We start from the raw sequence: 281,745 nt of genomic DNA, 5'->3' as shown, positions 1-281,745 counted from the left end.
AACCAACAAGTTAACATTAACTTGAAGCCATGGTTTCAAACAAACCGGTCTATGTTAACCATGGTTTGTTAGTCTAGGATGTTATAAGAAGCCATAATTACAAAAAAGTAAAAGCACCTGACCTCCTACCTGCTATTCATTCAGAAGGAAGAGCACATGAGCTCAAGGCTTGCCTAAGCTCATTGATTATTATCTTATACTATGCTGTAGTGCAACATGCAAATGTGGCAATAATGTCTCAAAGAACATCCAGTGCAAAAAGAAAAATATTATGAAAGGAACTTGAGCTTCCAGCAGTTAAATAAATCATCAGGTAAAAAGATACCATTTCTCTTGCTACACATTGAAGACCGCCTGACCAACACAGCTACTAAAGTTAAGGAAGAGTGGTGTGCATGTTTATGCTTCTCTCTTACCTATAGGAGGCGCTTGGTATCTCTCCACTGTTTTTCTTTGTCTCAGGTTATATGGACGATCATTTTCTTCTCCCTCTGCCTCCTCTACTTCAATATCTCCATCTTCTTCTTGAGATTCTAGAAATAAAAGGCAAATAAAGAATTTATACAACTTCATTGCAGACTCTTGTAAAAGGATTCCTGTTAATTTGTAAAATGATTCTAATAGATAAACAGACAGACAGATAAAATTTGGTCACTAACAGTATTCAGGATAAATTTTATCACAGGTGATAAAGAATTTAAAATAAATCTGTTCAGTGGAATGACAGATTCAGTAAATTGACTATGTTCAGAGCAGAGATTATTTTGGTCTGTGGGATATAACTAAACAAATTTAAAGATATCAGCAATTCCATGACTATATAATCTTGTAACCCCTATATTAGCTTTTTTACACAAACATTTTCAATAGCACCTACAAAGGTAGCTAGCTAACCTCTGTCATTACCTTCTTCTTCCCCTTCTGTGGAAACTTCATGGTGGTTCTGGATTCCATAGCTATTTCTCCTCAGTGATTTCCTCCTCCTCTTGACACGTGAATACATATCCATGTTTTCCTGGAATAAAGATAATATCAGCATGATCTGCATTGTAAAACAAGAAATGCACATCATCTGGGAAGTGTTCAAGGTGAGAAATAAGTGCTGCTTTGGACTATAAGCAATTATAAATCAGCTACTGACACTGAAGACACAGTGAGCATGTTACCATTTCCCTACTACAGCAACATCAAGACCAACAAACAGATGTTACAGCATCTATATTCACAAGTTTATGCCATACAAAAATATTTGCTATTGTAATAGTGGGGCATCTGCTATTGAACAAGCGTTCACATTTTTGGGAAAGGAGCACATTCAGCATTCTGGAACTTACAGGTGGTGCACAGTGCAAGTGCCCCCAATTATTCTGTTCAAATTCTTTGGTCTTCTTGCCACCATGCAGCAATGGGACGCCCACAAAGATGCTGCCCAAAGGCTGGGAGCCACAGAAATGAACCAGAGACTCTGGGATTCCACCACACAGAGCTACAGCTTCCCAGCAGCCAATAGGGTTGCTTGGGAGGGCGGGGCTGTTGCAACTTAGCCAGCTCATAAAAGAGGAAGCCTTGTTGCCTCATCAATTGGCTTTCACTTACCAAGCCATTTGCCATTGCATTTCAACAGTTGTGCAAGTCTGCTGAGTTGTGGCAGATAGGAACTAAGATAACTCCCTGAGCTGTGACTAGTTTTCAAGTGTGCTGTTGTACTGTTCGAGGGAGGCCTCAAGAAATCACAGGAACAATACAGGCCCTGACCACTCAACAGTAGAAGAAAACAACAGCTGAACTGGTCTATATTAACTTTGCAAACCCAAAGATGGATCAGCCAAATATGTGCTACGCACAGAATTTGTATTCAGTTTTGCCAGAAGGTACCGTATTTTTCGCCCTATAGGACACACTTTTCCCCCTCCAAAAATGAAGGGGAAATGTGTGTGCATCCTATGGGGTGAATGCAGGCTCTCGCTCTCCAGGCTTCAGGAAGCTATCCGCAAGCCTTGGGAGCTCCGCGGGAGTTCCCGTCAGGCTCCCAAGGCTTGCGGATAGCAGCCTCCAAACCTGACCTGACTTGGAGGCTGGCGGTGGGGAAAGCAGTGCTTCTCCCCACTGCCAGCCCCACAAGCTCGGGGGACAGCGGGGAGACGGAGCGCGCCTTCCTGCTGTTCCCCGACCTGTTTTGGAGGCTGGCGGTGAGAGCTGCCTGCATCCCGAAGCCTGGGGCGCGCTGAGTCACGCGCCCCGGGCTTCAGGAAGATATCCGAAAGCCTGGGGAGACTGGCGCGACTTCCCACCGGGCTCCCTAGGCTTGCGGATAGCAGCCTGTTCTGGGGGGTTGGGGTCGGGGGAAGCTCAGGCTTCCCCCGGCCCCAGCCCTGTGCCTGGGGGGGAAATAACATTTTTTTTTCTTTATCCCCCCCCAAAAAACTAGGTGCGCCCTATGGCGCGAAAAATACGGTATACTACTACTGTTAGATTTCCAACCCCTGCCACACACACACACAATATAAATTGATAGCTATTTTAATATAAGCCTATATCACATACCTCTCCCTCTCTGCTCCATCGCTGTCATGATTATTTGCAAATGAATCAAACATATTAATTTATAATTAAAAAAAGAGTCAATATTTTATTCATCTGTTTAAAGCGCTGCATAGAAACAACATATTCAAAATGTTTAAAATTGAAAGGGTGTATTTTTATAACTTGAGGTCTGGAAACTTGAACTTACAAATTCTGTATCTGTCCACATGCGCAACCGTTCCACTTCACCTGATCGCCTATTCCGTCTGATGTTAATATTGTCCATTTCCTGAAGAACAGCTTCAGCAGTGCTGTAATACATGAACATTGTTTTTAAATTATATGTGATACTGTTTACTATGCAAACAGTAGTGCTCAGCACTGAGATTAAGAGCTCTGCATCCTCGTTAGAAATTGCTCCATCAAGAGAAAGCAAAAAGGTGCTTTATCTCTTCATCTCCCTCTAAGATCAGGTGATAAAGCCTTCGACCTGCTCTCTAGAGATGAAGAATAAAAAGCAGCATTTTCCTCATGTTAGTACAGGTATGCGGGACAGGGTGTCTTGGGAACACTCTTTTTATTCTCCATGGGTCCTACTGTGAACAGGAAAAGGTTCGCTTTCCCCACCACCACCTTACTGCTAGGGTGGGAAGAACTTTATAATAACTCTCATCCTGCAGAGAGAGTGTGTGTGTGTGTGTGCGCGCGCGCGCTCTGTGTTAACATCTGTGTTAACGCAGTAAGTTGTGAGATGACGATTTTGTGATTTGGGTATTCTGTGAATGCAAGGTACTCATGGAATGCTGTATGACCTAATCAGTTATAAATTGCATGAGCATGAATAATGGATGCTAGCTCGGCCTAAATTTCTGAGAGAAGAAAATATGATGAGAAATGCTAGTGCCTTTTCTACCATATAAGAATCTATCTAAGTTACTAGTGTGTGAGAGACAGTCTATGACTGCATGCGCACTGCATGAGTGTGCATGTGCAAATGTACTTTATGGTCTCTTTTGCATATGTATGCTGCATGTGCAGTCTGCAAATATATTGGCCATGCACACCACTGGCATTGGTACTTGGGAGGGGTGGCTGTCAATTAACCATAGCATTTTTTTATTTAAAAAAAATAGCCACCCCTGCTTTATAGGTCACAAAGAGAATAAAAGCCGCCTGCCTTCAGTAGTTACACTGAAATAAAACCGTGATAAAAACTGGAGCATAATAATGTCCAAGCATGAAATTTACTATACAGTAGATTCAATCATCATTGTTGACACCTGTAATTTCAATAACTTTGCAAAAACCATAGGATGTTAGAAGCTGAAGAAAAAGATCAAAATCTCTGTTAAACGGAGTTAAGACTAAAATAATCCAGAAAGGAAACCAATTTGTATGCATGGTTGTGTTTGATTAAACAAAAATTTCAATATTTTGACCAACAGTTCTGCACTAGGATATATTTGTTAATGATATATCAAACACTTAAATCAGAAACTAATTAGCGGCAATTTAGGAATGGCTAAAGGATGTATTCTCACAATCTGAAAACAAAATGCAATATGTCAACAAAGCCAGTAATCTAGAAAACATTATTGGAAAATTTCCACATACCTGTTTACCAGTTGGTCAAATAGTAAACTTTGATTCAAACTTTCAAATCTGTTTTTTCTGGATCGGCAACTTTTTCTGATTTCTCTACCTCCATTTATACAGGCATGGTCCCCATCAACCTTTTTCTCCCCACGAAGAGAATTGCTTTTGAGAGCTGAAATGATTTTAAATGTTTTAATAATAATTATATGCTAATAATGATAAATTTAAAATATGAAAGGTACAAGTACAGTACAGTAAGAAAGCTGGGAAGATACTTTGTCCCCTCTCACTTTCCTTGCAGGATCACTTTTATTATATTCCAACTTGACAGATCAACCACATGCCTAAATTCAGGTAAGTCACTTTGTCTCTCTACTTATTTTATGTATTTATTTATTTATTTATTGCATTCATATCCCCGCTTTTTATTCAAGGAGCTCCAGGTAGAGATCATGGTTCTCCCCCTCCTCATTTAATCCCAACAACAACCTTGTGAGGTAGGCTAGGGCTGGGACAATTACTGGCCCAAGGTCACCCAGTGAGCTTCATGGCTGAGTGGAGATTTGAACCATGGACTCCCAAGATCCTAATCACTATACTATACTCTCTTCTTCTTCTCCTCCTCCTCCTGCAATATCTTCTAGCTATTTTTTAGCCTTAATAAATCCTTAGTCTTTTTCTATTTTATTCAAGTAAAAATCACCTTATCAATTCTGCTTCGACCTCATAATATAAACAAGCAATTTCCTTGTAAAAATCACTTCTTTTCATTTCATAGCCTCCCACTTCACTACTGATTTATATTTATCCTCATTTCTTTAGAGTAGCAACTATTTTTAGATGACAATTATAATAATGTGTGAATGTGATCAGAAGAAAATCATGGCAAAGAATGCTGCATGGAATCTTATTGGTAATTCATTTGTTTGCGTGGGCGAAAAAACAACAGATTCCTGACACTGAAAGACAGAAGACACAAGGGAACAAAAAAACCCCCCACTATTAATTGGAAAGGTCATAGGTAAAAAATGAAGTACTTACATAAACTACGTCCATTTGGTAATGTAGCACCAGATTGAGAAGTTAACCTACGAAATAATTAAATTTGCAAAATATATTCATTTGTTCTATTAAGAGTTACAAGCCACACATAACTTGCATTATACCTAAATGTTACAGACTGAATATGACCACTGCTAGTATCATAGTAAACTACTTCTCGGATTAGTAGTTTTATATCTCTCTTTCACAATAGATAACTATTCTTCAACACCTGTGGATGGGGAAATGAGACAGAGCTAGAGATTTGCCCAAGTTCACCCAGGGAATCAGCAATGAAATGAGACTGTCTCCTTATCTGCAGAACATTAGCTCTCAAAAGCTAATTGACTCAAAAGCCAATATGTAGGCAATGTGAAACATAGACCTGGCTCGCATGACAAAACATGGTTAGCATACATACAGGCTTCAATAGAGGGGCTCATAGTCACTGTGCTCCTCCCTAGTCTTTTTTTAAAACAAAAAACAAAAAAAATTGTATTGATTTTTAAGAGTCTTGCTAAGCTGCAGTGTACATATTAGCTCATAGTTTAGGTTAAAACTATTTAATAAGTAAAGGTGGGAATCAGCTGAACAATGATTTTACAAAACACACTACATCTCTTCTTACCAACTGTAGGTTTATGCTTTATTCATTAATGGATTAAATAAACAAAATTTACAGCCATTCTATTGATCAGCTCAAGAACTCATAAGACATAAATATTCTGTACATTGATTCTCTAGAACTGTAATTTTCCATTTTAAAAAGTAAGAATATATTTCAAATTTGAAGTACTTTCCAAAATAATGTAGCCCAAAGGAAATGGGTCATAGGCAAACAAATAACCACGGTATTTCACCTGTATGATAAGGCTATCAGTAGACAAATGGAAAAGATTCTTGCCAGAAAAATTACTGAAGCATTTACTCTATTCTGGAACAGGAAATGACTGGCAGGACCATTAGGCATTCAGTTTTAAAATATTTCTCCAAAGAGTAAATGCTAGGAGATGTTCTATGAAACATGAATAAGCCACTTCCTGTCAGGTTTAGGCCAAAGGTAGCAAGTTTTGCCCCACTTTCCACTGCTGGGGGTATGGGTCAGTTAAGATGGTCCATTTGCAAAGAATTATGGAACCAGGATTCCTGAATGCTCTGGGGGATTTTCAAGTTGACACTACTGGTGTTCCTGTTGAGCCACTGGTGTCACTACAAAATGGTGAGAGGGAACGGGCACCAACACCATTACTGCTAAGTGTCCAAAAATGGTTTTCCAGGGCCACCCCCATCGTTCAGCCCAGAAACTGAGGTTCAGCTCTGAGGGCCTTCTGGCAGTTCCCTCACAGCAAGAAGTGAGGTTACAGGGAACCAGGCAGAGGGCCTTCTCAATAGTGGCACCCACCATGTGGGACACCCTCCCATCAGATGTCAAGGAAATAAAAAACTATCTGACTGCTGGAAGACATCTGAAGGCAGCCCTGTTTAGGGAAGTTTTCGAAGTTTGATGTTTAATCGTGTTTTTAATATTCTGTTGGGAGCTGCCCAGAGTGGCTGGGGTATAAATATATTAATTATTATTACTATTACTATTATTATTATTATTAATTCATCTTTGTGGGATGCCCTCCCATCAGATGTCAAGAAGATAAAAAACTATCCGACTTTTAGAAGACATCTGAAGGCAACCCTGTATTGGGAAATTTTTTATGTCTAATGTTTTACAATTTTTTATGTGCTGTAAGCTTGCCCTGGATCGAGATTACCTTGCCACTGTGATGCGTGCTCATGTAACCTTATGTTTAGACTATTGTAACGAGCTTTATACTGAACTTCCCTTGAAGGTAGTCTGAAGATTGCAACTAGACTAGAGCATTGGAAGATCTTCTCTACTGTGGTGGTGTGCAACAGTATTTCAATTTATTCCCTTGGCAAAGTAGGGGGAAAGCATAAGGATATTTATATGTCAACTCCAACCAGCATAAACAGTGCATAGTTATTTATCAGCTTAAATAACAATGTATATCAGTTGTGCAATTTTCGGACATCTGAGACCATGAGTTCAATTTAAACTTTAACTTCAGAAAACCAAAAGCATTATCATCTATCTCTGCAATTCTGGGAACCAAACAGGAAAACAGAGCAGCTTTGTACTTAAGTACTAGCTACTGGTAGCCGTAGGCAACATGGAACTGCATGCAGGCGAGTGAGCAGACTAGCAAGAGAGAGACAGAGTACTCTATCCCTCCATGCCCAACATATAAACCAAGCCATAGGAGGAAAACGGCATCCTCTATGTCCCGCACAGAAATGCAATGGGCTGCTTCAAGAGGGACACAGCTCTTCATACATCTTCTGTCATCTCCCAGTTGGCTAGTAAACATTTTTGTAGGCTAGTAACATTTGTGGGAAATAGTGTGATTGAAATGCTTTATATATCATCTCTGTACAGTGTTTTTTCCCCCTACGCTGATACAACCAAGAAAACTTTCTCCTGTTTGACTTCATTGCATAGGACACACATTAGTTACAAGTTGTGATTTTTCTGGGAGAGCTGAAATATGAGCCCAGGTTTGGACAACACGCTAGGACAAATAATGGCTCAGCTCAGCATAGAATGACTGAAGGAGGAGTCCTTGACAGGCAGTCATGTAGCAAACAGGGAGAGATCGAAACATTCTTTCTACTTTAAGGCACAGAGCTTTAAACTAGTTCATCTTACGGAATGTATTACAGCACTTACAGCACAAGGAATTGCAGATGTTTAAATGTAAGCAACAGATGTTTTTCCACAAACAAAGCTTGTCATTTGAAATAAAGTGGTTGAGTGGGGGGAGGAGGAGCAAGCTGTGTCTCATGGACTTATGCATGAAGTCAGAAGCCTCAGCTTTATTTTTATTCTTTATTATAAAGTTCTAAACAAAGAAGCTTCCGTTAGCACGTGACTGATTGAGAAATTATAGAGATTATAAGAAATCCACGTTTACCGGCAAAAGCACACACACACTCCAAATCTAGTTATCACTTTCCCCTCCAGGTATCTATGCACCGCATAATTAACTGCCAGGAAATGCATTAATACCGTAACATCAGGACACGGGGCTCATTTTATTATGCTATGGAAGGGGAAAACTTTTAAAGGGGATGCTGTTAGAGCAGTAGATGCACTTTTCTGTAACATGTTTCACTGCAAAAGGATGGAGATTTGACATTTTATCAAGAGATTTACAGGGTTCAAGCAAATGGGCAGAACTCTATTAGACAAATATTTGAATACTGTTAACATTCTTACCGGGACTGTCCAGTTGAGATGCTCCATTCCTCTCGCTGCCCAGTACTGCGAGATTTTGATTTGTCTTTGCATACAGAATCTGCATGTTTCAAGGTACGTTTGGCTGGAGGAGATATGTGGCTATCACTCAAGCTACCATCACTACCATCATCTCTCTAAGAGGAAAAAAAGAGACAAGCTGATAGTCTCATTTTAAACCACCTGATTTTAAACCACCTCTCATCGGTAAAGAAACATTCAGGGACCATATCTGAAAGAGATGGGCAATCCATTTCTGTTCAGACAACTGTAGTACTACTTTTAGTGAACCCACAGGAATTTCACAAAATACATGTAAATACCCAAGCCAAAACTGAAATCTAATTGTAGGAAGAAGACATGAGGAAAATGAAAGAGTTGCTTTATATCTTTCTCCAGAGGCTGCATCAGATTTTTCACCAAGCTCCAATATTTATATTAGAGAGGAGAGGAGAGCCAGCGTTTCCTTTGATCAAACTACAATACATCCCAAAACAGCACATGATACATTTAGAGGTCATAAATGCTCTAAAACCTTTAATTAATAATATAATTTGCAAGCTAACAAGGAAAATCACTTTTGCAGAATATTTTTACACCCTCTTCTCATTATCATTGAAATGGCTTTTCTTTGCTTCTGAAGAATAGTTACTGGCAACTGGGAATTTAAAACCTTTTTGAAGGTTTCAATGAATTACAACAATAAACAAATTAAGGACTTGTACTTTGAAGTTCTCGAATCCCATTGAAATTCAGAGTCCTCATTTCCCTGCAAAGCCAACAAAATTCAAGTTTCCTAACCTCAGGGTCTTCTTTCCTTGTGGATCCCTCTCCTGTGAAAACCATGCCAGACATACTTTTCAGTTTTTTCAGGGCACCAGAAAAACCTTTAACCAAAAAGAACCAAGGAAGTGCCTTGGAATACACTCAAGACTTTCTGAAAGGCTGACATGCTATCTTTTTTTAAAATAGAAAAGCGCTGTTAGTGATCTTCTTGACAACCTCCAAATTCCACAGAATATAGTTTCAACACCATTACAATAAATGCTTTGACTGCTCCTTAGCTATCAAGTCTGCACGGAGCTGTAAACTAAATATACTGAACACCGACAACAGAATTAATTAATTTAGAAAAAAAAATAACTCACTATATAATTTAAAATATTAAACAGTAAGCTACCAGACCACAGCCATGTTTGTACATGCTGTGTGAACAACCCAAAGGTGTGCCTGCACTATTAATGAAGTATACAAATATACTGAGTAATTCTGTCCTGAGTTGAAAACGAAGCTACACAACTGGTTTGAAACCTGTTTTTTGAGTGGTATGGGAGAGCTGAACTAGCTAAAGCAGACAAGGCAGAAAAACTGTTGCATCATTGCCTGAAGACACTTAGCAACCAGCTTATTGCTCAGTGTAATTAAAAACAAGTATTTCTAAACACAAAGCTTTGAAAAAAAATTATCACAAGCTACAATGATTTCCAGATATATTTCTAGTTTAGCTCTGGTGACTGTTTCAAGACAGCTTAACAGTCCTTTGTCAACAGTCATTTTTTTTTATTCTTAGGAGACAACTACAAAATATTTTGGCAAAAGCTGGTTGTGAAACTATTGGGCTCAATTTAAATTACAGCTGACTAGCTTGGACTTGCTTTGGTAAGGATGTTGCACAATCTATGTGACGTGTCTTAAGCACTGACATTAAATGTTATATTCTTCAAGGTAATACTGGGCAGAACCCAGCATTGTGTGCATTGAATAACTTCATCTCTCTCTCCTCCCAAAAATGTTAGTGGCCCCTGATCTGTAATATTGACACAGCCCAGAAGAAAGCTAGAAGAATGATAAAAGCTTTAAAATCATTGCATGTGCTGAATGACTCGAAGTAGCAAGTTTCATCAGACTACAGAGTACTGGGGCAAGGGGCGTAACAACAATTTAAAAATCAAATATATTTTAGAATGAAAAGCTAAAACCATTGTTTTTCCTAACAATTAAGGACAGAACTTACAATGGATTAGAATTACACAGTAAAACCCAATGACTTTTAGAAATTAACTGCAACAATCTGACTAGTAAGTGATGCAATTTCATTCTTGGGGATTTTTTAAGAAGAGGGGGCATAAGAATCTTCTGACAGGCTGTTCTGAAGAACTTTGTCATGATGATTCAAACAGATGATCCATGAGGGTCACTGAAGCACACAATATCCATTCAGCACCTGGACTAGATGGGCCACCGGGAATTCAACATCAATTTTAAATATGAAATAAAGCCTATTATACTAGATAGATTTCTCAGCCTTTAAGTGAGATTTGTTTCCAAAAATACTTCAAATTTGATAAATCATGGAAGACTGGTATAGACTTCAGCTGGACCATTTCTATGCCTCAACTGCAATTAAATACATGAGGGTGCTATACTTCTAAATCAAGACACGCTGAAAGTGCTGCTTCCAGCAACAAACACATGTAACAACTCAGGCAGCATTTCTCAGTAATGCGCTCTTACTCAATTAAGTTGGGTAAATCTTACATAAATCTTCCCCTCCCCCCACCAAAAAAATATAAATCACAAGAATGGAAACTTTTCCCCTGTTGTGCTAAGTAAGGACCTTCTTCAACCAGCAACTGTAATTTACAAATAAATTTAAGGTCACTCCTTATGACAGCATTTGTTCTCATGGAATCATAGAATTGTAGAATTTAAAGGAACTCAGAGAGTCATCTAGCCCAACCCCCTGCAATGCAGGTATCTCTGATATCTTACTTCATCCCAAAGGATCATAAAACTAGCTTTGTAAATAACAAGGCAAAAATAATAACCACATGAAAGAAGATTAATTTTAAAACCTTTGGTTTACAGTTTCAAATATTATCAACAGTAATGCTTCGGGGTTTTTTTAAAAGAAACACACACCTGAATCATACAATTTTTATGATCTGAAAAATCAATCTGAACAATACTCCACTTTATTTCCTGTACTACCAAATATACAATAACAATACCACTTGGGGAAAAACCTCATTCTGTTATCTGTAACCTAGGCTACTGCAACTAAACATTACTTTTTCCAACACTAAAATCACCTCCCGGGTATCTAACAAAAATGGCTAAGGATCTCTTTTCTAGATGAACAAAAATGTTTCAACAACATATAGCAAGAAGTTGCACAAGCTTATATGTCAATTATAATCATATTTACAGAGGTAAATCCTATTAATTTCACTAGAGTTGACTTTGAAGCATGTATGCTTAGGATTATGACCTCATGGCAGAATAAAAATAGCAAGGTGCTATTTGTAAAACAATCACTATTATATGTACTGCATTGGTTTTTTTCCTGGAATCTGGCTTCAAAATGTCTGCATGCAATCAACTATTATACAAGTTCTAAGGAAAATTTTAATAGGTCAGCTTTGTTCTGTATGGTACCTCACGGGGGGGGGGGGGGGACCGACAACTATTATCTAGGTGGTTTTACTAAATGATCCCACTTCGCCTTTTATGCATTTTCCCCCTTTCATACAGGCACATAAGACTTAACAGCAATGAACATAAGTAGTGCATGTAATTTGCATGATATTCCATCAGAAATAATCAAAACAATGCTGAACAGAATCATATTTCTAAGCAAATAACTTTTTTAAAAAAATATTGAAATAAGCCTGCAAAAAGGCAATATTATGAAGCATTCCACTTGTCAAACAAGGAACAGATAAGGAAGAATGGCAAGAAACGACTACAATCCAAGATGCACTTCCAAAGAACCATCCTCTTCAATGGAAAGAAGACAGCATGGGGATTCCCCCAACAGCTCAGGCTAGAACAAGAAAATCCCTGCATGTATGCAAAGCTCCATAAGCACATTAAAACAGCTGGCTAATATTCAGGATCTAGTTCCCAATACAAATATTTCAAAAATAGCATCTGTAGTTTTTGAAAGAATACTTAAGAGACTCACTTGCTTGGCCTGAAAGACATTTTTCGAACACTTATACATATATCTGCAGTACTAGGCGCATTTCACAGTCATATGCATCTCTTTCTATGAGACCAAAATTAGAAAATATTAGGTGCACTATGAAAGTACATAACTGTCCTAAAAATCTGAACAGGTACACAATCAATTTTAAAGGCATATATCTGAAATTAGTTTTCCATGTTATCACAGATGGATGCAAACATCTTTAACATTTTCACTGTCAGCAAATTTATACATACTCACCAATCTTAAATACTTATGATTAAATTTAGGCTTCAGTTCTATAGCAATTACCTGGGAGTAAGTCCCAATGAACTCAGTGGGATTTACCTGAGTAGCCATGCATAGCATCATGCTGCTGTTTTATTAAATGGGACTTTAAGCATTCTTTATAACCACCAGTGCTTTTTTTTCTAAGAAAAAAATTTAGCCATACTCTCATTTTCCTACTCATATTGAAATACTGCCCCTCAAGGAGGCCAAACTTAGATTCACAAAATGATCAGGCTACTTTGTGACTTTACAAAGAAGCAACAGAAACAGCACACTTTAATACATCTATGTCTGTCCCTACAGGAACAACGGATTGGCTGAATGTGTCATGTCAGGAATTTATAATTTCTCATATTTGAAAGGTTGACAGACAAAGCTCACATACAGTATTTAGAATAAGGTACGCTGAACAGGGTATAAGAAGATTCAGTTGTGATTCTTTTTAAAAGTTCATGATTGCTTGTCATTTTTTATTGTTTTCATTAATAGATTTTAATGGATAACAAAGATACATATTGTGTTGCTGCTTTCATTCACATAGTACTATCTACAGGTCAGTTACATTCAGTGTGAAACACTGCTATCGTAAGCATAAGGTTGGGGTGGCAGAGAAAGGTGTGGGACTAGAGATGTTGGACAAAGAAGGGGGGAATGATTTTTCCTTCATTTACGTAGTGCATGGCCAATGAAAACTAATAAATGAATAGATGAAGAACCTATCCACATTACTGATTGTCTTTTTTTTTAAAATAAACTATCCGTCAATATAGGCAAATAACTAATTATAGAGTCATAGAATTAGAAGGGACCACAAGGGTCACCCAGTCCGACCTTCTGCAATGCAGGAAACTTTTGCCCAAAATGGGGTTCAAACCCGCAACCCTAGGATTAAGAGTCTCATGCTCTGCCGGACTGAGCTATCAATACGTTCCTCAGAGGAATAATTGCATCTCTATCCAAAATTGTCAGAGAATTACCCAGTTTCCCCTACCCTACCAAACAGGAAACAGTTTTTAATAAAGAAAACTGCACTCCATTTAGGTTTTCTAAGAAATTTACAAAATTGGCAGTTCGAAGCCTAAACTTTTTTTCTTCTTCCCCATGTTGTCTTTTAAAATGCAGTCCCAGCATAGGCCAGCGGGGGAGCCTCGCCGTGCCCCAGACACCTGGCTGGCACAGCAGACCCTGCCAGTCTATCTGCTCCTCCTACATACAGGAGACGGACGAGGGAAAGAGAGCAAGAGCGCACATTGGGGTTTTTGTTTCCTCTCTCTTATCAACTGCCCCTTCTTCGCCCGAAACCGCCTCTACAGCTACTTCTTGAGCCGCCCAACCAGCCACACTTTGCCCCGCTTAGCTCTTGGCCGCAGCCAGCAGCGTCCTCCTTCAGCTGTGCAAGCTCACACAACACGTCCTACCTCAAATGACCTCGGTTCGCTCACTCGCTCGCATAGAGAGCTGCTGCAAAAAAAACCCCAAGCTCCCTCCCGGCTCGCTGCTCACGTCCACCTCTTGCAACAGAGCCAGACAGGCCCCGATGCTTTCCACCCACCCACCCTCACTCTGGCACAACACCAAAGCAAGGCGGCCAGCTCGAATACAAGTAAAGGACCCCCCCCCTTTCCAGACTCTCGTGCCTTTCTTTAGTCCCACAAACCAGACAAGCCTCCGCACACATACAGAGCAGCAGAAGCCCCACAAAAAAACACAATATTGTGCTTGCATGCAAAACACGCAAGCAGTCAGTCACCCTGGAGAAGTTCAGCCGGAGCCCCTTCCCCTCCTCTTGTTGTTGTTCCTGTTCATTACATCTGTAGACTGCCCTTTCACCCGAAGATCGCAGGGCGCTTCACAACAGAAAAACCACGCGAAATTAAAGCGGAACACAAACAATAAATGGATAACACCCCCTCCCACACACACACAAACACATCGAGAGTTTAAAAGGACACAGATGGTTTAATTGGGGGGAAAAAATGCTTTCGCCCAGGCCCGGATTTATGCAATGAAGGTACCAGGCGAGCCTCTCTCACGAATGGGGAGCCACCACAGAAAAGCCTCCCCAACCTTTTCCCCCTGCTGCCACCCTCCGGGAGAAAGTCCCCGTCATCGTAGAGTCCGGATCGGTTCTATTGGGGGGGGGGAGGGTTCCCTTCTGAGGTACTGCGGCCCCGAGCGGTCGCGCTGCACTTCAGCCCCTCGGAGCCGGACAATGAGCCAGCAACACCCCCCCCCGCAAGCTCGCCCCTCTCCCCCCCCCCCAATGGCTGACCCACACCAACAACGGCCCCTTCTTCTCCCCCGCCGCCTCCGTCGCTACGGGACTTGCCCCGAGTCTTCCCCCCTCCCTCGGCACCCGCCTCGTCTTCCTCTCCCCCCACTGACCCGGGCCGACTCTTCATCCTGACCGGCGGCCGCCGCTGCTGCTGCCGCCGCCGCCGCTGCCCGAGCGCTGGTCCTAGACAAACGGGTCCTGGACGAGATGAAATGGCTGCCGGGCCCGGAGCCTGCCGCCGCCGCCGCTTTGCGGGAGAGGCGCAGGGAGCTCTTTCGGGTGTTCACCATGGCGCCCCCCTCCCGCCGCCGCCGCCTCCTCAGCCGCCCCGGAGAGGGAGGCTCAGTCTCTGGCGCCGCCGCCGCCTCTGCTTTGGGGAGCGGCGCCTCAGCCGCCGCCGCCGCCGCCGGGCGAGGAACAAGGGCTCGAAGGGACGCAGGGAGCTGCTCCTCCTCCTCCTCCTCCTCTAGCTCAGTCACACACTAACTGGCCGCCATTACTTGGTTCCCTCTCCCCCTTTCTCCTCCTCGGCCCGCTGCCGCTGAGGGGCGCCGGTCTGCCGCCGCCGCTCATAGGGCCGCCTCTTCTTCCACCGCCTCCTCCCTACCCCTGGCAACATAGAAGTGGGGGGGGGGGGCCGGGAGAGATCGACGGAGAGCGTGACGACGCGCGGCGTCCGGAACTTCCGGCCGACGTTGGAAAGGCCCTTTTGCGTCTCTATGGTTGAGGCCCGCCTGGCGCGCTGGAGTTGTTGGCAGTTGGGGGGGGGGGGAGCCGCAAACGCAAAGGAGGTTTGGCCCGCCGGGTCGTTTTCCGCGGAGGGGAACCGCCGCCTCCTCCGAGTCGGGCTCCACTGGGGTCGCTAGGCCCGTTTTTCCCCCAGGAAGAGGAAGTGTGCAGTAGTGGTTAGAGCGGTCAGACCGAGGTAGTCGCCGCCAGAGAAGAATGGCAGATTAAACTGATGGGTTATACTGAAATAGCAAAAGGGGTGGCGGGGCGGGAAGAATTAGAAACCAGGGAGACTAACATTTTAAATAAGGAACGGAGAAAATATATCATTTACCTTAAAAAACACACCATTGTGAACCATTAAAATTACGAGTAGGGTTGGAATGATACTTGTTGGGCTATGGTTGTACTGGAGATTCATAGAGAAGGTGCAGGAAGAAAAAAGTTAACCCGCAAAAAAAAAAGCAGAGACATCACCTTGCCAACAAAGGTCCGTATAGTTAAAGCCATGGTTTTCCCAGTAGTGATGTATGGAAGTGAGAGCTGGACCATAAAGAAGGCTGATCGCCAAAGAATTGATGCTTTTGAATTATGGTGCTGGAGGAGACTCTTGAGAGTCCCATGGACTGCAAGAAGATCCAACCTCTCCATTCTTAAGGAAATCAGCCCTGAGTGCTCACTGGAAGGACAGATCCTGAAGCTGAGGCTCCAGTACTTTGGCCACCTCATGAGAAGAGAAGACTCCCTGGAAAAGACCCTGGTGTTGGGAAAGGAGAAGGGGACGACAGAGGACGAGATGGTTGGATAGTGTTCTCGAAGCTATGAACATGAGTTTGACCAAGCTGCGGGAAGCAGTGGAAGACAGGAGTGCCTGGCGTGCTCTGGTCCATGGGGTTACGAAGAGTCGGACACGACTAAACGACTAAACAACAACAACAACACCTGGCAGAGATAATATTGCTGCCCCAAAGGGGAGGAGGGAAGTCTGTGGGAATTTACGGAAATCTCTTCTTGTTTTGATTGTTTGATGTTTGTAAATTTCAAAATCTGAAAATTAAATAACTTTTTTATAAGGTAAAGGTAAAGGGACCCCTGACCATTAAGGTCTGCAACCAGGGGTTGCGGCGCTCATCTCGCGTTATTGGCCAACGGAGCCGGCGTACAGCTTCCGGGTCATGTGGCCAGCATGACTAAGCCGCTTCTGGTGAACCAGAGCAGTGCACAGAAACGTCGTTTACCTTCCTGCCGGAGCGGTAGCTATTTATGTACTTGCACTTTGACGTGCTTTCGAGGTGCTAGGTTGGCAGGAGCAGGGACCGAGCAACGGGAGCTCACCCCGTCGCGGGGATTCGAACCGCCAACCTTCTGATTGGCAAATCCTAGGCTCTGTGGTTTAACCCACAGCGCCACCTGCGTCCCTTTAACTTTTTTATACTTTTTAATAAAATAGAATTTCAGACCTAGGACCTGGGAGACCAGGGTTTTTGCAATCCCCATTCAGTCATGGACCACACTGGTTCACTTTGGGACGATCGCCACCTCTTAACCAGCTTCACAGTGTTGTTGCTTCTGGGAAGAAAATATGGTATATAAATGTAATAAACAAAAGCACACACACAAATTCCTTGTCTCTTGATGGGATGGCCAGATGCGAAAGAGGGAAGAACTCCTGCACCTCTCAGTAGTTATGCAGAAAAGGGGAGCTTGGCAGAGGCAATTTCGTTGCTGCCTAAAACCCCTCTTCTGCATAGTGATTGTTGTTGTTGTTGTTATTTTCTTCCAACCCCAGATTTAGGGCAGTTGCCCCACACAGGGCACCAAGCTGAGGGGGCACATCACCATCACAATCATACCTATATTTATATAGGTAACTATCGAGAAGATCAATTTAAAAAGCAACTGTACAAAAAGTAATTCTTGGGAAAATAAGAAATATATAACGCCCCCCCCCTCAAATTTTGTGTTCTTTCAGAGCACCATATCACCAAAGTCCGTTCCAGCCTTTCCTCAGACGATTACAGGGCAGCTTATACTATAAAAACACAAAAGCATGTGCCATAGTTACAAGCAAACTGCCCCTCACCGCTGCCGCCAGCAGTTTAAAAGGCCATCAGTTGTCCAAAGGCCTGGGTGAAAAGGAAAGATTTTGCCTGGTACCTGAAATATAGGTAACAAAGGCGCCATGCAAGCCTCCCTGGGGAGAGCATTTCACAAACGGAGAGCTGCAGCTCAAAAAGTACAGGAGCCCTGTCCTCTTAAAAATCAGTGTTCTGTGGTGAATGTGGCAGGGCTGCAAAATAATGGTTATGAGGGAGGTTCTTCACCTTTCCGATAAAGAAATGTTGCTGGCCTGTTGTAGTTCTTTGATCAAGGAAATAAAGCCCCCCAAATCTAATTATTTCCTTTCCTTCCTCCTAGGGAAAGAATTCACACCCACCCAGGAGAAAATCCATACAGATTATGGCCACCCGCAGGATAACCCACTCTCCACTCCTGCTCCTTGTTAGCTAATCTGGGATAATTTGCTCAACTCACCAGTAATGCTCTCACAACTAATACAGATAAGAATCCCCGATTCACCTGAAAGAATCCCTGCTTCACCTGTAAGTCTTCATTCCCTTCATTGAAATAGGCATGGGAGGAAATTGCCCCCCTTCTTTTACTCTGGTGCAGCATACAATTTCCCTTTTTTAAAATGCATTATAAATAAAATTGAACCAATGAACAACTCACTAATCATCCTGATCGAATACATGTTTATTTATATCATAAGAACATAAGACAAGGCCTGCTAGATCACACTAAAGGCATTCTATGCCCACAGTGGCCAACCGATTTTATTTGTTCCAATTTATAGCCTGGCCATCTTCAGCTCCATTGATGCCAGGACAGGGCATTAAGCTCTAGAAACACACAATAACTAGGGTCTGTTCCCCTGCTGTGTCTGCTGGACGGCCCCTTGCCATTGCCCCCACATTAACCCCCTAAAGCAGCATTTTCCAAACTGCCCTGCAGAGATTGGAAATAAAAATGCTCAAATGTTTCTTTGGCATAAGGGCAGCGATAATGCTCTGTGATTAATTTCTCTCCTGAAAAGTGCTCCAAACTCAAAAAGTTTGGGAACTGCTGCCCTAGACCTTCCCTTTCCCACCCTACGCAACCTCTAAGCTCCCCTTTCAACTTTCCAACCACATTTCTGAACCTACTTTTCTGTTTTGCAGCCCCCCCCCCCACAAACCACCACCCCATGGTAACCTCAATTTTCCTCCTTCCACACATTGCTATTACTAAGCACACTTTCCACCAAATTATGAAGTCACTATTCCTCTCTGTGTCTACCACTTCCAGTCAATCTGTTTTGTTTTGTCTTTTTGCAACCCCATACTCACCTTAAATCCCCTTTTCCCTCACCCTCCTTACTTTACATTTACATCTGGAATGTAGTTTCTTGTCATGCAGTTTAGAGTCACATCTGGTGCTCTCCACTATTTTGCCATTGGTCCCCTACAGTACTAATATGTGATCCCGGAGGAGGTTGTCTGTGATGTAATTTGGGCCGATTCAGCACCGCTGCTCGACAAACTTAGGCGAGGGTAAAGGGACCCCTGACCATTAGGTCCAAGTCATGGCCGACTCTGGGGTTGCGACGCTCATCTTGCTTTATTGGCCGAGGGAGCCGGCGTACAGCTTCCGGGTCATGTGGCCAGCATGACTAAGCCACTTCTGGCGAACCAGAGCAGCGCACAGAAACGCCGTTTATCTTCCCGCCGGAGCGGTACCTATTTATCTACTTGCACTTTGACGTGCTTTCGAACTGCTAGGTTGGCAGGAGCAGGGACCGAGCAACGGGAGCTTACCCCGTCGTGGGGGTTCGAACCGCCGACCTTCTGATCGGCAAGGCCTAGGCTCTGTGGTTTAACCCACAGCGCCACCCGCGTCCCATAGGTGAGGGTAAGCCCCATTAAACTCTATGTGATACTTATTTCCAATTAAACATATAAGTAGCATAGGGCTCCCCAGGACTGGTGCCTGAGATGGCTTGACCAAGAAAACAATTACAGCTGCTAATAGGTGGAAGCTGAAGACTGTGAAGTACAGTACTGGGGAAGCAACCAAAAACACCCCCCTACTTTGGCTTCCTGTCTCACATATGTACAGTTCAGTTGTTCCCAGGAGGTTCACACAGGCTTGGCCTGGGTTTAGTACAGTTAATTCCCAAGTGTTCCAGAATGAACCTGAGAGGCAATCCCCCTCACTTTACCATCCTGCGTTCGATCTATGAATTATCTGTGAATTAAATCTACTGAATGTGTTCCTCCCCCCACCCTGGAAACAACAGCACTACATGGGGTTGTCAGAGTAACGCATTGAAAGGTAATATCTGCAAGGTGACAAAGTCTTTTTATAACCTACACTATAGAAAAATCAGACACAGTAAGAGGAATGACGCTGTAATTCTGTGCTGTGGTGTTCACTGTGTGTGTGAGAGAGTTATCTGTTTAATAGTGTGTGTGTGTATCAGTGCTGCTTTGCTTTTGGAAGTGCTTGGCATGGATGTGTTGTGTAGCTGTATAGGGATGCGGGTGGCGTTGTGGTCTAAACCACTGTTGAGCTTGCTGATCAGAAGGTCGGTGGCTTGAATACCCGCGATGGGGTGAGCTCCCGTTGCTTTGTCCCAGCTCCTGCCAACCTAGCAGTTTGAAAGCACGCCAGTGCAGGGTACCGCTGCGGTGGCAAGAGATGGTGTTTCTGTGCGCTCTGGCACTCGTCGTCGTAATCATGCTGGCCACATGATGCAGAAAATTGCACCGGTTACCTTGGCCTGAAAACAAGATGAGTGCCACACTCCATAGTCTCCTTTGACTGGACCTAACCATCCAAGGGTCCTTTACCTTTTGTGTAGCTATAACATTATTGTCAGGAGTTTGAATCCCTGCGAAGGAGTGCACTCCTGTTGTTCGGTCCCAGCTCCTGCCCACCTAGCAGTCCAAAAGCATGTCAAGTGCAAGTAAATAAATAGGTACTGCTCCGGCGGGAAAGTAAATGGTGTTTCCATGCGCTGTTCTGGTTCGCCAGAAGCTGCTTAGTCATACTGCCACATGACCCGGAAGCTGTCTGCGGACAAATGCCGGCTCCCTCGGCCTATAGAACGAGATGTGCTCCACAACCCCAGAGTCACCCACAACTGGACCTAATGGTCAGGGGTACCTTTACCTTTAACATTATTGTTGGCTCTGTCAGGTGAAGCCATGACATTCTGCTCATTTCTCAGCTGTGCAAATCCTTGCATAGGGCATGCTAGAACAGTTACACGGGTACAGCAGTGCTACATAAGTCCCTTGCACGACTGCGAGCTCAGTAGCCCTTAGTAGCAGCAGTGTAAGGTAGTGGCAAAAAATCTTATGCTGGTGATGGTTCACTTGGAATCTTACTAGATCAACTGCCAATCTAGCATTTCGAAAGCACACCAGGGCAAGCAGATAAATAGGTACCTCTGTGGCGGGAAGATAAACTGTGTTTCGGTGCGCTCTGGTTTCCATCATGGTGTTCCATCGCGCCAGAAGGGGTTTAGTCATGCCGGCCACAGGACCTGGAAAGCTGTGTGTGGACAAAAGCCGGCTCCCTCGGCCTGAAAGCTAGATGAGCGCCGCACCCCATAGTCGCCTTTGACTGGATTTAACCGTCCAGAGATCCTTTACCTTTTTTACCTTACTAGATCCTAGCATTGATTTATATTTCTTTCTCTCTTTTTTTTTCCAAAAAAAGCCACATTAATCTCTTTAACATGTATTCCAAATTCTCAAGCAAGCAGTATGCATTGGAACAGTGCCCAGAGGCCCTTTCAGGATTAGGAATCTGTGTATTAAAGCAGTAGAAACATATGGTGAGGGGGGAAATCATTTTCTGAGCAGTCTGGAAACAAACTGATGGGCCCAGAGTTTAGTGATCTCATAGGCTGTTGTAATTGTTTTTTGCCAGTATTGTGTTCTGTTTGACTACAGCCTGTTTTTTGTTTTAAAACAAAGGAGTCCTTAAAATGTGTGCTAGATCATTTTTTCCACATTACTGGATAAGAATCTAGGTTTACCCCCCCCCCCCTTCCCGACACAGTAAACAAAAAACTTAGCCATGACAATCCCTGCAACTTCGTGCGATTCTTCAGGTGCTTGTGGTCGAACAGATTGTTAGAAAATCCTAATGTTCCCTCTTTCCTGAAACACACTCGTTAGGCTCTAGCGGGCATTTTAACCTGCATGGATATTGACATTGTTGTTAAGACGGATTTAGACAGAACAGGATTAATGGAAACAGAGGTACTGCTGGAGATTCCCTTTATCAGTCTTAGCATAATTGCCAGGGACCTCATTTTAGAAAAGGAGGTTGGCTGATTCTTCTTAATAGCTGGCTTTTCCTCCCGTGTTCTGAATGACTGGGAGACATGTAAAAAGGGATAGGACTTATTTTCTGCACCCTGGCTGATGAGTTCATGCAGGTCTGTGTGGGTTTGGGGTAGATGCCAGTGGTGGGCGGAGCCAGAGACAAAAGTGGGTGGAGCAACATGTACCTTTGTACCATAAGCCACATTCCAGCTATGTAAAAGCCAGAGCTCTCTACACGCACACACATCTCTTCACACAGACAAACAAGAGGCACGAGCACAGTTCAAGAACACATTCTTGGCATGCAAGAACATTCAAGGAAGGTGCAATAAAGGCCAGTGGAGGGTGTGGCCTAGAGATGGGCATGACCTGGTGAAATATACTCGGAGTCGAGAGTGGATTTCATGCTCTTTATTCAGCTCATAGTGGTGAGGAGGAAAAATGGAAGTTCCCCCAGAATGTCTGTTTTATATACATTATTTACACAATGGGCCCCACGTGATTGGCTAATTCCAGGATTCTCCTGTAGGCCAATCAGGTTGCGGATTGACTTCCACCTGGAACTGGATTGGGTGGCTCCTGTGGCCCAATTAGACTGATGCATTCTGGATCCTATTATTCTAGGACCAATCAGACTGCTGCATTCTGAATCCTATTGTTCTAGGACCAACCAGACTGCTGCATCTCGATCCTATTGTTCTAGGACCAATCAGACTGCTGCATTCTGGATCCTATTCAACTCAGTACATAACACCTGGGGACAGTCCCTACTTAGTCCCTGAGTCTCAGGTTCCCAGCTGCTGCTGTAAGCAAACTAGCTACCTAAGAGCATAAGAAGAGCCCTTCTGGATCAGACCAGTGACCCACCTATTCATAGAATTGTAGAGTTGGAAGGGACTCCAAGGGTCATCCAGTCCAACCCCTGCGATGCAGGAATCTCAGCAAAAGCATCCATGACAGATGGCCATCCAGCCTCTGCTTAAAAACCTCCAAGGAAGGAGTCCGCCACCTCTCGTGGGAATCTGTTCCGCTGTCAAACAGCCCTTGTTGTCCAAAAGATCTTCCTGATGTTTACTCAGAATCGTCTTTCTTGTAACCTGGAGGCATTGGTTTGAGTCCTGCGCCCCAGAGCAGGAAAAAAACAAACTTGCTCCATCTTCCATGTGACAGCCCTTAAGCTATTTGAAGATGCCTATCATACCTTCTCTCAGTGTCTTCTTTTCCAGGCTAAACATCCCGAGCTCCTTCAACTGACTTGGTTTCCAGACCCTTGATCATCTTGGTTGCCCTCCTCTGTACATGTTCCAGCTTGTCAATATCCTTCTTAAATTGTGGTACCCAGAACTGGACACAGTACGCCAGGTGTGGCCTGAGCTGTACTATTACTTCCCTTGATCAGAACACTAGACTTCTGTTGAAGCAGCATTAGCCTTTCTTTGCTGCCGCATCACACTGTTGACACTGTTGAGCCCCATGTTGGGCAAAAGATTCCTGAATTGTGGGGGGGTTGGACTAGATGACTCTAGTGGCCCCTTCCAATTCTATGAAAAATCTCAATAGAGTTTGTAATAACTTACATAAGCAGCCAAGTGACTGCCAGCACCACACATCTATAAAAATATGACTACACAGTGTAGAACTTTTTCCACAAACTAGAGAGTTCTTGTGCCGACACACTAGGCGTACATTGGTTCATAATGCTAACTCAACCAATATTCCATTACACTACTAATTTGTTGTCTCTCTTAATCTGAGCTGCATTTAGTCTATTTTACAGTAGTTTTTACAAAACATTGTAGAGTCAAAAGTCAAGGCTGCTCACTGTGTCACATAAATGTGCAACTGGGATTTTCCTCCCACCCCAATCTCCAGGACAAGCTTTCACCAAAAACCTTGAGCCTTGCACCTTGTTGCTAAATGACTCCTGTGGAAATCCTTGGGGATAATAAACAAGGAAGGAAGGACGGGCTCTTTATGGGGGACAGCTCCACCGTTCCTCCGCTGATTTGCCCACGAGAGCCCTTCCTGTGGAAGAAATCGCGATCCTATGAATGTTTGCTCACAAATCTCTGGTTGCAAACAACGTGCGCGCGCCGCCGATTGCAGCCAAGGGGCGACCCAGGGCGCGTCGCCCCCGCGCCATTGACACCTGAGCAATGACGGGCGCCGCGCCCCCGAGCCGCTGGCGCCGCCTCTGCCGCTCCGCCCCCGCCAGGGCCCTCCTCTTTGGTGGGCGGAAAAAAAGGAGCCGCCGGTGCCGCCCCTGCCCGTCCGCCGGCGCTATAGCGCAATCGAAGGGAAACATTGCAGCGTGGCGGCCGCTTCGGCGGGAATCGGGCTGCTCTCCTCCCGCAGAGGGGGCGGCAGGTAAGGGCCAGAGCGAAGGGATCGCGGGCCTCTCCCAGGCGGCGGAGGAAACAACCGGGTTTGGAGGGTTTCCACCCTCTACGGAGCTCCGGGGAATTCTTCCTGGCGGTGCCCTCGGGGGTCAGGGACTTGGCGCATCCCGGGGCGACAGCATGACTTGGCACTTCGGGAGTTCGGCCAAGTTGCGCGCAAGCGAGGAAGGCGCGTCTCTTTTCTCCTGGCGGGAAGGGTCGATGTTCCACCGGAGAGGCGGGGTAGGGGCTTCTGGCTTCCGGGGTGGGGGGGGGAGAGACTTGGGCGATTTGGGTGGGCACCCACCGGGTCGACGGCGATTTGTCCTTTTTGTGCGCCGGGGACCATGGAGCGGCTGCTGGGGCTGCGCCGAGATCGCCCCGTCGGGTTTGTCGGTTCTGGTGTCTGAAGTTCCAGAAAGTTTATAGCGTCTGCTCCGTTATGCAAGGAGCTGTCTGTCTCTCCCCCAGTGTCCCCCCTCCCCCACAAAAACAAACCCTTACAGGCAGGTCCGGAAGCATGTTTGCTCACGAGTAAGCCCCCTCGCCCCCGTTCAGTGGATCGGTAAATGTGTTTTGGTTGTAGCGTCCGATCCTCCTCGCCTTACGTCTGCTTAAAGGTCGTTCCCATTGCGTTAGGTGGCGCTTACTCCGAAGCGCGCATAATAAATAGGATTGCAGGCACCAAACTTCGGATCTGGGTCTAAATGCACCTGGCTTTGACCATTTTCGGAGGTTTTATAGCACTCTACACATTCACTTATATAATTGATTGAATTTATATACCGCCCTGTACCCGGCGGTCTCAGGGCCGTTCACAGAACAAAACCAAAATATAAAACATCAAAATAAAAACAACAACCCAATAACCATGTCTTTTTTGCGCTTCCTTGTTAGGTGCAAAGTTCAAGCATCTGTGGCCTTTTTGTTGTCAGTTTTTTCCCCCAGCTAGATGTTATGAGCAACGTGGGGCCCTCCAGATGGTGGTTTCCATCTGCCATTGGCTCCAGCTGGCATTACTAGTGGTCAGGGGTGATGGGAGTTGTAGTCTCGGATAAAAACCAGCGCTGTTAATGGCGCTTGGAAGTGGAGCAGCGGCAGCCACAACAGCTGCTTCAAAACTTCTCAATTGCCTCTTCCAAGCAGATGGCAATATAGCCTACCGATAAGAGTTATTGCAATTATGTGCGCGGTTTGTTCAGTCTCAGTACTAAAATATACATGCTAAGTATTACTATGAAAATTTTCGACGTGGCAACCAGCAGCATTGTCCTTTATTATGACAATGTGCTGCCGTTCTGAGGATAATCTGTTTAGTTGTAGTATTAAAATACAGTGGTACCTTGGGTTACATACGCTTCAGGTTACACACTCCGCTAACCCAGAACTAGTGCTTCAAGTTAAGAACTTTGCTTCAGGATAAGAACAGAAATCGTGCGGCGGCGCAGCGGCAGCAGCAGGAGGCCCCATTAGCTAAAGTGGTGCTTCAGGTTAAGAACAGTTTCAGGTTAAGAATGGACCTCCGGAACGAATTAAGTACTTAACCCGAGGTCATGCCCGAGTACTTAAAAATTGTCACAGCCTGCTAGTGCTGCGTCTCGGAAGGTTGGTGGTTCGAGCCCACCCGGGGATAGCTTTGGGCAGGTTTCCTGCATTGCAAGGGGGTTGGACTAGATGACCTGCGGGGTCCCCTACAACTCAACAATTCTATGATTCAGTAGTTACAGAGCAGGCATCCCCAAACTCGGCCCTCCAGATTTTTTGGGACTACAGTTCCCTGACCACTGGTCCTGTTAGGTAGGGATGATGGGAGTTGTAGTCCCAAAACATCTGGAGGGCTGAGTTTGGGGGTGCCTTTTGTAGAGCATGGGTTTTGCGTGTAGAAGGTTCCTGAATCAAGCCCTGATATCTCCAGGAAAGGCTGGAAAAGACCCCTATCTGAAACCCCAAGGAGCTGTTACTAGTTAGTGTGTAGACATTAACAGGTTAGATTGGTAAATGGAAGTTGGTATCGTGTCCCCATGTCCCTTCTGCCCTTTACCAGAAGGCTCATATAGCCACATCTTTAAAGGGGGTGGCTGGATAACAACCTTAGCGGCAAAGCTATTTCTCTCGTGTAGCTTGGAAACAGGATTGTTGACATGGCAGTGGGATTTTCCAATAACCTTTGCACAGATGTAGAAGTAATGCAAATGCGTGGTGAAAGACATATAAGGGAAACATGACAACCTGCTGCTTTTCCCTTCTCTGTTGTTGTTTTGCACCATGATTCATCGTTGTCAGGGTAGCTGCAAACATGACAAGATACAGGAACTGCATGATGCTTTGGTCACACCGTAGCCTGCATTCTGGCCATGCAATGAGTTGCTGGGGGTATTAGTGTTCCTTTATTTATATCAGGCATGGCCAAACTCGGCCCTCCAGATGTTTTGGGACTACAACTCCCATCATCCCTAGCTAACAGGACCAGTGGTCAGGGATGATGGAAATTGTAGTCCCAAAACAGCTGGAGGGCCAAGTTTGGCCATGTCTGATTTATATGCTGTTTGAAACACATTATCTGCTGCGCAACACTCTTGGGGAACCGTATGACACCAGCCATGCCGTTGGGAGTTGGTTCATCTGTGATGCAGGGCATGGGTGTAGCCAAGGTTACGCTCACGGATGCAGGCCATTCTCCGCTAACGTTCCCTCCTGTTGGCAGGCCACATAGTGCTGTTGTGGATGTTGCTGGCTTGCAGCTCCCATCAGTACCTTCCAAGATTCTCCAGGGGTGATGGGGATTGCAGTCTATAGCTTCTGGAGGATGTCCCATAGGCTGCAGGTCATCTTTTGTAGAAGAGGTTAAATGGACTCAAATTAGACACCTGGAGACCTGCAGGTTCCTCATCCCAGCAACAGGATAGTCTTAAACCAAAAAATAGGTTTCAAAGGAAGACTTCAATGTGATGCTACCAAACTGGAATTCAGCAAATTTGACTGTCCAAATTGGTTGCCGCAGGTGCTGGAAATGGCTAGAGAATGTTCTACAGAAAGGTTGATCATGCACACATTTGATTTGCATATATTTGCACTCTATCGCGTGACTTTTTTTGCCTTGCTTTGTTACAAAAACAAACAAATGCATGGCCTTGGGGGAAAGAGACTTCTTTGTACTACTTAACTCATTTCATCTGTCTATAAATGTTGGCTATGGCTTATGGAAGCATGTTCTGCCATAATTTGCTTTTGTTGACACCTGGAAGATCTGTCAGTACCTGCTGATGGTAAAGCTGATTGGAAGTAATGTAATGCTGTAGCTCAGAAATTTGAGCTATGAATCGGGAAGATCCCAGTTCAGATCTGGAGTCTGCTATGATTTTGGGAAGTAGGCTAGGTAAGCCAGTCTCTGCATCAAGCCCCACCTGCAGAAGGGGGGGGGGAATGATGAATTGCTGAAATAAATGCTGAATAAAATGACATTTTCTAATTTAAATATTTCACCATAAAAGTACAGAAAGAGCCAAAAGGATATAAACCTAAACCATCAAGTATGATCTAGAAAAGCCAGTTAAGACTGCAATCCTTACTTCGCAATAAGTCTGATTGAATTTAATGTGTCTACTTCTAAGTAGACAAATATAGGTAGTCAGGTATAGGCTATCACTCATAGGTCTTCAGTCTTACTAGTGGGTCAGCCCTACTTAAGGCAGTGTGTCTATGTGCCTTCAGAAATGTGCTGTTAAGTAAGTATCAAAATTCTTCGAGAGCAAGCGTCAAATCCTGACGTGTTTCAGATTGAGCATATTAGGGGTAATGTCAGAAATTAAAGTTTGCCACCTCAGTACTTGGGCTTCCACTATCGGTAGCTAACCTGGTGAAGGTGTTATGCTTGAACGTGATTATTTTGAAAACTGAAATGTTTTGATCAGTTATCTAGCAGGGTTGTTCAATACCCAGGTTTATTGACAGGTGAGCCTTTAAGAGGTGAACTGGCTGGTGTTGCAGTGCTGACAGCATCCTATCAGCAAAACAACAAATATAAATTTGGATGGATGAATCTAACTGTAGTGAGAAGGAAATTTGGGGGGGGGGGGAGAAAAGGGAAGAGAAGCCCCAAAGTTGTAAGTCTATTTTTAAGAAATGGCTTCTGTTAATTCAGAATATTATTTTGCTACTTTAAAAAAAAAAGTCTTGTGTTCCAGGCTCTTTTTATTAAGAGTGCTTAGTTTTCAAACAAGTAGGGAAAAGCAAACATGGTGTGTTTACCAAAGGGCCAAACCAGGCATTTGTCTTTAGCAACTTCTTCTGATTTTTGCTGTTTAATACTAAGTATGGGGGTGATTTTCACCGGGACCACAGCACATAGGATGTAGAGGCTTTAACCCTTACCTCCCCAGCATTGATTTCAACAAAAATCTGCTTCCCCATGTTGCAATTAGCCTTGGTGGCAGTGGGACTCCTACTGGTACCAAACTGGCCAAAACGCTGTGCCTGGTAGTAGTGGCACTATTTTTAGCAGGTGGAAATCCTGCTCTTTCTTTCCCATGTGGGCCTTCTCTGAATTTTACCCTAATTCAGGCACCCCCAAACTCAGCCCTCCAACTGTTTTGGGGCTACAACTCCCATCATCCCTAACCAACAGGACCAGCGGTCAGGGATGATGGGAATTGTAGTCCCAAAACAGCTGGAGGGCCGAGTTTGGGGGCGCCTGCCCTAATTCTTCTGCGCATCTTCTTTGCTGAACTGATTAGATTTAGAATAAGGATGTATTTCACACTTCACAACGACGGAGCCATCCCAAGGAATAGAATTCCTTCTTGCTATCTAGGAAGCTGTTGGTCGTCTTGTGGGTGTTAAATCTGCCAGAGGCTTATCTAGAAGAATGCTCCAGACCATTCCGGGCTAGGAGAACCAAGTCCAGCTGTATTACATTGCCTGTTGGCTACATGAAAACACATCTGGATTGGGCTAGGGAGATAGATGGGAATTCCATTTCCCAGCCCCTCAAGACGACTGTGCATGCAAGCAGTTACCAGTTTCCTTTGACCTGATTTGGGTTAATTTCTGCACAGCACTTTTTCAGCCTACAGGATTCCAGAACACAAAACATATTCTGATTACCTTGGGTGCGTGTGTTTAGCTTGCTGCTGTTAATCTGTGAAATTTGAAGTGCAGCCGCTTCTTAAGCTCTCCTGGCTTGCCATGCCTTGGGCAAAATGTTCTGGAAAGCACCGCAAGCTCCCGTTCGTTTATGGGCCCAGCAGCAGATTTCTCTTATAATTATGGATAACCAAGAATTTTCTTCCTGGCCGTATGAATACCGATCAGATGAAGATATAAGCTATTTCTGGCATGGTCCCTGGATATTTTGGAGAGGTGCCATATTTTCTTGTTTGGATTACACTGTTATTTCTGTGTTTGCAATTATATGTACAAGGGATATCCTGCGGTCTCTGTGTTGTATTGTAGCTTTTTTCTGCCTGGAGAGACAGAAAAGACCATTGATGAAATATACGGCCCAAGCCTACTGCCACGCAAACACCACAGTGTGTGCTCCGGACAATGGTGTAAGAAGGCACATGGGTGATAAATCCTAGCGTTGTACCTAGGAGCTAGATGCAAGGGTTGCATCTGTGTGGAAGTGCATCGCTAGAAGAGACAGTAGCCCCTTTGTCCATGGGCATAATCACTGGGGCAAACACACACCTATGCCAGCCATTCCATGTTGGCAGGGAAATAGTTGGTAAATTAGACTTCAGCTGTGGTGGCACAGGACATTATTTCCAATGTTGTAGGTAATGCCATTGTGGACTCTCATGCTGTTGTTGTTGTTGTTGTTTAGTCATTTAGTCGTGTCCGACTCTTCATGACCCCATGGACCAGAGCACGCCAGGCACCTCTGTCCTCCACTACCTCCCGCAGTTTGGTCAAACTCATGCTGGTAACCTCGAAAACACTATCCAACCATCTCGTCCTCTGTCGCCCCCTTCTCCTTGTGCCCTCCATCTTTCCCAGCATCAGTGTCTTCTCCAGGGAGTCTTCTCTTCTCATGAGGTGGCCAAAGTACTGGAGCCTCAGCTTCACGATCTGTCCTTCCAGTGAGCACTCAGGGCTGATTTCCTTCAGAATGGATGCGTTTGATCTTCTTGCAGTCCATGGGACTCTCAAGAGTCTCCTCCAGCACCATAATTCAAAAGAATCAATTCTTTGGCGATCAGCCTTCTTTATGGTCCAGCTCTCACTTCCATACATCACTACTGGGAATACCATGGCTTTAATGCTACCAAGGTATTAAATTTTCAGTGGGCCAAAGTACCATGTGGAAGATCTGTTGTTGGATGCCCCAATGTTTTCTTTTTTAATGAAATGGAGCCACAGGGAGCTGACAATATCAGGGTGCTTTCCCTATGTATATTTATATTTTAATGGATGTTTCATTCTTTTTATTGTGCTTTTTGGTTCATGCTACCATTTCCCACCTATGAGTTATAAAATACTTTTATCAATATTATGATTAAGGATGATTTATTCCAAACCTGAGCTTCTGTTTGCCATGAGTGGAGATGTATGGTTTTACCTACAGAATCTTTGAAGGGTGATGGCAGTTTTGATTGAGAAAACTGCACCGGTAAGTGAAACATCCCCTTCCTCTTGGTCAAATCAGCAACCACCCATGGCTACGTTTCATTTAAAAGAGAGTTCTGGCCACACACCTCCTATATACCGTGTAGCTTGGCACACTGATTTTAAATAATATCTGTCACATATAAGGACACAGTGCCAATTCCAATCGGCTGGTTCTGCTGTTGCAGCTGGCTACACAGACAGACTCTAATTGATGGCTTATCCTTGTGCAACAGCAACTTAACACATATTAATGTTCGAAGAACAAGAAAGACAGGAGCAGTTATCCTATTCATCATAGTGTCACCCTCAGACAAGACACACTTGCACAGAGGATGACACTGATAGTACAGCAATATCACGGCTGTGTTGTTGGCAACTCACTACTTTTACTTCTTGGTCTCTTTGCGGATCCATGCTTCTCGTATGCATAGGACATCAGTTAGAGGAGGGGTCCCCAAACTAAGGCCCGTGGGCCAGATAAGGCCTGAGGGACTCGTTTATCCAGCCTGCGGCGACCCCCGCTGCTGCCACCCGCTCTTACTGGCACTGCGCTGCACAGCTGCCCATGGAGGAGCACCAGAAGTAGCTTCTGTGCATGCACAAGTGTTATTTGCACATGCGCAAGCGTTATTTCCGCTGCACATCCAGGTTGGAGGAGGCCCATGCACATGCACACAAGCTATTTCCGGTGCTCCTCCAACCCGGAAGTGCGCCGGAAATGGCGTATGGGCACGCGCTCCTCTGGCCTGCCGCACGATCGGCGCTAGAGACACTGTTGACCCCTGAATTAGAGGATATTTATGAGTAATGGATGGATACTTGCAGGGAGGGGGGGCATGCACATTAATACAGTGGTACCTCTGGTTACGTACTTAATTCGTTCCGGAGGTCTGTTCTTAACCTGAAACTGTTCTTAACCTGAAGCACCACTTTAGCTAATGGGGCCTGCTGCTGCTGCTGCGCCGCCGTCGTGCAATTTCTGTTCTCATCCTGAAGCAAAGTTCTTAACCCGAGATACTATTTCTGGGTTAGCGGAGTCTATAACCTGAAGCGTATGTAACCCGAGGTACCACTGTAATGGCACTCAGTGGTTTGCACTTGAAAAAGGAATGGTTGTGTTAAGGGGTGTGTGAGAGAGTTGGCTTTCTGCACACTTCACTCCCTACGCTCTTGGTCATATAACCATACAATCATAGAATTGAAGCATTGGAAGGGAACTCAAGGGTCATCGAGTCCAACCCTCTGCAATGCAAGAATCACAGCAACCGTCTTCTTATTTCTCCTTGTATATGCCCAGTTGCTCGACTGAGATTCATTTGTCAGGGATGATGATGATGATAAATAATAATAATAATAATAATAATAATAATGTTATCATTTATACCCCACTCATCTGGCTGGGTTTCCCCAGCCACTCTGGGCAGCTCCCAGCAGAATAGTAAAAGCACGATAAAACCCCAAACATTAAAAACTTCCCTAAACAGGGCTGCCTTCAGATATCTTCTAAAAGTCAGATACAGTGGTACAAGTACCTTAGTCTCGAACAGCTTGACTCCCAAACAAATCGGCTCCCGAATGCCGCAAACACGGAAGTAAGTGTTCTGGTTTGCGAACGTTTTTCGGAAGCCGAACATCCGACACGGCTTCCGCGTGACTGCAGGAAGTTCCTGCAGCCAATTGGAAGCCATGCCTTGGTTTTCAAACAGTTTTGGGAGTCAAACGGACTCCTGGAACGGATTAAATTCGAGAACCAAAGTACCACTGTAGTTGTTTACCGTATTTTTCGCACGATTGGACGCACCGGACCATAGGACGCACCTAGTTTTTTTTGGGGGAAATAAAGGAAAAAAATTTCCCCTTTATTTCCCCCCCAAAAGCAGGTCAGGGAAACCGAACCAGGTCGAGGAACAGCGGGATAGTGGCGCTGCACCTCCCTGCTGTCCCCCAAGCTTGTGGGGCTGGCCGATGTCTGTCCGGCGGGCGGGGAGCTCTGCTTCAGGGCGCCCCACCCGCCAGGCAGCAGGCTGCTATGCAGCGTGGGGAGCCCTGTGGGGAACTCCTGCAAGGCTCCCCACTCTGCGGATGTATGCCTGGCGCGAGGGGTGCTCTGCTTCAGGGCGCCCCACCCGCCAGGCAGCAGGCTGCTATCCGCAGCGTGGGGAGCCCTGTGGGGAATTCCTGCAAGGCTCCCCACGCTGCGGATGTGTTCCCGAAGCGCCTGGAGCTCTGCTTTCAGGGCGCCCGGCGCTCCGGGAAGCAGGCTGCTATCCGCAGCCTAGACACGGCTAGCGGAGCGCTAATCCCGAAGCCCCAAGCTTCGGGATTAGCGCGGCGCTTCGCTAGCCCTGGGAGAGCCCCGCGACGTCGCGGGGCTCTCCCAGGGCTAGCGAGACCTTGCCGGCACCCAGAAGCTTGGGGCGCGCTGAGCTCCGCGCGCCCCAAGCTTCGGGATTAGCGCGGCGCTTCGCTAGCCCTGGGAGAGCCCCGCAACGTCGCGGGGCTCTCCCAGGGCTAGTGAGACCTTGCCGGCACCCAGAAGCTTGGGGCGCGCTGAGCTCCGCGCACCCCAAGCTTCGGGATTAGCGCGGCGCTTCGCTAGCCCTGGGAGAGCCACGCAACGTCGCGGGGCTCTCCCAGGGCTAGCGAGACCTTGCCGGCACCCAGAAGCTTGGGGCGCGCTGAGCTCCGCGCGCCCCAAGCTTCGGGATTAGCGCGGCGCTTCGCTAGCCCTGGGAGAGCCACGCAACGTCGCGGGGCTCTCCCAGGGCTAGCGAGACCTTGCCGGCACCCAGAAGCTTGGGGCGCGCTGAGCTCCGCACGCCCCAAGCTTTGGGATTAATGCAGCGCTCCGCTAGCCGTGGGAGAGCTGGGTCTCCCATGACTAGCGGATAGCTTCCTGAAGCCTGGAGAGCGAGAGGGGTCGGTGCGCACCGACCCCTCTCACTCTCCAGGCTTCAGCGAAAGCCTGCATTCGCTCCATAGGACGCACACACATTTTCCCTTGCTTTTTAGGAGGGAAAAAGTGCGTCCTATGGTGCGAAAAATACGGTATTTCCTTGACATCTGAAGGGAGGGTGTCCCACAGGGTGGGCGCCACTTCTGAGGGAAACAATTATATTGGGTGGAGTAATAATAATAATAATAATAATAATAATTTATTATTTATACCCCGCCCATCTGGCTGAGTTTCCCCAGCCACTCTGGGCGGCTCCCAATCAGTGTTAAAAACAGTACAGCATTACATACTAAAAACTTCCCAGAACAGGGCTGCCTTAAGATGTCTTCTGAATGTCAGGTAATTATTTACAGTGGTGCCTCGCAAGACGAAATTAATTCGTTCCGCAAGTTTTTTCTTCTTGCGAGTTTTTCGTCTTGCGATGCACGGTTTCCCATAGGAATGCATTGAAAATCAATTAATGCGTTCCTATGGAAACCGACTTCGGACCAGGTCCGGGGACAGTCTGTCCCCCGACCTCTTCTGAAGGCTGGGGGGGGGGGGACAAGGGCTTTTCTTCCCACCCACCCCCCAGCATTTTAAAAAACCCCGGGACAGCGGAGGACTTCTCCGCTGTCCGGGGCGATCTTAAAATGCTGGCAGGCGGCATTTTAAAATCGCCCCGGGACAGCGGAGGACTTCTCCGCTGTCCGGGGCGATTTAAAAGCCCCTGGGAAGGCAGGCAGGGGGGACAAAGACTTTTGCCCCCCGCCAGCCTTCAGAAGAGGTCCAGGACCTCTTCTGAAGGCGGGCGGGGGGCGAAAGTCTTTGCTCCCCCCGCCTGCCTTCAAAAGCCGTCGGGGACAGGAAAGCCAGGAGAAGCCGTGCAGCCCTTTTAAAGTGCGCGCGGCTTCTGCCGGTTTTGCGGGAGGTGGGGGAATCCCCCCACCTCCCAGAAAAGCCAGGAAAGCCCTGCGCAGTGTCTCCCGGCAAGGAGAGGCTGCACGGGGCTAAAGGGGAAGGCAAAACAGCGAGCGGGATCCATCCCGCTCGCTGCCTTGCCTTCTTCCATAGCTGCGCGCAACCCCTCCGCAAGGAGAGGCTGCGCGGGGCTAAAGGGGAAGGCAAAACAGTGAGCGGGATCCATCCCGCTCGCTGCCTTGCCTTCTTCCATAGCTGCGCGCAACCCCTCCGCAAGGAGAGGCTGCGCGGGGCTAAAGGGGAAGGCAAAACAGCGAGCGGGATCCATCCCGCTCGCTGCCTTGCCTTCTTCCATAGCTGCGCGCAACCCCTCCGCAAGGAGAGGCTGCGCGGGGCTAAAGGGGAAGGCAAAACAGCGAGCGGGATCCATCCCGCTCGCTGCCTTGCCTTCTTCCATAAATGCGCACAACCCCTCCGCAAGGAGAGGCTGCACGGGGCTAAAGGGGAAGGCAAAACAGTGAGCGGGATCCATCCCGCTCGCTGCCTTGCCTTCTTCCATAGCTGCGCGCAACCCCTCCGCAAGGAGAGGCTGCACGGGGCTAAAGGGGAAGGCAAAACAGCGAGCGGGATCCATCCCGCTCGCTGCCTTGCCTTCTTCCATAAATGCGCACAACCCCTCCGCAAGGAGAGGCTGCACGGGGCTAAAGGGGAAGGCAAAACAGCGAGCGGGATCCATCCCGCTCGCTGCCTTGCCTTCTTCCATAGCTGCGCGCAACCCCTCCGCAAGGAGAGGCTGCACGTTTCTCCGCTCTCCCGGGAAGGCAGGCAGGGGGGAGCAAAGACTTTCGCCCCCCGCCCGCCTTCAGAAGACCTCCAAGACCTCTTCTGAAGGCGGGAGGGGGGCGAAAGTCTTTGCTCCCCCCCCCGCCTGCCTTCAAAAGCCCTCCGGGACAGCGGAGAACAGGAAGGCAGGCAGGGGGGAACAAAGACTTTCGCCCCCCGCCTGCCTTCAGAAGACCTCCAGGACCTCTTCTGAAGGCGGGAGGGGGGCGAAAGTCTTTGCTCCCCCCGCCTGCCTTCAAAAGCCCTCCGGCGGAGAAACGCGCCGCCCGGGGCGATTTTAAACCCGCTGTCCCTGGTTTTCTTAAATGCTGCTGGGCGGCAGCGCTGCCACCCGGCAGCATTTTAAAATCGCCCCGGACAGCGGAGAAGTCCCCCGCTGTCCCGGGGTTTTTAAAAAACCTCTCCGCCCCACGCCAGGCTTCGGAGCAGCCTTCCGAAGCCTGGCGGCGGGAGGAGGTCCGAGGACAGTGGGGAAGACGTGCTGCGCTTCCCCGCTGTCCCGGAGATTTCCCTATGGGCTTTCGTCTTGCGAAGGAAGCCCATAGGGAAATTCGTTTTGCGAAGCGCCTCCAAAACGGAAAACCCTTTCGTCTAGCGGGTTTTCCGTCTTGCGAGGCGTTCGTCTTGCGGGGTACCACTGTATCTCTTTGACATCTGATGGGAGGGCGTTCCACAGGGCAGGCGCCACTACCGAGAAGGCCCTCTGTCTGGTTCCCTGTAGCCTCACTTCTCGCAATGAGGGAACCGCCAGAAGGCCCTCGGCACTGGATCTCAGTGTCCGGGCTGAACGATGGGGGTGGAGACGCTCCTTCAGGTATACAGGACCGAGGCCGTTTAGGGCTTTAAAGGTCAGCACCAACACTTTGAATCGTGCTCGGAAATGTACTGGGAGCCAATGCAGATCTCTCAGAACCGGTGTTATGTGGTCCCGGCGGCCACTCCCAGTCACCAGTCTAGCTGCCGCATTCTGGATTAATTGCAGTTTCCGGGTCACCTTCAAAGGTAGCCCCACGTAGAGCGCGTTGCAGTAGTCCAAGCGTGAGATAACTAGAGCATGCACCATATATATATTTCATTGGAACATATTTCGGGGAATTTTTGTCTCTAGTCGCGGTTGTCTATCAGTGTCAATGAACCAAACGTGTGGTAATCATATCGCTTCTTGCCTGAGTGTACAGTGGGAGTTTTCTGGGATTTGCCAGTCATGCAAGCCTCCCTTTTATGGTATGTGCATTGTGTGGGATCTAATGCTATTATTGGTTTTATTGGGAGCAAGTTGCCTGGCACCCTCCTCTGCCCCCTACCCAATTTCCACATGTCCTAAAAGAACGCCATGTACTCATTTGTGTTCCAGTCCCTCACATGCCCAGCTACAATTGGGAATGTTTTTGGGAGGGACGGTTGACATTAATAATGAACTTGGTGGTTTGTTAACTATCAGAGTAGTTCCAGCGCATGGACCCATAAGTGTCTTCCTGTTCTTTTTAAAGTCAACACCTGTCAAATTACATAAGAATCGGACACCTTTGTGGGAAAAGCAATCTGTATTTCAAACAAATTACTTCAATGGTTCCAAAGTCTTACTCAGTCTAGAAAATCTCTGTTGCTAGGCTTTTATCGATTTTTCTCTCTCTCTCACCCCAATGCTAGGTGCAGCACAATGCAAGAAGTCAACAAGTCTGAAACTTTGAAACAAGAATGGTGGGTATTTTTCGGTTACGTTGCATTTTTGCTGTTTGTGATCTCATGCCTTTTAAATACGGACTTACAACGAAACTGATTTTTTATTAATAGACAAGCCTTTGGTAATGGAGTCGAGATGTGACCCGTGGGGCAATTAGGGGTCCATTATTGCTTAGGTTGGAACGGATTCTTGAGGCACGTACTTTGAGGGACAAATCCGCTGGGGGCTTCAAATTGCTATCAAGCCAGCTGTTCTTGGGAATAATTGTCTGGCGGCTGTGGCCCTGACCCAGGCATTGTTATTGATTTGGTCCGTGTCGTGCTTCCAGAGGAGTGTTGCTTTTTGCCCTGGTGGCAAAAGTCCAGACAGATTCTGACATAGATACATCAGGCATATAGGGGAGTCTCCCTCTCTCTCTCTGTCTTTATTCCACGATGGAAGATCTACAGTAGGGCTGTTGAGGGAAAGAGGGATAAATATAAATTAACTTTACCCAACCTTCCACAAGTGGGAGCAGTCAGTCAGTCAGTCAGTTTTATTGCACATAGTTTTACTGCCACAGTGTACACAGAATCATTCAACAATTAAAAGAAAATATACTGGATTGATACGAAAAACTTAAAACATTTATATTATCAAGACATTACCTACTCTAAACAGAGCTATAAAAGTACCTTAATATACAAGTTAAGACATTAAACAATAAAATTTATAAGCTAAAATTATCACATGGCCACTAATATATTAATAATAATGTTAATTAATACAATGTGCAATTGTATTCGGAGTTTGGTGATAAAGATAGAATGTAGCTTGATGTAGATAGGGTCAAATAAATTCATCTCCTTTACAGTTGGTGGCTACCTTGGCTATATAATTTGCTCTAGTTTTCCTAGCGGCAGTTGCAAAGAGTGCTACACGCCAGGTCACATGCTTATCTGTGTCTGCGAGGAGATATAAAATCATGTCAGAGGGGTTCTGGCCAGGGGACCTTGTCATTATAGGTGCTAAAAATCTTTCTCTTGCTTCATTATATAAGGGGCGGCGCAAGATATAATGCATAAGGTCCTCTACTTCAGGACATCCCCTAACCCAGGGGTCTGCAACCCATGGCTCCGGAGCCGCATGTGGCTCTTTTACACCTTTGCCGCGGCTCCGGGGCGGATACTAGCGAGGGGAGGAGGCGCATTGTGTGCCCTGACACTCCCCACTGTGGCGGGTGCTGTACTGGCTGTGACGTCGCATGGGGGCGGTGCGTGCGTTAGTCACGCACCGTCCCGACGTCACCTTCCCGCCCGCCCGCTACATTGTAAGGGGCATGTACGCTGGTCACTGCATTGAAAGGGGGCATGTACGCTGGTCATTGTTTTGAAGGGGAGTGAAGAACACACACACACAAAAAGGTAACTTGTTAATTTAATGTTTATTTCTATGAGGAGGAGTAATTCTGAGGGGTCAAACAAAGAAATAATAAAAAAGTGACAAAAAAGTTATTTTTATAATGACAAGTTTTGCGGCTCCCAGTTTTTTTTTCTTCGGAAACGGGTCCAAGTGGCTCTTTTTGTCTTAAAGGTTGCAGACCCCTGCCTTAACCAGTGGGAGCAACTCATGAGAACTGGGAACTGAAGATCCAGCCCATGCAGAGATGAACCATAGCATAGAGAACTTGGGAACTGACGGCACAATAATTACCATGGACGGCTAGGCGAGAGGGCTTTTCTGTTAGGGAAAGAGCTTGTGTACAGAATAAGAGGGAGAGGGGAATTGTTACAGGGAAGAGATTGGGTGCCTGAATGAAAGCTGAAGGATGGTACCCAGTGCTTTTTTTTCTTTAAAAAATGCTTAGGGGTACTGTCATTTTGACTCAAGAAAATCACCATTTTATAGTTCAAATCGGGGGAAATAAATACATTAAATGGACAAAAGTACAAAGATTCACAAAATGTTTAGGGGTATGCGTACCCCTGCGTCCCCCCAGAAAAAAAGCTCTGGTGGTATCCAACTAAGCCCCCATGAGAGCAGCAGACCCATTGAAATTAAGTTAGGTCCATTAATTTCAGTAGGCTTACTCTGAGTAACACCTGAATTTGGGGGTGTGCTTGGGGACTAGCGGACAGATCCAGGTGTGGCGTAAGAAGGCCTAGAGGTTCTGTCCATCTGATCGGCCCACTGATATAAATATATCTAGATTCTAGGCCAAGGGAAGCACTGGCATTTGAATGATTTGGCTACTCTGCCCATACTATGACTTCTAAATTTGTGAGACAGGCTGCTAGTAGTGTTAGTCTTAACCTGCCCTGGCTGGAACAAGGCCTTAATCATTACTTGTTGGCTACATTGCGTGTCCTAAAAACCCTTTGTCCTGCAGAGCCTTAAATGCTTTGTCAGGCTAGTTTGCTTCCTGTTCACGGTTTCCTCTCCTCTTGAAGGACACAGCTGCTGCAGCTGCAGGCTGAAGTGAGCGCTATGGCTTCTGTCATGCCACGTTATTAAGCCTTCTCCTTTATAATAAAGTGCCGAGGTAAGCTTGCTGTTAAAGAACAAAGCTGCTCTCTTCTGATCTTTTGCTTTGCAAAAGCAACATTTTCCTTCCAAAACAGCTTTTGTTTGTGGAGCAGATGAATGGGTTTTCCCACCCCACCCCCACCCACGCACCCAGCACTTGTACCTATACAGTATATTTTAGGAGCGTTAAATGCTCTCTTAAATGTTTTGTGCAATTGCGCGTATATGTTTGCAAGTAAATGTGAAAGATCATGGGTGGTATCCAGTTGCATAGTTGGACTTGGAGCTGAACAATGTATGTTCTCTGCCCTCTTCTCTCTCTGCACAACCCCTAAATCTGCTTCAAAGAGTGGGAGGAAATCCCAGAAAATATTTAGGGGTGGTGCACGGAAGACATTGAACTACAGTAGTGGAAATATTTAGCTGGATACACCACCGCATAGGGCTTCTTTCCCTTTCCTTTGCCTAATAATAATAAAAATAATAAATAAATAAATAAATAAATAAATAAATAAATAAATAAATAAATAAATAAATATTTATACCCCACCCATCTGGCTGGGTTTCCCCAGCCACTCTGGGCGGCTTCCAACAAAGTATTAAAATACAGTGGTGTGTTAAATGTTAAAAGCTTCCCTAAGCAGGGCTGCCTTCAGATGTCTTCTAAAAGTCTGGTAGTTGTTCTTCTCTTTGGCATCTGGTGGGAGGGCGTTCCACAGGGCAGGTGCCACTACTGAGAAGGCCCTCTGCCTGGTTCCCTGTAACTTGCCTGTAATAAAAATAAATAAATAAATTATTGGAAACTTGGGGTAAGTGCAGCTTTGGCCCTTTTTAACTAAACAACAGTCACAGCCTGCCTCCTCCCATCACAACATGCAGAACATACAATGCCACAGCATTCCCAGTGGGAATCTACCCGTGGCCCTCCTAGCCGCTGTTCTGGGAACGCAATATAGAAAGAGGAGGTAGGAGAGCCTACACCAGTGTTTCTCAACCTTGGGTCCCCAGATGTTGTTGGACTACAACTCCCATCATCCCTGAGCTCTGGCCTTGCTATCTAGGGATGATCGGAGTTGTAGGCCAACAACATCTGGGGACCCAAGGTTGAGAAAGGCTGGCCTCCACAATGTGGCACACACATAGCTCCGAAGGCAGGGGGTCTGCAGAGAGAGCGCAAAGACCTCCTGGGGGCAAGGGTTCAAGATCCACCCCAGGAGGAAAATGCTCTTTTGACAAGGAGCCAAAGGAGCAGGCCAGGCAGGACATGTAACAAGGGCAGCCGCAGAGACTCATTGGCAGTGACTGCTTTTTTTTCTGGTGACTTCTTGCAAAAAAACCATGCAGATTTGGGAAGCCTCAGAGTCAAGCTGAGATTATTTTTTTTTTTAAACCAATTTAACCAAACGTCATTCTATAAAAAGTTTATTTTGGAAGAGGGAGAAAGAGAAGGGGCTTCACCCTATTTTCTGCCTAAGGAGAAGATAAAACCATTTGAAACTGAGAAAATGTATTGGACACAAAATCCAAAACATGGTTTCCTCGGGAGCACTTCTGAATCCCAGATACTCTGTAGGTCTGCATCAGAACATAGGGGTTTGTTACTGCCCCATTGAACATAGTGGAACAGACTTCTGAATAAACACACACAAGATTGCACTGTAAAGTAAATTATCCATAGAGTTGTTAATCAGTATAATGTCTAACTCGTTTTTGCATTGTGGATCTTTGTTTATGCATAAAGTATAAATGGACCACTTCAGACATGCATATTGTATTACCATCTTAAGTTCTTTAATTATTTAGAATTATTAAGATCAGTAATTAAATGTGCTCCAGGGTTGTTGTTGTTTTAAAAAATGTGCGCATATATATTACATATAAACACCATGACTACCCTTCAGTAATGCTTAGTTTAGGTCTGTTCTTAAGCTAAAGGTGTGCTGTGGTCCATGGGGTCACGAAGAGTCGGACACAACTAAACGACTAAACAACAACAACAACATAACACAGTGTTACTAGATATCTCTGCTTGCTAATGTTGTCACCCAAAGAGTATTTTTCAACTAAAGACCAGGGACCATATTTTATAAATAAGGGAGAAGTAGCTGGAGATAAATCTGCAGACTGAAACACAGGAAGAAGTTGAGAAAGGTTGGAGAATTGTCTAGTATAATCTGCAGCAAGGCAGGATCTTACGGACCACATGCTCATATATAACATGTGTACTCTGCTTGATTTTCAAAGAAACTCAAGGTGGCTTGCATTCGAAAACTTAAAGAGATAATAAACTAGGGCCCATTAAAATGACACATATTTAGTCTGCCACAGTGACATGAGAGTCGATGCACCAGGATAGCTACGCTTGCAGTTAACAAAGGAATGTGAAGCACATCTAGATTGTTCATATCAAAATGAGCCAATTGCCAGGCCACATTAAATCTGGTTCTAATTTGGAAGCAGCCCGTGGACAGGTACATATTCCTTTTGCATATGAATTCCCCCACTGCACACCCCACCCCACCAAATTTGGCCTTATATGTGACACTTGGGTAGCTGGGTTGAAATATAACCAGAAACACCACTAAGTTTGCTTTGAGAACAAAAATTATAAATCTGAACTGGGACATTATAGAATTCAAGGAGACTTGTATTACAGAGCGGGCCATTATAGAGTGCAAGCGCCAAAAGTTAGCTACCTCGTCTGATTTGGAGGATGGAGGTGTTTTTTCTGATTCCAGGTACGTTACTGAGGCTGCCTTGTTAAGCAGAAGATACTTTCAAAGAAATATAACCAGCTGTTGCTGGTGTTTAGGGATTTGTGAGCCTCCTGTTCTATGGCTGACCTGATCTATGATACTCCTATCTTGTTGTTGTTGTTGTCGTTGTCGTTGTTTAGTCGTTTAGTCGTGTCCGACTCTTCATGACCCCATGGCCCAGAGCACGCCAGGCACTCCTGTCTTCCACTGCCTCCCGCAGTTTGGTCAAACTCATGCTGGTAGCTTCGAGAACACTATCCTATCTTACTGCGCAGTATTTAGGACAAGGTGCACACTCATAATTTTCTGGAATGCTTACAAGAATGTTTGGTTCAGATTTAACATAACTGCCAGGCCAATAGACATGTGGTTTAAGTCAAGCAATGTGTTTCATATGCACCTTCCTTCCCCCCCCCTTTCCTTTTTTTTGCAGGGCTTGCAAACCTAGAACTGATGACCAGATTCATGATGGTGCAGACCAGAAAGGCTGTGATCTTTTTATTGATGACCTTTTTGAAGAAGCACAGAAATTTGGAGCTGTATGCACGCAACAGTCTCAAGTTAAAAACAGAGTATGTGAGTTTAAATTGTTGTGTACAATTTTGTTTAAATTTTTTCTTTCAACGTATGCAGTACTACAAGCTGTCTTTTTCTTCTTCTTAATTTCATTTCTATGCCGCATTATAATTTTAAGGCGGGGGGAATCAAAGTGGTTTACAACCTACATTAAAATATCAAACAAAACCATCCAGAATAAAACATTATTCTGTACTGAACAAATTCAAGTATACATTCAAAGCAACATAATTAATGGGAAGTCAAATATAAAATGCACATTTAAAACAGCATAATTAGCAAGAGGAAAAAGTTTTATCATAAGAATAGAACGTATCTGCTGCTATTACTGCCAAATCCTGGTTCAATGCAGCAGTGGCTGTGGAAGGTCAGTCTCAATGACTTGAGTCTGCACTAAAGGTAAAGTGACCCCTGACCGTTAGGTCTAGTCGCAGACGACTCTGGGGTTGCGGCGCTCATCTCGCTTTACTGGCCAAGGGAGCCGGCGTACAGCTTCTGGGTCATGTGGCCAGCATGACTAAGCTGCTTCTGGTGAACCAGAGCAGCACACGGAAACGCCGTTTACCTTTCCACCAGAGCGGTACCTATTTATGTACTTGCACTGCATGCTTTCGAACTGCTAAGTTGGCAGGAGCAGGGACTGAGCCACGGGAGCTCACCCCGTCGTGGGGATTCGAACCGCCGACCTTCTGATCAGCAAGCCCTAGGCTCTGTGGTTTAACCCACAGCGCGTCCCTTGAGTCTGCACTAAGAGACAGCTAAACTGTTCTCTCCAGAGGACCCACCCACCCCTTGAAATCTACCACCCACCCAGAATGCAAGCAACAAAGATAAGGAAAGGGGGGGTGGAATATATATGTGTGTGTCCCCATATCCATGCCCTTTATTTTCCAAATCTGCAGATCCAGATGTTCTGGTATGATTTTCTAGTCCCAGTGCATACTAAAAACCAACTCATTCCTTGTTGGTGACAGCACTCGCATAGATTGGTCTAGGTTCAATTGTTGCAGAGCCAATAGCTGAGCAAATGTTCTGCATATAAATGTTCCCCAGTGCAATTCCTGGTATCTCTGGGAAGGGGTGGGAAAGGGCCCTGTCTGAATCCCTGGGGAGTCACTGCCCAGTCATTGTAAATAAACCCTGAGCTGGTGGGCCAATGAATGACTTGACATAAGCCTGCTACCTGTGCAACTCTCCTCTGTTTTATTTGGATATGTTTTATGAACCTGCTGCTTGCTTGTTGTGACATAATGCTCATTTGAGTTTATTTTGCTTTGCAGGTTGATACAACAATTAAATTATGGAAAAATGGGTTCACGGTGAATGATGGCGAGCTCCGAAGCTACACAGATGTTACAAACAAGCGTTTCTTGGACTCGATTAAAAAAGGGCAAGTCAGCTTTGTATGTTGAGCCAAATTGCACAAGCACAGCTTTGTTTCTGCTCTGGCTTAGCACAGAGATGAGGAGGCCTGGGAGGCAAATGCAGCTTTCCAAATTTGGCCCTTGGGATTTTTCCTAGACCATACCACCTCCCCAGCCATGTGCACCCTCTCCCTAGGTCATGCCATTCACTGTCCCACCTTCACAGCCCCCATGGATGTTTTTGCCTGGTTGAAATATGTTATTGAACTCTGAGAATGCCTGCTGTGTGCCTGGACAGTTCCCTACTCCAGGATTAGTGTAATGTGTGAACTTGGGCTTGCTCCAGACAGACTGTGAACTGTGAACCCAAGAATAAGCCATGGTTATAGCTCATAGTTTGTCTGAAGGGGACAAACCATGAGCCCATGTTTGCCATAAACCATGGCCTATGTTGTTGCTCTTACGTAATTGTGGTGATATAGAAAAATAGGGTTGGTTGGCTAAGTCCATGATCGGTCAGTCAGAAATGAATTGTTGGAGGCAGGATGCAGTGAAAGCAAGGCAGATCTTTATTTTTCTGTTGCAACAGAGTTCCCTCCCTCCTAGCAAGGAGGCAAGAGAGACCCAGAACCAAGAAGAAACATCTCTTCTAAGGGTTTGCATTTTGGCACAGAGAAGAAGGGCATCCCCTCTACAAACAGTCAGAAATTCCATCACACATAAGGTGGTGTTAACTGTGGCTCAGGCAGGCCTAGGTGTGATATTCCTGAGGATTTAGCAAGTTTCACATAGTTCCAGACACAATTTACACAAAACATCAGCAATTTGATTAGACAATCAGGATGCTGGTTGGACATCCCTCAGTGCAAAGCAAACAATGACAATTAATACAATAGAGGTTCCAAGATATGAGAGAGGAATCCTTTCAGGAACTTCCCCTGATTGCTATCTGTTCTCAGGCAAGGGAGAATAAGGAGGCAGAGGAAATATTTAGTGTCCTTAGGAGAGCGAAGGTGGCTTTTGGATTGCTCTCCTGTACTATTTTACACGTGGTTTATATACTTACTTATGTATGTGTGTTTACCTTCTGCAATTATCAACATCTATTCTATATTTGAGACCTTAGAATTCCTATAATAGTGGCTATCATTTTTCCTTTCAACTAAAATCTTTAAAATATCATTTTCCACACGCATAGGAACTTTTTCTATGTTTATTTTACAGGGAGCTGCCTCTTGAGTTGCAGAAGATTTGTGATAAAGAAGAGGTGGACATTAAGGTAGACGATAAGAAGAACGAGGTGTATGCTTTGAGGAAGCCACCGTTCCATCCTTTCTCTGGACAAGGCTACAGATTAGGAAGGTGAAGAGCCTGGTGTTTCTATAAAACTAAAAAATGGTTTGGGGAAATAATTATAATGCTCTTGCTTCCTTCTTTGAGACTGCAATCCAATACAGTGGTACCTCGGGTTTCATACGCTTCAGGTTACATACGCTTCAGGTTACAGACTCCGCTAACCCAGAAATAGTGCTTCAGGTTAAGAACTTTGCTTCAGGATGAGAACAGAAATCATGCTCTGGCAGCACGGCAGCAGCAGGAGGCCCCGTTAGCTAAAGTGGTGCTTCAGGTTAAGAACAGTTTCAGATTAAGTACAGATCTCCAGAATGAATTAAGTACTTAACCTGAGGTACCACTGTACTCACTTTTCTGGGAGTACTCAGCGGGGCTTACTTCAGAGTAGACATACATAGGATTACAATATCAACAGGGTTTTTTCATAGGTTTCGCCTGCCTCTCAGGATTTTGATTATAACTTGTAAAGGAGAGACAGGCAACTTTCTTTAAGACCTAGCCCTCTTATGGTGGCTACTGCTGCAGTTGGCTTAGACTATAGCACAGGGCAGTAGTAACAACAACAACAACAACAACAACAACTTATACCTCACCTATCTGGCTGGGTTTCCCCAGCCACTCAGGGCAGCTCCCAACAGAATATTTAAAACACAACAAAACAACCAAAGTTAAAAACCTCCCTAAACACAGCTGCCTTCAGATATCTTCTAAAAGTCAGATACAGTGGTACCTCAAGTTACAAATGCCTCAGGTTACAAACGCTTCAGGTTACAAACTCCACTAGCCTGGAAGAGTTACCTCGAGTTGAGAACTTTGCCCCAGGATGAGAACGGAAATCGTGTGCTGGCGGTGCGGCGGCAGCAAGAGGCCCCATTAGCGAAAGCACGCCTCTGGTTAATAACAGTTTCAGGTTAAGAACAGACCTCCAGAACGAATTAAGTTCGTAACTAGAGGTACCACTGTAGTTGTTTATTCCCTTGACATCTGATGGGAGGGCGTTCCACAGGGCGGGGCGCCACTACCGAGAAGGCCCTCTGCCTGGTTTTACCTCACCAGCAACTAACAAATCATTAGTAATGATGTTAACTGTCTAATTCTAAACATCTATTCAGAAGCAAGTCCTGCTGAGTCCAATGAGGCATATTCCCAGTAAAGTGAGTACAGGATTGATGCCAAAAAGAACAGTAAATGTAGAAACTGCTATAGCAACAACCGTAGCAACGGAACTGCTCCTTTATCAATCACTACTGTGCAAATTCCCTTTCACCAATGCAGGGCAAGAGTTCATTAGGATGCCTAATCGGTCCTGCTGTTCTGACAATATTTAATTAGCCGTGTTAACCCGACCAGTTTATCTGACTAGCCATTGTTGTTGGGAAGATATTGAACCCTATCCAGACCAGGTCACTTGGGGGGGGGGGAATCCCTTATGCTGATCCATTGGGACTGTGTCCCATTGTAAATATGTCACAGGTGTGACCTATAGTGGGGGAGGAGATGCCGGCCAAAATATTCTCTACTTCTGATTAGGAAATAGTCCTCTGCCATTACATGTACAAGGCAACAGGTTGGCTCCACCATACATGTGCGAACCTGTCCCATGCTTTCCATTAAAAATGAAGTTTGTATGGTGAGGAAGTTTCGGGAGGTGTTGATGGGTAGACACAATCTTATCAATTGATAGAGCTTATTCTATTTTCTAGAAATTGTTTTTTCTCATGCATAATTTTGCCATTCAGATTCTTGTGTATATTATAATTGATTGATTTAAAATAGTGATAGCTCTGTCTTTCCAGTAAAAATACAAATAAAGTCCATGATAAGGTAGAATGAGAATCTATTTCAAACAATAAAGCCACAAAGAAGCAAATTATAAATCACTGCTCCCTTGAAGAGGGAACTGGAATAGTAGAGTGCCTACTAGCTTAAAAGCAGAACAGGGATTTTAATGAGATAGCAGTTTTTACATGCTTATTCTTGAGTTATTCTGCCAGCCTCAAATGCACTTTTTTATGTTACCAAATAGATTGAAAAATTCTGTCTGCTTTTAATTTAAACATCCTTTAAGGACGTAGTGAAAATGCTGCTGTTTAATCTATTTGTTGTTGACGGGATTAAAGCTATCTAGCCTTTAGAAGCATTTTGAAGTCATCAGAAAATAAGACTAGCCAGTGTGTGGCCTGACCCTTCTTGGAGAAGTGATATTACCTTGTTTGAGTTCATGTTGTTTTCTTTTACTTTGCAGTGCCACACCAAGAATAATTTCTAAAGTAAAAAGAGATGTAGAAGAAATTGAAAAGAGAAAACCAACAGTGGTATTAAATCATTCAGAACCCATTACTAGTATCCAGATCTGGCTAGCAGATGGAACAAGGATAGTACAAAACTTTAATATTTCTCATAGGTAAGAACCGATCGTATTAACGCACACCCTTACAAGTGCAATGCAATCCTGTACATGTCTATTTAGAATTATACTCTGTTGAGTTCAACGGGACTCCCAGGTAAATGTTCATATAGGCTTACAGAGGAAGAGATTGTAACATGGAAAGAATTCCATGGAAAGAATCTCAGATCTATCTGGGTTTTCAGAATGAAGTCATCGAGACCAGACATTTAGTTTTGACTTAATACCATTTTTCTTAAGTCCCAAACATGATCGTTTTCAAAATGAAAATTTGTAGTACAGTACTGTTTTGTTTTCGGCAGTTCAAATCCCCATGACAGGGTGAGCTCCCGTTGCTCGGTCCCTGCTCCTGCCAACCTAGCAGTTCGAAAGCACGTCAAAGTGCAAGTAGATAAATAGGCACCACTCCGGCGGGAAGATAAACGGCGTTTCCGTGCGCTGCTCTGGTTCGCCAGAAGCGGCTTAGTCATGCTGGCCACATGACCCGGAAGCTGTATGCTGGCTCCCTCGGCCAATAAAGCGAGATGAGTGCTGAAACCCCAGAGTCAGTCACAACCGGACCTAATGGTCAGGGGTCCCTTTACCTTTACCTTTACTGTTTTGTTTTGTTTTGTGCTGGCCAGTTAGCACAAAGTCTTTGGATTTGTGACAGCTTAGAATCATATATTTTTCAATGTTCTGGTTATATCCAGTGTTGTAAACCCTGCTTTCTTGGTTTCATAACACCAAAAACTTGTTTTTACATAGTTTCACATAAGGTCTAGCAGTGCTTTGCCTTGCCATCATCATTTCATCATTTTGTTCAGGTCACCAGAACACCCTCTATTGTCATCTTACAAGTATTGCAGGATAAGGAAGGGGGTACTATATGAACAGATATCCCTGACTGCAAGCATTCGTTGTACCAGAAGACATATGTTTATTAACAATAAAAATTCTGGATGGACAGAATTCTCTTCTCTACTGCAGACAGAACAAAACATTCCCCTTGTCTCCTGTTCCTATTATTTCTCAGGTTTAGTTTAGTTACTTTGGTATGAAGTTCTGTGCATGAATACGTAGAGTCCTGTTGAACTTACTGGGAATGATTTCTGAATAAACATGCGTAGGATCAGCCTATTTGAAAGTTTGAAGAGGCTCTGAAGAAAAGCACTTTGTCTACTTTGGGTTAAACATGTTATTACATTTCCTGTAGGATTATTGTGCATAAAGCAATAGCAAAATTTGGTTTATATGGGAAGGGCAATCTATAGATTTGAGTATGATAAAGGATTATCTTTCTTGCTATTAATGATTGGGCATATTCTCAAAGAGCAACACTAGCAGCTCTGCAGTAAATGCATCAGTATGCAGCTTAGTTCATTTGAATATTTTATTTATTTATTTTACAAAATTTATAAAGTGAAGAAGAAGAAGAAGAAGAAAAAAGAAGAAATCTCTAAGCTGTTTACATACCAGTTTGGATAGTTTATGAGAATTGCCAAAGATCAGAGCTTCTCTCTTCAATTAAACCAACTTGCAAATGTTTAATGAATTTATTCTCATAAACATTTTGCACACTTAACCTAGCAGTGAAGGAGGCTGAGTCGACACAAACCAGATTCTGAGTGGACATGCCACTCACTGGGCAATGTAAGTGTTCTGTCAAAAACTTGTTTCCCTGAACCACCCTTTCCTTACTGTATTTGTACCCTAAATGATTCAAAATAACGGTGGTATACAGCTTGGTTTTTACCATTGTAGACCTGTGGAAATTTACAGACTTTTTCGTGCTCGTTAATTTTAATATGTCAGCTCGATGAGTAAAACTTCGTTGAATACCACCCACAGACTTAAAAATATATATATTTGCTTTTCTTCCTAGAATATGGCACGTCAGAGACTTCATAGCAAATTACCAAGGACATCAAGGAAGAAGTCCTTTCACGCTGACCACATCGCTTCCTTTTCACGAGCTGCTGAACGAATCTCTCACCTTAGAGGAGGCTAATTTAAAAAATGCTGTTGTTGTTCAGAGACTTAAAAAAAATGGCGAGCCTTTTCAGAGTTTGTCCTAGCATCCTTTCTGAAGATTGCCTAAGATACATTAGCGGTGGAGTCTTGGAGAAGAAGCAGGTGGTACCCACCAAACAATTGCTCGGCTGGGTTTGTTTTACCAAAGCTCAGGAGGTGTATGTAACCCCCAAAAGAAATCAATAGCAATATTTGTGGTGTGGTGTATAACATCTGCAGGGCTTGTTGGAAAAGTCATATAGCATGTGCTGTATTGACTCCAGTGCATTCTCTCTCTTTTTCTATTAATCAACCTAACTAGAATATAACGGGCAATAATCCACCAGGCCAGCCATCTTAAGCTGTGTGTTTTGTCAGCTAGATAGCTGTGATAGTCTTGCAAAGGGGCATTCTAGAGAAACGCCTAGGCTTTTGTTCGCACTTTTAGTTACAAACTGGGGGGGAAATGCTCCTTGCTTTTTGAAGGTACTGCCAGTTGATACTATTCTTGCTTTCTGCTATAGCCCAATATGCTTTATTGTTTCCTCAGTGCCACAGTGCAAAATTTATGGGAGGCTAATATTAACATTTAAAGCTAAAACTAATTTTAACATCTGAGGCAGTAGTTTCTAAATTTTGAAGTAGTTGCTACCTTCCTTGAAAACATATCTGCCGATTCATGTCTTACAATGCGATCCTATACATCTCTACTCAGAAGTAAAAGTTCTGCAGGGCTTACACTTACGTGAGTGTAGGACTGCAGCCTTAATCTCATATTGTGCCATTAGATCCATACATTATGCTCAGTCTTGAAAAAATTATTTGAAACTGAACTCCACTGATATCAATAGAACTTCTGCACTCATGTGCTTGGGATAGTAGTTTTAGCTAGTGAGATGGAAGTATATGAGATGAACAACCAATTGTCTTGAGAAGTATTAATTCAAAAGTTCAGCTGTAAGTTTGCCACAAGTCAGGAAGCTTTGTGGGCACTTTCCCACAACTAATCACACATGCATTATGAAATGGTACGTTCTCATTATGAGATTGTACCGTGTCACAACTGAATAGTCTCACTGAATAAAAGGAACACGTTTTCACCTTGAAGCTTGTCTTAAAACCATCAGATGTATTTGGCATGGGCTTATCTGGGCATGTTGCTTTTTAAGAGTTAGAATGCAGGTGTTGCTGGATTACACCCCTCCTCTGGAGGGAACATTATTATTATTATTATTATTATTATTATTATTATTATTTAATTTAATTAATTACCTTGGATGATAGTCAGGGGTGCTGCAGGCAACAATGGCCTCTGCCCCTCTTTTCTTCCCTCCCTGCTTTTATGCCCTCTCGCATCTCTGCCTCCCAAAGTCTTGCACAGCTGTTTGTTGCAGCAGCCCTGGCTACAAACTCCCCAGGCAAATGTTGCCTCTGGGGCAGGTCCAGGGGGTGCTGGTTGCCAGGAGCTGAAGTGGCCTCGGAGTAAGCAAGCAAGGGAGACAAACAAGTCCCATGGGTCAGTGTGAAGAGGCACCTCTCTTTCGGGCAGGGCGGGGGGAGCTCAGAGACCAGGGGCGACAGCAGCGGCTGCCCAGAGGACTCCCAAGGGGAGAGGAGGCTGAGGGAGCCCTCCACAAGGGAAGGTGTTCGAAAAAGGGAGAGGCTGGAAGCTCCGCAGGCAAGGGGTGACATAACTGGGCTCCTGAGCCCCACGGGGTGCCGCAGAAAGAATGTAGTTGGTCAAGGGAGCCACGGACTCAGAAAGGTTGAAAGCCTCTGCCCTAAGGTAAGGAGATAGAGAGAAATTCAGGTATTAATTCTTCACAGCTGCTTCATGACCCGGTGGAATGGTCATTGAAGAAGACAGGTCTGGGAAACAAAGAGCCATGTTAGTCCTAGTCAAGCCATGGCGTCTCACCAGAGCCAGTGTGGTGTAGTGGTTAAGAGCGATAGACTCGTAATCTGGGGAACCGGGTTCGCGTCTCCGCTCCTCCACATGCAGCTGCTGGGTGACTTTGGGCCAGTCACACTTCTTTGAAGTCTCTCAGCCTCACTCACCTCACAGAGTGTTTGTTGTGGGGGAGGAAGGGAAAGGAGAATGTTAGCCGCTTTGAGACTCCTTCAGGTAGTGATAAAGCGGGATATCAGATCCAAACTCCTCCTCCTCCTCCTCCTCCTCCTCCTCCTCCTCCTCCTCCTCTTCTTCTTCTTCTTCTTCTTCTTCTTCACCACCTGCCCGCCCACAGTGCAGATACAACCAGACGTATGCAGGAAGCAGAGGAAAGTTTTAAGGTGTTTTCGGGGGTTTTAGGCTTATGTATCTTTATAAGATGAATTTGCCTGATTTCCAAAAATAGCAGCTTTTATCCCCATCCCACTCTGTGGCAGGAAGGGCACTGAACAACGAGGACGTTAGTTCTCATCCTCTAGTTATAGGAATGTTTGTCAGAAACAGGTGGCAATCGCATTTTGGGGGCGCTGCTTATCTGCATCCTGGTTGTTAAGACTGTCGCACACAGATACTACTGGAGGATGGGAAACAGCCTTATCTGTGAGTTGCCATTCTTGGTGGGGCAGTCCACCTGTCAAAGGGTTCTTCAGACATACAGTTCTCCCTCATGACTGTTGGGTACAGTTATTTTATTTTTTTGTTCTCCATGCAACTCTGTTTTAGATCCATGAAGGCCTATATACTGTACTGTATTTTTCACCTGTTAAAGTTCTGCTGATGTTAATACTGTTGGGTTGATGATTTATTGTCAGCTGCAGTGGAAGTTTTCTTACAGCTGAGGTGTCATCCTGAATATTGGGCTTGGCTTGGTCAAAAAATGGCTTCTGCCTGATGACCAAGAGAAGGAGCCTAGTGCAGTAGTCAACTGCCTCACGCTGATACCACTGAGCAGAGGAATTGACAGGGAAGTCCTCTGTTTGCTGGAGAAAAAGAGTGCAGTTTTGTTCAGCCATAGCTCAGAACACATTCATGCATTTCGAAAATGTTGTAGCCAGACGCCACATCACAATGGCAACGTATGCAAGGGCCAATTGCAGGTGTCTTTCCCAGTGGCTTATAAAAACTCTAAATAAGAGTGAGGAGAATGACCTGTGTAATTGTCCCATGCAGAAGTTCTTTATGTTCTGCTGAATCCAGCTGTGTGGAAGAGCTTTACAGCAGATGTTGGTGGCGGATAGAGGGGTAGTAAAGGCAGGAGAAGTTCTGTTGTGCATGCAAGAAGAGATGTTTTAATTTTCACCTGATACTGCAGTTTAGTACTCCAAACTTTAGGATGCATTCACAAGGTCATTCTGTAATTTAACCATGCCTTAGCCTCAAAGGATCTCCCTTCCCTGACTCCAAATATCTGGAGCATTTAAATGGTATTATTATTATTATTATTATTATTATTATTTATTAGAGATATTTGTATACCATTTTTACTAAAACCAGAACATTATCAGGAATGCACGTTTTCTGACTTAACTAAGTGAGTCATTCCAGATTATTCAGCTGACTAAACTCTGCTCTTAGCCATTTTTTCTGTAATAAGGAAATAAGAACAGGGTTTGATCTGATTACCATAGCCGACATGGAATTTGTACAGGGAGATGAGTAATTAAATTTTTAGCTCATTTCAGGAAAGCTAACCTGGAATGCTCTAAATGCCATGAATGTAGATTTATATTGCCTTCAGGTTTGAAAGCCTCTTGGAACATTAAACTGGTTTTTATTTATTTATTTCAACAGATACCCCAATAATGTTTTTTCTGTATATATTTTTTTTAAAGATTAAACAGAGCCGTAACTAATGGACATTAAGTGTTATTGTCAACACCATCTCTAAGAGAAATCTGTCTTTGAAAGTCCTTATTTTCTTTTAAACGGTATTGACTGTATTTGCACTTTTGAAAGAAAATCAAAGAACTAATAGGAGAAACTGCATTTCTGACAGTTTCTCTTTTTTTTTTTTTTTTTTTAAATATATTTATTAAAATTTTCACATAAAACATAGATCAGAAATAACACAATTCATCATTGTCAATTTAACATCTCTCAGTTGTTGCATAGGACTCCCCCACACCTCCCGCATACACTTGCATCATTATTAAATTAATTTCAAACAAATTATCATTTTGCTCATAGTCTTAGTTTGGATTAGCATATAATTCATCCTTAAGTCTAATTTGGTGATAGACAATTGTTTTCTACTCTGGCATCCGGTTCAGCACTCAGCCAAATTACAATATTTTTGTAAATAGATCTTAAATTTCTTCCAGTCTTCTTCCATCCTTTCTTCTCCCTGGTCCCGGATTCTGCCGGTCATCTCGGCTAGCTGCATATAGTCCATCAGCTGCATCTGCCATTCTTCCACAGTGGGTAGCTTCTGAGTTTTCCAGTTCTTGGCAATCAATATTCTTGCTGCTGTTGTTGCATACATAAAAAATGTTCTGTCCTTTTTTAATACACTCTGGTCGACAATACCCAAGAGAAAGGCCTCTGGTTTCTTAGTAAAGGTGTATTTAAACACCCTTTTTAATTCATTGTATATTGTCTCCCAAAAGGCCTTCACTCTAGGGCATGTCCACCAGAGGTGAAAAAATGTTCCTTCATTTTCCTTACATTTCCAACATTTACTATCAGGCGAATGGTATATTTTAGCTAATTTAACAGGGGTCATGTACCATCTATACATCATTTTCATCACATTTTCCTTCAACGCATTACATGCAGTGAAGTTCAGCCCAGAGGTCCACAACCTTTCCCAATCTTCAAACATAATATTGTGCCCAATGTCCTGAGCCCATTTTATCATTGTTGATTTTACCATTTCGTCTTGTGTGTTCCATTTCAGCAGCAAGTTATACATTTTTGAAAGTACTTTAGTCTTAGGTTCTAACAGTTCAGTTTCTAACTTTGACTTTTCCACTTGGAATCCTAACTTTTTGTCATTTTTAAACACTTCTTTAATCTGAGCATAGTGTAACCAGTCTCTCACTTTATCTCTCATCTTTTCTAAACTCTGCAATTTCCAGTTGTCCCCATCCTTTTCTATTATCTCCCAATATTTTGGCCAATTGGCCTCCATATTGACTCTTTTTCGAGCCTTGGCCTCCAGGGGTGACAGCCACCTCGGAGTTTTGTTCTCCAATAAGTCTTTGTATTTTGTCCAGACATTAAAAACTGATTTTCTGACAATATGATTCTTAAAGGCCTTATTTGTCTTAGCTTTGTCATACCATAAATAAGCATGCCATCCAAACGCATTATTAAAACCTTCCAAGTCCAAGACATCCGTATCCTCAAGAAGTAACCAATCTTTTAGCCAGCAGAACGCTGCAGCTTCATAATACAACTTTAAGTCTGGCAGGGCAAAGCCCCCTCTTTCTTTCGCATCTGTTAGTATTTTAAATTTAATTCTGGGCTTTTTGCCCTGCCAGACAAATTTAGAAATATCTTTCTGCCACTTCCGAAAACACTCTGTCTTGTCTACAATCTGTAGTGTCTGAAACAAAAATAACATTTTTGGCAGTACATTCATCTTGATGGCAGCTATTCGGCCTAACAAAGAAAGTTTTAGTCTTGACCAACTATCCAAGTCTCTCTTAATTTCTGACCAACATTTTTCATAGTTATCTTTAAAAAGACTCAGGTTTTTTGCTGTTATGTTTACCCCCAAGTATTTGACTTTCTTAACCATGTTCAGTTCTGTCTCTTTCTGAAGCTGTTCCAACTCAGTATCTGTCATGTTCTTCCCCAACACCTTAGTTTTTTGCTTATTCAACTTAAATCCTGCCACTCGACCAAAGTTTTGAATCAGTTGTAATACTCTTTTCATACTAGATTCCGGCTCCTGTAATGTCAAGACTAGGTCATCTGCAAAAGCTTTAAGTTTATATTGTTTCGCTCCGACCTGGATCCCTTCCACCAACCGGTCCCCCCTAATCATATTCAGGAGCACTTCCAGAACCGAGATAAACAGTAATGGGGAAATCGGGCAGCCTTGTCGTGTACCTTTTTCAATTTTGAACCCTTCTGTAACCACATTGTTAACTATCAGTTTAGCCTTTTGTTCTGAGTATATTGCCTCAATCCCGTTCTCAAACCCCCGTCCCACTCCCATTTCTTTTAAATTCCCCTTCATAAATTTCCAGGATATGTTGTCAAAGGCCTTCTCCGCGTCTATGAAAATTAAAACTGCTTTAGTGTTTATGTTTGTTTGCAAAAGTTCCAATATGTCTATAATGTTCCTTGTGTTTGCAAACATGTGTCTACCCGGGAGAAAGCCTGCCTGGTCTTTATGGATTATCTCACTTAAAACTTTCTTAAATCTTCGTGCCAAAACATCTGCAAATATTTTGTAATCCACATTTAAAAGGGAGATGGGACGGTAGTTCTTAAGTTGTGTCTTTTCAGTTTCCGACTTTGGTATCAATGTGATAAATGCTTCTTTCCACGATTCAGGCGCCTTCTTCCCCTCCATTATTTCATTGCTGACCTCCAATAATGGTTGTATCAAGTAATCCTTCAATATCTTGTAGTAGTTAGAGGTCAGTCCATCTGGCCCTGGTGATTTGCCCTGTTTCAAACTCTGGATGGCCTGCTCAATCTCTTGTCGTGTTATTTTGCTATTCAAAGTTGTTCTATTTTCTTCTGACAACTTTGCTAATCCATTTTTCTCCAGAAATTGTGTGATCTCTGTTTCATCTTGTGGCCCTTGAGTGTATAACTTTTTAAAATACCTCTGGAAACACTTCCTGATCTCTCCCGGGTTCTGAATGTTCCTTCCTTCCACCTCTAAGTTTGTTACTGTATTCAGTCTTTGTCTCCTTTTCAACTGCCAAGCTAGCAGTTTCCCACATTTATTAGCCGACTCAAAAGTTTTTTGTTTCATTGTTTTGATCTTCCATTCTATTTCCTGATTTATCAGTTTAGAATATTGTGCCTGATGAAGTTTGATTTCTCTCAGAATCGGTTGGGATTTCGGGTCAGATCTTAACTTCTTCTCCAACTCTTTAATTCTTTCCAAGATTTTATCCTTCTTTTCGTTTTGTGATCTTTTCTTTAAAGAATTCTGTTGAATCAGGAACCCTCTCATCACAGCTTTACTTGCGTCCCAGATAGTTCTTTTTTCCACCGTAGTACTCAGGTTGATCTCAAAATAGTCTTTTAGAGTTTTTTGGGCCTTCTCTACAATCTTTTGATCTCTAAACAGGCCATCATTCATCTTCCATCTAAAGGAGCCGGTTGGGATCAGTGTCATATCCATTCTCAATGCGTTATGGTCGGAGCACGTCTTGGGGCAGATTTCCACCTTTTTCACCTTAGGTGCCAGACTTCTAGTTATCCATATTTGGTCGATTCGTGTCCAGGTCAATTGGGCTTCAGAAAAGAATGTTCCTTCTCTTCCCAAGGGGTTTCTCACTCTCCAAATATCAATCCAGTCCATATTGTCAGTCATTTCAAAAAAAGTCTTAGGTAGTCTTCCTTCTTTGGTGATGTTTTGATTCTGTGACTTATCCATATTCGTTGATACAACCCCATTCATATCCCCCATCATAATGACGTTGTTATAGTCCAGATGATCCAGCATGGTCTCATGCAGCTTCTTGTAAAAGTCTGATTTCCCTTCATTTGGAGCATAAATTCCTAATACCAAAATTTTTTCTCCTTGGTAATGTACTTCTATTGCAAGGATTCTTCCACTTTCATCTTTAAAAAGAAATTTTGGCGAAAGGCTCTCTTTTGCATAAATCACTACACCTCTTTTTTTAACTGTATCCGATGATATGAATTCTTGGCCAAGCCTTTTGTTTATCAGCACCTTTCTGTGGAGCCTAGTCACATGTGTTTCTTGTAAACATATAATGTCCAATTGTTCCTTTTTTAAAATATGAAAAATTTTAGACCTTTTTTCGGGGCTGTTACAGCCGTTTATGTTCCAGCTCAAAAGCTGCAGAGACATCCTGGATAAATCTGGTTATTCTTTCTGGGGTGGTACCTTGTTCTCCGGTCCTTGGGGGTCCGAGGGTGCAGGCTCCCCTGGAGGTTCTGGCGCTGGCAATCCAAGTCCCTTGTGGAGGTCTTCTCCGTGTGCTCCCAAAAACTTGTCTCTATCTTCCAGTGATTTAATTTTGATCTTTCTCCCTCTGTAGGTAAAGGATAATCCTTGTGGAAACTCCCACCTGAATAAAATTGCGTTGCTTCTTAACAATCTTGCCAATTCCGTGTAGTTAGATCTGAGGTCCAGCAACTGTTTAGGGATGTCCTTGAAAATTTCAATTCTCTTGCCCAAAATGTCTAGTGACCTTTCGTAGTGCAGGCCCAAAATCTTGTCCCTTTCCTCCTTTGATCTCAGTGTTATCAGGCAGTCTCTGGGCTTCTCTATCCTTCTGACTCTGCCAAGCCTAAAAGCAGATACTATTTTAAAGTCTTTTTCCTCTAAGTTCCAGAACTTGGCGAATTCCTTAGTTAAAAATTCAATAAAGTTGTCTTCTACCACCTCTGGAATTGACCGTATCCTCAAGTTGGTCTCCTTACTTCGCAGTTCTGTCATCAAAAAATGGATCTGATGTTCTCCAACTTGTTTGCTGAGTGGTCTTACTTCTTTCTCAAGTTTATCCACTCTTTGATCAGTGTCTTCAGCCAATTTCCGATTTTCACCTACAGCCTCCTTTAATTCTCCAATAGCCTGGGCATTCTGTGCCACTTGCCCAGTCAACTTGTTCAGACTTTCTGTGTTCTGATCAATTTTAGCTGTATGTAAGTCAGCCTTCTTATCCAAAACCTCTAACTTCTCCAAGATTTTATCCAAGACAGAGCTACTTGTCCCTGAAGCCATATCTTCCAAGTGCAGCTCCTCTGTCTCACCCTCCCCTGTCTGTATTAGGGAGGCCGCCTCTATGTCTGGAGGCAAAGTGGAAGGCAAGGCCGGCACAGATGATCTACGCTGTGAGGCTGCAGATAAAGTTAGAGTTGTTTGTTTAGTTCTTCCTCTTCTCCTTGCGCCACTCATTCCAAAGTTATCTGTAATCCAAGGTCAATCCAAGTTGTTCCCATAAGAAAGTGAAGTCCCAGATACAATAGTCAAGCAGAGGCCGGAAAGAGGAAAGTAAAACAAAGTCACTGCTGTAAGTCCCAAATCCTCTAGAGGGAGCTTAATATATCTTTAGGGAGAAAGTTTAATCCAATACAAATTAATAAGCCAAATTCCACGTCCAATAGCCTCCAAAAGGTGATATTTTTCAAGCAGAGAGTACTTAAGACAAAACAATGTTTCTAGCAGTGCCAGACTGCCACTGTTTCAAAGTATCAAGTTCCTGCTCAGGATGTTTCACAGTCTCAATTTAGTGTGTGTATTCAAAGTTGCAAGCTGGTGCACAGTCAGGCAGCTCCAGCACCTGGGATTTTTGTTTAGTTTATAATCCACAAGTCCACAGAAGAAAGGTATCTTTGAAACCTCAGGTCAACAGCTTAACAAAATTTTCCAGTCCAAAAAGCACTTTAAATAGGGTGCCAGATCATTTATTTAAAGCATCGCTCTTTGTCTCCACTCCTCCTGCACTTTGCTTTCAAGTTCAGTGTTAGCGGAAGACGGACTTCCTGTTTATCGTCACTCCGCTTTCAGCCAAATTCCAGCCCTTAAGCGACCTTAAGAGCCTTAAAATTTGTAAAATCCCGAATTGTAAAGTCCAAATTACTCACGGGTTGCAGCTCAATTTTGGAGGTCTCAGGAAGAAAGGTCAGCGCTGAAAGGCAACAGCAACGCGGCTTCACTCCGCTGACCGCGAAACGACCCACAGCGCCGCTGCCCCCTCCACGGTCCGGAGCCCCTTACGGGGTCCCTTCAACGCTTTGGGGGGTGCTTTCTGGCGCCCGCCGGGTCTCGAGCCCACAGGCTTCTGCCGCCTGTGGTTCTCCAAAGTGGGTCTCCGCTTCGCCGTAGCGGACGACCCAAATTCAGCGGAGCTTCCCTCTCCTTTTGAAAGAAAATCAAAGAACTAATAGGAGAAACTGCATTTCTGACAGTTTCTCAGTTACCTTCTTTGTATAAAAATGGAAATGTGTTTTGCTGGAGTGCGTTAACGGGGACTTCCAATCTGTATGCTCTCTCAGTGAAATAGACATGTCTGCTCATTATACCTGATGGAACCTCGCACAAGACTTACACACTTCTTCCATGTGGAATATTTCGTCTTGTGTTAATCAGCCCTTATGCACACAAAGACATTTGTTTTTCATTACAAAAGCTCACCCAAATTTGCACGAAACCACTAAAAAAAATATATGCTGGCATGTGTGTGTACACATTTATATTTGCCAGTGCGGTGGGTACACAAGTACCCATGGAGCCCTTCAGTTCTTCTCCCCTTACCCTCTCCCATTTAAATTAGGCTTGAAAGAAGTATTCTATTGTAGCCAATAGTATAAGTTGCAGAGTGTGTGATGCCCAGGATGTTTGCAAGTGTGTTCATGGGCCCTCCTGATATATAGTATGTGTGTTTGTGTGTATACACACACACAAATACATATGCTCAAAGTTATATATTCAATCTTCTTGTATGTTTACTATGATGCACTTGTACTGTTCGTAGAAACAGCATATTTTGTTAGTGAAGCATGGAACAATATATAGAATTATCCAATCTACTAATTGCTTTAGTGATTAGAAAATCTGGATAGTGTTCTCTGTTCTTTGCTAGACGGAATGCTGTATATATTTCTCAAAGCAACTGATTGTTGTGTTTTGTTTACCGTAGATCCTAAGAAAGCAAGTGCCTGCTATTATTGTTTTTTCTTCATGCGAGAAGGATTTGCTTTTTTGAAGTATTAAAAGAACCAGATGGTATTTTCCCCTGAAAAAAGTTATGTATTGATACCAAATTGTCGACGTTAATTAATATGCATACCTTTACGTAGCTATGCGTTGAACTGTAGGACACCCAATCCGGTAACAACATCAACTTTATATACAGTATGTTGAAAATCACACGTACAGTATCTGTTTCATAGTGTTCCAGTATAATAATACTTGTTTGAACTTAGTGCCTTAATATCATAATATGCAGCAAAGTCAAAATGGCCTGGTAATAAGAGATGAGCAGTGTTGTTTCAAGAAGCTGGGCGTTCAATTTTAGATGATAAAGCAAATTAATTAGTGCATTTCTTAAAATTGCTGGGAAATGACTTAGCATAGGCAATAACCTTCCTGTTACAGTTCTTAAAAAGTGGTAGGAGACATAAGGATTGCTTTAACTTGCTGAGCTGAAAAGCAGGCAAGCACAATCCTGCAGGCATTACTCTCCTACCACCTTTCAATTTTGGAGGCAACTGTGGTTAGCTGTGTCAACCATGGTTAGCCCAAACCTGTTTACAGACCCATTTGTTCAGATCATCATAGAAATAGCAATGTGCAGTGCTCTCTCATACATGTTGTTTCCAAAGTACGTTCAATGAGTTCAGCGGGACTTGCTCCCAGGTAAGTGTGTTAGAGGCTTGCAGCCAGAGAACTGTGGCATCCAGAGAGTTGAAGACTGGAAAATGGGATTCTACAGACGCAGGATACACAGTGCAATCACTATGCATGCCATCACCAAAGCAAGCTTCTTCTCAAAAGGAGCTGGTGTGTGCTTAGGTCGCAGCTGCAATTTTTGGACTGGATGCAGTTTAAACTCTTCATTTGTTATGATTTTAAGCACAATACGAAGATTTTACTTTGAAACATATTTCCAGCACAGTACCGAACTGGAAAGATGAGGCACAATATTAATAGGGGGCTATTTGTAGAACTATTTGTATTTATAAAAGTTGTTGGGTGGTTGTTTTTTGAGAGGGTGGTGGAATGAATACTATTAAAAGCACTGTTTCAAGCCTGAATTGTCTTTGGCTATATTTTATCCTTGTAATTCACACATGGCTTAAAATTTGATATGTCTTTAAACAAAATAAAAAATTATCAGACATCTTTATTGAAAGTTAAAAGTACATAATTATATGTGCACTAAACATGGTGAGGTGTAAATAAAAGAGAGAGAAAGAAAGAGCACCCGTGTAGAAGGGAAAGTAAAGGGGGGGACACCCCAAACTCTATACTTTACAATTGTTACTGTACTTAACAAGATCTTAACTTAATACAGTATTTGTAAGAATGGATTCCAAATGTTGTTGAATTTGTCCATGGCAAGTCTGCATTTATATGCAAGTCGTTCATATGTTGGGAGTTTGTGTAAATCTTCAGTTCAGTCGTACAAGGAAACCCCATTTTTATTCTTCCAGTCCATCAGTATCAGTCTTTTTTGCCGTGGTAAAATCTGATAGGTGCTGCTGGGGAGGTTCAGGGGTTTCTGACGGTAACTTAACAGCACAGCGCTATAAATAATGGGCTGAATCTTTTCCAATGCAAAAACTTGGCATCCCTGGTATATAGCGTTTATGAGATTGCTGGAGCGAAACAGCACAGGCCCATGTCCAAAACCCTCTGACCTCAGCCATGAAGCTTATTGGATGATCTGAAGACTTTGTCCTTTCAGACTAGCCTACTTTGCAGGCTTGTGAGGACAAAATGAGAGGAGAGACGTAACCCTGGAAGATGCCTTGTCTTGGAGGATAGGAGATGCCTTGGAGGATAGGAGGTGTAAATACCCAGTTTAGCCCAGAAAGATTGGCCTCTACGCATCTTTTGCCAGCAATTCTGTTTGAACGCCATGCTCAGGCTCCTTAAGTTTCTGTTGTAAACACAAAGCTCAGGGGTTTTATACACGTCAGTATAAATGTGGGCCCTTGTAGTTCAGAATTGTTTGAGAGAGAAAAGGTTTAAAAGAAGCCAACGGGTGGAAAGCAAGCGAGGTCCCAACTGAAGAATGACAATTTAAGTTGACAATAGACACAACTTGCAGACTTAACATACAGAATAAGAGAACACAAAGAAAACGCTTTTAAAGAAGATTGGAAAACGTTTATTGAATATGTGGGAAATAATTGTGTTGGCAGCTGAAAATGCTGGCAGCATTAAGATAAATTCAACAGTGTAAACAAGTTTTGATGGATGCAATGATGGCATAGTTTTTGTAAAACACGCTGGGATTTATGATATGTTAAAATGAACCATGGAAAGAGAAGAAGGGAAACCATTGATATTTTAAGGATGTCAAATGAGTACGGTATTTTAAACTGTAAAACAGAAAACTTAATAAAATTATATACAAGAAAATAAAGGAATCCAACGGATGTGACCCAAGTCCACACCAGAGGAACCGAGGTGAGGCAGTTCATCCGTGTAGAAAACACGCAGAGGCGTCTAAACTCCATTCGGACGTTGGGCGCGGAAGCGAGCCCCACAGCATTCGATTTCATATTTATTTATTGAACTTATATACCTCCCTATACCCCGGAAAGTCTCAGGGCGGTTCACGGAGGCAGGGAGCACTTAGGGGTTGCAGACTGAGTTACACAGAGGCTTTTTTTTTTGAGCACCGGGTGGGCTCTGAGGAACTGAACTGGAGGGGGCGGGAAAGGGACGCGCGCCTCATGGGCCGCGGAGAAGCCAACTTGGCCAGGGCCGCCGGCGGCGGCGGTTCTTCTGGGTCGATGCTGAGCGGCGAGGGGCCGCCCGGTGGGCCGCTTCTCTCCCTGCCCGCCCGGGCGAAGGGAGGCTAGAGCGCCGGGCGGGCGGCCCCGCCCCTGGGCGAACCAGCGCCCGCGGGGCTCCGCTGTCGAAGGGCTGCCGTTGCCGCCGCCGCGATGGCCGGCGCGACGGCCGGCGCGAGAATCAGCGGCGCGCTGCTGCCCGAGCCGAGGCTGGAGGGAGCTGGCGACGAACAGGTGGGTCCAGAAAATTCCCTTCTTCCACACGGAGCGGCGTCCCGGCTCCCTCGCCTGGCCGGGACGCCCCGAGGGGATTGCTGCCTGCGCTTTCGTCCGTCCCTCGGGGAAAAAAACACCACGTCGAGGCAGGGAACACCGCGAAGTCTCACCATCAAGTGCTTTTACTTAATTTAACCCGGGGGCAAGACTTGTTTTTGTTTAACCCGTAAGCCGCCTGGAGTCCCGTCAGGGAGAAAGGCGGGCCTAATAATAATAATAATAATAATAATAATAATAATAATAATACAGTAATAGTAATTCCCCGCATCTCTTTCTTCAGAAAAATGTAGCTTCATGTGTCATTCTGAAGATCACGACCTCAAGCTTAAATTAAGCCAGAAGAAGTAATTGACTTTCTTGCTGGGTATTCAAAATGCTCTGAACCGCTCTGACATTTACGGATGAAGGTTAATAATAATAATAATAATAAAATTTCCCACATCTCTTTCTTCACAAAAACATAGCTTCACATGTCATTCTGAAGATCACAACTTCAAGGTTAAATTAAGCCAGCGGAGGTTATTGACTTTCTTGATCGGTATTCAAAATGCTCTGAACTACTCTGACATTTATGGATAAAGGGTAATAATAATAATATAATAATAATAATATAGTTTTTCTTCTCACTCAAAACGTGTAAGGAAAGAGCAGGAGTGGGGAAGCCTTTTTTACCATCAATGTGAACCAACTGATTTATGAAGTGGTAGCTAACCTATTGTGAAGGCTGCGTAAGGTTTTTCTGAGTATAGAGAGAAGTTTTAAGAATAAGAATGAACAAAACAAAAAGATCACACGGCGTGAAACTCCAGTTGAATTTAAAATACTGCATTCTGTAAATTAAATTAATTGCAAAATATTATAGATAGGTGCCTGTTTTAAAATTGTAAACCTTATTTGATTTTTTGGTTTAACATTGCAATACAAACAATATGCATCTACAGAATTGCCCATTCTTCTGTGATAAACCATCACACACCCATAATCCAAACCCCTGCAAACTTAGAGAAAAGTAAAGGTGAAGAAAAAGAAAAAGAAGAAGAAGAATGTGGGGCAAGGAGAGCGAGTGGCTTTTAAATGTCTTGCTTTCATTCAATGAGTAGGTGAGAGAATGTGAAGAAAAAGTCTTGCAGTACAAAACCTGCACGTTCCTTACAATGCGATCCTGTACATTTTACAGTACTCAGAATAAGCCTCACTGAGTTTATTGGGACAGATAAATGTGCATCAGACTGCAGCCTAAAATATGCTCTGGTTACTTCCAAATGAAGCGAATATTGAGCAAACAACTTAATATAAAAAGCATCACTCCTTGCAAAATGTACAATTTTTTCAAAAGATATTGTATTCAATTGTTTTCTTGCAAAAAAAAAAATTATTTGTTTACTTATTAACTTTACCCCACCTTTTAATTCAAAATAATCCTTAAAGCAAATTACAGTGGTACCTCGCAAGACGAATGCCTCGCAAGACGAAAAACGCGCAAGACGAAAGAGTTTTCCGTTTTTTGAGTCGTTCCGCAAGACGAATTTCCCTATGGGCTTGCTTCGCAAGACGAAATGTCTTGCGAGTTCTTGCGAGTTTGTTTCCTTTTTCTTAAAGCCGCTAAGCCGTTAATAGCCGCTAAGCCGTTAATAGCCGCTAAGCCGCTAATAGCCGTGCTTCGCAAGACGAAAAAACCGCAAGATGAAGAGACTCGTGGAACGGATTAATTTCGTCTTGCGAGGCACCACTGTACAGTTGTACCTTGGTTCTTGAACAGAATGCGTTCTGGGAGTCCATTTGACTTCCGGAACTGTTCGAAAACCAAGTCACGGCTTCCAATTGGCTGCAGAAACATTCAGCAGCCAATTGGAAGCCACGGAAGCCGTGCCGGACATTCAGCTTCCGAAAATCCTTCGAAAACCAGAACACTCACTTCTGGGTTTTGATCGTGCGGGAGCCGATTTGTTCGGGAGCCAAGGCATTTGAAATCCAAGGTACAACAGTAAAACTAACTCAGATACAATTATTTCTCCTCCCCCGACAACATTCCTCTTGGCTAGTACAGTATGTTTTCTCCACACCACCAATGGTCCTTCCCACTGTGTCCTGTTGCCTATTACTCCCTCCTGTTTTCACTGTTCAGAGACGGAAGGAGCTGGATACAGCAGGTGTGCTTCAATATTTATTTAGGACAATTCAATAGAAATAGGACAATTCTAGGAGTGTTGTGTGCAATGCAGTATTACTGAATGCATCAAGAGCATCATGTGATACTGAGGACATTCCTAGTTGCTTCCCAATTTATTTCTTATCAATAAAAAAAACTGCAAGCAAATTTTTATTCTAAAAGGGTGGCCCAGAGAAAAAAGTTTGAGAACCACTTAGTTAATCCATCAATAAGCCACTTTGTTCCTTAGAACAATGAAATAGATAAATAAAGACGAGGAAGGAATGGAACACTGGAAATTCTGTGGATTCCAACAAGTACTGTACATGCAAAGAGAATGGGAAATGGTTGGATTTTAGAAGGCTGGAAAGCATGAAACCGACTAATGCTCACAAGATAATTTCAGAGAGTTTGTCAAAATTTCCAGTGCTCATTTCTCATTGATTAGGCCAGCCTGTAGCTTTATCTCTGAGTCCCATGTTTTGTAGTTCTTTTTCATTCTTTTCAAACTCCTGCTGGTTCAATCCTGGTCCTTTCTGATAATGAAACAGCAACAACATGGGACTGGCAGATTTTGAAATCAGTAGCTCAAAATAACCCCGTCTATGTATAGTTCCTTGTTAACAATGTTTCAAAAAGACACAAACTAAATATATGCATTAGGGTTTGCAATTGCCACTATTTTCATTATTATTTTTTTTAAAACCCTGTTTGAAAACAGTGCTGCTTCTGTTCAGCAAGGGGTGGCACAGAAACGGGTGTGGCGAGATTAGTGACAGTAGGAGAGTCTGGTCTGGCAAATTTATTTTAAACATTTTCTTTACAAACAAAAAAGGGCAGACAAATTCCTTCTTATGGCTAGGAGCTGCAGTGCACAGTTGATCGCCATGGCAACCATATTTGTAGGCTCCTGATTAAAAGTGATTCAGACCTATAGTTTCTCTGTCAATTATTTTTTAGGTGAGCAGATACATTCTGTTGAGAGAGAGAGAGCAAGCAAGCGGTTGGAATCTATTCATAACTTTTTGAAATTTGATCGCCACTCTTTCTGTACTTGATCTTGGCCTGTCTTTTCGCCTTTTCAGCTCAGCAATGAAGACAAGCTTTCGGTGTGCAGCAAATTGTGCTATGGCATTGGAGGTGCTCCAAACCAGGCTGCTAGCAGTGCCACCTCTTTCTTTCTGCAAATCTTTCTCTTAGATATAGCAATGGTAAGTAGTTTTGTAAGCTCCAGGTACAAGTTAGAGAATGTCATCCTTGCCGGTGTCATGTGTGTCAACTTGGTATTCACGAGAGGTCTGGAGGATGGCAACACAAGTAGAGGCCTTTTCGGCAGTGACTCCCCATTTGCAGAATGTTCTCCCTAGGGAGGTTAGGCTGGTGCCTTCATTGTACATTTTTTGCACCCGGTAAAAATGTTCCTCTTTAACCAGACCTTTGGCTGATTGACATCCGATACCCTTTTAAAATGTGTTGCGGGGGATTATTGGATTGTTGTGATGGTGGTTTTAATTTTTATTATGTACTTTGTGTTTTTATATAGTGATTTTATCTTGTGAACCACCCTGATAACTGCGAGTATAGGGTGGTATTAAAAATAAAATAAAATAAAAATTAATAATATTGAGATAATTGAGCTTGTAAACATCTCTCTTTGCTCTTACACATCTCCAGTTAGGAAGATTTGTGGAAGCACTTGCTGAACTCGTTAGGAGTAAAAAGACTTACTAATGAGTGGGAGCCACCAAAGAATTGTTGAACGGGAGGAAAGGAGCATGAAGAATATTTGCCTCGCATCCCACAATATACTGATTGTTAGAGGGGGAGCCAAATCCCCACTTCCTCCCCCAAAATCATTTAGGTAGCAAAGTGATGGTGAACCAGCCTGTCTCCCTCTCTTCGACCCCCTGAATAGTCGCAGGATGCCATTTCTCTTCAGCCCAAACCAAACCTCCGGTAATCTGTTTAGGACTTTGGGTTGGTTCAGCATGCTCAGCTGGCATGGATCCCCCAAGCCATGTCTCCTGAGTGCAGTTGCACAAATATGTCTCGCAGCTTGTATATGGAATTGGATAATTCACGTACCTGTGTGCAGTTTTGTGGGTTTTTGTTTAACCCTTTCTATGGACCACTGCTCACCTAACAGCCACGTGGTGAAGGTTCATTTAAGATGTAAAGTTTAAAATGTAAAGTTCAAATCATTTGAAGTTGCGGCTGTCTCCACAGGAGAGCTTGATTCTACCCCCCAATGCCATTTCAGACCTTTGGACAAATTTGTGATTAAACGGTCAAATGAGTGATTGACATGTAAACTGCCGTCTATTCCTGGTTTTTTTCCCAGTTGCATGAGCCACATGATTACTGCATATACAGTCATACCTCGGGTTACGAACATGATCCATGCGGGAGGCACGTTCACAACCTGCAGCCTTCGCAACCCGCAGCACCGCATCTGCGCACGCGCATGATGCAATTTGGCGCTTCTGTGCATGTGCGAGCACCAAAACCCAGAAGTAACCCGTTCTGGTACTTCCAGGTTCGGTGTGGTCCACAAACCAAAAACGTGCAACCCGCAGCGTTCGTAACCCGAGGTATGATGCAGATGCAGTCAGAATTCAGCCTTATAGGAACACCTCTTGCACTGCTGTGAAAATGTTTGCATCAGTCCTCAAATGATGTGTAGTAGTAATTCTTAACAGTGCTATTATAATAGATTAGACTATCCTTTGAAGACCACCGTAATTGCATACATTATGTAGAAAACTTCCTGAAAGTCTTCTGGGTTGTGACACAATTTCTTTGAAGTGAAGCTGTACATTGGGGGTGGAGAAGAACTTTGAGTTGTAACTTCTTGCCTGACAGAATTTCAGTGACAGAACATTTATGACTCTATCACTGCCCAGTCACTAGCTAGTAATGCTTAAAAGTATTTGTCATTGTTTGTTCTGGAAAGGCCTAAATTAACCTCTTTATTTTGGGTGCCATTTCACAGACCACCTGAAAGCTGTCCATGAAGCACAGTTTATGGATCACTGTGCTATTTTGTTCATTATCAGCATACTGTAGTGCTAGCTTGCTATTCCTCACTGATGATGGAGAGTCATCTATTTGATGCCTTCAGTAGCAACCAGCATGTGGTGTTGTGTCCATGTTTATTTAATCTTCTATCTCACTTTTCTTAAAATATAATCAAGCTTCCATACAACTAGAATGATGCCAAAATATACAGTAAAACCAACTAGCAGTAGCACAAATGAAACCTCTAGCAACAAAATACAGTGATAGAATTCTTCCCTCATTTTATATAATGCATTGAAGTACATTTTTGGAGAGTTATTTTGTGCTCTCTGATTCTTGTAATGGTTACGCCTTTCTTAAGGTAGGTGTCCTTTTTTGTTTTTCAGATTACTCCATTTCATACTTCTTTGGTGCTTTTTATTGGCAAAACATGGGGGGCAGCAGCAGACCCTGTTGCTGGCTATCTTATTAGTAAAAGCAAACGGACCAAAATTGGCCTACTTATGCCTTGGTAAGCTGATTTTTGCTGATTGCTTATAATAACATATTTTCCTTTGTATTCTACATGCATGCCCGATCCCTAAGACGGTTGATTTTTATGAACATGTTATTGTAAAACCTATCCATTTTCCACATTTGCAAAAGGAAAAGTACACTGCATAGCAGCAATTGGTGGCCAGGTACTTGCCATCCTTGCTGAAGTTTGGCATTTGTCTACCTTTTACGCTGGCTATGCTCATTCTTATGAGCCTCTTGCAGAACAAACTAACTCTTGCACATCTCTTTTTGCCCCTGGGGAAACTGTATTAGTTCCACGTTCTTTTTTAAACAAGCTTGCGCAGACAGAAAGAGGTGCTAGCTTAAAACAAAACTATCCAGTTGTGGCCAATGGAAAGGGAAGGAAAAAATAAAAAATGTTTTCTTTCTACATTTCAGACTGAGAATAAGTTAGAAAATGGACTTGTAGATTAAACTCAAAAACCTCCACATTTGCCTTGCATAGAGCAAAGCATATATGGCCAAGAGACCCTTTGTGGGTAAGGGTGATGGCTTGCCAAAATAGATGTGTCCAGTAGTTTATCTCTGCTTAGACAAATTCACCAGAGCCAAGAGCATGTTAAATATATGAGGCCCTGACAGGAAACAGATGCTGCAACATTGATACTCTTCTAGCTTACTCAAGGTTTGGAATGGGATAAGGGGGGAATTTCTTCTTTTCCTGGTAAACTACCTTCACATTTGTAGGAAGCTTTTCTAGTGCTGGATTGTATTAAATATTATATTAAATTGTATTAAAACCATGGCTTTAACTATACGGACCTCTGTTGGCAAGGTGATGTCTCTGCTTTTTAAGATGCTGTCTAGAGTTGTCATTGCTTTTCTCCCAAGAAGCAGGCGTCTTTTAATTTTGTGACTGCTGTCACCATCTGCAGTGATCATGGAGCCCAAGAAAGTAAAATCTCTCACTGCCTCCATTTCTTCCCCTTCTATTTGACAGGAGGTGATGGGCCCAGTGGCCATGATCTTCGTTTTTTTGATGTTGAGCTTCAGACCATATTTTGCGCTCTCCTCTTTCACCCTCATGAAAAGGTTCTTTAATTCCTCCTCACTTTCTGCCATCAAGGTTGTGTCACCTGCATATCTGAGGTTGTTGATATTTCTTCTGGAAATCTTAATTCCGGCTTGGAATTCATCCAGCCCAGCCTTTCGCATGATGAATTCTGCATATAAGTTAAATAAGCGAGGAGACAATATACAGCCTTGTCGTACTCCTTTCCCAATTTTGAACCAATCAGTTGTTCCATATCCAGTTCTAACTGTAGCTTCTTGTCCCACATAGAGATTTCTCAGGAGACAGATGAGGTGATCAGGCACTCCCATTTCTTTAAGAATTTGCCATAGTTTGCTGTGGTCGACACAGTCAAAGGCTTTTGCATAGTCAATGAAGCAGAAGTAGATGTCTTTCTGGAAGCGGTCTAGACTGGTTGAATCTGGTCCAAACCGGTTGGAACCGGTTGAAGTTGGTTTGAACCGCTCCAAGCTGGTTGGAACTGGTCCAGACTGGTTTGAACCGGTCCAGGCCGGTTTCAGCCAGTCTAGACCGGTTGGAACCGGCCCAAGCTGGTTGGAACGGGTCTAGACCCGTTGAATCTGGTCTAGACCGGTTGGAACTGGTCCAAGCTGGTTGGAACCTCTCTAGACCGGTTGGAACCGGTTCAGACCAGTTTGAACCAGTCCAAGCTAGTTGGAACCTGTCCACCCCGGTTTGAACCGGTTTCAACCAGTTGAAGCCAGTTTCAGCTGGACTAGACTGGTTGGAACCGGTCCAAGCTGGGTGGAACGGGTCCAGACAGGTTTAAACTGGTTGAAGCCGGTTTCAGCCGGACTAAATCGGATGGAACCAGTCCAAGCTGGTTAGAACCGGTCTAGACTGGTTGGAACTGGTTCAGACCGGTTCAGACTGGTTGGAACCTGTCCAAGCTGGTTTGAACCGGTCCAAGCTGTTTGGAGCCGGTCTAGACTGGTTGGAACCGGTTCAGACCGGTTGGGATCGGTTGAATCTGGTCCAAACCAGTCTGGACCGGTTGAAGCAGGTTGGAACCGATATAGTCCGGTTGGAACCGGTCCAAGCTGGTTGGACCAGGTCTAGACTGGTTGGAATCGGTCTTAACCGGTTTGAACATGTTAAAGCCTGTTTGAACCGGGCCAAGCTTCGTGGAACCAGTCTAGACCAGTTGGAACCGGTTTGAATCGGTTGAAGCCGGTTGAAACCGGTCCAGACCGGTTGGAACCGGTCCAGACTGGTTTAAACTGATTGAAGCCAGTTTCAGCCGGACTAGACTGGTTGGAACCGGTCCAGACTGATTGGAACTGGTCTAGACCAGTTGGAACTGGTTCAGACCGGTTTGAACTGGTTGAAGCTGGTTGGAACTGGTCTAGACCGGTTGGAACCTGTCCAGACCGGTTGGAACCAGTCCAGACAGGTTTAAACTGGTTGAAGCCAGTTTGAGCCGGACTAGACTGGTTGGAACCGGTCCAAGCTGGTTAGAACCGGTCTAGACTGGTTGGAACCGGTTCAGACTGGTTGGAACCTGTACAAGCTGGTGTGAATCTGTCCAAGCTCTTTGGAACCGGTCCAGACTGGTTGGAACTGGTTGAAGCCGGTTTCAGCCAGTCTAGGCTGGTTGGAACCGGTCCAAGCTGGTTGGAACCAGTCTAGACCGGTTAAATCTGGCGCAAACCAGTCGGAACCGGTTGAAGCCAGTTTGAACCGGTTCAGACCGGTTGGAACCAGTTGAAGCCTGTTTCAGCCAGTCTAGACCGGTTAGAACTGGTACAAGCTGGTTGGAACCGGTCTAGACCGGTTAAATCTGGTGCAAACCAGTCGGAACGGGTTGAGGCCGGTTTGAACGTGTCCAAGAAGGTTGGAACCTGTTGAAGCCGGTTTGAACCGGTCCAAGCCGGTTGGATCTGGTACAGACTGGTAGGAACCGGTCCAAGCCAGTTTTAGCTGGACTAGACCAGTTGGAACCGGTCCAAGCTGGTTGGAACCAGTCTACACCGGTTTGAACCGGTTCAGACCGGTTTGAACCGGTCTAGACCGGTTAGAACCGGTTGAGACCGGTTTGAACCAGTTGAAGCTGGTTTGAACCGGTCTAGACCGGTTGGAACGGGTCCAAACCGATTAGAACCAGTTGAAGCTGGTTTCAGCCAGTCTAGACCAGTTTGGAACCGGTCCAAGCTGGTTGTGACCTTCCTAGACCAGGTGGAACTTGCCCAGACCGGTTTGAGCCGGATGAAGCCAGTTTGAACTGGTCCAAGCTGGTTGGAACAGGTCAAGACTGGTTGGAACCGGTCTTAACTGGTTTGAACCTGTTAAAGCCTGTTTGAAGCTGGTTTCAGCCGGTCCAGACCGGTTGGAACCGGTTGAAGCTGGTTTGAACTGGTCTAAACCGGTTGGAACCAGTCCAGACCGGTTTGAACCGGTTGAAGCCGATTTGAACCGGTCTAGACCTGTTGGAACCGGTTTGAACCGGTTGAAGCCGGTTTCAGCCAGTCTAGACCGGTTGGAATTGGTCCAAGCTGGTTGGAACCGGTCTAGACCGGTTGGAACTGGTTGAAGCTGGTTTCATCCAGTATAGATCTGTTGGAACTGGTCCATGCTGGTTGTAATCTTACTAGACCAGGTGGAATTTGCCCAGACCGGTTGGAACCGGTTAAAGCCGGTTTCAACCAGTCCAGACCGGTTTAAACTGGTTGAAGCCAGTTTCAGCCGGACTAGACCCGTTGGAATGGGTCCAAGCTGGTTGGAACCGGTTCAGACCAGTTGGAAGTGTTCCAGACCGGTTTGAACCAGTTGAAGCCGGTTTCAGCCAGTCTAGACCGGTTGGAACTGGTCCAAGCTGGTTGGAACCGTTCTAGACCGGTTGGAACCGGTTGAAGCTGGTTTCATCCAGTCTAGATCCGTTGATTACAACCAGTCTAGATCCGTCCATGCTGGTTGTAATCTTTCTAGACCAGGTGGAACTTGCCCAGACTGGTTGGAACCGGTTGAAGCCGGTTTCAACCAGTCCAGACCGGTTTAAACTGGTTGAAGCCAGTTTCAGCCGGACTAGACCCGTTGGAACCGGTCCAAGCTGGTTGGAACCGGTTCAGACCAGTTGGAACCGGTTCAGACCGGTTTGAACCGATAAAGACCTATATCTGTTTACTCATAGACAAGCCCCATTGAGTTCAATGGGACTTACTCCTGTTTAGGACTGCAACTTTAATTTAGTACTGCTGTTTGCATGATCAGTGTTGATTTGGTATTGGTAGGTTGTTGTTGTTGTTGCATAATCTTATATTGGATTATTTGTTTTATGTGTTGTTTGTTTTAAATCACCAGATAAATGTTGCATCTTATTCCTAAATATAACTTGCATCCAAATAGCTAGTGGTATTTTTCTATGCGCCCACCTGAGAGGTGCTGGAACTGAGTTCCAGCTGGAAAAAAAAGCTCTGCAAAAATAGCACAAGAAATGTGACCAAAGCAAGGAAGTTCAGTCAATGCCGTGTAAAATGAGTACGGCATGACTGTGAGCCCTCAGCAGATGCCACTCATGCTGATCCTTGATGCTGGCCCTTGTCTTAAGGTATTTAACCTGGGCAGACTGGCTCTTCTACTGGAAATGAGAATTGAGCATCCCACAAAGTTCTGGCCTTTTTACACCTGACCTGGAAGGGCAGGGCCTGAGGCAGCTGAGGTGTTCTTGGGGAGGGAGTTGTTGCTCTTGTTGCTGCTTTTTTTGGTATCTTTTGCTGTGATTTATGTGGAAATTGTTCAGTTTGGTTTTGTATTTTGTATTTTTGTATTTACTATTGATGGCTACTTTTGTCACGTTGTAGTTATGTATTTTTTCATGATGTAAGCTGCCGTGAGCATGGCTTGAACTGTGGAAATTATGTATTTCTGTAAAATACATGGCCTTCCCTCTGAATTGCTGGGCTAGCAAATCTAGAATGGGATACAGTAATGCTGTGTTGTCACACTTAAAAAGGTAAAGGTACCCCTGCCCGTACGGGCCAGTCTTGACAGACTCTAGGGTTGTGCGCCCATCTCACTCAAGAGGCCGAGGGCCAGCGCTGTCTGGAGACACTTCCGGGTCACGTGGCCAGCGTGACATCGCTGCTCTGGCGAGCCAGAGCCGCACACGGAAACGCCGTTTACCTTCCCGCCAGTAAGCGGTCCCTATTTATCTACTTGCACCCGGGGGTGCTTTCGAACTGCTAGGTTGGCAGGCGCTGGGACCGAACAACGGGAGCGCACCCCGCCGCGGGGATTCGAACCGCCGACCTTTCGATCGGCAAGCCCTAGGCGCTGAGGCTTTTACCCACAGCGCCACCCGCGTCCCTATTGTCACACTTAGTTGTGGTGAATTAATGATCCACCCTGACCTAACCTCAGTGCCCTGCTCCACATCATGGCTGCTTTCCTTGCAGTCCATCATGCCAGCCTCTAACAATGCCTTTGTATCCCTTACAACAGAATGGAAGAGCTATTATACTGAATTAGTGCATTCCACCTCTTTCCTCCCCCTCGCCAATCCCCTGCTGCAAATCATCAGCTGACATACCCAGTCCCATTCATGTAATGTATAAGAAAATACTGTGCAGATAGCACTCTTCTGAAAGGATTAATCTGTGTTGTCTGTTCGTTTCAGGGTTTTGTTAATAGTGTCGGTGGTCATCTAATTACATTGTGTAGCGGCTGCTTTACAAGTACACTGGAGAATTCTGCTGTAGTTAGAGGTCACACTCTGCGGAATTAATTGCATCTGCCCATCACTTGCACATAACAAAGCTAGAATATACTAGATTCTGTCTCCCAGCTTTACACAAGCCTTGAATGACATGCAGCTTATCAGCCCTGAGTGTCACTTTACCCGTTGCCTTTAGAACCATGTTTACTATTGAAGGGCTGGTCTGTGTTTCCTCGGAGTCATTGCCATTTAAATAAATGACAGCTGAATCGCTTCCAGCATCGTAAAACACAGGGATGACTAAAGAGGGACCGTATTTAGGTGACAGTGATAGAGAGGCTTTCGTCTCTTATACGGCTGTTCATCTACATTAATAGATAATAGAGCAATAGTGAGCCCTTCCTGTGTCTTAAGCAGAGTGAGGTAGTAGTAGTAAAAATAATCATATTGTTTATTAAGCCACTAAATTTGTTAGATGCTGTGTAAAATATATGTAAAGAAATAATAATAACCGTGCCCATAGAGAATATTAAAAAAATTAGACAAGTGAGATGGTGCAGACAATACAGTATTGAATTTGAACCGGACAGATTTTATCCCCTTTTTAGTTTTGCTTTTTAACAATCAAAATGGTTCATAGATATGTTTGGCATTCACCATATTGTTTTTATTCCAGGTTACTGGGTACTACACCTTTCCTTATTGTGTCCTACTTCTTCCTGTGGTACTGCCCAAGCGTTATAGAAGCAAAAGATGTATGGTATATGGCTTTCTTCTGCCTTTTCCAGGCATTGAGTACAGTAAGTTGATCAATACTGACACCCTTTTCCTCTGCAATTAGACGCTTCTGGACATCGCATCCGTCGGATCACAATTATTTCTAATATAGAACGAGACAACTATTTGGTCATATAGGCTAGGAAGTGAGGAACTGCACCTCTGCAGTGTAACTTGATTAATTTAGAAAGTACAGAGGGATTTCAGCAGGCCAGTTAATGAAAGCTGCTGTACATCATATTTTAATGTAGATCTGCTACCACATCGCAAAGGCTTTTTTGCATATCTTGGAAAGATACAAACAGTACTCTAGATCCTATTGCATCAGTGAGACAACATTCGTGAAATAATATGTCACAAAGACAAAGAAATATTTGCTGGGAGCCACCAGTGATTGTTTGGCTTTCTTAGTTAACATATAAGCATATATGCCTGAGGTTCAGTACAGCTGTTAAATTCTGTTAAATTCTCATGCCTTTATACTGTAACAATGGGCTTTTAGAAGTAAGAGATGAGTTTGTGTTTCTTTATTCATCTGAGATATTTACTCAGTTGCCTTGCTATAAATCTGTTTGGAAGTAGGTCAACAAACAACAATGCCCTCCATTAGAGTGACTTTTTGTTGTTCTTTTAGGATGAAGGTGCACTCCACCCTCGCGAAATGTTATTCATCGCACAGTACAAATATGCCTCACAGCTTATTATACTTTCTGTACCCATATTTGTGCTCAATTGTACTCATTTCCTTAATGCCTCCATAGAACCTATTCAGGCTTTGGAAACGTTGTACTTTCACAAGGGGGTGCCACAGCCTGTCTGCTATCTAAGAGGACTCTGGGATATTGCTCTGGGCCTTTTAATCTCAGCAGTTAACACTTCTGCCAATCCTGAAGCTTCCTTCTTTGATCCCTTCGTGGGGGGCGGGGGGGGGGGAATCTGCTGGAACAGAAAAGTCATCCGGGGTAAAATATTCATCTTTACAGAAAAGAATTAAGAAGAAGAAACTTCCTCATACCCTTTTGCCAGGCAATGTGTGGGCATTTTCGGATATATGCCAACAGCACCCCTGTATTTATCTCATCATTTTTGTGCATGCTTGATCGGGATAGAAAGGGGAAGGCCAATTTTTCATTTGAATGGGTACTTAGTTCTAGCTAGTGCAGGTTTTCTATTAGCATTATAGACATAAGAAATGCAGAACATTCTTCTAGTTCATTTTTGAAAAAAATGCCCTTAATTTTTCTGAACAGTAATGTTGTCGTTTTTTTACCATAAATGCTTGCTTCAAATATTAAAAGTTTTAAATCAAGGATGAGCAGTGGAGCTTTCCTGGTAGGTTATATCCTGTGTTTAGGAGACCTCTGTCAACACACCTGGGATCTGTGCTTCCTGCAGAGCAGCATTTCAGGAAATTCTAGAGCAGGGGTAGCTAACCCATTTTTGGTCTAAGGGCTGCATTCACCTTTTGCCAACTCCTCTTTTTTGCAAGGGGGGGGGGGAATATATGCTTTTGAAGCGTGTGGCCAACCCATACTCTGCCACACAAAGCATCAGCTGAGCCATGCAGAACAGCTGGGGGGGTATCTTTCTGTCCCCACTTACAAAATGATTCCCTTGAGGACCAGGGTGGGGGTGATCTACCTCCCCATCAGTGCACTTGACTGTGCACAGTGCGCTGTGTCTATTTATTTACCTTGCCACGGTTGGGAAAGGAAAAGATAGGTATAAAAAGGAGAATTCCTGGATGTCCAGACCCAGGTCTGGGGCAAGTACTCTTTGGTGAGAGTACTCTTTGGTGTGATTTAAAATCACAAAACATGCAGCAAGGTAAAGCATGGAAATACAGGCCATTATACCTTTAAAATATGCCCTTCTCAGTTCCTTCCAAATTTTCCCACTTCCCTTAGAATAGAAAAATACCATCCGTTGGTAAGTTAACATGGTTTACTTACAAACTCTTCAAAGGTCAGAATCATGTGCTTTTCCATACAGCATTCAGAAAACACAGGCAGTAAAGACTTAGGTTAGTTCCAATGTGGTGGAAGTTCCTAAATAATTTGTATAGATACACAAAGATGGCTTTGTAGGAACCAAGCTCAGACCTCTTTACACACCAGAGTTCGCATGGTAGACTGAGGGAACAATAGACTAGACTTCCTTTCTGCCAAAGTAGGGTGTATGTGACCTAGCTAAGCCTGGCAGGACAGCTTATTCTGGCACTAACCCTTTCGTGCATTAATTACACTTAAGAATTTTGGTTATATGAGGCTGATTATCCTACAGCCACAACCGTCAAAACGAGTGAGGTCTTTGGGGACCAGAAAAAAATTGTCGGGGAGTTGAGCGAAAAAACCCCTGCCTCCAAGGATGGCTAAGGCTCTTTTTACTTCCTTTTTGAGCTATTGCACATTTGAAGGTTGGAGGAGAAAGGTACAGCATGCCTCATAAGGAGCAGGATTACTGGCCCAACTACATAGCAAGCCTTCTGGTTACGATGAAAAGCAGCATGCTAAAGTGATACATTTTTCCAGTGCTTTTTTTCTCTTAAAAAAATGTTTAGGGGTACTCTCATTTTCCTACTCATATTGAAATACTACCCCTCAACGAAGCCAAACTTAGAGTCACAAAATGTTTAGGGGTATGCGTGCCCCTGCGTCCCCCCAGAAAAAAGCACTGCATTTTCCTAACGTGTGTGTGTGTACTTTCGTTACAGCTATTCCATGTACCATATACAGCTCTCGTCATGTTTTTGAGCGCAGACCAGAAGGAACGAGATTCAGCAACGGCATACCGTGAGTCTTACTGAGAATGCTGCATGTAGCATGCTGCTCTGGAGACTCCCCTCCCCCCAAACATATTGGGGGAGCTGTGGCAAAGGGGTGGAGACTAGTATTGAAAAACAGAAAAGCTCAGTTCTCTTGTGTTGCCAAACTATGGGTTGGTGTTTTGTAAGCAAGCCTCAGAATTGCATGATTCCCCATCCCCTTCCTTCCTGTCCTTCCACACCGATTCTCTCCCTGCCTCAATGTTTCAGGCAAACCACAGTTGCTACTATTATATCCAAATTAGCAAATTCCTTTAACACTTGCCTTCCAAATTAGAACTGGAAGTCACGGTTTGGAGCTGGTTTCAGTTCTGTTTCCCCCTGTTTCAGATGCAGGGAAGGAATTGAAGCATGAAGATGGAGGGAGAGGAGGAATCATGGCTCAATGTAGCCTCTAGTAACATAGTTTGAACTATATTGGAAGACAGATGACTCCAGAAAGTCTGTTCTTGTCTATAGGAGCTCATAATCTTTAAGGGAGGGGTGGGTAGCTTCTTCTTTTTTGAGCTAAGAGTCACATTGACACATGGTCAACCCTCCTGGCCTCCAAGTTTAAAAGTGGGTGTGGCCAAGCAAGAATAGCTGGGGGCAGTTTTATTTCTTTATTTAAAAGGCAATATTTGTGGCGGGGGTCACAAAAACCTTTTGACATCACAACAGGGGAGTGCTCAGTTATTTCTGAGCCTTGTTGGCAGCTGTTCCACCATTTCAGGTTTAAAAAGAAGTGGGCTTTCCCCCCCTACTTTAGGAATGGGATTTGAAGGTCTTGGAACATTGGTTGGAGCTACACTCCAGGTCAGTATGGTCTCTGATGCTCACAGCTCTGACCACTGTAACGATAGTGTGGATAACATGGACTCTCCCACCAATCTGTACGGAAACAGTTCCAGTGTTCCAGACATGTCTGAGGCAGTAAGTTGAAAAGCTTTCAAAAGATTTGGGGTGGGTGGGAAGGGAGCATCCTGTATTTCACCATCCTACTGTCTAGATATGTTATTGATTTTCTTAATAGCAATAGCAATAGAATTGGGACAGGAACTTTCCTAAAATTAGGGTTACCATACGTCTGGAATTCGCTGGACGTACCCAGAATACTGTAGTAGGAAGCAGTGTCTGGGCAGAAATTGGAAAAAAGTCTGGGAAAATCCAGACGTATGGCAACCTATGTCAGCAGTGTTGTTTTTGCTGATTTTCAATAATAATAATAATAATAATAATAATAATAATAATAATAATAATTTATTATTTATACCCCGCCCATCTGGCTGGGCCTCCCCAGCCACTCTGGGCGGCTTCCATAGAAACCAAAAATACAGTAAAATATCATACGTTAAAAACTTCCCTGATGTCTTCTGAATATCAGGTAGTTGTTTATCGCTTTGACATCTGCTGGAAGGGCGTTCCACAGGGCGGGCGCCACTACCGAGAAGGCCCTCTGCCTGGTTCCCTGTAGCTTTGCTTCTCGCAATGAGGGAACCGCCAAAAGGCCCTTGGCGCTGGACCTCAGCGTCCGGGCAGAATGATGGGGGTGGAGACGCTCCTTCAGGTATACTGGACCGAGGCCGTTTAGGGCTTTAAAGGTCAGCACCAACACTTTGAATTGTGCTCGGAAATGTACTGGGAGCCAATGTAGGTCCTTCAAGACCGGTGTTATATGGTCTCGGCGGCCGCTCCCAGTCACCAGTCTAGCTGCCGCATTCTGGATTAGTTGTAGTTTCCGAGTCACCTTCAAAGGTAGCCCCACGTGGAGTGCATTGCAGTAGTCCAAGCGGGAGATAACCAGAGCATGCACCACTCTGGCGAGACAGTCCGCAGGCAGATAGGGTCTCAGCCTACGTACCAGATGGAGCTGGTAAACAGCTGCCCTGGACACAGATTTGTCCTGTGCCTCCATGGACAGCTGTGAGTCCAAAATGACTCCCAGGCTGCGCACCTGGTCCTTCAGGGGCACAGTTACCTCATTCAGGACCAGGGAATCCTCCACACCTGCCCGCCTCCTGTCCCCCAAAAACAGTACTTCTGTCTTGTCAGGATTCAACCTCAATCCTCAATCTGTTAGCCGCCATCCATCCTCCAACCGCCTCCAGACACTCACAATAATAGCTCAAGATTGTCATTTGGGGGGGGGGCAGTTTTGCCAAAAAAGCTCAACCACTTTGACAAAAAAGGAGAAGCTCAACATCTTTGCCAACCAGTTTTTGAAATATGGTAACCCTACTAAAATGAACTTTGAGCCTAAACATGATAGTGGTATTCATTACTTCTGAGGGATGTTAGTATTTCAGTTATTGTCTGCTAATCTTATTTTTCCTATTACCGGTATCTGTTCAACACCACTGAGAAGCTTTGGTTTACACACACACACACACACACACACACACACACACAGTATGTTTTTGTGTGTTTGTGTGCACGCATGCACACACACACACACATCTTGAATAAATAAAATAAAATATGTTTGGCATTTGATGTGTGCTGGGAGTTGTGGTCCCAGTCGCAGTGCCACCCTCCCCTAGGCAGTGACTAAAGTGAGGTGTGATAGAACAAACTGAAACAGACAACAATCTGGATTTAAAATGGCCACAACTTTATAGATTACATATGTAGGTGGAATTTTGGCTCAGTGTAAAGTTTCAGTGTAAAGTTTTTTATTTAACTGGAAGATGAAGATGAATATTAAACTATAAAATAGAATGAGTAGTTGTACATGAGTTAAAATAAGAAAGTCCAGGTAAAGACTATCAACTTTATCAGATCAAGTATAATTCCAGATTTGCTGGCTTGTGACAAGGATTGTATTTAAAATGATGGTTCCGTTGTACTATATATGTCATAAAGGAATGCCAAATCATATACAGTGGTGCCTTGCAAGACGAAATTAATTCGTTCCGCGAGTTTTTTCATCTTGCGATTTTTTCGTCTTGCGAAGCATGGTTTCGGAAAAGTTTTGGAAAAGCTTCAAAAATCACCAAAGTCTTCAAAAACCTCAAAAAAGGCTACCACACCGCGTGCTATGAGTTGCTCCTCGAAGTCAAGTCGCAACTGTATTAACGGTTTTAAGAAAAAGGAAACAAACTTGCAAGACGTTTCCGTCTTGCGAAGCAAGCCCATAGGGAAAATCGTCTTGCGAAGCAACTCAAAAAACCAAAAACCCTTTCGTCTTGCGAGTTTTCCGTCTTGCGAGGTACCACTGTAAAATGTTTCTTGAGGTTCTAGTCCTTGTCAAAACCTCAGATTCTGCATGATTTTCTCCATTATAGCTATATTCCAGAGTGATCAGTATGAAGTGTCCAGTATTAAGATTTGGGGTTGTTTTCCATTGATTTACAATTATTGTTCATGCTCCCAAGGTGATATATAAGACCAATTCTTTTGACAATATATTTACATTGTTATCATAAAAAATACTCAGTAATATTAATTTCGGACAGCAAACAACAATTTCTTTAGTAATGTTTATCATTTCTATCAAATTTATGTTCCAAAAATCTTGCACCAATTGACATTCCCACTATAAATGATAATATGTGCCAAGTTTATTGCAACCTCTCCAACCGTTAAGTGATACAGAAGAAAATATTTTTGACATTTGGAAAGGAGTGTGATGCCATCTGTGTAACAATTTTAAGGTGTTTACCCTGAGAAAACTGGAAACAGATTTTAATTTTATTCTAATCTTTGGGGGAAATTTATGTGCCAGTATCTAGTTCCCATATCTTTTTAAGAGGTTCCATAGATCCGTAAGTTACATTAAGCAATATAGAGTACAATTTAGAAACTAATCCTTTCGCCCTCTACCCATTGTGCTTCATAGATTTTCATATATATATATATATATATATATATATATATATAGTCTTATTGAAATTTGATTCCCTTTTTCCACCCCACATCACCACTACCACCTATTTTTATTTTTTAGAACAAAAAACTCTACATGATTGCAGGAGGAACAATATCAGTATTATACATCATTGGCATTATTGCCCTTTGCGCTGGAGTGAGAGAAAAAGTAGGTGAGTTTATTTAATCGCAACAAACATTCCTAATACATTTCTTTCCTACTTTAAAAACAAGGTATCAGACATGCATTTATTTATTTATTTATTTATTTATTTATTCATTCATTCATTCATTCATTCATTCCACTCGTTATAGATCCTTATGCATTAAAATCAGACCAACAAATTCCCTTCCTTCAGGGACACAAACTTGCACTGATGTTTGGACCATATGTGAAACTTGCAGCATCATTTCTCCTGATTTCAACAGCTGTTCAGGTAATTCTAGTTCATAAGAGGATTTGCAGCAGCATAGATTGTACCTGAACTATGAAAGAGGTTGGACCATCTCAAGAGCTCCTTCTACCAAACTCATTCTTTGGATCTTTAACAAATACAAATACCATTTTAAAATATAACAATAATTAAACAGCAGCTTATCCAAAAGCAGTCCAATTAGCTCAGCAATGGATGATGATGCAGAAGGTCCAAGGTTCAATACCTGGCATCTCCCTGTGGGGCTGGAAATGTCCACTGCCTGAAACCCTTGTTAAGTATAATTGTTCAATTCACACTGAAATGGAGAATGCCTATGTATATTACTGAGCACTTTAACTTGGGGATTTTCCATTGGGCTATATTAAGCTCTCTAAGCTCCTAGGTGGGTTGATAATTTACTGTTACTCTTCTCTTGCTAGCTAACACCTGGTGTTTAACCTTAGATCACATGAGAGGTATTGAATTGCAATGGCCTTTGGTCTTTGTTCCCAGACTCTTTGGGGTAGGGATACGTAAATGAGCTCAACAGCCTTGGGGCTGGAATACAGGCTAATGGAGTCTTTGAGAGAGAGCTATGTTTGTCAGCTCTGGTTATGTTATTTTATTTCTAAGAAGCTGAGCCTGTGCTGGCCATTGCACATGACCTTATGGATATTTTGGATGTATCATTTACTGTGTTTTGTTCTGTTTTGAATAAAGTTCTGCACGTAAAACTTTGAATCAAACATGGGTCTGGACAATGGCTTATTCCAAAATGAACCAGTTGTTATGCATCAAGTTGCTTTAAGCTGTGGAATCTGCAATAACCCTGGCGAGACACTGCCAGTCATTGTGACTTTCAGGGGTCTGTCATACTTTTATAGTGGATCTTGTCCAGTTCATTGGTGGCACTGGAAATGATCTCCCACATAAATATGTCCTGGTTGGAGTAAAAGATGTTGATTATCAGGGACATAAACTGGGCAGCCTCTGCCTGGAAGACACAGGTATCCACCTCTTCGGTGGGCATTTTGATGAAAGTTGGGAGATAAGCCAGTGATAACCCTCTGTTTGCTGCACACATGAAGGGTTATTTATCTGATGTTAGTGAACTAATCCACTACCACCTACAGAGGAAACTCTCTATAAGACCATTACAGTGGTACCTCGGGTTAAGTACTTAATTCGTTCTGGAGGTCTGTACTTAATATGAAACTGTTCTTAACCTGAAGCACCACTTTAGCTAATGGGGCCTCCTGCTGCTGCCGCGCCACCGGAGCACGATTTCTGTTCTCATCCTGAAGCAAAGTTCTTAACCTGAAGCACTATTTCTGGGTTAGCGGAGTCTGTAACCTGCAGCGTATGTAACTGTACGTAGATAGTCTAAAATTACCTAACTGCACAACTGCTAGTTTATGTTAAATGTACCTATATTGGAACAATTTTTGTTGTTTTTAATATATTCAAAAAGTGCATGTATATATATTTGCATTGTTTAAATGGCATGCATAATGAGAGATTTTGATTATGCTCCCTGCTAGTAGCAGCTTTGTCTTGTTGCCAGCCAGCATGTGTTTAATTATTATATCAGTTCACATGCGCTCTTGTTCAGCTTTGTAAATGGGAAATCTGGTTTTTAACCATTTAAATGGCCTTGATTAATCAACCCTGCTCCATGTTTGCTTTGTGACTAATTTATCGTTTTGTTCCTCCTCTTGTCTTCAACTCTCCAGATTGTACAAAACAACTTTGTCCTCTTTTGTTCTGCTGCAACTAATCTTCACAACCACATTGATTATTTAGTGCTGATTGTCTTGGTAAGCATGTGGACAAAGCAGAGCCTCCTTGCAAAGTACGTTGCTCTTAAGCTCTTATTTTCATAATATGGTATGCATATCACTATTTAGACCCTGGATCATGCCACACCCAGGGTTAATTTCATGTCATCAGGCAAGTAAATGATCTGGATTGCAGCTAGGAAGTTGGGCAGGATGTGAAATTCATTGAGTTTGATTTGCGTTTTAAAAATATTATTTGCTAACTCTCTGATCAGCTTTTTGACCCATATTTATCGAGTTCACATGATAGAGATGGTGCAGTGGGTTAGCGTGTCTGGCTTTTAACCAGAAGGTTGGTGGTTTTGGGCAGGATTCTTGCATTGCAAGGGGGTTGGATTAGATAACAGTTCTATGATTCTATGAGAACTGCTTTGCCGTGAACCCATATGGCCTAGTTTGTGCCCCTCCCTTTTTGTGATGTGTGCAATTATTCACATGGTGCTTCCTTGATCCCCTTGATATGAAACATGCTTTCTCCTGTAATGGTTTTTCTCATCATTCATAGATATCTGCAGCACTGAGCGTTCCATGCTGGCAATGGTTTCTGAACAAGTACGGCAAAAAGACTACAGCGGGTGGGATATCAGTAAGTAAGCAACTGAGGCACTAAATGCAAGCTGGCATTTTTGTACTTTAGAAATAGCCTTTTCTGGGATTGCACCAAACATTTTTAACAATGCTTTTGAAACTTGAGACACCTTCCCCCTTTTGGCCTTTGTGCTTCTTTTCCTAGCCAGGCCAACATGGGCTCTCAATTTCTGGTTATCATTCAGATTTGTCTTCGTTTTTCCTGCATTCCCTCCTACTTTGGATTGGATCATTCTCTCCTTCACACTATGGGCTATACTCTGCCTTGATAGGTAGGATGTAGATTATATAACGCAAGGTTAATTAAAGGCTACTTCTGGTAACATTGCATTCTTTCCTGCGGTCTTCAAGAGACTAGCCAGTGTTTCCCTTTAAGCCATTGTTTAATCCAGTATAAGGGAAATCTTGATTAATTTTAACCACAGGGAATGTTGACGATGGCAAACTGCTTGATTTTGGCTGGTATACTATAAAGCACACTTAGAACATTCTTAAATGGGTCAACCTGGTACTTTTATCTTTCTGAAATTTATAACATGAAGTCTTAGAGCATTTTATTTTCCTAAGGGCTTATTCTCTCATGCCTTTAATCAAGGTTCTCTGTCACCACTCTGGTTTAGAATATCATAGAATTGCTTACCCAAATGAGCTAATTATAAAATCTGTGCATATCAGAAGTTCCTGAACTGTGTCAGGGAGGAAGATACTTCGTAAGGGCAGATTTTCTGTTACAATTAACGAGAAGGCTAAGAGCAAGCACTACCTACAATCATTTGTGTGCAAAGAGCAGAGATACATCAGCCGTGAATTTATTTCCTGCTTCTCTGCTTATGCTAGCAAAGCTTTTAAGAATATTAGTGTGAGCCTCTGGAATGCTGGGTCATACTCCTTCTTTACAAGAAAATCCCATTTTATGGCACTATTGGTTTATAAATATCTGGGTGCTTTGGATTCCAAGTGGGTAAACACTGCTGCTGTGCTTAATCTGTGCACATGGCAATCTTGTATTGTTGGAGTGCTCTCTTGTGGTGAAACAAGGTCTATTACTGAGCATTACAGACTAATTCAAGTGTGTGTATTTCTCATTCAGAGTTCTGTTTATTGTTGACTCTTTCGTTTTAGAAACACTGGTTATTATAGGCAGAGCTGTCTAGCTGAGTGTCTGCTTATGAATGATTAGGCAGAGCTTATAAGCAGAGCTTGTTCAGCTATGTACAGTCATACCTTGGAAGTTAAACAGAATCCGTTCCGGAAGTCCGCTTGACTTCCAAAATGTTTGGGAACCAAAGTGCAGCTTCTGATTGGCTACAGGAAGCTGCTGCAACCAATTGGAAGCCGTGTTGGATGTTTGGCTTCTGAAAATCTTTCGGAAACCGGAACACTAACTACTGGGTTTTGATCGTTCGGGAGCCAAGGCGTTTGAGATCCAAGGTACGACTGTATATATTTGATGCTTGCATAGCATAGGGAGCTGAGCCAGAAATGTCTGCCCCATGCACACCTGTAAGAAATTATAAAATTAGAAAGATATGGTGTCAGCATGGATTGGCAGATATTTTCCTCACAGAGCAAACTGGGTGTGTTCTACACTGTGGTGGATACGAGATGAACTGTGTGAAGCAGAGGCAGGAAGTCCATGATTTCCCCTGCAGCAAACACAGCCTGCATCTTTAACCTCTTGAGTGGATGACCACATGTTGCATATAGGAAGCACAGGTGTGTCTGTTGTGTGCAGATTTATAGCTTCTGCAGGTGGGGCGGAGGGCCCCAAAATAAATCAGGGCCCACACACACGTAATAAGAGGTTTGACTTCAGAGTGTCAACAGGTGAAGCTCTCCCCGTAATTGTCTTTCCAAATGACAAAAGGCTTTAAGCAGGTCATATTTCTACCTGCATACAGACGCGAAAACCAGGGTCTTCCCCGAATGCCCACCCTGTTCCATGAAAGAAACACAAGCTTCATGAACTGCAAACCAAATGCATTATTTTCATCAACTGATCTTAGGCTGACAATACTGCATTTGGTGCAAGACTGGGCTTAGTAATTCTGGATGTTGTTTGCGGGGAAGGTAGTCAGCCTTTCGATTTAGAGTAGTTAAGGTCCAGGTGCCCATGCTTGGATAAATTTAAGACTAAATGGTTAAAAAGCAAGCAGTTGTCACGATCCAAGGGACATCCTCAGGGACTGGGGGTCCACTAACAGACGATATAAGCCTCCACCAAAGCACCCATGCCACCACCGAGGGCAGGGTTGCAGGTGCAAGGGAAGCAGTTTGGATTCAAAGCGCTGGAAGAAGCCTTTTAGACCCAGACTGCATCCTCCAGCCTCCTCAGGCTTTTTCCTAGGGAGTTCCCAACAGGGAACTTCTTAGTGCACCCGATCATCAGAGTTCCCTGTCGGCATTGCTCAGCTGATGGGAACTGACAGGGAGCCCTGCTTGCAAAGGAACAAATCAGAAGCTCCCTTTAAGCTGTCAGCTGTTCCTTTATAACAAAGTCCGTACCTGATCCACATCAGACATAGCAGTTATGAGGCAGGTGAGCACCATTTGTAGGATACAGCATTGCAGGCCAAATGGGAGCCAGGTCCCCCACTCCTGCACTCCTGTTTCTCAACTCCACAGTAAGTAACACTGATCTAACCATACACATTTCTCCCGATTTCCGTTTCTTCCAGTTGATGATTCCTGCTTCGACCTTGCTGGTGTTCTTTCCAGAACCGGCTGTTGCCTACCTTTCGGCTGGTGTTTCAGGAATTAGCATTGCAGCCTCTTTGCTGTTGCCATGGTAGGACAGTCTTATAGGTGTGTGTGTGTACATATGTGTACCAGGTACAAAATCAACTGTTATCGGCATTTAAAAGGAAATATCTGTTACACAGTAGGATGTGTGGGACATCAGACTTTGTAGTTTCTGTAAGGTATGCGCTTATGCCCTACCTGTGCCCTGTATCAGGGCACTAAGAAAAAGAGCAGTGTATCACAGCAGACATTTACTCGCCCAAACTCACAGGCCAGTTCTTTTTTCGCCTGCACGCAGTGAAAGCAGCTTCCTAAGCTGAAGTTAAAAGCCACTTTTCATGCTATTTCCCCCCTAGCATAGATAAGAGATTGGGTGTGGAAATATGCAAAAGGGGATGTGAGAAGAGTTGAACAAATGTCTTGTTTCTCTCTTTAATCCTCACCTTAGGAGAAGCAGCCTCTGCCATATTAATACTTCCTTGAAATGTGAGGCATCACTAAGAAGGACTTAAACTTACATTTATTCATCTCCTATAGAGAGCACAGCCAGCCACCTTAAGATGGCTACTGCATTTGTAAAAAGGTTTATGGGAACATAATAATAAACGTACAACATAATTTATATTGGTTGAGAGCAGATCAAAGAGCTGTTCAAACAGAGGAATGAATTTTCTTGAGAGTCGCACTGGTGTTTTCAGCCAGTATAATACCTGCAGATGCTTTGAAAATCTGCTATCTTGTTAGGAGCATAGATATTTGGGATCTCTCTCTCTCTGTCTCTCCCGTAATGGCTTGAGAGGTTTTACAAATGTCTCTTACTGTAACTCATTACAAAAGTCCTCCTGGGGAATATGCTACACTCATTCAGTTTTATTCTCTGTTGTTCTAGACATCACTAACCTATCAGCAGAAGTAATTAAATTTGATGTTAATCAAGAGTGCAGTCCCAGCCTCCCTCCCTCATGCTTATTCCAGAATAGCAAACCTCTGCCAGTGTTAAGTTTCTATCCATTAACCTGCGAGATCATTAATTGCTTCAGGATTCCTACCTGACCTGACCTAATTAGTTTGTAAACCCTCCATGTTTTACATAAGTGGTATAATATTTATTAATTATGCCACAAAAGATGAAAATGTCTTTCTTTTAAAGTACTGTATGCTGCTCATTAAAATGTCACATCTTTTTCCAGAAATATCTAATGGATGTGTAATTATTTTCATTGGTTGGTTAAAGGTCCATGTTGCCTGATGTAGTCGACTACTTTCGGGTGCAGAATCCTAATTCAGTAGGACATGAAACCATCTTTTATGCTTCATATACCTTTTTTCATAAGATGTCAGCTGGGATTGGACTAGGAATTTCTGCAGCTAGTCTGAAGTGAGTAAAACGTGCGCGCACACACACACACACACATGGTTGCTCCAGACATAGATATAAAAAGGTAAAGGTACCCCTGCCTGTACTGGCCAGTCTTGACAGACTCTAGGGTTGTGCGCCCGTCTCACTCAAGAGGCCAGGGGCCAGCGCTGTCCGGAGACACTTCCGGGTCACGTGGCCAGCGTGACATCGCTGCTCTGGCGAGCCAGAGCCGCACACGGAAACACTGTTTACCTTCCCGCTAGTAAGCGGTCCCTATTTATCTACTTGCACCCGGGGGTGCTTTTGAACTGCTAGGTTGGCAGGCGCTGGGACTGAGCAACGGGAGCGCACCCCGCTGCGGGGATTCGAACCGCCGACCTTTCGATCGGCAAGCCCTAGGCGCTGAGGCTTTTACCCACAGCGCCACCCGCATCCCACCGCCACCCGCATCCCACAGACATAGATATAGGACCACATTATAAATATCCATGTGTCAGTATCTGGGTTCTTTTAGGTACATAGGAACCCAGGGCATGGTAAACTAATGTGGGGTTTGTTCAGTTAAACTCTCAGTATCACTTATAGTTCAAGGCTCTTATTACCACTAGAACCAGCATCCACGCCCAGGAGTATCAGTAAGCAGGAAGTGGTGAATCTCTGAGTATCAAACCTAGTGAGAGCCAGTCAAGTGAGGTGGCTAAAGGGTCAAACTAGGTCTGAGGAGCATCCAAGCTAAAATCCTCACCATGAGGTTTGCTGGGCAAAAAGAAAAACAAACAAATACAAAAAAGAGAGGTTCACTAGATGACCTTAGGCGAGTCTCAATTTCTCAGATTGCAAACCTGCCATGTCGTAAAAATAGGCAGCAGGAGACCCTCGAATGACATTCCGAGCGGAATCTAAATGTGAAAATTAATATTTGTTTACCTGATAAAAAACGCCTTTTGGAATCCAAAGCCAGCCCTGCTTAGTTTTCAACCTACTTGGTATATACAAGCTATGGATTTTGGCTCTTTCCTAATGAGGGTTGAAAACAACAACACTCATTTAACAGCTTGGAAGCAGTGTGTAGAGACAAGTTCCTACATGTCAAATTATATTTATTTCATAAAATCTATATGCTGCTCGATTGTAGAAAACCTCAAAGCAGTTCACATGTACAAATTGTTGTTGGGGGTGCTGTGCGAACCTGCACAGATGTACAAGTCCACTTTCCATGGCTAGTATGATGAGTCTCACCTTTCCCTACTGACCTTGAAAGTGGGGAAAGGGGTTGGGTATCATCCCCACAGTTATACTGGGCTTATGAAGCACAAACTACAAGCCTCAGTCCTCTTTATCAAATGGATCCGCTCCCAAGTGTGTAGAAATCATTCCAACAGTGATGTTGTGCCCCAGAGCTGGTCAGAGGCCTCCAGAAGCTCTGTGTTACTGCAAAGGTGATTCCTTACACCTTCCCTATACCCAAGCTTAGAGAGGGAGGAGGGAAATAGGACTGTCCTTAATCCTGCACTGTGTTTTTCCGAGATGCAGTTTGAAGTTGGGTAAACTCTCTGCTCCTTTTGGTTGCTACCACAGCCATCTGAAGTTTGTGGACCCCTGTGCATTTATATTGCAAATTTCATCAGAGCTCCATTGAACTGCCTGAATGTGCATTTTGATGTGAAATAGGAAGTGCATCAGTTAAAAAGTCACAAAATCCAGCTAGTGTTTGAGTGAGTAGCAAAGACTCCACATGCATTTTTTAGTGCAAGACAATTTAAAATTAAGTCTTGCCTCAATGCAGTGAACATGCTCTACTCCTGTTTAGTGTCTGCAGACAGGGAACTTATAGTTCACAGAATTTCTAGCAGATAATGAATTCTACTGCATTCTGCTTGCTTAAAAATGTCAAAAAAGTTTCATAGGATACAAAGGTTAATAAATACATGTCCTTGTACAGGGTGAAATAAATTAATTCCACAATGTGAAACTGGTTTGCCAAAGATTTCGGCTACAGAATGTAGGTAATAATTGGCTCATTGCTTCAGTCTTGACCACAGCGAAAGGTAAAAACATGACTCTGTTTCATCCGTAAGCCCCTACCTTCTTCATTACTCAGATCTGGCATCAGCAAGAAAAAAAATCTCCAAGGAAGCTGAGATGATATCAAGGAGCCAGTGAAACCCCAGGGGAAAAAATTATGGGGAAGGCTCTACATTGTGGGTGGGAGAGGTTACACACACACAGAGTAAATAGTAGTATGAAGATACGACTGTAACATCTGTATTTATTTTTTTAATAGTCTTGCAGGCTTCAAATCAGGGGTGTGCAAACAGTCTCACAGTGTTGTTATCATGCTGAAAGTCTTGGTTGGAGCAGTCCCATCTATTCTCGTGCCATTAGGCTTGTTTATACTCATTTTCTATCCAATCAATGAAGAAACTCGACAGGAAACGAAACATGCCCTTGAAAGACGAAGGTAAGTATGTACCTACAACAGATTCTCTTAGTGCTCACTATGAAAGAGTTAGGCTATTTCAAAAACAAACACTTTGTATTATGCTGCATACAGAGAACCCCTTTACTGACCTAGAAAACAAAGCCTTTTACTTTGAAAATCATACTTCATTGCTTGACTACCAGCATTTTCTGGCTTCATTTCAGCAGAGGCTCTATAGGCTTTCTATATGGTATGATGTAATGCCCTGCTATTGCATTTTTGCATTGTTAATAATGTCAGTGCAAAGCTGCAAAGGGAAGTGCAAAGGAAAGTGATTTTTGTTGACTGCCCCTTCGCCCTGCAGTTCTCAGGGCCACCTCCTACAGTGTTCTGGAGGGTCCATCAACACTCTAAAGCAGCAGTAGGGGAGAGGCCCCACCAGTCCAAAAGCATTCCCCACCTCTGAGCTACAAGCTGCCACTTCAAATACTATAATGGGGCAGGACCATGTAACCGCCCTGAAAGTTACAAAAGCATGGAAGAATAGTTGCCAGGTTCCCAATGCCTCAGGAACAATTTCAGATGATGCATAACTGAAACGAAACACTTCAAAAAGGCTGGGTTCCGGGGATGCAGGTGGCGCTGTGGTCTAAACCACTGAGCCTCTTGAACTTGCCGTTTGGTAGGTCGGCAATTCGAATCCATGTGACGGAGTGAGCTCCTGTTGCTCTGTCCCAGCTTCTGCCAACCTAACAGTTTGAAAGCACACCAGTACAAGTAGGTAAATAGCTACCGCTGTGGCGGGAAGGTAAACGGCGTTTCCGTGCGCTCTGGCACTTGTCGCAGTGTTCCATTGTACCAGAAGCAGTTTAGTCATGCTGGCCACATGACCCGGAAAGCTGTCTGTGGGCAAATGCCAGCTCCCTTAGCCTGAAAAACGAGATGAGCATCGCATCCCATAGTCACCTTTGATTGGACTTAACCATCCTGGAATCCCTTACCTTTTACCTTTATTAGATGTCATTGTCTTAGCACCTATGTTACTACGTCAACCACAGAAACCACATTTCTTCATGTGTGGTTCTTTTGCATTTTTTAAAACAGGCGTCGTGCAAGCATTCTCTGTGAGAATGAAGAAATCACTCCTCTTTGAAGGCCGGAATAGCTTGTGGTAACGAAAACCTAACCAGGCAGTAGCGCTTTGTGGGATAAAAGGCTGTTCCTTATTCCACCGAAGCTTTATTTCACGGATGATACACACATCTATTTATCAAGGCTAAATGAATTCAAAACACATTGTAACTTGGAGCATAGTTTGGAGAGGAATGCCTAGAACCTGTATGTATAGAACACTGGGGAAACTGCTTGCTGCTCTTTCCACTGATCTACAGCTATACTGAGGATTGGAAAACAAGCTGCCTTCTAAGCATCGCCCGACGGTCTGTCTCCAAGGATGGGTAGTCCTCAAAATTTCAACTAAGAGGTCACGTTATCCATGCCTACGCAGACTCTCTGTTCATCAAACAATCCCCTTTCACAATTTGTTATAAATAACCGATTAGAGCAAAAATAAAAATGGGGGGATCTTCTTTTCTTCATCAACCCTTCAAAGTGTCGGCATGTTTTCATGATTTTAAAATGTAATGTTTTTCACCTTCTACTTATCTAAATCAAGACTTTTATAGACACTTGGTTATGTCCCATTAAAAGTGGCTCTGTGCAAAAACATATTGCCAAATAGAAAGGCTTGCTTTTCATGTGCTTTTTAAATTCAAGCCCATATTTAAACTATCAAATTAAGGCTGTGACAAAGCAAGAGCATCTGTAATCCAGCACGATGCTCCAAAAGAAAAGAAAAGAGAAAAACCTTTAATTGTGTCTTTGCTCCTGTAAAATGTTGGAGATTTGCTATTCTAAGTGAACAGCTAGCTCCGTGATTATTTACCTGGAGATAATAATATTGAGTGTGGCTCTTCAAAATCAAGGGTTCAAACAATTGCCACTCCGTTGCATTATTACTTTTGGCATTTCTTGGTATGATAGTGTGTGCAAGAGGGTTGGAGGTAGTTTATTTAAATAATAACTAATCAGGTGAAAACCATATTTTTTCCAGGTACTATATTATTATGGGGACGCGGGTGGCGCTGTGGGTAAAAGCCTCAGCGCCTAGGGCTTGCCGATCGAAAGGTCGGCGGTTCGAATCCCCGCGGCGGGGTGCGCTCCCGTCGCTCGGTCCCAGCGCCTGCCAACCTAGCAGTTCGAAAGCACCCCCGGGTGCAAGTAGATAAATAGGGACCGCTTACCAGCGGGAAGGTAAACGGCGTTCCGTGTGCTGCGCTGGCTCGCCAGATGCAGCTTTGTCACGCTGGCCACGTGACCCGGAAGTGTCTTCGGACAGCGCTGGCCCCCGGCCTCTTGAGTGAGATGGGCGCACAACCCTAGAGTCTGTCAAGACTGGCCCGTACGGGCAGGGGTACCTTTACCTTTTACTATATTATTGGGAGAACCCTTTTGACTGTTACATTCTGAAAGTCAAGGCTTTCAGAGGTTATTGCACAAAATAGTTGACACTCTTCGGGAGTACCACATGGTCCACCACTGATTTTGTAGTCAGATGTTCATGTGGAGGTTCTGTTGTTGTTTTGAACTGGCACCTTCATATTGGAGTCACAATTTAGGTAATTTCTATGGCGCATTTCTGAGCTCCTAGGACTCTAATCGCAGCAGAAGTGCATACAGTCTTCAGATGGAGGCACCAGTTCCTATTAATAGCATCTCCAAATGAACACCACCTGCTCATGAGCTCCGCGGCAGATTCCACAGAAGTTTCCAGATAATGTAAATAATTATCCGCTCAGGTGCCAAATGCTTGGGACAGGAGTGATTAGTCAGTGTTGTGTCTGCCTGTGCACACAGAATATTGGCATTCTCTTTCACAATGTGCTAAGTTATTGTCTCCCAATGTCACACTGTAACTGCCATCCAGTGCTATTTCACTCATTTCTCCCAGGTCATGTTTTGATCCTGTGTTGAGAGTACAGATTAATGAAACTTTCAACTTGAAGCCAGTCCACACATAGAAAGAGGTACAAAAGCAGAGCACACGGCTACATGTGTTGTCTTTCTCTGCTTGCAAGTAAATTGACTCTCCAGGTAGGTTCTTAGTGAGCTAAAAATATCCAATGCAGCATGTAGCATTGCTAGGAAATCTAAGCGGGGGGGCAGATTATATGGTACATGGCAGGCTTTGTGACCAGTGTTGGCTGGATATGATGAAGTATAAAACTCCCATTATCACACTTAGCTGTCGGCAGAGAAATTGCACTATTTTTACAGTGAAGAGCAGGTTCTCTCAGTCTGACCTGGTACATGTTAGACTTTTAATGGCTAGAGTGTATAGCTGAATATATTTGGAAATGGAGAATGTATTTTTGTTAATGAACTGTAGTGTTTGTAAATTTAAGTTTAAAAGCTTTCACAGGGTTGGGGGAAATTCTGAACACTTAGAACAGGCGCATTTAAGTTATTTTGGAACACAACCCATTGGAAGCAGATCATCAGCTGGGCCCAATGAATGAGTAGATTTGAAGATTTAAATGTTAAAAGTATGCTATTTGGCATTGCTTGCCGTGATACCTCACAACAAAGCAAAAAAGTTGCTTTTGTATCTAATCCTGAAGCCTAATGTACCTGGGAGTTGTCAAGCTATATATGAGCTGAATGGGGTGGTGGAAACTAAACGCTTCTTCCATTACATAGTGGATATTAAGCCTACAAAATACGAGACTAGGCCACTGTATTGTTTAAGGGTCTCAAAGATGACACAGTAACCCAAGGAATTTCAATCTTTCTGCTGCCAAGAAAGCTTGTCCTCCTTTACGGTCTCTGTGCAGCCACAAGGGATGTCAGAGAATTCTGGTAGAAGCTGAAGGGGAAATCAACATCATGTTTGCTTATTTGTCCCATGTCCCGAATGGTATGTCACTGTTGATGGTTTTAGTCTTCAACCAATGTGTATTTGATTATATTCCCCCCTGTTTGCATTATGTTTGCTTTGCATTAAAATGAATGGGATGGAATAACAATGACAAAGTAATTTATGCCAGAAATCACATAGGCTCTGTATTTTTGCTGCAGCGGACAGCAAGATGAGTAAAGCTTCTGGTGCAAGGCAAGCTGCAGTGGATGCCACAAATACAAGACACAACAAAAAACAATGCCTTAATACATCCCTAGCAGCCACATACCAGTTTTAAACCTGTGAAAACCCTTCTGGAACTGAAAGCACGCCCCAGTATGCATTCAACACTCCCCTGTAGGTGAACATTGCAAGGGAAGATAAATTACTGAACTGCCTTTCAGGCACGTTTTTTTTTAACCTTTAAAACTTCACATGCCTGTTTCCAGGAAGTTGTGAGACTTTTGTTGTTGAGCTGAGAGTTTGTTTGGACCCTGGGTGAGAATCCAAAAGCTGAAGGGTGAGTCAGAAGGAAAATGAACTGATACTGGTTTATGGATATATTCACAACTTTGTATTTATGTAACATTTTTATATGTAATTGTGTATTTTTGTAATATTTTAAGTTGTTGCTTCAGATTTTTGTACACTGCTTAGAGAAAATTCTAATCTATTAAGCAGTATAGAAATTAAATGATTAATCGAATCATCTCAAACTGCTGATAGACCTGCAAATGCCACAGAGGATAGTTTTGGCAATTAGAATAGAATAGAATAGAATAGAATAGAATAGATTCTTTATTGTCATTACACAAGTGCAACATTGCACAAGTGCAACGAAATTGGATGCCATCCCTTAAAAACAACAAAAGCAAAACAACAACAACCAAACAAACCACATTCCAGCCACACCCACACCAACACCCATCAAACTCCCAGGTCACACTATCGAGTTACAGCATTCAAAAAGGCCACAGCTCTTGGATAGAAACTGTTTTTCAGTCTATTTGTCCTTGACTTGATGTTTCTATATCTCCTGCCAGAAGGCAGTAGTGCAAACAGACTGTGTCCCGGGTGAGATGAATCCTGCAGGATGTTGTTTGCTTTCCTAAGACAACGGGAACCGTACAGTTCTTCCAAAGATGGGAGAGGATGACCAATAATCCTTTGGGCTGTGGTTATGACCTTCTGGAGCACCTTCCTCTCCCTAGCTGTACAACTGGAGAACCAAGCACAAATACAGTATGTAAGAATGCTCTCTATGGAGCCTCGGTAGAAGGACACCAGCAGTCTCTCACTCAGATTGTTCTTCTTCAAAAGTCAGAGGAAATAAATTCTCTGCTGGGCCTTCTTCACCAGAGCAGTGGTATTTGCGCTCCAAGTCATGCCCTGATCGATAGTTACTCCCAAAAACCTGAATTCCGCCACCCTCTCCACCCGTTCCCCGTTGATATACAAGGGCTGAATGTCCGCCTTTTTTTTCCTGTAATCCACCACCAATTCCTTGGTCTTAGCCGTATTAAGAGCCAGATTGTTCTCTCCACACCAAACACAGAGCCGCTCCACCTCGTCCCGATAGGCGGACTCATCCCCTCCTGAAATGAGCCCTACCACCGTAGTGTCATCAGCAAACTTGATGATTTTGTTGCTGGAATAGATGGCTGTACAGTCATACGTATAGAGAGCATAGAGCAGGGGACTCAACACACAACCCTGTGGTGAGCCGGTGTTAAGGCTAAGGGCTGTGGACATATGTGACCCTACTCTAACCCTCTGAGAACGTTCTGACAAAAAATCCAAAACCCAGAGACAGGTGGAGTTGGAGAGTCCAATCGCCTCTAGCTTGGACACCAGTCTATGGGGGAGGATAGTGTTAAAAGCAGAGCTAAAATCCACAAACAGCAGCCTCACATAACTCCCCGGCTGCTCCAGATGGGACAGAGCAGCATGGAGAGTGGTGATGATAGCGTCTTCTGTGGATCTATTTGCCCTGTATGCAAACTGGTAGTTGTCAAAAGTTGATGGAAGACAGGAAATAATGTGACGGCGCACCAGTTTCTCAAAACACTTCATGATGATTGGAGTCAGTGCAACTGGTCTGTAGTCATTCAAACTACTGATTGTGGATTTTTTAGGCAGAGGGACAATAGTTGACGACTTCAGGCAGGGTGGGACAATAGACTGGTGTAAGGACTTATTGAAGATCTTAGTAAAGACCCTCGCCAGCTGATCCGCACAGCCCTTCAACACCTTTCCAGTGATGCCATCAGGTCCAGCCGCCTTCCTCGGATTCGCCATCCTCAATACCTGTCTCACCTCATGCTCCTCTACCGTGAATGAGGGGCCCCTATGGGCTGGTGGCTGTAATACCGGCGTCTCAGGTGGCTCCCTCTCGAAGCGAGCAAAGAAGAGGTTAAGCTCCTCCGCCAGCAAAGGGTCACCGTTGACAGCACCAAGGTTAGGTTTGTAGTTGGTAATATGCTGAATCCCCTGCCACATGTCTTGTGTTGTTGCTCCTTAAATTATCCTCAATCCTCAGCCTATAATCCAATTTTGCCCGTCGAATACCCCTCTTCAAGTTTGCTCTTGCCACACTGTAAAGCTGCACCTCACCTGACCTGAAAGCCCTGTTCCTTTCCCGCAACAGGCACTGGACCTCTCTATTCATCCAGGGTTTCTGATTGGGGTAAAACCGGATGGATTTATTTACTGTGACAGTGTCTGTGCAGTGATTGATATAGCACAGAACTGCCGCCGTGTGTTCCTCCAGGTCTGTACGATCGAAAATATCCCAATTGGTTCTCTCAAAACAGTCCTGCAGCTGGTGAATAGCACCTTCAGGCCAGATTTTAACAGATTTTAATATTGTGGGAGCCCGTTTCCTGAGTGGGATATATGCTGGTACCAGGAACAGAGACATATGGTCGGACTGGCCCAAGTGTGGCAGCTGTAAAGCCCTATAGCCGTGATTTACATTCGAATAAACTTTATCCAGTGTCTTGTCCCCTCTTGTGGGACATTTCACATGCTGATAGAGCGTTGGGAGCACTGTTTTAAGTTCAACATGGTTGAAGTCTCCCGCAATGATGTGCACAGCTTCAGGATACTTGTCTTGCTGGCTGCTGATAAGGCTCTGCAGGCATCCCAAAGCCAGGTTGGCATTGGCATCTGGTGGCACGTACACACCAGTTAACATAACAGCTGTGAACTCCCTAGGGAGATAGGCTGGTCTACATTTAACAGCCACATATTCCAAATCCGGTGAACAGTGACTGCCCACAGTCTTCGAATTATTGGACCAGCATTTGTTCACATATACACACAGCCCCCCTCCTTTGGTTTTTCCGAAGTCCATGCCTCGGTCATGACGATGTACCGCACAGCCTTCCAACTGAATAGCTGTGTCTGGTATGGACGGTTGAAGCCATGTCTCAATGACAAATAAAACGCAGCAAATTACTATTATGATAGAACATGCCGTATTCCAGAACGAAAACATGCTGTTCAGCTGACTAGCATAGGAGAGACAGCAGCTGCTGCTTTTTGGAGAAATTGAATCAGTTTATTAAAAAATATTTTGGCATATGTAAGATAATAGCTAGCAGTGCAATGAAAATGTATAATGGCAATATTAGCTGTCAGGTGATTTTAACAGTTTCTCCATTATTATTTTAACATCTTATTTCAACCAGGATTTTATAAAAATGGATTAGGGTTTTTAATATGTTCTATATGCCCCTTTCCCATTCTTCTTTCTTGAAACATCCACCAACCCACTCACCTGTAAGGTCTAAACAGCATTGCAAGGCAGCAAAACATCATGTTTGAGATCTCCAGTTCCCAAATATTAACTCTGCCCCTCACCTCCTAGGGTATGTGATATCACTTTAGAATACCCAGCAATCAGTCTCCATAGCTGTTATGAATTAAACATATCTACTTTTTATTATAGCTTAAAATTGTTTATCTTCGATACATGCATACTCTTAAACATTTTGAAGGAAGACTTCCGTTGAGATACATTAAGGTTAGATGCAGTTACTCTTATCATGATTCTAATTGGTGACTAGTTCTGTAAGTGGATTTATATAATCACTTGTTCAAGTGCATAGGAATTTCCAGGCACTGGTAAAATACAAATACATTAGTATAACCATACAGAAACTGTAGCAGGAGGAGTGTGTTATATGGCACAGCAATAAATATGAGCCAGTTTTGATTTCCGCTTCTAGAATCATAAATACCACCAGTAACATAGTTTTCAGTGTGTTCATGCCACTGAGATGTCTCCTGAGTAAATTCTAATGACAAAAGCCCCTGAAGACCAATGCTCTGGATAAAATTTGACTTTTGTGTTTAGTAGAGAAACATAATTGGTGAGGAAATCTGAAAATATAAATTTGTTAATAAACAGGGTTGTTGCTGTACACTGCCCTGGCAATTTATACTTTTTATAAACAAATAAATAAAATAAGAGACTGAGTAAACTTGTGGATGTGGTCTCCAGAACTATACCAGGATCCATTACTAAAATAACCTGAAGTTTGCAGAGCTGTAAATTATATTTTAAAAAAGATCGGCAAGGTAAGATGTACAAAATGGTGAAACACCATAGGAGTGTAAAAGCAGGGAACTCTCCCCCTGACCCCCATGAAAATGCAACTTTTAATTATGGGCAGTAAAAACTTTCAGTCTTGAGTGACAACTAACAAACTGTCCTGACAGAACGACTTTAATTTGGTTATGAAGCCGTACTGGTTTGGCCTGAAGAATTGCTCTGTACCAGACACTGAGATGAATGTTCTCCCATTACTTCCATAGAACTGTTATCACGATCCAAGCTTTGGGAGGAAATCTTCCTGTATCCACCACCTGTGGAACTGATAGTTTTCAGTGTTTTGGAAGAATCAGTGCTGCTATCGTTACAGCTGGCAGTATCACTAGAGTGGGCATCCCTTACGACTATCTCCTGCAGGGCATCAAATGTTAATGGAATAAAACCTTCGTTGTCTGAAGTGAGCACAATCCAGGACAAACCTGTTGAAGACATTAGATACATACAATTTTTCACGAGCATAACAGAAAAACAGTGATCTTTGTTACACTGTTTGCGATATAAAACGACAGGAGCTGGCTGGCTGGCCTAAATTCAGAATTTAGCTTAACGGTATCAGACGCAACAGTTATGTAATTATGCAATACACTTCTAGCCATAGGTGCCAACTCCCCAGGGCCCTGGGTGCCCGAGCACCCACAAAATTCCCCATGAAGGGTGCCCACAGCCCCGGGCATCCATGGTCGTGGGACCAAGCTGGAACTCCTGCTTCTAGCTAGCAATGTTAGATTAATTTTTGCATACACAGAAAGCAGCAAGCCATCTTGACATGACTTCCAAGTCACAGACAACTTTTAAAATGTGATTGTATCAAAATGACACTTGGGCAATTCTTGGCTGGAAGCATTTAATTCAAACAGTTCTTGCATTGCAGCTTCTACCTTGTACATTGAAAATGGTGGCATTTCAATACAGTGATTATACTCTCTGAATGGCTGGTACAAACTTAGTAAGGCATGAACACTCCCAAGGGAAGGGATAGTACTAGCAAACCAAACAGAAATTGGGAGTGACCACTCCACTCTGACAGCCATCCATGTCTTGGTTCAGCTTGTAGCCCAGTGAACAGAGAAGCATGCAGCACTTCAGTACTGGAGAATTAAACAGCAACAAAGGTTGGATTCTATGCTTTAGCCTGGGTTCCTCCTGTTGTTAAGGAAGGCCACACACCCCACTGTTCTGTAGCTTGGCTGCCAATGACTTCAGATGTTTCTTGCTGAGCAGCAGAAACAAACTCCCATTTTTTTTCTTGTAGTCCTGATGGCACTACAATTTCGCTGAGTCTGAAAATGCAATGCTGCAGATGCTCAAGAGTATTTTTCTCTAAAAAAAATCAGAATAACCAAACTGCTTTTGGTTTGGGCACCCCCCCTTCTTCCAACACAGCAGGAATGTTGAAAGTAAAGAATGAAATGGTGGAGGGTGTGTGTGTGTGTGTGTGTGTGTGTGTGTGTGTGTGTGTGTGTGTAATGACTGTTAAGCCCAAGGTCTATATCTACCTAGCTGCACCGTTCAGGAACCCTCCTCCCTTTCATCTCAGTTTCAGCCCATTGATACAGCAATGTTAGTGAGCTGCCTAAAGATTGTGGAGGGTGTTCTTCCTGGAATGTGCATGGAAACACTGGGGAGATGATCTTAGCCGTGATAGAACTAAGAACATTTGGCATGCCTCTGTTTTCCTAAAGCAGGTAAAAGCAGCCATTTCCCCCAACGCCATTCCAAAGTATTTATACCCCAGATGGCAGGGTATAAATAAAGGTAAAGGGACCCCTGACCATTAGGTCCAGTCGTGGCCGACTCTGGGGTTGCGGCACTCATCTCGCTTTATTGGCCGAGGGAGCCAGCGTACAGCTTCCGGGTCATGTGGCCAGCATGACTAAGCCGCTTCTGGCGAACCAGAGCAGCACATGGAAACGCCGTTTACCTTCCCGCCGGAGTGGTACCTATTTATCTACTTGCACTTTGACGTGCTTTCGAACTGCTAGGTTGGCAGGTGCAGGGACCGAGCAACGGGAGCTCAGCCCATTGCGGGGATTCGAACCGCCGACCTTCTGATCGGCAAGTACTAGGCTCTGTGGTTTAACCCACAGCGCCACCCGCGTCCCTTAGGGTATAAATAATAATAATATATCATCATCATCATTATTAAAGAGGCATTTGGAGGCTTCCTTTTTTCAGGTCACAGGCTTAATAAGCAGGAGGTAAAATAGGGGAGTAAAACCAGACAGTACATGCCAGCTTGAATTGGGGTAGGGCATGAATAGAATAATACCAGCATTAGCAAAGCAGTTCAGGAGAAAAAGGGAGGCAGACCCACAGACATGCAAGGGGGGCATTATTGTAAAATGTGTCAGGAAGGGCAGCAAACAGCTTTCCCAAACCACCTCCTCCTGAAAGGACTGCTGCACAATCAGGGCGAAAACTGGCAGGTCCAAATGTCTAGTTCTGCCAGCACCTCGTGAAGCAGCCTTTCCAAAGGAACTTGGTTCCAAACTATAAAACTGTTCCTGGATAGCTGGTGTAGTCAGCTTTTAGCAGTCATGCAGTACTTCTCAAATTTTATATCGACACGGCGACGTCATTCACTACCCGTAATTTTAGGAACTGCTAGAAATGCAATTCTTACTGGCAGCTCCATTTGTCGGTTATGTAACACTATGCGGCAAGTGACATCATGAGAAGATTGAGGCTTTACAGTCATGTGAACTTTTAATCTTTCTGCTTAATGCTTTATTTGAACTCAACTTAAGGCCAATACCGCACAAGACTTTCAAAATATCTCTGCGGGCACAGGTAAACAAGCCAGTATATGTAACACATTGCAGACGTGTTAATAACCCACCCTGAAATTGTGCAAGTAAAATTAGGGCAAGTCCCAATTTATAAAATTTATTTCATAATTGAGGAATGGGAATCAATCTGAAAATCACTATTGATAGCAAGAATGTAACTGCCTATTTGAACAGAACGGTGGCAATTTTCTTAAATTATTCCAAATGCCATTTGGGAGTTCTTGCAGCAGCTTGCAACAAATGAAGCATGCTGAAGCCACTGGGTACAGAGCGGGGTGTTGCTAAATTGGGCACACTCTGTTTTTTACGGGGCCTTGATAGTGCTGTTAACTTGTAAAATGTCTGCAATTAGGCAACTGTACTTGGGATGCTGAAGAGACGTGGGTGGCGCTGTGGGTTAAACCACAGAGCCTAGGACTTGCTGATCAGAAGGTCGACGGTTCGAATCCCCGCAGCGGGGTGAGCTCCCGTTGCTCGGTCCCTGCTCCTGTCAACCTAGCAGTTCAAAAGCACGTCAAAGTACAAGTAGATAAATAGGGACCGCTCCAGTGGGAAGGTAAACGGCGTTTCCGTGTGCTGCTCTGGTTCGCCAGAAGCGGCTTAGTCATGCTGGCCACATGACCCGGAAGCTATACGCCGGCTCCCTCGGCCAATAAAGTGAGATGAGCGCTGCAACCCCAGAGTCGGCCACGACTGGACCTAACGGTCAGGGGTCCCTTTACCTTACTTGGGATGCTGAGTATAATTCCGGTCATAGCACCTCAAAAAGGATACTGTAGAGCTGGAAAAGGGTAATCAAAATGAAATTCCCTATGAGGAAAAGCAGAGCTAATGCTCAGAAATATTTCTTTACACTTGCTACAGAAATAAACATTCCTCTAAAGCATAGGTGATATTGTGAGAAATGACACAGAAGATACAAGTTATGCAGAAGAAATCAGTATTCCTTCTCTGATTTCCCAAATGGTATCTGAGTGCCCAAATGTTCTTCTAATAAGCACAAACCCTCTGGCACTCTCACCTCTTATAAACAAAAATATAAAGCAACTTCCGTTTCTGAATTCTAAAGTAAACCAAATGTAACACCCACAATAAAAGGCACAACTGTTTTCCCACTGGCACACTGCCTTCCTTCCAGATCAATCAAATATTTTCACTAAATACCATATTTCTGACAAACAGAACTTACCATGCTGCATTTCGACAAGAGTCAGGTTGAAAATCTGCTGAATTAGACTTAGACGAAGTTTGCCATCGCAGAGGATAACAGCTCGCTTCTCAGGTGTAACAGTTCCGGAACAATCCTTCTGTAAATGAAGAACAAACTACTAGCGTGATCAAGACTTATTTCACCCCGTTCCCAGGCACCTTGCAACAAATCTGATATGCATGCATCTAAATTTGCTGAATGTTCCAACTCAGCCTGTGCTGATCACCTGCTTGGCCCAGGAGCGGAGGAACTATATCCAGGCCACCTCTTTGCTGATTTGCCCCTTACAGGTAATTAGCAGAAGCGCTCAAATTGGACAGCACTTGCCAAAATCAAACAGATGCCCAGAGTCTGGGACTGCATTCAAGGATCTGCAGGCCAGTGCAACAGATCTATGCATTGTTTGTACACACGAGAATTCCAAGCATGTCTGAATGCCCAGTGGAGAATTTCCAGAGGTCTCCTTCCCAGCTGTTGCTCTATGGATGTGGCCCTCCAGATCTGTTGCACTCCCAAACCTCATCGGCCCCAGGCAGCATAGCCAATAGCCAATAGGGATGATGGGAGTTGTGGTCCAGCAATGTCTGGAACGCAGGACGCGGGTGGCGCTGTGGGTTAAACCTCAGCGCCTAGGACTTGCCGATCGCATGGTTGGCGGTTCGAATCCCCGCGGCGGGGTGCGCTCCCGTTGCTCGGTCCCAGCGCCTGCCAACCTAGCAATTCCAAAGCACCTCCGGGTGCAAGTAGATAAATAGGGACCGCTTACTAGCGGGAAGGTAAATGGCGTTTCCGTGTGCGGCTCTGGCTCGCCAGAGCAGCTTCGGCACGCTGGCCACGTGACCCGGAAGTGTCTCCGGACAGCGCTGGCCCCCGGCCTCTTCAGTGAGATGGGCGCACAACCCCAGAGTCTGTCAAGACTGGCCCGTACGGGCAGGGGTACCTTTACCTTAATGTCTGGAAGGCCACAGGCTCCCATCCCTAGATGCTCTTAGTGTCACACAGCTAATTTTGGACAGTAAAATACTTTGCCTCCCTTCAGTGAGTTTGTCTTAGCCCATGCTGCTATACAAATGTTGCTTCTCTCCAGAGATAGGAAGCAAGGTTGCTAGTATTTTAAAGCCTAGCTGGTAACAATAAAGCACATGAATACGTGTACTTTTTGTTCGAAAGGTACCTGATAAGTGATGTTAACAAAAGAGGGAGCACGCGAAGATGGATATCCCAGCAGAGGTTTTTTCCCCGATTTCAAAAGCTCGGTTAGTTCAAAAAGCTGATGCTGCAATTCTGCAAACCTGCAGCACAGCCTTTCCAGGTGCTTAGAGGTGTAAGAGGGTTCTTTTTCAATTTGCAGCAAGTTTGTTTTTGAGGAATTTGACATATCCATAGAACTATGCACATGCTTGTTTGGCGAAATGGCTACGTTTGACAATCCTGAAGAGGTTTCGATTCCTTGGAGAACAAGTGAACGATTTGTTGGTTCAGCATCCAAACTTCCCAGGACTTGAGGGAAGTCCCTGGAAATCTTTTTCTCCTGGAAGTCAACTGCATTGGTCAGCACGCTTTGCTCATTAGCAGGGCTCTTAATTTCTTCTATGAGTTTTCTTCTGTTTCTAGGAGACTGGATCGCTGTGCAACCTGGCAGCACCAATCCATCACACAGTACATGAGGCTCTGAAGAATGAATTTCTATGCCCTCTTTTTTTACCGGTACGTTTGCAAAGCAAACCTGGGTAGTCCCTGAAAAGGAATGAGAGTCTTCTTTGCACACAATTTCTTTGACCATCAAACGGAGAATGTACTTGTCCGAGCGTGACGACGGAAGAAAAGCCGGGTCTGTTAATTTCTGTTTTCCAACCAGTATCAGCAATAGCTTTTCTGTCAGGAAACACAATCCCTTTGGCCTTTCGCTTTTCTCCAGTTGAATTTGTTGAATGTTAGGCAAGTGAGATGAAGATAAAGAGTAAGCCAAAATTATATTACAAGTGTTGGACGCCACTGCCACAGTTTGAGTTTTAGAATCAAAAGTCATTATGTCTGGGACCAGAATCCCTGAGATGCTGACTTTTTTGGTAGCTGTCACTTTTCTTTCAAAAGTCACCAAGATCAGGTGTGAGGCATCTTGGCCACTTCCTGTTAAGTAATCCTTAGTTCTTAGATGAAGGAGAGAATTGTTATCAGACTGCTGCTTGCTTGCAGTGAGGTGGGTTAGATCCACCGACGAAGATGTAGAAGTTACAATGGACCCAGGTTTTTCTTGGTCTGTTAACTTTTTCCCACTGTCTACTGAGAGCTCTTCTTTGCAGGCTGACGAGGAAGTTTGTGAGGGAACAGAGTTTCCGACAGCCTCAGATGGCATTTCAAACGAAATGCCCGCATTTAAGCTACATATCTTATCTAGTGGAAGTTCGGTAGCAATCGCCACTTGAGAACCTAATGTTGCTTCGATTGCACAGATGTAGCCTCCCACGTCAAATATTGGGCAAAAAGAGCATGCATTCAAAGTCTTCTGTTCATCATCCCAAATATAGGAATGGAGGGCACTGCCTATCCCAACCACCAAGCGGTTGCCTTCCTCAGTCCAGCAAGCACAGTGGATGAGCGCACTGCTTTTAATATCTGCTTTTATTCTGGAGTTGTTGATCCGAACCGAGTGTAGCACAGAGGTGTCCCGCGTAGTAAGCACAGCCAAGATTTCCTTTTTCGGATGCCACACACAGCCCTGAGGAAGTATGGGAAACAGCTCGCCAATTTCGCTGATTTGATAAACCATCAGTTTGTTTCTCTCAGAAACACTGTAACATAGCTGCCACATGGTGATGTGTTTTTTATGCTGGATAGCAAGGAGGGCAGGGAGATCCGGGTCACAAGATGGAGCCCAGTAAAGTCCGTGAACGTGTTCAAACTGGCCAACAACATTCGAGTTGCCAAATTTAGGTTCTCCATTATGCTGATATAACGAAGTCAGGATCACTTGCTTTCCATCAGTCCAAGCAATCCCATGCACAGGATGTATGGCCTGGTATAAGGCATTGAGGCCAGTTCTCAGCAATTTTCCTTTCCCCAACTCCATTTTTATGTGCTGAAGGAATACATCTATAAAGCAAGCAAACAAAAAACATTATTTGAAACATTTTCGCTGCTGCTAATTTGTCTTTATGCCATATAATGACGCAAATACAAAAGGTAAATTCCCAGGAACATTTTGGGGCTCACTGTTGAAAAGAGCATGCTGGATGAATCTCTGCCTTGATCCATCAAGGCTTCTTGTTTTCTTCTAGCATTCATCTTTGTAAAAAAAATTCTTTAGTGATTTGAGACAATAAGCAAAAAGGGGAGTAAAGTATACAACTGAGGTTCATGTATCTTTTTTCCACAGTTTTTAAAATTTCATTTTACAATGTATATAATAAAAGAATGAATAAAAATAAAAAGATGAAAAACAAAACTATAAAATAGGCACATGGAATGAGTATAGTTGCACATGGGTTAAAATAACAAAGTCCAAAAATATAGAGGCCCATGTATCAGTAGGTATTATTTGCATTTTTTAAAAAGTATTTATATTATTTTGTTACAATACTGTAATAGACAATAACAACTTTAACAAATGCTAGAATATTGATGTTCTTCTCACATTACCCATTTTTATCTCTAAGGTTGCATACACACTATAGCTTTAAAGCCCATTTGAAACACATTCCTTCACTCAAAAGAATTCTGGGTACTGCAGTTTATCCCTCAGAGGTACAAATCCCAGCAACTCTTGACAAAACTACGGTACCCATAATTCTTTGGGAGGGGGTGGGATGTGTTTTCTGACATCTATGTCAGACAGGTACTCTCACCACAGTCAGGATTGGTAGCAGCTCCCTGCCAAGTGTATACTTTGTGTCAAACCCAAATCTGCCTTGCATAAGGCAAATATAAGAAGCTGGGGAGAAGAGGGGGCACTTTGTACTAAGTTTACCATCAGAGTGAAAAATAATCAGCCCTACTGCTTGGGGTACAGCTGCCTTCTCATTTCTTTTTTTAAAAAGTGTTTGTAGTGGCTGGGAGAAGTGTGCAACAGAAAAATATCTGGTAAAAGCTTAAAACCTTGACTATATAATGCAGATTGTGCCTTTACTGCCATTGGCTTGGATTAGTTTCAATGCTCTGCATGTGTTCTGTATTTCCTGTACTATAGATACTCGCTAAAGGTGAATAAGTATCTACGGTAGAGAATTCAGAACATGTGCAGAGCACTCAAAATGATCCAAGCCAGTGATACGTCCCAAGTCTGCCTTAGTGATCCCATCTGTGAAATAGGTATGTTTTTTAGTATGTCTTCTACATGCATGGTTGGCATCCGTCTGTCCTGGGAGACAACTGAGGAGTGATTACTTGACAATACACTCCACATATAACAAAGAGTCTTGGGGTACCTTATGAAGTAATAAATTGTGGCATAAACTCTTGTGGCCCAGAACCCGTTTTGTCAGCTATCAGGCGGCAAACTAAACTAGTGCTGCATGTGTGAGACTTGATGTATACACCACAGCAGGGATGACGCAGTTCTTGATTTATGCTTGTGACACAATTCCAGCTTGATTTGTTATGCTATTCTGCACTGGCCTTGGTATCATTGTTAAGTCTTTCAAAAACCCAGTTGCTTGGCGGCAGGGAACTTGTAAAGTGCATACAATAGCCAAACAAAACATTTTTTCCGAACAGAGCAAGCAAGGTGTTTTCTGTAGGCTCTGCCAGTCTTCGGGGAGTTCAGAATCATACAAGCATATATAATTGTTGGAACCCGCATGCCTGCTTCTTCACTAGTTCAGTTGGCAGAGCGTAAGACTCTTAAATCTCAGGGTTGCAGACTCAAGCCCCACACACTGGGCAAAATGTGGGCCAGATGGGGTCCCTTCCAATTTGACAGTTTTTAATAAGCTTGGAGCAACCGCAGTTGCGCTTAACTCTGCTGCATGAGAGCAGAAATCTCTCTTCCAGCACAACAGTAGCCTACTCAGGTAGAGCACGAGACCCTTCATCTCAGGGTTGTGGGTTCGAGCCCCACGTCAAAAGATTCCTGCATTGAAGGGGGTTGGACTAGATGACCCGCGGAGGTCCCTTCCGATTCCAAAATTCTACTATTTTATACAAACCGTATTGTGAAGGGCCCCCAAGGCCTAGACTGAGGACTGCTCTGTGACTCACAGCTCCAGCTGGTTAGGAGCAGGCTGCCGATAACCATAGCTGTCAACCTTCCTTTTTTTGCGGGAAATTCCCTTATTCCAGCGCCGTTTGCCACTGCTATCCCGGATTGTTAGATATTCCGTAGACTGTCCTTGGGACAGTTGAGCCTGCTGATCCCTTATTTTCGAGGCTCCCCGGAACAGGTGAGGCTGCTGATCCCTTATTTTCGAAGCTCCTCCGGACAGGTGAGGCTGCTGATCCCTTATTTTCGAGGCTGCTGATCCCTTCTTTTCAAATCTGAAAGTTGACAGCTACGCCGATAACCCCAAGGTCGCAGGTTCGAGCCCCGTATGGGACCGGCGCTGCCTTATTCCTGCATTGCAGGAGGTTGGACTAGATGATCCTCAGGATCCCTTCCGATCCCATGAAAGGAGAACTGTCCGCGTGGGTTTGCTTTTCTTTAAACTGAAGTTCAACGGGACTCAACCCCAAGCAGGCGTATTGGACTGCGGCCTAAATCGTGCTACACACCCACCCACTATAAAACCGCAGCGCCTCGGGGTTTTTCCCTCAGGCCGTTGGCCCCGCCCCCTCCTCCTCCTTCTCCATCGCCCCCGCCTACCTGCCCGCCCCCGCCCCCGCCGCGGGAGGCTCTTACCTTATAAGGGAACGCGGTTCGGTCGCCAATCGGGATAACGACATCGGCCTCTTCTCGCACCCGCTCGGCGCTCTGTTCATTCCTGTTAGTTCGCGAGCGGAGGAGGAGGAGCTGCTCGGCTCCCGAGCCGCCACAAGGGGCGCTGGCTGGCCTGCGGGAGGCCTTCGGTGGTGGCAGTAGGCGGGAAAAGGGGCGGGGCCTTAAGCCGGGCGCCTCGCGTCAGCTCCCCTTGTCTACGCTCCTCAGTCGACGGCGCTCTACTTACCACCAATGGGTCTCTCTATGATCTAACAAACGCCCTCTCGCGACAAGGGAGCTGCTTTCCCCTCCCCCCTTTTTTTCTTTGAAGCCTCTCTCACGTGGCTTAAGCTTCTCCTATGCGGTTGGGTGGCAGGCGGCGCGTGCGGTTCGTGAGGAGAATTTCTGACAGGGAGGCGGGGCCAGGAGACGCGCTGGTCCCGCCTCGTCCTCGGGCCTCAGTTGGCCGTTATGAGGCAACCTTCCCCGGTTTGTTCATTAGGAGCTCGTAAGCTTCTCAATACACTTTATGTGCCTGACAATAAAAACAAGTGCTCTGTGTGTATACTCACATACATATAAAGGTAAAGGGACCCCTGACCATTATATATATAGTGGCGTTTTCCCTCACAGGCGACCACGGCTTGAAAGCCTGCCTCAAACGCCCATTCGGCCACGAAGCGCGTCAGGCTGAGGTTGCCCACACGCACCAAACACCACCACCAAGAATGTCAGAAGCTATAATTCACCCCCTTCCAGAGCTACAGTTCCCAACATTTTAACACACCACAGTTCCCACGTTTCTGGGTCGGGGGGCAAGTCCTGGACTTTATATGCACATGGGCGCAGGCCGCTAGTCTCCGTCCTAGCGCGTAAGGTTGCTGTGAGTATATCCCGACCTCTTCGTAGAAATAGCAGGTTACATGTGTAGGTAGCTCTGCCTCTGAAACTCTCGTCCTGGTAAAAAGCAACCCCTGAATTTAATAAACAAGTGTATAGCAAATAAGAAGAACATATGTGCAGTCTTTGGGTTTCTGGGAGGTCTTTAAATGAAGGAGCTCTGGGTGTTTTTCCTGTTTGTCTTGTCCCCTTTTTTGGTAAGCAATGAAGGTCTCACCTTTTTGCTATTAATAAGATCGGGTTCAGATGAATTGACTTTCCCTGTGCGTTTATGAATCCCCGTGGTTTATTGCTGTCTGTGCTTTTTCAGTACTTCTGAGCTCTTTTCACACACGTACCGTGTATACATTTTCATACATTACCATGTGTGTTGTGTTACCTGTAACAAGGGGATAACAATCTGATGGTGAACATTTTATGTCATAAGATATTTGCTAGTCTTTAAGGGGCGGCAGGACTCTTGCTCTTGCGGCAAGAGACTTAACGCATTTCTCCTTGTTTAGAAATGATTAGAAATAATATCAAATCAATGTCAGAATGAAACCCCCTGTCATTTTTGTTTTGTGAAAAGGTGCAGCCTTATCCCAAGGACTCTTGGAGGCTTGTGGTGGAGCAAAGGGACGGTAGCGGAAGGAAGAACAATATTCCGAGCAAATATTGAATAAGCCACAATGAGGGAGAAGAGGTAAGACTTAGAATTACAGTTAGAGGAGAAAGGGCTAGTTTCTTCCCTTATATGTATCTCAAACTATATGGATGAACCACCACAGGTAATATACTGGATCATATTTTTAAAAGCAGCAATGCACTACGTATGGAAATGAGTAAGTCCCTCCTTCCAAATAACGAGTATAATAACTCCATGGCATGAATTAGACACATTTAATAATCTGCATATTTGTCTGTTGATACATCTCTCGTGTTTATAAAAATATATATATTTGCTGGCACAGATGCAGCATAACTTCTTGAAAATTCTGTTTTAACTATGTAAATATAATACAAGTAGAGAAAAAATACATATGCTAGCGAATGTCACATTGCACAATATATGTAAAGTCTCTCATAAATTATGGTAGTTCGTTCATAATCAGGCTGGTAGTGCACACCTTTGCGCCTCATCTTCAGTAATTGAAAACAAGCTGCCTTCATATCAAAAGTCCAAAAATAGAAGCTTTGGAAAAAATAATCTAAAGTTACTTCTTTTTAATTTCAAGATTAAATTCTTGAAATGAATTCTTGTTTTACAAGAATTCTTGTTTTACAGTATAATGCTACAGGTAGAAAGAAATTGGTTGATTGCTTTTAGCTGTTCCTACTTTGGCCACAGAACTCTGGAAATGTTCTTCCAAGGGCACAGACATTCTGTGGGAGCCTTCACAGCAACACAGAACTACAATTTCCAATGTTCTGGGGAGGGAAGCTATGTCACTGTAAGCTATGTCACTGTAAGCTATGTAAGCTATGAGGAAAGCTATGTCACTTTTGTAAGCATTACAAAATTCCCATCCCCCATCTGTTAGGACTTCACTATAAATCGTCTTAGACTTTGAGCCACTCTAAACTTAGTTTAGACTAAGAGCCAAACTAGATGCAATGTAAGAGAGATGATAATAGGATAGTCCATCTTTTTTCCTAATTAAAAGCAGTAAATCCCACCCTCGCCCCAGTTTGGACCATGGCCATGGTGCTAGGAAAAGGGTTTTACTTTTTAATCCTTCTCCACACATCATTTTCCTAATTTAAATCACTCAAAGCATTGATTTGTCTCATGTGGAAAAGCATACAAGTATCAAAGGAGATCTTCCATGTCACATTCAGTTTGGCTCATAGACAGAGTGGAAATATAGGCCAGTTCGTCTTACGTATGGGAGAAACTTGAAATGCTAGAATAACAACTGGAAGGGGATTCTCAGCAACAATTTATATTCTGACATATGAGTTTCATTGTATATGTAGACTGTATGAATGCGGTTGTCAGGAATAAGGAAAAGGTTTACAGAAACCATTATGCATTGTGTAAAAAAGTAATTAATTAATTAACACTGTACAGTCTAATATTTGCTTCATAATTCAGTTTCATGTAGGGAAAAGGTAGAACACATATATTTTGTTATGTCATGTATAATAAATGCACATGTGTCAATCTCACTGCATTTGTGGCAAAATAAACACATATGGACTGGATCTAGAGTTGCCTAGAACAGAACTAACAGGCCAGAGGGGGAGGTGATTTTTTTTGCCAGTTCTCCTTTTCCTCTGCAGCCCAAATTGCTACCTGTATGTCAGAAGGTCCCACAGTTTTTTAATGTTACCATTATATCCCACCTTTCCTCAAAGGTGCTCATGTTTCTTCTAGGTCAGAAACAGTGACTGGTTCAAGGGCAACCAGCTAGGTTCATGGCTAAGTGGATATTTGATCCCTGGTTTTCCTAGGTCCTAGTCCAGCGCTCTAGCCACTACACCACAGAGGGCACAGGAGGCTGCTGTGGGAAGGGGATATTGGTGAAATCTGCTTCCATTTCTTTCTGCCAATGGGCATTTCCTGTGAATTAGTTGTACTCACTGGAAGTTAGTAACCACACCATTGTGTTTTCTTCTTCTTTGCTTTGTTGTTTCTTGGAGTTCTTTAGTATAATCTAGGGAGAAGCTTTGCCACATGAAAAATTAAAACAGACCAAACCATTCTGCACCAGCATCTTGGCATTGTGTAGACTCCAAACTAATGCATGTTTTTCACACCCCCAGAATCCTTAGGGCAAGTTAGCCTACCAAACTTAGCCTTTCTTTAGCAAACATGAACTTCATTAATGCTAACTTTTCATGCACAGAATATATACCAAATCTGAATATGGCAATATTTACCCATTGTCGTGACATTACTTTTAGTTCAGTATTCTCCTTTTCAGTGCCAGGAATCTCAGTCTGTAGCCTCAGTGGATACAGACATGACATACTAGATCTGATCCAGTAGATTACTGTGAGGAGGACTAGCTACCATGGAACACAAGCCACATGAGTTTTAGTTTAAAATGCAGTCAAAAATCCTGCTGATCATTTTCTACTCATGCAGTTATTTATGTTGAAGAACATCTTTTTTTGGTTTGCCTTATTATGTCACACTGCTCGGTGGTTGCGAAGAAATGTTTCTTTTGAAGGAGTGACTTCCACAGGCTTCCAAACTATCACTCCCCTCCCTTATGATGATCTCTTGCTTTGCCTTAAATGTTAATGGTATAAAACCTTCACCATCTGCAGTAAGAACAATCCAAGAAGAACCTAGAGGAAAGGGAAAGCAAAGCATCAGCGTGTACATATGTATAATCATTATTATGTTGGTAATGCAATTGCCTACGTAAATGTTAGCATTCACCCTAAATTCATGCTGTGTTCATGTCTTTTTCATGGGTTCTTCTTCCTACAGTGTTGCAAAGCTTAATGGGTAACCATGTTGATGTAGGTTTTGAACCAAGATGGACAAACCATTTATCAGTAATTTTCTTTCCTTTTTGGTATTTTCATTTGGCTCCACTAGCTCTGGCATGGTAATGGGGAATGGGGCAGGAGAAGAAACAACTAAACCTCATAACTGGAAAATGTGTACACCAAGGGACTGGGGAAAACTGACAATGAAGCACCAGTTTATTATGTTTTTTATTTACCATGATTTCAACTCACATATCAAGACTTTTCTAGGATTAACTAAAAATTTTAACATTCAGGGATGATTTCCTAGTAAAAATATTGAACATGTATACTTTACCCTCTGTTCCACTAGCTTTGCATGGAGAATTGGTGTGTTTGTGCGGGGCAGATTGAACTCATAAGTCTGTTCAAAGGCTCCTTGTACACTTTCTCAAGTTAAACTCTCAGAAACCTCTTTGGCATGTGGAATTTTTTCTCATGCTGGAACATGCAAGTGAAGTCAAGTTGTGTTTAGAGAAACTTCTGCATGTGAAATCATAATTATGTACAGGTAATTCAAGAACAAACTTTGGCTGCCACCTGTGGTTTGTTTGGAGATAAACAAACAATGGGTGCTGCTTTGCAAGTAATGCTAGGACATTGCTGTTATTTTTGTACTCCTGGCTTTGCAAAGGGAGCACCTGAGTGGGCAAAAATTGAAGTGTTTGCACCAGCACATTGTCACGGTAATAAGGGCTCGTCTACACTTTGCTTGTCCCACTCCTAAAAAGCAAGGGCCAGAGAAGTTTTCTGCTTGTCCTGTGCTTTCTGTGCACGGCTTTCCATTTGCCTCACTGCTTTCCCTGAGAAAACCTGCTCTTTACCACTGAATCGGAGCAAATGTCAATCCATGGAAAACCCTATTGATGTTTGCTCTGATTCAGCTGTAGAGAGTGGGTTTCCCAGAGGAAAGTGGCAGGACAAGCAGAAGTGTGGGCGAGCCCTAAGACATTGTTTGTTTCAGACCATGGCTTACCATAACGTGCAAACCAAGCCAATTGATCTGCTTTATGCATGGGTCAAATCTATCCAATTCACAGTTCAAGTTAATTTCTGAATTTAAAACAAAGGAGCTAAGACATTTGTGTTTTAGAACTTCATTAGCTTTAATTTCTACCAAGAGCAGGTGGGTGGGTGTTTTTAATGTGCATGCCTATAATCAGAACAGCTACCTTTTATAGATGATGGTATCTTGTACCCAATAAGCTTTGGTGGGAAATAATAAACTGTGCACTCCAATTTGACCAATTAAAGCAAAACAAATGTGTTGTTTCCTTATAATACTGTATCTGAAAGTACAGAAAGTTCTTTTCATTAAATCTATTAATTAAACACCTACACATGTTGCTTTGCTGTTTCGTGTTGTCTGTCGCGTCATAAGAAGATTACCGTTACCAAGCATGAACTTTTAATCTTTTGCAGTTAATGCTTTCTTTCTAATTCTGGACAGACTTTTGATTCTATAAACTACCCTGTGCTTGGGTGTTTGTGTGTGTCATGTAAACCTACGCAATTACATCGCTAACCTTATATGTATAACATGGGGGGGGGGTTTACTTCCAAAATAGTTTATATAACACTTTGCATTGGGTACAGATAAATGTTATTATGCCTGCAATGCAATCAATTCACTTGAGAGTAAACCGTGTTTTTCGAAACTTACTAGAGAAAAACGAAGGCTGCAAACCTATATATCTTTTCCTGGGAGTAAGTCCTATTGAACTGAGTACAGCTGGCTTCTGAGTTGGTATGTACAGAATTATTTTAGCAGGGAGAAAACATTTAACAAATCTAGATTATAAATTGAAGTATACAGTATCTGGATAGGCGAGGATGTGACTGAAGGGTTAAAAAGCTTTAGTAATTTCTAAACATGCTTGGCCTAATAAGAATATAATATCAATAATTATTTTTTATTTCAGAGCATAACAAAAGAGTTAGATTTATTAGTTGTCCGAGTTGGACAACTGTGGCTTTTACCAGTTTTTGCCCAGTTTGGGGCAGTTCCACTCCTCCAGCAATCCTGCCACTCTCAACATTATTAAGAACAACCCTTCTCCTTCAGAGAGGCTTGTTATGGGGTACAGAAGGTAGCATGGAGGAGTATGGAATGGAAAACCTAAAGAAAGTTGAATGAAAGTTAATCTTAATATCTAAGCCAGGCATAGGCAAACTCAGCCCTCCAGATGTTTTGGGACTACAACTCCCATCATCCCTGACCACTGGTCCTGTTAGCTAGGGATGGTGGGAGTTGTAGTCCTAAAACATCTGGAGGGCCGAGTTTGCCTATGCCTGATCTAAGCCATAGTATATGAAAGTATGGGTGATTAAGTGCTCACATAACTCTTTAAAAAGGAGGAAAGAACAGTTTTCCTTAATGAATTAAAATTCTACATTCAAAACGATATGTTCAACTTCACATTGTGTTTTGTATGGGACTGGGGCAGTGTTTCCTAAAGATATATATTTTTTCTTAATTAAAGTTGGACTCTCACTTGCATTCAAAAAGCAAAGCTATGAAAACACTCAAAAGTTACCTAATCTTAAAAGTGTCTGCCCCTATGTTTCCCTTCAAGTTGTTGTTGTTATTTAGATTTCTATACTGCCCATTGAGGATCGCAGGGTGGTTTGTGATATAAAAACACGAAAATACATAACATGGTAACAAACAAAACAAAAAACCCACATACAGATTAAAAGGCCACATAGATTGTATAATTAGCTAAACGCCTGAGAGAGTGTTTTTGTCCAATGCTTATTACTATTGTAAGCATGATGCTTCGTGACTTCATTGGAGGTTGCCAAGAGCAACTACTCATTCCAAGACAGAAAGGGCAGGCTCCTCTGAGAGTGGGTAATTTTACTGTATCTCTTGAGTATACTAAATAAATAAATGATGTAGCAAAAACTAGTGATGTTAACCCCTTCCTATATGCCCTACCGTTTAGTTCCACTTTCTCCTCTTTCTGTCTTTTCTCGCTTGGGGGTTATCCATTGGCATAGCCAGGATTTATTTTAGGGGGGGGGGTGCAGGACTGAGTTATTTGCGACACAATTGGTCTGTCAATTATTCTTATTTATTTACTTGATTGGGGAGCAGCTGCCCCCTCCCTGCTGTGCTCATGGGTTTTCCACGCCTCCATCTGCCCCACCTCTTTTGCGATCTTTAGTGCTGATTTGGAACAAACAGCTATACATTTATCTGTGGATTGCCATTTGTTCCAATTTAATGCTAAACAGTGGGTTTTCTGGGGGAAAGTGGTGGTACAAAGGCAAAACTGCTTGGACCCGTGCTAGAAAGCATGGGGCAAGTAGAAAACTGCTCAGACCCATTCTAGGTATGGAACAAGCAAAAGCGTGGACAATTCCTGTGTCCTCAATGTATTGTGTATATATTTACAGTATATGATAAAGCTACTTGCAGACAACATTATAGGCTGAAAATGGTTGAGCTGCTGCTGAAGTTGTTAAATCATTGAATACATAGAGGCACGAACAAAGAAGCAGTGTATAAAGATCTTTCCTTTGCTGACTGCTCCCTACCTTCACAAGTAAATCAAAGGTGGGAGTTTGGAAGATTATGTTGGTGAGCTCCTTCTGTTTTCAGCGTAGATTAAACTAATCCAGAGCATAACAAATTGATACACCTGTTTTAAGTATCACTGAGTATATGGTGTCTGTATCTGATAGAGAAAGGCATTCAATTGCCAGCAAACCTGTTAGGGAATCTTTCCTATGAGTTTTGTTTTTCGAATTAATCCAGTAAGCAAAGGCAGCAACCAGCGTGCTTTGGTTGTGGGATTGCTGAACAATCATGCTAAATATTAAACTTCCCCATTTATGCTACATGACATTAGATCCAGGTGAGAATTAGTAGCTTGATTGGGTGCTCTGCTGCAAGAAGGGAAGCCTACTAATATGTAGCATATTTCTGGACATAGTCAACTGATATATGACTAAGGACAGACATTGAGACAAAACAAGAATGTCTCTATCAATGGTAGAAACAACATTCTGCTGAAAAAACATGAGGATTAAACTGACCATCTATTGTAGGTATAGGTCATGATACCTGTGAACCAACTGAGTAGGGCTTGGTCAGTGTCAGGCAAGTGTTGAGATGCACTCAGGAGAATAAGCTTGCCAGGAGAGGGAATAGAACTCAGTTAAACTTCCATCACATTGGAGGATGTACATGTAAACAATCCCTTAATAGCACAACTTGTGTTCCCCAAAAGTACTACCTATTATAATAAACACTTGCATTTTTTAAAAGAGAGAGAGAGAGTGGCTGGGGCAACCCAGTCTGATGGGTGGGGTATAAATAATAAAATTATTATTATTATAGTAATAGAGAACTTACCATGTTTCATTTCAACAATAGGCAGATCAAAAAGTCGTTGGACTAAATTCAGATGAACCTTGCCATCACACAGGAGAACAGTTCTTGTTTCTTCAGCTATAGCTCCGTTTGAAAAATGCTTCTTCAGGCACATAAACATATAGGGATAAACATCTTGTTAGAATACTGGTCACATTTACATTAATTATTGCTAATTAGCCCTATGAATCAGCAATTTTCATGAATTCTGCTTTCCATATTCTGCTTTCCATATTTTCACATGCCCCACATGGGTGGGGACAGCACAAAAACAACTTGTTTATAAGAGTATTTTTTTTTAAAAAATGAAAGGTTCAGGATTTCCCAAAGTATGGGGCTACAACCCTGCTAGGATCACTCAGATGTTGTTGTGAGTCTCTGAATGCTGCTGGCTCAGTCATCTCAGGCTAGAGATGGTGACTTCAAGAGCATGTGTGTAAATGTAGTGATGTTCTGGACCAGTAACGTGGAGGGTTTGAGACCCATTGGCTACCCCCACCTGGTTTAGCCAGACAAAGTAATTTCTGCGGTGTTGCCACTGTTGCATACTGACAACTTCCAGGAGCCACAGGTGAGAGCTGAGTGCATGCTACTCCAGAAGTAGCATGACCTATTCCCCACCAGAAGTACTTCCCCTTCCCTAACACCCCACACATTCCTGCTTGGAAATAAAGAGACTGGTTTTGTTATTAAATCTCCCCCCCCCCCCTTTACTCATTTGGCTTCAGCATTAAATACACAAGGTAGTCCCCAGTCAACATGCTCTGATTCTCAGTAAAAGTGCTGAGGATCACACTGTTTGGAGTTCACCCCATTACTTCCTAACCAATCCAGGGCTCATCCTATTCCCTCACCACTAAGTAATTGGTATTTGTTTGCAACACTTCTCAATTTAGCACCAACCGTAAATCACATCAACATCCTATTTAGTCCTCCAGATATTAAACAAGAAATAAAATGCAGTGTCACAGGCATTTCAACGGGAAAATAATCAGGAGCATCAAAGTGATATAGATCTCATTCTGCTGTGCTTCTGCAGTGTTTCCATCCTGATACTGAAAACTTACACCAACATTCCATTTCAGCAGACTCACAGCTGCATCTTCCGTTTCTGCTTTTAGTAATCTGTTCCTCATCTTAATTAACCTTCAGTACAAATAAATGTCTCCTAATCTCCTTTAGTGCACAGATGCTGGTTTCTACTCAGGTTCACTTGCTCTGTCAGCGTCTCAGATAGTTTTGCTGCATCAATGGGCACCTACGCACCATGCAAAATCCTATAAGCACCCTCCTCTTATGTGCATTTTCTTTCAGTTAAAGGCCATTTTTATATTTGTGTTTTCTCGCAAACAGCAGGAAAATGTGGTAAAGCTGTGTCTGGTTTATACTACTTCATAAGCAGGTAGGGTCTCGCATGGTTGAATGCTCCTTTGTACAATAAATATTGTGTACACAGGGAAGGAACCTGAGATCAAAAGCCTATCCTTCACTGCATGCTAGTTTTTCATGTGGGAATACGCCATTATGTTGTTACCCTTACCAACAGCTTCACCACCTCATCAGAAGCTCGCTTTATGCTTCTGCAAACAGAATCCAAATCTTTTCTAGTAGTTCAGACTGAAACCTTAACCACATACTATACATTCTGAATAGAAATATTGTAAAGGAAAGGGGAGATAGGCACCATGAATGGTTGAAGATTTTACTTTCTGTGAGAGGATGTGACAGGTAATAACCACTACCTTGGCACAGATTCTCATTTTTTCTTACGTGACAGACTGTGCATTTATAGAGGAGGAAAAACCCATTATGCTTGGGCTTTCTTAACACGTAAAATGTTGTATAAGTTATCAAAAGCAACTGATTAAAAGAGGTTGGTTGTATTTGCAAATAGGGTGCCTGAATTTTGATTTTCCTCTTCTGTTCCCTGTCCCTTTCCCCTAGAGTTGCCATGTTTCAAAAACCAGGACACCCTGAAAGTTGTTGAGTGGTGGTTTTATTTTTAGGAAGACCCCAATTTTTTCAAAAAATTTTTTAGGAAAGCCCACATGATTTTTCAATTGATTGGCCTAAGATCCAAGACAAAGGTCCACCTTTCGGAAATTCCCCTGGACGTCAATGCCGCCTTTGAAATCCCGCTAATGTCTGGGGAAATCCGGACGTATGGCAACTCTACTTTCCACTTGTGTGTTAGCTTTCCCCCCTCCCCCAAGCCTGCAGGTAGGGACTGTCTTGTTTTTGTTGTATGTAAGCTGCTCTGGGAGACTTTGGACAAAGAGCACAAATGCTCTAAAGAAATAAATAATCTTTGTTGGTGCAAATGCTATTGCCAGCAGGATCATGTATGACTGCCCCAATAGCATCAGAAGCACAAGCCATCAAGAATGAGCCATCAAAGGATATCTTGCTATACCATCAGTACAATCACCCAGAGTCACTATTAGATTTCAGTAATACTGTGTTTTCTTACTTATGATAGTACACTTTTTTCTTATTTATTTCATAAAATTTATACACTGTTTGAGTGTAAAAAACCTCAAAGCAGTTTACAAAAAGAATAAAACAATAAAATTATCAGTAAACACAGTTAGAAGCAACTATTTAAAACATTCAAAGAAATTCAGATAAGCGACAACTGAAAACAGATAAAAATACAAATCAACATATCTGAGTAGGCTCGTTTAAACAAAAATGTTCTTAGCAGTGACCAAAAAGCGTACAGTGATGGCATCTCCTGATGTCAACATGGATGGAAATTCCAAAGTGTCAGTGCTGCAACACTAAAAGGTTGATCTTACAAATGTGGAATGGGCATTATGTGTGGCACCTTAAATTTCTCCTCCTCATTTCATTTTTATATCAACATAACCTCTTGAATAACAAGAGTAAAAGTAACCATTTGCCAAAAAAGTATGTCATTTCTATCATATCCTATGCAATTTTATCATTATTTTTATTAAAATGTTTTTATACCACTTTTCTTTCAAAAGAAAATATCACGGTGGTGTACGATATCAATATGAAACAATTCAACCAAACCACATTAAACAAATTGCAATGTACAGATACAGCAGACAAGACTATAACTGATCAGAAAATGCTTGGCAAATAAATATAATTGGAGTCGTAGCATGGGGGGCGGGCAGCAGGGGCTGTTGGCCCAGGCAGAACTGGGCTGCAGAAGTCCCGAAGGTGCCATGAGACTGGGAGGGAGGTGGTTCTCTTTTCTGGTCCGGTAATGCGCAGTGTGTGCAGCATGCACAGCCCCTGGGTGGCAGGATGGGTTGCGCGTGGAGAGCAGGCAGCTGGTCAGGCCTTCCTCTGATGGGGTGGAGCACCCTCTTGCTTTCCGCCCCTTTCAGTGCCTTGGCACGGCTCGCAACACTTTTCTTGCACTATGACTGGTGCCACCACCATGTGTGTCAGGTCTCAGCTGCACTGTGCGGCCCCCTCAGCACCCTCCTGCCCCCCCTGTCAAATCTACCCACTGTAACATTCTTTAAAGATCTCTCCTGCTTCTCTCTACTTGTTTAGCTTCAAAGACAAGACTCTCTCTCATTTGCAAAAGTTAGCAAGCTACTAACACCATACACATAAATCACAGTAATGAGGCTCTTTACCACACAGAACACTATTATCCCCTGAAGAGAGTCTAGTTGAATGATTAATCAGGTTACCAGCTAGAGAGGAAGGAACTTTTATAGAACATCATAGAATTAGTAACCAGGACTTTCATCCAAATAAGAAGTCTGTGCTTCTAATTTTGAAATACACAGTACTGTTTTTCATTCAGAATTTCTATTTGTGGGTGCACAGCCTCATCAGAACGTTATTAGAACGCGCCCTTTCTTCACCCCGTCCTCTTGGGCTTTAATACCTCCAAGCATTAATCCCCTGTTTTGACTACTGCATTTCCACTTCTTAACAGGCTTTTTAAATCTTGCTTTCAAAACTGTCTGACTAGTCTATCACACTATAAAGCTGAGCCATATCGCCCTCATCTTTCATCAGTTTTCACGACTCCTTTTATGTTTTCAATCTAGTTCAAAATTGCCTTCCCGATTATAAGAATGGTTTGTGGATTTATTAAAGATGACCTCTGTGATGATTCACCTGCTCCTTGGCTCAGTTTATTGACTTCTCCAGACTCTCCTTCCTCTCTGTCCTCTACTCTCTCACTGTTTATCACAAGTTTGCCTCTTATCTTTCTCAACTTTATTGTGTACATTTAACACGCTTCCCTAAATTTACCTTCCTATTCTGTTTCATTTACTGTTGGTGGAGCAAATTATCACTTTGCCAGCAAAAAGAGGATTCGATGCTGTACATTAAATGTCTTCAGCTCCTCGGTGTCTCTTAAATAGGACATTGTAATAGCTGTTTATACCAAATATCTTCTGCCTTACCAACTTAGAGACATGCATTATTACAATAACTTCTCTCAGTTGCTCATGGCACACACACTTATTAATAATAATAATAATAATAAATTTTATTTATATCCCGCCCTCCCCAGCCGAAGCCGGGCTCAGGGCGGCTAACAACACTAAAACAGTACAACATTATAAACATTATTGCCAACTCTGTCAACTTTGCCCAAACCACAACTGTTTTTTCTTCTTCTAAATTAATTCATCACACACACTGATTTTTGTTTATTTCCCTAACGAAAGCCTTGCACTCTACAAGACACAGCAAAGCATGAAATGAGGGTACACCAGCAAGGGTGGCTAAGCACCCCTCTGCTATAGATCACCCCATCCTATGGCTGGGTACCATTATAAGGAAGAAGCAGTAATCAGGCTAATGTGTAGTCTGAATTGTGTGCTTGCACTTGTTGCTTGGACCTCTGTGCTTATTGTTGTGTTTAGCATGTGTTGTTTGCACCAGTGCTTCTCAAGCTATTTGAGATTGTGGACCAGCAATTCCCCCCACCCCACCCCAATGTACCAGGGATCAGTACCTTATTTGGTCCCTGAAACATCCCACCCAGCCTGTGGTGTATTCACTAGCGGCCAATAGCCTGCAGACTGGTGCCACAGACCACTACTTTGAGTAGCACTGGTTTGCACTACATTTTGTGTCCAGTTCTGATTCCCCACATCTTTTGGGAATGGCCACAGCTTTGCAACAGAGCACATGCTTTGCATGCAAAAAGTCTCAGATCCAGTACTGGAACAGGTTGCTTCACTTCTGATTCCCTTCCCTGGTTCTTTAGTATCATCTTATATTATACATGTCTGTAATTTACTTTTCCTTAAGTAAGTAAAGGATTTTATTTGAATTTTCAAAATAGTGCCAAACCACTATGCACCTCTGATGATTCAGGGATCACATAATAAGCTGTGTATTAACTTCTCACCTTCCATATGCAAAATTTCTTACTTTTACAGTGGTACCTCGGGTTAAATACTTAATTCGTTCCGGAGGTCCGTTCTTAACCTGAAACTGTTCTTAACCTGAAGCACCACTTTAGCTAATGGGGCCTCCTGCTGCTGCTGCACCGTCATAGCACGATTTCTGTTCTCATCCTGAAGCAAAGTTCTTAACCCGAGGTACTATTTCTGGGTTAGCGGAGTCTGTAACCTGAAGCATATGTAACCTGAAGCGTATGTAACCTGAGGTACCATTGTATATATTAATATATTCTAGTTGAAAAACACTGAGCTACATAGCCCAAATCTGACTCTATCTAAGGTTGCTTCCTATGTTTCAGGCTTAGATACAAGGTGTGGGAGAGGACTATACTTCCATGTTAACTGAACTGTACAATGAGAATAAAGATTTATATAGTGATTACACACATAGCTTCAACAACCCTTAACATTGCAGGAACAAGGCAGGCCAGCCTATTTATCCTAGGATTGCAGATTGGGGAGGAGGCTGCTAAGTAGGAAACAAATTTTCACAAAATAATTAGCTATTTTCATTCAGATGCTTTGGTTAAAAGAATATGTTTGTAGAAATATTGCTTTATTTCTAAAGTAGACTGCAAAATGTTGTGAGCCTGTCCTGCAGGACAAATGGCATCTCCCCCCCCCCCCTTTCTGTATTGTAACTGGGAAAACAGAAAATGTGTGTGTGTTTGTGTGCGCTCCTTAAAGAGTCCCAATCTGATTCAGGGGCCCTTGTGACTGCTATTAGAAGATCACAATTACAGATTTCCCAAATAATATAAAGGTGCACTTTAAATTAAGTGAAAAAAATTGGACAGCAAGTGGGCAAGTTATGTTTTTTAATGCTCCCCTGCAGTAAACAAGCACAATCGTCATCATTATTCTGCACAATATGTAAAACGACTCTTGAATGTTACATTGGGAGGCGAAGTAATGGTACAGAAGATATGCCGTATATGTTTCACATTCGCACCACTGCTTGTGTATGCAGGTCTACCCTAAGGGGTCAGCATGGTCAGAAGCAGTGCTATTTTTCTAGAAAAAGAGGTGCCTTGTTCTCTTATAATGGCAATGTCGCCCACCTGAGAGGTGTCAGAACTGAGTTCTGGTGCGTTCCGGCTTGGAAAAAAAAAATCTGGTCAGAAGAACCGATTGCTTAATGGTGTGACCCTGACAACTCATGCTTCTGACACTAGTCACTCACCTGGGCCTTTGGGCTGGCCATTGCAGTGTGGTTAACATGGGGCAGGATTGGAGCCAAGCACTACCACCCCACCCACCTGCAAAGCATGTCCAAGGGTCCATCAAGGAGTGAGATGAGTGGGTTAACAGGGTCAAGGTAGTCAGCAGTGGGCAACAGGGGTTTGCTGCATCAATGGGCACCTACGCAGCCCTTCCACAGCAACCCATCTTAGAAGCTTACACTACGTGGTAGTGGGCTCACTGAAGTCTAATGTCACATGGGAACATGCTAGTCCATTTGGACTAACAGCATGCTTCCATTATATATATAGTGCTTTTAAGGGCCAAACTTGAAGGGATGTTAACTGCATGAAGGCAATTAACATATGCAACCACTGCAAAGCAGGCTTGGGACCATTAGAGGAAGAGAGCAGGAATTTTACTTTCTCTCCCACAATATTGCTTCCCACAAAATTGCTGAACTGTGTCAGGCAGAATCAAGATTCTTGGCTGCTATTTACATACAAAAAAGTACATGTCTGTTGCATTCATGGCTCACCATGAATGAGCATTCTCATACTTTGCAAGTCTTCATCAAAAAGCATTATTATCTGTACTGTAGGCTTCTGTATTTTAGATTGGAGAAAAAACTTATTGCAGTTCCCTTCATTTCATTTCAGCCATTGCTTCAGCCCTCCTCCTTGACTATCAGGCACACTCCACAATTTATTTTGTTCACATCCAACCCATTCAGGAATCCCTACTAACTTGTACAGCTGTGTCAGAGAGGGGGGGGGGGTTCTTGTACAGCCATGACTCCTAGAGCTCCCCAAGGCCTCTCCTTTTTTACCATCAGCAAAGCATTAATTTGTATTAGACTACATCTATGTATTCATTTATTTATTTTTAAGTTACTTGAGCCAAAAGACAACCCACAACTCAGTGTGGGGAAAGCACGTTAGAGATTACTGACATGACAATCTTCATCAAAGAGCCATCGGTGCAGACCAGCCCGATGTATCTAGGTTCCTACTTATACCTATCCCAGGTGCAAGGTCCATAGCTGTCAACTTTTTCCTTTTTTAAAGGGAAATTCCCTTATTCCGAATAGGATTCCTCACAAGCAAGAAAAGGGAAAAGTTGACAGCTATGGCAAGGTCAGGGGTGCCAACTTAAATAAAATATTGTGGGGGCCCAGGTAAGCCCCACTCTGCATAATCAATCACATGATGCAGTGCACACACACACACCATTTGAATGGGAATGCCCATCAACTTTGTGGGGGTTTGGCCCCCTCAAAAAAGTTTTGTGGTTTTTTGGCTCCTATGTGCAAGGCTGAGCCTGGTCACTGGGAAACGGAAGCATAGGTGTGGGGGGGAGCCGGGGGGCATGGCCCCAGCTGCATATTTTTGAGGGGGTGCAATAAGGCACCCCCATGACAGGTACATAGCCCTACTCTTTGAGTAGCTTCTGCTTTAAAAGCAGCTGTGCTTAAAGGCTGGCAAAGTGACTTTATCCAGGCCTGAAAAATGCACCCCTGGAGTGGTTGTGTGGGTGGAGTGGGGTGGAATGGAAGAGGAGGAAGAGGAAGGCAACAACAGTAGTTGAAAAGTCAACCATGAGTTGGAAGGATTAATGGCAGCGAAAGCAGCAGCAGCAGCTCCCAGAGCAAATATCTCATTTACACTCTGGATGGACTGGTTTAGATAAAATTAACTCACAGCAAAACAAAAAGCGTAAAATAATTCCACTGCTATACCTCTAATCTAAAAGCAGCCCCCAAATCCTCAACACACCACAATTTTCTGCCTGGGTCATCGGAATAAGAGAGTACAGAGTCAAGCTTCATATCATAGGATTTTTTTTTAAAAAAAACTATTGCTTCATAATAATAAAATTTGTTAGGAAAAAATCAATAGCAATTCTACAGAAGTTTCTTAGAAAAGAGTGGAAGGAGGAAGACAGATATGTGCCTTGCTACTACACTATATTTTATATATTAATGGAAGGTACTCTGAATTATTAAAGAAATACAAATAATGGTTTTTATGCTCCAGCTTGCTTAATGCAGCACATCTAAATTATTGACTAATTTTTGTTGCCATTAGTGTTGTACCACAAAACACTACAACATTGACTAGCAATCAAATTAATAAAATAGTGACAATTATTTCATGAAAAAGCAAGGGAGGAGAAAAGAATTGCTGTTGAGGAAACAGGAACCTTAATCCATGGATTTTGATTTTCTTAAATTGCTTCATTATGTAATCAAATATTAATATCCCATATTTCCTGAATGCTTTTATGCTGTGAGACCCATGATCCTTTGAAGCTTATATATTCTTATCTACAGGGGTTGGTCTGATACAGTGGCGTAGCGTGGGGGGTGCAGGGGGGGCCGGCCGCACCGGGCGCAACATCTGGGATTAGGGCAAATCCACAGGTGAGGGGGCGCAAATCTACGGGTTAGGGGGCGCAAATTACTTGCCTTGCCCCGGGTGCTGACAACCCACGCTACGCCACTGGTCTGATATCTTCTCTCTCTAAAAAGATTCAGAGCATTTCAAAAGCCACATATAGAGCTGCCAGCAATCTCTTGTAGTAAAAAAATATGCCTTAAGATTTGGAAACAGATGACTTAGAACAAATGGACATATATAATACATCAATGACAATTAAGCTGAACAGTAAAGGAAGCACAGGTCTGGATTTTCCTGTGCAGAATATCAGACATAACCATTGCTCCTAATAACTATCATTTCACCATTTAAATCAAGCACAGCATGAAGCTCATGTGAAACTTACTAATTAAGCAAAATCCTGTAATGAAGTTTCTAAGAACAAACTACTTTGGAGAATGGTATATCAATTACCTGGTAGGTGATGTGAACAAAAGGTGGTTCTTGAGAAGATGGGTAAGCTACAGATAGTCTCTTTCCATTTTTTGTGAAATCTACAAGTTCCATAAGTCTCAACTGTAAGTCATTGAAGCTGCCACACAATTTTTCCAAATTCCTGGATATTTGACTGGCTCCTTTTTCATTAGCCAAGCTGCTGTTTTTAGGAGAATTCAAAGTTTCCTGCATCACTTTAGAAGAAACTGATCTGTTGGAAAACCTGGTAGGCGTTCCAAAACCAAATAGGGCTACTGACCTATTAATTGGTTCTGCATCCAAAGTTTCAAGTGCAATGGATGGGTCACCTAAGACTCTTTTCTCATCAAAATCGCTCACACTAGATGATGAACTTTGCTCATAACTAGGACTCTTCACTTCTTCCAGCATTCGTCTCCTGCCACTAGGTGACTGAATAATCGTTCTGCCTGGGATTAAGAGCTCCCGCCCTACAATGTGATCCTCTGCAGCAAGATTCTCAAAATACTTTCTTTTCCCAGGAATGTTCACAGAGGACTCAAAACTGAATGGCAGGCTGTGGGCGGTATCAGATTTTGCTGATGGCTCTTCCTCAAATATTAATTCTTTGATCATCAGTCGGATGATATATCTATCAGAATTAGATGATGGGATAAGTGAGGGGTCAGTGAACTTCTGCTTCCCTATCAGAACTAGTAAGAGTTTCTCTGTCAAAAAGGACAGACCCTTGGGTCGTTCGCTTTTCTCTAGTTGGATTTGCTGAATGTTGGGCATGCAGGATGAGGTGACAGAGTAGACCAAAACAATGTTACAAGTGTTGGAAGCTATTGCCACAATCTGAGCTCTAAGGTCAAAAGCAATTATATCAGGGACCAAAATTCCTGGAATGCTGACTTTCCTGGTTGTGGTTACCTTTCCTTCAAAAGTCACTAAGATCAAGTGTGACGAATCTTGGCCGGTTCCTGAAGGGTAATCCTTCCTTCTCAAAGGAATGAGAGGACTGGGATCAGATCTCCGGTGATTTGAAAGGATGTGGGTTAAATCAACTGGGCCCGAGGAAGATGAAGCTACTGAATCAACGGCTACTGATTTGTCTGAATCTATAGACTTTCTTCGCAGATCCATAGAGTATTCCTCATCCCCAAGCACCAGTGTAGACTGCGAAGTTAAAGAACCCGTTTCCGTTCCTACAGGCAATTCAAATGTGATGCCTGCATTTAAGCCACAAATCTTATCAAGGGGGAGTTCGGTAGCCACAGCAATTTGAAAATCCAACGTGGCTTCAATAGCACAAATGTAGCTTCCAACGTCAAATATTGGGCAAAAGGAGCAAGCGTTTAATGTTTTCTGGGCATCGTCCCATATATAGGAGTGAAGAGCGCTGCCTATAGCAACAACTAAGCGATGACCATCCTTAGTCCAGCAAGCACAGTGGATGAGACCACTGCTTTTGATATCTGCTTTAATCCTGGAGTTGTCTGAACGAACTGCATATAAAACAGAAGCATCCCTTTTGGTAAGCACAGACAAAACGTCCCTCTTTGGGTGCCACACACATCCCTGAGGAAGCAACTGGAAAGGCTCGCCAATTTCACAGGTCTGAGAAACCAGGAGCTTATTCTTTTCCGAGGCAACGTGGCTCAGTTGCCAAACGCTGACATGCTTCTTATGCTGAACAGCTAGCAGAGCTGGCGTGTCAGCCGAGTAACATGGGCTCCAGTAAAGTCCATGGACGTGTTCAAACTGACCAATAACAGTTGAGTCGCCAAACCGCAGTTCTTTGTTGTGAAAGTGCAGGGCAGTCAGTGCCACCTGCTTGCCATCTGTCCACGCAATCCCATGCGCAGGGTGTATGGCCTGGTGCAAAGCATTAAGGCCTGTTCTCAGCAGCTTCGCTTTCCCCAGTTCCATTATTCAGCCCTCCTCGCTAGTGTGGTTGGCTCCAAAGTTGATTTTCCACAGGATTCATCAGAACAGCTTGACAAAGCAAATGCTCCTTGACCGAAGACCGATTTCCCTATGGCAATGCCCTTTCTTTCAAGCGTCTTCTGCGATGTAGCTCTGCTGATGTATAGATCTACATCAAAGCTGCTCTAACCATACTCTTTTCTGGGGAGGCGCTCTCTCTGTGTGTGTCTCTCACAGACACATGTGACATCTAATAAGGTTTAGCTAATTACTGTTCTCTGAGATGACATGTTCTTGGAAGCCTATTTTTAACTCTTTAAGGGCTGGGCCTGTGTTTTAAAATAGCAGTTTAATACCTTCAGTGAATAACGGTCTCTTCACTGAATGGAGGAAAGCTCTTACGCACTAGCAAGCAATGCAGCTGCAGCAAAAAATAATCACCTGACACTTTTTCTTTCACAGCCCCTGAAGGGAACACTAAGAATATTTAATCACATTCTTGAAGTATAAGGAAAGAAGGGTAGTACTCAGTTTTGCCAGTGCAGTGGTACCTCGGGTTAAGTACTTAATTTGTTCCAGAGGTCCGTTCTTAACCTGAAACTGTTCTTAACCTGAAGCACCACTTTAGCTAATGGGGCCTCCTGCTGCCGCCGTGCCGCCAGAGCACGATTTCTGTTCTCATCCTGAAGCAAAGTCTTAACCTGAAGCACTATTTCTGGGTTAGCGGAGCCTGTAACCTGAAGCGTATGTAACCTGAGGTACCACTGTAGTTCCAAACAAGTAATTGGAGTGACAGGAAACAAAAGCAAGAGCAACAGAAACAAGGTGCTGGTTTCTGTGAGTGGCAGACCAATTGATTCCAGACTTTTCTTCTTCTGTATTTACTCTTTTCTCACTTTATTCTGTAATCCAAACTGAAGGGTCATAAAAAGAGAAAACCTGGGCCTCAAGTCATACTATCTTGAAGCACTGATGGTAATTAAAGATGCTTATGGGCTACCTGTGATTACTTTCTGGTGAAGGAAATGTGCTCTGCACATGCTTAGGAGCACTGTTATCTTTATTAGTTTTATTTCACGCATTTGAGTGCTGAATCCCAGCATTTAGAAGGAATACGAGAAATAAATGTTCACAATACTGTATGATTAAAAGATGCAAGGCTTTGCAATGAATTTCTTTCTTGCTATGAATAAGATATTGCAGAAGCCAACTCAAAGCAGTGCAGTTCATCTCTTGTCCATGTTTTACATTACTCCCTTGTCTCAACTGCCTCCCATCTTGCTGACCTTATTTAGAATAACAGATTCATAGAGCTGAAAGTAACCACCCACTAACTGACACAAAAGGCACCCAGTGCAGCAGTTAGGCTGTTCTTTCCCACAAGAGAGCAGAAGGAATTCCAAATGAAATGCACTTCATCCAAGATCCCATTATGGCTTGTACATCAATTCTGTATCTTTGGCTGGAGTAGTACATCAATTCACAAAAGTAAAAGCAGCCACCAGATGGCGCCTCTGACAGTTTCACAGGCACAATTAAAGCAGCCCAATATTTCACAGAAATGTAGAGAAGTACTTCAACCCTCCTCCTCCTTTTACCTGAAATCTTTATTTCTTGGTTTTTTTTTAATGTATTCACAAAAATATTGTGAACATAATTTAAATTCAAATATACAGTATCATGTGGGTAAAATCATGCATAGGTGAAATATAGCAACAATGCATAACAACAACAACAACAACAACAACAACAACAACAACATAAGCCCAATACACAAAACCTCGATGCATTGGGCTGCTTGTCAGTAAATCATGTATCAGACTGCAGCCGTGACTTGTAAATTAAGCTAGACGCTTTCCTTTTTATTAAGGACTATTACAGTGATTTCCACAGCTTGGCCTTGATCTCTTTGTGAAGTTACAAAAAGAACTTGAAAACAAACACATTTTGTTCAGGCCCCCCGCTTCTGCACAATACTTTGTGTGTGTAGTGTCTGTGCATTGTGCAGAATGTGGGCTATCAAAACTATGTCACTCTGTAGAAGGTTACATATTGCAATACAATACTTGAGAGAGCATTCTCACATCCAAATTCTTTTCTCAGCATTTTTACCCTTGGAGGGTGTGTTTGTGTTTGTGTTTGTGTGTGTGTGTGTGTGTGTGTGTGTGTGTGTGTGTGTCTGTCTGTCTGTCTGTCTGTCACAGACTGGACATGCTGAAAGAAATCCAAATGCACCAATAAATGACTCAGTGCTTGTAAGTTGATTCAGACATTAAGCAAGGCAGATGGTGCTGTTGTCTTCCACATAAATTGTTGGCATAGTGCGCCTTGGGGGCGAAGTCAAACTTGAAAGGTTACAGGGCCTTCTGTGGCTGTAGAGACCGATACGGGGGAGACATGTTTTGTTGCATCTGGGGTGGATGAAGCTCCTCCCAGTGGTCATTCCTCCTCTGATCACTGCTATGGATACATGACCTGACTGTCTCCAGGCATCATGGAGTTGATGTTGCCAGCCTTCATGCCACATTTGCAGACATCTTTGTAACACAGTGTTGGTCTGCCAGTGGGCGTGGTGCCTGAAGGCAGTTCCCCATAAAGAACTACATCATCTAAATAAGGGAGAGGGGGATTGCTTGTCAAAAAGTGCTCCCATGCCAGTTCATTCTTTGTGATGGCCTGGGATTCGGACTCAGATGCTGAACCTGAGGAATCCCAGCCTGCACAGGATTCCCCGCCTCCAGAACCAGCTGAGCTGGGGCTGGGGCTTGAGCCTGAAGGGTCCTCACCTGTGCTGGATCCTCAGGTGTGGGCATCAGCTGAGTCTGCTCTGGCTCCTGAGGTGATGGAGGACCCATTGCCTGCAGGTGCTCCACTCTCAGCCCTGTCAGGGGAAGCTGAGGTTGCCTCTGGGTCCGGTAACCCTCCATCCTCTCCTGAGCTGCAGAGGCTCAGGGCAGAGAGGTGGAGGGAACTAAGTTCCCGCAAGAGAGGCGAGTCACCTGTGGACCAGGGCCGCCCTATGCCTCAGGGCAGGTAGAAGCCAGCCAGCCCCAGTCCCAAGTTGCGGGAGCAACATTGTTGGTAGCCAGTTTCTGCCTGCACCCTGTCCTGATTTCCTGCCGGAGCACCTGACCTCACCTGACTCCCTGCCTTGCACCCAGCTTCAGCTTTGACGGACTGCCTCCATATGGCACCCTTGACCTCGGACTGGACTCTGACCTTGCCTCACGATTAACCCATGGGACCAGCACATTCTGCGTGTGTAGAGCTAACAGCTCCTGGAGGAATGGAGGGCTTCCATCCTATCTAATCTCCTTCCTTGCACTGTCTCTTAAAGCAGAGCCAGCCCTACCACTGGGTAGAGTGAAGCATCTGCCTCAAGTGGCAGGTGGTGATGGGCAGGCGGCAACAGTGAGGTGAAGAACATAGCTATTTGTGCTATGTGACCTGCTCTCCAGCCCCTAAGCTAGCCTGCTGCCCTCATGTAGTGATGGATGCTGTCCCATCACCAGGGCTGAAGGATTATTCAAATGTCAGTCTAGCGGGCTTCAGTACATGGAAGAAGGGAGGGAGCTGTCATCTTGTCCTTCACCCCAGGCAGCAAAATGTATTGGACTGGATCTGTCTTAAAGCTTTCTACCACTTAGAGTGCCAGGGGCAGACCCCGAGAGGACCTCAAAACCTTACAGTATTGAATTATTGAACCGGGGGGGGGGGGGAGGAATTGGATGGAGGAATGAAAGTATTTGTTTCCAAACCCTTTTTGCAAGTAAACAGTATATATTAAAGTAAATCTTCCTGGACAGTGATTTAAAAGAAATAAGAATAAAACAAAGTGATTTTATGGGCTGTTTCTTTAATTGATTTAGTGAAAATTAAATTAAACTAGCAAGAGAAGGGTTGGGAAAATTTCCAGCATTAATTCTTTGTAAATAGTGAAGGCAGAAATCTCAGTCACTTATTATATATGTCACTTGCATTATACAGTTGTTATAGTCCTATTGCGCTTAGGAATTGTATGAAGCCTGATATTGCCATAGGATTCTGCGCATTTTGCTTTCTTATATATAAGGCAATTCTAACCTTGAAAAACCTTTGGTTAGAGAACATAAGCACATACAAAATGGCATCTAGAGGTGCAGTGCCTCTGATCATGGAGGCAGTATATAGCCTTTAGGATTATCAGCCATTGATAGCCTTATCCTCCTTAAAAAAAAAAAAGAAATAATAAATAGTGTGCACCAATACTTCAAACAGGGATTGTGAAATGCATCCAAGCTACATCCCTTACCCAAATTCCATGACACTTCTGGTTAGCTGCTGTGGGATGCAAGACTAGATGAACCCTTGATTTGCTCCAGCAAAGCTCCTTTCTCAGTTTCTTAGGAAACTGCTTTACACTTAGGGCTCATCCGCACTTCCGCTTGCCCTGTGACTAGAAAGCATGGATCTGAGCAGTTTTCCACTTGTCCTGTGCTTTCTAGGTATGGATCTGAGTTGTTTTGCCTTTCCTGCACTGCTTTCCCCCAGAAAACGTGCTCTTTAGCGCTAAATCGGAACAAACAGCAATCTGTTGCCATTTGTTCCAATTTGGCGATATACCATATTTTTCGCCCTATAGGACGCACTTTTCCCCCTCCAAAAATGAAGGGGAAATGTGTGTGTGTGTCCTATGGGGCGAATGCAGGCTTTCGCTGAAGCCTGGAGAGCGAGAGGGGTCGGTGCGCACGACCCCTCTCGCTCTCCAGGCTTCAGGAAGCTATCCGCAAGCCTTGCGAGCCCGGCAGGCTCACAAGGCTTGCGGGCGGCAGCCTGCAGCCCGAAGCACGGGGCACGCTCCGGAGCGCACCCCGGGCTTCGGGCAGATATTGGGCAGCCCCACAAGCTCGGGGGACAGCGGGGAGGCGGAGCGCCGCCATCCCGCTATTCCCCGACCTGGTTTGGAGGCTGGCGGTGGGGAGAAGCTTGCCCCACAAGCTCGGGGGACAACGGGGCAAGCCGCTGCCCCACGGAGGCTAGGGAGGCTGTCCCTGAAGGCAGAAGAGGGAGACGGAGCGTGCATAAAAAAAGTGCATACTGTAAAAGCTCTAGACTGGATGGAATCATAGGCTCACAGAGTTAGAAGGGATCCCGAGGATCATCTAGCCCAACCCCCTGCAATGCAGGGATCTCACATGACATATGGCCACCCAACTCCCACTTAAAATGCCGAGCCGTTTCCACGCCCGCGTTTGGCAAGCCAGGCTCTGTGCTGCCAAAGGAGCAGCGCCTGCTTCCCCCAAGGAAACAGGACTGCATTCATTCCGCAAGCTGCGCACCCTGCCTGCCTGTCTTATCTTTTTGCAGCGCGGTCCCCCGCCCTCTTACTCCGCCGCCCAGCTCCTCCCCACGGGAGGCTTTTCGCCCTGCCTTCCCCTCCGCCACCTCGCGGGGGGATTGGGCGACGGCGGCGCCTGCAGCCCCCCTCCCCACTTTTCCATTGGCCGGGTGGGCTGATGGGCAGCTCCGGAGGCGCTTGTCCGTCAGCTGCGGAGAGGGGCGGGGAGCTATGCGCCGGCTGGAGGGTCTCGCTAAGCCGGGACCGGCCGAGGAGGACAGCGGCGCGTGGTGCGCGGAGCAGGTTGCTAAGCGGGAGCGCGCCGCGTCGGGAGCACGGCGGCCATGGGGGTGGAAGTGGAGACCATCACGCCGGGAGACGGTGCGGTGCCCCCCTCGCCCCGGGTTCGGGTTGAAGAGAGGGGCGGCAGGGCAAAGCAGCTGCAGGAGGAGCTGGGTGCCTATGGGGGAAAGGAGGGTGGTGGTGGTGGTGGAGCCTCTGGCTCCTCAGAAGAGGAGAGGAGGAGATTTGGTTGGGAGAAGGCGATGAATGAACTGGAAGGGGAGTTTTTTTGGCCAGGGAGTGGTACCAAGTAGGTGCTCCTGGTAACGGTGGAGCAACATCAGTTCTGGAATTGTCCAGTTGGAAGGGACCCCAACGATCATCCAGTCCAGCCCCCTGCAATGCGGGAATCTTTTGCCCACCGTGGGACTCGAACCCACGACACTGAGATTTAAGAGCCTCAGGCTCCACCGACAGCTCAGTGCAATGCAGGCGGTGTTCAGGGTTTCTGGGTACCTTATTTGAGGTGCAGCGCGTACTCCTGTTCTCCACACCCTGGTCAGTACCCTGTGGTTCTTTGGCTCTCTCCTGCCTTGGCCATCACTCTTGTCCACCTTGCCAAGCTCGTAAAGTATATTTCAGCCCAACTGCGGCTGACGAAGGGATCGGATTTCCTATCATTTCAGAGGGATATTTGAGGTCAGAGAGCTGAATGGGTAGGTGACTGTCTCTTTCTCTGGCTGTCTCAGGAGATTGAATCAGGGAGGATCGGAGAAAGTGGAACCTACAGGATGTTTAGAACAGGAATTTTAAAAGGCAAAATGCGTGGGAAAAATGCTAAATGCAAATATACCTACATATATATATGGTGGGGGATGGGAGCGGTGTTTTCCTGCTGTCAGGTGGGGGGAAACTTGAGACTCCCTGGCTTAGAATATGGTGGAGGGTGCCTGTCCTGAGCAACATAATGAGGGAAAATGCCCAGAGGGCTCTGTGGATCGGTGGGCTGCAGTCTTCTGTTTCTTTGGCAGCAGCATCGGCAGCCACAAGCGATTAGGGATATTTAAATGGCATTTGCTGACAGCTGCATAAATCCAAGCGCAGTGAAGTAATTTGGTAACAAGAGCAAATTATAGTACGCTGTACTTCCCTGTTTAAAATGTGAGCCTCTCCATTCAGGAGAGAGACAAGGCTTCAGGCTTGCTCCTCTGTGAAAACCTGGAGAAGGTTCCTATTGAAGAGACCGCTGCTGCAACTGCAGAGCTAGCAAAGCAAAGCAAAGAACTCCTGTTGTAATGGGGTGGGGGTGACCAGTGAATGGGGATTAGCAGGGTTTTGTGGCTGACAGTAACATGTGGAGATAGCTTTTTGCCATGAAGTGGAGATAGCTTTTTACCATGAAGGAAATGTGTGCCACTTAGTCATTAGCCAGACACTGACTCTGAAGAAGTCTTTGTCGTGGGTGCAGCTCGGTTTGAGAACATACAACAGAATGATGGCAATTTAGCCCAGCTCACAGCACAGAGGAAGAATCCTGTAAAACCTCAAATGCTCTACTCATTCTAAAATGGTTACAGCGTGTTCAGCCAGGCATAACTCTTCAGTTTCACCAGATTTACAGCCCCTGACTGGTGAATATAATTATTGTGGACAATAGTCTACAGATTTTGGCAGGTGAATAAGTGCCCCTTTGTCTTGCCTGTGGGCTTCCCTGGGACATCTGATTGGCCACCATGGGAAAAGGATGCTTGACTAGATAGCTCAGAAAATAGAGCATGAGACTCTTAATCTCAGGATTGTGGGTTCAAGTAGGGTTGCCATACCTCTGGAATTTCCTGGACATAGCCGGAATACTGCATTTGGAAACAGTGTCTGTGGCAGAAATCACTAAAAATGTCCGGGGAAATCCGGACGCATGGCAAGTCATGTTGGCAGTGTCATTTCTGATGATTTACCTGAAAAAATAAGGTAAAGGTACCCCTGCCCGTATGGGCCAGGCGAAGCTGCACTGGTGAGCCAGCACAAGTGCCGCACACGGAAACGCCGTTTACCTTCCCGCTAGAAAGCGGTACCTATTTATCTACTTGCACTTTAGGGGTGCTTTCGAACTGCTAGGTGGGCAGGAGCTGGGACCGCAGACAGGAGCTCACCCCGCCGCGGGGATTCGAACCGCCGACCATGCGATCGGCAAGCCCTAGGCGCTGAGGATTTACCCACAGCGCCACCCGCGTCCCATACCTGAAAAAATAGCTCCAGTTTATTTATTTTTGCTCAACAACTTTGGAACTTTTTGAAATATCTTCCAGTCCTACGTTGGGCAAAATATTCCTACATTGCAGAGGACTAGATGACCCTCGGGTCCCCTTCCAAGTCTAAAATTCTATTATTCTAGGTCTTTGGTCTGAATGAGCAGGGCTGCTCTTTTGTTCTCAAGGTAGCCGATACAAAGTAAGTGTATCCCCTGTGGACCAGATGCTCAACAAAAGGATTTTACAGGGACAAAGTGGAAGGCATCATGATCCCAGTATGAGGCACATTCTTCTGCTGTTTGCCTCCCCGTGACACTGATAACTTTGTTGAAAATGGTCCTGTGATGAAGCAAACTAGAAGCTGGCCGAAATCAAGCTTTTGGTCACTGCTCTTTGAAATCATATTTGTGGGCCCTCTTTAGGCATGGTTATCATTTAATTAAAAAAACACAGTAGTAAAAGAATGATCCCAATTGTATCGTTTAAATTGATGGTCGTTTAAATTGTATCGTTTAAAATTGAAATCTGTTCCCCCTTCTTTCCAAATGGCACATATAAGCCACTCTCTGGGAGGGTGAGACTAGCATAAGCTACAGGTATGTCATTACAATGTCATTCACACTACATGACACCATCTCTGCCTCTACACCTTTGTTTTCTTACACTGGTCGGTGTTTTTAACACAGAAAACCCAAATTATTCAATTTCCATTTTATCTTGTATTTAATGTAGGTTTCGATATGAATGAGTTTATTCTGCTTGGTTTGACTCTTTTTAAACATCCACTTTTCTAAAAGGATGTTCAACAGCATTTTTAACGTATGCGTTTGTTCATGTTTTTAAACAGGAAGGACATTTCCAAAGAAAGGCCAGACATGTGTGGTCCATTATACAGGTGAGTTCCATTATGAATAGACCATTTTGTGTTTTCAGATTGTTATTTTCCGTTTGCAGTCCAACCATATTAATTTCTCCATACTGATTCATGATGTCCTACATCTTTGTATAATGGCATTCAGGTTATCCAAAATGCTATTGATTTACATGAATTCGGATAATTGTTGCTCAGGTTATTATACTAAAAGAAGTACCCTGACCCTTCTAGCTTTTCTCTCCCTCTCCCCACCCATTTCATAAAAAGGACCAGAGGTTGTAGTCTAGCTATTCATGTTGTCATCACTACAGAATCAAAGCAGAAGCTTTCTTTCTTCAGTACAGCACAAATGACTCCACTCCTGCCTTGCTGTTTTTTACCCTTTCCTCTACTGCTCAGTACATACTGAACACTTATGATGTTATTTGTGGAGAGCAGCTAGAAAGCCTGTCAGTGTTCAGGTGCAGTGGTCTTCAGCTTACTAAGAGCTGGGACTCACCTGTAATCCCAACCTGAAATATGGGTCTCGCTTTCAAATGACCATAGGCTACAGGGCAGAGCCCAGCATTAAAAAGGGTGGAACCCAAGAATCTGGGGTGGGTTGAGGCAGTCTGAAGAAGCAGAGTGTTAAAAGAAAATCAGCATGAAGAAGTGGAGTGTCATGTTAGTGGGTAGGGCAATTTTAATGTGTGTGCCTGGGGGACGGTGTGTGTGCAGGTAGTAGCCCACAGAGATTGCAGAGCCGCCTTTGTCTGTCCTCACCTCTGTTACTGCTGCTGATAGTGTTGCAGCACTGAGTAAGAGCTGGCTTTTCTATGAGGAACAGCAATCATGCACATACAGCTGTTTGCACGCAGGCTCTGCATGTGTTGTTGTGAGCTGTGATTATTGCAATGGCAGAAAACAGGAAGCTGCATTGTGCTGAATGTACGCCGGTGGTTTTTCTGGAAAAAGGTGCAAAATTCAAAACCGCAGGTAGATCCAGATGATTGGGGGGGGGGCGGGGTTCTGCTATTATAATGTGGCACACAGAGAAAAGCACCCCACCCCCAGACAGTTGCTTCGCAGATAGATCTTGTGGAACATTACTTGGCAGAAGACAATACGACGGTGGTGAAGTTTGCTCAGTTCTGAAGCCCAATTCTGCAAGTGTGTCCTTGTGAGACAACTGAAAATTACCATGTCACTAAGAGAAGAACAGGAATTCTGTCATGTAAAGCCACTGCAAACCATATCTTGCGTTTGACAAATGTTGACATAAAGAGAAGTATTTTTAAGCATTGCTTCTTCATTTTAACAACCTCAAGTTGTTAGGTTCTTAATGAAATTGGGTTTTTTAAAAGTAGGTGAGCCCCCCTCCCTCCATTTTTATATTGTGTGCCTTTAACTGTTTGCTCTTATTACCAAAATCACTGACTCAGCACAGAATGAAATCGGGATTTAGAAATGATCCATAGATTATTGTTGTATTTACTGGGTTCATTCAGAGTCAGTAAAGAGTAAGAACTGCTCTCCAAAAAGGTATCTGAGTGCTGTCTCCATGCAGCAGAAGTTCTGATGATCAGGACTGACATAGCTGGAGAATAGTATGTGTGTGATGCTGAGATGTCATTACTGATGGAGTTATACAAAGACCCAACTCTTGTACTATGATCCTATAATCCCTTTTTAGCCGGGGTTTTTCTTGATTCTGGGAACCACTGTAAAGTGAGCTAAACTTGGCTGCTGTGGCCATTAATATAATTGCAATAACTGGCAGAAACTTGCAAGAAGTGGCAAAAAATAACTCTCCCTTGAGATGACTATGATGATATATTTATCACCATTCTGGTAATGGAAAGAAGGAGCAGACTAGAAGACTTCAGGCTACATGGCTACCATGCTAGAATTTCCTTAAAGTAGGGTAGGGAAACCAACCCAAAATGCAGAGATACCAATTTATTATTAACTACATATTTAAACCAGATTACTCTGAACATCTTTACAGAAATGTGGCGGCATGGTTGAATTTGTTCAGTTCTATGGTGCTCTTTACCCCTTCTTTTGTGACTCACACTTAGACAGTTGAACAATTGCTTGGATAAGTAAAACTCAACTTGATTTTTTGTAAATCTGCTGCCATGTTAATCCAGTGACCTTTGTATTCAGCAGCTTGCTGTGTTAATTCAGCATTCTTGAGTTCACAGAAATCTTCTGGATAAATAAACTTTTTCTTATTTCATGTTTAGGTAACTTGTGTTATTTGCCACCATTTTAATCGTAAAGTCCAATATCGGAAACTGTGTTGGTGGTGATGGCGTGTGTGCTTTTCAAAAACCCTTTGGCTGTAAACACACGTAACTCCATAGTAAGACACATAGGCGCAGCAGAACTTCTGAGTAGGGATGAAGTAGAAATTCATTCCATTTGAGCCCACCTAAATTGTAGTCCCTGAACCCACGTAAGAATGGAATTGCTGCTGTGAAATTGCCAAGCCTGACACTGACCTGGTACCAGACACTGAGTCCTGAAAGGATGGCTCAGACTCCACACAGGTCAAGGGTGTTGAGGAGCAGGCAGGGTCCCTTGGATACAGTGCTAAGGGTCTCCTTGAGGGGCCTCCTGGTGGTGGGGAGACCTGCCGCCGAAGAGCAGAGGAAGAGGTGGAGTCACCCTCCACAGTTCTTGAGAATGCCCAAACCAAAAGATTTGAGACAAAGAGCAGCAACATAGTATACATCTATGGACCTTTGGTTGCAAGTCAGGGTGTCTCCCTGTGAGTAAATAATCCCCAAAGCTGCTTCATTGTCAGCTGCTGAGGTTAGGATGTAGTTTAGGAGACTGCAGTATTAAAGGTCTCCCTCTTGAGCCATCCAATTGTTGGAGGAAAGGCTTTTCGTTCCTAAACCTAGTCTTCTATGATTGCTAAGCTACGTGGTGCTGGGACACCCTTTGTTAACTGATCTTGGGAGGGTTGTCTCTGGATCATGTTTTGAACCTTGTGTTTGTCCCCAGTTTCTTTGCACTGCACTACACTGCACACCCTCAATGGTATCCTTAGTGAATGCTTTGGTGAGAGACTTATACCTCCTGGCACCCATGGGAGTGTGACAGGAATTCACATTTTTTTCCTGAATTTTGCAATGCAGTTAACCAGCCAAACATTAAAAATGCCAAATCTTTATTTGAGGGAAAAGGGTGCACACACACAAAAGCGTATATTACTCGATACTGTGCAGAAATAAGTGTTGTTAGAAATTCTGTGCAAAAATGTATTTACGAGGCAAAATTGCATACAAAAATGTGTGGGAGAAATGAACCATACATAAAAATACATACAGGCAGCTACCATTTTGTGCTGGGGTTCCGTTCCCAGACCCTGTGCGTGTTGGTGGAGCACACATAAGTATGCCCTACCCTGTTACACCCCAGTCTGTATATATTTTTGTCCAGAGTTTAAAAAGGATTACTGCAAGCTGATGTGGAAATGGGACGGTGCACTTAAGATTGGAAAAAAGGAGCCACCAAGCATAGACATTGACTTTAATGGGGGAAAATTGCCCATCAATTGCAACCAATTAGGAATTGTAAGGAAGGCAACTTTATTAGAAAACGTTACTGTTTATTGATTGTGCCACCAAAAAAGAAAGTAATTGCAGACCACTGTCTGTGAATGGTTCATTATGGAAAGGCACCTTGGGTTAAATTGATTTTGTTCAAAATAGACAACTCTGGCAATATTTTGTAAGTGAGAGCGCTCATTGATTGCTCGCTGGCTCCTGTTCTTGTGGGTTTCTTTTCCTTGTTGTTTCTTTTCCTCCAGTTCCTGTTCTGTATTCCTGAAATAATGTAAGTTATTTCTGCACTGCATTAAGTACAGAGTAGCATGTCTTTCACTCCATAAATGTCTTCTGATTCTAACCAAGTATTTTCTGAATATTCTGAGCAGCAACTGTGTCTCAGGCTTCCTCTCCCTCATCATAGTGTAGCAAAACTGTCTCAGCGTCGTCATGTTGGGCATTTTCCCTCCCACCAATAATAGGGTAGGAAGGTGGGGAAATATACAGCATGATAAACCATGTGGAGCAGCATCCCTGATGAGATATGACAGGCATCCACTCACTGTATTTCCCGGAAATAGTTGAAGACATTTTTGTTTTGACAAGCTTTTCCAGCTGGATGAAAAGGGCTCTGCCTTAGGTGTTCATTTTGAACTGTTTTTCCAACCTCTCTTCAATTGTCTTTTGTACTGTTTCTAAACTGGTTACAGTGGTACCTCGGGTTAAGTACTTAATTCATTCCGGAGGTTCGTTCTTAACCTGAATCACCACTTTAACTAATGGGCCTCCCGCTGCCGCTGCGCCACCGCCGCACAATTTCTGTTCTCATCCTGAAGCAAAGTTCTTAACCTGAAGCACTATTTCTGGATTAGCGGAGTCTGTAACCTGAAGCGTATGTAACCTGAAGCGTATGTAACCTGAGGTACCACTGTATATGGCATACTTGTAAATTGCCTTGAGATGCATGCAGAGCTCACCCCACCCATGAGGGAAGGTGAGGTGATCACCTTGGGTGGCAGGATTCACAGTGGCAGCAGATCCAGCCTCCAAGGAATGCCCCGCCCACGGCTACCGCCCTGGTACAGTGTCAGCAACAGCTGTGATACACTTCTGGAGGCCAGATCTGCCTCTTCCTTGGCATCCCCCCATCGATGCTGCCTCTAGAGTGGCCTCTTGGTGGACAGGAGGCACTCTTGGTCTTCTCCCACCCTTTCCCCCCCAAAGTAGGCCTTCACCCACTTTTCGTACCTAAAGTAGATCCTTATTCCCACATCTTTCTTAGTGTAGATCTTTATTACAGCCTTGTTCCTGATGTAGATCATCACTCACTCCTTCTTCCCTGGTGGAGGGAAGCATTTTGTGGTCTTGAGCCGACCCTGGATGTATAATACGTGTGAGTGAGCCATGTTACTGAGCTTCTGCAACTGTAAGCATGCTTCTGCCTGAATCAGCTACCAAGAAACTACGTAATTTTTTTTTGGGTGAAGATTAGATCTAGTTGTCTTCTACGGAAGGTGAAGGCTGACGTTTTTCCCATAGGGCCAAACCCTACCATGAGGTAGAGTGGAGTGGCCACTCAGGCAGCTCATTTTAGGTGTCCTGAAGGTACAGATTCAGTCAAGGTTAGAGAGACGTGGAGGCGACTGGGCAGTGACCAATACAAGTTTTATCATTCTCACCAGGAGGTCAGTCCATCTGGGAACTGGATGGGAGGGTTTATACTTGGTGTTGGGAGGCAAGTCATGTTGGTATACTGTCTTCCCTACTGCCCAACCACCTCCCTGACTAAGCTGTCTGAAGTAATCTGGTGAGGAGTTGGAGAATCTCCCGACTTTAGTTCTGCAGGTATGCCTGGAAGAAGTGTATTATCAAGATCCTTTCTGGTTTGAATGCTGAATCATCCTTAGTCACCCTTATAAATGACCTTCAAATGGAGTAAAACAGGGTAGTGTGAACCTGTTAGTTTTCCTTGACATCTCAGTGGTTTTTGACACCATTGAACATAGTGTTCTTCTGGAGCAACCCAAGGAGGTGGAAACTGGAGGTAACGTATTACTGTAGTTCTGCTGCTACCCATAGGATTGCTACCAGAAAGTAGTAATCAGAGATTGTTGCTCGGCTCAGTGGCTTTGGGACTCTGATGTCTCACAAGTGTCTCTTCTGTCTCCTGAGCTATTTAAAATCTACATGAAACAGTTGAGAGCTGTCACCTGGGGATTTGGAACACAGTGCCACCCATGTGCTGATGACACACAGCTTTAGCTCCATTCCATCACAATCAGGAGGGACTGTGAAGGTGTTCCACAGGTGTCTGGAAGCAGTGAAGGGCTGGATCGGGGCCAATTAATTATGGCTGAATCCCAATAAGACAGAAGCACTGCGGGTAGGTGATTCCTATGTCCAGAAATTAAGGTGTACAACCTGTTCTGGAAGGTTTGCAGCTCCCCACTGAAGAAACAAGTATTTCTGGGAGTACTTCTGGATTCCAACTTGTTATTAGGGTCTCAAGTGACTTCTGTAACTAGGAGTGCTTATGCCTAACTTAAGCTGATTCTCCAGGTACTGTGATAGCTCAGTTGCTCATTCTCTGGTGAGCTCCCATCTTGGCTACTGGCTATATGTAGGGCTGCCCTTGAAGAGGGCCCAGAGGCTGCAGCTCTTGCAGATGATAAGTGGGGCAGCCCAGTGGAACCTGTGTCACCAGTCCTGAAAGCTGCACTGGCTGCCAGTGAGGTCCAATTCAGAACGTTAGTACTAGTATAAAGGTAAAGGGACCCCTGACCATTAGGTCCAGTCGTGACCGACTCTGGGGTTGCAGCGCTCATCTTGCTTTATTGGCCAAGGGAGCCGGCAGCTTCCAGGTTATGTGGCCAGCATGACTAAGCCAGCATGACTAAGCCGCTTCTGGTGAACCAGAGCAGCGCACGAAAACGCCGTTTACCTTCCTGCCGGAGTGGTGCCTATTTATCTACTTGCACTGGCATGCTTTCAGACTGCTAGGTTGGCAGGAGCAGGGACCGAGCAACGGGAGCTCACCCCGTCGCGGGGATTTGAACCACCGACCTTCTGATTGGCAAGTCCTAGGCTCTGTGGTTTAACCCTCAGCGCCATCCGCGTCCCTTAGTACTAGTATACTTTTTTTTAGTACTAGTATACAAAGCCCTAAATAGCTTGGAACCTACATAAAAAGAGTGCCTTCCCCAGCATCAGCCATCTTAGATGCTTGCACTACCAGCAGCTGCCTGGCAGACATTGACCTGTAACACAGCCTTTTCAGTGGCAGTTCTCCATTTGTGGAGTGTCTTCTCTGGTGACATGTGTCTCATTATTGACTTTCAGGAGAAATTTAAAAAGATTATTGTTTACCCAGGCTTTTGATGGCTACAGTACACCCTTCCTGGGCACTCTGGGATAACTGTTATCATCATCATCATCATCATCATCGTCATCATCGTCATCAATATATTTGTGACTCTGGGCTCTTTCAGGAGGAAGGGTAGGATAGAGATTGATTGATTGAATGAATGAATAAAAGAGTTGTGTTTTTAATCCTGAAATGTGGGATTTTCTACCACTGGTGCCAAATGACTTGGCAAGACTTTGGTGCTGTGCCCCTCGAGCTGGAGGGGGCAGGGGGGCGGGGAGAGAAGTAGCACATGCCATTACATCCCGGGCAGCAAAATGTCTGGGGCCAGCCCTGCACCAACTGTGTTTGGTTTGATTAACCACATCACATCCAAGTTCTATTTTAGACCTGGATACTGTATCAGACATTGTGAGTGTGAAAGACAGTGTTAAGCAATCAGTCCTGATGCTGCTGTAACATTTGAGATACTGGGGACGAGCTGAGGATAAGGTTGCAACGTTGTCAGGGTGCCTTGAACAGCAGCATGCGAGGCACAATTCAGTGGCTGCCGATTCCCCTTTCGCTACGTCTCCTTGCCGGGTAAAACTGTACCTGCTGGATTTCTGCCTGTCTGTGCAGCTGTTTCAGTGTACAGGAACCCTGCCAGAAGACAGACGGCCTCTCTAGCTGTGGAGCTGGCAGCTGTCCCTTATGCTCTTTCCATCGGGGCAGCCTATGTGTGAAAAATATATCACAGCGTGAAATGTATCTATGTGTGATTGGAAATAAGTCACAGAGGTGATAACATGTGAATAATTACTGGTGCGATTAAGTATCTCCTGGTGCATCAATCTGTCTCTCATCCTGAAGAGCTAGCATGGACAGCTGCTAATATGGCACACAGAACTACTGAGTCAGTAGAACAAGGGAAGTTAATACTGGCCAACAGGAATGAGACAAAATCGTTCTGATCCTGCCATTATTCTCACATTCTTAGCCGTGTTTGGGGGTGGGGGTGGTGTTTTTTTAAAATGAATGCGACATTTTTTTGTTTCTGAGCATGGACAATCAACATGGCAGATAGTGGAAATTACTCATTGCCGTTTTTTCTGTGAAGTGTAGATTAACCAGAGTTTCCCAAACATAGGTTTCGAGCTGTTGTTGTACTACAACTCCCATCATCCCTGGCTAGCAGGACCAGTGGTTGGGGATGATGGGAATTGTAGTCCAAAAGCAGCTGGAGACCCAGGTTTGGGAAACCCTGGATTAAACGAACAATAAAAAGGAATAGGCTTTATTATACTTCTGTCTATGGTGTGGTGTAGTGGTTAGAATGATGGCTTGTGGGAGCTGGGAGTCCTGGGGTGATTCTCCCCCCCACACACACCTTCTGATCCACTAAGCTCACAATGATCCTGGGCCAGTAACTTTTTTAAAAAAATCCAAATATTTTTATTGATTTTCAGGTAAATACAAGAACAACATATAGCTGCAGTAACTTGTCCAGTGGTAATTCTTATTAAGTTTGATATGCAGTACACAGTACACAAGTAATACGTTTATTTATGCATTGTCAATTCAAGTATCCTCTCCACAGAGATTTTTGTAGTAACTTTCAACCTAACCTACCTGACTGGGTTTTGTTGTGAGGAGGATAAAATGGGTGGGTGGGGATTGTGTTCCTAAATAACCACTTTTGAAAAAGAATATTGTACTTTTAGTGGGAATCATATTTTGCATGGACCTCCAAAGCGGTTCCTTGTATTTGATGCTGTGCTTTGCTGAAGACAATGTGTTACATAATATGTCTTCAGGGTTTTTGCAGTTTTAAAGGTAGCTAGTGCTTTTATGGAATTTGTGGTCACCATGCATTTCTCATGGTGCAGAAACTGAGCAAAATTCTGTGTCGGCTAAGCTTATCTTGCAATACTTGTATATGTATATTAGGAATGCATGTATATATATTAGGGTCCTGTAAAACACATATTTATATAATTTGGTTAATTAAAATGAAATATTGCTCCAGAATCACTGGCAGATTTTATAAATTCTTATGGTTCTACTTGCTGTATATTGCTTTTAGCATCATAATAACCAGCATTCTGCATTCTTGCGGTATAGTTATCCTTGAGTTGCTTTAATCCAGTGCTTTTTCTGGGGGTACTCAAGGGTATGCACTACCCGCACCTTTTTTTTCTGGAAGAAAAGCACTGCTTCAACCCTTTTGCAACACACCACCTCTTGTTGAATCCCCATCTTTAATATTTTGTTTTTAATCCCCTGTTTTTACAGCAGCATTACATGACTAACTTGTTAAAAGTGTGATCTTAGCTCCCATCTCCACCAATTTAAACGTGTTGTCGTCTTTTAAAACTGGCACCTGCTGACTTGACAGATTTTTCTGTTTTAAAACTTGCAGTCCTAATTTTGTGCATGTGTTGTTGTTGTTTAAATAAGTTTTAATAAGTGGCATTTATTGCTGTTTGTGTGGGATGCAGGTGGTGCTGTGGTCAAAACCACAGAGCCTAGGGCTTGCTGATCAGAAGGTCAGTGGTTCGAATCCCCGCAATGGGGTGAGCTCCCGTTGCTTGGTCCCTGCTCCTGCCAACCTGGCAGTTCGAAAGCACGTCAAAGTGCAAGTAGATAAATAGGTACCACTCCGGCAGGAAGGTAAATGGCGTTTCCGTGTGCTGCTCTGGTTCGCCAGAAGTGGTTTAGTCATGCTGGCCACATGACCTGTACGCCGGCTCCCTCGGCCAATAAAGCGAGACGAGCGCCGCAACCCCAGAGTCGTCTGCGACTGGACTTAACGGTCAGGGGTCCCTTTACCTTTTATTGCTGTTTGTACATCGGTTCACTTGCAGGGAAATTTGAGGCAAGAATTTGACTGTGTGGCTTTAACCTTTATAGTCAGCACTGCATAACTCTGGGCATGACACATTCTCCTCTACGTGTAGAAGAGGGGATCTCTGCTAGCTTCGGTCTTTCCTCTTCCCTTTTTTCATAGCCCTCATCCAGGTATATTCACATTGCAGTGCATGGCTGGTATGGCCTTAAAAATATACTGTAGATCCATGTAGCCTGCTTTTTCCCATAGAGGTACAAGAAGGCTACCCTTCAGTGGAGCATGACTAGTCCTTGCACATGTCCTTAGTCATAGAGGAATCTGCTTATGTGAAGCATTGGAAACTGCCAAATATAGAGTGACACTGACTGACAATGGTTTTCCAGTTACTAACCCACAAGGTTTACCAGAGATTATTCATCCTTTGATTTTATGTGTCTGCAGCTTTTCCGCCCCCACCCCCCAAAATAAATCATGCTCACAGCAGCTTACAGCAAAGCAAAGAGGGAAATAGTTCAAGCAAGCACTACAAATCAATTTCATAATAATATATGAAATACAATGCAATACAGTGGTACCTCGGGTTAAGTACTTAATTCGTTCCGGAAGTCCGTTCTTAACCTGAAACTGTTCTTAACCTGAAGCACCACTTTAGCTAATGGGGTCTCCTGCTGCCGCCGCACCGCCGGAGCACGATTTCTGTTCTCATCCTGAAGCAAAGTTCTTAACCTGAGGTACTATTTCTGGGTTAGCGGAGTCTGTAACCTGAAGCATATGTAACCTGAAGCGTATGTACCACTGTATACTGTAATATACTGCAAAACAACACAGTAACAATTTCATAATTATGTAGCAAAACAATTGTTTTGTTGTTGGCATCCATCTGTCTCAAGAGGGAATGGAGTGTGTCTCTGGGGGTGAAGTCAAACTGCTGTGATAGTAGCATCAAAGTGACGTCCCCGGGGTACAAGTCTAGGCAGTGCGCATGGAGGTCCTGGGCTGCCCAGATGACAAGACTCCTATCTCGGCCTTGCTGATGTGGTTCAAAGGAAAGCGAAGCAATACGTTCAGCAGCAGCTTGGCTGCAGGAGCTGCCCGAAGGAGGCATACAGGGCACCATCCAACCAGGGCAGATGGGGCTCTTCAGCCTAGGAAGGTAGTCCATCTAGGAGAAGGAAAACTCTGACACTTAACCTCGGCTGCCTTGCGGGAGATCTTCAGGAGAGGAGAGCCCTACACAAATCTGGAGTGGAATCCCTATAGCAATCATAACACACAAACCCCCACATTTCAATGCTATAAACGTAACAAGATTACAACATTCAGCATCCAATAGCAAAAATAACAGGAGCTTCAGTTTCAACTGGGGACCTTTTACATGCAAGGCATGTGCTCTGTCACTGAATCAAGGCCCTTTTCCTGCATAGGCCTCCTATTGTAGGTATTGACTGGCATATTGTGATACGTGTTTGACCCCCCCCCCCAAAAAAAATTAAAAATCAACAAAGATTAAGAGAGAATAGCATGCCATATAGACAGGGTTCGAAATTAGCAGGGTGCCAGGCGCATTTTGTGCCTAAAGAGTCTTCATTTGCAAGAACCTCAAAAAGTCTTGGTGCCCTTTTTTGCACCTGGCCGATACTCAAATATTACCGAAATATATGTGCTTTGAAGCCTCGAAGTGTATGTTAAGGATAAACAATATGTTAAGGAGTTTAACAATAAAGAGTAGAATGATTTGAAAACTAAAGTACGGTACCAATATTTTTATTGTAAACACCAAATTCAACATGTATTAACAATTTCTGCTACATCAAAAGGTTGGGGTGGGGGATTCTAACAGAGGATGTTCATGCCATTAAAAAAAATGGTTCGCTTTGGTTTTTACAGCTCTGACTTCACCCTTCCTATGGAAGTGCTTGCGTTCCTACAGTATGTACAGTATGAACATGTTGCTATTAATATATCCCTTGTGGCAAGGGGTGGCCTGGGCAGAACAGCATGTGTGAAAAGAGATCTTGTGCTAGGAGGTGACATGAATTTTGGATTGAGTCATTCTTCCCCATCTGTCAGGGCTCCCTGTGCAGACGCTCCCCGCGGGTTGAGGTAAGCCAACATGGGTTACAACTAGGCTCTCTAATGGTGCTCTTGTGTTTATATTAAGCGCCAGCACGACTTCCCACCTTCTGGTCTCATCCCACTTTAGTTCTGTAAATATTTTTGCTGCTCATATCTATTGTTGGCACAGAGACACCAGCTGAAAGTTCTCTTAAGCCGTTCATTGCATATCTGGCTCTGTGCCAGTGAAAGCTAGACCTAAGCATCTTGGCCTCTTTCACTGCCTGGGGCAGATTCTCCCCTACCCCGTCCCCAGTAATAACTGATGTTTTTCTTTAAGCTAGGCAGGAATTTCCACAAGACAGGCTTTTGCCACTGCTGTAAACCAGAGAGTACTTTGTTTTCTGCCATTTTAGCACACGCCATCCTGTCTTGCTTGTCAGAGTCCCCCCGCCCTGCTCCAGCATGCCTCTTCAGCTAATCCATACAGGATGCACATTTCTGTCGTGGTGCTGTTGATTGTCTTCAACAGCCATGCCAAGTTTCCCAGCATGAAGTGGCTGCTGTTAAAATATTTATCTGCCATTTAGTTGGCAGGTGGCATTTCAGAGTTCTGTGGTTACACCTCCCCCCCCTTCCGAATCAAGCAAAGCTTGAAATGATGATTTGCACATGAGCTGAAATTGTGTATAATTTAGACGCACCAGGAAGGGTGGCAGCTGCGATAGAGATTGCTAATTGAGAATTATAGGAGTAGCTTTGATCCATGGATTTAACATCTTCATGTCCAGTCTAGAGTATTTTTGTGAATGAGACAAATGCAACACAACACCTTCTGCTTGTGAATTTCTGGATTGAATGTCACCCCCACATGTGAATCAATTATTATAAGAAAATTAGTATTTCACTACCCACAGTGTGTACTGTTGTTGTCTTCTCCCACAAATGTGTATGCAGCCATTTTGGGAAACCTAGTCATTTGAAAATGTCTTTGTATTCCTGTTGTCTTCGGGAAGCTGCCAATCTTCTAATGTAGCATTGGTGTTATTATGAAGCAGAAGTTGTATTGGTGATCTACCAGTTGATGACATTCAAGCAGCCTCTGAATAGACTCGCCCAGTAAGGGCCAGTATTGACCAATGACCTCCTAACAGTAATCCTATGGTTCATTCCTTCTCTTAACCAGGCCAGCAGCATAACCCGAAGATATTTTACTGAAGCTAAGCAGGTTTGGGTCTGTTCAGTGCCTGGATGAAATTGCCCAGTCAACCTTTGAGTGACACCTTTAGCTCCCCATTCAAACCATTGCAGGCAGTATTCCCTATTAGCAAGCCCAAAAGACAATGGTAACTCCTTACACAAAAACCCTTGTCTCATTCTTTGGTAAACCGTTGTCTGTGAGAAGGATGCAATTCACAGTGTTGAGAGATCCAGTCACAGATCTCCCACACAACATGCTTTTTCCTGTGTGAATTAAATCAAAGCAATTGTTTCATTAACAAATCAGGGGGGTTATTTTCTTTCCCAATTCTTGCTTGTGAAAGGATAGCTCTGGAAATGGCTATATATCTTTGGGTAACTTTACTACTTCACAAGTTTGTATGGAGGTCTGATCTTCCTTGGGGTGAGAAGTAAGATACAAAAGTGATAGTTTGGCTCCCCTTTGCCTCCCTCCTGCCTTCCTAATGTCTCTGGCTGAGATACATTCCAGCAATTCTGGTTATGTAGTCTGCCTTGCCCTTCCCTGCATTTTTCAGGTGGGCTATTGTCCTCTTTTTTGTTATTATTAAAATGACACACCTGTTCATCTTAAGCAACAACAAAAATCATTTGTCATCTTATTTGTAAAAAGAAAGAAAGAAAATAACGAAAGCACATTTTTAAATGCTACAAAATTGCTCTGGTGAAAGGGCCATCTAGAGTAGCAGAAGCTGTTTCCCAAAGTTCATCCCTGGAGAGGATTATGTCTGTCTGTCAAGGACATAAAAAATCCTTCCAAAATACAAACTCTCCTCTTTTTACTTACCTTTTAGGCATACTCACCCCCTCCCCTTGTGAGCTTGTTAACCTCAGGATAGCATGATTGCCTGTGTTATCTTGCCAAATAGTTAGAGAGATTGGAAGCCCTCATCAGGTGCATGCGTATGTGTGGTGAAATTGCTATATACCCACCCAGAGATTGCATTAAAGCTGGGAAACAATAGACCACCTAGGACTCTGATATGTGGCTTTGACTGACATTATTATCTAGAGAAATGGAAAAGACTGAACTTTCTAATTTTGGCAGGTTCAAATAAAAGTGTAGCTCCTTCTTTGCATGTTTTCTGGCAGTGCAGATTAGGATTTCCTGAAACACTAAACTGTGTGTCTTGCATGGCTTTGTAACTGTCTCCTACACGGTTAGGAATCCATTAGGCTAATAAATAAATAACCGAGCAGCAGCAGCTCATAACCACAAAAATGAAAATACAGATTGCAGCAAGGCAAAATGTCGCAATGGTTAAATCACATTTCTGAATCATGCCACAAGCAGTATTCAGTAACAATAACTCATACCTCACATTAATATAGTCCTGAGTTTTCAAAACATTCTCCATACATTATCTCATTATTTCTCACAACAACATTTTCAGGTAGGATCATATTATCCCCTTCTTGCAGAAGATAGTAGGGGCTATGGCTTAGATATAATGGTTTACCTGAGACCCCCGGATGAGTTGATTGTGACTAAACTCTTTCCCAGATTGTGCTTTTTAGGCAGTTACGTTGCATCAGTGCTCAAGGTGGAATAACCTCATAATTTGCTTAACCACCGAACTACCACTCTGTGCTCACACTGCAATAGGTGTCATCCATTTAACTGGTCTCATCAGCTGTGCATACCACATGTGCATTTTAAAGTGCCCAGTTGCTTGTTTGCTGTGTACAACAAATCAAGACTGTCGGTCAACAACTTTTGTTGATACGTTAAATAGATATCAGACTAGAGGGCTATCAGTCCAGCTGGTTATTGGTATTGTTTTCTGCATGTGGTCTAGAGAGAACTGGAGACTGTCATAGTCTGGGAGGATCAATAAAATACTGTTACTATTATTGTGGGTTTGATTGCAGACATGGTACTCAGGCCTGATTTGCCCAGACAAACCTGCTGTAAAAGAGCATCTCAGCTCTGTTGATCAGACTGTAGGCATTATCAGTGCCAAGAGAAAAGATGGCAGCTCCCTCCATTGTCACTATACTCTCATCCTCTTCCCAGCCCCAACCCAATGGCATCACAGATGAGTGAGCAAAGGGCAAGTTGGCAGGTGAAATAACAAATATTTCCCCTTTAAAATCCGGTATTGCCTTTCAACTATCTCAGTTTTCAGCTCATTGCTATGTGGCTTATTCATGGTGCTTGATTCAACACAGTGGTCAAAGGAACTTTACTTCTCTGCCACAACTTGTCATTTCATGGCAGCTACGCATGAACAAAGCAGTGCTACATATAGTTAAATAGGCCTGTCCCTGATTCAGTAGTGGGAGGGGAGTGTGACTCAGGTTAAACTTCCCCTGCCCCAACAAGGGATCAGCACCATCACTAAAATTTAAATGGCAGCCGTGTGCAGGATGGGTAGGACTTCCTAGTCCTTGCATGATCAGTTCTGGCCAGGGATATGGAGGTGTCAACACGACCATCTTTATATAGCAGGCAGAAGTTCTGATGCACCCATTCACATTTTAAAAGCACATGAGAAAGAAGGGCTCTGGAGCTGTTTGTTAACTTTGCCCATTGTTGATGCGTTTTCTGGCCGTGTTCCCCACTAGGCATTCAGCCAATGTGAGAAGAGACCGAAAGTAAGCAGCTACCAATGTGTGTGCAATGTGTTCTCTTCCATGTGAAAGAACCCAGAATCCCCTTACCTTGAGGACTCCATGCATAAATGTAGGCATGTCTATAATAGCGCTCCTCTGCACCCTAGCTAAATGCAAATGGAGCAGAATGGGCAGTGAGGGGCATGATTCTGCAGACTTCTCACATGTGTTGTTGACATGCTAGGGGTTTCTTTGAACTCCTCCTTCTCTATATGATCAGTTTCTGGTTTCATTTGTCTCCTGATTTTTCATAATCCAGCTTGATCTCTCCCCCCCCCTCAAAATGGGGGAAAATAATGTATGAAAACAATTTAAGTCAAGGTTTATGTGATCTGTCAAATGTGTCCTGTCTTGGGCTAAATGCAAGAATATTTCAAAGAAAGCATACCTGAGTCTTCCTGGGATGCTTAGCAACATGTTGTCATCTGAACGAGACCTGCAACCTCTCTCTTATTTCTTCTCCCCCTGCCTCACTTATTTGCTTGGGGTAGTGCGACGTCCACAGTTTATATTTACATTTACTGCTTATATTAAATCTTCTTACCAACGATACTAGCACACAATAACCCATTCTAAGTATGACTGTGAATGTGTGACAATGCACACACATATCCTTCTCTTTTCCTATGTTGTTAATTTCTAATATTCTTATATTGACCGGTAAATTGCAATTTATAATCATATTTGTTTGACTGTAATTTAGTGGCTGATAAGTGATCATTATAAAGATTGGGTTGGATTGTTTATGCGTATATGAACACAATATAATCAACTGAGGATTATATTTTTTCAATAAATAAAGGGCAGGTGATATCAAATTGACTGGAAACGCAGCAATGTTAAGCATATTTTGACCATCCTGGTGAATTATTTGAAACCCTGTTCTGTAAAGCGAGCTCTGCCGCCACCCAAATTCATCATATTCCCTTTTCAGCGCCTAAATGTCCCAAGGCCTCTCATAATGTTAATTACAGACACATTATCCAGCGCTGCAGGATTGCTGGTTGATGTCTCTGAAGCAAAGTTGTCAAAGCAGCCAAAGGCACAGGCTCAATGTAAAGTCCCTACGTGCTGCATGGATCAAAAGAGGACATGAGCAGGAGCGTTTAACTTGCAAGCCTTGCAAAAACTTGCACTCAGTGACTGTCTGTGCTGGAGATATCAAGCAACTCAGAAGCCGAAGCCATATTGGGTTATTAAAATGCTGATTGGCTCTCAGCAAGGACTATTATTAGCAAGTGGCAGAATAGTCATTCCCAAAATCACAACCGATAATGTATTCTTATTGCAACTGAGATTTGCAAAAATGAGAATCTTACCTGGAAACAGCATGAGTGAATAACTTCCCCTGACCAGGTAAAGCACGTACTCACTGTATTCAGAATAGAAGCAAAAAGGTCTGTGTTCCTGCATTCCTTTAGACTGTGGTTCAAAACAGCTGCAGCTATATTTGGATTTTTGGCAGATGTTCATACTGTCTCTTTGCAGATGAATTTTTTCCCCAAGTATCCTTGAGCTTCTGAGTTTCTGGGATGAGTCAGCATGTCACCAGTGCAGCTGTATCTGGTACAGTTAAGCATCTCAGCCTTAATTGAGGTGTGACTGCCCTTCAGCCATATTATCAGTAGACAGTATTAGCTAAGGAATTAGTCATATGCTGAGCAAGATGTGAGGGGGGGGGGCTGCTGTGTTTGATATTAAGCATGCTCCATTCACTTACAAGGAAGGGATATGTGGATAAGTGGACTTGAAACTTTCCTGTCTTACTACTTCACATTCTGTCACCCCAGATGCTTTTTTCCAAGGCCAGCTCAAGTCTATCACTGGAACCATGTTTGAGATAAAGTTTATTGAATGACATTAGCCAGGAAGGTAAGATGAGGGAATGTTTGGCTCCCTCGGCCATAGATCTCTTTCAAAGGAGAATGGACCAGTGAGGGGTCATGGTTAAAGTGTTAGACTAGGGCTAAAATGGGGAGAAGGAGAACTATGTACAGTGGTACCTCGGGTTACATACGCTTCAGGTTACATACGCTTCAGGTTACAGACACCGTTAACCCAGAAATAAGTACCTCGGGTTAAGAACTTTGCTTCAGGATGAGAACAGAAATCATGCTCTGGCGGCGCGGCAGCAGCAGGAGGCCCCATTAGCTAAAGTGGCGCTTCAGGTTAAGAACAGTTTCAGGTTAAGAACGGACCGCCGGAATGAATTAAGCACTTAACCCGAGGTAACCCTTTGAGCTCCTTGGTGGAAAGGTGGGCTATGAATGAACTGAGAGGCATTACTCCTCTCTTTAGGCACCAGTGGGGCAGATACATAATTAAACGAGACAAGGCTACCATGTCACATCTATTTTGACGCTTAAGTTCCACTTAATTTTGGAAGCTCTTGGTGAGGTATATTTACCTATGGTTCTTCTAGTCTCTTGCCATGACATTTGTTTGAAGAGGGGCGGAAAGGGTGGGGAATAGGCTCCAGCAGAGCCTCTGGGCTTCTACTTCATTCAGACAATTCCAAGTATGGATCTCAAATGTCCAAATGTTTGTTCTATTTATGCCACCTCCTAAGGATAGCTTTTTCAGGTGGGAGAGGGCAGAGGACATTAGGTTGCCCCTTCGTTTAGGCGCACAGCATTGGAATATAATTGAGTAAAGTATGAGCAGCTGAGAAATAAAAGGATTTCCCCAGGACCCATCCAGAACAGGGCCACTATAGGGCATCACCCGATATCTCCCACAGCAAAATTTTCCACTATGCAGCTGGGGAAACCTCTATTTCCATGCCTTTATGTTGGGCATGGGGAACCTGGAATCTGAACATGGCCCTTCAGGCCTCTCTGCCTGGCCCTCAGGACTCCCCTTAGGCCACACAATTACCCTTGCTCTGATCATGCCTCTTGCTTTCCTGGTTGGAGGATAGAATATGTGTAGAAACTACCCTAATATACAAAGGTAAAGTTTACATTCATTGCTCAACCCAATTTTGCCTCTGGCCCCGCTCACCACTGATATGTGGCCCCTGGAAAGTTGCCCACAAGGGAATGCGGCCCTTGGACTGAACGTGCTTCCCCACTTAAATGATGATCTCCCTTAAGTGATGGCAGATTATCTTGGATAAGGTATGATTCATTTTATGCTTAGACACAAAGACTTTATTGGCTCCACTGCGCACAGAGGCACACCTGGCACTCATTTTGGCTGGCAGGAACACCCCATATATTTTGGGAATGCTAATGAAAGCCTTAATCCTTTTCCTATTTTTTCTGTCGTTATATTTTGTGTGAGTTTGTTATGCTGTGTATATATGTGTGTGCCATTTTAACTAACATTTTGTCGTGTTTCCACTGGTTTCTCTTGCACATTTCTTTTGTTTCTAGTGATGCTGAGTGTGGTCGCACTGGCCTTTAGTAGAAAAAGTTTATACATTACGCAGCTGTCCACTGAAGTTTCTAGGCTTTGTTTCAACCTGCATAATGCAAGGTCAGACTTTACAGAGTGTATTCTGGCTTGCCAATTTCTATTTGTTCTTGATTTCAGGAACATGTGCGATTTGAAAGGGAAACATACCGGTATTGCTGTGTAATCAATTTGATTAAAATGTACGCACGCATTAGTTTAGAACAAAGGCAAGAAAGGGAGGGACATGACAGCAGTCTATAAAATTATTATTTATCCTTGTTTTCTCTCTTGGCTTACACCTACAATTTTAACCCTTTTCACATTAGAAAGTCCATCATGGCTGCCAAGCCTTTTGGCATAAATATACAAAATTCATATTCCATTGTTTTAAAAAATTAAAAGCCTCTGTTGTTTTATTGGTAGTCGTAATATTGAGAACTTCTGTTTTTTTGTTTACTTATTTGCTTGTGTCATCTTTTCTCTTGAATATATAAAGTGCAGCTTGTTTGTCTGTAACCGGATAGTCTTGTATCGGCTGCCCTAGTTGCCTATCTGTCTGGATGACTCTGGGGGGTCTTCGCAGGCAACAGCATTGCTGGGAGGGTTAGGCAGTTGTAAGAAATTGGTCACTCATTCATAGTCTGGAATTTGAAGGATAAATGCATGTTGGGATTCGCAGGATACTGGATAAGTCTGCAGGCTTCAACAGGATGATGCAATACTCTGCTGGGTCAGAGTGACTCAGCAGGAGTGTGATTAGTGTGATTGGCTATCACCTGTTTTAAAAGGAAAGCCTGTTTAACAGTGGGTGTGGTGGTTGTGCTGTAGTGTGGTGGCGCTGTGGTGGAGAGTATTCGTTTGTAAGTACTCTGTATGGACTGTTTCTTTTGTAAATGCCTGTATATAGCTCACATTAAAAAAAGACTGCACTGGAAAAACCTGGAACTCTTAGTGTCTCGCTGAAAGCGCCGCGTGGAATACGCGACAATGCAGTCTTGTTATAGTACAGCTGGAAGTGTCTTGCAACAGACCAGCACCAAGGGAGCAAAATATTGCTTTTTTAGTGTCCAGCATTCGGGTGGCGCTGTAGGTTAAACCACAGAGCCTAGGACTTGCCGATCAGAAGGTTGGTGGTTCTAATCCCTGCGACGGGGTGAGCTCCCGTTGCTCGGTCCCCGCTCCTGCCAACCTAGCAGTTCGAAAGCACATCAAAGTGCAAGTAGATAAATAGGTACCGCTCTGGCGGGAAGGTAAACGGCATTTCCGTGCGCTGCTCTGGTTCGCCAGAAGTGGCTTAGTCATGCTGGCCACATGGCCCGGAAGCTGTACGCCGGCTCCCTCGGCCAATAAAGCGAGATGAGCGCCGCAACCCCAGAGTCAGTCACGACTGGACCTAATGGTCAGCGGTCACTTTACCTTTACCTTTATTAGGTGACCGAAGGCTTGGTAGTGACCTCTAGGCCTGAATTACCACCACCCAGATAACTACAGTAACAAACCACTGTCATGGGGATATTGCAGTTAACTCTTATTGGCCTCCGTATGTGAGTTTCCTAGCCTAGCCTTTAAAGACCAGCAGAGCATACCTGTTTTGTTCAGACTTCGGCAGCCATTTTTCAAATGTGCCACCATCTCAGAAACTCAGCAGGCTTGACTGGAACAAGAGCTGTTTTTGTGTTCTGGCAGGAATGCTACAGAACGGAAAGAAGTTTGATTCGTCCCGAGATCGAAACAAGCCTTTCAGGTTCAAGATCGGCAGGCAAGAGGTCATTAAAGGATTTGAGGAAGGTACTGCACAGGTATGCAGGATTATGCTGATGCTCTTTTCAGAACCGATAGAACAAGTACAATAATGAGGGGTTAACATCATAAGAAGAGTGTCATATTTATAGTCTCAGAGCAGAGCGTAATGTGCATGGACTTGTATGCTGCTTTGAATATAAGCAGCATTCAGCAGAATATGGCTGCAATCCTATGTACACGCTTACCTGATAGGAAGTCCAGTTTAACTCAGTGGGATTTGATTCTCAGTAGACATGCCTAGGATTGCCCTTTAAAGTTTTGGAACCCAGGGGCATTACTCCAGCACTTCCTGCTTCAGCCTGTCGGAGCATCAATTGGCTATGTTCCTGCTCTCACCATGAATTCAGCAGATATCAACTTTTGCTGCACTTCTGAAAATGCTCCAGAACCTACATTTGCAGTAATTTAAGGAATGAATCAAATAGCACCTTTAAAAATTAATCGACCGGTGATTTAGGTTCACAGTAGTGCATCGTAAATTCAGTCTAAGCAACATGCTTGGCAACTGCCTTCTTGCAGGCTCAGTCAGCTGGGAGTCCATACAGCCAATGTGAATAGGCCTTAAACATCCTAGGCAAAGTCTAAATTTAGTGCAGTGAATTTGTTCATGATTGTATCATCCTCAGGTGTATGATCAACTGAGTGCCTCTGCAGCTGCTTCTGCTCTTCCTGGAGCAGGGCTTTACTTTTTAGATTCCTGAAGCTGCTATATTACCAAATATACAACCTCCAGGTGGAGTGTGGCAGAGAAAATTATTCAGCATGTGTGAGGAATACCTTATTTTTAAGACGGCATTTTTCCACCCTCATGCGTGTTTTACTCAGAGGTTCATTCCATTATGTTCAGTGATGCTTACGCCAATGAATTTGTTTCTAGAAGTGCAGTTTCTGCCATCCTAAGACATCCAACCTCTCATTGATATCCCACAATTAATTGCTTGCCTTGGTCAAGTGTCTGTTGGCTCCACCTAGTGGATTGTTGCATTGGGAATTACTGTGATGCCATTAATATATTATTTCCGCCTGTTGGCAGATTGGCCAAAGTACCATTCTGCATAGCCCTACTGCAAATTCCTGCGTTCTTCTGGTGGTGTTTGGTTGCTAGATGGCAAGCATGGGGAACCTTTGGCTCTCCAGAGGTTGTTGGGCTCCATTTCCTAGCAGCCCAGTAGTCCGGGATGATGGGACTTGTAGTCCAACAACACCTAAAGAGCCACAGGTTAGTCGCCCTTCCTGCATGGTATCTTGACCCCTATTACTTAAAAGATGGAGATTATGACCTGTGACTTCCTCACTGGAACCACTCTTTTTTAACATACAGCACATCTTGAAATGCTTGCGTTGCTGACATGTTCTGATCTTTTCTTTTGCTTCTCGTTTTCTCTCTCCCATTTGCTCTCGTTTAAAAAAAATGCCAGATGAGCCTAGGGCAAAGAGCAAAGTTGACCTGTACACCTGACATGGCGTATGGACCCATGGGGCACCCCGGAGTCATCCCTCCCAACGCTACTCTGATTTTTGACGTGGAGCTACTTAGGATAGAGTAAAGAGGGGCAACTGACTGAAAGCACCTGTTGATAACCACCCTTCTTTCCCCTTCCTCTGAATGGGAGGCATCTTCACTGGAATTTCCATCGTTTTCACTCCAGCTCTCATGCCTACCATGCCTCGTCTGAGGGTTGTTTTCCCCACTTATTCCCCCTTTTTTACTGTTATTAGTGTTGGAATTTGTCCCCGATTAGATGCTTCTTTGCTGTAGGAGACAGAAAAAAAAGATGGCTGTTACATCTGAGTTGTACATTTTATTTTAATTTGCATGTGAAGCTCCAAAATTGTGATTGAAACTATATATAAATATATAAATATATATATAAACCTATAAATATATAGAGATTACTTACTGAAAAACCACTGCCTTATACACTTAAAGGAAGAAAAACACACACAAGGGTGCTCAGAAATCCAGTGTACGTTTCGTACACGAGTGGGCATTAGCCAAACCAAGTTACCTGCGCTGCCACTTTTCCCTCAATTTGTATGTTCTGCTTGCTGCTGTTTTGAAGAAGACATCTCACATGATAACTTTCCAAGAGAAAAATAAAATCTTGATACTTTATGGATTTCTTTGCTTTCTCGTTTTTTTAAGCAGTTACAAAACTTAAGTGCAAGAATTCTTTCTCACTCCACTGGTAATATTGCTGCAGTTTTTGAATAATCGGATATAATAACCAAAATCTTACTATAGGCACATAGGCAGCTTCCTTCTACTGATTCAGACCATTGGTCTGTCTGAATATTGTCTACACTGACTGGCAGTGCCTTGCCAGGTTCTCACGCAGGACTCTTTTCTAGCCTTACCTGGAGATGCCAGGGACTGAGTCTGTGACCTTCTGCATGGAAGGCAGATGTCCTGCCACTGAGCTTTGGTGCTCTAGTTGAAGTCCAGAAACAAGTGCTTTTCATGTATTACAGGCAAAGACCGACTGATGTTCGTCCAATCGCGCATGCGCACCCAGTGCCAAACCTGGAAGTGACACAAAAATGTCACTAAAAGGGCCAAACCCTTTACGCGGGCCCTGCCAATGCGAGCAAAACAAGGATTGCCTGTATTTGAATAATTAAAACTCTGTACAAAATGTATTTAAGAAAGGATACCGTGTTCTACACTCAAAATATGCTCTGTAAATAATGGGCCACGTCCAGTGTCGTCAGATTTCTTTCTGCACAGCGAGACTTTATTTTCTCCTAGCTGTGGGCCCTTGTATGTCCCCAGAAGATTTGGGGGAGGTGTGCATGTAGCGGGTACTGAAAGGGAAAGGACAGGATAGCTCAACTTGCCTAGCTCATCATCATCTGTTCTGACAAGCTGTGATTTTTTGAGGTTTCAGCCAGAGTCCTTTCCCATTACTTGCTATCTGGGCCTTTTGATTGATGATGTGCGTGATTGTAACCTGGGCCTTCTTACACCATTGAGCTACAATTCCTCCCATATGATTTTATCTCTGCTCTTTTTTTGGGGAACTCATATGCCATACAAGCCCAGCTAGGCAATCTGTAAGTGATGGAACCCATTCAGGCTGACCAAAATGATACCCGCTTAGCTTTCACACTTGAGGTTAGTAGAAACACAGAAGCTAGAGTGGAATCACTGTGCAAGATTTGGGGCGGGTCTTTCCTCTTGGAAAATTAAATTACAAGCACCTTAACATGGGGGCAGTAAATCTTAAAAACCACCTGATCTTTTATATCCTGGCCTGATCACAAAGATCTTCTGGGAGGGGGGGGGGAGTCTGTGTTGTTGATCCCCCCTGGCTCAGATTGACAGCCCGTAACTATTACCTATGCAGCCAGCATAGTGGGGTCAAGGCTGTGAAATGCTCTCCTGAGATGAGACAGGTACCTGCTAAACTTTAGGTTTTAACAGCATTTTAATGTAGTGTTGTGTGATCATTTTTGTATTTGTCCCATTTTCTGTGGATTGCTTTGATGCACACCACTTAGAAATGTGAATAATTAAGAAGTATATAGATGCCTCAAATAAGCAGGAGGCAATAAAATGACAGGAGCCAGGCGTGGAGGAAGAGGGCTTAAGACTAGCATATAAGCTTTGGCTTGCTTTCTCAATAAAAATTAGCTTTGTTCAGGAACTTTCTGGTTTGAGCATTCTGCCCCTACAATCATGAGGGTAAGGAGCTAATCTTTAAGTTCTTGATCTGAGACTTACCTAAATGCTAAGCTTAGGCAACTAGATTACCGTAGTTATATCAGTGCACCCCATTCCACGTACTGTCACAAGTTGCAGATATATATAAGGATTATGATATTCATCAAGACAACCAAAGCATTAATTTGTGCTTTGTTGTAGAATTATGCCAGTGTAATTTTCAAGTAAGGGAATTCTGTTTCCTTCCATTGTTAACAAAAAAGCATTTTAGAAGGATAAGCTACTTTCTGGGCACAGTTTCTGGTGTAGCCTAAAAAAACCAACAACCTTAAATTCAACTGCATCAACAGAAGTGTACAAGGACATTAATACCTTGGCAAGCCACACTTTCCCCCATTCCTTTTAAATTGGTCTCATTCCTTGTATTCTGTTGCATCACAAGGAAAATATTGAAGAGATTTCATCCAAATAACCCTCTAGGCACTTGCTTTCCATATCCTTGTGCAGAAAGCAAAAACTGTTTACTTTGTGTGCACACAGAGAAACAGGGCCCCTAAAATAAGCTCTAGAAGAGCAATCTGTGAATCTCCTCTGTCAATGAAACCCCAAAGACACTGCTTTGCTGAGTAATCAGCACTAAGAACAGTTGGTTTTATATTCTGAGCCAAAGAAACATTAAAATCTGAATAAACACATAGTAACAGAAATTAAAAGGAAAATGGCATACTATTTTTATTTGTCAAATGAACAAAGTTAAAACTTAATTTTAAAGTTATGTCTGTCACTTAGAAGAGCAAGCAATATTAACAGCAAAACGAAAAGCCAGACAGCAAAACGAAAAGCCAGACCAGAAAAACATTGTCAAAAAAAAATTGACACTGTCTCTGGATGGACACAATAAGCCTAGAACTCCTTTCATCTTTTGAAGAGCTTCACTGCTGAGATGAGTTTGTCATTTTAGTTGTCCTTGCAGATGAACTATGGATTCAAAACCCAAGATAGTAGGACAGGCGGCCAGGCAAATAGACCACTGCAGCAAATGCCAAATGAACTCTGCTATTCTCTGTAACAAAGCTCTTTAAAATACATCTTGGAGCCAGTTCACTACCCTAATTGCATCAGACATTATTAAGCTGAATTTTCCCCTAAGGTTAGATGAACACTAGGCATAGTATCTCACTTGCAAACCTCATTCCCTACTTGCAGCTCTTTTCTAAAGCATATCTTCATGCCACTGAAAAAGACAAATTGTGAAAATACATTTATGAAACCAAAACACAAAATAAGTGTACTTTTCTAACAGATTAAATACAGAATTTTATCCTGGAATGTTTTACATGTTCCCACAACTGTAATGATTATATTGATTAAATATTCAAAAAGCCTTTTTATAAGGCTCTGAGCTGTAGGAGATTTCTACAAAAGTGTACCAAATTCTATGGCTAACCTTAATTTCAAAGGCAGGGCAGTCACGAGTCTTTCCAAACCTGGGATTATAAAGCTATATTTGCACTAAATCTAGCATCCCAAAATGTCCTTGCTCCAAACTAATCATGCACATTTTGTGGGGCACTTAGTTTAGAAACACCGATAGGATTTTTTAAAAGAAAAAAAAAAGTCCAAAAGAGCCAGTTCCTCATAGAGGTTATAATTTTTATTTTGGTGGGTCTGTATTTATTCCGTATTTCTCCTTCAGAAGTTTGAGCTGTTCTTCCTTCTTCTTTGTATCCATTTTTTGGAATGCCTGTAAAAAAACAAAAATATTATTAACAAAAGAACACTCTTTAGTCAAAACAGCTTCATCCCATCTATTTAATTCAAAGCAATCTCACTTTTTTATTTAAACGATTATCTTATCAATTTAAATGATAAACTGGCAAGTTGCCTTGCTACCAAGAAAAGCAGACACTTTATAGTAACTATGTTCCAAAACACATTTATTTAATTTCTCAGGAAAGGTATTTGGGAAAGAACAGCTTGACCCTAAATAATACTGCATAAGCAGCCTCATGTTGTGCCCATGCTGCTCTAAGATTTTCACAAATCAGGAGGTGGAACAGAAGAGAAATTGCTGGGTGCCCCCAGGCACACCTGTTAACAGGCTTTTATAAGGCATCTCCTCTCTCATCATCTGTTGAAAGATTCACCTCCAAGTAACCAAGCAAAGAAGCTTTGTGAACTGGATGAAAGAAAGGTGATCCCTTTCTTTGTTTTAAGACATCAACGTGCTACAAGCAGCTAAACTAACCCCCATTCCCTCCACTTTTTGCTGGCATTTTAACTTCTGTGGAAAAAAACCACATTTGTCCCATAGACAAGACAGATGCAGAGCTTCTAAGAGACATATCAAGATCTGCACAGATTCAGTCAATCAATCAATGCACATATTAAAAACCCTGACGTCTTTGTACCTGTTCTGAGCCTCAAGAGAGATTTGAACATAAATGCCAGTTATGTTAGTAGCCAAAGCAGCTCAAAACCAAGATGCTAGACTGAGGAGTCAAACCATTCAAATCATTTGCTCATTTTCTTTCTGTGGTACACAGAAATCCAGACCTTTCCCACAAGGTTATTTCAGAGTCTGCAACAGTGAGTTAGAGCATTGAAACAACAAGCCTCCATCCTGCCTGCTGGTTCCTCGTCCATACAGTGGGCTGGACAAACCTAACACGTATGGAAATCCTGTGAGATTGTGCATTTTCCCGTCCACTCTGAATACTCTGGCTGGGGCATTCAGTCAATACCTTGCTCTGAATACGCAGCCTGTATTGAACTTGTTCTGTTCCGAGTTTGATAAACACTTTTCAAGAATGATTCAGGTTTTTTGATTTACACAAAATACAGATTCACTTCAATTTTCAGCTGAAGAAGTTTAGAGGATATTTGCTTTAGAGAACCTTAAGGGACACACAATCTGATTAGAAATAAACAGGACTGGAAGAGTCCTGTTTCCTTCATACAAGCCCCTGCTATTGAGGGTAAATAAAGAGGAAACACCCCCAATTCACTTATACTGAATTATTCCAGCACTGTTTTCACAATGATCTTATAAAAAAGTTAATCTCATGTTCAAATGTTTTAAGAAAAGCTCTTGTACTTGCCCTGTTTGCATTATAGTACAAGACAACAAGGTATCTGTTGCACACGTTGAATCCTGACAGATGGTCACAAGCATTCTTGGCATCAAAGATATCTTCATAGACAACGTAGGCTGTACCTCTAGTCTCAGGAGTATTTCCTCTGTAACAAAAAACAAAACAAAAAATTAATGTTAGCAAAAGTTAAGAAAAAAATCATGTTAATATTTACACCTCTTTGTTGTAGTCACTGTTACATTCTGACCCTAGGAAAGGCAGTGACATCAATCCTATGCTGTCTCACTTGGAGGTGAACCAAATGAAACTGTGCATTAGATTGGGCTGCGTACAGTAACAATTTTCTCACAAAAAATTGCTCCCTTTTGGGTCTATTAATTATCCTCCCTGTAAAAAAACAAAACAAAAAAACCCAACCCAAACACACACACAACCAAAACTCTCTACATAATTCTAATATTTTCACTCACGGAATATCCCCCATTATTATCTATATCTCTATGTACATTGCCTATATTGGTTTGTTCCCCAAACAGAATTCAAATCAAGTGGGCTGATATATTTAGACCCCCAACTGCTTTATTTTACATTGAAAGCTGCAATAATGATCTGTCAGTCAACTAGAAAGCTACTTGACATAAGTAAGAAAATTCTAATTTCTATGCTTTGTTTGGCAACGTACAACAGACTTACACTCTGATTTGTCGAATCGGTCCATATTTTCCAAAAATGTCATACATTTCTTCTGCTGTGATCTTATACGGTAAGTTTCTGATATATAAAATTCGATTCACTTCAGGGGGCAGACGGATCTAGAGTCGGTAAAAATTACAAACCAGAAACAAATTAGCAACATGATTTCTTTGTATGGTATGTAGATATGTAATCAAAGAATAATTTTAACTTTGGCACTGCAGAGGGTTGGACTAGATGACCCTCAGGGGTCCTTCCAACTCTATGCAATTCTATGACTCCGCCTTGTTGCAAGTGCTATCCAGGTCATCCCCAACCAGCTTTGCTAACAGAAAAAGCACGACTCCTGGTCTCTACATCGGAGAAAGGTTGGAGGGTGAGTAGTTATGCAACCCCTGAGCCAAGGAAAAGAGCAACTACACAACCTTTAGAAGACATTCCAAGGCAGCCCTGTATGGGGAAGTTTTTAGATGTTTTATTTCAATCAATCAATCAATCAATCAATCAACCAACCAATCAATCAACATTTACTAGCATAGAGGACAGAACCATAGGAGTCGACAAATGAAAATTGGCATCTGTTCACAAGAGGAGATGCTTCGGGAGAAAAACCATAAAGGCCTAGTGGAGGGTTTAATCTTTTATTGTGTTTTTATATAAGTTGGAAGCCACCCAGAGTGGCTGGGGCAAACTTGTCAAGTGGGTGAGGAATAATAATAATAATGGCAGCCCCACAATATATGGGGATGCCCTTCAGAGCCCGAAGGCTAGTGATACTAATGGTAGCCCCACAACATATGGGGGTGCCTCCCCAGAGCCCAAAGTAGGCTAATAATAATAATGCTCACCACAACATATAGGGGTGCCCCCCGAGCCTGAAGGCTAATTAATAATAACAATAATAATGGCAGCCCCACAACATATAGGGGAGCACCCCTGAACCCGAAGACTAATAATAATAATGGCAACCCCACAATATATTGGGGTGCCCCCCCGAGCCCGAAGGCTAATAAATAATAATAATGACAGCTCCACAACATATGAGGTGCCCCGCAAAGCCCGAAGAAGGCTAATAATAATAATAATAATAATAATAATAATAATAATAATAATGGCAGCCCCACAACATATGGGAGTGCCGCCCCCAGCCCGAAGGAGGCTACCCCAGCGGACCCGCTTCACGCCCTTTCCCACGTGACGCGCCTTCCTGAATGCCCCGAAAGTGGAGGAGGAAGAGGCCCAGAACCAGACGCGGAAGGCGGCGAGAGAGAGAGGGGGGCAGAAAGGAGAAGAGGAGTCGGAAGCGAGGAAAGGCCAGCCGAGGTCCAAAATGGCCCCGCCACGCACAGGAGAAAGGGAAAGGGGGGTCCCAGCTTACATTGGCGCGTTTCGCCGCTTGCATCGCCATGGCGGCGGCCTTGTGTGGGAAGCTGCTGCCGCTGCTGAGGGAAACGGGAGCGTCGTCGGGGCCGCGACTGACCGCGAAGCCTCAGTACAGCCACAACCGCGTTCTGCGCCTGCGCCGGGAGAAGGCGCGCGGGGAACATCCGCTTGGCTTCGCCTCTCTCCCGGATATGACGTCTGACTTCCGACGCTCCGCCATAAGAGTGGCTGGGGATGGGGTGGATAATCTGGAGCGGATCCACTTGCTGCTGATTCTCCCCCCCTCCCTTCTTCTTCTTCTGCTTAAGTCCAAAGCTCAGCAGCCAAAGGAGGCAATTTACTGCAGGAGAAAAAAAGTTAAACCTATAAAGGGGAGGGAGGAAGTCCATGGGAACTTATGTAATTCTTGTTTTGTTTTGTTTTTGATGTAAAAATTGAGGTTTCGTCGATATCTGATCATTGTCTCTGATTGTATTACCTGGGCAGCCTGGCCATTCTTTTGTGTTTCAGTTAAAAAAAAAAAAAGCGATACAGAAAAAGAAGGAAACGGGAGAGGGAGAAAAACAACAATAACACATATAAAAACGAAAATATACAAAAAAGGGAGCAATATATGATATTCCCATACATTCTTGTATAAATTGGTGTAGTGTTATTGCCCAAGTGCAGAAATAGGCAAACTCGGCCTGCCAGGTGTTTTGAGACTACAATTCCCATCATACCTGACCACTGGTCCTGTTAGCTAGGGGTGATGGGAGTTGTAGTCCCAAAACATCTGGAGGGCCGAGTTTGCCTATGCCTGCCCTAGTGCTTATTTAAATGCCAATAGTCTATAATAATAATAATAATAATAATAATAATTTATTATTTGTACCCCGCCCATCTGGCTGGGTTTCCCCAGCCACTCTGGGCGGTTTCCAACAAAGATGAAAAATAAACTAAAATGTCACATATTAAAAACTTCCCTGAACAGGGCTGCCTTCAGATGTCTTCTGAATGTCAGGTAGTTGTTTATTGCTTTGACATCTGATGGGAGGGCGTTCCACGGGGCGGGTGCCACTACCGAGAAGGCCCTCTGCCTGGTTCCCTGTAACTTGGCTTCTCGCAGTGAGGGAACCGCCAGAAGGCCCTCGGAACTGGACCTCAGTGTCCGGGCAGAACGATGGGGGAGGAGACGCTCCTTCAGATATACTGGACCGAGGCCGTTTAGGGCTTTAAAGGTCAGCACCAACACTTTGAATTGTGCTCGGAAACGTACTGGGAGCCAATGTAGGTCTTTCAAGACCGGTGTTATATGGTCTCGGCGGCCGCTCCCAGTCACCAGTCTAGCTGCCGCATTCTGGATTAGTTGTAGTTTCCGGGTCACCTTCAAAGGTAGCCCCACGTGGAGCGCATTTAGTCTACTAAATTTTGCATAAATTCATTCCAAATGCTATCGTATTTATCCATACGGAGTCTGCGCCTGTAAGCAGTCTGTTCATAAATTGCCATTGATGTCATATCGTCAGTCTATTGATTGAAGGGTATAGCATATCTTTATTTTTCCAATTCCTCAGTATCAATCTTTTGGTCACCGTTAAGGCATGAAATATCCATTTCCGTTGTCCTGTTGATAATTCCCATACTGCAGGTATATAGTTCAATAAAATATTATCCGCTGAAAGATTTAACTTTTTCTGCACAGTCATATAAGTTACACAGTCCAGCACTTTCTCCCAAAGCTTGTTCAGTAAAGAGCACTGTGCAAACATGTGTTTCAGAGAGACATGTTTCAGAAAGCCTGAAATGATATGGTTTAGCCACAAGAGGGTAGCGGCAGAGTGTATTGTCGATTAAATGCTTTGGAAGTATTATTCCGCCAGGTGGCGCTGGCCCATGCCTGCATGGGAAATTTTGGATTTCCGCCTAAAGTCAGCAGCACAGACTTACAATAGCATAATGATAGACTGATAACTCCATTGATTGAAGATGAGATAGTCTGGTTCCTTAGATGCACAGGAAGCAGAAGATGCCACAGATGTTTTATCCCTGCCCGCCTCTCAGCCTTACATGTCTGAAACACAAAAGAAGCAGAAATAATCCACAATGAGCCTCTGTTGCCCAGTATGAGAATGACATAAATAATTATTACTAAACATTTAGAAAAATCTAAAATTTTCAAAGCACTGCACACATATTGATAGTAAAAATGGCCCTTGCCCCCAAGCTTGCAATGATACACATGATACAAAAGGAAAAAGGAATGGGGAGGGAAGAGGAAAGCAAACATTTGAAGCCAATGGATGGGGCCAGGCCCAGTGGTGGAGGAACCCTCTCTGGCACCTGGGGCGGCACAGCCTGTGCAAACTGCGCATGTGCGACATCTCGCATGTGTGCACTCCTTATGGAATGCCGCACATGCGCAGTCCATATGGGCTGCCACTCGAGCAGTATCCCATGCGGACTGCATATGCCCTCCGCCGTTCTACAGCTGGGGAGAGGCAGGGGCCATCTTGTCACCCCTCCCAGAGTGGCACCTGGGGCGGCCTTCCCCCTCCACCCCCCTGGCCACCCCTGGTCTTCTCCAATATGTGAACTGCATTTTTTTTGTAAGTCCATCTCTGTTGGTACCTTTTTCTTAGAAGTGCTTCTTGTTTTTCAATCTAGGACTTCAAGGCAAGGGTAAGCAACATCTCCACAATTAAGAAATTCTTGGAGCCAGGCAGCCAGAGGAAATTTGAATTAGACGACAAGGCTCTTCAAGAGATCAGGAAGATTTTCAACATCTGAGAACATCTGCTATGATGATCACTACAAATACTGACATGATTTTAACAAATCTGTGTGACTTCTCTTTTACAAGTTGGAGGATTAACAGTGTAGTCCTATTCATGTCTATTCAGCATTAGTTTCATTTGAATTCAGCATAGCTTACTTCTGGGTAAATGCAGGTATAGGATTGGAGCCTAAATCCGTAAAATAGTATTTCCTCTTGGTTCCATAGTCTCAAATGCTTTTGATTGCAAACTCTTGAAAAATGTAGTAGATGAGAACTCTCTTGTGAAGATTCTGAGGCCTCCTTTAGATATTAGTCTAATGCAACCTTCCCAAACCTGGTATGAAACCTTCCAGGGGTTTTGGACTACAGCTCCCATCAGCCACAGCCAGCATGACCAGCAGTCAAAGAATGAAATTGCTAGAGCCAACAAACATTTGATATTGTGCAAGGATTTTTTTCAGCCAGAACTCACTGGAACTGAGTTCCGTCACCTCTCTGGTTCATTCCAGAGTTCAAATGCTACTGCGTAGAGGATCACCATAATGGCACTGTGTAAATCTACAAAAGGAGATGATGATAATTCTGTGTGATGGTACAACAAAATGAAATAAAGCATTCTACAGCGTTTGTACTTCAGTGCTATGTTTTACTTGAGCAGTCAATAACATGTCTGTTCTGTCATGACTAGTTCCTGTTCTGCTTTGCGTAGATGTGACGGGATCTGTGTGGTCCTGCTGGATCAGAGGCAAGCAAAAGATATCCTATTAACGTACTCCCTGCCAGAAAATGACCTGTTTTCATAGCCTTCTACAGCAATTAGTCTGACCAGCCATAGCAGCAATTCTTTACCAGTCCACCATGCTATCCTCAAGGAACGTTCTTCTCAGTTTTATGATTTGTCACAAATTTGTCAAAGCCAGACAACAAATATGTGATTTTCACTTGATCATCCGGATCAGGTATCTTACATAACAAATCAACAATAATTTCTGGATTGCCTGTAGAAATCCAGTTTTGCATACCTTTAATTGTTGTGATCTAGTCGCCCCAACCCCCGTCAAAAGGTGGGTGGCACCAACAGGGAAGCCCTGTGTATTTGACCTTTTTCTGTATTTTGTGGCTAGCAGCTGCAACCAAAGACTGCAGTGGCCTCCTGCCCAGTTATACAAAGGTTTCAGTTGAATATACAGTACTAAGACCAGGAATGTTTGCCCTCAGTGCAGCTGTACAGATTTACAATAAACCGAGTTGCATCATGTTACGCAAGCGTGAGACAACCTTTCGCATTGTGAATTAACTTTGAGTGACTGATTTGTTGTAGGTGAAATGTCTCACGAAAGGCAGAGTAAGTGTTTTTCTATTTGCAATAGGGAGTTCCTGCTACAGATAAGCTGTTCTCTCCTCTCAGAAGGTGGAGCTTCTGAGCTTTTATAACCCTGAGCCACACAAGTTCGGGGCTCGCTTGAGAAGAACTTCCACTTGTTCAGGACTTGCAGCAGGTTAGTATTCTAAGGTAAATGATTGCTTTGGAGAGTCATTGCTCAAGAGCAACACCCTGGACAGAGGAGTAGGGCAGGGACAATTTCCAAAGACCTCACCTCTGCCCAAAGGTTTTCTTCTTCTTACCCGCAGAGTACTAAAGGTTTGTGGGTTGGGGAGGGGGGGATACTGTAATCCTCAGAACAGAGACATTTCCCTTTGGACAGACCAAAGGCAGGAGCTGGGCAGTGGGCAGAGTTCTAAAAATAATATGGGGTTGGTCTTTGTTGCACCTCAGAGGAAAAAGAAATGTTGGGTAAGAATGGGAGAGAAATTAGATTCATTTAAAAAATAGTAACTCACCAAATTTCATTTCCCAAAAACATAGCTATCCCTTGAAATTTGACTGCAGTTCTCCAGCCAAACAATGTGCAAAAACACATATGGTGAGGTAAAATGTGCATATAAATGCATATATTATTGAAAGGAATGTAGAAAATGGGTGTGGTTATCCAGGGTTGAGGAGGGTGTAGATGCCACCCAATTGTCTTAGGGACTCCACTCTGGATTTGCTTAGAGTTTACTCCTTAGCCTTTTCTTCTTCCTAGGATATCCCACAAGGCAATGGAGGTTTAGGGTCAGAGGCTACCTCCTCCCAGATGGGTTACCTTCCCAGATTGATGAGCCCCACCTGCCCCTCACTTCCCTCTACAGCATGTGCAGAAACCGCCTTCTTGACCCTTGGACCCACTGTTGGTCTCATCCCTCAACCTTCCAGAGCCTGTCCTTGCATGGAAGGGAGGTCCCTAACTCACATGGGTTTGAGACCCACCAGCTATCCTTACCTGGTTGAGCCAGCCAGTCAAAGAGGTGGTGCTTCAGATGTGATTCATCACTACAAAGTCCCACCATCCCTGGCGGTTGGCCATGCTGGAAAGCTATGTGCCTGAGGAGATGAGAGGCAGCTGATGGCAATGGCAATGGTGCGAGTACGAGGGGGAAGTTACAATTTTGTGGCTCTGGGAACATGGAGCGTGGCTGTCCAAGAGGGGGTGATAGTCATAGATCATGGGTAGGCAAATTAAGGACCAGGGCCCGGATCCGGCCCAATTGCCTTCTAAATCCGGCCCACGGATGGTCTGGGAATCAGCATGTTTTTACATGAGTAGAATGTGTCCTTTTATTTAAAATGCACCTCTGGGTTTTTTGGGGGGCCTGCCTGGTGTTTTTACATGAGTAGAATGTGTGCTTTTATTTAAAATGCATCTCTGGGTTATTTGTGAGTGAGGTGCCTGCTTTATTTGTTAAAAAATAAACCAGAAGGCTTTAATATGAAATACTTCCTTGCTGTAAGCAATCACCAGAGCACCATTTTGAACAGTTGTCCTGGTTTCCCTATCAAACATGACCTCTCAATCTCTCTCTCTGTCTCTCATCATAACAGGAAAGCAAACACTTAGGAACATGGCTGGGAAACCTAAGCTTTACTACTTCAATGGAAGGGGCCGAATGGAAAGCATAAGGTGGCTCTTGGCTGCAGCAGGAGTCGAGGTTGGTTTGTCTTCTCTGAGAAAGCACCTTTCCCCCACCCCAAAAAAAGAATCAAGGGAACTGTTGTTTTTCCAGCATTCTTATATTTCAGGCAGTTTCCAAATTTGGGTCCAGCATTATCATTTGTGAGTGAGGTGCCTGCTTCAGGCGGGGGATTTTATCTATCCTGGAAGGGGCAGCTAATTGATGAGTTATCTTCATTCATTATTATTGTACTTTTGCTGCTGGGGGGGGGGGGAGAGATATGATTGTGTGGACAGGCGGAGTCACCCAAACCCTGGGCGACCCCCGTGTGGAATAACGACTCAAGACAACGGGCTATGGGATTAAAATTGGCCACAACTTTATTACGTTTCAGATGTGGGTAGACCTTGGCTCAGGCATTGGACGTTTATCCCTCTCAGTCCCCCGCCAGGAATCTGGGGAACATCAGGGTTATCCAGTGGGGGGGGGGGATGGGCTGGCTCTGGAGAACATATGTTCAAGCAGAGAGAGCCTGCCCCTGTTACGCCGCCGTCGCAAGGAAAGCAATGACAACCTCCAGGCGTACGGCCGAAGCCTCCCCTCAAACAACCCCTTTAACGGGGAACCCTGGTATCGCCGCCACAAAGAGAAGGGGGGCATGAGTCACTGCTGCACGCCCCCCCCCATTTAGGGAAGACAGACTAAAGGATTCCGCCCAAGGCCTGATACCACCAAAGTTGTGACGTTTTGCTATGGGAAAGGCAAACCTGCCAATGCAGGAGAATTCCTTTCCGGCCCTTTAACAGCAACCTTGACGCAGCAGCGCCCACATACCTGTGAAGAAAAGGTTAACCTGCAAAAGAAGTCTTAACTGATGGTGGGTAGGGTGGGAGAAGCTCAGGAGCCAACTGACAATTCCCAGGTAAGATCCTCCCCCTACTGTGTGGGCAGGTGGTCCCTTCCCCTACCTGGCCTGGTCACCTTGGCAACGCCTCCCCAGGTGGGATTGGGCAACTGGCTGAGGTAGGCGGAGATCTCCAGGTATCCCACCTGGGGAAGGCCAAGTCAAGCCTGTGCTAATGGTGCCACATAGGGTCCAGGGGGCTTCGCAAGGCCACGCAAAGGGCGCCCCCATTTAATGTGGGGAGCGGTTATTATGGGATTTACTGCTTCAAGTGCTAAAATGATATGACTAGCCTGTAGTACTTGATTTGTGCATGGGAAACATTTGTTGTTTTGTCCCAGACAGAGATAATTATTTGGTGGGCTGGCCCGGAATTCGGCTGTGAAAGGGGAGTTTTCATCAAATTTTGAAAACTTGTGTCATTTTTGGAGCCTGAAATTATTTCATGAGACCCTTGAAATATTCTGCCTCTTTTATTTTTTAGTTTGAAGAGCAATTAATTGAGACAAAAGAATATCTAGAAAAATTAAAGCATGGTGAGTATGTTATCTGAATATCAGTGGGACTGTCTTCCAGTACAGTAAAGCCTTATAGTCTTAATAGCAGGGGTTTTCAAAGTGGACTTGTTTCTCCAGTTCTGCATTATGCACACTTTCAGGCAGGAATATGTGTCAATACACAGTTGTGACTTGGTTATATTGCATTTTTCTCTCTTCTTTGAAAGAAAAGAGAGTTATCCAGATACCCACAACACATACCACTCAACTCTGCATTGTGCAGAATGGTTTGCTTGTTTTTTAGCTGGGGATCAGAAGTAGCTTAAATAACATACAAAACTAGTTTCCAATGTGTGATTGCTGTACTAATTTAACACATGTTCTGCAAAAGGGTTTTGAGGGGAAAGCAGAGGCAAACATGATTATCGCAAAGGCACAATGTAAAAGTAAATCTCAAAATCAAAGCATGGCTTGTGAGATGCTCCTGAAAATTTACTTTCCATAGTAATTACCTGGGAGGATGGACTGATTTTTCATCTTCCTTTCACAAGGTGGAGACCTGCTCTTTCAGCAAGTGCCCATGGTGGAAATGGATGGGATGAAGATGGTGCAGAGCCGAGCTATTCTCAACTACATTGCCGCCAAATATAATCTCTCCGGGAAGGACGTGAAGCAGAGAGCATGGTACTGTAACATTCCTCTAAGTTTGGTTACTAAATGCATACTTTGGTTTGCTGTACATGATATAACATCATCTCTGGTCTGTCATATGATCTACTGATGAGTTATGAGTCAGCATGTTTCATCTCTACTGTCAGATTGGGCAAGAAAGGGTCCAATATGAGGTAATTTGACCTCTCATTCCCAGCAAAGTTCATGTGGACTGGTTCATTTGAAATCAATGAATTTTCATGTAATCCCAATAGGAGATTGGGAGGTCATTGTCCCTTCCCAATGTTTTTTTTTGGGGGGGGGGGTTCTTGCAAATGTATAAAATTGATTTTTGATATAAGGCTTTCTTTATAAAAGGTCTAACTGGTGAAGATCACTATACTGGCAAGCAAATTATAGGGGCTTTTGTTGCATAGAGAGGGGCTCTTTCCAGGGAAAATGCCCTTTCTCCAACATACAGAATCATTGTACTTGTTTTTCTGCTGGGTCATCACACATTTTTGCCCGTGACACTACCACCCAATTCCTCCACAAAGTTTTGGCTCTGCATTATCAGAATTAGTACTATTGCTGCTGCTGCTACCACTACTGTTTTTCTTATTATTACCTGAGTATGAGAGAAGGAAACACTTTCTCTTTCAAATAGGATTGATATGTATTGCGAAGGTGCTATGGATCTGAATGAATTGATAATGATGCTTCCCTTCAAGCCAGCTGACAGCAAGGAGAAGGAGTTTGCAAATGTTATTGAAAAAGCCACCACCAGATACTTCCCAGTCTTTGAAAAGGTATGGGGCGAAGGAAACTTACAAACCTTTTAACAGAACGAAGTCACCTATGCTCAGCTGGAGTTGGCAGCTGGTAATGTTGATAGGACTGCTTGGCTCATCAGAAATCATTTCCTTATTGCTTGTATTTTCCAAGCTTCTGAGCTAAAAGTAAAAAAAGTAAAACAAAAAATAAGCTGTGTGAGAGAAGATCAGGAATCACACACAGTGTTCGTTTACCATGTGAACTCTGATCTCAGAATCTGCCCTGCCGCATTGAAACATGACAAGCAGTGGTTTGGGAAGAGGGTATGTAATGATCAAGCTTCTCTTTCTTAGCCAGCAGTTTGTTAGAAGACATGAATCAGAACTGATACAAATACTCTCGATCTCCTGATACAATATAATCTGGGCGCGTGGTATTCAAAAGTGGTTCAGATATAGATTCTCCATTTTGTGTATGTACCTGAAGTACTCTTCAAACATTTCCTGCTCTATAGGTCCTCAAAGATCATGGACAAAATTACCTGGTAGGAAATCAGCTCAGCAGAGCAGATATTCAATTGCTTGAAACCATTTTAATGGCAGAAGAGCTGAAGGCTGATATTCTCTCCAAATTCCCTCTTTTAAAGGTAAGCATACTTACTGAAGCATAAGCAAAGTTCTAGCATGGCACTTTTATTCTTTACATATCTAAAACACCATTGTCTCTGGATTTCTATTGCACAAAGTCTAAATCACACACAGGAGGCCCACATTCATGGATAAGCCTTCTGTGAATTAAATGTAGACACAAACAGGTAACCTACCTACGATTATAGACCTGCAATGGAGCTCGAATGTAGATCTCCCTTTCCAAAGGTGCTTACCTGAAATAATTGGGTTTAGCGTATGTACAAAGTCTGGGTACATATAAAGTTTATCACTTGTAGTTTAATTATTGACTATGAAATCATAGTAACTGGTAAGCGGCAAATGATTATTTGAGGATGCCACCATTTCTCCTTTTCTCTTCTAAAATATTTTGCGCTCTCTCTCTTAGGCCTTTAAAGAGAGAATAAGCAACATCCCGACAGTGAAGAAATTTCTGCAGCCTGGTAGTCCAAGAAAACCACCAGCAGATGAAAAGGCTATTGAAAAGGCAATGAAAATTTTCGCCTGAATCATGGCTGAGGATCACAGATGATGCACTATTGTATTCACAGGCAATGGGCAAAAACTGAAATGGGGCCACAATGGCATAGTGTAAATCCACAAAGCTACAGTAGGAAGCAAAATAACTAACAGAACAAAAGGAAGTAGTGATAATACTGTGCTGCACTACACTAAAATGAAATAAAGCATTCTACAACTTTTGTATTCTGGTTGTTTTAGTTCCAGTATGACGTCATTTACATTAATCTTAAACAGCAGGGGAGCTCATAAGCAGCCTTGTCATACTTTTTGTTGTTGTTGGAATTGGAATTGACTGGATGCCAGGGTGTGGCACCCAACCTCCCATTGTGAGCAGAGGAGAGGTGCCAAGAGCCTCCCTCTGTGAGCAAGCAGAGTGCTGAGTGATGTAGGTGCCATTTTTTTATAAAGGAAAAGGAACCCTGGATGGTTAAGTCCAGTCGAAGGTGCCTGTGGGGTGCGGCGCTCATTTCACTCCAGGTTGAGGGAGACAACTTTCTGCAGACAACTTTCCAGGTCATGACTAAACCTACTCTCACTCTCACACACATTTCAAAGTATAATATCCTAATAAGTGTAAATAAATGACACTCTATGTTTTAGTTCCAAAGTTTTAACCACAACTTTTCATGATTTATCCTACCAAACACTGCTGTAAGATCTACAAAGGTTGTATATAGGTCTTAGGCCCTTTACCATATTTCTTAATCAGATGGTTTAAGACGTAACATTGGTTTATATATTTAGCTAAGTGTGCATTTATGCTTATTTATTCTATGATTGAGACCTTAAAATTCTTGTAACAACCCCCCATTGGGGGCAATAATTTAACTAAAATTGTTGCCCCACTAAACAACCTGATGTCCACTCTTCCCAAATGTTGGAACGGGATGTGTTTATGTAACCCTGAGGAAACCTGCTTGTCTGGTCTCTAAAGGCTATTCACAAGTGTAGCAGTGAACATAGCTGGACACAGGATTCTGTATCATATAAAACAACACCATCTTGTTTTGTTCTATTCTTAAAATACTGGTGGCCTTCTAACACTTTGAGAGAAGCCTTCTCTCCCTTTTCACTTTTAAAATGAGGGTCTATGCTTTACATTAAGCAGGAAGGTCCATTTAAAATGAAATATGATCAAGGTAATCATACACCACACCAAATGAATGAAATGAAATGAAAGCAGAATTTCTTCCATGAAGAAAACACTGTATATTTCCCAGACAATGGGTTAGTATAAAGTATAGTATAAACAGTATAAAGTTTACCTGGCGCCTTCACCTTTAGGCGCCAGGCAAAAACGTTCTTTTTTAACCGTTAAGGCATGGAAAATCCACTTCCGTTGTCCCGCTGATAATTCCCATACTGCAGGTATATAGTTCAATAAAATATTATCCGCTGAAAGATTTAACTTTTTCTGCAGAGTCATACAGTTACACAGTCCAACACTTTCTCCCAAACTTGTTAAGGAAAGAGCACTGTGCAAACGTGTTTCCGAGAGACATATTTCAGAAAGCCAGAAATGATATGATTTAGCCACAAGAGGGTGGCCGCAGAGTGTATTGTCGATTAAATGCTTTGGAAGTATTATTCCGCCAGGTTTCACTGGCCCAAGCCTGCGCGGGAAATTTTGGATTTCCGCCTAAGGTCAGCAGCACAGACTTACAATAGCAATAATGATAGACTGATAACTCCATTGCTTGAAGATGAGATAGCCTGGTTCTTAGATGCCAGGATCTTAGCTTGCATAGCTCAGTCGGTAGAGCATAAGACTCTCAAGTTCGTGTGTTTGAGCGCCACGTCGGGTGAAAAGGAGGTTGGACTAGATGACCCTCGTGGTCCCTTCTATGTCTCACACACCCTGACAAAGTTAGCTGCTGCCTGCCCACAGGGAACAATGTGTAAAGTTCCAAATTTTACAAAGTGAAACAGTGTACAGTTTGCCTGGCGCCTTCATTATACACCTTTAGGCGCCAGGCAAAAACGTTCCTTTTTAACCAGGTCCTTGGTTGATTTGATTGACATCCTATGCCCTTTTAGAATCTGGTTCCTTTTTTGGGGGCTGTTATTGGGTTGTTGTTTTTATTTTGATTATATATATAGTGGTTTTATATTTTGATTTTGTTCTGTGAACCGCCCTGAGACCTCCGGGTATAGGGTGGTATACAAATTTAATCAATCAGTCAATCAATCAATCAATCAATCAATCAATCAATCCCCAGCCTTGTCACTGAAAGATCTCCAAGTGACTTACAGAATATATAAAAATATACACACTGCTGGTGCCCTGCTTCTTGCACCCCCCCATGCAAAACGACTTGTTTCAATTATCCAAAAGAAGTGATTTCAAAAATGATAACATTATCCAAAATATAAAAGTAAAATATTATCAGAAATTTAGAAAATATAACAAAAACAGGGCTTCTCTCCCCCCCCCCCGGGGGGGGAACTCAACCGTCACCTTTAGTGTAACAACTTCATGGGCGTGTACCAGCACCGTTTTTTCTTTCCTAGAAGAAAAAAAAAAGCACCGACCAAAAAACTAATATGTATAAAACTTGTCTTTGCGCGTGGACGCCAAGCGAAGAAGCCTAGCGAGGGCATTCCCATGCGACGACCCGCCAGCTAGCCCGCACGTGCACCTCTTTTAGTTTTTGTATGTCTAGGGTTATAGCGAGGGGCGTGTCCGCCGCGAGCAGAAGGCAACATGCCGGCTGGGAGGCAGCGGGTCTTGGAAGCCTCCGCGGGGAACGGAGGCAGCGGCGGCCAATGGGTGATCGTTGCGCCAGGTAAAGAACTCCTTGCAAAGAGGCGCGGGGCGAGGGCTGCTGCAGCTGTGAAAGGATGGGCTCTTTTTTGGGGTGGGGGGTGGAATCTCTTTTCATTTGAATGGATGGATCTTCCCTCCCTTGTCCTGAAGTTAAGTTGCCCTCTTGGGGCAACGCGTGTCTGTGCGCGCGCGTGTATGTATGTATGTGTGTATCCCCCTAAAAGGCATTTCTGGAGGATCTGATCAGTGCCAACGGAACAGAAAACATCTCGGCGAGAATTTGCAGAAACGAAACTGGAAGTCACTTCCTGGAGCACTTGGTGCTTTATTTTAAAAAAACGGGGAGGTGGTGGAGCCTGCTAGCAAGATAATGAAAATATGATCGCTTTTTTAAATGAGTTGTGGCCGATAAAGGCCTCGATCCAAAGAGCTGCTCTGACCAGTTACACGTGTCCAAGGGGGTCTGGACTTTTTTTCCTCAGTTTACTGCTGTGCTACGTTGGGACAGCTACTATATGGCCCCAGAGGATTTGCTGTTTAGAGCTGGTGTGTGTTTGTGTGTGTGTGTGTGTGTGTGTGTGTGGAAAGAGCATAAATATATATACTAAGGGCATCCCTTGGGAGAAAAGCAATGACAAAACCTAGACAGCATCTTAAAAAGTAGAGACATCACCTTGCCAACAAAGGTCCATATAGTTAAAGCCATGGTTTTCCCAGTAGTGATGTATGGAAGTGAAAGCTGGACCATAAAGAAGGCTGATCGCCGAAGAATTGATGCTTTTGAATTATGGTGCTGGAGGAGACTCTTGAGAGTCCCATGGACTGCAAGAAGATCAAACCTCTCCATTCTTAAGGAAATCAGCCCTGAGTGCTCACTGGAAGGACAGATCCTGAAGCTGAGGCTCCAATACTTTGGCCACCTCGTGAGAAGAGAAGACTCCCTGGAAAAGACCCTGATGTTGGGAAAGATGGAGGGCACAAGGAGAAGGGGATGACAGAGGACAAGGTGGTTGGGCAGTGTTCTCGAAGCTACCAGCATGAGTTTGACCAAACTGCGGGAGGCAGTGGAAGACAGGAGTGCCTGGCATGCTCTGGTCCATGGGGTCACGAAGAGTTGGACACGACTAAACAACTAAACAACAACAAGGGCATCCCTAAGGTCTTGCTCTAGCATCTCATTGGATCACAGCCATAATCATACCGGTTTGTCTTTCTGTGGCGGTTGCAGTCATGAGTGGGAATTCATGATAAAGCCAGTTCTTTGAATGCAACGGTTGAGACCACTATTAAAATGCTGCCGTATTTGTACTGACTTCTGTGACATGCAGACATTGCAGATTTAAAAAACAACAGGGTTTGCCAATATTTGCAATGGGTGGAGAAGATAGATCAGAGAGGACCTTCTCACAGTTGTGCCCTTCTGTCTGGCACACAAATGCACGTGCATGCATGTCAACTTGTGTGAGTGTGCACACACACACAACCATCTCACACAAAGTGTGGGAGGATGAGACACAGGAAGCAAGGGTTTCCTCTTTCTGCCTTCTCCTGTCACTCAAGTTTCCATGTCCTCCTGATCTTCTTCTCAATCTGACCTCTTTCTCCTCCATTTCATCTGCCTCTGAGATGGGATTCTGACCATCTACACATGGCCTGGTGTAGCCAGGATTTATTTTAGGAGGGGCAGGCTTTATGTTGGGGGGGGGGCAGAACCAAGTTATCTGCAATGCAATTGGTCAGTTAGTTAAGTATTTTTATTTATTTACTTGATGGGGGGGGGAAAGCTGCCCCCCTGCCCTCCTGGCTACGCCCATGAGTCTTTAACATATCAAACTGCAGGAGTGGGAGCCTGCCAGTTAAGACTGTTATCCCATGTGGCAAAACAAACACTCAAATCCCCACAAGGAAAGATCTAGCACATCAGGGAAAGATGTTGTGGTCCAACATGTTTCCTGTTGGTGTGAAGTTTCTTTTATGTCAGGTGACATTCAAGCCCACGCAGTATTTAGCCCACATCACAACTCTTATTGCTATGTTTTGTTGCGTGTGTAGACTAGGCCTACAACTGTGGGCGATGAGGGCTGCTCCCCTGTCCTGCTTTTTGACTCTTTTCTCTTCATGTTGGCTGTTGCTGTGCTTTGCACTGCTCTCTCTTTTCTCCTCCTTTCTTCTGCTTTGCCTTCCAGCTTCAGAAAGCATAGAGAGAGCAATGGCTCTGCCTGGCTGTGTTTTCAGGTAAAATTAGGATGAGTAGCATGAAATGTTGTGGCAGCTCAAACATACCCTCTCCATTCCTATGAGCGATGATGATGTCGACTTGGTGAATCTGAGTGCACAGCTTCTAGATTGCAACCCTGTTTAATAGAAGTCTGTACAATGGTACCTCAGGTTACATACGCTTCAGGTTACAGACTCCGCTAACCCAGAAATATTACCTCAGGTTAAGAACTTTGCTTCAGGATGAGAACAGAAATCATGCTCTGGTGGCGCGGCAGCAGCAGGAGGCCCCATTAGCTAAAGTGGTGCTTCAGCTTAAGAACAATTAAGTTAAGTACGGACCTCTGGAACAAATTAAGTACTTAACCTGAGGTACCACTGCATTCAGAAGATAGGGGCTTACCTGATCTCCTGGGGGCAATTCTTACTCTCCACAGGTAACAAGGGAAGCCTCAACCATATTTACAGTAATAGTAGTTAGATGTGAATATTTTTAAATATATGAAGGGTTTATCTCACTTTGGAATTTCACTTTTTTCAGAATCTGCTACTAATCTGCCAAAGAAGCCGGGCTCTGAGCCTTTATTTACAAAACTGCGCAATCCAAGTACAGGCAAGTCTGAAATTGTAATTCTTCCCTTACCTTCAAATTTGAATTACAGTTGTACCTTGGTTCTGGAACCGAGGGTCTGTGACCCGAATGTTTTGGCTCCCGAACACTGCAAACCTAGAAGTGAGTATTCTGGTTTGCGAACGCTTTTTGGAAGCTGAATGTCCAACGTGGCTTCTGCAGCTTCCGATTGAGTGCAGGAAGCTCCTGCAGCCAATCAGAAGCTGCGCCTTGGTTTTTGAATGTTTCCTGAAGTCGAACGGACTTCCGGAACGGATTCTGTTCGAGAACCAAGGTACCACTGTATTTCCTTTGTAGGCTGAAGCTTTAAAATGATGTGTTAAAAAAGAATAGGGCTTTTTGTCTATTCAGTAAATGTTTTCTGTAAGATTATGTCTGTATGTTTCTGTATGTTGTGAATTATGTTTTGATGTAAAATACATGGGTTTGGGGGGGGCTGAGTTAAGCTGCCAGCTGTTCCTCTGTCCCAGAGCTAATAAAACAATGGCTACATCCAAGGGATATTGTTGTTGACATCCGTCTGTCTCGAGAGACAATAGAGTGTGCCTCTGGGGGTGAATTCAAACCACTGTGTTAGCAGCACCACAAGCCTGGGCAATGTGTATGGAAGTCCTGGGCTGCCCAGATCCATGTCAGATTTCTTTGAAATTAATTCCCAAGGGTCAAAAGGACTGGGATATGTTGATCTCACATGATATCTGTAATAGATTTAGTTCAGACATCATGCCAAACTATAGTTAATACAGGGACACAGGTGGCGCTGTGGGTTAAACCACAGAGCCTAGGCTTGCCGATCAGAAGGTCGGCAGTTCGAATCTCCGTGATGGGGTGAGCGCCCCGTTGCTTGGTCCCTGCTCCTGCCAACCTAGCAGTTCGAAAGCATGAAGTGCAAGTAGACAAATAGGTAGCACTCCGGCGTAAACGGCGTTTCCGTGCGCTGCTCTGGTTCGCCAGAAGCGGTTTAGTCATGCTGGCCACATGACCTGGAAGCTGTCTGTGGACAAACGCCAGCTCCCTCAGCCTATAGAGCAAGATGAGCACCGCAACCCCAGAGTCGTCCGCGACTGGACTTAAGGGTCAGGACTACCTTTACCTTTATGAGCTGCCTGCTCGTGCACGCAGCTTGAGTCTTCCTTCTCTCTTCCTTTCCTGGAGCAAGGAAACAAACCACAGAGTTGGCTGGCTTGACATTCTGTCCAAACCAGTATTTGTGTTCCAACTCCCCGCCCTGAAACAAACCACAGTTGGGGAGCCAAAGCTTATTGCTTCTCTCTACATTTAGCATTACATCCAGATGTGATCCCTGCCAAACGATAGTTAAGCTTCCTAAACCATGGGTCGGCACAGGAGTTGTCAACCATTTTAGACCCATGGGCACATTTGCAAACCAGGGAAACAATGGTGACCCCCCCCCCCCACTTCACCCATTCATGAACAGCAGCCAATCGTTAGCTGCAATATAATGCTTCTTTGCAGTCTAAGGGGACTCTGTGGGTACCTGGGATACTCTGTGGGTGCATGAGTTGGCAATCCTTAGTTTCAGTGTGATGCTTAAACTTTTCTGTTTGTCTGAGTTTCTTTTGCACTTAAGGTTTGCATATACTCCGGCATTCCTCTGAGAGTTTACTTTCTTCTTTTGATTGGGGGTGCCTATTGGCAGCTTCAGAAATCCGAAACCAATATCTGTGTCGTCGTCGTTTTAACAGGACAAGCAGCCCTTTACTTGTTTGGAAGCGATGGCCGTCAGGTGTTTGAAGTGAAAGCTTTTCATGAAGACTACCGGTCGTGGTTTATAGGCGAAGCTGTTCAACATGGTGAGCAGTGTCCTCTTTCTCCATTTGCAGCCTGATCTTCAAGCAGCGATTCCTCGTGATTTTAGGCATACACAGATTCCTGAGCTACTGCGGCTTAGTTTATCCTCATTTACATGTAACGACCTGGGCGAAGCTTTATGCTTCCATTGCCCTCAGTTCAGATCTGTATAAGACTATACACAGGAACATAGGACTTGTCTTACACCAAGTCAGACCTCCTGGCTCAAAATTGTCTACATGGATTTGCTCCTGGATAAAGAAATACGTTTGAGCACCCAAAATCAAATACAGAAATATTTTATTTGGGGTATAGTACCTTTTTCTTTACTCAGGGGAAGATTGTCTTTATCAAGGGAAATTACTATTATAATTATTTATCTATTGTCACAATGATGCTTTTTTATATACTTTTAGATGGACGGCTATTATTTGCTACACCAGTGGATCCCTTATTTCTTTTGTTGTTTTACCTTACCAAGGCAGAGAAAGAGGTAGGTAACTAGAATTTTTTAAGGATGACATTATATTGCTTTTCTTCCCAAACAACTGTAAATGAATGCTCTAAAGTAGGTGTTCAAGTGTTGTAGTCAGTAGACTCCGCTACATATTATAATGTATTTGGGCACTACCTGGTTAGGTTGTCATGGCTGTCGCTTGAAATGATTAAATTATGTAGAAAACAACTCCTGTAGGGCTTCAAGCCAAACTGGAACATGTATTGTGAGGAAGAAAGATTGGCTATTCCATAGTTCTGTCCGTAAATCTTTCTAGTGAAAGAGAGAGTACAAAATCTTGTTGCCTTTTGGTCTGCTAATTCTGTTGGTGCATTTTCACTTGCAGAACTTGTATTTATCCTTCACAACAAAGAGTCACTAGGAGTTTTAAATACTGGCTTTTTTTTTTTAAAAAAACCCACTTTATTTAAAGACCCTTCATTAAAGAATTCTGTTGCCTTTTTCATCAGTCCGAAATAACTGTTAATGCTTCGTTGTTCTTTAATTTATTAGCAGCTTTTGGTAGTACCTGTCAGCCATCCATCTCTAGCTGAAATTACCTGGCCACAAAAAAAAAAAAAAAAATTCTGGCAAAATATTTTTGAATCACTTTGATCCATTCACCATTTTGATTTATCTTCCCTTTTTCCAGCAGGGAAAGTTTCAGCCTTTGGATCAGTTCCTGGTAGACGAAGAGTTCTCTTCCTGTGCAATGTTGCTAAATTGCAAGAACGTTTCGCAATCCGTTCACCACCTAGCAGATGAAAAAGGTACAAGATCTGACAAATAAAATGAGCAAGCAGCATTTGATACAGGTTTTACAGTCCTTTGTCAGTTCATGCTGTTAGGCCAGTGAAGGTTTGTCACAGTCAGCCTTCCCAGGGCTTCACAAGCCATACATGCAGAAATAACTCCCAGTGAACCATGTCAAACTATAGAGGGTCTGTATGAGAGAGGCCACTGAACGCAAAGTATTCACACTTTCATGACAGTTTCTGCAATTGTGAGTGCCAGGAATGTAAGCTGAAACTCTTGAGTGTATTCAACATGCCCAAGTTGTAGAGGGAGGGACTGTAGCTTGATTAGTAGTAGAGTACATTTTTTGCATGCACATGGTCCCCGGTTCAGTCCTTGACATCTGTAGGTAAGACTGGAAGAGAGCCCTCTCTGAAGCACAGGAGAGCCCTGCCAGTTAATGAGCAAAATAGACCAATGTTTATAAGGTTGAGTGTGTGTGTGTGTTTCACTGGTAACCTTGTATGTGTGTGTGTGTGTGTGTGTATGTGTGTGTATGCACAGTGCTTTTTTTCTATGGGTACACAGGGGTACGCATACCCCTAAACATTTTGTGAATCTAACGGGAGAAGAAACAAATTTTTTTTAATAAAAAAATTAGCTTCTTCTCTAGCACTGAGAATCATCAGTTCCATTGCTACCTCTGATGACGGCCTCATTTCCTGGCATGGTGTTTCCTGAATCTCAGATGGAAGTGAGCGTTTAATGTGTGAAGTAGGAGTTGGAATCTAGCATGGTGATTGGTTGGTTTCGTTGTATTTACTGTATTTATTTACCCCAATTTGGATTATAAAATGGTGATTTTCTTGAGTCAAAATGAGAGTACCCGTGAACAATTTTTTAAAGAAAAAAAGCACTGTATATGTGTGTGTGTGTGTGTGTGTGTGTGTTTATAAATGTGTTCACTGGTAACCTTGTACGGATGCTGAAATAGCATATCTACTGCAATGTCTTATTTCATGTCAGAGCGGTATATAAATTCAACAAACAAATAAATAAATGTCATGAAAGTACAAACCTAAATACGAGGTGACTCTTTTTGTCTCAGAAATAGGTGGCAGAAAATTTTATAAATACAGCGAGGAGAAAGCACTGAAGTGGCTGAAGAAGAAGGTATCTTTACGTTAAAAGAGTTTCTTTTCTATTGTGATGAATTCTGAATATTACATGTTGCCTTGCACAAAAGCAAGGGACTATAGTTAAAACTGAAAACGTGTAACAGTGCCATGAGGATGCAGCCGATTTCTAAGGACTTTCTTCTTCTTTACCTGCACAATTGGATGCCTTAGTTACACCAGACCAGAAGGAACCTTCCCAGTAAGTGTCCCATGTTCCTATGTAATTTCTGGGACGGATTAGATATCAGTAGTTATCAGTAATTTCCTGCAGATTATCCCAAACTCCACCTCCACCCACCTCCACTTTGTGACTGGCTCAACCCTTGGGCAGCCATTTTGTGACTGGTGGACTTCCGTAATTTTCAGCCAAGTCATGTGGAACCATGGGGGTGCAAACTTTTGAGATCTGCCGCTTTAGTTAAGTACAGAAGGCATTGAGATTGTCGTAAAATAAAACAATGGAATACAGTGGTACCTCGGGTTACAAACACCTCGGGTTGCAAACACTTCAGGTTACAGACTCCGCTAACCCGGAAGTAGTACCTCAGGTTAAGAACTTTACCTCAGGATGAGAACAGAAATCCCGCAGCGGCGGGGGGAGACCCCATTAGCTAAAGTGGTACCTCAGGTTAAGAACGGTTTCAGGTTAAGAACGGACCTCCAGAACAAATTAAGTTCGTAAATCGAGGTACCACTGTACTGAAATTGCTGCTTGACTTTTGTTTCTGCCTCTGATGGGTGTGTATTCCTCCTTCCACTTTGTGCTCTCATGCTGCACTTGATTCAGCACTTAGAAAATATGACGCCCCTGAACTAAGTTTCACATTTGCTTTGCATAGTTACTTGTCTGAAAATAAAAAGGGGGGGGGCATTCAGATGTAATGCAGGATTTTCCCTCTCCTCTCCCCTTTCTCTTCACATTTTTTTGTGAGTGGCTTAAGCTGCATCCCACTTACTAATAGACTCATAGTTGGAAGGGATCCAAGGGTCATCTAGTCCAACCCCCTGCGATGCGGGAATCTCAGCTAAAAAATCCATGACAGACAGCCATCCAACCTCTGCTTAAAATCCCCACTTTTTCTGCTGTAGTTCTGCTAGCTTAGTTGTGATCACTCTACAAATGGAATACCTCAGTAGCCTTTGCTGACTGCAGTAGGAAAAAAGTTTGGTTAGGAAAACTTTTTAAAAGTGTATCAATAATTTGCTAAGTTTGTAGCTATTTTAACAGTAAATTGTATGCCCTAAATGCAGTCCCCTGTGATTTCCTCCTGAGCAGTTACATTTTACACTAACGGAAATGCCTCAGGAGTGCCACTTTTTTCTTGCACAATTCTCATTCATCCCATCAAAAGGGGGTTTATTTGGGCAACCGTAGAAGATTGTGACCCATGTCAGTGTGGTATCAGCTACAAATGTGTGCTAGATTTCAGTTCGTGGGTTCAGGGTTTTGCTTTGGTGGTACATTGCATGTACGCACAACGGCAGCGATGATAAGCCCTTCTGTTTTGTGACTTTTGTCAGGTCGACCAGACTGTCAAAGTGTTAAAAGACAATGACATACCTGTGGGTGGAAAGGTGCAGTCTGCTACATTTATCAGCGGCAAACGGAACACGGATGCCACTGAAGGTAAGGGGATTTAGGTCCCAAGTGAAATATAAAACATTTATGCTGGTAAGATTTGTACAGTACTTAATTTGTTCGCATACATGATTTTCTCTTGCAGTACAGTGGTACCTCGGTTTACATACGCTTCAGGTTACAGACTCCGCTAACCCAGAAATAGTGTTTCAGGTTAAGAATTTTGCTTCAGGATGAGAACAGAAATCGTGCTCTGGAGGTGCGGTGGCAGCAGGAGGCCCCATTAGCTAAAGTGGTGCTTCAGGTTAAGAACAGTTTCAGGTTAAAAATGGACCTTCGGAACAAATTAAGTTCTTAACCAGAGGTACCACTGTATTTACATTTTCCTTACTGTAAGAACTCCCATTTAACATCAGCACTTTCCCCTCCTTCACTTAGTTGCTTTTCCAGGCATTCTTTTCAGTTTCTCTTAACTTTTTTTTGTGTGTGGTGTTTTTATAGTCATCAGGTCACTCCTGCTAAACAGTACGACAGTGGCCACAATGCACCCATCTCCCTCCCCAAAACTAGTTGATGTTCCCAGCACTACTATCCTTTTGAGGCAAAACAGATAATAGTTGCTACATAACTTTATAGCCAGTTTTATGCCTTCAGGAGTATTCAGTTGGAAAGAGAAGAGAAGGTCAGACAGGGAGAAATAACCCATCTGGTTGCCTGGGCTTATAAAATCAATAGGGAACATTTGCATGGCCACCTGTGTGGTTTTCCATCCCTTTCCAATTTTATTTTTTCCCAAGACACACAACCAATACGAAGCTGACAACCACTGCTGCATTTTAATTATGAGTGACAGTCGGCACGTAAGCACTGCTGGCATGCTGCAAGCTGTCTATAGCATTCCGTTTAGGGCAGGTGTGAGAAGCCTTTGGCCCTCCCAACTGTTGCTGGACTGCAACTCCCATCAGCCCTAACCATTGGCCATGCTTGCTGAGGGTCAACGGTCCCCCACATCTGGTTTAGGCCAAAGGGTGTGTGAGACGCACTGATGGGAACACCACGAAACTAAAGGTGCGGATCACTCATCACAGATAGAAGTGGTAAACTTGGGGCAGTGTTAATTAGGAGACTGAGCATTCTAAAGGAGAGATGTTGTAATAATATATAGCATTTATTTTGTTTTTCTTTCAGAGGACTATATTCGCTATGCTCATGGTTTAATAACTGAATATATTTCTGAAGAGCTGAGTACTGTACTAGCTCAGTATTTGAGGTGAGTGTACAAGCTTTATGTTGTAAGGGATAACTTTGATGACAATGACTGATTCCCCCCCCCCCCCTTTAGCTCTTTATATACAGTGGTACCTCGGGTTACATACGCTTCAGGTTACCTACGCTTCAGGTTACCTACGCTTCAGGTTACAGACTCCGCTAAACCAGAAATAGTGCTTCAGGTTAAGAACTTTGCTTCAGGATGAGAACAGAAATCGTGCTCCGGCGGCAGCGAGAGGCCCCATTAGCTAAAGTGGTGCTTCAGGTTAAGAACTGTTTCAGGTTAAGAACGGACCTCCAGAACGAATTAAGTACTTAACCCGAGGTACACTGTATTAGGTGGAAAGGATCCATCTGTGTCTGCAATTTTCAGCCAGTTAATTTGGAACCCGGGGGCACAAACTTTGAGAATCACTGATTTAGTTCAGAAGGCATTGAGACTGTCATAAAATATTATAATGGAATACTGAAATTGCTGCTTTATTGCTGTTTCTGCCTTTGCTGGGTGTGTTTTTCTCTTTCCAATTTGTAAAGTACGTACACGTGCACTTGATTCAGCACTTAGAAAATATGGCGCCCGTGACTAAGTTTAACATTTGCTTTGCCTAGTTACTTGTCTGAAGAAGGGGAGGCTCAGGGGCCAATGTGGCCCTCCAGGTCTTATCCCAGGCCACACAGCCTTTCAAGACACACTCCTTCTCCCCAGGCCTCAGCACTAACAGGTCCTTCTTTACACCCCCACTAGAATATTTTTTGTACATATTACATTTTCTCCTAATGCTACTTTTAGGTTCTTAGTCTTCCTGCCCACTGCTTACATCATTTGATCATTCAGTTGCATCTGAATTAATATTTGTTGTCATTTGGCTTTGGCATTTTTGTTTCAGAACTGACACACAGGGAATACAACTTTGAAATAAAAGTAGAATTCTTATTTTTTTTGTGGTGCATGGCTGTTCTAGCCCAGAAGTTTTTATTAAAGTTTTCACAATGCAATCAAATTATATCTAGAACAAATGAAGTCAGAGAGAGAGGGAGAAACAGCAAAAGCAAAGAAGGGAAGGCAAAAAAAGAAAGAAAGGAGAGGATTGAAGATTAGGGTAAAACTCGAAAACAGGGCTATATATATATATATATATATATATATATATATTTTCCAGTTTTACCCTAATCTTCAATCCACATGCAAAAAGTGAGTATCCCCAGCTCCCACCTGGAAAGTTTTCCCTTTTCCCCAGGCTCCCACCCTGAAAAAACCCCACTCTTGCTTGTCTCCCACACAAATACTTCAAAATAAATAGATAAAATATTCTAGCTTGATAGTTCTAAAATTTGACTTCCTTAACCTCTTTTCTTTTTTGTTTTGCTTTCCAGGCTCCCACAGATTGCAAGTCCTCCGGCGGAGCCAGCATCCAAGGTAATGAATATTTAGATACTGCTGGATACATATCGTTTTCATGCAGTTATGCCCTGCGTTCCTTCCATCACGGAACTTGAGGGCAGTTTGCATGGGGTTTTCAGGCAGATCCCTGTTCAGGCATTGGCCAGACTCAGGTGAGCTTAGCCTCAGTGAGGTGGTTGCATCATGAGCCTTCAGACCATGGTCTGGAACCCTGGAGATGGTGAAAAAGAAATGCTATACCAGAGCAATCCTTAGAGGAGAGGAAGTCAAGTCTTGAAATACTTCTTTTCCCATTGATAACAAACTCCCCACCCCATTGATAACTGGGCTTTTTTAAAGCATTGAGCTGAAAGCATGAAACAGTGTCACAGTGTTCGGCAAGATGTAAGAAGAATGTGCAATTATTTTTAATCACAAATCAAATGAGGAAGACCTTTCAAACTGTCTGGTACATAGAGTATATGTTGGAAATGAAGTGCTACAATTATGCCTATGGTTTTCAAAGCAGGAGTTATACGGATGCATGCATGATAAGAAAATACACTTGTGTCTTTTGTATTAATGTCCTTGGCCTCTCACTTCCCCAGGTCCATACTACTTCCACTTTTCAGATCTCTGCTTCCTCTGCTCATAGTCTTCTTCCTTTATCCAACCATTCTCACTTAGCATTTTCCCCACCTTTGCTTGCATGTTCTGCAATCGGCTTTCCCACTTAATCTAGGGGACAGGCGATACTGCTTTGGATAACTTTATCACAATTGCTCACATTAAGCCTGAACGTTTTTTGTTTACGCTGAAGATCAGTGTATGCAATACACTGTGATTTTTATGGAGCAAATCCTCACTCTAACATTGCAGAAAAGGAAATTATCAGATGCGCCAGTGGAAGCAGAAGAAGATTACACCAAGTTTAATACTAGTGATCTGAAAAGCAAAAAGGTGAGTTGTATATTGCTTTTCCGACTAGCTTTTTGACTGGCAGCCTCATTTTCTTGTAGGATGCTACTTTTCTCAGGAGAAAGTAGAATACATATTCTAAGCATGTACAGTACATTCTATCCAGTGCTATTTTTCCAGAAAAAGGGGTGCCAGAACTCACCATGAACACCTCCCTCATTCTCTTAGAATGGCAATGGCATCCACCTGAGAGGTACCGGAATTGAGTTCCAGGAAGTTCTGGCTGGAAAAACCTCCTAATTCTATATGTGAGGAAAAAACCCATTAAGTTTTAGAATAGTATATTCTAACTAGTTCAAGAAATGGTGAAAATATTGGTGGCGGGAATTTAAAAGGCTTTCATGGCTATCTAGGACTAAAGAACTAGTAAAGCTTTTAATAAATCTGCTACAGCAGTATCCTGGAATGTTGAATCCATTCCCTGAGTTCCTCCACCCACAGTGGGCCACTTTAAGCAAGGGGTGTGAGAGAGAGGCTCCGCCCATCTGTCAGTCACCTGACATCACTATGACATCAGGTGACCCATTTTTCCTTCATAGCACAGCTTGAGGCCAAGCTTTGCTATAAAGGAATAGCAAAGTCCTGCTTTCAGTAGGGGTCAGTTGCCCCAATGGAGTTCCCATTGGGGAAGTCCACAGCACTGCTGATTCCATTGTTGGTGACAGCAAGCCTCCCTAAGTTAAGGAACAATTTGCTAACATATTTACCCCAAGCAGTTAGGATGTTTGTGACATCAAGGTTTAGTTAGGGCTGGAGCATAGCTTACAGGTGACACTCTTAGCTTAGTAAAAAGGAACTCAAGAATCACACACAGTACAAATTTGGAGCAGGCATAGTACAGTAATTAAGATGTGGAAAGAGTTGAGTAGTCTGCATAATTCAGTTTTCATAAATGTTTGTGCCGTCTAACTGATGAAACATCCCACCTATCTAAATGTGAAGAAATGTTGTCCGGATCAGCCCGAATGTCAACTTTTTATATTAGCCAGATCTGCAAACCATGTGATTACATTTATCCAATTATTCCCCCAGATAAAATATTTAGGCACATGGTGTGAAGGGATATACAAAAGCTAAAGGATATGTGTGGTTTCTGTTTGATAGGCATGTGACATAGTGTGGAAACTGTACTTTAGTCTAACTTTTTCCTCTGTTCTTATTTCCAGGCAAACAGTAAGATGTCAGCTGCTCAAAAGGCCCTGGCAAAAGTTGACAAGAGTGGCATGAAAACAATGTCTTCTTTCTTTAGTTCAAAAACTAAAACAACAAAATGAGACTTTTGATACAGTAATTATTTTTGTATAGGCCAGCTTCTTTTTCACTTCTTCCCTTCCTCTCCCCCTCCTCTCCCCCTCCCAAGTTTTCAGATATCCCTTTAAGGCTCAAAAGTAAAAACAGTACTGTGAAAGTTAATATTGTGTAAAACAAAGTCAGGATAGCCTATTGTAGTTCCCACTGGGAAAACTCATTTTGGTAATTTATCATATCAGCCAATATGCTTGTTTATTTAGCACTGTTAAGCTACAAGGTGCACATTGCAATGTAATGAGGTAAAATAAATTCATTTCTGAAACAGATATTTCTTGTTTCTTGTCTTTTTAATGGATGGGGATTAGGGAAATGCCAAATGTTTCTTCCTTTTTAAAAAAAACCTGAACTGGGTTCCCCCCGCCCAAATGGTTTTTGTTGAATTTTAGAATATTAACAAATACAAAGAGGGGAAAAATAAGTTTCTCAAGCATACAAAAACTAAAGAAAATAAGAGTCATTAGGATATAAGAGCTCATTTTTTAAAAATCGCTTTTCAGTTTTGGAACTAACGATGTACTAATACTAGATAAATTCTAATACATTTTGCCATTAACATGGCAGCATTTTGCTTATTACATTAGTGAGCTGGATTTTTTGTTAGCTGTTACGCTTCAGTGTATGGTTAATCTCAGTTTCTCAAGAAAAGTGATGTGATACATGATTAAACATGCTCCATGTTGTGAGTGATCCTTGCTTCAAGAATATCAGTGATTCTTTCTGTGCAATAAGGACAATTTTAAGGGACATTGTTTTAGAGAGTCTGCTGATTTAAACGTAAAAGTTAATTAAAGAGAGTTGGACACTTATTGGAAGAAAGTCTCATATACAGTTACACAAGCTGAGGTTGAAGGCATCTCCTCATTAGCTAGAATGGAAAAGTAGCTCTCAGCAGGACTACAAGTTGGCCAAATAATTTTCCATATAGTGACCGTGGATCACATCCAATGTTGCTGTTCTGGTAAAACAGCTTGTGCAACCGAACTTTCCTCTCCCCTGTAGCTCCTTCCTCCATCAGTGCATCTTCAAAATCTGTCCCTGCAGGTTAGGACCCTCCAGAACAGTTTTTTTCCTGCCAATCTAAAATGGCACACATTTTGTGTGGGAATAAATTTATCAGGAAAGATGGGTGTGGGTGTGTACACATTCACACACCGTATTTTTCTGTGTATAAGACTAGGTTTCCCCCCTTAAAAATACTGTCAAAAATTAGGGGGCGCCTTATACAGGCCATCATCTCGCCCGATTTTCTTAAATCTGAGTCCCCCAAAATAGGCGGTGTCTTATACATGGCGGCGTCTTATAGACGGAAAAGTAAGGTGTGTGTGTGTGTTAAAACAGAAGCCAGTAACAATGTTGTTAAACTGACACTGTTCATTCAAACAGAGGAACACCGATACAGTCGTCATGAATCCATTTTCAGCAGAGCCCCTCGTTTACTAAAAGGTGGCATTTGTGTGTGTTTGTGTGTTTTAGGTTATTTTTAAAAATTGCGCCAAATGTACCAAAATACTTATGGGAAAAGAGAGTAGTTTGCTGTTTGAAACTGACTTAGAAATACAATGTTACAAAAAAATGTAAAATGGTGCCTAAAAGCAATAAAATCCAATAGCAATAAAAGAAAATAAAACAGTAAAAAATATTTTAAAAAATGTTGTTAAACTGACTGAACTGTCAAAATCAAAGTGTTACAAATACATTCGTTGACAAATCATCTGGGTAATAATATTTATAGATGTGCTTTTTTCTTTCACTAGATGTCTGCTCGTCACCAGAGGAAGAGATGAAGGGAATGAAAGGAAATGTGGATGCCTTGTTTTAATGTGGAACATTCCTAAAACCATTTTAAAGAAATGCAAATTGTATTGTTAGAGACTGTTATCCAGGTGAGATTCGCTGGTAGAGCTGGAATTCGATGAGGTCAATTTCCCTTCTGGTATGTGGTTGGGATCTCTAGCTTGAAGTTCTAGATTTTGATCTAGTACAATTATTCCTTGTCCTTTGAGCATTTCTGGCTTGGTGTACCTTGTCTGCTTACTGCTGTCAGCTTTCAGCAAATGTATTGAGGGGCTTGTCCACATGTGAGCATTATTTATCTCTTAATCCACTTTTTCCCATCCAAATTAACTTGGAGTATTCCACACTTGTGCATACTTGAATTTGTTTCTGAGGAGAAACCACAGTCTTTCGCATTCATACTGGTAGGAGTTTCCTTTTCTGTTTGAACCTGTCTTCTCATTTGTTATTATGCCAATTAAGTAACAACAGGGAATGTGCACAGATAGCTGTGCACCTTGGGTCTTTTATTTATTTGAAAAATCTGCATAAGAAGTGTGCAGTAGGCATAGCCAGGCAATTGTAAATTTGCTTGTGCAGTTTTCAGCAAACCTGATGGTTCAGAATTATACACACACAAAGGGGGAGAGGCTAATGCTAGTGCCATTTCCTTGTGCAGTTTTCTGGTTTTGTGCAAATCTGAGGGATCAAAAGGGAAAAAAAATATCCTCCCTTCATGAATGTACCAGAAATAGTTACAAGAAAAGAAATGAGAAGACTAAGGAAGCAGTGGGGTGGAAGGGGGGTTAGCCAAAAGTGACAATTGATCCACCCACCCCAAACTACCAAAACAAATTATCTGCGACCCTGAATGGAGTCCAACGGTTTGGAGTCCAATTTCTAGCAATTTATCAATCAAGATTTGTATTATTTGAGGTTAACGTTCTGGTATTACACAAATTACATGTGAATGCAAACCTACAGCAAACTCTGGTGTGGGCAAGCTCTAGATAATCCTGTTTAATCTTATTAAGGGCTTATATAGGTAATTTATTTTCCTTTCTGAAAAAGCACAACATCTAACCCTTGTGCCTATGGGAGGAAAGGTAACTGAAGGACCACTTGCTCCCAAATAAACTTGCCTGTGTGTTTCTGCCTTCAAAATGGAGGCAGATGGCAACAAGAGACAGTGCCTTTTCTGTGGTGGTTCCCTGGTTGGGGGAAACTCAGAGATACTTGGCTTGTGCCTGCTTCACTAACTTCCTGAACTTTGAAAGGTTGATATATTATTACTGTTTCTTGCACTACTTGTACTACTGTTCTGATGGCTGGGTGTGTGCTTTTCTTCTTCTTTATTTTTAGCAATTTAATGTTAATGTTTTTTGTGTTGTTTTTTTACTTTTTTATTGGGTTTCTGCCATGTAAACTTCTGTTGAAAGTTGATATGTCAATTTTAAAAAGTCGTTTAATGAACCGGGGACTATGCAAAGAACCCTTTACCCTGGATTATTCCCTTCACAATAAAGATGCACTTTTCCCCACACGTGATTCCTATCTTCCCTTAAGGCAGGTGTTTTGTTGTGGCGATACTGCACTTTCCCTTCAAATCGCATTATTATTTATTTGAAGAAAATGGAATTTTTAGAAGCTGTATGCTGTTCCTCTACGCGAGCAAACTCCGCTGTACCTTATTTAGAAGAAAGTACAAACCGTAAAACTTCCCATTGTCCTTCACCAGGTCATCTTGTTTAAATGTGTGTCTGGTTAATTTTTCTTCAGTTTTTTGGAAGCTATGTCCTGGCTCTATTTGATAGGACACCTCTATATCATCCTAGGCACGTTTATACAGAACTATGTCTTGTGTTAAGAGGGTTTACTCCTTAGAATGGATTTCAGGCCTAGTATTCTTGGGATAAAAGGAAAAAGGGACCCCTGACCATTAGGTCCAGTCATGACCAACTCTGGGGTTGCAGCGCTCATCTCGCTTTATTGGCCAAGGGAGCCGGCATACAGCTTCCGGGTCATGTGGCCAGCATGACTAAGCCGCTTCTGGCGAACCAGAGCAGCGCACGGAAATGCTGTTTACCTTCCCGCTGGAGCGGTACCTATTTATCTACTTGCACTTTGTGCTTCTGAACTGCTAGGTTGGCAGGAGCTGGACCGAGCAACGGGAGCTCACCCTGTTGCGGCGATTCGAACCGCCAGCCTTCTGATCGGCAAGTCCTAGGCTCTGTGGTTTAACCCACAGTTCCATCAGGCACCAAAAAGTGTCTTGTGCAAATTAAAGTCAAAATGTAAGTGCGATGTGCTTTGACAGACCATGGAGAGGATTGCACAGCACATCTTTCCAGTTACAGAGTGGCGTGCAATTCTACTCAGTATTGATCCAGAACAGATTCCAATGTTTAATTAGCAGAGTAAAAATTCAAACACATTGCAGGATCCCCCCCCCCCCCAAAAAAAATAGACCAGAGACAATTATATTTCATTCAGCAGAGCTTTACGGCTACTGAAGGCAAATGAGCATAATGGTCACAAATCCAATACATTCAGGATTGGCACTGTCCATAAGAAATCCAGTTGCAGCCGACCTAACTTAAACTTACAATAACTTATAATGAATCTAAACCTTACCACTAAGCATACTATGTACCGAACACCACACCAGAAGGAAAAGAGATAGAAATCGAAGGAGTACGGCTCCTCCTGAAATTTACCTCAGGAAATGGGAAACACCACAGCTTCTTACCAGCTTACCCACCTGCCTAACACCCCAGGAACACCTGGCACAGTCATGGCATTAAATAAACAGTGTCAATTGCTGGCAGTTTGCTCTAAGAACTCAATAAGCTACGTGTCTCATCGTTCGTCGAGCACCAGCAGAAGTGGTAAATCTTATTTCAGAAAGTGCCAGGAGCTGGTAATTGGGTCCATGCTGATTCTAAACAAGGGCTTTTGGGAAGGAAAGGTATTGGGCATACTGAATCACAAGAAAGGTGGGAGAGAGATTTTTAGTCTCTAGTGCCACCTGAAAGGCGAGCTAGTGCACTGCCTGTTGCCCTTTGCTGATTATTAATGGCAGCTTCCCTAAGGAAGCCTGGAGAGAAAGTTGTCCATGTGGCATTAAGCCCTTTGTAGTCCCCAAATCGCTGATCAGGAAAAGACTTGCCAACTGCAATTAACAGGGACTTGCTAATGTTTTGACTCTTGAGATGTATGCTTTTAGGACCTGCCTTATTTTTGTAAAATTTTAACTCATTTTTAAACTGCTTTTAATATTGTATAATAATAATTTTAACATTAATGTTGTGCTTTAATTGCTGTAACCTGCCATGAGACCTTAGGGTGAAGGGAGGATAACAAATTGTAATAATAATTACAGTAAACAACAACAACAACAATTTAAGGGGAAGACTCAGACAGAGGTTTTGTTGTGAATAAAAAAGTAGGGGTGTGGGGGTTTTTTTGCTTTATAATTTAATTCCATTGTGTCAGATGTGATTATTCATATAAATAAATTTGAGATAATTCATCTTAAATTGTGAGAATGGTGATTAAAGCTAAGCCCTGTTTCTGACGGACAGTTTATTGTCTATTGTTCTTTGTTGGTCACTAGTTACCCAAAGGTCTCCAAGCGACTTAGAACACCTTTTAAAGCAATCATAAATATACCATATAAGACCCGTATCATTCATCAATTATGTATTTATGCACATACAGACAAATAGCCCCCCCTCCCCATCATGTAGATTTGCACAGAAAGGAGAACTGTGCTTCCTGTGGCTTCTCTCATCCTATCCAATACGGCCAAACATTAGAAGAAGGAAAGAAGTTTCAAATGAAATGAAGCCTTTCATGTTTGGCCTGTAAGGAGTGCAAACGCTTTAAGAGAAGGATGAAGTAGACCATTTGTTCTCAGCAAAACATTGCCTGCTCTTCCTTTGCCGCTTCTTGAATTCATCACACAGGGTTACGTTCCAAGCTGTAGTGTAGGCAACATACCGAAGTCCCCCCCCCCCCCCGCCCATTGAGTTTTCATTCCTCATATGACCATTTTTCTAAAACAGGACGCAAAGTGCTGAGGGAGCCGCACTCTCTGACAGATTAGGAAGCGAGACTTCTTTTTTCTGCTGTGAATCCTCTCCATGGGGAGCATCACTTTCAGCCCCTAACAGGTAACCAGGGAGAAGGAAGCAAAAGGTGCGAGAAAAACAATCAGGAATATTCTAATTTGGAGCCAGTTTGTTAGCCATCCTAGAGGTAGCGCCATTATTGTCTGCTGCCACACAGGAGTACAATAATTCACATGGGTAATGATAGTTCACACAATATCCCCGCCCCCCCCCCCAATTCAGTTCAACTCTCATTTTTGAAAGGGAATGTGCATGTTTCTGCATCTAGGTAATCAAAGCGACAACAGTTCCAAGAGGCAGGAGAAATCGGCAAAAATCCCATTCTCTCTCTCTCTCTTAAATGTGCATTTTCCACTGTTTTTTTTACATTCATCATACATACATTGCCCATCACGTATCACTTCCCAGTTCATTTCTCCATGGCATTCTATGCAACCCTTATTCTGCTGCATATTCTATTATACCATCCAATTTTATCTTATGTATTTCCTTTATTTAATACTTGATTTTTTAAAAAACCCATTCTCTTCCATTGAGGTTCAAAAGCCCTTGCACTTATAGAATTGCACCAACTGAACCAAGCCTTCTGGATTCACTATAGCAGCAGATTTATTGGAGGCCGCTAGAAGTTTTGAGGGATGGTGAGTTTATTCACTTCCCCCCTCCCTCTCCAAAATTGGGGAGGTAAACATGAGTATGGTAACCAATACTAATCCCACAGCTTCTGTGCATTGCGTGAACATTGTAACAAACCTGCCGCATTGTCTCTATGCTCCGTGTCTCTGGCTGTAAGAGAATCTTCAGCATACTTCATTAGTACAACATTCTTGCCATGATCGCTTTCCAAAGTGTCTGCTTCAACAAAAAAAGAGAAAAGGGCTAGTATTGTGTAAATTCTATACAAATTAACACACCTCATAATACACACACTCTGGTACAGTGGTACCTTGGTTCTCGGACTTTTATTTGTTCCTGAAGTCCGTTCTACTCCCGAAACCGTTTGAAAACCAAGGCGCAGCTTCCGATTGGCTGTGGGAGCTTCCTGCACTCAATCAGAAACTGCGTTGGACATTCGGCTTTGTGAAAAACGTTTGCAAACCGGAACAATTACAGCGTTCGGGAGCCAATTTGTTTGACAACTAGGCCATTCGGGAACCAAGGTACCACTGTAGTAGTATTTATGAAAAGTCTACCCTGCCTTTCTTCCCAAAGGAGCCCAGGGCAGCAAACTACAAAGCACCAAAACAAACAGCTAAAAATGAAATAAAAACTTAAAGCATTTAAGAACCATCAAAAGTGCATCAGCTTGGAAATTCCAGCACCAACATATTGAGGCAGAATTATTATTACTGCATTTTTACTTGGGTTTCTCTGAATTTGAGCTGAGGATTCCATTTTTGTATCTCACCAGTCAAAGGACATGAGCAAGATTAATCCGTTATGGAAAAGACAAGTAAGAATCTTGTGCGCTCAAAAGGCAAATTGTAAGGTGACGTGAGCTTTTGACTGGAGTCTTATTTCAAATCCACGGTGGCCTTGAAACTTGGTAGATTCATTTACAAATAGAAGCAGTTTTGCACAGCGAGGCTCAAAAATAAAGTGTAGGAAAAACAACGCTTGATTTCATAAGAACTAGGCCTGGCCATGGAACCTAAATCCAAGAATATAGAGATAAATACATCAATCTCTTAGTGTAGATACATCACACAATGTAGATGGTGGCAGAGCGATTTCATTTCAGAACTGACACCTTACATGATGCTATAAATATTAAACAACAGTAAGAATTTCTCTGTCCCTTGACAGACTCACACCATTGCCGTCGCCATTACCTGATGTCTCTTCCAATCGTCCCATTATTTCATTCTCGGTGGCATGGAGGTTTTTCCTCAGAAAATGTGTTGTCATTTTCCCTTTTCCTTTGACCTGTATCTCTCCCCTTTCCACCATCTCAAACACTTGGCGTGATAATGCTCTGTTGAGTGAGAGAAGCACAGAAAATGTGGGGCTCACAATTCACCCATTTCCCAAAATCCACAGGTGTCCAACACCTCTGTCCCTCATGATACTGCCCGCTCCTCCACCCAATTCCACGCTGCCAAATTCTACCCTCCTTGACGCTTATGCATCTAAGGATGTGTGCACCCCATACCTTTTAAGCATGTTCAGAATGTGTTTTTCCCCACTCAAGGAATTCTGGGCCTTGTATTTTACCCTTTGTAGATCTCAGTTCCCAGCAACTCTGAACAAACTGCAGCGCTCAGAATTCTTCGAGGGAAAGAATGTGCTTTAAAGGTATAGGGTGTACACAGCCCTAACAGAAATTACAAGTGGGACTTGCAGCAAGCATTCCCGTGTGGAGCCATGTCCTCTCCCAAAGTCCACCATTCTATCTTATCTCCACGTCCATCGGCATTTTTTCTCCCCCTGAGCATTCTCAGTCCTCTCTGGCTGTTTATGTGGTGCATGCCTGCCCCCCACTTTACTGTCGTCCCCTATTGGTTGTGCTTCTGCAAACTCTGCCATTCCCCCAAGCCTGCTGATATTTCCATTTTCTGTGTGGATAGTGCTCTTTTAAAGGGATGGGGGTGGGTTAAACCACAGAGCCTAGGACTTGCCGATCAGAAGGTTGGCTGTTTGAATCCCTGCGACGGGGTGAGCTCCCATTGATCGGTCCCTACTCCTGCCAACCTAGCAGTTCAAAAGCACGTCAAAGTGCAAGTAGATAAATAGGTACTGCTCCAGAGGGAAGGTAAATGGTGTTTCCGTGCACTGCCCTGGTTCACCAGAAGCGACTTAGTCATGCTGGCCACATGACCCGGAAGCTGTACATCGGCTCCCTCGGCCAATAAAGCAAGATGAGCATCGCAACCCCAGAGTTGGCCACGACTGGACCTAATGGTCAGGGGTCCCTTTACCTAGTGCTCTTTTGGCTAGATAAGGATCCACTGCCAGAAAATGTTGCTATTGATCTGCAGTAGGCTTTGGGAACGTTGCTGAACTACAGCTCCCATCAGCCCCAGCAAGCATGGCCAATGGTGGGAGTTGTAGTTGAGCAACACCTGGAGGTTCCCCACACCTGATATATAGAGTGGACAATTGGAATATGAGAAAGGCAGTAGTATCCATCAGTAGGTCATCCGCTTTGCCCTACAAAAGTTCTCACTGCCTACCCCTGAAGATAATTCGATAATTGATGTGGAGCATGTTAGTGGTCCTAGGGACAGCACAGATCCCACAAAATGTCTGGGATTTGATAGCCTTGGTACTGCCAATGTAGAAAAGACAAGAGGAGAATTTTCCTTGTGTTTTGATTGACTTGCAGGTTCTTACCTGAACGTTGTTGGGCTCAGATGGATTTTGTCTGGAAGTCCATGGCTTTCCATCCTAGAAGCTGTGTTGACTGTATCGCCAAACAAGCAGTACCTGGGCATTTTCTCCCCAACCACTCCAGCCAAAACTGGTCCAGTGTGCACCCCAATTCTAATCTGCTGGCATAAACACAACAAAGGAAAATGTGTTCTCTGTTACAGCTCTAAAAGAAATAGTTGGTTGTTTTTCATTCAACCTCCTGGATTTGTTGCAGTATAACATGACATTTAGCAAGGCCATCATTCAAAAACACTTTCTGCACCACAGCAAACTAGTCGGCTTCCTACTGACTGCAGCATGGTGAGAGATAGCTCAGCAATGGAAGAACCAGGCTGAAATACTCCGGAACGTTTGGGAAAATAATATATGGGATTCTTCTTCTTCTTTGGTGATCACTTGTAGCCGAGTAAGATTGTCTTCCATGAACAATGTCCTAGTGTCTCACCAGACACAGGAGGGCAATTAAAGGCATAACTAATAGTGACACCTTCCAACAGTGCTATTTCTCTAGAAAAAAGAGGTGCCGGAACTCACTATGAATGCCTCCCGTGTTCTCTTACAATGTCAATGGCAGCCACCTGAGAGGTGCTGGAACTGAGATCCAGAGTTGGAAGAGAACTGGGAGGTCATCCCATCCAACTGCCTTGCCAACTGCAGGAATTCAGTGGGAATTACTTCTGAATTAGGCATCCATAGAATCATGCAATTGAAGTCAAGATCAAATGTACCTGTATAGGCTTATCTGTGAGTGGGTTCATCACTTCCCTTGCAGCTATTCTCATGCCCAGGGCAAAATTAGCCACCCTTTCAGCATGACTGCTGACAGGCACTGGAATCCCTCCTACAACCATGTAGGCGTCTCCTATTGTTTCCACCTGTAAGGCAATAGAGAGGCATACTGTAGGGATGGGAAGACAGAAAATTCCTTGGCCAACACATGCCATGACTGCTACCCACTTTTCTGTCCCACACAGAGAGGTGTCCTTCCTATATTTCACCTATAGCTCAGAGGCTGCTCTCATGAGGGTCCACAGCCAGTTGCCCCATTTAGCAAGGCTTATTAATAAGCACACAACATTTCCTCGGCTTCAGCTGAGATTTCTACATTGCAGGGAGTTGAGCCAGATGACTCTTGGGTCTCTTCCAACTCTATGTTTCTGTGTGGGCAGTGTTGGATGGAGACATTAATCTGTCCCGGATAGTCAACATAATACATTATCACCACCACCACAATTAAAGGGTTGCACTAGTGCAGTTTATCCTCTAGGTCAGGCATAGGCAAACTCGGCCCTCCAGATGTTTTGGGACTACAGCTCCCATCATCCCTGACCACTGTTGCCTAGGGATGATGGAAGTTGTAGTCCCAAAACATCTGGAGGGCCGAGTTTGCCTATGCCTGCTCTAGGTAGCAGGGGAAATATTTACAGGAATAAAAGGAGGCAAGAATACTGGCATGCTGCAGAGGGAAATGATATGAAGGAAAAACTGGTCTGGAAAGGCTTGACATGTTAATGTTTTTGACAAGTTAATAGTCTTCAGTTTTCATTCTCATCCTTGTGCCCATCATTCTAAAACAATTTTTCATAGCAATAGGGCTTGATACAACCAGCTATAAACATCAAGATGAGCAGGAAAGGCAGAGTAAGTGATGAAAATGTGTGTAAATTGCAAGAACGCTTACTTTATAAACACCGTGGACACTAGTTAGCCGATCAAACCTTGAGTACATGGAATTAAGCATGTTCACTATCTGAATAGGTTCACAGGCAGAGCAGATGTTTGTGAAGGTCACGACATCACTGAAAAGTATTGTGCAGCAACTAAAATCTCCTAGGGAATAATTAAAAGAAGAATGGCTATTTTGGAAAGTCTGTTTTGTTTATTTTAAGCCACAAAAACAAGACACCATTCTGTTTGTAAGGCCAACGCAGTTGACAGTGCCATTTGCTCCGGTCCTTCTGTTGGTAGAGATGAAAAACCAATCCCCACATTCAGGGCCAGCCCAAGATATTTTGCCGCTCAAGGCAAAGCAGAAAATGGCGCCCTGCCGCTGCTGCCTCCACTGCCACATGCACACACCACTGCTGCTGCCTGAGGTGACTGGAAACTCCTGTGGCAGGAGAGAGAAAGGTAGAGCAGAGAGGAGAAGGCAGTAGTGGCCCCACTCTTCCCAGGCAGTGGCTGTGGCTATGGTCACCCTGCATATTCCCTCTGGTACTGAGGAATATTGCTTCTTATCATTAGACAGCAACACCATTGGTACATGTGCAATCTCCTTCATTAGGACCAGTAGGACATAGCTGATTTCCCAAGGTTAGAATAAGGCAGTCAGGGGTGGTTGTCTCTTTAATTTTGTGCTATGCTGCATGCCCAATGGCAGCCATTTTGTGCTATGCCACACTCCACGGCAGCCATTTTGTGACTTGTGTCCCCAGCACCCTCTCAAAATTCAAAATGCTCCCTCTATTCCAAAAAAGCTTGGCAACCCCAGACTGTGAAAAGTCTTTCTGTTTCAAGATGGACTCAAGTGGCTTAGACTGGTGTTACATTTTATTGGACCAATGGGTTTGTCAGTGAAGGCAGCAAACCTTTGCACATGGTCCTGGACACTTTTAATCGGGATGCATTCAGACAGAACTTTCCAGTTCTCAAAATCTGCTTTTAATGTAAAAATATGCAAAGAAAGAATAACATATCCTCTGAATCCTTTTGCGCTGAGGTGAATCGCTTAGATGGCAATACTTCTGACACACTTTAAACAGCAAGCTATAGCCCCACATTCCAGCTGAAATCACTCAAGCTCATCATACTGTAATATATTTATTTATGAGACATACACCCCACTCTGATCTTGAGTTCCCAGCAGAACTCGGGGAACCAACCAAGGCCAAACCTGCCAAATCAGCAATGTTAGAGTATCAGCCAGTTTCCCCCAGACTATCTGCCGAACCCCCCTGTCTTGCTTTATTAGAATTTCCCAGTTGAAATTGGGTAGCTGCCCAGTCTTTCAAAACATTACAGTGATATCCTTGCTGCCACTAAAGCATGAAAGGACAATAAAAAGCATTTACCTGCTTCCACCTTTTTGCCCTCCTTAAGCTGATTGGCCACATGTTTTGGCAACATGGCGTAGAGCAGAGCCTCCGATTTCTTCTTTTCCGCTTCCAGGTTTTTGGAGAGAATCCTTAGCTCTTCCTTCTTCCTCTCTAGCTGGTTAGATAGCTCTATCTCTGCCAGCCGTTGCTGGTTGAAGAGGATGAGATCCCTTGTTGTGTCGTGCTGTGCAATGTCAGAGAGGTGCATCCGTTGCTCTTCCAGTTCCTCCAAACTGCGCAACTTGGGTGAGCACAAGTACATCATGCACTTCATGGAATCCATCCAGATCATTTGTCCTTTTCATTAAAAAAAATGAAATAAGTTACAGAATGATATTCCCTTGTGCTTAAAGCTACTGATTAAGCTGAATCTTACTTGTAACACCACCACAAACCTATTGTACACCTTGAACCCCCCAAATCTTGCAAATACTTCGTCACCAGATCCTAACAGAGGTTTAGAAGTTAGGTCCAGAATTTTGAATTCTTTTGTGAGGCACTGGAAGAGTTAAGGAAGGAGGAATGGCTCCTAAGGGAGAGGTGGGCAACATTTTTTAAATTGGCATTTGCCATATTAATAAAATATGTAAATGCAATACACAAATTTATAGCAGAGATGTATATTGTACACCCCAAATGTAGATCTGTTTCCTTGTTTTATTTTGCCTTGCATACAAGCAGTTATGGTGGTATTCCATTTGCTAAGGAAAGTCTCTGTATGATTTGTGAGTAAGTTTCATAGGATCAGGAGACACCAGGCTATATTCTCTTTGCTCCCAGGTATTAAATGCTGGTTTCTTGTGCAACCACCACTCAGAATGAATGGAAATTAGATCTTAATTGTTCAGATTAACTGTTTACAGGCCCAAATTACCGGTACTACAATACTGTATATGAATCTGGCCCTTAGTGTGGTTGCATCTATTCTGGTGCCATCTTTCTTTTCTTTTCTTTTTTCTTTTTTTGGTGCCTATTGAAGACCTTTGTATCTCAGCTGGCCTTTTAAGTGGAGTTATTTATACCTGTCTATTTCTGCATTGACTTTTAAATTGTTTTTAAATATGGAATTATTTTTAATTGTCTATATATATATTTTTCTGTGAAATCACTTCAAGACACTTACGGGAAGCAATCCATCAATGGAATCACATAGATTAACTAACTTCTAGAAATGTGGGAGTCTTCCAAAGCCATCCAACCATTTTTATATAAAACTGCAGGTGACCATCTCTCAAGTTTCCCTGCCACCACAGTGCTAGCATGAGGGTCCTTAGCATTCAGATGCCTGCAAAAAGCAAGTTTGTTTGATACCTCTGAGCTTTAGCATGGGCCGTCTCGTCCACAAGTTAGGCAGCGCATCCCTTCGTATCTTGAGAACAAACTGGCTGTTGATAAACTTCCGTATGCTAAAGATTGTGAATGTAACTTGTGGGTGAACAATAGAGAAATACTCATCTAATCTGGTTCCGTAGATCTGCAAGCCTGGTACAAATTTCTGAATGTTCACACCAGCCTGCTTGATCGTCAGCTGAGGAGCAGATAGAAAGGTTGCATAATTTCATGACTAAAAGGAAAGTTTTCAAACTCTCTTGAGCACCAACAAAAAAAAAACCCTTCATGTGTGATCCCACTTACATCATTTTTTAAACAAAAAACAACAGCACCTTTTGCCAACATATATTCGTAATTTTAAAACTTTGCATACACTTCAACCACAGATACTCTGAGACCAACTCAACAAGCATCTCTATTCCAGCTACAAGGATTCAGGCCAATGGATAACTTACTGTTTCATCGAACACAATGTGGAAAGGAAACGCACAACAGAAAGTTCTCTCCTCAACCCAAAGTCTCTCAGGAAAAAATGGCTCCAAGGTACGAATAAGGTCCTCTATGAAACACAGAGTGATAGACAACACACAGAGTGAATTTACAAAGAGAGAATATTTTCTTGAATTTCCACATTTCGCCTGTATATAGTAATTTGATCATTCTCCATTGATACATCCTTTCCTTTGCTGTGGCCAACACTTGGAAAACGTCTTGTTATACCATTCAGATATCAATTCCTGCCTTAGTTATCCCCCTTTGTAGCGGGATAATGCTTCACCGTTTTAGGGGGATAATGTATGATAGGGCCAGTCCAGCATCTATTTCTGGTTTGGAAGACACAAGTAGCTGTTCAGAACCCGCAGCCCCCCTACACCTTGGTATTCATTATTCTGGAGGTTGTGAAGCTCTACTTGCTGGATAATAAAGAATTTGGCTGAAACAGTTCCACACAGTTTCTAACATATTTACAATCTGATTTTTATTGGTGGTGGTGGTGGGGAGAACATCGCATCAAAATTTGGAGCAGGACACAAGATTTGGTGTGTGTAGTCAGAAGGGGTGGGTATCTTTGTCTATGTAATAAAATTCCAGGCTTTCACTTACCTGAACTTAAGCATAGATCAGTGTAATTGAGAAGCAGCAAGGCATCACATTCCAATTATATCAATCTATTATATCGTCTGGCAGTTTTCTGTAAGGATACTTACATCCAAAGACAACCTCTAATTTATGCTGATGAGGCCCATCTTTCATTTCAATAATCATGCTGGGGTTAAGAAGGATTTAATATACCTCTCCTAAATTTCACAATGTGCCTCACAATGTCCCAGTGAGATTTCTTTTCTAGTTGGTGCAACACAGATTCTTCCCTCCCTTTCTGGAAAGCAGCATCCAGTCTCTAAATAGAACATTGGTAGAAAAATGGTACATCGTGGTAATTAAGATTAACTGAATCATGCTCATATTCTAAAGCCATTTACACAGAGCAACCTCATGGTTGCCATAGAAGGTATAAAGCACAATAATTAAATCTGTATACATCAGTTTTGCTGTACACATGGAGAGTGATTCATCTATTACAATATCTTAAGAGACTTGCAAGGCTGCTCCCCCTCTCTAAGCCACGAATTAGTTTCTGCTAACTCAAAACTAACCCCCCCTCCCACTTTTGACAGGACCAATTTTGTCACCTTTTCATCCTCTTGACAGTCTTCACCTGCAGAGGCTATTTTTTCTTCGATCCCATTCTTTGCTTCTTTCTCATTCTGCGAAAGAAAAAACACCACGTGTTCTTTCTTCCCAGTGCGCTCCTCTTCTAGATCTTGATGAAGAATCTTCAGCGTCACTTCGCTGTCAAAGAAATCTCTTGACACAGCTTCAAGGATTCCTATGTAAGAAAGAATAATCGTTTGTGTTTCCGGTCACGTCATGAGTCAATGGTGGTTGCTCCTCAGGTTCAGGCAGGGGAAAGCCAGGATTTATGAGGCAAAATTCCTGGCAATGTTCCCCAGTGGGGTCTGGGGAGCTCACTGCATCCCACTGTGCCACGCAAACCCGTGTCTGCCAACTTGAAAGGCAGAGCGGGTGCGGCCTGGGAGTGTGTTGCTGCCATGGACCAGCCTCCACCTCAGGCATGACTTGTGGCTGGCTCCTCCATAATTCGGACAATTGGCATTAATCAAGAGGCGCTCCTGGACCAACACAATGCTCCATACTTCCTTCTTCACACATGCCCAGACTTCCCTCTCCTCTAGCAATTAGGGTTGAAGCATTCTGGCTTTTTAGGTGGAATTCTCTTCATGGAGACTGCACTCAGGGAGGGGAACCCTGTTGAACAATGTGGGATGGGCCATAAGGACCACTGGAGAGGAAGGAGGAATTGTCCCAAAATAGGAAACAGGTAGTTCATTAGTGCAAACGTATTTTCTACCCTCTATGAAAAGGTTTACAGAGCAAAACGTGACAAGGAACAAGATATTGTAGTATACCTGGGACAATATGATACAGGCCTTTTCTGTCGGAGTAATAGTGGAGCAACAACATCCCATCGGTTCTTTCTACTCGGAATGATGGCGCATTCATTTCCTAAGTAGAAAAACTATTGCTTTATTTTCTTGGGGGGGAATCCTACACACAATAGTTATGCTCAACATTCTTAAAAGATGCATTCCTAACATCCTTGGGACAAGCGCCTCTGAGACAATTCTGTTAAGGGGGGGGGGGAGAGCGGGCTTTCTCCAAACAAGGACCACATTCCCTTCCCAGGCAACTTTTCAGCGTCAAAATGCCTGTGTGGAGTTCAGTCGTAATGCTTAACCACAGTTTCATGTTACATCACATACTTCTCCCTCTACTCTCTTTCTCTTGTGCGGCCAAGAGGAGGAATGAAAAATGATTCAGTTTTGCTTTTACTACTACTACTACTACTACTACTACTACTACTACTTTATTATTTATACCCTGCCCATCTGGCTGGGCTTCACCAGCCACTGTGGGCGGCTCCAAACAGAATATGAAAAACACAATAAAACATCAAACATTAAAAACTTCCCTAAACAGGGCTTCCTTCTAAAAGTTAGTTGTTTATCTCCTTGATATCTGATGGGAGGGAGTTCCACAGGTTGGGCACCACTACTGAGAAGGTAATTTGCCTGGTTCCTGGTAACCTCACTTCTCACAGTGAGGGAACCACCAGAAGGCCCTTGGCGCTGGATCTCAGTGTCCGGACTGAACAATTATTGTATTGTAATTCTTGTATTGTCATTGTAGGTTTCCCAGTCGTAGTACTAAGCTGAGAGGTGGACTTTAAACTTATCAAACTGCCCCAGTAGAGAACAGTGCTGTATCACACCATCCCAGGTAGAATGAGCAGATTAAACTTTTCCCCTCACCTCAGCATTGTGATAGGGAAAAGAAGCCCTCAGTTTTGCCAGGGACTGGCAGGCCAGGTCCAGGTCACACATTCACCCCCCCCTTTCTAAAATTGTTTATTTTGTATTTTCTTAAAAGGGCTTTTCAGAATTGTGTCTACACAGCAAAGGAGGTACCTGGTAGGACAAGGCAAGATAGCTATGAAGGGCATCAAGGTTCTCGATAAACTCCATCAAATTTCCTCCTAGGGTCCGTAGCATTCTGTCGTATCCAGACATCTTACAGAAACTGAAAAAGTATTCCCCAAAAAGTTTGAGCACTACCTCTTCTGACAGCTCTGAGTGGAAATAAATGAGATGAACAAATAATAACAGGGTTGGAATAATCGCTCTTAAGCACTGAGCATGAGCAAAATCCAGCCATTACACCTTCTCAAAAGATCACAAGCCTGGCCAACGTCCTAGTCTGAATGCAGAGACCTCTCAGCTGCTCAGAAAGATCTCTTCTCTTGCCAGGAAACATATGGTCGACCCTACCCGGGTGGCGCTGTGGGTTAAACCATAGAGCCTAGGGCTTGCCGATCAGAAGCTCAGCGGTTTGAATCCCTGTGATGGAGTGAGCTCCTGTTGCTCGGTCCCTGCTCCTGCCAACCTAGCTACCCCTTGTTTGGTGATGTGAGGAGAGTGTGTGGCATGGCATAGCACTAATATTGCGTTTGGCAGAGGACAGGAAGGAGACATACCTGCGCACAGCAGAAAGTATACCTTTTGCCATGAAGAAGACTTGCCTGTTCCCCCCCCTCAACGCAACACCCTAGCAATTGTTAATGCCCCCAGTATCATATGACTTTCTTCACAAAATTTCTCCATTCAGAGAAATGTGTACAGTTCTCACAGGGCAATGGGCGGGACAGCAGAGACGTCAATCGCAAGGCTAGTTCTTGCATTTCAGTAGGAGCTCCATTTAGCTGTTTTGGTGGGCAAAAAGTGCAGCTGATGAGGGAACTGGATGATTAGCTAAGGCAGGGGTGGGAAACCTGCAGCCTCCCCCAGGTGTAATGGGACGGCAACTTCAGCCAGCTCCAGCCAGCTAGCCCAACGATCAGGGATGAAAGCAACTTCTGGAGGGCCACAGATTCCACACCCCTGAATGGGAAGGATACCCCATGGCCTTCATCTGGAGTCAAGGCAGAGGCACCATGCTCCACTGATGAAGCTGACAGGCCCACTTTAAATAAGTCCAATGGGACTTACTTCCACGACACTCTCATATATATATATATATATATATATATATATATATATATATGCATGCCCATTTGCCTAGAAACAAGTGCAATTTGCAATTGAATTTAAGTTGTACCCCATACATACTTTCCTAGGACTAAGTCCAATGGAACATAATGCAGCTTACTTCTGAGTAAACATTCCTTGGATCATGTTGCATGTTTTACTTGTCCATCAGTATTTTATTTATTTATTCATTGATTGTATTTCTATCCCTCCCTTCCTCCCCAAAGAACCCAGGGCGGCAGAAAACACATTCAGAATTGGGTTGCACAATTCTTTGTCCCTAAACTAAGCTTATTCCATAAGATAAAACAATATAAACCAAACAATACAGTTAAACATAACATCAAAGTAAATTAAAAGCCAGAAAGAGAATTTTTAAAAGGCAAAATTAAAAGAATGCAAATATAATAAATGAAACCAGAACATGTTTCACAACTTAGTGTTTTGCAGGTTTCTTGGACCAGCTTCATTGTGACAGCATCATCATACACTGTGTATGTCATAAAGGTGTCTTCAATCCCAGTTTTTGTCCTGTAAAAGCATCAAAACTAACATCAGCATCTGAATATAAAACGAAACGGAGAGCATGATTTATTGTGCGATGTGTACAATCTACTTAAAAATATATCAATGCAAAACTTTTAAGGAAGACTGCAATGTTACTTGCATAATTTTCTTAAAACCATTTTAAATGTACACAAAATGAATTAGAGAGAGATTTTTGGGGTTTTTTTAACCCAGTAAAATCGTTCTTCAAGTGCTTACAAACCCACAGTTGGCAGGCACCTTCTTAAAAACAGGAATTTCCCCTTCTCTCTCCAACAGGAGAGAATGCCTCTTTTAAGATGGAGCCTACTGTGAAACATGCACGAACATGCATGAATTGTATAAAACAAAAATAGGGCGCATGTACCACTGCAGTTGCCAGAGATGTTGCTGAACCCATTCTGAATTGTTTTTTTTATCCTTCCCAAATGTTAACTGTGGCCCTCTAAATATTTGTGGACCTAACAAATTTCACACTAGAGCTCGCTTCATGTCAGATGCAGCTTTCTGAATGAATCTGATGAAGTGGACAAATGTCCACACAATCTCATGCCACAATAAATCTGTTAGTCTTTAAGATGCAACAAGGATCTTCTTTTTTCCGTGTTTCTCTCTAGTGTATCCATAACTGAAAGAATTATCCCCTGCTTGACTTTTAAGTTTTCAAATCTCACTCGTACAATGTCGGAAAGGTACACATACTCACTTGAGATGTTCCCAGGTTTCTTCACCAAATTTCTCTATTAGAAGAGACTTCAGGCAAGTGTTGATGAATCCGTACTGGAGAGAAAGAGACAGACAGGCAAATCATCTGACTTTTGTAGTCATTTACATAGAATGACAGAGTATTTTGTGCCCTTATACCTTTCTTTTTTTAGCCTGCTACTACATAATATTGCAAAATGAGCCTTGCCAGATAAGATCAAAAGTCCTTTCAGTCTCAGTATCCTATTTCCAAAATGGCAAAGCCAGATGCCTCTGGGAAGCCCACAATCATGAGTCCGAAGGCAACAGCCCTCTCCTTTCAGGGGCTGGTATTCAACAACATGTGCCTCTGAATTTAGAGGTTCCCCATACCTGTCACGACTTGTAGCCAATGATAAGACATTCCCCAGTGATGATGTCTCCGAATCCTATAAACTAGTGGCCATGTCTCCACATCTTGTGGCAGTGAGTTCCATAAATGAGCTGTGTGTTGTCTTGGGTCTACCATCAGTCAGTTCCATTGGCTGTCTGTCAGTTCCAGTATTAGGAGAAGGGGACAAAAAAAGGCTTCTCTCTATCCACTTTCTCTACACCATGAATACGTTTTGTACATTTATGCCACCTGCCTCCCTTCCTTTCATTAGCTGTGGTTGTCAAAGCAAGACAATAGGAAAGGATGCTTACCATAGTGTTGGTTATCTTCAACCAGGCAGGAAAATTGCTCTCTGGAGCTGATGTTATTTTGATCTACACACAGCTTACTTGCACAGCTAACCTTTAAATGCCTAGAGCCCAGCAAGCAGAGACCAGGAAGGTCCAGAGGGGATGCTACAGTCTTGGGATAATGGAAATAAATAGCTTCCCTGGAGTATATAGCTATGCTTTAAAGTGAAATCCTGATCTATTATAATGGTTCATCAAAAGCAGAGGACAAAGTCTCTAGGAAAGCAGAGATAATTATATTAAAATAAAATAAAAATGTGTCAGAGGCATGAAGCCAAATATCTCAGGCAGAATAGATTATTACTTTCATTCATTCCAAGAGCCTGTGAAGTCAAGCCTTTTTGTTTATTGGAAACACCTTTAGATTCTACTGAAGAGCAAAAGTTAAAGGTAAAGGACCCCTGGACGGTTAAGTCCAGTCAAAGGTGGCCATGGGGTGTGGCACTCATCTTGCTTCAGGCCGAGAGAGCCGCCGTTTGTCCAGAGACAGCTTTCCGGGTCATGTGGCCAGCATGACTAAACTGCTTCTGGCACAACGGGACACGACACCATGACAGAAACCAGAGTGCAAGGAAACGCCATTTACTTCCCTGCCATAGCGGTACCTATTTATCTACTTGCACTGGTGTGCTTTTGAACTGCTAGGTTAGCTAGACGAAAGGGTTTTCCGTTTTTGAGTTGCTTCGCAAGACGAATTTCCCTATGGGCTTGCTTCGCAAGACGAAAACGTGTTGCAAGTTTGTTTCCTTTTTCTTAACACCGTTAATACAGTTGCGACTTGACTTCAAGGAGCAACTCATAGAACGCAGTGTACATAGTAGCCTTTTTTGAGGTTTTTAAAGACTTTGGTGATTTTTGAAGCTTTTCCAAAACTTCTTTTGCAGCCATTTGGTAAGTTAAGCTTTTAAAACTTTTTTGGGGGGTTTTGGATTTTGGGTTGGGGTGTTTGGAATTCAAGGACTTGGTGTTGGGGAGGGGTTTGCAAGAATCTGGAAGCTTGTGTGTTTTTTTCCTGCATTTTTATGATTTTTTGTGACCATTGGGCCACTCTGCTGTTTTTTTTAAAAAAATCTGGATTTGAATTTCTGTGTGCTGGGTGGCTGGGGGAACAGTTGGGGAGGGGTTTGCAACAGTTGGGCAGGGGCTGGGGGAACAGTTGGGGAGGGGTTTGCAAAAGTTGGGAAGGGGCTGGGGGAGCTTTTCAGGCGATGCTTCGAGGTGACTGATTGCACCACCATCACCCTGCGGGAATTCTGGAAGGACCATTTCGACATCGTCACCTGCTTGAAGATGATCACCACGGCATGGAACGGGATCAGCCAGAGAAATTTGAATTGCGCTTGGCGCAGCCTGTGGCCGGACTGTGTGGCACCAAGTGACTCTGATGCACCAGAGTCAACAGTGGTGCAGGACATTGTTGCCTTGGGGAGGACCATGGGCCTGGAGGTCACAGAGGAGGACATCAGCAAGCTGGTGGAGGAGCACGACCACGAGCTGACCACCCAGGAGCTGGTCGAACTGCAGGCAGAGGCTGCGCAGGAGCAGGCCTCGCTGGAAGAGGAGGAAGCAACTGAGGAACGGCTGTCCTCCAAAGAACTGAGGGACATTTCCCTGAAGTGGAAGGATGTGCAGGCTTTTGCACAGCGGCACCACCCTGACAAGCACATGGCACATGACCTTGTGAACACTTTTGATATGTCATGTCGCCTTTCAGGGAGGTGCTGAAAAGGCGGATGAAGCAGCAGACCATGGACAGGTTCTTCAGCAAGAAGCAAAGAGTGGAAGAGGAACCTTCTTCGAGTTGTCCCCCAGAGTCTTAGAAAATGTACTGTACACTTTGTTGATTTTTAAATGTTTTTCTGTCATGTTTAGAAACTTAATTTATTGTTCCTTCAATTTTTGAAATGCTCTTTACAGTATGTGTGACTTTAAAGAGCACTTAATAAACTCTTGTTGTACCAAATTTGGCTTTGTTTGGACTTTTTTTGACCATAGGAACGCATTAATTGATTTTCAATGCATTCCTATGGGAAACCGTGATTCGCAAGATGAAAAATTCGCTAGACGAAAAAACTCACGGAACGAATTAATTTCGTCTTGCGAGGTACCACTGTATTAGGATATTATACTTTGAAATGTGTGTGAGAGTGAGAGTAGGTGTAAACTGTCGGTTGTCAGCTCCAATTCCAACAACAACAACAAAAAGTATGACAAGGCTGCTTATGAGTTCCCCTGCTGTTTAAGATTAATGTAAATGACGTCATACTGGAACTAAAACAACCAGAATACAAAAGTTGTAGAATGCTTTATTTCATTTTAGTGTAATGCAGCACAGTATTATCACTACTTCCTTTTGTTCTGTTAGTTATTTTGCTTCCTACTGTAGCTTTGTGGATTTACACTGTGCCATTGTGGCCCCATTTCAGTTTTCGCCCATTGCCTGTGAATACAATAGTGCATCATCTGTGATCCTCAGCCATGATTCAGGCGAAAATTTTCATTGCCTTTTCAATAGCCTTTTCATCTGCTGGTGGTCTTCTTTGACTACCAGGCTGCAGATATTTCTTCACTGTCGGGATGTTGCTTATTCTCTCTTTAAAGGCCTAAGAGAGAGAGAGAGTGAGCAAAATATTTTAGTAGAGCAAAGGAGAAATGGTGGCATCCCCAAATAATCATTTGCCGCTTACCAGTTACTATGCTTTCATAGTCAATAATGAAAATACAAGTGATAAACTTTATATGTACTCAAACTTTGTACATACGCTAAACCCAATTATTTCAGGCATGCACCTTTGGAGAGGGAGGTCAACATTCGAGCTACATTGCAGGTCTATAATCGTAGGTAGGTTACCTGTTTGTGTCTAAATTTAATTCACAGAAGGCTTATCCATGAATGTGGGCCTCCTGTGTGTGATTTAGACTTTGTGCAATAGAAATCCAGAGACAATGGTGTTTTAGATATGCAAAGAATAAAAGTGCCATACTAGAACTTTGCTTATGCTTCAGTAAGCATGCTTACCTTTAAAAGAGGGAATTTGGAGAGAATATCAGCCTTCAGCTCTTCTGCCATTAAAATGGTTTCAAGCAATTGAATATCTGCTCTGCTGAGCTGATTTCCTACCAGGTAATTTTGTCCATGATCTTTGAGGACCTATAGAGCAGGAAATGTACTTCAGGTACATACACAAAATGGAGAATCTATATCTGAACCACTTTTGAATATCACGCGTCCAGATTATATTGTATCAGGAGATTGAGCGTACTTGTATCAGTTCTGATTCATGTCTTCTAACAAACAGCTGGCTAAGAAAGAGAAGCTTGATCATTACATTCCCTCTTCCCAAACAACTGCTTATCATGTTTCAATGAGGCAGGGCAGATTCTGAGATCAGAGTTCACATGGTAAACGAACACTGTGTGTGATTCCTGATCTTCTCTCACATAGCTAATTTTTTGTTTTACTTTTTTTACTTTTAGCTCAGAAGCTTGGAAAATACAAGCAATAAGGAAATGATTTCTGATGAGCCAAGCAGTCCTATCAACATTACCAGCTGCCAACTCCAGCTGAGCATAGGTGACTTTGTTGTGTTAAAAAGTTTGTAAGTTTCCTTCACCCCATACCTTTTCAAAGACTGGAAAGTATCTGGTGGTGGCTTTTTCAATAACATTTGCAAACTCCTTCTCCTTGCTGTCAGCTGGCTTGAAGGAAAGCATCTTTTTCAATTCATTCAGATCCATAGCACCTTCGCAATACATATCAATCCTATTTGAAAGAGAAAGTGTTTCCTCCTCCCGTATTCAGATAATAATAAGAAAAACAGTAGTGGTTGTATAAGATTATGGATTAAGAATAATATGGAAAGAAAGGAAATTAGTAATTTGAACAGGTTAATTTTATTAGAAAGTGGATATTGGAAAATTGCTAAAATGAGATTTAATGAAAATCAGTTAGGAAGGATTTGAGGAAGTCTCTCAATAATGGAACGTAATTTGGATCTTTATCTGTAAGAAGTTTTTAATGTATGTTTGTTTTTGTTTTTTGTATGTTTTGTTTTTTGTTATTTTGTGTTGTGTAAAATTTGGAAAATTTAATAAAAAAATTTGAAACAAGAAAAACAGTAGTGGTAGCAGCAGCAACAGCAATAGTACTAATTATGATAATGCAGAGCCAAAACCTTGTGGGGGAATTGGGCAGTAATGTCACAGGCAAAAATGTGTGATGACCCAGCAGAAAAACAAGTACAATGATTCTGTATGTTGGAGAAAGGGCATTTTCCCTGGAAAGAGCCTCTCTCTATGCAACAAAAGCCCCTATAATTTGCTTGACATTATAGTGATCTTCACCAGCTACACCTTTTATAAGGAAAGCCTTATATCAAAAATCAATTTTATACATTCTCAAGAACCCCCCCCCCCAAACCAAACATTGGGAAGGGACAATGACCTCCCAATCTCCTATTGGGATTACATGAAAATTCATTGATTTCCAAGGAACCAGTCCACATGAACTTTGCTGGGACTGGGAGGTCAAATTACCTCATACTGGACCCTTTCTTGCCCAAGATGAAACATGCTGACTCATAACTCGTCAGTAGATCATATGACAGACCAAAGATGATCTTATATCATGTACAGCCAACCAAAGTATGCATTTAGTAACCAACCGCAGAGGAATTTTACAGTGCTCTCTGCTTCACGTCCTTCCCGTAGAGATTGTATTTGGCGGCAATGTAGTTGAGAATAGCTCGGCTCTGCACCATCTTCATCCCATCCATTTCCACCATGGGCACTTGCTGAAAGAGCAGGTCTCCACCTTGTGAAAGGAAGATGAGAAATCAGTCCATCCTCCCAGGTAATTACTATGGAAAGTAAATTTTCAGGAGCATCTCCCAAGCCATGCTTTGATTTTGAGACTTTACTTTTACATTGTGCCTTTGCGATAATCATGTTTGCCTCTGCTTTTCCCTCAAAACCCTTTTGCAGAACATGTGCTAAATTAATACAGCAATCACACATTGGAAACTAGTTTTGTATGTTATTTAAGCTACTTCTGTTCTCCAGCTAAAAAACAAGCAAACCATTCTGCACAATGCAGAGTTGAGTGGTATGTGTTGTGGGTATCTGAATAACTCTCTTTTCTTTCAAAGAAGAGGGGGAAAGGCAATATAACCAGATCACAACTGTGTATTGACACATATTCCTGCCTGAAAGTGTGCATAATGCAGAACTGGAGAAACAAGTCCACTTTGAAAACCCCTGCTATGAAGACTATAAGGCTTTACTGTACTAGAAGACAGTCCCACTGATACTCAGATAACATACTCACCATGCTTTAATTTTTCTAGATATTCTTTTGTCTCAATTAATTGCTCTTCAAACTAAAAAATAAAAGAGGCAGAATATTTCAAGGGTCTCATGAAATAATTTCAGGCTCCAAAAATGACACAGGGCCTTTCAAGTTTTCAAAATTTAATGAAAAATCCCCTTTCACAGCCGAATTCCGGGCCAGCCCACCCAATAATCTTCTCTGTCTGGGACAAAACAACAAATGTTTCCCATGCACAAATCAAGTACTACAGGCTAGTCATATCATTTTAGCACTTGAAGCAGTAAATCCCACAATGACCGCTCCCCACATTAAATGGGGGAGGGCACCCTTTTCATGGTCGCGTGCAGCCCCCTGGACCCTATGTGGCACCATTAGCACAGGCTTGGCTTCGCCTTCCCCAGGTGGGATACCTGGAGGTCTCTGCCTACCTCAGCCAGTTGCCCAATCCCGCCTGGGGAGGCGTTGCCAAGGTGATCAGGCCAGTTAGGGGGAGGGACCACCTGCCCACACAGTAGGGGGAAGATCTTACATGGGAATTGTCAGTTGGCTCCAGAGCTTCTCCCACTCTGCCCACCCTCAGTTAAGACTTCTTTTGCAGGTTAACCTTTTCTTCACAGGTATGCAGGTGCTACTATGTCAAGGTCGCTGTTGAAGGGTCGGAAAGGAATTCTCCTGCATTGGCATGTTCTGCTTTCCTATATCAAAACGTCACAACTTTGGCAGTATCAGGCCTTGGGCGGAATCCTTTAGTCTATCTTCCCTAAATGGGGGGGGGGCGTTCAGCGGTGATGCCCCCCCCCCTACTCTTTGCAGCGGCGATACCAGGGTTCCCCGTTAAAGGGGTTGTTTGAGGGGAGGCTTCGGCCGTACGCCTGGAGGTTGTCATTGCTTTCCTTGCGACGGCGGCGTAATGGGGGCAGGCTCTCTCTGCTTGAACATATGTTCTCCAGAGCCAGCCCCCCCCCCACTGGATAACCCTGATGTTCCCCAGATCCCTGGCGGGGGACTGGGAGGGATAAACGTCCAATGCCTGAGCCAAGGTCTACCCACATCTGAAACATAATAAAGTTATGGCCAATTTTAATCCCATAGCACGTTGTCTTGAGTCGTTATTCCACACGGGGGCCGCCCAGGGTTTGGGTGACTCCGCCTGTCCACACAATCATGTCTCCTCCTCCCCTACTTAGCAGCAAAAGTACAATAATAATGAATGAAGATAACTCATCAATTAGCTGCCCCTTCCAGGATAGATAAAATCCCCCGCCTGAAGCAGGCACCTCACTCACAAATGATAATGCTGGACCCAAATTTGGAAACTGTCTGAAATATAAGAATGCTGGAAAAACAACAGTTCCCTTGATTCTTTTTTTGGGGTGGGGCAAAGGTGCTTTGTCAGAGAAATTCTGAAGACAAACCAACCTCGACTCCTGCGGCAGCCAACAGCCACCTTATGCTTTCCATTCGGCCCCTTCCATTGAAGTAGTAAAGCTTAGGTTTCCCAGCCATGTTCCTAAGTGTTTGCTTTCCTGTTATGATGAGAGACAGAGAGAGAGATTGAGAGGTCATGTTTGATAGGGAAACCAGGACAACTGTTCAAAATGGTGCTCTGGTGATTGCTTACAGCAAGGAAGTATTTCATATTAAAGCCTTCTGGTTTATTTTTTAACAAATAAAGCAGGCACCTCACTCACAAATAACCCAGAGATCCATTTTAAATAAAAGGACACATTCTACTCATGTAAAAACATGCTGATTCCCAGACCATCCATGGTCCGGATTTAGAAGGCAATTGGGCCGGATCCGGGCCCTGGGCCTTAGTTTGCCTACCCATGATCTATGACTATCACCCCCTCTTGGACAGCCACGGTCCATGTTCCCAGAGCCACAAAATTGTAACTTCCCCCTCGTACTCGTACCATTGCCATTGCCATCAGCTGCCTCTCATCTCCTCAGGCACATGGCTTTCCAGCATGGCCAGCCGCCAGGGATGATGGGACTTTGTAGTGATGAATCACATCTGAAGCACCACCTCTTTGACTGGCTGGCTCAACCAGGTAAGGATAGCTGGTGGGTCTCAAACCCATGTGAGTTAGGCACCTCCCCTCTACGCAAGGACAGGCTCTGGGCAGGTTGAGGGATGAGACCAACAGTGGGTCCAAGGGTCAAGAAGGCGGTTTCTGCACATGCTGTAGAGGGAAGTGAGGGGCAGGTGGGGCTCATCAATCTGGGAAGGTAACACATCTAGGAGGAGGTAGCCTCTGACCCTAAACCTCCATTGCCTTGTGGGATATCTTAGGAAGAAGAAAAGGCTAAGTATTAAACCCTAAGCAAATCCAGACTGGAGTCCCTAAGACAATTGGATGGCATCTACACCTTCCTCAACCCTGGATAACCACACCCATTTTCTACATTCCTTTCAATAATATATGCATTTATATGCACATTATACCTCACCATATGTGTTTTTACACATTGTTTGGCTGGAGAACTGCAGTCAAATTTCAAGGGATAGCTATGTTTTTGGGAAATGAAATTTGGTGAGTTACTATTTTTTAAATGAATCTAATTTCTCTCCCATTCTTACCCAAGATTTCTTTTTCCTCTGAGATGCAACAAAGACCAACCCCATTTTATTTTTAGAACTCCTGCCTTTGGTCTGTCCAAAGGGAAATGTCTCTGTTCTGAGGATTACAGTAGCCCCCCTCCCCAACCCACAAACCTTTAGTACTCTGCGGGTAAGAAGAAGAAAACCTTTGGGCAGAGGTGAGGTCTTTGGAAATTGTCCCTGCACTACTTCTCTGTCCAGGGTGTTGCTCTTGAGCAATGACTCTCCAAAGCAATCATTTACCTTAGAATACTAACCTGCTGCAAGTCCTGAACAAGTGGAAGTTCTTCTCAAGCAGAAAGAGCCCCGAACTTGTGTGGCTCAGGGTTATAAAAGCTCAGAAGCTCCACCTTCCAAGAGGAGAGAACAGCTTATCTGTAGCAGAAACTCACTATTGCAAATAGAAAAACACTTACTCTGCCTTTCGTGAGACATTTCACCTACAACAAATCAGTCACTCAAAGTTAATTCACAATGTGAAAGGTTGTCTCACGCTTGCGTAACATGATGCAACTCGGTTTATTGTAAATCTGTACAGCTGCACTGAGGGCAAACATTCCTGGTCTTAGTACTGTATATTCAACTGAAACCTTTGTATAACTGGGCAGGAGGCCACTGCAGTCTGTGGTTGTAGCTGCTAGCCACAAAATACAGAAAAAGGTCAAATACACAGGGCTTCCCTGTTGGTCCCACCCACCTTTTGATGGGGGTTGGGCAGAATAGATCAATACAATTAAAGGTATGCAAAACTGGATTTCTACAGGCAATCCAGAAATTATTCTTGATTTGTTATGTAAGATACCTGATCCGGATGATCAAGTGAAAATCACATATTTGTTGTCTGGCTTTTACAAATTTGTGACAAATCATGAAACTGAGAAGAACGTTCCTTGAGGATAGCATGGTGGACTGGTAAAGAACTGCTGCTATGGCTGGTCAGTCTAATTGCTGTAGAAGGCTATGATAACAGGTCATTTTCTGGCAGGGAGTACGTTAATAGGATATCTTTTGCTTGCCTCTAATCCAGCAGACCACACAGATCCCAATACATCTACGCAAAGCACAACAGGAACTAGTCATGACAGAACAGACATGTTATTCACAGCTCAAGTACTGAAGTACATGGCACTGAAGTACAAACGCTGTAGAATGCTTTATTTCATTTTATTGTACCATCACACAGTATTATCATCATCTCCTTTTGTGGATTTACACAGTGCCATTATGGTGATCCCCTGCTCCATAGCACTTGAACTCTGGAATGCACCAGAGAGATGGCGGAACTCAGTTCCAGTGAGTTCCGGCTGAAAAAAATCCTTGCACAATATCAAATGTTTGCTGGCTCTAGCAATTTCATTCTTTGACTGCTGGTCATGCTGGCTGTGGCTGATGGGAGCTGTAGTCCAAAACCCCTGGAAGGTTTCATACCAGGTTTGGGAAGGTTGCATTAGACTAATATCTAAAGGAGGCCTCAGAATCTTCACAAGAGAGTTCTCATCTACTACATTTTTCATGAGTTTGCAATCAAAAGCATTTGAGATTATGGAACCAAGAGGAAATACTATTTTACGGATTTAGGCTCCAATCCTATACCTACATTTACCCAGAAGTAAGCTACGCTGAATTCAAATGGAACTAATGCTGAATAGACATGAATAGGACTACACTGTTAATCCTCCAACTAGTAAAAGAGAAGTCACACAGATTTGTTAAAATCATGCCAGTATTTGTAGTGATCATCATAGCAGATGTTCTCAGATGTTGAAAATCTTCCTGATCTCTTGAAGAGCCTTGTTGTCTAATTCAAATTTCCTCTGGCTGCCTGGCTCCAAGAATTTCTTAATTGTGGAGATGTTGCTTACCCTTGCCTTGAAGTCCTAGATTGAAAAACAAGAAGCACTTCTAAGAAAAAGGTACCAACATAGATAGACTTACAAAAAAATGCAGTTCACATATGGGAGAAGAAGACCGGCCTGGCCAGGAGTGTAGGAAGGGGGAGGGAGGGGGCGTTCTGCCCCAGGTGCCACTCTGGCAGGGGTGACAAAATGGCCCCTGCCTCACCTCAGCTGTAGAGCGGCAGAGGGCGTGTGCCATACATATGGGCTGCCGCTCTCGTGCGCTGTCCGTATGGTTGCCATGGGCGAGTGGCAGCCCATATGGACTGCGCATGTGCGGCATTCCATAAGGAGTGCACACGCACGAGATGCCACACATGCACAGGCTGTACAGGCTGTGCCACCCCAGGTGCCAGAGAGGGTTCCTCCACCCCTGGGCCTGGCCCCATCTATTGGCTTCAAATGTTTGCTTTCCTCTTCCCTCCCCATTCCTTTTTCCTTTTGTATCATGTGTATCATTGCAAGCTTGGGGGCAAGGGCCATTTTTACTTTCAATATGTGTGCAGTGCTTTGTGTGCATGTGTTGAAGATTATGTCATTCCAAGCAGTTATTTTATCATAGGATAAAAGTTTAAAATCACAAAGTTTTTAAATGCTCATTTGATGGAGGAATTTTGAAAAGCAATCTATCTGTTCATTAATAAGCAGTACCTTGTTTTTCAAGCATTCAAAAACCATACAGAAAAAATTAAGCCCATGAGTCTAAATTAATGAAGTAGTGCAGTATGTGTTAATAAAAAGTTTTTAAAAAACAAAACCCATAAATACTACATGGGGTTATTAGTAATGTGTGTGTGGGGGTCTCAATTTGTTCCCTTCCCTATTTATTTCAGATTCATAAAATAAAATTGGGTAAAAGGCTGGTTTGATTATAATAGAAATCCCATTCCTTCAAACTGTGGGATGTGAAACACAAGAGCAGTAAAGTACAACATTCCTAGAGTGAACATGTTTACACATGGGGAGGAATGTTTGTCCAGCTAGCAGGTAAACTTCCTGTTTCCTTCTGGGCTGGGACAGATTTCCTCTGCATGTGACTTGAAGTGGATGTGGCCTCACCTGTGCAGGTAACAACAAAAGCACAGGGCAGCCATCTCCCTCTCTTTTTGACTACATGCATCAAAGAAGCAACATCTGCTTAGCCAAAGATGCTCTCTTGGCTCCAGCCAAGAGAGGACAAAAAAAAAAGGGGGGGGGGGAAGAAAGAAAAGAAAGGGAAAAAAGGTACTGTCTTCTTATGAGATAGTTTCCAGGTATATGTTACTTTTCTACGGTAAGCTAAGTATGCCTTCTGGGATCCTATTGTGAACAGAATGATGTGTGAGTAAACCTTTTTATACTTTTATAGAAGTACTGTGTCGTGTCTTATCTTTTATGAGGGAATGAGGGGGAAATACCAGAACAGTTTTTATAGAGGCTTTAGCGAGCCTGAGCAAACACATCTGCTGCAAGTTTAAAAGGGGGAATGTTACTCTGCTAAAATTGTGAACTTGTTAACACAAGTTGGAAAGGCTATTATCAGACAATATAGCCTCTCCTACTTCCCTGAACATTCCCACACAAGCAAATAAAGATTCTGACTGATTAATGAACACAGTAACAATAATTTTCACATTCAATCACCTATGGGAAGGAGAAGATCTGTGGTCCTATTGTCCCATGGTCCTCAAGCCACATGTGAAATCTGAACTTTCTCTATAGTCTTTCTACAAGTCCCCCTCCAACTCTATGATCTCGTGAGCCTTTTTCAGTCAGGTTGTCTTAGCATCAGCGTCAAACTGAGGCAATTCTAGCCAGGAGATGAAGCACTTTTATCATCAAGCAAAGTAGATGCAGAAGTCTAGATGCCTGCTCCACAGAAACTTCCAGATGCCTGACATAAGACATATCCCCCAGATAGCCACTTGAACTTGCTCTCATACACCACCATAATCACCAACATCGAGATTATGACATGCTAAGTGCGGCACACTCCTATGACTGAAGTTTATCCAGTTGCTGTATTTGCACTCTGTGAATACACACAGTCTTACAGTTTACGTTCCATCTCATGTCTCAGAACATGTCCTAGTTCACTCACTTGCAGCAGAGGAAAGGCAGAAAGAACATCAGGCTTCATCTCTTCGACCATCAGAATAGCTTCAAGCAGATGGACATCTGCCCAGCTGAACTTCCCACCAACAAGGAAATCTTGTCCATGATCTTTTAAAACCTGTGGCATACAAAGAAATAGAAGTCATTGTTGAGGGTTTGTAGACCCCTGGCTCATACTGGGCAACAGAGGCTCCTTGTGGATTATTTCTGCTTCTTTTGTAATTCAGACATGTAAGGCTGAGAGGCAGGCAGGGACTGTCCCATGAGAGTAGCCACTTGGCTTTTTCGTTCAAATATACATTTTACACACCTGCATGTATCCCACTGCATAACACCGAAAGGCCCTCATTGCTGTGATCCTCTGCTCAGTAGCATTGGAACGTGACATCTGGGGTGGGAAAACAAATATTTGCTGGACTCCAGCTCCCATCAGCCCTAGCCAGCATGGCCAATGGTCAGGAATTAGGAGAGTTGTAAAAAAGGTAAATGTAAAGGACTCCTGGCAGTTAAGTCCAGTCGCAGACGACTCTGGGGTTGCGGCGAGAGTTGTACTACCCCCAAAAAATGTTGGTGGACTTGTAGGTTCACTATTCCACATTTAAGTGCTTCCGCAGAATTTTGCTGCTGCTATGGATGGATCTCCCCATACACCTTCAGCAGTCGAGATCTAGCTGCACATTCTACGTTGCTACCTGACAAGCCCTTACCTTTTCATAAACTGGGAAATATCTGGTTGTGGCCCTCTCAAACATTAGGCTGGTCTGCTTTTCTTTGTTCTCAGGGGGCTGGAAAGGGAGGGTCATTATCATCCCCATCAGATCAGTTGTTCCTTCTACGTACATGTCAATCCTGAAAGAAGCCATTAGCACAGTTACTTTCAGGCTTTGTTTTCTTAGTTTCTCTTATTTCTTTTCTTTTTTTTGCTTTATTATTATTACTATTATTTTATTTTTTATTTTTCCAAAGTTTCAATACATATACGCATATTCTACATATTTTCTCCATCTATTCCTATTAGACTTCCTGCCCCCCCCCCCCGATGTTGGGAAAGAGGGAGGGCACAAGGAGAAGGGGACAACAAAGGACGAGATGGTTGGACAGTGTTCTCGAAGCTACCAGCATGAGTTTGACCAAACTGCAGGAGGCAGTGGATGACAGGAGTGCCTGGTGTGCTTTGGTCTATGGGGTCACGAAGAGTTGGACATGACTAAACAACAACAGCAACAACAATACCCCCTGGTGGCTTCCCGTTTTCCCATTTTAACACTGCATATCCTTAGACAAGAAATTACCACCCAATTATTATCGTGAAAGTACAGGTCAATCTATATATAATTAGATCATATCATAATTACAACATAAATAAGAGAAACATCAACACTGTATTAAACATAACATATGCAGTGTCTTTCCATTCTCTGATATTCAATCTGGCATGTTCCATACATGGTTGGAAAGTTGACAGTTATGTTAAGCTTGCCATTACCATGTTATGGTACGGTTTTCCTCCCCAAGTAGCTATAGCCTAAATTTCCTTGTAAGAGTCACATTGTGACATAGCTAGCTCTAGCTCTAGGAATACAGAGAAGCAAAAGCAGGAAGATAGCTGGATGTTTGCAGTTCAGTGCATACATTCCATATTTTCAGCTTCTGTCAAGAGCTGGCTTTCTATTAAAAAAATAGACCTAGAGTGAATTCTACATGTTCATAAGTACAGTGCTCTCTCCTTCAGGTCCTTCCCGTAGAGGTTGTGCTTTGCTGCAATGTAGTTGAGAATAGCTCGCGTCTGCACCATCTTCATCCCATCCATTTCCACCATGGGCACTTGCTGAAACAGGAGCTGTCCATCTTTAAAAAAGAGGGCGGGTGTGGGATAAGTGATTCAGTCCTTACCAACTTAAGCAGCTTAAACCAATACTTCAGATCGATTCAGACTGCCTTCTTTGAAAGTTAAAAATGGTGTATTAAGTCTCTGATACAGATCTTTCTTCAGGAAAATCTGCCTCCCTTTTGGTCTGCACAGCTCAAATAGGAACATGGAAAGGCATCGTTTTATTTCCACCCTGTATTTGTTCCATGCGCTATTTCTATTCTGTTCATCATTGGCGAAATTACGTGACTTACATAACTCATTGTGTAAATCATATTGTCGTTATATTACGCCATCTCATTCCTTCTAATGCAAAGGAAGCGCAACACAAATGTGTGTCTCTGTGTGTATACATCTCATGTGTGTATAAACGGTAAAGGGACCCCTGACCATTAGGTCCAGTCATAACCGACTCTGGGGTTGTGGCACTCATCTTGCTTTATTGGCCGAGGGAGCCGGCGTACAGCTTCCGGGTCATGTGGCCAGCATAACTAAGCCGCTTTTGGCGAACCAGAGCAGCGCACGGAAATGCCATTTACCTTCCCGGCAGAGCGGTACCTATTTATCTACCTGCACTTTGACGTGCTTTCGGACTGCTAGGTTGGCAGGAGCAGGGACTGATCAACGGGAGCTCACCCCGTCACGGGGATTCGAACCGCCGATCTTCTGATCGGCAAGTCCTAGGCTCTGTGGTTTAACCCACAGCGCCACCCGCGTCCCTTCATGTGTGTATACATTGTTTCAAATTGTTTTTAATGTTGTGTTTCAATGTTGTAACCCACCCCGGGACCTTATGGTGAAGGGTAGGAAATGAATGAATAAATGAATGAATGAATGAATGAATGGCACAATCATTTATTTATTATCTGTGGACAGAAAGCAACAACAGTGCATACCAATCATAGAATTGTAGAGTTGGAAGGGACGCTGAGGATCATCTTGTCCCAAACCCCTGCAATGCAGGAATGTGTAGCTGTCCCACACGGGGAACCTGCAATCTTGGGTTTATCAACACCTTGCTCTAACCAACTAAGCTATCCAGGTTTAATCCCATTAACTGGATTGATTTCTCTTCTGGACATGAGACAAATAAGCAAACACTGGCAATTTCCCCTCCCATTTCCACTTTGCTTGAAATTCTTCAACATCCCTAAATCCTAATTCCCTATTGTTTTTCTAGTTCAAGGGAAGACTGAACCAATCTTACCCCTGAAAATAACTATGTGTAGACACTGACGTGGACCCCAGGACAAAGCGGTTTTTATTTTTAACAGATTCAGTCAATACAGAGCCAGTCTTTAAAGCAGTCGCATGCGGGCAACACTTTCACCTATAGACTTACCATTCCGTAATTTTTCCAAGTCTTCCTTTTTCTCTATAAATTCTTCTTCAAACTGAAACAAAGCAGCCAATTTTTTTAAAAAAATTATCTTAACTTTACAAATCTTTGCTGACCTTGCAGAGAATAATTAACAGATACTTATCTTTTATTTTAGTTTAAGAGCAGCTGATGCTTCTTGAAATTTTTGAAAAACTGTTTTTAAGTTTCATTTTTCTCAATCCGTACCCTTCATTTGAACTGATTTCTATTAGAGAAGCAGTGGTTGGGTGAAAATGGGCTCTTTGTCTTTGCAGAAATCATATGCTCAGACTCTACACAATGCATATTTTCTTTACTATTTTTGTTTTCATTGTGCAGATTAGCCACGCTATTCATATAAGCATATTCCTAAAAATGGCTTCCAAAGACAAGCCATTCAACCCATTGAAATAAGACCCAGATGGAGGACTCTGAACCAATGCCAGACATCCAATTCCCCTTGGCCCTCTTTCTGTAGCTGTGGAATACAGTCGTACCTTGGAAGTCGAACACTTTGCAAGCTGAACAATTTGGCCAGTTTGCAAATGTTCTTTGGAACCCGAACGTCCGACGTGGGTTCTGTGCCTTCCTGCAGCCAATCGGAAGCCGCGCCTTGGTTTCTGAATGTTTTGGAAGTCGAACAGACTTCCAGAACCGATTCCGTTCAACTTCTGAGGTATAACTGCATTATGATTCCCCTCTCTTACTGGTGACATTTCTATTACGTTGGAAATTATATATTCTAAAATATAGCCGCAGGTTCCCTAGCAGATGATTGATGCTGCAGTCCTATATCTGCTGAGTGCGACTCACATCTAAGTGAACATGCATTGGCTTCCGCTGTATGAGTCAATATGAAAAAATGGTCTTTTAATTGGCAGCCAAATCGTTTGCTTCCTGGGGACGGATATTTCCTATACAGCGTATGAGCACCCAGAATTGAGAAACCCACACCCTTAAAAGTGGGTGGAAATTGGCTTCACTGCTTGAGTGACATAAGCAGGACCGAATTTTTGAAAGACTACACTCTATTTCATCATATGCTTCTGTAGTTTTCCTGAGCTGAAGCACACACATATATAAATGCATATAACAATATATACAGGAACATGCGCGCACACAGTTATGTTGATAAGACATCTGTGGCATCTTCTGCTTCCTGTGCAGAAGAGGCCATTTATTTTGGCCATTGTTGGTTCATCTACCCAGCATTGCCCCGCCTCTTCCTTTTATGGGCACACAAACCTCTACTCCAGCTGCTGCAAGCAGCCAACGGATGGATTCCATCTTCCCTCTCCCATTAGCATAGTGCAACTTGGGTTTCCCAGCCATCGTTTGGGTAGTCTTCTACTCTGTCAAGCACAACACAATTGACTGAACAGCTTCACAGTAGAACAGTATTGTGGACTGTCCTAAAAATGGAAGCGGGAGAAAGATGCATTAGAATAGGGGGAAACGGCCATGAGTCGAACAGGCAGAACATTCAGTGTCGAAAGTGCTGGGATACAACTCAGCTTGTACTAAAGGCTGGTAGGTTTGCACACAATATTGTGGTTAAGATTTGATAGATAGAAGAGAGGGTTCAGCAGAAGGAAAGAAACAACAACTCCATGGAAAAATACATTGGAAGTTGACAAAAATATGAAATTGTGTTTTGATTGTATATGCTAAAAATGTTGAAATGTAATAAAATATAATCCAAAAAAAGGAGGAAAGTTCAAGCTTCTTAGACTGTTCTTTGACCTGACCTGTCCTCGGGTTCTCAACTGATCCTCTCATGGTTGCTGACCTTATTTTCCTACTTCTTCATCCTTACCTTGGGAGATGAGACATCTTTATATGTTTCTCCTACTGAGAACAAAGAACAAGCGAGGCTCCTTGCAACCTGTGTTAGACAGAAGTACGATCTTTCCTATCAAGCATGTTGTTGTTGTTTAGTCGTTTAGTCGTGTCCGACTCTTCATGACCCCATGGACCAGAGCACGCCAGGCACTCCTGTCTTCCACTGCCTCCTGCAGTTTGGTCAGACTCATGCTGGTAGCTTCGAGAACACTATCCAACCATCTTGTCCTCTGTCGTCCCCTTCTCCTTGTGCCCTCCATCTTTCCCAACATCAGGGTCTTTTCCAGGGAGTCTTCTCTTCTCATGAGGTGGCCAAAGTATTGGAGCCTCAGCTTCACGATCTGTCCTTCCAGTAAGCATTATTTCCATTCATCAACTTGGCTTTCTTATTTTCCTAAACTCATCAAGTCTCAGTACAATTGCATCGATGGTAAAACATGCTCCCCCAAAACAGAGATTTATTTTTAAGCTCAACATCTGCAGTTAAACTCCAACTCTCATGCTTCAGCAGGTAGACTTTCCCCCACTACTTTAGCTTCATGCTGAGGGTGAAATTTATCCATTGGGTTTTTGCCTCTTCTGAAGCTGTTCAATGCACAAAGCACCAGCAGCACCAGCCTTAAAACTGAGGTGTTGAACTATTGCGCACATGTCTGGTTCTCTGCTGTTTTTTAAAAAATTGTTTTTGGATCTTTACATAGAGTGAACTATGCCCCCCATCCAACTTTTTGTAGCCTGATGCCACAGATGCTGCTCTTTCCTTGTCCCTCTTCCAGATTTGGATTGGATGGGGAGAGGGTCAGAAATAATCTCTCTGGGGGGCACCTGTAATTTTAGAGGCTTCCGACTGAGGATTCATTCCTTCTGGATTTTAGCACATTGTAGCATGACATTGCAATAAGTTAACCATTGACCATGTATGAACTGGTCCATTTCATAGGGATAGCTATTGCAACTAGACTGCAACTTCTGAACAACTTATGCCAAGCAAGCACCTTTATTTAGGTAATCATGTCACTGACTCTCCCCAAGTTTTAAAGAAGATTGTTAACTTTGCATGTCTGCTATTGTAATCGATCCTATATGTTTGGCAGTTATAGATATATTCTTTCCAAAGTGTGTAACGAGAATCAGAGGGTCCTCTTAAACAATGTGGACCCTCCACAATGCTCCAGCATGAGTGGCTGATGTGGGAATGAAGAGGAGTAGAAACTTTCCTTCTAATGGGCGTAGCCAGGATTCTTGTTAGAAGGCAGAGCAGCCAAAGTTATTGAGTTTTCTTTAGGAAATCACGAGTTTAAATACCCTGTAAATAGGACATTATGGGACGCAGGTGGTGCTGTGGGTTAAACCATAGAGCCTAGGAATTGCTGATCAGAAGGTCGGTGGTTCGAATCCCCGTGACGGGGTGAGCTCCCATTGCTCGGTCCCTGCTCCTGCCAACCTAGCAGTTCAAAAGCACGTCAAAGTGCAAATAGATAAATAGGTACCGCTCTGGTGGGAAGGTAAACGGCGTTTCCGTGCGCTGCTCTGGTTCACCAGAAGTACCTTAGTCATGCTGGCCACATGACCCAGAAGCTGTACGCCGGCTCCCTCGGCCAATAAAACGAGATGAGTACCGCAACCCCAGGGTCGGTCACGACTGGACCTAATGGTCAGGGGTCCCTTTACCTTTAAATAGGACATTGCGGCGGGGGGCAGGCTTCTGCTGTGTGTGTGTGTGTGTGTGTGTGTGTGTGTGTGTGTACAGAACCTCAGATAACTGAGTCCATTCAATGCTTTTCAATATTATTTGTGGACCTAGAGGGTCCCCTTCAGTATGCCCTCCCCCTCCCCTTGACTATGCCCATGTTTCCTTCCATCAACTTCCTTAAGTTATCCTAGAACTGAAGTCTGATTTTGGTTAATCCTTCCATCCCTTACACCACCTACAAGGGATAGGGAATTTCTCTTGAGTTAACCTGCCTTAGGATCCAAGTCAATATAAACATCAAAGCTCCCCTCTTCTCTTGGCACTGCAAATGCAAGGCGGGCAAAGCATAACCAGCCCTCTTAAAACTGATAATAATGTTCAGGCCTAGCCTAGGTGTTAAGTGTGTTCACTAAGAAAGTACCACTAGAACAAGCTACTCTCAAGTGTACGCACAAAGCTTCACAGCATTAGAACACATTATTTTTAGACTTCTTAATCTGCAGAGGTGATTGCTGCCAACTAGGAGCTTCTATTCTTGGCAGCCAGAGCACCAGAAAACCGACAGCTTTTCTCTCACTCTGCCCCACTGACAAAGCAATGGGCTTTCTGGTTGAATTTCTGGCTGCCATGCAGTTACAGAACAATAGTCCTTCCAGGGAAAGCTCACCCCTGTCTCCTGATATACTATTAATGTAAGCTCGTTCCTGCAATGCTTCATTTTCTGGACTCCTCCTGCTTATCCCCCAGACCTCAAAATGGTGGGTGTTGTTCTCTTTATCCAGCCACTTCCCACTCCCCTTCCCACCTACCATTTTTCACATCTCAGGAGAGCAACCTCTGCTTCTTTCAACTTCTCCGTTTGCAGTTACCCCACAGTATTTCCTTTCCTCTATCCAACTTGCTGACCCAACTAATTGCCCCTGTTGTCTTTCAGGATTCCACTTCTACGTCTCAAACCCCTTTCCCTTCTGCCCCTTCCTCTCTTTTCAACACCCGACCCTTCTGCTTTCTAAAAGCCCCCTGCTTCTCCGTCGCTCACCTCCACTAAAATCAAAGTGCAACCGAATTGCATTTAAGGTGTGCCAAACTGGATAGAAATGCCAGTTGGCCACCTTTGGTTCCTCATCCCTCTTTTCAATTATTACCAGATGACTGAGTGTGTAAGTAATCCCCCCCCCCCCCGTACTAACCTCCAACCAAACCTGAATCCACTTCCAGGGCCTAGGCAAAAGAAACTGAGCTCTGCCTTTTCTTTGCTGGTTTTTGTTCCACCTTCTCTGAAGATTTGCATCTGCGATTAAATAAAGCTGCTGCTGAACAAGTCCAAACAGTTTTGCCTGGCTGCTAAATCAGGGGGGTTTCCCTTGCCCACCCTTTTGCTGAGGGGAGGAGGAAGTCCCCCCAAGGCCAGGCCTTTTCACATTCCTGAAGCGTAGCTATGCTACTCTGTTACACAGCACAGCGCAGCACAAAAGACCCTTGTGGAAAGTTTTGAAAATACCAAATATATGTATCCACACAGAGAAACAAATCCATCTGTGCTACAGTCACACGGACACTGGGGGAAAAACCTCTAGTCAATTAGTCCTCAATGCACAAGACACTTTTTATCCTGTTATTTACTTTATTTATCTGCAAAATTCTGTAAGATTAGCCCATCTCAAATGGATTATTTTCTGCTCACAGAATCTGACTCCCCATGCATGCAAGGCAAAATACAGCATCTGTGGGCTATGATACTGTTATAGAGCCTGTTCGGGAATACTAGAATTTAATAAACAGTAGTAATTAGGTAATATCAGGGATAGGAAGGGAAAATATAATCTGCAGAAATTGTGCCAGACAAAGAAGCACAACAGCTGCACTGGCTCCTGGCTCCTTTCCAGGCACAATTCAAAATGCTGGTTACGACCTTGATGTGCTAAACGGCTCATGACTAGGTCACTAGAAGGACCATCTGAGCCTGTTTAAGGGCCCTGCTTGGGTCACACTAAAGGCCTTTCTAGCCCAGCATCCTGTCTCAGTGGCCAACCAAGGGCCAATGGGAAACCTGAAAGCAGGGCATGGAGACAACGGCCATCTCCCCACACTGGAGAGACAACTGGCTGGGCCAAAAGAAAGGGCTTTCTGAGAGGCTGCATCCAAATTCTGGAATACATGAGGTTCCTTTCACATTCTTCCTTGCCGCTTTCCATTGGTTGCTGAACACGTTCCTGTTCTCGCCCACTTCTACTGTGCTGGAAAAATGACGTTTTCTATGGTGAACCCTGTTTAGAGTCCTATTTTAATAGGTTGATGTTGTTCTTATGGCTGTTGGAATACAGTGGTACCTCGGGTTAAGTACTTAATTCATTCCGGAGGTCCGTACTTAACCTGAAACTGTTCTTAACCTGAAGCACCACTTTAGCTAATGGGGCCTCCTGCTGCTGCCGCGCCGTCTGAGCAAAATTTCTGTTCTCATCCTGAAGCAAAGTTCTTAACCTGAAGCAATATTTCTGGGTTAGCGGAGTCTGTAACCTGAAGCGTATGTAACCCGAGGTACCACTGTATATAGTTGTTTTATTATGAATGTCAAGGTTGTTGTTTTTTTAAAAAAAATACTATTGTGAGCCATTCCGAGTAAAAGGAATGCATTAGATGGGAAGCTATAAATATTTGCACGAATAAATAAATAAATAGATAAGTAGCCGTGTCGTTTTGCAGTACAAAAGAAAACACACTCTTGTTGAATATTTTAATGCAGGCACTTTACATACATTAAATCAATTTACCCCCATGCACAGAAACAACATCTGCTCAACATTCCGTATCGCCACTTATTGCTTTTTCATGAGAGGTAACAATCATTTCATTTACAGGCCCACTGGCTTTCAGCAGTCATAGTGACTCTGGCAAGTAGCCTTAAAAATCTGGTGCAATGCTTCTTATTCACTCGCGAAAACTTCACGCACAGTTGCGACATATGCATCGTCAGGGGGCGGTTTCCTTTGGCTTCCAGGCTGCAGGAATTTCTTTATAGTGGGAAGATTGCTTGCCCTTGCTTTGAAAGCCTAGAGCAAAAGATGAACAAATAAAGCAAAGAAGTTTCCCCCCCTAAGCAACAGAATAGCTTCTTGAGTATAGAGCAACATCCTTTGAAAAGGATTTTTGAAAATACAACCTGAAGATCTGTTTAGAAAGGAATTGTGTCAATATAAAGCAACCATCCGAAAGAGAGATTTGCCCTGCATATAAAAAAGCTAATATCCACAAGGTCTGGTTGCTGCTCCCCGCTGAATAGATCCCACTCTTTGGTGCCAACATCTAAATCTGCCAAAAAGGTCCACTTCTTTGATATGGAAACCAGATGCTGCAATCAGCTGCATAAGTGGAAGCCTCTGGGCACATTGCTGGAGCTATGTGGGAACTTCCCTAGGGTGTATCTTCCTGAGTACATGTTCCTGCTGCCACCCGCCCCCCAGAAAAATTTCACTTCTTCCCATTTGTCCTAAGGATAGTGGAGAAATTTGCATTTTAAGGATAAATAGCATAATTCATGTTCCACGAAACAAGAAACTGTCCTTCAGCATTTGCGCTTCTTTGCATTTTGCTATGCGCTTCTCCAAATGAACTTTTCCCCGCCACAAAAATGGAATTTTTAGAGAAAAGTGCACAAAAATCGCATATACTGTAAGTGACGATGAGTTCCCCAAATGATTTCTATTAGGGGAAATCACTTGCAAAGGTGGGCGTATTAGGCTACTGCACTGGATACAATAATCTCCATGTTAAGAAATATGCGCACTAAAAAAACCTGGTGGAAAAAACCTGGAAAGGTAGCAAACTCCACCTGAGATTGGAAAACTGAGAAACAGAGACAACTTGAATCTAACAGATTCATCTATCCCTACTCCAGTCTTGATTCACAGCACTAATGAAGATAATCTGGTTCAATTCATGTACAAACCAGCGCGAAACCCTTTCAGGCAGAAGGTCTGGAGTAATCCAAATGACTCCGTACACTTGGATTCAGAACAGACAGCAGCTTGCAAGTAAATGGGATCCTCATAACAGAGGGTCCTGGTTGCACTCAGGACCCAAGAGCTCACCTGACAGGGTTAAAATGGTGGTGGAGAGGAAGGAGCAGGAAGTCCTGGCCATTCCCCTGGGATCATGCCAGGCTGTTTTAGCCAATAGCCAGTAGGTGGCGTGATCCCAGGGGCTTTAAAAGCAGCAGTGTTATGCAAGTGGGGCACTTGCATTTGCACGGCTGAACACCCGCCCACCCTCCCTAGTTTAGGTAGAGTCACTTGGCCTTGCTTTGGTTTGGGTCACCTGTTTTGGAACAGGGGCTGGGTAGGAATTTTTTCCATTTGGCAGATTGGCTTTTAGCCATTTGGTTTTCGCCTACCCCTTAGCAAATCGTCACAACTTGTAAGGTGGTGGTTAGGCATTGGCTCAGTTGGATTGTGGGGAGGGGAGGTGCGGCCATCACCTGCCCCTCCAGGAACTGGGTATTCCGTTAAAGGAATCTGGGGGTCCTGGATCTCGTCTGAAGTCTGCTTGAGGGGCAAGGGCCATGCCAGGACCACAGGAACCCAGGGGTGAGCTTTGGTTGGTCCTCATCGACCTTGCTCCCTCATTTGGTTTACCCCATTGGTCGATCACCCTGAGAGGTGGAGTCAGTTATAGTGGGGAGCCAATGCCTAAGCCAATACCGCTCACGTGATTGTATTTCAATAAAGTTGTGGCCAAAATTTGCCCAAAAAACTTAAACTAATATAAGTGTCTGTGTGTATTTATTTTGGGGGTGGGTCTTCGGGCCTCGAGACGCAAACATAATAGTACAAGATGGGGATTGTGCACAGGGAAGCAGCTCTGTGGAGTGTGCCTTTGGGGGAGGCAGGGGGACTGTGGCCTGGGATGCACATGTTTGAGGGGGCACAACCAGGCACCCTCAAGACAGGCACAGAGCCCTGGCAGCTGAGGCAGTGGGTGGGTTGCTTTAGAGGGCAGGTGGATGGAAGCAGCCAGCGAAGAGCCTATTGGAGGCAGGCTCTGTTCATCCTCCTTGCAGACTCTGTGCAAACACACACACCCCAGCACATGCCCTCACACCAGCTGCCCAGTCCACCGGATGGTGGGGATAACACTTGCCCCACCTCAGGTGCCAGCAACCCACGCTACACCACTGGCACTTAGGCCCTGCCAGTCTGCCAAGAACAGTGTCAGAGAGCCACTGCGTCAAGGTAGCAGCAGGACTTGAGAAGTGTGGGGAGCGAAGGTGGGCACAGTGGTCTGGTTTCTCCCTTGGCTCGCTTCATCACATCAACACCACTGAGTTGACAGCTTTGAGGGTTGTTGTTGTTGTTGTTGTTTTAACAATCAAGCACTGCAAAAATCAGTGAATCATGGTCACAGCACATTGCCTAAAGATTGCGGGGGTGAGGAAGAGGAGCAAAGAGAGGTCACTGTACCCTGCCCAGAGTCCTTCATCCAACATGCTGAGAGGGAGCAGGGAAGGAGCAGGAAGGGCCATAAATCCATGGTACAACCTCTGCTTTGTATGCAGAAGGTTCCAGGTTCAATCCCCAAGTGGGGCTCAGAGGTTCGCCTGTCTGAAATTATGGAGAATTGGCCAGTTGGAGTAGACAAAACTGAGTTGGATGGACTGACAGTCTGACTTTCTAGAAGGCAGCTTCCTGGAATCAGTTGCCCAGATAGGGAATCATTATAGTCCCTTGTGTAAGGGTCAAGCTTTTGGTAAAGGCTGTTCTCCAACTGGAGCGCTCGCAGGCCAGCGCTCCAGTTGGAAAACAGCCTTTACCAAAGGTGCCATGGGCTTTGAAGACACTCAAACTCAGGATGCAAGAGAGAAATGTGCTAAGAGGAAGGCACACTTGGCAAATCCATACCGTGATCAACTCCCACCCAGAAACCAATGTCCCCATTGTGGAAGGACGTGTGGATCCAGAATTGGCCTCCACAGTCACTTACGGACTCATTGTTAAAACTGTGTTTATGGAAGACAATCTTACTCGGCTACGAGTGATCGCCAAAGAGAGAAAGAAGAAAGAAAGAAGGGTCAAGTTTAGCCTTAGTTGAATTCTACACACATCAATCCAGAGGTCAGAACCGACGCATTCTGAGACATGACAGGAGCAGAATTATGCGCAACACACTCGACCAACCGTTTACCTGCAGTTGAGGGAAGGGTGCAAGAACATCAGCTTTTAGCTCCTCTACCATTAAGATTGCTTCAAGCAGCTGTACGTCTGCAGAGCTGAGGCGATTACCAACGAGAAACTCTTGTCCAGGCTGTTTCAGGGCCTAGAAAACAAAAATAAAGAACGTACTTTTAATTTTGCTGGGGAGTTTTGGGATAGTGTGGCCGACTTCTATTCAAACATCATATGTGCTACGCAGATCTTGATAGCTCCCTCCCCACCCCTCTCCCTTACAGGCAGCACCAGGTGAGACAGGCTCAAATAAGAGATAATGCAGGTGAAACACCCCCCCCCCCAGCTGTGAGGGAATCATCAGAATTTGCAGGGTAGAAGATTCTAGCTACCCATCCTCATTTTCAGCTCCCCAGTCACTCAGCACACCATGCGTTGCCCCTTCTTGGTGTTTCAAGGTGTTTTGTTTTGTTTTTTTAAAAAACTGCCTTAGTGCCCCCCCCCACCTAAAGAGATTTTGTTTTTGCGAAAACCTCAGGGGTTCCCCAAAGCATGCTGATGCCTCCCTCATATGTCTGCGTGATGCCATTTTGGCTGCATACAAACCAGCACTCAAAGAATTGAGATCACTATTAGTTTACAGAGAGACTTACTAGACAGAAGTGATGCCTGGTGGAACGGCCATCACTTGGCAGCCAAGGCTGAGAAGACCTGGACTTGAATGCCTGGAGGGAGAAATCTAGCCCTCTCCCTGCAATCTATATTCCCAGCTATGCAAATCTTTATCAAGTGATGATGTTGAAAACAAAAAAAGGGACAACCCCAAGCACTGATTTAGTCCAACCATTGATTTGGTAACATAAAGTTGGACAAGGCACTGCAAATAAACTCTTGAAGACCCGGAAGGAGAGGGTAAGGACTGGTCCTTGAAATACCCTGCCAGTTGGGAATTGTTGTCCAAAAGATCTAGAAGGCACAGGCTGGTCCTGGGTAATGTGTCACTCAGCTTTGGGTTCCCCATCCCTGATGTAGCTACGAATGGGAATCGTTGTTGTCATACCTTTTCGTAGACTGGGAAGTACCTGGTAGTGGCCTTCTCAAGAACAGAAGCAAGCTGCTTCTCCTTTTGCTCAGGTGGAGAGAAAGAATACACCAGAATCATGCCCATCAGGTCCATGGTTCCTTCCACATACATGTCAATGCTGTGAGGACAAGGCAGGCATGGGTAAGGAAAATTAATCTGCTAGATTGAACTTCTTGGGAAAATAGCTTATGTGGCCTGTTGACCTATCCTTATGCATTATTTCAATGCTTATCGGTTATCTGAACCCCCTTAGAGAGAAAGAACTGGAAGTTTCTAAGTGGAATTAGCTGAACCTAGGAGCTATTTCAAGGAAGCTGCAGAAATAGCTGCCTAGGGAGCTGCTACTGGCTAGTGGAAAGGCTGTCTGCTTCCCTAGATATGTAAATAATGCCATTATTTACATAAGCCTCCAGGGTTCCCTCTCCATCATCCTAAAAGAAGCTGAACCTCTAAATATTGCTCCTTGACACTCTAAAGTGAGAGCACATAACAGTAGGATGTTAGGGTAAAAGCCAAGGTTAGTCATACATAGAAGAACAAGGAGACCATTGAAATCAGTGGCCTTTTGCTCATGGATTTCAGTGTGATCAACACTGAGTGTGATCAACACTGGACATCACCCATAAAATGTAACACACCGGATGAACACACATATGGGATGGGTGTTAGAACAAGAAGCCAAAATCTTCCAGAATATCTTTTCCTTGGCCTCTCACAGCCTTTTTCCTCTTTCCTAGGCAATGCAAATTTGTGAGCATGTGCAAACACTGTTAACGCCACTGGAGTCTTTTAATGCAGCTATCAAGTACAGTATGGTGAACCATGATACAGTACTGTGCTCTTTCTTTCAGGTTCTTCCCATGGAGGTTATATTTCCCCGCGATGTAGTTGAGGATGGCCTTGGTCTGGACCAGCTTCAGCCCATCCATCTCGACCAGAGGGACTTGATCAAACAGCAAGTATCCATCTTTAGGAAGCAAAGGAAAAAAGCAAAAGCAAAGTCATTCATCTTTCCAAAGCAGTTATTCTGTGAGATTAAGGAAATGTGGCAAGATTCCTCCACAGTGAAACACTTTCAAAGCTAGCGCGTGGCCTCACTTTCTGCCATATGGCAAACAGCCAAGAGAAATTTCAATCTACAGTACTATCATTTAGTAACGTATCTCATGCCTGGAATGTGTGTGCAACCTTCCAAATAGACTGGAGGCTCTTCCGTTGTCAGAGAAGAAAAGCTGACTTCTCCCTGCTATGGTGACTAATGAGTCCAACATTCGACTCACTGAATAAGCTCTCCCACCTTTCCCAGGTGCCACCTGTGTGAGTGTCTAACACAAGATTGCATCAAGCTCCCAACCTGAGATAGAAAAAACAACCAATACTTTACACAGTTTGCAGAGTTGGGGGAAATCAGCTCAGCATAGCATAAAGTGCTTTGCTAGAGCTCCTATGTTAGTTCTGCAGAGAGACCAGCCCCTTTTGGCTTTTTAGAAGAAACTAGTGGGCTAAACCACAGAACCTAGGGTTTGCTGATCAGAAGGTCAGCGGTTCGAATCCCCGCAACGGAGTGAGCTCCTGTTGCTCGGTCCCTGCTCCTGCCAACCTAGCAGTTCCAAAGCACGTCAAAGTCAAGTAGATAAATAGGTACCGCTCTGGCGGGAAGGTAAATGGCGTTTCCGTGCGCTGCTCTGGTTCGCCAGAAGTGGCTTAGTCATGCTGGCCACACGACCTGGAAGCTGTACGCCGGCTCCCTCGGCCAATAAAGTGAGATGAGCGCTGCAACCCCAGAGACGGTCACAACTGGACCTAATGGTCAGGGGTCCCTTTACCTTTACCTAGTAGCACTAAGAACTGGTATCAGCTTTTTGCTTATTTTCTTCTCTGCCCAACACCTTTTTCCTTTTCTGTCACATCTTTTGGACTGTTAGCCTGAGAGCAGGAACTGTCTTGTTTATTTTCAAGATCTGTAAGCCACTTTGGGAACCTTTTTGGCTAAACAATGCTTAAAATAATTAAAAGGATTCGAAAACATTGCTTAGAAGTAAATTTTCTAACCCAGGCCCTGTTTTGCATATGATTCAAACCTCCAGCTTCCCATGGGTTCTGCAGCATTCCAAGAATCAACCACACCTTTAAATCTGGACAGATTTCTACATGCTCAGGCCATTTGAATGTCAGATCCTGGGGCCATTTTATAATCTACCACCCCCAAAGAATACACCAAGCAAAATAAAGCTAATTGTTCCAATGAGGCATGTTACAATATTCTAACCCACAGCCCAGGTACTCAAGCCCATTTAAAACTGCCTTCAAGGAAGAGCTTGTGGATTGCAGCCTGGATTATGTAACACGCAATAAAATTTGAAAGATCTTTTGCACCGAGGAATATTACAGATTTTGGGGAGAATATTAATTATGTTTCCCCCGTCCAGATCTCCAACAATTTTTTTTTTCATTTTCTGTTGCATGAGATTTTTCAATTGTTCTTATACGTTCTTTCAATGCTGATTTCAAATCTGAAATCGATTTTCGTGTACATGCTATAGTTATCTTCCAGTTTCCGACTTTTGCCGATATGTCATATTTACACTGGGGATAAGTGGTCACTGACATGTCGTTCTACCCTAACCATGTGGTAATTATTGTTTTGCAAGCTTAAATTTTCTTTATTTTTATAGTTTTGTAACCTAAATATTTGTATTTTTAACTGATCATAGCTGCACCATATATGCTTATAAAGTCTTAGCATTTATAGTGCAGTTACAATCAATTTAACCCCCTTGTCAACAGCCTTAAATCCAGGTTATAAGTAAAGCTTCAGGCATTTGCTCAGATTTAGTTGGACGTGCAAGCCACCTGCAAGGTTATCCTTAAACAAATGAATGGAGTTTGACTGCCGTTTCAGAGGACGTATTTGTCAAACATGTCAAATGGTATTTCCAGATTTTGGAGAAAAAGATGCATGTGTAGCAAAAAACTGATCTGGGCTTAAGCCCCACTGAATTTAGTAGGTTTCCCCTCTGAATAGGCATATATAGGTTTGCACCGTGAGTTTTACCTTTTATTAACTTCAAATACTGTTCTCTTGTTTTCAAAAACGTTTCTTCAAACTGGAAAAAGACAGGAAAACAGATCAAGTTATTTTCATTCCTGTGTCATGCCAGTTCTTTTCATTGCATAAAGGTACTGCATTGGCTCTTCTGTAGATACAGAAATAGCAAAGAGTGTGAGCTGTGAATTGTGAAATCTCCTGTTCAAAGCTCAGAGCACACAATAGTGCAAATTTCACAAGCAATCTGGTGTAAGGGGAGTTTTCCAAACATAAGCAACCAACCTCCACTCCAGCTGCTGCTAAGAGCCACCTGATGGACTCCATTCTTCCTCTGCCTTCAAAATACGTCAGTTTTGGTTTCCCAGACATATTTCCAAGCTGCTGGTTTCCTGATGAGTGCCATTTAATGGGGAGAAGAAAAAGTTTAATTAAATATATACCACCAATTGTGTGCACAACCACGCAGGTACGATTTTGCTGAAAAGTTTGATTAGGTGGAGCAAAACAAAGAGAATATGTATTATGCACAGATGGAAAGGCAACTCTGGGGTTGCGGCGCTCATCTCGCTTTATTGGCTGAGGGAGCCGGCGTACAGCTTCCGGATCATGTGGCCAGCATGACTAAGCCACTTCTGGAGAACCAGAGCAGTGCACGGAAACACCGTTTACCTTCCCGCCGGAGCGGTACCTATTTATCTACTTGCACTTTGATGTGCTTTTGAACTGCTAGGTTGGCATGAGCACGGACCAAGCAATGGGAGCTCACCCCGTCATGGGGATTCGAACCGCCGACCTTCTGATCGGCAAGTCCTAGGCTCTGTGGTTTAACCCACAGCGCCACCCGCGTCCAACACAATAGGTAATGCAGTATAAATGGAACCTTAGAATTTGGGAGAGCAGTGCTAGCCTTATAATCAGGAAAACAAATGCAGCATTCCCCACATCCGACTGCACCCTCAGTTGAGTCCCCATCCCCCTAAACCAAGTTCGAATGACAAAGAAACAACAAACCATTGTTTAGTGGCTCGAGAATGAGCAGTGTGCATGTGCAATGTGCATTTCCTCCTCCCTTCCTCTCTTCACATGTTTGCCTTCAGTGCTTATATATTGACAGGTTAAAAAACGTTCCCATGGTGGGACTTCCGGGTTGGCGCCATCGCCGAATGGCGGACTCCCTCCGAGCTCCGGAGGGAGCCTGTTCGGCAGGGGCTGGGTCCTACCGCGCCGGCGACGCGGGGACCCTTAAAAACCACGGGCACGGAGCCCGTGGACATGGGTGACTCGGCTGGCACCGTTAGCGCCCTCCCGACTCGTGAAGGAGCCTTTTTAAAGGCTACGGATCGGGTGCCGGGGAGTGGCGTGGTGCTTTGAGTCCTTTGCTTTCCCTGCCGATCGAAGCCGCATGCCATCCTTCTTCCATTGAAAATTCGGACTTTTAACAACAACCCGTGAGTAATTTGGAAACCGGGTTTAAAAGGAGGGGGGGAAAGGAATTTTTTTTTCGGATTTGGCACGAGTGGGGGGGATCCAAAAAGGAAGTCAGTCCCCCTCCCTATTGTAAGCATTTTAAAACAAGGACTGGGTAATCAAGGTCTAGAGAGAAGCGTATTTCTGACAAAAATTAAGAATTCCACGATGGGAAACTACAAGAACTGTGCTGGAGGAGAAGAGTGGAGTGAGAAGGAAAACGTAACCCCCCCGGGAACCGGGGCGATTTGTGAGAGAGCCTGGTGAAAAGAGACGGAGACTTTGACAGCTGTCAAAGTAGCTGTCAAAGTCGGAAAATTCAAAGAGGACTCTGCTATGAGGACTTTGCTAGTTAATTTCGTTACAATTTGTTACAATTTGGATATAAAATGTCGAAAATATGGAACAACAATCGGACTTTTGGATCAGAGGAAACAAAGTTACTACAATCCCCCTAGAGGGGCTTCGGGACATTACAAAGATGGTCGTAAGTGGAAAAATACTCTTGGAATTGTACAGGACTTGTTATCTCCTGGGAAAGCTGCAAAACTGAAACAGTATTTTGTCTACAGGGGTGTTTACATTAAAGGAGACAATAGAATTTTCTATTGAAGAAAGGAAGGGACTGGACGTAAGTTTTTGTTCCTGAATAACAACAACCCCTGTAGAGGTACCAAATTTCTGAATTAGAATGTTTTAGCAGCGGAACAAGACAAGAAACTTGACTACAACATGGAAAGAACAATGGGGGGAGCCTTAAGGACCAAGGAAGCTAAAGGCCCTTGGGGGCCGTTTTTGGATTGGATGTTTGAAGTTAAACACCATAAAAATAACTTTTAAAAAACTGGCAAGGTGGAACTGGGGAAAAATCTGATTATGGATCTAAGATTTCCAGGCAGACAACAGACAGACTGATGGACATGGGGAATTCAAACCGGGGAAGGGGGGGGGGAGATTTAGAATCCAAAGGCTGTGTAACTATTTTTTGAAATTTTTTTTTATATACCTTTTATCTTTTATATCTTTATATAGCTTTTTATACTTTGTTGGGGCGTCTTTATTAAAAAAAAGGGAATTCGTGGAAGGAAAATGGGGTGGACCTTGGGGAGAGAATCTTTGATTTTTATTTAAGGTAATGACGATGATTGTATAATTTAAATTTGAATATTGGGTTAAACAAATTAAGTTTTAAATTGGGAGTGAGAGCTTGTAGAACCAACGTTATGAAAGGGGAATACGGTAGGGATGGGGGATGGGGGAGTCCCAGAAAGTGGGTAATGAAAGTAAGGTTTCAAATGTATTTTATTTTTGTTTTATTTTTACTTTTTGTATTTTGGAAATTTCAATAAATATGATTTTTTTTTAAAAAACAACAACGTTCCCATGGTGTTTGAGCTGGGAAACATGACTAGGGTGGTTTCTCAGCTCAATATCATTATGTCTGAGCCACATCATCTTGCTTTTTATACCTGACACAAAGGAGAACCCTGGAGGGAGAAAAGAACAGTGGCTTGGGAGTTACTATGAAGCAAGTCAACCGAGGCTGAGTCACAGGTATTAATGCTCAAAGGCTGATGAAAACTTAATCTAAAGCAAACACCAAGATTTCCATTGCCCTCAAAAATGAATGAACGAGATCACTGTTCTGCAAACATGTCACAGTTCAAAAGCTTTTACCAGCTCTACATGCCCAGGCAGCGCATCGTTTAAGACTGGAATGAAATCCACAGCACAACAGAAAGGTTAAATGTAATTGTAAGAGGAAAAGCAATGCAAACAGTCCCCCTGCAGGCAGTTTAGGACTTGTTAAGGTCCAAATCCAGTACGGCAGCTGCAAAATTGTGAGCCTTGCCATTCTTTTATATTTGTTTCATTGAGGTTATCTAGTTATTTCACCTTAAATAAATACTCCCTCGCCTTTAGCTGTTTTCACATGCTGATGCTTTCTTGGCAGATCATGAGATTCAGAGGTTTGCAGCTGGACTCAGATGGGTGGTTGGGTGGACCATGAAAATTTGCAGTTGGGGCCAACTGAAAGGAGCAAAGGGCCTTGAGGGGCGACCCAAGTTGTTCTCGGGGGGTCATGAGCTGTTTTGGCTTGCATTAAAAATTCCAAAACTGCACATGTTCCATTCTTGTATTATCTGCATTTAACAGTATGCAGAAAATCAACATATTCGTAATTATTTATTTATTGCAAGCTGTACAGACATCAAATCAACAGGTTTTGTTGTATGCAGAAACCAATCCTAAATTTAAGGACATTTTGCAATAGATATAAATAATGGCGCATAATAATATTAAAATGGTGACATGGAAACTCAACTCAACACAACACAACTTTTTTACAACACAATCCTATGCATGTTTGCTTAGAAGCAAGTCCCATGATACTCAGTGGCACTCACTTGCAGGAAAGTGTGTTTAGGGATTCCCGTCTTATGCAGCCAAGTCCTATACAGAAACAAGTGCCGCAGAATTCAATTGTGCTTATTCCCAGAAAAATATGTTGTGGGATTTTTACAGCCTTTATTTTGCCCCCATAAAATGATGGTAAAGGTAAAGGGACCCCTGACCATTAGGTCCAGTTGTGACTGACTCTGGAGTTGCGGCGCTCATCTCACTATACTGGCCGAGGGAGCTGGCGTACAGCTACCGAGTCATGTGGCCAGCATGACTAAGCCGCTTCTGGCAAACCAGAGCAGCGCATGGAAACGCCGTTTACCTTCCCGCTGCAGCAGTACCTATTTATCGACTTGCACTTTCACATGCTTTCGAACTGCTAGGTTGGCAGGAGCAGGGACCGAGCAATGGGAGCTCACCCCGTCGCGGGGATTCGAACCACCAACCTTCTGATTGGCAAGTCTTAGGCTCTGTGGTTTAACCCACAGCGCCACCCGCATCCCTAAAATGATGGTAGTCTGTTCCAAATTGGCTTTTTTCAGCAATGTCTTTCTTCTACAAGAGCTCCAACAATGTTTCCACTCCCTCCAGCAACAGAAAACCATATGAAATCCCCCTTCTCACACCACGAGGGAACATTCCTCTCTGACCTGTGGCTTTGCTTCAAAACAAAACATGCCATTCTGAACCACATTTCATGCCCAAGCCCCTTCTCTTTGCTTTCATCCAGCTGAATTTCAGCCACTCTTTATCTTCCCTTCCTCTCCCTCATCCTGTGCTTTCACTCTTTGCCCTGGCTAATCCGCCCCATGCTTTATTTCCACTTGCCCTGCTTTCGTAGATTAAAATGCAATTAATTTCCCCCTCTTTCCTTGTGTCAAAGCTCTGCAAATGCACTGCAAAGTCAGCAAACTGCAAAAAAATCATTGCATTGCTCCAAGTAGCTTTTTGAAGTTAATATTTAACTCATAACCCACACAGCAGATAATTTAAAGTATCTTAAACTGCAATCCTATATCCACACTGGGTTCAATTGGCTGCAATGGAGCTTACTTTGTGGTAGACCTGTATAGAATTGCACATGCTAAGGCTGAAAAAGTCACTTACTTCAAACATCCAGTACTAACCTTTTGCAAAGACTTGCTTTATCCGATCTCTTTCTCCACACAGAAAGAAATTGTGCCTTAAAAAGTCCTACAGCCTAGGAAATTCCAGCTACTCTGGTGAAGTCTCTTTCCACTGTCTTACCATTCAGTTTTAAAATGCCAAAGCTACACCTTCTATACTATTATCAGACTGAAAGGACCTGTGGCTTTCTGCCAGGTATAAATATGGTGCCAGATGCTTCCTTCTGCGTCATGCGTGAAACACCCTTCATGTTCTCTTCACCCAAATCCCTGATGACAGGCATGGGTTGTTGTTTTTTTAAAAAAATAATGCTCAGATCATTTATTTTCACATGAAAAGCACATGATTTGTTCCATTGCTGCACTGACCACAATATTATATCACAGGATTACGCCCTGTTACTATTTTCGTATGGGGTAGAAAACGACACCAATGAAATTACGGGGAGAGTACTTACATTGACATCCGAAAATACCCTCTTAGGAGTGGCAAAAAGAGGTAGGCCTAGGAACAGCTGTTGTTCAGTGATGGTAGTGCATTATCTGGTCCACATGCAATTGCATGTGGTCCAGGCAAATGGAAAGTCAGATCTCACCATCCAAAAGCAATCCCCTTCAACCCAGCAATTCCCTCGCTTTAACCTAGCCCAGAAGTCTGTCATCAGGCCAGCTGCTGCAAATCGGCAGTGTCTGGTGTTATGTATTGAAGTTCTCACCCTGGGCCAGCAGGGGCATACTGTAGATAGTTTTCACTCAGGTCCACATATGCAAATAAGGAATTGAAAGTGACGTTCAGTGATTGGATAGTTACAGAAAGTTGTTACTGTTGCCTTGTAGTTGAGCTCTATATAAGCAGGTTGGCTGAACCCTTCAGTTCAGTTCTGTTCTGGCTTGTGAATAAACAAGAGCTGTTTGAAGAATCGCTGTGTCGTCCGATATGTTCACCCACAACTTAACATCTGGGTCTAGGGTCCTTCATGGATGCTCCAACATCTCCCCTGTCCCTTCAGAAGGGAGCAAAGCAGAGAAATGGTGGCAAAACATTTACCTGCTTTACAGTTGTCCTGGCTTCTGCTCCTCTCTTCCTCCTGGTGGGATCAATACTGTCTGTTTCAAGTGAGGAATGAAAGGAGTCTTTTTCAAAAATCAAGATTGCTTTACTGGATTCAGCGGGGCTATACGTAGTAGGATCGTAGTATCATAACCTTTTGGTTGAAAAAGAAAGAAAGAGAGGTGCCAGTACTCATATACTGACAAAAGTGCCATGGGTGCCAGCGCAAAATGGCTGCCACGGGCAGCAAAAGATGGCCACTACTCCGTACCAGTAAGCACTTTCAACACAAAAAAGCCTTGATTATAAGGTCTTTCTTCTCCCCTTCTGTTTTCCTCTGAGCAATATTTTTATTTTCCAATCCAATCAAATGACTATCTTGCAAAACAAGTCTTGTCAGTCAGGTTTTCTCACCCACATAACTGTTTTTTACAAATTCAATAGCAATAGGGGAATGGGTGCTGGAAGAGGGAAGCGGTGAGGCATTTTACAATTTATCAGCATATGAGCAGGGCTTTCTCCCCCAGCCGGAACTTGCTAGAACTCAGTTCCACCATCTCTCAGGTGGGTGCCATCGTCCTTCTAAGAGAACATGGGGAGAAGTTTATGGTGAGCTCTGGCACCTGTTTTTCTACAAAAATAGCACTGTGTATGAGCATTTCAATTTTTATCTTTTTTACACACATACACACACACACACACACACACAAAGGATAACATAGAAAGTGTCTGATGAAGTGAACTCTGTCCACAATAAACTAGTATCCAGAATATTCTCTGTTCAGAGCGGAGCCACGCCTCAGGAATTTTATAGGACTACTGTACAGCTGAGTCCTGACGCTGCAGAGATTTCCTCCTCCCCATCTGCAAGGGTGGGCGAGAAAGGCTGGGTGTCAGAAAGTTGTGGGCAACTCAGGCAAAGCTGATTGGATCTGTGCAGCAGGCGTTGTGCTTTTGTCACAGGATAAACGCCCCCCCCCCCTGCAAATCTTCGGAGAAGGTGGAACAAAAACCAAAACCAAACCAAGTAAAGCCTTTTGAAGCTCAGTTTCTTTGCCTAGACCCTGGAAGGGGATTCAGGTTTGGAGGTTAGTACTGGAAAATGTGAGGTGCTTTGCTTTCTGCACTCAGCTATGTGGGAAGTAATTTAAACCAGGGAGAAGTGCAGCAAAGGTGACAGATTTGCATTTTTAAAAAATCCACTTTAGCAGACATTAGCTGCAGTAGAGATGGGCAAAGGAGAACAAGGGCTTTTTTTTTCTTTTCGAAAGCAGGACGGTGGGATTTTAAAGCGTGGAGGGAAAGGAAAGCAGATTGCAGAAACTACAGTCGAGTGGGTGGAAGGGAAGTCAAAACAAGAAGCTTGGAAGTAACTGTTCAGGATCAGACGCTGCTTTCCTGCCATATAAACGAGGGCTGGAGGGGAGGGGAAATGGGGCCAGTAGTTCAGCTGTTTAAAATAAACTTGACATCTGCCAAAGTTTGCATGTTGCTAGCTTGCTGTGCTGGGGAAGGGGAAGGGGAAAGAGGGATTTTAGAGAGTCGAGAAGTAGAATCTAAAAAGGTGAAGGCAAATGTTAGCAAGAATTAAATCTAGCTGGGTAAGCAAATTGGATAGGCAGCTTTGATAGGGAATATATCGTGGCTGGGAAATAACTGCAAACTTAGACGTTGGATCACCGGAGTTTCTTTTACTGAGCTGTGAAGGGTGTTGGGAGGGAAAAAAAGAGGAACGGGGAAGAAGCTGGATAAAGCAAACAAGGTCCACTATTCTGGGGTTTTGTGGTATGTTGCAGGGAAGAAAGTGAGGCGGGCTTCGCAGAGAATTAATTGGAACAATTTACCATCTGCTACAAGAACAAGCTGACAATAGTAATATGCCAAGAGAGAGGGGAAGCGGTTAGGGACGACTTTTCCTGGAAACCTTTTGGGGAGTCTCAGATGGCTCCTAGGAGGAGGAGGGGAAACTTTCCTTCCACGACCTTTAAGGAAACCAATTGTTTCAGAAGTTCTATTTGCTGTTTAACATTTTAATTTCTTCTCAAATTAGGAAGCGCGCAGTTTTCAATTCACACATACATATTACCAAATGGATAGTTCTGTCCAAGCTATAAATCTGTGGGGGAAGAATGTGTTCCCTCCCTTTATTTTTTATTTTTTAAAATCCTCTCTTACAAACAACTTTCAGTGTGGTGTAGCGATTGAAGTGTTGGACCTGGGAGACAAGAGACCCCTCCAGACTGCTGGTGGTTTTTTGTGGCTGTATTGTGCAGTATGTTCTGACACAATAATAGTGCATTCGTGTTGGGTTTATTCAGCCTTGGTTTGTTTTGCAGGGTTTTCCCAGTGCTACCATATTATTGCTGTCCAGAGGGGCTATAGGCACCACAAAAGTGGGGCAACTGCCCCCCACTGGCTAGCTGTAATAACCTGAGGTGTCTAGACCACTTCCAACAAGAATGGCAAGTGCTCTTTTGAACCCAAAGCAGAAAACACGATCAAGAAGCTCTGTGAATGTTTGAGGAATATTGTGTTGAAGAAAAATAAGAGGGTGAAGGTATATATAATGCAACATAAAAATTAGGAAATGTGTAATTAAAAAATTGAATAATGGATGATTGTTAGAGAGGCTGAAGGAAGTCCAAAAGAGAAAATATGTGATAAATTTAGATTGGATATTATAAATGTATGCTGGAAAATTAATAGAAATTATTTATTATATAAAAAAAGAAAACACGAAGGACCAAACACATTGAACACACTCAGGCAGCAGGTTGCGGGGAAACGAAAGGGGAATGTATCAAGACAGTATTCTGCATATTCACATTGCAACCCATGCAGTATATATGCACATCTGATATGAGTCAGAGAAGTCAGGTTACAGAACCCAGCTGATTTCGTAAGTGGACACCTCCTTGTTACATAAGTTGGCTCAAACATTTCTAAATGGATTACAGGCCCTGCTGCACAGCAAACTGCAAGAACAACAAAATGCTGAAACTGTAGTGAACCGGGAGGGGTTCAAGATTGAATGAAAGCTGAATGAACAGGCATGCTATATCAAATGACAATCCCTAGTTTATAGGGCCTTGGGCACATTTTGCTCCATCTTCCATGTGGCAGCCCTTCAGGTATTTGAAGGGCTCTCAGTCTTCTCTTTTCCAGGCTAAACATACCTAGCTCTCTCAACTGTTCCTCATAAGCAGGCATAGGCAAACTTGGCCCTCCAGATGTTTTGGGACTACAATGCCCATCATCCCCGACCACTGGTCCTGTTAGCTAGGGATGATGGGAGTTGTAGTCCCCAAACATCTGGAGGGCCGAGTTTGCTTATGCCTGCTCATAAGGCTTCCTTTCTAGATCCTGTATCAACTTGCCCACCCTCCTCTACACACGTTTCAGCTTGTCAATAACCTTCTTAAACTGTGGTGTCCATAACTGGATACAGCACTCCAGATACAGTACTGACCAAGGCAGAGGAGAGTAGTACTATTATAGGACATCACGTGACCATTAAAGGCACAGCTACAGGAGCAAATGGAGGTGTATAAAATTATGATAGATGTATATAAAATTATGCATGGTGTAGAGAAAGTGGATAGAGGACACCCCCCCCCCCCTCATAATGATAGAAGTTGAGGACATTCAATGAAGCTGAAGATTGGGAGAGTTCCAGGCCAGGTCTCTCAGCTGGGAAGGGTCCATAATTAGGCCACAAAGCAGTCCAGGTACTGGACACCCAGCTAGTAATTCAGGCAAGGTCAAGGTCAAGAGACAGTCCAAGTTCAGGTCACACAGAGGCAATAGTTCAGGCAATGTTATAAGCAAAGGTGAGCTCAAGAGGAAGTCCATGGTCTGATCACACAGAGGTAATTCTACCTCCACTGTCATAGGCAGCCTGTTTCTGAATACCAGTTACTGGAAACAATACGAGGGGAGAGTACTTTTCCCCCCAGGTTCTGCTTGCAAGCTTCTCATAGACATCTGGCTAGGCACTGTAGAGCAAGATGCTGGCCATTGACCTAATCCAGCAGAACTCTTTTTGTGTTCAGTTCAAACGTTGGTTGCTCTGGTTGCAACAGCTATCACTATCAAATGGTTCAGGGTACATAAACCCGTACTTAAGGTAAATGGTTAACTTAATTGCAAGGTCATGCTGCTGCATACTAAAATCCAGATTGTATTTAACAGATCATCATCACCATTATTATTTCTTTATTGCATTTATTTACCGCCCTATACCCAGAGGTTTCAGGGCAGTTCATCATCAACTGCAAGCCTCTGAGATCAATTCTGGCCCTCTCCATAGCCAATCCAAAGCTGGAAGAAGGACAGAGAGGGAGCAGCTACAAGAACTTGGGTTGGTGGCATAGTTCACTCTGTGTATCTGACCTGAGAGAAAGATCCAAAATCAACAAAGAAACTGCAGAGAAGCAAAGAGGGTCTGGGATAGCTCAGTGGGTAGAGCATGAAGCTCTAAATCTCAGGGTTGTGGGTTCGAGACTCATGTTGGGCAAAATATTCCTGAATTTTAGGGGGCTGGACTAGATGATCCTAGTGGTCCCTTCCAATTCTAAGATTCTATGTGTGCTTGTTCAACAGCTCAGTTTTAAGCTACTCAGATCTGCTTAGTCATACATCCCCATTCTATTTCCAAGGCCTGAAAGGTGGATAACTGTATGCTTTGTGCCTTTAACAACTGTATGAGAGGTGGAAATTCGACAGATAAAACTGCCACCCAGCACAAAGTCAGAGCAGTCTACCTGCCGAATGATGGGAGATGGAGTTTAAGTGCATGATCATTAAAAGCTGAGCTTAACAATGAGGAGCATGCCTTACCCTTGATGCAATCACACTGAGGCTCTGAGTTTAGGAAAGACAAGTTTATTAAAGGAAATACCGTATTTTTTGCTCTATAAAACTCACTTTTTCTCTCCTAAAAAGTAAGGGGAAATGTGTGTGTGTCTTATGGAGCAAATGCAGGCTGCGCAGCTATCCCAGAAGCCAGAACAGCAAGAGGGATTGCTGCTTTCGCTGCGCAGCGATCCCTCTTGCTGTTCTGGCTTCTGGGATTCAGAATATTTTTTTTCTTGTTTTCCTCCTCCCAAAAGTAGGTGCGTCTTGTGGTCTGGTGCGTCTTATAGAGCGAAAAATACAGTACATGCTTGATAGAAAAGATCCTAGTTCTAGCTAACTAAAGTGGAGGGAGAAAAAGAGTGCCATGCCTGCTCTTTGTTCTCAGCAAGAGAAACATAACAATGTCTCCTCTCTCAAGATAAGAGGGAGCCGTAGGAAATGAGGTCAGCAAGAGTGAGTGCATCAGTCTAGCACCTGAGGAAAGGTCAGCACATGTTAAAGGACAATCTAGGAAGCCATGAGGTTTCCTCTCTATCTTCTTTCTCCCCGTGCAGACCCACCAGCCTCCAATACAAGCGGAGTTGTATCCCAACACTTCCAATGTTCTGTCTGTTTGATCCCCAGTTTTCTGTATCTTCCATTTTAGGACAGTCCATAACATTGTTCTACTGCGAAACCCAGTTGTGCAGTACTTGACAAAGTAGAAGGCTGAAAAGATGGCTGGGAAACCCAAGTTGCACTATGTTCGAGGGAGAGGGAAGATGGAATCTATACGCTGGCTCCTTGCAGCAGCTGGAGTGGAGGTTTGTGTGACCATAAAAGCGGGGAGGCAATGCTGGATGAATGAACTAGCAATAGTTAAGATGAATGGCCTCTTTTGCACACACAGCTAAATATATGTGCAGTATGTTGTGCTATTAACACAATTCTCTCTGTACGTTTGTGTGTCTGTATACACAAACACATACACTTCTACTGCAACTCAGGAGAATGTTTTAAGCATCTTATGAAGTGGACTGTAGTCCATGAAAAATTATGCCATACTAAAATTATTATTATTAGTTGTTGTTGTTATTGTTTATATGCCGCTCATCTGACTGGGTTGCCCCAGCCACTCAGTGCAGCTTTAAGATGCCACAAGACTCTGATGTTAATCTAGGGTTGCCATATCTTGAAGAGCAAAAAGGAGGACAGCCCGAGCCACTGCCAGTCTGAGCTGGGGCTGCCGCCACACCCATGCACCTCTTAGTCCTCAGCTCAGGCTGGCAGCGGCATGTCGGCCCTCCAAAAGAGGACATGTCCAGGTTTCCCCAGATGTATGGCAGCCCTAGCTGCATAGGAAAACCTCTATCCCAAGTAATAAAACTATTTGGCTGCCAATTCAAGGGACAGTTGTTTGTTTTCAATCATACAGCACAATCCTATACATGTTGACTTAAATGGGAATCCCAATGAGTTTGGTGGGCTGTACTCCCAGGCAAGTGAATATAGGTCATCTAATCAGCCATATAGTTCAGAGAAATACATGCAAACCTGTTATGTACTGAGTTGAATAGGATCCAAAATGCAGCAGTCTGATTGGTCCTAGAACAATAGGATTCAGAATGCAGCAGTCTGATTGGTCCTAGAACAATAGGATTCAGAATGCAGCAGTCTGGTCCACAGGAGCCACCCAATCCAGCTCCAGGTGGAAGTGAATCCGCAACCTGACTGGCCTACAGAAGAATCCCGGAATTAGCCAATCACGTGGGGCCCGCTGTGTAAATAATGTATATAAAGCAGACATTCTAGGGGAATTTCCATTCTTCCTCACCACTATGAGCTGAATAAAGAGCATGAAATCCACTCTCGACTCCAAATATATTTCAAAAACAGAGAACCTGTGGGTGTATTTTAGAATATATAAAAATTTATTTTTGACATAATAGAAAATGCTATATATAAGAGAGAGGGATCACACTCCCCAGCTACAGAGGGAAGGCCAAGACAAATGTGTCTCTGGGAATGATTCAGAATCTTCAACATGATCTCATTTCAGTGGGTTGGACGGTTTGTCTTTTGAAGTCCTTTCAAGCAATAGAATCGTATGAATGGTGTGGCACGCTGAAAATAAACATAGGAAAGAAACTCTGCCTTGTATACTGACCAAGCGCATGATTTCTGCCAAGACAAAGGGGCCCTTTTCATCCCAACCATCCTTTTTGTAATATGAATCAATACGAGGATACAGCAGTGAGGCAGGGGGAAAGGAATTTAATGGCTGCATTGCATTTTGCAGGTTTTCAAAACAGTCCCCCAAGCTCCAGGTGCTTTTAAAGTCAAGGAAAATGACAAGCATCTATTTCTCTCAAGATAATTAGGACATGAAAAGCAAACATGATTCTGTTTGTTCTATTCTGTTTCAGTTTGAAGAACAATTTATTGAAACAAATGAAGACTTGGAAAAATTACGGAAGAGTAAGTCTATGGGTGAAGGTGTTCTCTACATGGGACTGATATATTTAAAGAATTAAGGGGGAGCCCCCATTGATTCTTTAAATGAACACTTCAGAAATCACTTAGTGTTGGGGTCCACATCATAGTCTACAAATACTGTTATTTTCATGGGTAAAAAAAAATATGGTTTGGTTTTTGCTTGCACAGGGGAAACACAAAGGAATTTGGATTTGGGGATGTCATAGAATTTCAACAGAAATGGAAGTGGGAGCAGAAATTGCCAGCTTGGTATATTTGCCCATGTCCAGAATGGAAATCAATCCACTTAATATGACTGGTATTCACTGTTGTTTCTTTCTCTCCGCATATGATACATAATTGATTATATTTATTTATTTCCCGCCTGTTCTTCAACCTAAGGCCCCAAAAAGGGGGTTGCAATATTAAAACACAACATTGAAAACAGTATGAAAGTACTTACAAACACCCCATTTGTCTTGAGTTTACGTCGCACCAAAATGAATGGGATGACGTAACGGAACACCAATGTAAGCTATGTAACTAATTCTGTAAGTTACATAATTTTATCACTGTGGGAAAGTAATGGATTGCTGATGAATGATCCTGCGTGAGAGGCAGGGAAAGGAGGATCCCCCCAGTGAGATCTGGGAGGGTCCATCCACTTTTGTGTGAGATAAATGTTAAGATCCACCTAAAAAGGGCTTTGTATTCTTTCTTTCTTTCTTTCTTTCTTTCTTTCTTTCTTTCTTTCTTTCTTTCTTTCTTTCTTTCTTTCTTCCTTCTTTGTCTTTTTGTTTTCCTTTTGCTTCCTCTTTTTTATTAATTTGTTTTTTATTGTATTGTATCTCAAAAATTTTCAATAAAAAATCTTTTTAAATCCCATTACAATGGACAGAGAAATGAATGATGAATAGAAACAGTGTATGGAATGAAAACAGGCTGGAATGGAAAACAACGTCTCTATTTGAATCATACAAACCAATGGGGAGCCGCATTTTCCTAAAGAAAGCTGCTCTACCGAGATGTGATCCTTATTAGAGAGTGCTATACTTCAGTTTTAGCTTTCAAAGAAGGCAGGCTGAATCAATTTGAAGTACTAGTTTAAACTATCTAAGTTTGTCTAATCATTCATCCCCATCTTTTTCTCCTTTAAAGATGGACAGCTCCTGTTTCAGCAAGTGCCCATGGTGGAAATAGATGGGATGAAGATGGTGCAGACGCGAGCTATTCTCAGCTACATCGCCGCAAAGCACAACCTCTACGGGAAGGACCTGAAGGAGAGAGCACTGTACTTATGAACATGTAGAATTCACCCTAGGTTTATTTTTGAATAGAAAGCCAGCTCTTGACAGAAGCTGAAAACACAGAATGTCTGCCCTGAACTGCAAACATTCAATCATCTTTCTGTTTATGTATCTCTATATTCCCAGAGCTAAATGTCACAATGTGATTCTTACAAGAACATTTAGACTAAAGCTCCTTGGGGAGGGAAACTGTCCAATAACATGATAATGCCAAACACATCATGCATCATGCCTGCTGACCTTCCATATGCTAACCTTCCATACATGTGTGGAAGATCCCATCATTCATGCTGGGTTGCAACTGACTGGTTGCACAAATATATGTCCTTCCACAGGGCTGCTGAAATGTATTAGAGCTGGTCATGATTTTTCACCTGCATATAAATTTAGGAATGGTAAAAGTCACATAAGTAATTATATATATATTTCTATTTGGATAAACAGCATCATTGAATCTGTTTCTATTTTTTATTTACTGTATACGTTATATTGTTAATGTATTTCTAATTTTGGGGCGTATAATATGCTGTAATTATATTTTGATTTTCTTGTATTTTGATTGACAGCAACAACAAGAAGAAGAACAAAAAAGAAAGTAACTGTTCTAATGGCTTCTTTCAGGATTGACATGTACGTGGAAGGAACAACTGATCTGATGGGGATGATAATGACCCTCCCTTTCCAGCCCCCTGAGAACAAAGAAAAGCAGACCAGCCTAATGTTTGAGAGGGCCACAACCAGATATTTCCCAGTTTATGAAAAGGTAAGGGCTTGTCAGGTAGCAACGTAGAATGTGCAACTAGATCTTAACTGCTGAAGGTGTATGGGGGGAACCATCCAAAGCAGTAGCAAAATTCTGCAGAAGCACTTAAATGTGGAATAGTAAACCTACAAGTCTACCAACATTTTGTACTACAACTCTCCTAATTCCTGACCATTGGCCATGATGGCTAGGGCTGATGGGAGCTGGAGTCCAGCAAATATGTGGTTTCCCACCCCAATGTCAAGTTCCAATGCTACTGAGCAGAGGATCACAGCAATGAGGGCCTTTCGGTGTTATGCAGTGGGATACATGCAAGTGTGTAAAATGTATATTTGAACGAAAAAGCCAAGTGGCTACTCTCATGGGACAGTCCCTGCCTGCCTCTCAGCCTTACATGTCTGAATTACAAAAGAAGCAGAAATAATCCACAAGGAGCCTCTGTTGCCCAGTCTGAGCCAGGGGTCTACATACCCTCAACACTGACTTCTATTTCTTTGTATGCCACAGGTTTTAAAAGATCATGGACAAGATTTCCTTGTTGGTGGGAAGTTCAGCTGGGCAGATGTCCATCTGCTTGAAGCTATTCTGATGGTCGAAGAGATGAAGCCCGATGTTCTTTCTGCGTTTCCTCTGCTGCAAGTGAGTGAACTAGGACATGTTCTGAGATATGAGATGGAACGTAAACTGTAAGACTGTGTGTATTCACAGAGTGCAAATACAGCAACTGGATAAACTTCAGTCATAGGAGTGTGCCGCACTTAGATTGTCATCATCTATATGATGGTGATTATGGTAGTGTATGAGACAAGTCCAAGTGGCCATCTGGGGGATATGTCTTATGTCCTTATGTCAGGCATCTGGAAGTTTCTGTGGAGCAGGCATCTAGACTTCTGCATCTACTTTGCTTGATGGTAAAAGTGCTTCATCTCCTGGCTAGAATTGCCTCAGTTTGATGCATGGCAAGACAACCTGACTAAAAATGGCTCATGAGATCATAGAGTTGGAGGGGGCCTTGTAGAAAGACTATAGAGAAAGTTCAGATTTCACATGTGGATTCAACACCATGGGACCACAGATCTTTTTCCATAGATGCATTCTTTCACTGATTTAGACTCATGTGTATAATTATCTCTGAATACTTTTACAATGCTTGTAAAAATATGCCCCTGCTTATTATTAAGCAGATTGGTTGCTTTTCAAAACTCCCATGTCATAATAGCACTTAAAACTTTATTTCAACGACTCAGAATTTGACAATCAAAGAATTCCATTTTCAGTAGTCATACCTCGGGATAAATACGCTTCAGGATAAGTATTTTCGGGTTGCGCTCCACGGCGACCTGGAATGAACAGAGCGCGTTACTTCCGGGTTTCGCCGCTCACACATGTGCAGACGGTCAAAATGACGTCACGCGCATGCGCGGAAGCGGCGACACGCGCATGCGCAGATGCGCTGTTGCCTCTTACAATCTGTTCAGGATGCGAACGGGGCTCCGAAACAGATCCCGTTCGCATCCCGAGGTACCACTGTACATGTCTAGAAACAACAACAATTCATGTGAAAACATATAACATTTTCAAAACCCCTGCCCAAAGTTCACAATGATTCAAAAGGAAAATGGAATGGGGAGGGAAGAGGAAAGCAAACATTTGAAGCTGAAGGATGGGGTCTTTTTCTCAAATGTAAGCCCATCTATGTTGGGAAATTTTTCCTTATTCTTAGAGGAGATTCTTGTTTTTTCATCTAGGCCTTCAAGACAAGAGTAAGCAACATCCCTACAATTAAGAAATTCTTGCAGCCTGGCAGCCAGAGGAAGCCCCCATTTGATGAAAAGTATATTGTACAGATCAGGAAGATTTTCAACTTCTGAGCACTTGAGCTACGACAATCACTGCAAACAGTGGCCTTATTTTTCTTGATTTATACTGCTTCTCCACATACACCTTGCTAACTTTTTGTCAGCCACCTTGATATTTTATTACAAATTCTGTGAAAAGTTACTCCCACATCTAACTCAACTTTTAAATCCATTCTGGTCAGGGGGCATGCTTTCGGAAACCTGGCATGATCATGGGTAATAATAATGTCCAAACCAATTTGGGATAAGAAAATGAGGGGGTTATATAGACCCTTCATGCTGCTCAGTCCAGACTAAAAGTGCGTTCTTTCAGTATTAGCACAGACATAGAACTTGCTGGTGGCAAAAGTAGTTCAATTACATTAATCGGGATTTATGCTAAACATGTGGGGAGTCCATGATTTTGATGCTTGAGAACCCAGGTAGATCCAAACAAGGCTTTAAAATTGAATTACAACACTTTGCATGAATTTCAGGGCTATGTACTAATTTTGAGAAATCAGTTGTTGTGTACTATAATATCAACCCCAACATCCAGTTAGATTTATGCAAAGTACTCAGAGGCCTTTCGATTTTTATGCATTCACATACCAAAAAAATTGGATAAAATGTTTAAATTAAATTTTTGTCCCTCGTTGGAAATCATTGCCAGGGTCAACAAACAATTGGTTATGTGCCACTTAGAATGTCTTCAGATGAGCAGCAGCAGGAGAAATGTAGGAATCATGTCAAAGGCAGTCATATGTACTGTTAGTGATTATTACTATGTTACTAAACTATCCTTTGTCTTCCTTGACCTACGACACAAATCTGTTCAGGCACTGAATTTGTTACTATGTAGTAACTCAATCATTACCAAGGATAACTGCCTTAACAATTAAAATGCATTTCTTTCTTTTCTGTTGAGCTGTATTTATTACGACTGTTTGCTGGCATGCATCTCTCTGTGAAACATGGATTTTAGGAGGAAATCTTACTCATTTCACGTAAGCATGCTTAGATCTCAACCCGGATGGTTTTCCTCCCTACTTCTCATGATCTTACATGCTTCAGTATGTGCTGATCACAGATTTTGGTTCCGACTCCAATTTGGCATTTTAGAAAATGGCCTATCTCAAGGGCAAAGTGCTTTGGAAGCTGCCCAATTCAGTCGGGGAGTCAAAGTCCACACTGGAATAGAAAAGCTGTGTTCATCTCCCTTCCACCCACAGTTCAAAGGAAACCTGCAAGTCACAGCCAGCAGAGTAAATTTGGCCAGTGGTCAGAAATGATGAGAATACAGTACAAAGCTGTGCAAGGCTCTGGTGAGTGCAGGGGAGTTGAGCTCCGTACAAGAAGGGGCAGCCCCTGTGGGGATGTTTAGGGATGCGGGGGAAGGATATATTGTCTAAGATATCCTATCCCAACTTGTCTTTACAAGTTCAACAAAATCAGCAGAGTTAACATTCTCCTTTCTTAAACACACACACACAGCAGATAGCTTGCTCAGACTCCTTAGAGTCTCTGTAAATATTTCCTGGTATTTCCCCCATTTAATCCTCCCTAAAATAAGTCGCTACACAGTCTTCTGTAAAGCATAAAACGTTTACTCACAAGTGATCATCTGTTCACACAAAGGTTTCCAGAAGGCAGACTTAAAAGGTTACAACATAGTTTAAATGTGGTGACGTGGGTGGCGCTGTGGGTTAAACCACAGAGCCTAGGACTTGCTGATCAGAAGGTTGGCTGTTCAAATCCCCACAACGGGGTGAGCTCCCGTTGCTCGGTCCCTGCTCCTGCCAACCTAGCAGTTCAAAAGCACGTCAAAGTGCAAGCAGATAAATAGGTACCACTCCGGCGGGAAGGTAAACGGCGTTTCCGTGCGCTGCTCTGGTTCTCCAGAAGCGGCTTAGTCGTGCTGGCCACATGACCCAGAAGCTGTACGTCAGCTCCCTCGGCCAAAAAAGCGAGATGAGTGCCGCAACCCTAGAGTCGGTCACGACTGGACCTAATGGTCAGGGTCCCTTTACCTTTACCTATCTCCTTATGGGAGAAAGCCCCCTTTTTCTTCTCTTGGCCTGGAGCCAAGGGTGCATCTTAGTAGTGCTGTTGTTAAGATGGCATCGATAAAGACGAGAGAGACAAGATTGCCACCAGCCTGTGATTCTGGTTCTTTCTACTTCAGGAGAGGCCACACCCATCTCAAGTTGCACATAGGAAGTTTCGTCTCAGTCCTGGAAAGCAGGAAGTTCTGGCTGGAGGACTGAGAGAACCTTCATGTCTACCCATGTTGTGTTTGACTGCACATGATTCTTACATCCCACAGCCCCATCAATGAGTGCTGCCAAATGAGAAACATTGCCCATGTGCCAGCTTCTGATGGGCACCTCCAAGATCCCTGCTCGTCTTTCTTAGGGTTCTTTATATTTGAAGGGCTTGAACTGGTCAGTCCCTTGAATAGAACAGGGAAGCCTAGCCCATGTGGCTGATGTACAGAGAGCCACAGGTTCCCCAGCCCCCCAAAACAGAGGACTGTTCTCAGCAATGGGTACATGACCACCACTCACCTCTCTGCAAAAAGGGCCTGAGGACAAGTGTTACCATCGTGATGCAAAACTCCCATGCCTTTAAAAGTTTTAATCGGTAGATTTGCCTTAGAAGTAGAATATTGTAAAGGGTTATATATATTTTTTGTCCCACATTTATTTGTTTTCCAAAGTTGCCATGGGCACTTAACAAGGAACTAATCTGTTTAAAACAACAGTATTATATCAGGGTAAGCAGTCACTGAGCCACTCCTTGGGTTTGTTTTTCACCCTCCAGCCAAATAGATGATACAGTATGAGAACTGGAATATTCACAAAGCAAATGATCATTTCAGAGAAGTACTATATTAATCCCTGTAATGGAATATACTTGCTTTAGACTAAAACTAGAGAATCCCACTTCTCAGCCTTCTTAATTTGTCAGCCTTGTGTCATCAAACAAGACTGGGCCTGCATTTAACCTGTGTTTATCCTTTCCCCCACTTACCCAGAGCATTAAAGGTAAAGGTAAAGGTACCCCTGCCCGTACGGGCTAGTCTTGACAGACTCTGGGGTTGTGCGCCCATCACACTTAAGAGGCCAGGGGCCAGCGCTGTCCGGAGACACTTCCGGGTCACATGGCCAGTGTGACAAGCTGCATCTGGCGAGCCAGCGCAGCACACGGAAACGCCGTTTACCTTCCCGCTAGTAAGCGGTCCCTATTTATCTACTTGCACCCGGAGGTGCTTTCGAACTGCTAGGTTGGCAGGCACTGGGACCGAACGACGGGAGCGCACCCCGCCGCGGGGATTCGAACTGCCGACCATGTGATCGGCAAGTCCTAGGCGCTGAGGTTTTACCCACAGCGCCACCCGCGTCCCAGAGCATTAGGAGGTTCCAATTTATGCTGCTTCTTTATCTTGGTAGCTCCCCAGGGTTTACTGTTTAAAGGGGTGAAAGAATTCTGTGAATTCTAACCAGCATTTAGAAGGGTAATGAAACATGCCGAAATTCAATCTCAGTTTGAAAACTCTATGCTGGAATTACCTCAGCCAGAGTTGGCAACCTTACACATGACCTACAATAATACTGTCGGCTTGGAATGTTTGAGTAGGTTGCACACTTTATAAATACAAGAAATAAAAGTATTGATGTGTGATTTCTGTGCCTATGGCCCTCCAGTAGTTGTCAGACTCCAACGCCCCTCATCTCTGTTCATTGGCCATGATGGATGGGGGTTGACAGTATTTGGAGTCTGACAACATGTGGAAGGTCACAGGCTTCCCACCCCGATTTAGAGCCATAAATCTTCCTATTGGGAGTTTGGGACATGGCTTAATAGGACTACATGAGCTAACTCCACCTGCAGCACGGACATGTTCCGTGGACACGCTCCCTGCCTTGTGTGCATTCAGTATAATGCATGGAATACGCCAGCTTACATTATTAAATATGTGGCCTTCCACAGCTGCAAAATTCGCTATGAAGTAATGGAAAACTGTAGCTGCTGAAGTTCTGTCTGTTATGCAAAGTGGGAAAATGACTGGGTGCTCTGCCAGACTTTAGTGGCTGACCCTATCTATAGTTCTAGTTACAGGTAGGTAGCCATGTTGGTCTGCCGTAGTCAAAACAAAATTAAAAAATTCCTTCCAGTAGCACCTTCGAGACCAACTAAGTTTGTTATTGGTATGAGTATTTGTGTGCATGCACACTGTGTATCTGAAGAAGTGTGCATGCACACAAAAGCTCATACCAATAACAAACTTAGTTGGTCTCGAAGGTGCTACTGGAAGTTTGTTACTAAGTTTGTTATTGGTATGAGCTTTTGTGTGCATGCACACTTCTTCAGATACACAGTGTGCATGTGGGATATAATATTGTGAACTTAGAAACATAATAACTGAAAGATACAGTAAGTTAAGAAACAGGGTAACAAATTGCTGAAATTTTTACTACAAAGAACGCAGAGTCGGGAGGATGTGGGGAAGTCCATTTGGAATACTGAAAAAACTACTGAAAATTGGATTGTAATGACCTTTTTATTATTTAGGTTTTGTATTTGTTTCTTGTATTTTCTTACCCTAATTTTGTGTCTATGACTTTAAGAAAAGAAACTCAATAAAAATTTTTTTTTTTTAAAAAAAAGATACACAGTGTGCATGCACACAAATACTCATACCAATAACAAACTTAGTTGGTCTCTAAGGTGCTACTGGAAGGATTTTTTAAATCTTGTTTTGACCCTATCCAGTTAGTTCGTTGTCTTTTTCAAAAAAATGTTGCAAAACTCACTGCATGAATTAATTATCAACTTTTCTGGCCTTGGAGATACAATGAGTACAACTCAGCAGTTTAATAGCTGGTTTAAAATTAAGCTGTTGAACAAATGCAGAAAGGACTGTCTTACTGCTGTTTATCGATTCTGGAGATAAATCTGAGAGCACTTACACACACACACGAGAGAGAGAGAGAGAGAGAGAGAGAGAGAGAGGCAAAGCTTATGTCTGGTGACCACTATATATAGCTCTGTGTGTCATTGTGCCACTGTAAATTGTCACGCCGACATAGTGAACATGGGGGGTGAATAGCATTTCCATGACTGAGCCTCCTCAGGCAGCCTTCCTATACTTATCAGGAGCAAGTCCCATTGAACCCAATGGGCTTCTGACCGAGCAGAGTGAATAAATGTTCCGCCATTTTGTGTTTGGATGCTACAAAACGGTTGCATTTGGTTTCAGAGGCCTGCTCTGCACAGTCTGGGCAAAGGTTCACGGAATGTTAAAGGGACACAGGGGGACATTTTGCAGGGGGGGGGGGCACCAAATGATCAGCCTAGCAACCTGGCACTTATGTAACCAAGTGTCTGACAGGGTGAAAGGTTGGGATGGTGGTGGTGGGGGGAGAGAGAATGAAAATACTGTAGTGTGTCTAAGTCAAGCAAAAAAACAGGGTGGTTAATTCAAGTTAAAGAAACACAAGAGGGAAAGGAATTGTACCATTCCTTTCAGATCATAATCTGAGTGCAGTGGTACCTCGGGTTAAGTACTTAATTCGTTCCAGAGGTCCGTTCTTAACCTGAAACTGTTCTTAACCTGAAGCACCACTTTAGCTAATGGGGCCTCCCGCTGCCACCGCGCCACCGGAGCACAATTTCTGTTCTCACCCTGAAGCAAAGTTCTTAACCCGAGGTACTATTTCTGGGTTAGCAGAGTCTGTAACCTGAAGCGTATGTAACCCGAGGTACCACTGTATAGGTGTTTGGAGTGCAGAATTAAGTTTCGCCCTGGAGCAGAAATTTAGCTGCGACACTGGACATTGTTGGAGAGAATCATATGTCTCCCTTTAGCTCCGAGGTCAGCAGTTGAAGCAGAGCAAAATCAGGATTGGGCTCATGACAAACAGGGAGAAGGGAGTTAAGGCTTCGTCCCATCCTGAAAGAAAATGCCCCCCATATGCCGTTCATGCAGGAAGCATCTTTTGGCAGGTGGCAGTGGGTTTCCATCAAGACTCAGTAGAGGGAATGGGTTAGCCTTCTCTTCCAGTGTGCCATGGACCTGATCCCTCCACATGGTATTATTTTTTTAAAAAATTAAACAAAACATGTGAAAAGCATACATGGTACTTAGGGCAAACTGTATGCCAGACTTGGGAATCGCAAGTGAGTAGAGTGCTTGTGCTCAGTTCCTGTTTTGGGGGTTCGAATAGGCCTCTGGCTGATTACTGTGACAACAGGATGATGAAGTGGTGAGGACTTTGGCCTGATTCTGAACTCTTCCAAAGTTCACCTGAAAACTCCTGAGTGGTGACAATACAACATTTGAAGGACACAGAACATAAGTCACACCAAGTAGTAACGTGGGTGGCACTGTGGTCTAAACCACTGAGCCTCTTGGGCTTGCTGATTGGAAGGTCAGTGGTTCGAATCCACACGACAGGGTGAGCTGTTGCTCTGTCCCAGCTCCTGCCAACCTAGCAGTTTGAAAGCACACCAGTGCAAGTAGATAAATAGGTACTGCTGTGGCACGAAGGTAAACCGTTTTTCTGTGCGCTCTGGTTTCCGCCAGTGCCCCATTGCACCAGAAGTGGTTTAGTCATGCTGGTCACATGACCCGGAAAGCTGTCTGTGGACAAATGTCGGCTTCCTCGTCCTGAAAGTGAGATGAGCGTCGCAACCCCATCATTGCCTTTGACTGGACTTAACCTTTTTACCTTTACCTAGTAGTAAAATCACAAAAGCTCTCTTCTGGTTACTTATACTACATCATCCTAAGAATTCAAGAAGTTTTTCAATGTCAGCAGTTAAGACAAGAGAACATGCCTTCAATATATTAAACGTCTTTATTTCAGTTTTGGCAGTTTCCATATTCTGGATTTCTGGACGGAAACAAAGCTTTCCTGTGTTTCGGCAATAAAAAATGTTTTTAGTTCTATATGCATCAGATATGTCTATTAATCAGGGAGCTTCAGTACAAGATAATAAGATAATGAAAATTGTTATGTATGCATGTTTGCAATGCTCTATTTCGTGTTTTGTAAATCTCCATGTCTGCAAAATTGTCATTCAGGGCTGCAGATGAATTCAAAGCATATGCCACAGAGCAGGAGTCTGAGTTTCAATGGCCTTGTGATTCCCATTATTTCTGATGGTGTACTTCTTACTGTTAAGAGTAAGGCATCACTGAAATCTCACTGCTCCACAAAAAAATTAAAAAATAACTTGGATCGTCTTTAAAGGACAAGTCAATCACTTGTCTAAACAAGAACATAGATGCCAACAAAAATTACAAACAATCGTATGCATTTCTAATCAGAAATAAATGCCATTGAGGTCAATAGCTCCCAGGGGTATAGGACCACAGCCCAAGAAAATGCTACTTAGAGAAAACACTAATGCAACTTAAAGAATGTAGCCCCAAATCCACAAAAACGTAACACTGCCTTTTGTGCAGTAGTCATTAACCCCCCAAAAGTGCTTGATCTTCCTACATATACATTGAAAAATACAAAGGAATTGTTGCTTGTTCATGTAAAATTATACAAATGCTGTTTCTTGCTGCTTTGGTCTCTCATACCAGGTGAAGAACAAGCTTCAAGATCATCAGAAGGCTATGTTTAAAAGAGAGAGAGAGAGAGTGAAATTAGCAAGCATGCTGCCAGTTGAGACGTGAAAGATACATTTCCATATCTAGGACTATGTGTACTCTAATCTTTTTTTAAAAAACAAAACCCTACACCAAGGTAACCCAAAGTCCCTGCTCAGAAAAGCTGAATTCCGTGACCTGCACAAACTATGCAAATGTGTGCATTTAGTTATTCTTCAAATCATAGAGATAAGCAAAAAAAGGCTGGACAAAACTACCCCCTCTCCCCAGTTTTACAAGGCACTGATGATGTTCTCTCTCTGTCTCTTAAATTTTCTGTTTTACAATTTAGAATGCTCATTTAAACAACCTTAAAATATCAAAGACTTCTGTTCTTCTCTTTCCATGGTTCATTTTGCCTATCATAAATCCCTGCATATTTTACATAAACTAAACCATTCAGTATTCCATTATTACATCCATCAAAACTTATTTACACGGTTGAATTTATCTTAATGCTGCCCACGTTTTCGAGTGCACACAATTTCCCCTCAAATATTTTCCAAAAATGTATGTTCTTCTTGTTCTCTTATTCTATATGTTAGGTCCGCAAGCTGCGCACATTCCACCAGTTTAAGTTGCCATTCCTCTTTAGTTGGGACCTCGCTCGTTTTCCATTTTGGGGCTAACAAAACATGGGCAGCAGCTGTGGCATACATAAATAACCTTTTTTGACACCTAGGAATTTCTGTCTGGATTATCCCCAACAAAAAAGATTCTGGTGTGGTTTTTTTTGGAAAAGTACTTTTAACCTTTCCCTCCCCCCCCCCAATTCATTATGAATTATTTCCCAATACCAGTGGCGTAGCGTGGGGGGTGCAGGGGGGGGCCGGCCGCACCGGGCGCGACATCTGGGGGGGGGGCGCTCGCACTCGCAGCTCTCTGCCCCTGCTAAAATCCACGGGTTAGGGGGTGCAAATTACTTGCCTTGCCCCGGGTGCTGACAACCCACGCTACGCCACTGCCCAATACTCTTTGACCACATATGAAATAACATTCTCTCAACCTATTGATGATGTACTCTCAATCCTAGCTTCCTACTCTTAAAAAACAAGAAACTTGCTTGTTTGTTTTAAGGTCAGGAAACTATATCTCCAATATAAAATCAATATTGGAAACTGTATCTCCAATATAAGATCATGTACCTCAGTGTAGCTGCAAAATCACAGAACACACAGAATTTGGTCTCAGAAAACTATGAAATGCTGTGGTTTGCAACCAGCAACAGGCAAACTTTCCCCAATATCCTGCTGCTCCCTGAAGCCAGCTCCGAAGGGAACAGTGTGGAAGAAAAAGTGCTTGTGGAAGAAAAGTCGCCTCCTGTTCTTCCGGCAAGAGTTTCTGCTGAGACCTCACAGATGGACCCTTTCTGCTTGTGTAAGGGATGCAACTGCCACGACTTTTGTCACCTAAGAACTAGTTCTATAATCAAGAGACAGATTCGCAACCAGCAGCTCTCTGACCATGGTTTAAAGTTGTGTGCAATACAATCCTATGCTTACTTACTCTGGAGTAAGTCCCCCAGTGTTCAAGGCTGCTTACTCTCTCAGGTATGTGCTGACTGGAGTGCAGCTGAGTAAAAAGGGGACTCTCTCTTTATTTACCTACCTGAGGCCTGCTATGATTCCAGCTGGCATTAGCTTCTTGGTCCTCTTAAACCTCACTCCCATTACAACGGTCAGGAGGAAAGCTGTGACTGCAAACATACATACAAGCATTAGGTTATTATTAATTCTATGGGTTTTTAAATGCTGCCTTTCAGCCATGTTTCCAGGGTGGTTTACGACAACAAAACGTAACAACAACAGAGCGTGCTCAGTGGCCAAGGATGACGGGAGTTGTGGTACCAGACCAGTGAAGGATGCTCTATCCTCATGATGCACAGCTCTGCAAGGCTCAGGTGAGTGCTATGCAGGGTGGATAAAAATCAATGTTTTTTCTTAATTTTTTTTTAAAAAACATATTTTTTTATTTAAATTGGATTTTTAAAATTTTTAATCGGATATTTACAATTTTTAGTCGGATATTTAAAATTTAAATTGAATTTTTAAAATAAAATGCTTTTGGAGGAAAAATCTTCTAAAGATAGTTTTCTATTTAAGTTACATTATAGTCCAAAGGCTATCCATCAGGAAATAAGGATTTGTTTTAAGTTTTTCATGTGTGCTAAAACTCAGTCTGAATTGTCGGGTTTTTTCCAAAAAATGTTTAACCACATGAGTTAACAAACATGGATAAATATGCTATAATATGATTGTTTTAGTTAAATACCGTATTTTTCGCCCTATAGGACGCACTTTTTCCCCTCCAAAAGTGAAGGGGAAATGTGTGTGTGTGTCCTATGGGGCGAATGCAGGCTTTCACTGAAGCCTGGAGAGCGAGAGGGGTCGGTGCGCACCCTATGGGGCGAAAAATATGGTAAGTTGTTTAAATTGTTATTAAGGAAATGATTGTTTTTCTCCTTCCAATAAAGTACAGCAGAAAAGTTGTCAAAAATATAAACAGATAACTTATCAAAGCTCACAATAATTTCATAATTATCTGTCTATGTATAACCAAATCAGTAATTTTTGATATAACTGTAAAAACGACTCTGAAAATTAATTATTCCAAAAAGGAAACCTTCATCTGGTTGTAAATATTAAGATTATACCGGCAAGAATGAGCCTTTCTGTAAAAAATAATGATTTAAATCTTACTGGCTAGTGATTTAAATCATGATTTAAATCGTGATTTAAACTGATTTGATTTAAATCAAATCCACCCTGGTGCTATGTAAATAGATTATAGCTCTGCACATGGAAGAGCTGAACCATCGATTAGTGTTGCCAAATGTGAAACATTTCCTAACATTAAAGAAAACATTTACTCACTGGAAGTCCAAATGCTCCCTGGAGCCAAATGAAGCAGTTAAAACTGGAGGTGACTGACTATTTTGAGTCAATACCTGCAGCTGTTACAAAGGTACTTCCCATTTTACGGCTATCTGTTTTCAGTTTATGATCATTTGTTTTAGGATGACTACGTTCAAAGCAAGATTTCAATTTCCTCTTAAAACTTGCCGTGCACTGCCTTTTCCAGAAAGCAGGATACTTACACAACGATATCTTTATATCTCTGGGGTCGTGAGTTACCCAATATGCGCCATAAGCAGCCATCAAGCCGAAGAACAGGCCAGCCACCAAGGAGATTTTGCTGCCTGTCACAATGATATCACAATAGATCAAGCTTAGAGGGGGAAAAGGAAATATGCAGAAAACTGAAAAATAAATGGAAATGCTTCTACAATGCCTTTTTGAAATATGACGGTCACTTTTTGGTAAACTTAAAATACATTTATTTAAAATGTATATTGCATGTTCGGATTTCCCTCCACTCCTTTCTACAACTGTTCCGAGATTGAAGATCAACCAATCAATCAGATAATCTGACCAGACCAGATTTAAGATTTTATTCTGATCTGGTTGAAATCCGACAGGCTTTCTGGATTTCAGTCTTGTTTCAGTGTTTCACATGATTCTTACTACACCACTGGAATGTGATCCAAGAAGGAATGGGAAAGAAGACTCTATTTTGTGTGTGTGTATTCTACAATTCCAGTGCTTACCTTTGCGAATATATCCTGCAGCACCTCCGAGAGCCACAACCGCAGCATAACCAAAGCCAATCCAGTCCACACTCATGATGAAAAATCTATAGGGCAGAAAACCAAGTTACCAGGGAGAATATAGAAAAACTCAGGGAAAGAGGGGGAAAGAGAGTTATGATCCAGTGTTCTTGTGAACACCCAACAATTAAAGGAAAACACATTCCTGGACATGGCGGTCAGCTCTGTCCACCCAGCAAACCAATATGCACCCATGGTCAGGTCTGCAAACTGGAGGATTAGAAGAAATCCTGTCTTTCATTCAAGCTGTCTTAAGAAACCAGTCTCCATATTACAAATACCAGAGACAAAGTGAGTTGTTGAGCTCTACAGCTAGACTGGTTGGCTGGGAGTGGCCAAGACCATAGAACACTGGTCCTGAAAGACCTACATTGGCTCCCAATACATTTCTGAGCACAATTCAAAGTGTTGGTGCTGACCTTTAAAGCCCTAAATGGCCTCAGCCCAGTATACCTGAAGGAGCGTCTCCACCCCCATCGTTCAGCTGAGGTCCAGCTCCGAGGACCTTCTGGTGGTTCCCTCTGTTAGTGTAAAGCAGAGTTCCGTGCCCAGCGGAAGGATGAGGAGTACGTACTACATACTCTATATTGCTTTATTTACAGTTCAAAGCTGATATATTACAGAAAGACATCTTGCCTCTGCCGGAGCAGAAAATGCATCCTCTCTCCTCGACAGCTTGGAGAGAATCACACAGAGTGAAAAACAGGAAACCAGTGTACGTCACATCCAGTCTCCCTTTCCCGTGAGAAACTCCAACAGTACAGACTGTGGAATGTAAACACCTGTCTCGTGACAAGCCCTTTCGCTGCACAGTGAAGGAAAGCAGAAACCAACATCCTCCCCCTTTCTGTGAACATCACTGGGCAGCGTGTTCGTACAATATCAGTACAAACCCAACTTCTGCACATAGGTACAGTGTTGATCCCTTGATACAATCTTGGACAATACATCAGCAGGAATTTCATTACCTGGCATATAGGACACCGTTACGAGTCCCTTCTGAATACATTCCCTAGCATGCTGCAACTTTAATTGCAAGTGCTTCGTGCTTTGCTTACAACCTTCAGACTTCAGCAAAGCCAAACATGCTTTGTTGTCCTGGTAAACCTGGATTGGACATTTGACAGGAATTTTCATATCTTTGCACAATTGTATCAACCATTCACAATCCTTAAGTGAATAAGACAGTGCATTCAGTTCAGCTTCACAAGTACTTAAGCTAACTGTTGTTTGCTTCTTGCATGACCAATCAAACAGACCCTGATTGTACATGTAGCAAACTCCAGACGTACTTTTCCTGTCTGTAGTGTCACTTCCAAAACTTGCATCTGCAAATATTTCAAGACCACCAGACTTCTGATTGTTAAATCTCAGTCTGTAATGCATAGTGCCTTTCAAATACCGCGCTATGCGTTTCAGAGCTTTCCAATCCTTGACACTAGGATTGTTGACTTGTCTGCTTAGCAAATTACAGCTAACAGCAATGTCTGGTCTTGAACATCTGGCAATGAAGTTTAGCTTGCCTAGCACACTTCTGTATAGTGTAGTGTCAGAAAATGCTTCTTCAGTGTCATCTACCTGATAACCTGTTGTCATCGGTGTGTCTACAGGGTTAGCATCCATCAGGTTTAGTTTGCTTAACACATCAGCAATTTTCCGTGACTGGTGTACTAGAATGTTACCATCTTGATCTCTCTCTATTTCCAGAGATAGGTAGTTGTTTACCTCACCAAGATCTTTCATGTCAAAGTGCTCTTTCAGTTGAGCTAGGGCGTTATTGTACATTGCGACATCTTTCCAAAAGAATAATAAATCATCAACATAAAACAAACAGTACAGTTTCTTTTGCCCCTCCTCTTTGACAAATACACATGGATCAGCTTTCCCTTGCTGAAAACCTAGAGAAAACAATACTTCAGTGAGTTTTGTGTGCCAACACCGTGCACTTTGTTTGAGACCATAAAGGGATTTCTTCAGAGCACAAACAAATCCCTGTTTTACCTGTACGCCATCAGGTGGAAGCATATAAAGTGATTCATCTAGAGATCCGTACAGAAAAGCTGTATTAATATCATGGTGACTAATGTGTAGATTTTGCTCTGCAGCTAGCTTGAGCATAAGCCTAATGCTTTCATACCTCACTGTGGGTGAGTAGGTCTCGTGATAGTCTTCACCTGGTACCTGTGCAAAACCTCTGGCTACCAATCTGGCTTTGTGTCTGACTATCTTGCCATTTTGATCTGTCTTCGCTTTGAAGACCCATTTGCTTCCAAGCAGTTTCATTCCTGGAACTACTGGAACTAGCTCCCATGTTTTGTTCCTTTCTAAGGAATCAAGCTCAGCCTTCATGGCATTTAACCATGGCTCAGCTTCCTTTGAATCCAAACCCTGGATTTCTTGGAAACTTGAAGGTTCAAATACCTTCTTGGAGCTTTTAACAGCTGTTACTGCTATCGTAGCAAACTCATCAGCAAATCTCTTTGGAGGTTTGCCTTTTGTGGCTCTCTGTGACCTACGAATTAGCCTTAAGTCTTCAACACTCTCCTCTTCCTTCTTAGGAGAAAAACGACCTATTGTGAACAATGGTTCCTCCAATTCTTGATCAGAGCTTTCAGAGGGTCGCATAGAGGCTTTCGCACTCTTGAAATCCTCTGAATCACCCGATTCAGTTTCAGATTCAGACTCAGAACCTTCATCAGTGGGTGTGAGTTGTTGTGGTTGCATTTGACTATCTTCAGTCTCATCACCATCATCAGGATAACATTGGAAAATTCCCACATTCTCCCCCCACTTTGCATTGTACTCAACACTTCTTGTGAGCTTAATTGTCTTAGAGACAGTCATCATTATTCTGTAAGACCCTTTCTGATAACCTAGAAAGATACCATGCAATCCACGCTTGTCTAACTTGGAATTTTGTGGTGAGTGAACCCACATGTCAGAACCAAAAATTTTCATGTGTTTGATGTATGGCTTCTTGCCAAACATCTTCTCATAGGGGGTACAACCAATCGCTGAAGATAACCTGCGATTGTAACTGTAAACAAAACACGAGAGAGATTCGGCCCAATAACTCTCTGGAAGATTGGCATCATGCAGCAAGGTTTTTAACCCTTGAAGCAATGTCTGATTTGCCCGTTCCGCAAGTCCATTCTGCCATGGCGAGCGAGGACTAGACAAATCGTGTTGAATTCCTTTCTCAGTCAGAAAAGCTTCAAACTGCTGAGAAGTGAATTCTCCCCCGCGATCACTGAAAAGAGTCTTTATCTTCTTACCATGCACATTTTCCAACCAAGCACAGAATTCCTTGAACCTAGGAAAAGCCTCTGATTTCTGCTTGAGATTGTACACAAAAATATATCTAGAAAATGCGTCAATGAGAACCATGAAGTACCTATTTCCACCTAAAGAGGGCGCTAGTGGTCCAACCAAATCAGCATGAACAATTTGGTATGGTTCCGTAGCTTGCCTACTAGACACCTTACCTTTCGCAGCCATTTTCACCTTGTTTGCTGCGCATGCTTTGCACTTCATGTGGTACTTGCAGGGTTTAATAGTCATACCTTCAACCAAGGCAGGCATTTTAGATACTGCCTCAAAATGCAAATGTCCAAATTTTCGATGAAAATCATGAATACATTCTGCATGCAAACTTTTGTTAGAACCTGCAATGCAACAAGTGTCATCCTGCACAACATCATCATAATACAAAACAAACAAACGATCAACATATTCAGCATGCAATTCAAAGTCATTTTTCTTTGTGATGATGCACTTCTTGTTCTTGAAGGACACGTCAATGTTCCGCTCATTCAGCTGTCCAACGCTGAGCAGATTATGTTTGGCGTCCGGCACGTAAAGGACATTCTGTATCGATAAGTCCAAACTGTGAAGAACAACAGTTCCGTAGCCTTTACTGGGAATAGTGTGGTCATCCGCCTGGTGAATCGCACCTTCCTGCGGTGTAAAAGACACAAACAGTCTCTTATCGTTGCACATGTGGTGGGTCGCCGCCGAATCAACAACGAAGAAAGATCTAGACGTCTTCCGGACCTCTGCAACCTTTGGAGTGAAGCGTGAAACCATAGCCTTGTGCTGCGTTGTCCTAGACACCGGACCTTTGCCTTTGCCTCGGCCTTTTCCGCGCGATGAGCTTTCGCTGCGCTGCTCTGTCTTGGCCCTGGGATATCTGCATTCCCTCTTCATATGGCCTAGACGTCCACATGAGTAGCATTTCACTGCCTTCAAAGCTTTGGCGCCATCTGGTGGTTCCACTGCACTATGGGATGACGTCTGTGAAGACTCCCCCTTGCCCATGCAGCTAGCACCCCGGCGATCTGCTTCATTTAAAACCACGGCAGTAACAAAGTCCACTGTCAGCTGAGCTGTTGGCTGCACAGCAATCTGGGTTGCAACAGACTCCCAACCTGAACCCAAAGATTGTAGTATCATGAAAGAATACACAGCCTCTGGAAAGTTGAGTCCTCTCTGTTGCAGCTCATGTCTCAGATTTTGCATCTCCATCAGATGTAAACGCACATCTCCACCTTCTGCAAGAGCCATATTATGCAGCTTGTTAAAGTAAAACATAGTAGATCCAGCTTCTGTCCTTAAGTGAGCCTCTCTCAAAGAATCCCAAATTTCTCTGGCTGAGATCTTATCACGCAATAGACAGAGCTCTTCTGGGGATACTATCAAAGTAAGTGTTCCCCGTGCTTTGGAATCCTTAGCTTTCCATGCATCTGTAACTGGAGCTGGGGGGGTTTCTGTAATCACCTCAAACAAACCCTCTTTCCGCAGAACTGCCTCTGCATACAAAACCCAGTCCGCATAATTTTTCTTGTTGAGCTTAGGAATCCTACAAGCATCCTGAAGGGCCATCATGACTCTGGCATTAGCCTTCAGCGTCATATATGCTGCTTTAAATCTTGCTGCGTCACTGCTGCAGCTGCCTTCATTCCAAAGGCGCACTTAAAAGTTACTTTCGATTTCCCCAGCATAGTAACTTGAGCCTGGGAGCCTTTTGCGTATTCCCGGCAAAACGGCTTTAAAAGTTCAAAGTCCAGCCATAAAGCCATTAACTAGAAGCTGGCAGGCTGCCCGGAGCAGTAGCACATACCTCATCAATCATGTTTACGCGCAGAGCAGATTCCGACCCGATCTGTCCCTCTGCATTCCGATCCTTTGCCGGCACTCCGATTCGACTTCTGGAGCCCATAACCACGTGTTAGTGTAAAGCAGAGTTCCGTGCCCAGCGGAAGGATGAGGAGTACGTACTACATACTCTATATTGCTTTATTTACAGTTCAAAGCTGATATATTACAGAAAGACATCTTGCCTCTGCCGGAGCAGAAAATGCATCCTCTCTCCTCGACAGCTTGGAGAGAATCACACAGAGTGAAAAACAGGAAACCAGTGTACGTCACATCCAGTCTCCCTTTCCCGTGAGAAACTCCAACAGTACAGACTGTGGAATGTAAACACCTGTCTCGTGACAAGCCCTTTCGCTGCACAGTGAAGGAAAGCAGAAACCAACACCCTCCCTGTGAGAAATGAGGTTACAGGGAACCAGGCTCTGGGCCTTCTCGGTAGTGGCGCCTGCCCTGTGGAATGTCCTCCCATCAGATGTCAATAAAATAAACAATTATCTGAGTTTTAGAAGACATCTGAAGGCAGCCCTGTTTAGGGAAGTTTTTAATGCTTGATGTTTTATTATGTTTTTAATATTCTGTTGAGAGCTGCCCAGAGCATGTATAAATGAATGAATGAATGAATGAATAAAAACAGTATGGTGCAGTCTGCCCTGTCCTGCCACTGTACTCAAAACTGCTCTCCACATGGTAACAGCAGCCTCCGCGTGGCAGGTGTTAAAGGTCAAACTAGCTCTTAGTGGAGACGGATTGGGGGGGGGCAGGACTGGTTTGCCAGCACTGGGGGGTGCTGAGCTGAGAGGGCGCCACTGGGGACACTGCAACAATGGCAAACAACGGAAGGCGAGGGCCAGGAGAGGGCACCGAATTTCAGCGCCGCTAAAATATAAAAGCCGAAATTCCGCCACTGCTCTTAGCTAATTCTAAAGCACCTTGGCCCGTTATCCCAAACTGCTCTCCAGAGCATAATAAACCTAACTACTTGCCCTACAAATCATGGAGATTTTGCAGTTTTTCCAGGCTGTGCACTAGCCACCCAACATTCTTCAAAAGTCTAACCTGGGGGTCAACCTCCTACCTAGCAATTTAACTTCTGAAACTTTTTTACTCTGCTTCCCTGGGCGAAATTGTTTTTGTTATTTACTTTTTCAGTTTGCCCTTGGATGAAAGCTTCCCTCCCAAAATGACCAGAAAGGGGAGACCTGTTGCAGAATCCGATTGTAAGACTACAACTCCCATCAGCCCTAGAGCTAGCGGGACCAGTGGCCAGGGACGATGAGAGTTGTAGTCAAAGAATCATGGAATTTGATCCAAGCCTCTGCAGTGAAGGAACTTCAACTAAAACATCCATTACTGATGGCCATCCAGCATGGGCGTAGCCAGGATCTATAACGTTGGGATGTGTGGCAGAACTGAGCTATCTGCGATGAGATTTGTCAGTTAGCGGGTGGCACTGTGGGTTAAACCACAGAGCCTAGGACTTGCTGATCAGAATGTTGGCAGTTCGAATCCCTGTGACAGGGTGAGCTCCCGTTGCTCGGTCCCTGCTCCTGCCAACCTAGCAGTTCGAAAGCACCCTTAAGTGCAAGTAGATAAATAGGTACAATTCTGGCGGGAAGCTAAACGGCGTTTCCGTGCGCTGCTCTGGTTCGCCAGAAGCGACTTAGTCATGCTGGCCACATGACCCGGAAGCTGTACGCCGGCTCCCTCAGCCAATAAAGCGAGATGAGCGCCGCAACCCCAGAGTTGGTCACGACTGGACCTAATGGTCAGGGATCCCTTTACCTTTACTAATATTTTTTATTTATTTAGGGGGCGGAGCAGCTTCCCTCCCCCGCCCCATACCCTCCAACCTCTGCTCAAAAATCTCCTCTGGATGGAGAACCCACCACGTTTCGAGGGAGCCTGTTCCATCTGCGGACCCAAGGCTGAGAAAGGCTGCTCTGGACTCAGGATGGCTTTGGGCAGCAGCAGGAAGATAACCCGCACATGTGACACCTCTTGCAAAACGCGACCTCCGCCGATCTTCTGAGCGCGTGCAAAAGTTTCAGTTTGGAAAACACGGGCGGCGCGCCTGCCATGTTTGACCACCAGCTCAGAGGCGTTATCTAGGCGCGCCGGGCCTCCCCCCCCCCCCCCCGCGCCGCCCAGCCCAGGTTTTCACCCCCAAATCCTGCAAGTTTCCCTTTGCCCTTTCCGCATATCCCCGGTGGCGGGGGCGAGGCATCTCCCTTTTGCGCTGCAAGAGTGACACCCGGAGCAGCAACAGGGAGTGGGAGGCACCCGAGGAGCCCTCGCCGGAGCAGGAGGAAGTGACGGCTCTGCAAGGCCCTCGGCCCTGGCCGGGCTTGTCAATCGCGGCCCGGCGGGCTGCCATAGGCCAGGCGAGGCTATTGCACCGGAGAAGGGGAAGGAGAGAGCTCCAGCCCGGGCTGGCGCGCTCTGCTGTCAGTCCGGTGCACGGTGCGGGGCATGCAAAGGCGGCGGCTGCTGCTGCTGCTGCCGCCACCTGGCCCTCTCCCTCCCAGGCCCCCATCTCCCTGGGGGGCACCTAGCAAGCCTCTGTCCCCCGCGGCCTCCTTTCTCCCGCTGCCCACCTCCTTTCTCCCGCTGCCCACCTACCTGGCTTCGCAGTGCGGGCAGCGCCTCCCTCGCCTTCGGGATCCGCCTCCGCCTCCATCCGCATCTTTGCGCTCTCTTGCGCGCCTCCTACTGGCGCAGAGTGCGAGGGAGGCTTCGTGGGTGGGTGTGCCTTCGCGGGCCTCTTTGCAAGGCAGCGACGGCCCTCGGAGGGGCGGGTTTGCGATGGGGTGTGTGGTAGGGTGGGCGTCATTCCGAGACCTCTCCTAGTACGTCCTCTTTATTTTCTTGCCCGGGTTTTTTGCTCCTTTGACCGAGGCCGGAGCGTTTCAAGGCAAGGCAACAGTGCCACCGCGTGGGTGAAAGTAGAAAGCGAAAGTGCCAAGTCTAAAAGGAAGTGGTTCTAAAGAAGTCGGTTTAAAGAAGTCAGTGTAAACTTGCAGCCTTTCTCAACCTGTGGGTCCCCAGATGTTGTTGAACTACAACTCCCATCACCCCTAGCTAGCAAGGCCAGAGTTCAGGGAT

The 281,745-nt window shown here is 43.5% G+C and overlaps 15 protein-coding genes and 1 long non-coding RNA gene across 34 annotated transcripts in view; 7 read left to right on the top strand and 9 right to left on the bottom strand.

Moving 5' to 3' along the window:
* The window catches only part of ATAD2B (ATPase family AAA domain containing 2B), a 52,911-nt gene extending 37,289 nt beyond the window's left edge, over positions 1 to 15,622 (bottom strand). The window contains 7 exon segments of the mRNA XM_028722345.2: positions 417 to 533; positions 907 to 1,015; positions 2,732 to 2,834; positions 4,138 to 4,291; positions 5,161 to 5,207; positions 8,450 to 8,604; positions 15,114 to 15,622. Of these exon segments, the coding sequence (XP_028578178.2) occupies positions 417 to 533; positions 907 to 1,015; positions 2,732 to 2,834; positions 4,138 to 4,291; positions 5,161 to 5,207; positions 8,450 to 8,604; positions 15,114 to 15,293 (865 nt within the window). The 5' untranslated portion in view covers positions 15,294 to 15,622.
* An 8,737-nt stretch (positions 15,623 to 24,359) lies between these two features.
* On the top strand, positions 24,360 to 51,542 carry UBXN2A (UBX domain protein 2A). Of its 2 annotated transcripts, XM_028722352.2 has the most exons (7): positions 24,360 to 24,479; positions 37,449 to 37,499; positions 43,177 to 43,315; positions 44,600 to 44,709; positions 45,908 to 46,045; positions 48,282 to 48,440; positions 50,308 to 51,542. In XM_028722352.2, the coding sequence occupies exons 2-7, from the start codon at positions 37,459 to 37,461 to the stop codon at positions 50,498 to 50,500; spliced, it is 780 nt and encodes a 259-aa protein (XP_028578185.2). In that variant the 5' UTR covers positions 24,360 to 24,479; positions 37,449 to 37,458; the 3' UTR covers positions 50,501 to 51,542. The 2 variants fall into 2 exon arrangements, with proteins under 2 accessions (XP_028578185.2, XP_028578186.2); XM_028722353.2 differs by lacking the exons at positions 24,360 to 24,479; positions 37,449 to 37,499 and having other exon boundaries at positions 43,211 to 43,319.
* Positions 51,543 to 63,738: 12,196 nt separating this feature from the next.
* MFSD2B (MFSD2 lysolipid transporter B, sphingolipid) lies at positions 63,739 to 94,116 on the top strand. Of its 3 annotated transcripts, XM_028722354.2 has the most exons (14): positions 63,745 to 64,248; positions 67,525 to 67,650; positions 69,844 to 69,968; positions 76,376 to 76,499; positions 79,190 to 79,268; positions 80,049 to 80,212; positions 83,226 to 83,319; positions 83,462 to 83,583; positions 85,296 to 85,379; positions 85,906 to 85,986; positions 88,667 to 88,776; positions 89,965 to 90,108; positions 92,375 to 92,551; positions 93,617 to 94,116. In XM_028722354.2, the coding sequence occupies exons 1-14, from the start codon at positions 64,168 to 64,170 to the stop codon at positions 93,663 to 93,665; spliced, it is 1,560 nt and encodes a 519-aa protein (XP_028578187.2). In that variant the 5' UTR covers positions 63,745 to 64,167; the 3' UTR covers positions 93,666 to 94,116. The 3 variants fall into 3 exon arrangements, with proteins under 3 accessions (XP_028578188.2, XP_028578190.2, XP_028578187.2); XM_028722355.2 differs by lacking the exon at positions 92,375 to 92,551 and having other exon boundaries at positions 63,739 to 64,248; XM_028722357.2 differs by lacking the exon at positions 93,617 to 94,116 and having other exon boundaries at positions 63,740 to 64,248; positions 92,033 to 92,517.
* A 6,273-nt stretch (positions 94,117 to 100,389) lies between these two features.
* On the bottom strand, positions 100,390 to 111,234 carry LOC114593719 (WD repeat and coiled-coil-containing protein-like). 3 transcript variants are annotated; one of them, XM_028722358.2, is made up of 4 exons: positions 110,921 to 111,234; positions 106,262 to 108,180; positions 105,067 to 105,184; positions 100,390 to 101,507 (listed from the first exon to the last, which is right to left on the bottom strand). In XM_028722358.2, the coding sequence occupies exons 2-4, from the start codon at positions 108,155 to 108,157 to the stop codon at positions 101,212 to 101,214; spliced, it is 2,310 nt and encodes a 769-aa protein (XP_028578191.2). In that variant the 5' UTR covers positions 108,158 to 108,180; positions 110,921 to 111,234; the 3' UTR covers positions 100,390 to 101,211. The 3 variants fall into 3 exon arrangements, with proteins under 3 accessions (XP_028578191.2, XP_028578192.2, XP_028578193.2); XM_028722359.2 differs by lacking the exon at positions 110,921 to 111,234 and adding an exon at positions 110,232 to 110,798; XM_028722360.2 differs by lacking the exon at positions 100,390 to 101,507 and adding an exon at positions 104,594 to 104,658.
* A 116-nt stretch (positions 111,235 to 111,350) lies between these two features.
* On the top strand, positions 111,351 to 172,834 carry FKBP1B (FKBP prolyl isomerase 1B). Of its 7 annotated transcripts, none has more exons than XM_077926401.1 (6): positions 111,351 to 111,446; positions 112,410 to 112,523; positions 139,739 to 139,786; positions 158,786 to 158,888; positions 160,494 to 160,606; positions 162,029 to 162,726. In XM_077926401.1, exons 4-6 carry the CDS (start codon positions 158,882 to 158,884, stop codon positions 162,155 to 162,157), a joined length of 249 nt encoding a protein of 82 aa, XP_077782527.1. In that variant the 5' UTR covers positions 111,351 to 111,446; positions 112,410 to 112,523; positions 139,739 to 139,786; positions 158,786 to 158,881; the 3' UTR covers positions 162,158 to 162,726. The 7 variants fall into 7 exon arrangements, with proteins under 7 accessions (XP_077782527.1, XP_028578201.1, XP_028578202.1 ...); XM_028722368.2 differs by having other exon boundaries at positions 111,421 to 111,522; XM_077926402.1 differs by lacking the exon at positions 111,351 to 111,446 and adding an exon at positions 111,655 to 111,821.
* On the bottom strand, positions 114,294 to 131,164 carry WDCP (WD repeat and coiled coil containing). Its single transcript, XM_028722361.2, has 3 exons — positions 129,136 to 131,164; positions 119,667 to 119,787; positions 114,294 to 115,117 (listed from the first exon to the last, which is right to left on the bottom strand). Exons 1-3 carry the CDS (start codon positions 131,044 to 131,046, stop codon positions 114,951 to 114,953), a joined length of 2,199 nt encoding a protein of 732 aa, XP_028578194.2. The 5' UTR covers positions 131,047 to 131,164; the 3' UTR covers positions 114,294 to 114,950.
* SF3B6 (splicing factor 3b subunit 6) lies at positions 164,982 to 169,580 on the bottom strand. Its single transcript, XM_028722371.2, has 4 exons — positions 169,441 to 169,580; positions 168,063 to 168,181; positions 167,376 to 167,514; positions 164,982 to 166,018 (listed from the first exon to the last, which is right to left on the bottom strand). The coding sequence occupies exons 1-4, from the start codon at positions 169,468 to 169,470 to the stop codon at positions 165,929 to 165,931; spliced, it is 378 nt and encodes a 125-aa protein (XP_028578204.1). The 5' UTR covers positions 169,471 to 169,580; the 3' UTR covers positions 164,982 to 165,928.
* A 728-nt stretch (positions 172,835 to 173,562) lies between the features above and the next one.
* LOC114593724 (glutathione S-transferase-like) lies at positions 173,563 to 179,392 on the top strand. Of its 2 annotated transcripts, none has more exons than XM_077926398.1 (7): positions 173,563 to 173,702; positions 175,127 to 175,233; positions 176,586 to 176,637; positions 177,150 to 177,282; positions 177,917 to 178,058; positions 178,538 to 178,669; positions 179,080 to 179,392. In XM_077926398.1, the coding sequence occupies exons 2-7, from the start codon at positions 175,147 to 175,149 to the stop codon at positions 179,197 to 179,199; spliced, it is 666 nt and encodes a 221-aa protein (XP_077782524.1). In that variant the 5' UTR covers positions 173,563 to 173,702; positions 175,127 to 175,146; the 3' UTR covers positions 179,200 to 179,392. The 2 variants fall into 2 exon arrangements, with proteins under 2 accessions (XP_077782524.1, XP_077782525.1); XM_077926399.1 differs by having other exon boundaries at positions 173,693 to 173,716.
* A 2,472-nt stretch (positions 179,393 to 181,864) lies between these two features.
* Positions 181,865 to 200,873, top strand: LOC114593725 (ribonuclease H2 subunit B). 3 transcript variants are annotated; one of them, XM_077926395.1, is made up of 11 exons: positions 181,866 to 181,999; positions 184,739 to 184,810; positions 186,535 to 186,642; positions 187,057 to 187,133; positions 187,792 to 187,906; positions 188,980 to 189,044; positions 190,571 to 190,676; positions 191,817 to 191,898; positions 193,272 to 193,314; positions 194,158 to 194,238; positions 195,423 to 195,833. In XM_077926395.1, the coding sequence occupies exons 1-11, from the start codon at positions 181,918 to 181,920 to the stop codon at positions 195,528 to 195,530; spliced, it is 939 nt and encodes a 312-aa protein (XP_077782521.1). In that variant the 5' UTR covers positions 181,866 to 181,917; the 3' UTR covers positions 195,531 to 195,833. The 3 variants fall into 3 exon arrangements, with proteins under 3 accessions (XP_077782522.1, XP_077782521.1, XP_077782520.1); XM_077926394.1 differs by having other exon boundaries at positions 187,789 to 187,906; XM_077926396.1 differs by lacking the exons at positions 194,158 to 194,238; positions 195,423 to 195,833 and adding an exon at positions 197,322 to 200,873 and having other exon boundaries at positions 181,865 to 181,999; positions 187,789 to 187,906.
* Positions 197,433 to 213,892, bottom strand: LOC114593729 (guanylate cyclase soluble subunit beta-2-like). Its single transcript, XM_077925342.1, has 13 exons — positions 212,821 to 213,892; positions 211,762 to 211,858; positions 210,964 to 211,160; positions 210,566 to 210,671; positions 209,728 to 209,831; positions 209,252 to 209,468; positions 207,917 to 208,237; positions 206,527 to 206,675; positions 205,574 to 205,720; positions 204,807 to 204,961; positions 203,306 to 203,448; positions 202,227 to 202,325; positions 197,433 to 197,611 (listed from the first exon to the last, which is right to left on the bottom strand). The coding sequence occupies exons 1-13, from the start codon at positions 212,920 to 212,922 to the stop codon at positions 197,433 to 197,435; spliced, it is 2,016 nt and encodes a 671-aa protein (XP_077781468.1). The 5' UTR covers positions 212,923 to 213,892.
* A 4,308-nt stretch (positions 213,893 to 218,200) lies between these two features.
* On the bottom strand, positions 218,201 to 224,194 carry LOC114593728 (glutathione S-transferase-like). Of its 2 annotated transcripts, none has more exons than XM_077926392.1 (7): positions 224,102 to 224,194; positions 222,659 to 222,765; positions 221,237 to 221,288; positions 220,591 to 220,723; positions 219,532 to 219,673; positions 218,930 to 219,061; positions 218,201 to 218,513 (listed from the first exon to the last, which is right to left on the bottom strand). In XM_077926392.1, the coding sequence occupies exons 2-7, from the start codon at positions 222,743 to 222,745 to the stop codon at positions 218,394 to 218,396; spliced, it is 666 nt and encodes a 221-aa protein (XP_077782518.1). In that variant the 5' UTR covers positions 222,746 to 222,765; positions 224,102 to 224,194; the 3' UTR covers positions 218,201 to 218,393. The 2 variants fall into 2 exon arrangements, with proteins under 2 accessions (XP_077782518.1, XP_077782519.1); XM_077926393.1 differs by having other exon boundaries at positions 224,088 to 224,170.
* A 779-nt stretch (positions 224,195 to 224,973) lies between these two features.
* Positions 224,974 to 235,978, bottom strand: LOC114593727 (glutathione S-transferase-like). Of its 3 annotated transcripts, XM_028722372.2 has the most exons (7): positions 235,789 to 235,978; positions 232,309 to 232,475; positions 231,046 to 231,097; positions 229,549 to 229,681; positions 228,541 to 228,682; positions 227,820 to 227,951; positions 224,974 to 225,721 (listed from the first exon to the last, which is right to left on the bottom strand). In XM_028722372.2, exons 2-7 carry the CDS (start codon positions 232,393 to 232,395, stop codon positions 225,599 to 225,601), a joined length of 669 nt encoding a protein of 222 aa, XP_028578205.2. In that variant the 5' UTR covers positions 232,396 to 232,475; positions 235,789 to 235,978; the 3' UTR covers positions 224,974 to 225,598. The 3 variants fall into 3 exon arrangements, with proteins under 3 accessions (XP_028578205.2, XP_077782516.1, XP_077782517.1); XM_077926390.1 differs by lacking the exons at positions 231,046 to 231,097; positions 235,789 to 235,978 and having other exon boundaries at positions 232,309 to 232,457; XM_077926391.1 differs by lacking the exons at positions 229,549 to 229,681; positions 231,046 to 231,097; positions 235,789 to 235,978 and having other exon boundaries at positions 232,309 to 232,453.
* Positions 235,979 to 237,313: 1,335 nt separating this feature from the next.
* Positions 237,314 to 250,035, bottom strand: LOC114593322 (glutathione S-transferase-like). Its single transcript, XM_028721691.2, has 7 exons — positions 249,887 to 250,035; positions 245,172 to 245,278; positions 244,896 to 244,947; positions 242,675 to 242,807; positions 241,817 to 241,958; positions 240,776 to 240,907; positions 237,314 to 237,648 (listed from the first exon to the last, which is right to left on the bottom strand). The coding sequence occupies exons 2-7, from the start codon at positions 245,256 to 245,258 to the stop codon at positions 237,523 to 237,525; spliced, it is 672 nt and encodes a 223-aa protein (XP_028577524.2). The 5' UTR covers positions 245,259 to 245,278; positions 249,887 to 250,035; the 3' UTR covers positions 237,314 to 237,522.
* A 1,802-nt stretch (positions 250,036 to 251,837) lies between these two features.
* LOC114593730 (glutathione S-transferase-like) lies at positions 251,838 to 263,077 on the top strand. Its single transcript, XM_028722377.2, has 7 exons — positions 251,838 to 252,025; positions 256,441 to 256,597; positions 258,200 to 258,251; positions 259,407 to 259,539; positions 260,177 to 260,318; positions 260,826 to 260,957; positions 262,067 to 263,077. Exons 2-7 carry the CDS (start codon positions 256,511 to 256,513, stop codon positions 262,187 to 262,189), a joined length of 669 nt encoding a protein of 222 aa, XP_028578210.2. The 5' UTR covers positions 251,838 to 252,025; positions 256,441 to 256,510; the 3' UTR covers positions 262,190 to 263,077.
* Positions 263,078 to 269,000: 5,923 nt separating this feature from the next.
* On the bottom strand, positions 269,001 to 281,422 carry TMEM14A (transmembrane protein 14A). 2 transcript variants are annotated; one of them, XM_028722378.2, is made up of 5 exons: positions 281,263 to 281,422; positions 273,430 to 273,515; positions 272,920 to 273,021; positions 271,431 to 271,518; positions 269,001 to 269,787 (listed from the first exon to the last, which is right to left on the bottom strand). In XM_028722378.2, the coding sequence occupies exons 2-5, from the start codon at positions 273,503 to 273,505 to the stop codon at positions 269,748 to 269,750; spliced, it is 306 nt and encodes a 101-aa protein (XP_028578211.1). In that variant the 5' UTR covers positions 273,506 to 273,515; positions 281,263 to 281,422; the 3' UTR covers positions 269,001 to 269,747. The 2 variants fall into 2 exon arrangements, with proteins under 2 accessions (XP_028578211.1, XP_028578212.1); XM_028722379.2 differs by lacking the exon at positions 281,263 to 281,422 and adding an exon at positions 280,530 to 280,752.
* On the top strand, positions 271,631 to 273,058 carry LOC144327308 (uncharacterized). Its single transcript, XR_013392370.1, has 2 exons — positions 271,631 to 271,722; positions 272,839 to 273,058. It is a non-coding gene; the product is annotated as an uncharacterized LOC144327308 (long non-coding RNA).
* Positions 281,423 to 281,745: the final 323 nt, after the last annotated feature.

Source organism: Podarcis muralis, chromosome 3 (assembly GCF_964188315.1).
Source record: "Podarcis muralis chromosome 3, rPodMur119.hap1.1, whole genome shotgun sequence".
Classification (NCBI taxonomy): domain Eukaryota; kingdom Metazoa; phylum Chordata; class Lepidosauria; order Squamata; family Lacertidae; genus Podarcis; species Podarcis muralis.
The sequence above is the reverse complement of the archived record's forward strand: the minus strand, read 5'-3'. Positions and strand labels throughout refer to the sequence as shown.

What these genes read in the sequence shown, in the direction of transcription:
- UBXN2A (XM_028722352.2), top strand. Translation starts at nt 37,459, where the DNA reads ATGCAAGAAGTCAACAAGTCTGAAACTTTGAAACAAGAATG. An exon ending in TTGGACTCGATTAAAAAAGG is followed by an intron (nt 44,710 to 45,907) that starts GCAAGTCAGCTT and finishes TTTATTTTACAG; the next exon opens with GGAGCTGCCTCTTGAGTTGC. An exon ending in CAAGGCTACAGATTAGGAAG is followed by an intron (nt 46,046 to 48,281) that starts GTGAAGAGCCTG and finishes TTTACTTTGCAG; the next exon opens with TGCCACACCAAGAATAATTT.
- MFSD2B (XM_028722354.2), top strand. Translation starts at nt 64,168, where the DNA reads ATGGCCGGCGCGACGGCCGGCGCGAGAATCAGCGGCGCGCTGCTGCCC. An exon ending in TTCTCTTAGATATAGCAATG is followed by an intron (nt 67,651 to 69,843) that starts GTAAGTAGTTTT and finishes TTTGTTTTTCAG; the next exon opens with ATTACTCCATTTCATACTTC. An exon ending in GCCTCTTTGCTGTTGCCATG is followed by an intron (nt 88,777 to 89,964) that starts GTAGGACAGTCT and finishes GGTTGGTTAAAG; the next exon opens with GTCCATGTTGCCTGATGTAG.
- LOC114593719 (XM_028722358.2), bottom strand. Translation starts at nt 108,157, where the DNA reads ATGGAGTTGGGGAAAGGAAAATTGCTGAGAACTGGCCTCAATGCCTTA. An exon ending in TTGTTAACATCACTTATCAG is followed by an intron (nt 105,185 to 106,261) that starts GTACCTTTCGAA and finishes CTTCATTTACAG; the next exon opens with AAGGATTGTTCCGGAACTGT. An exon ending in TCTTGTCGAAATGCAGCATG is followed by an intron (nt 101,508 to 105,066) that starts GTAAGTTCTGTT and finishes TGTCTTCAACAG; the next exon opens with GTTTGTCCTGGATTGTGCTC.
- WDCP (XM_028722361.2), bottom strand. Translation starts at nt 131,046, where the DNA reads ATGGAACTGGGGAAAGCGAAGCTGCTGAGAACAGGCCTTAATGCTTTG. An exon ending in TTGTTCACATCACCTACCAG is followed by an intron (nt 119,788 to 129,135) that starts GTAATTGATATA and finishes ATGTGCCTGAAG; the next exon opens with AAGCATTTTTCAAACGGAGC. An exon ending in TATTGTTGAAATGAAACATG is followed by an intron (nt 115,118 to 119,666) that starts GTAAGTTCTCTA and finishes CCTTTCCTCTAG; the next exon opens with GTTCTTCTTGGATTGTTCTT.
- FKBP1B (XM_028722367.2), top strand. Translation starts at nt 136,705, where the DNA reads ATGGGGGTGGAAGTGGAGACCATCACGCCGGGAGACG. An exon ending in GACCATCACGCCGGGAGACG is followed by an intron (nt 136,742 to 139,738) that starts GTGCGGTGCCCC and finishes GTTTTTAAACAG; the next exon opens with GAAGGACATTTCCAAAGAAA. An exon ending in TTGAGGAAGGTACTGCACAG is followed by an intron (nt 160,607 to 162,028) that starts GTATGCAGGATT and finishes AAAAAATGCCAG; the next exon opens with ATGAGCCTAGGGCAAAGAGC.
- SF3B6 (XM_028722371.2), bottom strand. Translation starts at nt 169,470, where the DNA reads ATGGCGATGCAAGCGGCGAAACGCGCCAAT. An exon ending in AAGCGGCGAAACGCGCCAAT is followed by an intron (nt 168,182 to 169,440) that starts GTAAGCTGGGAC and finishes TACCGACTCTAG; the next exon opens with ATCCGTCTGCCCCCTGAAGT. An exon ending in CCGATTCGACAAATCAGAGT is followed by an intron (nt 167,515 to 168,062) that starts GTAAGTCTGTTG and finishes TTTTTGTTACAG; the next exon opens with AGGAAATACTCCTGAGACTA.
- LOC114593724 (XM_077926398.1), top strand. Translation starts at nt 175,147, where the DNA reads ATGGCTGGGAAACCTAAGCTTTACTACTTCAATGGAAGGGGCCGAATG. An exon ending in TGGCTGCAGCAGGAGTCGAG is followed by an intron (nt 175,234 to 176,585) that starts GTTGGTTTGTCT and finishes TTTATTTTTTAG; the next exon opens with TTTGAAGAGCAATTAATTGA. An exon ending in TCTAGAAAAATTAAAGCATG is followed by an intron (nt 176,638 to 177,149) that starts GTGAGTATGTTA and finishes TCCTTTCACAAG; the next exon opens with GTGGAGACCTGCTCTTTCAG.
- LOC114593725 (XM_077926394.1), top strand. Translation starts at nt 181,918, where the DNA reads ATGCCGGCTGGGAGGCAGCGGGTCTTGGAAGCCTCCGCGGGGAACGGA. An exon ending in TTACCAAGGCAGAGAAAGAG is followed by an intron (nt 187,134 to 187,788) that starts GTAGGTAACTAG and finishes CCCTTTTTCCAG; the next exon opens with CAGGGAAAGTTTCAGCCTTT. An exon ending in TGAAGTGGCTGAAGAAGAAG is followed by an intron (nt 189,045 to 190,570) that starts GTATCTTTACGT and finishes GACTTTTGTCAG; the next exon opens with GTCGACCAGACTGTCAAAGT.
- LOC114593729 (XM_077925342.1), bottom strand. Translation starts at nt 212,922, where the DNA reads ATGTCTGGATACGACAGAATGCTACGGACCCTAGGAGGAAATTTGATG. An exon ending in ATCTTGCCTTGTCCTACCAG is followed by an intron (nt 211,859 to 212,820) that starts GTACCTCCTTTG and finishes TTTTCTACTTAG; the next exon opens with GAAATGAATGCGCCATCATT. An exon ending in GCCCATGCTAAAGCTCAGAG is followed by an intron (nt 208,238 to 209,251) that starts GTATCAAACAAA and finishes TTTAATGAAAAG; the next exon opens with GACAAATGATCTGGATGGAT.
- LOC114593728 (XM_077926392.1), bottom strand. Translation starts at nt 222,745, where the DNA reads ATGGCTGGGAAACCTAAGCTTTACTACTTCAATGGAAGGGGCCGAATG. An exon ending in ACTTTCCAGTCTTTGAAAAG is followed by an intron (nt 219,062 to 219,531) that starts GTATGGGGTGAA and finishes CCTGCTCTATAG; the next exon opens with GTCCTCAAAGATCATGGACA. An exon ending in CCAAATTCCCTCTTTTAAAG is followed by an intron (nt 218,514 to 218,929) that starts GTAAGCATGCTT and finishes TCTCTCTCTTAG; the next exon opens with GCCTTTAAAGAGAGAATAAG.
- LOC114593727 (XM_028722372.2), bottom strand. Translation starts at nt 232,395, where the DNA reads ATGGCTGGGAAACCCAAGTTGCACTATGCTAATGGGAGAGGGAAGATG. An exon ending in TTGCAGCAGCTGGAGTAGAG is followed by an intron (nt 231,098 to 232,308) that starts GTTTGTGTGCCC and finishes GCTTTGTTTCAG; the next exon opens with TTTGAAGAAGAATTTATAGA. An exon ending in GACCTGAAGGAGAGAGCACT is followed by an intron (nt 228,683 to 229,548) that starts GTACTTATGAAC and finishes GGCTTCTTTCAG; the next exon opens with GATTGACATGTACGTAGAAG.
- LOC114593322 (XM_028721691.2), bottom strand. Translation starts at nt 245,258, where the DNA reads ATGTCTGGGAAACCAAAACTGACGTATTTTGAAGGCAGAGGAAGAATG. An exon ending in GTATTTGAAGTTAATAAAAG is followed by an intron (nt 242,808 to 244,895) that starts GTAAAACTCACG and finishes TGCTTCCTAAAG; the next exon opens with ATGGATACTTGCTGTTTGAT. An exon ending in AACCTGAAAGAAAGAGCACA is followed by an intron (nt 241,959 to 242,674) that starts GTACTGTATCAT and finishes TTGTCCTCACAG; the next exon opens with CATTGACATGTATGTGGAAG.
- LOC114593730 (XM_028722377.2), top strand. Translation starts at nt 256,511, where the DNA reads ATGGCTGGGAAACCCAAGTTGCACTATGTTCGAGGGAGAGGGAAGATG. An exon ending in ATTTCCCAGTTTATGAAAAG is followed by an intron (nt 260,319 to 260,825) that starts GTAAGGGCTTGT and finishes TGTATGCCACAG; the next exon opens with GTTTTAAAAGATCATGGACA. An exon ending in CTGCGTTTCCTCTGCTGCAA is followed by an intron (nt 260,958 to 262,066) that starts GTGAGTGAACTA and finishes TTTTTCATCTAG; the next exon opens with GCCTTCAAGACAAGAGTAAG.
- TMEM14A (XM_028722378.2), bottom strand. Translation starts at nt 273,505, where the DNA reads ATGAGTGTGGACTGGATTGGCTTTGGTTATGCTGCGGTTGTGGCTCTC. An exon ending in TGCAGGATATATTCGCAAAG is followed by an intron (nt 273,022 to 273,429) that starts GTAAGCACTGGA and finishes TCATTGTGACAG; the next exon opens with GCAGCAAAATCTCCTTGGTG. An exon ending in AGATATAAAGATATCGTTGT is followed by an intron (nt 271,519 to 272,919) that starts GTAAGTATCCTG and finishes GTATGTTTGCAG; the next exon opens with TCACAGCTTTCCTCCTGACC.